At 43.3% G+C, this 231011-nt stretch overlaps 7 protein-coding genes, 1 long non-coding RNA gene and 1 pseudogene across 28 annotated transcripts; 3 read left to right on the top strand and 6 right to left on the bottom strand.

Annotated features, from left to right (window-relative positions):
- Positions 1 to 7681: 7681 nt before the first annotated feature.
- On the top strand, positions 7682 to 35908 carry ACOX2 (acyl-CoA oxidase 2). Of its 2 annotated transcripts, none has more exons than XM_033132594.1 (15): positions 7682 to 7928; positions 10514 to 10785; positions 11202 to 11364; positions 11573 to 11724; positions 12123 to 12230; positions 14703 to 14822; positions 15171 to 15286; positions 15988 to 16160; positions 18187 to 18349; positions 19429 to 19619; positions 21350 to 21529; positions 23128 to 23233; positions 27552 to 27769; positions 32028 to 32160; positions 35567 to 35908. In XM_033132594.1, the coding sequence occupies exons 2-15, from the start codon at positions 10626 to 10628 to the stop codon at positions 35627 to 35629; spliced, it is 2046 nt and encodes a 681-aa protein (XP_032988485.1). In that variant the 5' UTR covers positions 7682 to 7928; positions 10514 to 10625; the 3' UTR covers positions 35630 to 35908. The 2 variants fall into 2 exon arrangements, with proteins under 2 accessions (XP_032988485.1, XP_032988484.1); XM_033132593.1 differs by having other exon boundaries at positions 7683 to 7928; positions 10610 to 10785.
- A 1597-nt stretch (positions 35909 to 37505) lies between these two features.
- KCTD6 (potassium channel tetramerization domain containing 6) lies at positions 37506 to 47312 on the bottom strand. 4 transcript variants are annotated; one of them, XM_033132326.1, is made up of 3 exons: positions 47250 to 47312; positions 40155 to 40224; positions 37506 to 38912 (listed from the first exon to the last, which is right to left on the bottom strand). In XM_033132326.1, the coding sequence occupies exons 1-3, from the start codon at positions 47258 to 47260 to the stop codon at positions 38226 to 38228; spliced, it is 768 nt and encodes a 255-aa protein (XP_032988217.1). In that variant the 5' UTR covers positions 47261 to 47312; the 3' UTR covers positions 37506 to 38225. The 4 variants fall into 4 exon arrangements, with proteins under 4 accessions (XP_032988217.1, XP_032988218.1, XP_032988216.1 ...); XM_033132327.1 differs by lacking the exon at positions 47250 to 47312 and adding an exon at positions 46061 to 46213; XM_033132325.1 differs by lacking the exon at positions 47250 to 47312 and adding an exon at positions 45666 to 45860.
- Positions 47313 to 48244: 932 nt separating this feature from the next.
- LOC117036894 (uncharacterized) lies at positions 48245 to 76836 on the bottom strand. The gene is made up of 7 exons (XR_004425455.1): positions 76476 to 76836; positions 75148 to 75475; positions 69905 to 69997; positions 53336 to 53422; positions 52611 to 52758; positions 51486 to 51593; positions 48245 to 49817 (listed from the first exon to the last, which is right to left on the bottom strand). It is a non-coding gene; the product is annotated as an uncharacterized LOC117036894 (long non-coding RNA).
- An 87-nt stretch (positions 76837 to 76923) lies between these two features.
- PDHB (pyruvate dehydrogenase E1 subunit beta) lies at positions 76924 to 81956 on the top strand. The gene is made up of 10 exons (XM_033132323.1): positions 76924 to 77039; positions 77122 to 77175; positions 78476 to 78583; positions 78671 to 78733; positions 78837 to 78872; positions 79009 to 79294; positions 79717 to 79827; positions 80150 to 80241; positions 80983 to 81124; positions 81419 to 81956. Exons 1-10 carry the CDS (start codon positions 76998 to 77000, stop codon positions 81562 to 81564), a joined length of 1080 nt encoding a protein of 359 aa, XP_032988214.1. The 5' UTR covers positions 76924 to 76997; the 3' UTR covers positions 81565 to 81956.
- Positions 81957 to 82344: 388 nt separating this feature from the next.
- PXK (PX domain containing serine/threonine kinase like) lies at positions 82345 to 149746 on the bottom strand. 10 transcript variants are annotated; one of them, XM_033132315.1, is made up of 19 exons: positions 149518 to 149744; positions 128823 to 128873; positions 125822 to 125869; positions 118055 to 118235; positions 111947 to 112024; positions 111380 to 111453; positions 110750 to 110824; positions 107702 to 107806; positions 107030 to 107131; positions 105753 to 105914; positions 105227 to 105344; positions 103922 to 104000; positions 101209 to 101257; positions 97179 to 97256; positions 96566 to 96652; positions 96036 to 96105; positions 93300 to 93362; positions 87615 to 87647; positions 82345 to 83722 (listed from the first exon to the last, which is right to left on the bottom strand). In XM_033132315.1, exons 1-18 carry the CDS (start codon positions 149617 to 149619, stop codon positions 87628 to 87630), a joined length of 1542 nt encoding a protein of 513 aa, XP_032988206.1. In that variant the 5' UTR covers positions 149620 to 149744; the 3' UTR covers positions 82345 to 83722; positions 87615 to 87627. The 10 variants fall into 10 exon arrangements, with proteins under 10 accessions (XP_032988206.1, XP_032988204.1, XP_032988210.1 ...); XM_033132319.1 differs by having other exon boundaries at positions 82453 to 83722; positions 93300 to 93359; positions 149518 to 149746; XM_033132321.1 differs by having other exon boundaries at positions 82453 to 83722; positions 87615 to 87644; positions 93300 to 93359; positions 149518 to 149746.
- Positions 149747 to 156807: 7061 nt separating this feature from the next.
- Positions 156808 to 164312, bottom strand: RPP14 (ribonuclease P/MRP subunit p14). Of its 3 annotated transcripts, none has more exons than XM_033132958.1 (6): positions 164179 to 164312; positions 161330 to 161426; positions 161142 to 161226; positions 158903 to 158979; positions 158165 to 158243; positions 156808 to 157700 (listed from the first exon to the last, which is right to left on the bottom strand). In XM_033132958.1, the coding sequence occupies exons 2-6, from the start codon at positions 161413 to 161415 to the stop codon at positions 157644 to 157646; spliced, it is 384 nt and encodes a 127-aa protein (XP_032988849.1). In that variant the 5' UTR covers positions 161416 to 161426; positions 164179 to 164312; the 3' UTR covers positions 156808 to 157643. The 3 variants fall into 3 exon arrangements, with proteins under 3 accessions (XP_032988849.1, XP_032988848.1, XP_032988847.1); XM_033132957.1 differs by having other exon boundaries at positions 164046 to 164301; XM_033132956.1 differs by lacking the exon at positions 164179 to 164312 and adding an exon at positions 163849 to 164039.
- Positions 157004 to 157559, bottom strand: HTD2 (hydroxyacyl-thioester dehydratase type 2). Its single transcript, XM_033132955.1, has one exon. The coding sequence runs from the start codon at positions 157532 to 157534 to the stop codon at positions 157031 to 157033; it is 504 nt and encodes a 167-aa protein (XP_032988846.1). The 5' UTR covers positions 157535 to 157559; the 3' UTR covers positions 157004 to 157030.
- A 10567-nt stretch (positions 164313 to 174879) lies between the features above and the next one.
- On the bottom strand, positions 174880 to 222604 carry ABHD6 (abhydrolase domain containing 6, acylglycerol lipase). 6 transcript variants are annotated; one of them, XM_033132211.1, is made up of 11 exons: positions 222450 to 222604; positions 209987 to 210051; positions 203790 to 203879; positions 201802 to 201954; positions 191044 to 191200; positions 189526 to 189639; positions 188132 to 188264; positions 185290 to 185447; positions 182169 to 182223; positions 181884 to 181984; positions 174880 to 176014 (listed from the first exon to the last, which is right to left on the bottom strand). In XM_033132211.1, exons 4-11 carry the CDS (start codon positions 201918 to 201920, stop codon positions 175841 to 175843), a joined length of 1011 nt encoding a protein of 336 aa, XP_032988102.1. In that variant the 5' UTR covers positions 201921 to 201954; positions 203790 to 203879; positions 209987 to 210051; positions 222450 to 222604; the 3' UTR covers positions 174880 to 175840. The 6 variants fall into 6 exon arrangements, with proteins under 6 accessions (XP_032988102.1, XP_032988097.1, XP_032988100.1 ...); XM_033132206.1 differs by lacking the exon at positions 203790 to 203879; XM_033132209.1 differs by lacking the exons at positions 203790 to 203879; positions 222450 to 222604 and adding an exon at positions 222159 to 222268.
- On the top strand, positions 191319 to 192054 carry LOC117036854 (histone H2A.Z-like; annotated as a pseudogene).
- Positions 222605 to 231011: the final 8407 nt, after the last annotated feature.

The raw sequence follows: 231011 nt of genomic DNA, 5'->3' as shown, positions 1-231011 counted from the left end.
GGACACGGTAGGAAACAACACGTCTGGAATATTGCAGCGGCCTCCTCCTAACTGGTCTTCCTTCTACCCATGCCCCCTACAGCCTATTCTCAACAGGGCAGCCAATTGATCTTGTTAAAATCTAAGGCACATCTTGCCACTTCTCTGCTCACAGGCCTCCACTGGCTCCCAGGAGCGCCCTTCCTGTGACCTGGAAGTTCCTATACGTCCAGCCCCCTCTTTACCCCTGACCTACTTCCCACGGTTCTCCCCCTCCCTCCCCGACCCACCTCAGTGCCTTTTCCTCTGCTATTCCATGGCCAGGAGTGTCCTTCCCTCAGAGAGCCACACAGGACACACCCTCGCTTTCTTCAGGTCATTTTTCATGCTCTTGCTAAACGAGGTACACCTTAGTCATCCCGTGTAAAATCTCAAATCTCCTACTCACTTCCTATCCCTTCCTTGCCTGCCTTATTTCTCCTCCTCACCATTTATCACCATCTAACATATTATAGGTTTTACTTCTGGATTGTGTGTCTCTCCTAACAATGTCAGCACCACGAGGGCAGAGATTTCTGTCTGTCTTGTTTACTGCTGATTCCCAAATGGCTTCCTCCTCCTTCCTCCTTCCCAGCCAGCGGGTGGCGCGGCTCCTGTGAATCTGGCAGAGTGGGCCCCAGAGACAAACATCCCAGCCCATCCCACTCACAGCTTTGAGAAAAGGCAATGGCCAAATAGGGCATCAGGCACATAACAGGGCATTGGGCACATAACAGGGCATCGGGCACATAACAGGGCATCGGGCACATAACAGGGCATCGGGCACATAACAGGGCATCGGGCACATAACAGGGCATTGGGCACATAACAGGGCATCGGGCACATAACAGACTTAATCGGTGTGGGCTGCAATACACCCATCCTCCTCCCATCACCATCATCCACCTGCCTCCTTCCTCCACGACTCTGCCCCTGGCCCACAGATGTCAGTTTGGTCTAGAAGCTTTCCTTTGACCTCTTGGACTTTCATCAGAATACCTGGGTCCTACAAGCTCCTACACACCACTCTCTGGGCCACGACCCAGCCCTGAGACCTTGGAGAAGAAAAGGGCTGCTGCCGGACCTCTGACATCAGACCTGCCCTGCACGGGGAGCCAAGAGCAGCAAGCCCTGTTCTCATACTCACCAGACCACAAGTCCTGGTCTGGATCTGGGAGCACCCTCTTCGATGGCAGACAGGACTAAGTACGAAAACCGGGAGAGAGGGAAGACCTCAGGCGGCGAAGGGTGCCCCTCCCTGGTTCTGCAGTGTGTGCTCCTGGGGAGCCCTCAGGCCCAGTTGTTTCTGCAGGGCACCCTTGCCACGCTAGATATTATGCTGACTCCTAGGCCTGTGAGGGCAGGGTCCCTGTCTGATTCTGCTCACCCTGAACCAGTCCTAACCCAGGGCTCTGCACATAGTAGGTGTTCAAAAAGGTTGTGAGTGGGTGTCAGTAATGACCACTGCATTTATGGAAGGCCAGCAACATCACCACCCATGACAATTCAGTATCATCATCCCCGTTTTGCAAATGAAGAAACCAAACCTCAGGTGAATTTAAATTAAGGGACTTGACAAGTCACAAACAATTCCTGTGGAGAGATGAGATTCACACAGAGCCACGCACACATGTTTTTCTATTATAACCAGGCTTGGCTCTTAGAAAGGGCTCCTAGGAGGCTCTTGTGCCATCCTGACCTTTTCAAAAGATTCGGGAATCTATTTCACCTTCGATCTGACATTTGTCCATCTGAACTTAAGAGATCTGACCTCCACCTATAAAAATAGACTCAGGCCAACATAGACCATCGTGAATCCTGGAGTGAGGACCATCTACCCACTGCCATGGCCCCACCCACTATGTCACGGCCCCACCCCTGAGGCCACCAGTTTCTAGAGCCCACCAACAGGTTAGAATCGACCAGTGCAGTGGCATTCCTGCGCCCTTGCAGGACTGGACCTATGGCTGAACAGCGGCCGAAATGATTTGATGTGTCAGTACCCCAAAGACCCACCAACCCCCACCAGCTGGCTCCCACCAGGGCCTTACCTTAGGGTGCGCCCTGTGCTGGGTTTCACAAGAATACAGCCCTCCCCCACCTGGTGGTTACTGCCCTCATCTCAGCCTATCGCAGTGAGTTGAGTTGATGATCAGCTGGCACTCACCCAGAGAAGACACAAGGCTGGGCTTTTTCTCCAAAACTGGCCCTCTCCTTAAGTGTGCCTATTTACTTTCCAGAAAGAACTTCAGAGAGACGAGTAGGGTTGCCCAGCCAGGGACCGTGGCTGCTCTCCTGGGATGCCTGGAAATAGCTAAGTGAGCTGGGGCTCCCCCTCCAAGAAGGGCTTCCCATGGGACCAGCCACTGAAGCACACACATTGGGGCGCCTGATCTAAAATGCTCATTCCACCAGCAAGGCCAGTGTTCCGCTTGTTCTGTGCCCAAATCTGGATTCAAGCCCCAGCTCTGCCAGTCAGTATTTGTCACAAACCTGGGCAACTTCCTGGATCACATTTCCAAGATCAATGATACAGAGAATGATAATGCTATCTATATTTATTGAACATTTAGTGTCTTGCCAGGGACTGGACTAAATACTTTATATGATTCTCTCATTTATTCCCCCAGGACTGGCATTACCTGCATTTCATAGGTGAAGAATTCAAAGTTTAGAGAGGCAAAGCCACTACCCAAAGACACAGAGTCAGTAGGTGAGGGAAGCGAGATGTGAACCCACGTCTGCCTGACTGTAGCTCACATATTTATTCTGGCAGCACTTGCTGGTAGAGGCTCCAGGAAGATGTTTTGCAAAGCGCCCACATTTAAGCTTTCCCATCTGTCACCAGAAACATTCTGCAAGCATGCTGAGACCAAATGGCCTCCCTCCATTCTCCTTCCCAGCCGCAGGTGGCCTGGCCCACACCAGTCTAGCAGAGTGGGCCCCAGGGACACAACTTCCATCCCCATTCCACTCACAACAGTGGCCAAATGGGACATAAGGGTTCAGATGCCTGCCCGGAAATTTGGGGAAGGAGCAGGAAGGAAAGAAACATGCATTGAGCACCTACTATACACCTCTCAGGTCCTGAAACCTGACACAACATAACAAGTGTCTAGCCCGAGCCTGGTACGTTTCAAAGGATGGAAGTTCCTTCTTCCTCTTTCTCTCTCTCCTTGAAGGACATCTGACAGTGGACAGCATGGCTGTTAAGAGCCCAGGCTACAAAGTCAGACAAACTTCAGATTTGGGGGCGGAGTGCAATACCCAGCTCTGTCACTCACAGATGGGTGACCTTTGACAAGTTACTTAATACCTTTGAGTTTCTTGTCTGTAAAATGAGCGTTCTAGTAATACCAGCATAACGGGTTGTTGTGAGGACTGAGTTAGCAAACAGAAAATGTTTGGCAAGTGCCAGGCACGTGGCCAATCCTCAATAAAAGTTAATTATCATCTTCCCTTTCCTCAGTAGTTTCATTCTGTCATACCTGTCACTGACCTGACCCCTCCAAGTCCTATTTCCACTTGTTTAGTTCTCTTAGTCCCTAAGCTTGTCTGGCATCTATCCCTCCCTCATGGCTGGTCACCCCCAAACCCTCTGCCCTTCTCTCAGTCCTCATTTTGTGGGGAGGTGTCACCCCATACTTCCTCACACACCATACCCTTGTGCATCCCCGTATTATCTACTCCTTTTAGCCCACCCTCTTGTCCCCAGGGATACAGAAGCAGCCCCACCCAAAGCATATGGGTTCCTCACAGGAAAGAAGGATTTTCTTTTTAAAAAATATTTTCACGTATAGTTGACATACAAATATTATTTGTTTCAGGTGCACAACATAGTGATTAGACATTTATATATCTTACAAAGTAATCCCCCCGATAAGTCTAGTACCCATCTGTCTCCATATATAGTTATTACAATATTACTGACTATATTCCCTATGCTGTACTTTACATTCCCGTGACTATTTTTATAATGGGCAATTTGCACTTCTTAATCTGAAAAAAGAATTTTCTAAACAAAATAAGGGGACAGGTTGCTGAGCAGGCAAAAACAATAGATGTCCACTACAGAAACTCATCTCAAAGAATAAGCAAGTAGGAATGCCAAGGGAGGAAAATTAAAGAAATTAGAGAGAGAGAGAGAGAGAGAGAGAGAGAGAGAGAGAGAGAGAGAGAGAGAGAGAGAGAGAAACGATGGGCTCAACTCTACCAAATTTTAAAATTTCAAAACATAACAAAAGGATAATTATAAAACCATATGATATCAAGATAAGGCAGAAATAACGAACCACTGACACAGAACTGTTATTTCCAAAACAGAATCAAGCAAATACAAGAAGTTAATATATGAGATAGTAAGATGAACACAATACTCCGCAAGTTATTCATGCATTCAGCAAATGAATTTGTTCTAGAAAGATAACAATGTCTCTATAAGAGAATAGCAATATAAAAGAAAGAATTCATTTAGATCTATACCTTATACCTTATAAGAGAATAGCAATATAAAAGAAAGAATTCATTTAGATCTATACCTTATACCATTTGCAGAAAATACTGCAAATGAAAGTTAAATGTTTTAAAACTATAAAAATAAGAACACAAAATAGTATCTTAATCTTACCTATGAGGAGTTAAATTTCTGTCTGTTGGCAACACAGGATGAAATCAGTAACAAGACAAATGCATCTGAATAAACAAAAACAAAATGTTATGTACATGAAGTACCAAAAAGCAAATAGAAGAACATCAAGAGCTTAAACTCAGAACAAAGTCAGTTTGAGGCAATTCTAAAAAACACCTCACCAGGACCATTGAAAGTATCAAGGTTAAAAAGACAAAGAAAGACTGAGGAATTGTACCAATTGGAGGAGACAGGACAATTAAATACAATGGGGAATGGTGGATTGGGTTCTAAACCAGAAAAAAGACATTATTGGGGAAACTGGCCAAACTCAATGTGCAGTAAGTAGCTAACACAGCAGGATTTCAAACCTGCACATTCCAAAGAGAAAACCGGCCCTTGACAGCCTGGATGTCCTGCCTGAGCAGTGTCTTTGTACACCTGGGGCTGTAGCCACGCAGTATCAGTTTATTTCCGCAGGGGCTGGAGACTGAGTAACTACGGTCAGCCCCCAGCAGGCCAGGCCTCTGACCAATGCCTAATAACCCTGGACACGAAGGCTGGGGGAGCTTCCCTAGTTTTCGTACTTAACGCGTGTTGTCACACAGGGAGAATTAAATGCTGCCCATATAGCTCCACACGGAGAGGACAACTGGACACGCACGCCTGGTCTCTCCTGGACTCCACCCTACGCACCTTTTTCTTTGCTGATTTGATCTGTATCCTTTTGCAGTAATAAACCATAACCACGAGAGTAACAGTTTTTCTGAGTTCAGTGAGTCCTTCTAGCAAGTCATTGAACCTGAGGTTGATCACAGGAATCCTCTAACACACTCAAATGAGTTGTAAAGATTAGTTAATAGCAGAGTATCAGTGTTAATTTCTTGGTTTTGTTACTGAACTCAGGTTCAGTGCTGCTTGCGCCCGAAGAGTCCAAAACGAGAGTGACAAGGGTTGGTGAGGAGAAAAAGTGCCTTTTATTCTAGACGCCGGCAGCTAGGGAAGATGACAGACTCGCGTCTGAAAAACCACCTTCCCCAAGCCAAAACGATTACGGGGTTTTATAGGCGGGTAAGTGGTGAAGGACAAAGGACAGCAGGCCTCAGGGCTGATAGCTGAGAAGTCGTCCCCGCATCCAGCTGAGGCCTCAGGTCTGTCTCAATGTTATGTTAAATCTTACCGTCTACACAGGGAAAGTCATCACCATGGACTGTTAGGGAGTTGAGATCACGATGCCTGAAGATTAGGTTGTTAATTAGTAACTTCCATTCGTTCTATCAGATCTGCTCCATTGTCAGGCCCAAAGGGATTTATGAGATAATTTATTAACCTCAAGGTGCATTCTCATATCTTTGTCCTGGAGTGAAGATTTATTTCAAAACCTGAAGTTTTAGGATAAATAAACAAAAGTTTGTTTTCGTTTATTCCACAGGGACTTTCTTGTCTGCCTAACAGTATGTTAACTATCCTGTCTCACTGTGACACCCAATATGCGGTTGATCATACCAACAACCAATTCTTTCACACCAGCTGGGTTTCCAGCAATTCCATTCAATTCTGACACTAACTCTTGGGGTTAATGCAGACACTATAGGTTTATGGCTCAGTCTCACAAGACTTCCCCTACTTCAGACACCAATTGCAAATCCTGGGGGCCACCCATAGTTCTGACCTGCTGGCTAAATTCAGGGATTCCCACACCCCCTCCACGGGTGCAGTTGTTTGCTAGAACGACTCAGGGAACTCGAAAAGCACTTTACTTCTGCTTACCCCTTTATTATAAAGGATAAAGCAACTCAGAAACAGCCAAGTGGAAGGGACGTACAGGGCAAGGTATGGGGGTGCAGGGCAGCGTGAAGCTTCCGTGCTCTTTCGAGCACACCATCCTCCCAGCACACCATGTGTTCACCAACCCAGAAGCTCCCACAAACCTAGTGTTTAGGGATTTTATCAAGATGTCATTATGTAGGCAAAATTGACTAAATCATTGGCCATTGGTGATTAGACCACCCCTACGTCCTCCCTGAATGTTGGGTAGAGGGAAGACTAAAAGTTCCAACCCTCTAATTAAGGCTTGGCCTTTCTGGCAACCAGGCCCCTTCCTGAAGCTATCTAATGGCCCCCAACCATAGCTACAAAAGACAAGCTTATCACTTCAGAGCTCTGTGCCAGGAACTGGGGTCAAAGACCAAACATACATTGTTCATTATACCACGAGGTGCAAAAGCGCGGAGCTAACAAAGCAAGCCCAGGAGCTTCTCCTCCAGACCGGGATGACTTCCCGAGAGTGTAACATTTGTGGTGAGAGGAAGGAATAAAGAGCTGGCCAGATAAAGCAGGAGGGACCCGGGGACAGGGGGAGCAGGAAGAGAGGGCAAGAAGGTTTTAACCTTTTTACAAAAGGTTGTAAATTCATTACAAGTGGTTGTGAGTATCCCATCCAGGTTTCCCTGCTCATTCCCACTGAGATGATCTGTCTCCCCAGCAGCCACCCAACCCCAGCCTGGAAGCTTCCCAAGGGGGGGACTAGTGCACTTCAGTTTAGTTTACTTTTGCTTCCTGCTGTATGTGCTGCAGTGCTTAGATCACTGCGGGCACTCAGAAACATGGATTGATCAGGAAACAAATCGACATACCCCGTACAACCAAAGGCCTCACACAACTGCTCCAGAATCAGAAATTCCACCAGCAAACGTGACTCCTGGGAATTGAGAAATTCACTTATAGGGAACCAAGAAAACAATAATAATCTCAAATTACAAATGCTTGAGGCTTTACAGTTTACCGAGAGCTTTCCTTTCTACCCTGTAAGTTATAGACAAGGGAAGGGAAACTTTAAGGGGTGAAGTAACTCAGAGTCACACCGCTGGGATTTGAACCCAGGTCTCTGGACTCTGGGTGGGGGCTGTGGGGTTTCTTCGTGCACAGCACAAGTGTGTGCATTCCAGCAGGCCCAGGCTCTGGGAGGCAGGGCCAGATAGGCGGGGAGAGGAAGTAGCTGTCCAGCCAGCTTCATATGAAGCCGTCCACACTGCGTAATCTTCACAGCAGTCCTCCCAGGGCCGCCTGGTGCTGGGCACGACACCCTTGCATCCACTTGAGGGAGACAGGAGGGCAGAAGAGAACATGCAGGGAACGCAGCAGGGGACAGCTGAGAGCTGAGAGAACAGCCAGGCAGGGCCGCCTCTCGAGGGGAGGAGAAAGGGGCTGGGCCACCCACAAGCAGCCCAGGCCTACAGCTAGAGAGGCCAGGCCAGGCCTACAGTGGCGACGAAGGACAGAGGTGAGTCAGGCCAGCGGGCTGAGGGGCAGGGGAGGGACTGGGAGACCCCTGAGGACGGGGCCACCCGGTAATGGCCTTCCCCATGGCTCCAGTGACCCTGAGCACTGCTTTCTTTCACTGGACACTTATTTACTACACTCTGCCTTCAGGCCAGGCCTTGGGCTACGTGTTAGAACAGCAGCATGAATGTGACAAAGATCCCTGCCTTCTTGGAGTTTACCTTTTAGTAGGGGGAGACAGGAATAAATAAAAACGTAATGAATGCGTAAGTGGTCTTGTCTGTTAGGACAAGGGAAAAGGGAAAAAGTAGAGCAGAGTGAGGGGGATTGGGAATGCTGGGGGAAGAGGTCTTGGGATTTTAAAGAGGGTGGTCACGTGGGCCTCACTGAGACAGAGACTGATCAGGGACTTGAAGGAGGTAATGAGGGAGCCGAGGACATGCGGGGGAAGAGTGTCCCAGGAAGAGGACACAGCCCAGGCTGGGACGGGGCCAGGGGGTCAGAGGGTGAGAGCCCAGAGTGTTCAGCACAGCAAAGAGGCAGCAGCAGAGGGAGCAAGAGGCAGAGAGGAAGTGAGGCAGGAAGAGAAAAAACGGGCGAGGTGACTTGCAGGTATGGGGGGGGGCGCTCCCTAAACACGCCAGGCCCCTAGTCAGCAGCCCACAGCCCAGCCGCCCACTGAGGGACGTGGGTTGGGAAGGCTGTGTGTGATTCCCATTTGCCTGTGTGCTGCATGACCTGACAATGTCTCCTCCCTTCTCGAGGTTCCTGTCCTATTTATAAAACAGTAATAATAACCATAGTGTATCTGAAAGGGCATCAAAGCAGGGCCACCTGCAGGAAAGATTAATAGTGTGCTTCCTGTGAACTATGCTCTTGGGAACCAAGAAAAAGCAGAGCCAGCCCCCTTGATACTCACTGCCTTGGAAAGGGGCATTCGAGTAAATATTGTCCATTCTAATAGCACGGGCTTTGGGGCACTGAAAAGGTGCTCAGTTCTCCCATGGGGCACTACTGTCATTAGAGGAGGGGTCCCTGGAGGCTGGGCTGACTAGAAACACCCGGGAAATAGCAGAGGCAAAGTGTGGGCACCAAGAAGCAAATTTCAAGCAGGGGAGGAAAACGATGTGATTGTAGTTTAAGAGTCCACCCTGCAGCCAGGAGAACAGACAAGAGACACACTGAGGCCAGGTGAGAGATGATGGTGGCCTGGGGTGATAGCCACACGAGTGGGAGGAACAGATGGATTCGAGAGCCTTGAGAAATAGAACAGACTGTACCTGGTGGGTGCCCTGTCGGGGAGCAGGGGCTTCTAGGAGGCTGAGGGTTTGCTGTGAAGGATGCAGGATCCACCTTGGCCACGAGGAACACACAGGGGTTCCAGGGCGAACACTTCACAGGCAAGAAGCAGGCTTCCTCCCCTCAGCTCCACAGTAACCCTCCAGGCTCACAGAAATGGGCCAATGAGCCCAGGATGTAGGGGACAGAGTGAATGGGGCCACAGGTCCCCCCGATATGTCCCATGGCGGGGCTATAGCAAGGACAGGGCATGTGCTGTGTGATCAGACGCCATCCAACTCCCGGGCAGGTAGAAGCCACACAGTTAATCTAAGATTAATTTCCTTCTGTGTGATCTTCATTGACGTGTGAGGACTCCCCTAGGCAGTGCTTGCAACACAAGCTGCAGTGGACAGAGCACGAGCTTTGTAATCAGATCCTGTCCAAATCTTGGCTAACACATATTGATCTTCCATTTACTGAGCAATTCCTGCATACAACACCTAGACAAGGCCTGGTACACAGCCATGTGCCCACAGGGAGGAGCGTGGGGGTGGAGTGGCACTCAAGAATTTGAGAGTTGTTTTCCTCCACCCATCAGCCCTGCCCGCGGCGGTGCCAGAGAATGCCAGGCCTGCATAGACGCTGCTCAGCCCTCGGCAGCTCCTCCTGCACACAGGTTCTTAGCACCGCCCAAGGCTCAGAGCAGCCAGGCCAGAAGTACGGCAGTCCCCCTGATCCCCAATCTGTTCCAAGAGCCCCTATGGATGCCTGAAACCTTTGATAGTACCGAGCTCTCTATATGCCATGTTTTTCCCTATACATACATATCTAAGATAAAGTTTAATTTATAAGTTAGGCACAGTAAGAAATTAACAATAACTAATAATAAAATAGAACAATTATAACTATACTGTAATAAAGGTTACACAAATGGTCTCTCTCGAAATTATCTTATTGTACTTTATTCACCTTTTCACCTAAAGGAAGCACTTTATTGCTTCTCTTTGGCGTGTCCAAATTGCCAGCATCACTACTCTTGCACCCTGGGGCCATTACTGAGTAAAATAAGGGTGACCTGAACACAAGCACTGTGACACCCCGAAAGGCAATCTGATAGCCCAGACAGCTACCAAGTGACTAACGGGCAGTGGCGTCTGCAGCGTGGAGACGCTGCACAAAAGGTTGAGTCATGTCCTCGGTGGGACGCAGCGCGACTCGAGGGATTTCATTACGCTAGTCAGAATGGTGCACAATTTAAAACTTATGAATTGTTTATTTCTGAAATTCTCCGTATAATTCTTTCAGACTGCAGTTGACTACGGGTAGCTGCAACTATGGGAAGCAAAACCACAAATAAGGGGAAACTCCTCACTCTCTCCTCACTCTCTCCTCAAACGCCAGGCCAATCCAGGCGAGGATGGACCGCCCAGTGCACCGAGTGTCGATGGGGGATCCCTGGAGCAGGCAAGTGCACCCCGACATAGCGAGCGAGAGGTACACACAGTCCTTTGATGTGGAACGACTCACCAACATCCTGGACGGAGGCGCCCAGAACACTACTCTCCGGAGGAAAGTTGGTAAGAGGAGGCTGAGCAATGGAACATCTGCTTTGTGCCCACAAACTTCTTGGAAGAAGAGTCCTTCACTAGCAGTCCCACCTTCGAACAACAAAGTTTGCTCTCAACACGCAACTGTTACAGATTCATTCCCTTGGGCTGGCAGGCATCTTTAACACATCAATATTCCCTGAGCCTGTCTGAGGGACAGAAGAGCCCTAGGCAGCAAAAGACCGGGATGCCGGCCCTCATGCTGTTACTGCAGCGCTTTGTAACCTTGGGCAAGCACTTTCCCACCTCTAGGCCTGTCAGCTCATCTGTAAAATGTCAGTAACGTCTGCCTGCCTTTCCACATCCATGAGGCAAGTGGGTGGGAAGATGTGAAGCTTCCCGGAATCTCACCCAGGTCCCTAAGCCCACTGTTCTGTGTCCGGCAGAGAGCATCATCCACGGCGACCCAGTGTTTAACCTGAAGGATAATTATTTCATGAGCCAGAATGAGCGCTATGAGGCCAGCATTCAGAAGAAATTCCACATCCAGAAACTAGCAGAGCGCCTGGGCTGGTTGGAAGACAGTCGTGAATTACATTACGCTTCCAGGTGCTCATTGGCAGGGCAGCCCCACCAGAGAGGAATTCACCTGGGATCCCCCAGAACCCCAGCCCCATAAGCTATTCTCCCTGACAACGGCAGCACTTGTTGGGGAAGCAGGACACAAGGTGCCCCTTCCCTCTTGCCTTGCTCGTGCTGAGGGTTACCTGGGCCCGTTCCCAGTGGGCTGCTCACTCACAGCGTCTCCTCCCCACAGAACCCTTTCTGGAGACCTGGCCTTAGGGTTACACCACATCTTCGTGAAAGCGCTCAGGAGCCTGGGCTCGGACGAGCAGATTGCCAAATGGGCCCCGCTCTGCAACAAGTTCCAGATCATCGCAACGTATGCCCAGACAGAACTGGGACATGGTGAGCCAGGGCTGCTGCAGGCAGCGGACACGCACCGCACAGTTCCACAGCGTGCATTCGTGTCTCCGTAGTCATAGATTTGTACAGTTAATACGAAAATGTTACAGCAGTCAAGGGTCTGGAGGAAGCAATAGTGTCTTTTTCTAATTTATACAAACGTATAACTAGAGCAGTGGGGCAAGTAGTTCCTTCTGGAAATGTCAGCAACCATCCCTTGCCAGGGGCTGGCCGTCTGTCCCCACCACAGCCGATGGGTAAAAGAAATGCCTGTAAGTACAGCTGGGAGACACCCCCAGTCATACTGGGCTGGTGCCTGAGGGTTCCAGGCTGCATAGACACTGATCCCCGGGTGAGATTCCCACCCAGGGCCCATGTCTAACTCCCATCCTTGATTCCAGGGACGTATCTTCAGGGCCTGGAGACTGAAGCCACCTACGATGCAGATACCCAGGAGTTTGTGCTGCACAGCCCCTCGATAACTGCCATCAAATGGTGGCCGGGTGACTGTGAGTACCCTTCCGTCACCCAGCCCTATCTGTCCCCAAGGAGAACAAAGCGGGATAGCAGAATATCACTGACTTTGACGTCCAGCGCACCTCTGATTGAGTCCCTGCTCTGGGATAGTGACCTTGGCAAAGTCAATTCAGCTTTCTGAGCCTCAGGTTCCTACTCTGTGAAATAGGTGGGATATGAAGAGTTTCATCAGTGAGTGGCCAAGAGGCCCCCTGGGAACTTTCACGTACTGAGGAAATCAACCCAACCTTTGGGTGATGAGGGCCAAGGCTTCTCCCATACACGCTGTCCACACACCTCTCCACACACGTGTGCATGCACACACACACACACACACACACACACACACACACAGAGTTGGCCCTAGTCCCAGGCACTTCCCCAATCCCAGGTCCTCTCATCCCCCAAAGCTTGCCACCAGCCAGAGCACAGGGCCCTGGGATTACACACTGAGAAAAACATCCACCCAACCCTGCTCCACACGTGTGAAAGGCTCACACCCACCACCAGCACCAGTCAGGCCACCAGCACCGCACCTCCCTGTGGCCACCAGGTGGCGACAGCACCATGCTTCCCTGAGGCTCAGTGATGGGCCACGCCCCAAGGAGGGGGGTCCCACCAAGGTCCTCTTCCCCCGATTTGAGACTACACCGCCTAGGACAAATCCGTGGCACTTGGGGACCCATTTGGTGAAAGCTGATACAGAAAAAAGTATACAACGAATGTGAGAAGTCCAACTAAAGCAGAGAGAGAGACCGCGAGAGGTGAGAGACTAACAGAGAAAGACAGAGAAGGAAAGAGAAATAGGAGGGCAGAGAGAGAATGAATGACTGCTGTCAAAACTGCAGAGAAAAGGGGCCGGCCCGTTGGCTCAGGCGGTTGGAGCTCCGTGCTCCTAACGCCGAAGGCTGCCAGTTTGATTCCCACATGGGCCAGTGAGCTCTCAACCACAAGGTAACCAGAAAAGTAACCAGCCTCTGAAATCGGAGAGTTCAAATCCCAGCTCTGCCCCTCCAGGCCAGTAACCTTGAGTGGAGGGGTTACCCTGCTCTCTAAGCCTCAGTTTCTGTATCTGGAAAGTGGGACTCATCATACCTGCCCTGGAAGAACTGGGAAGCACCAGCACAGGGTCCAGTAGTACCAATGGATTTTGATAAATGGCAATTATCTGTGTTTATTATAGTTAGGTGATTTAGTAATAGGTTTTTGGTGTTTTATTTTTATTTTTTTAATTGGGGACTATTGGGGAACACTGTGTTTTTTCAGGACCCATCAGCTCCAAGTAAAGTCGTTCTCAATCTAGTTGTGGAGGGCGCAGCTCACTGGCCCATGTGGGAATCGAACCAGTGACCTTGGTGTTATGGGCACTGTGCTCTAACCAACTGAGCCAACTGGCTGCCCCTATTAATAGGTTTTTGAGGACAGAAAAAACAAAAAGCTTGCTCATTTCACAGTGCCTCTAGCATGCCACTGCTAGATTTATTTGGTTCTTGGGGGGGGGGGTTCCCCCTCTGTGAAAAGTGACTTTTCAAAGGTGCCCTAGTCCCTAGTCCCAGCTGGGGTAAGGGCAGCGCTGCACACTTCTCCCTGTGACACAGGACCCGTGTTCTCACCATGCATCCTGACTTACACACCCCAGCAGCTCTGACGTAAAGTCCTGTCTCCTTGATTCCAAAGAAAATGACTCAAGGGCACACACTTCAGGAGACTGTTGTAGAACCAAATTTTAATAGATGCTAAGCTTTCCCAGATTGTTCCATTTGGACTGTTTTCATTAAAATCCATAGCCATTGTCACGCTTTGCCTTTGGAAGAGAGCACAGGCGGTGTGGACAGCTTTGGTCCCCTAAGGCTCGCTATCAGCCTCCTTGCGCCTCCCTGACCCACGGGGGTCCTGCCTGTGTAATTGTAGGGTGGTCTGTACACAAACCTGTTGTTTAGACAGAACCCCCTGCACCTCCAGCCACCAAACAGCTCTCTATAAATCCCTCCAACCCAGTGTATTCTAAAGCCACTCACGTTAAAGTTCTGTGGATTGTTCCAGTCATTTCCAAGGATGAGGTGAGGCCACGTGAGTTGAGGGGTACCTTGAGGGGTACCTTGAACATGTGTGGATGCCACCTCCTCCACTGCCCAGCTCCACCAAGCCGATCCAGTCCTCAGGCTGCCGAGCACACTGTTCCCTCGGCCTTGCACACCCTTCCCCGTGGGGCTTCCCTGGAAAACGCCCCTCGCCCTCCAGGCTCCCTGGGATCCTCCCGATCCACGCCCTCTGAGGCAGATCAAACCAACCCCTATCCGGCCTGAGGCCTGCTGTTCCCCATGCCACGCTGGTCCTCCTCACCTGTTACAGCAGGCTCACTGTAGACAGGCTCACAGCAGGTTCCTGATGAGGTTAGCCTGTCAGCAATGTACACCAGGGCCTCATACACCAGGGATCACCCGGGGCCTCCTCTCTGCCCTCAGTGGGACGGTCGGCCACCCACGCTCTGGTCCAGGCCCAGCTGATGTGCTCCGGAGCCCGGCGGGGGATGCACGCCTTCATCGTGCCCATCCGGAGCCTCCAGGACCACACCCCCCTGCCAGGTAAGCCCATGCTGCTCCCTTCAGGACCCCTGCCAGGAGGAGACCCCCCACCACGCCTCCCTGTCCTGGGGCTCCAGAGGTCCATGGGAAAAGCTGGGACATGTCACCCTTGGGCGAGCGGGGCAGGGGAGGGTCTCGTTGGACAGACCTGGTGCTAACTAGCGGAGTGGTCTTGAGCAAGATTCAGCACCTGTCTGACCTCAGCTTGGTCACCTGCAGAACAGGTATAATAATCTCAGTGTCACAGGCCGCTGTGAGGCTCAGAGGACGTGGAATGTGTGTGTGCGTGGTACCTGGCAGACAGCAAGCACATAACTGATGGACGTTCCCAACTCCATCTCCTCCTAGGAATCACCGTTGGAGACATTGGGCCCAAGATGGACTTTGAGCAAACGGACAACGGCTTCCTGCGGCTGGACCATGTGCGGGTCCCCAGGGAGAATATGCTGAGTCGCTTTGCACAGGTGGGGGCTCTGGGGAGGTTACAGGCCTGCACTGCCTGGAGAGGGGACATTGCCCCCCCACGCCCAGGCTGCTGCTGCCTCTGGCTCCTCCTCCACAAAGTTGAGTTTGAGACATTTCTCCCCCAGAGAGGCTCTGGTATCCCACAGACCTGGGAAAAACCCCAGCTTAGCAGCTGTGTGATCTTGGGCAAGTCACTTGGTCTCTCGGAGCCTCAGAGTTCTCCTAGGTGAATGCTCACCTCATGGGGTGGGTGACAGAGCCATCATGGGATGGGTGGCATGGCAATCTGAAGAGAAAAGGGGTGGGGCTAAGGATGACATGCGTATTCACCTACAGTGAGGCCTGGACACAACCAATCACTGAACAGACACCAGCCAAGTGCTGGAGAAACTTCTGGAAGTCCACATTTTGCCACGCATTACCTTTAGCTATGGACTGTGGGAAAGGCCAGGGTGTCCCAGGAGAAGAGCTGTGAACCAGAGCACTTGACACAGTGGCTATTTAGTGACAAGCACAGATGTTTCCGTTTTAACCATCAGCACGGCCAAACGGGCACATTTGGGCTGGTAGCCAGCTGTGCCTACTCCAGGGAAACAGTGTTGAGTACTGTGGTTCCCACAAGGCATGGAGGCCCACGGTTCTGGGTGAGCCCGGCTGGGGAGCCTTGGCTCAGACCCAGCACCTGTCCTTGGCTTACCAGGTCTTGCCAGATGGCACCTACATCAAGCTTGGGACACCACAGAGCAACTACCTTTCCATGGTGGTGACGCGGGTGGAGCTGCTTCTGGGCGAGATCACACCGCTGCTGCAGAAGGCCTGTGTCATCGCCATTCGCTACTCAGTCATACGCCGCCAGTCCCAGCTCCGGCCCAGGTGAGGGGCGCCCAGAGCTGGGCACTGCAGACACGACTACCTGTCAGTCCCGCAGCACCTGCCCCCGACAGGGTCCCTCTGCCAGAGCAGGGTGAGGGCGCACGCATTACTCCTCCAGGTGTACACGTCCGCCCGGCCCTGCCCACCTGGCCACTTCTATGGGGTCTCTACCTCCGGCTAATCAGCGGGCCCGACATTCTGTCTGTGTCTGGCCCCATCGGGCTCTGTGTAATCATGTGTCTTTGGCCCTATACCACCAGACCTTGACTCAGTTTGTCTGTCCGAGTCCAACTAGGTCCTGTACAGCTATGTCTGGGTCAGCTACTTGCCAAGTTGCAGGTGACTGTGGCTCCTGAGTTTGCTCTGTCAGGGTGTAACTGTGTCTGACAAAGCCCATCTGTCACATCAGACTCTAAGGCGGACATTGGTTCTGTCTGGCTGTGAATGTCAACACCCAGCTGTGGTATGTCCAAATCTGGATCCATTTTGTTGTACACGGCTATGTCCGACTGACACTCCCTCTACCCCATGGCACCAAATACCAAGGGCTGACTGTACTCTGTTTTAATGTGTATTGTACACATGTGCACACACGTGTACAGACACACACACAGAGTTGCCAAATTCAGCAAATAAAAATATAGGACTGCCAGTTAAATTTGAATTTCAGGTAAACAACACATCATTTTTTAGAGTAACTATATCTCAAGCGGACTCGCCCAGGATGCAGCAAATGGAGCCTGGGCATGTGGTTGCCCCAGTTTGTGCACAGGAAGGGAGAGGTAGAGCAGGGCCAGCAAAACTGATTGAGCTCATGGTGCTGCGAGACGGGCTTCAGTCTGGCGGTTCCTGGCCCAATTCTGCTAAGTGACCCTGGGCAAGTCCTTTGCCCTCCTTGGCAAGTTTTCTCACTTGTAAAGAGTGACATCACCAGGACTGGAATTGAGAACATCCAGCCCAACAGTCTGGTAGTGTTTCATTCCCTGGGCACATGGATCGGGCGTCTAATGCACAGTGGCCTGAGGGCTGGGTGCCAGGCAGATGTGGGGGCCACACCTGCTCAGCCACCTGCTAGCTGGGGGAGCTCTGGCTAGCCGTCGCACGTCTCTGTCCCTCAGCGTCCTCATCTACACAATGGGCATGACAGGAAAGGTCTTTCAGGGAGGTGGTGAGGGTGGAGTGCAATAAAGCGTAACCGGCCCTTAGCCAGGGTCCTTGCCTCTGGCAAAGCCACAGCGCCCTCAGCCGGCCTGGGCCTCAGCATGCTGGGCTGAGGCTGTGTGCTTGGAGAACAGGGGCACTGGGAAGGTGCTGTCGTCGACGATGTCCTGTGTGGAGCCCCGTTTTCTGAGTTGCAGAAATGTCCCAAGGATGGTCATAATAGTACATGTCCAGGTGAGGGGCTGCTGGCCCAAAGAAGAAATGCCAGGTTTCTTCCCATCAGCCATGGAGGCTTCTCTCTCACACCTTCTTTCAATCCACAAATGGTGTTACTGCAGGCTCTGCATGCTGGACGGCCTTAGGCTCTGAGGGCACCGCAGCGGACAAGACAGGCACAGTCCCCAGCCTGGGACTCCATCGGACTCACCTTCACATTCTGAGTTAATGATTAGGCTCAACATACTTCCCAGCACACGGCGAGTGCACCTGGTAGTAAAAGGTCCAGGTTCAAATCCTCAGGGATACAGGACCACAACCCCTCACCCACACTCCTTGGGACCGGATGTGCTAGAACTCAGAACTTGGTGGGTTTTAGCAGGATGCTATGGTGCATATGCTGTATTTTGTAAACCTTGCCCAACAAGGGGCAGCAGCCATAAGCAGACGTCAATATTTCTGGAGTGAAATGAGGGGATATTCATGTTAGGTGGGATTTTAAAAGATTATTATTGCCTTATGCCATTTTGGGTCTGTTCTCTAATGAGACATAAAAACTGTCAGTTTAAGGCTTTCTGGCTTTGGCGATATGGGAAGGTGGATATGGCATGTAGCAATCTTCTAAACCTTCCACTTTTCTTCCCCTAAGTGGCCCAGAGGCAAAAGTCCTGGACTACCAGACACAGCAGCAGAAACTCTTTCCTCAGCTGGCCACGGCCTATGCATTCCATTTCCTGGCGAACAACCTCTTGGAATTCTTCCATCGCTCCTACAGTGCCATCCTGAACAGAGATTTCAGCCTCCTGCCTGAGGTATGTGCTGTCTGCGGGCAGATGGGTGGGCACTGGGAGGGTGGCTGGCCTTTTCTGCCCAGTCTGCTCCCATGGGCCCCTTCCACTTTCCCTTCCCCAGCCTTCCAACCGGTCAGGGCACCTAGGGAGAACTGTACCCCGACGTGGAAATCCAGCCCATGGGGTCCCCAGAAAGCTCCAAAAATGTTAGAGGAAGTAATCACACATAGTACATAGAACACAGGTGTACAATCCCTAATGCACATTTGAAACCCAAAAAGCCCTGAAAACCAAAAGTTGTTTAGAATTCATTTGGTGGCACAGTTTGACCTGAACTGACATGATTTATCCCATTGAGTGTACCTTTCTCAGTATAAATATTAACGTGTTTGATCGCTAAGGCTGCCCCAGACTCCTCTAGGTGTATTCTATACAATATACCTTAAATGTCCTGCTTTACCTTTCTGAAATTCAAAAACATTCTGATTCTAAAACGCATCTGGCCCCAAGGGGTTGAGATAAAGGGCTATGGACTTCCCTGGACACTAAGGTTCGTTCTATCCAGGCCCAATGGCTTCACTAATCCTTGAACTGCACAGCAGGCACCATTCCCATCCTGTTTACAGGTGAGGAAAAGTGAAGTGCAGAGAGGTTAAACCCTCCCCCAAGGACAGGAAGCCTGCAGATGGCTAGGAGCTTCTAAGAACCCAAACTCAAACCAGGTCTGCTGCCTGGCAGCCTGGCTTCCAACCCAGGGCAGCAGGCTGATGGTGGACTCGCATCCTCACAGGCCAGCTCTCCCAAACCTCTGCTTGCCCGCAAAGTCTACGGCTCCTGGATGACAGTGAATCCCATCCAGGAAGCACCCAGTTCCCAAGACCCTGAAGAATGGCCTGGAGGGTTTTCCTTCATTCTTATCGTCCTTTGTGGTGTTGGCTCACTGTGTGATCTTGGGCGAGTCCCAGAACCTGAGTCTCAGCCTTCTCATTCATAAAGTTGTGAGCTGAGGAAACAATTCTTACCTGCACTCAGTGAGTGGTACAGACGGTTGTTCCCGGAGGACCCCCTTACACCATCTGACCCCCTTCCCGTTCTTGCAGCTACACGCACTGAGCTCAGGTGCAAAGGCCATGGTAGCAGACTTCTGCACCCAGGGGGCTGAGCTGTGTCGCAGAGCCTGCGGCGGGCACGGCTACTCAAAGCTGAGCGGCCTGCCATCACTGGTCACCAGAGTGACGGCCTCCTGCACCTACGAGGGTGAGAACACTGTGCTGTACCTGCAGACGGCCAGGTAAGGCTGAGGCTGGTCCCGGGCCTCCTCTGCCTGGCCCCTGGGGCTTCTGTTTGGGTTGAAGCGTCTGTCTGGTGTCCGCAGAGGGAGCAGACTTTGGGGAGTGCCGTCAGGAAGCGTCCGACTGCCACGTGTGTCTCTAATCCACCCACTTCCCCCCAGACTCGCTGCAGCTCCCAGCCAGCCAGTCCCATCACCTGTACAGCGGCGTCTGTCCTGCTCTCCTGCTTCCACCCCCTTCAGTCCTTTCTCCACTGGCAGCCAGCACAGAGAAGATGACATATTTCCCTTGCTTCAAGTCCTTTGCTGGCTTCCCACGGCTCACAGGAAAATGCCACATTCCACACTGCGGCCTCCAAGGCCCTACGACATGACCTGCGCCCTCTCCATCCTGCCCTGGCAGCCTCCTGCCTCTGCTCACTATGCCAGCCAGCCACACACATCTTCCTGCCCCCCCCCCCCCCCCCCCCCCCCCCCCCCCCCCCGCCATGGGGCCCTGGCTGCCCCTCGCTCGTCCTAAACCCTGTCCCCAGTTTACTGTTGTCGGGGGCTCCTTCTCGTCCTTCCGGTCTCTGCTCAGATGACACCTCCTTCAGGCGCCCTCCCTGACCACTACATCTACAGTAGCACCGCCCCCAGCCTCCAACCAACACTGTCCTGTTTCCGTGAAGCGTTACCCCAGGCTGAAAGCGTCTTTCTGTGTGTGTGACGCAGAGCTCCTGAAGGGCAGGAAGGGCGCCTGCCTCACTCACCCGCAGCACCCGGCTTAGCGCTTAGCGCAGGGCTGCACGCAGGAGGCTCCACCCTGAGGTCAGGGAGGAAAGGCTGAGTCAGCCTCCTCCCAACAGGGGCTCTCTTTTCATCTTTCTGTATCTACCGAGGGGACTAGGGTCTCTGACAAAGACTTTCACGTTCATCTATTCTCAGGTGATAAAACAGGACAAACACTTCTTTCTCCATGCAGAAAGGAAAGGTTTACTGGCAACTATGCTATAGAACATTTCTTGGAATTTTTTATAACATTTATTGTGGGTTTTTTTAAATTACAAAAGGAATACAATATCATGTATTAGACATTCTGTGCTCTACAGATAATATCTCATTCCATTTTCACAAACCCCGTCAGGCAAGTATTACCATCCCCATCTAGAGATGGACAAACTGAGGCTGTGAAGTAACTTCTACAGCATCACCTCGGTCTCAGGGGAGCTGCATGGGAATCCAAGGTTGTGTGAGCCCAGAGCCTGTAACCACTGGATTATCATAAGGAAGAAGCTAACAGTCACCTGTAATCCTCCCACTCCTCTTTGCATCCCGACATCTATCCTCCTTTATTCAGCTAAGAAAAATTTAATTTCCACAGTCGCTGTACAGTTCGTCATGAATCCCAAACCACAAGCTCCTAACCAACACAGAAGATTCTGTTTGCTCAGATAGCCAAAGGGTTTATGTTCGGGGTGTGAGTGTCTGCCCAGCTCCACGGCTGCAGCCCACTTTCCTCATGAAGGAAGTACAGCCTCAGGGCACACTACCCGAAGGCTTCACAGCAGGCCAACTGGGTGTGGGGGGGGAGTGCCTGGAGCAAGAAGTGACCATCAGGAGGGCCTGGGTGAGAACTTGTGTGGCCCTGGCTCTCCACAGCGGACGCAGAGTGCATGTCTCTGGAAGAGGGGGTGCTGGGCTGTCCCACAGCACTCCCCACCCTCTCACCTGCCTCTGCCCACCCCTAGGTTTTTGATAAAGAGCTACCTGCAGGCCCAGGCATCCCCAGGCTCCACACTGCAGAAGTCTTTCCCTCAGTCTGTTGCGTACCTGACCGCACCTGACCTGGCCAGATGCCCAGCACACAGGGCAGCGGACTTCCTTCACCCAGAACTCTACACCAGGGCCTGGGCACACGTGGCAGTCAGGTGAGTCACAGCTGAGAAATCAGCCATCCCACCTTGGGGCAGGCTCCTTCCAGCATTAGGACCTTTGGGATTGCGTGGGCATTCCTGGATACTCTTCCAAAAACCAGCCCCTCCCCCTACCTTCTCAGTCTTCTCAGCTCCTGCCACTGTGGGCAGAGAGAAGGGGACGTCACACCCACCAGGCATGGACCACCGTCACTGCCCCATCCTGGTCAGGCTAGCAGGACATCACCTCTCTGGCCAGTGACATGCATTTTTTAAATCTCTAGGTTCTTACTGATTTGCAATACAAAGAATATACCATGAATGTAAATACCACAAATATACTGGTATGTAAATACCAACAAATAAAGCAATACACCTATGTTTCAAATATCTCACAATCTAAAAATAATTTTCAAAAGGATGACTACATCAAGGGATCGAATTAGTTGATTTCCAAGGACTAGTAGGCTCCAGGGAACAAGGATAAGACCAAGGACATCAGTTCTGTCATTCAGTAAATATTGTCAGTCGCCTACTATGTGTCAGAAATGTCCAAACATACCAGGGGCTGGGAATAAAGACAGGTCCTGAATAAACGCAAACACCATCACGAAAGAGGAGAGAGCTGACTACTTAAAAAGGAAACCTTTGGAACCCTTCCCCAACTAACACAACTTGGAAAAAATATTTTCAATATACAATTAAGAGGTATTACATCCCAACCTGTGGTCCCAGGAATGGTTAATAGTTATTTCAAGATCACAAGCAACTTGCGACATTATTTATTCCACAAATATTTATTAAGTGCTTACAATACGTCAGGTACTATTCTCAGCACTAAAGAGCTACCGATAAACCAGTCTGATAAAAAGTCCAGGCCTCGCAGAGCTAACGTTTTATTTGGGGGAGGTGGGAAAAGCAAAACAAGGGTGCTCAGGGAAATTTAAACGTCATTATATTGCTGTTTGCTTGGAACTCAGTGTGATATCTGCTTACCTATCCCCTGTAATAGCAAAATAAATATTGCTTAATAAACAGTTTGCTTTGCCTACAGATTCCAAGGGTCATGAGTAGATGGGCAGGGACTAGAAAATAAAAGAATAAAGGTTAAATGGCAAATGACCAATGTAGTGGTTTGGAGGACAAGGGCTGGTTCTCTTTTAAGATCCAGGTAGGGAGAACTTGGAGCGGGCGAGGTAACTGAGAGGCCACTTTAGCCTTTAGAGAGAAACCATTCTCCAGAAGGCAGTCAGCAGAATGGCCACGTAACACTGGGTGGAGTCTCATTAGAAAGAGGGGGCAGTGCCCAGCCTAGGGCCCTGAGGCTTTACAGCTTCAAGGTGAAGAAGGACTGTACTTCTTACTAGCTGTGTGACCCTGGACCAGTTAGTTAACCTCTCTTGGGACTCAGTTTTCCCCACGGTAAACTGGGAATGCCTACCCCTAAAAGAGTTAGAGATAAGGTTTATCAGGCATTTAGTTTTATAACACAAACGTGGTTAATAAATGAGAATTAGTTCTACTTCTGTGGGACCCCAGCCAGCCTGGGACCAAACACCATCAGTCTCTTTCCCACTTAGTCCAGAAGCTGACGCTTTTTTCTTTGGCCTCAGGCTCATACAGGACTCAGTGCATCATTTACAGACCCTGCAGCAGTCTGGGGCTGAGCAGCACGAGGCATGGAACCAGACCACCGTCATACACCTCCAGGCAGCTAAGGTGAGCTGCCTGTCAGCTGAAGCTAAAAGGAAACTGTTTTGTTTCCCCAGCAGGCTAGCCTGCTGGGAAAATCCGAGCTCTGCCATTATTCCCCAGCCCTGCTCAGTGGCTGCCCTCATTTCACTTCCAAAGCTTTAGTCCGGGTTATTTTAATTAAAGGATTTAACTCCAAAGCAATCTTGCTGGCCGCTCTTAGGGAAAAACGTAATGAGGCAGTGTTATTGGATTTGCTTCAGGTTGTTCAAATATTTCCTCCCAGATAGAAAATCAGGTCAAGTCTCCCCCTTAGCCCCTTAAATGTCTGATTCAATTTCCACTATGTTTTGTGTTTGCGTGTAATCCCCAGTCAGTCAGCAAATACTTGGGCACCCACTCAACACGAGGCCCCGGGCTGGGTGCTAGGGGCTCGGGAGGGCCCATCACCGTGGCACGCGGGGAAGCACTGTGATGGGGAAATGCAGCCGACACGGGATCCGGAGCAGCCCGTCTCTACCCACCGTGAGGAGTTAGAAAGGCGTCCCAGAAGTGGCTTATAGACCAAGACCTCGAGGATGAGCTGAAATTATCCAGGCAAAGAGTAGAGCCTATGACTTTGGAGAGGAAGGTTTCCAGGCAAAAGGAACAACAGGTGCAGAGGAGGCGAGAAAAGGCATGGTGGGTGGGAGGAAATGCGCCTCCTCCCAAGGACCCAAAGGAAAAAGACTGAAACAAGAAGGGGAAGAGAGTCAGAGGAGGCCAGATCAGCAAGGCCTGGGACCTTCTGCACCACTGTGAGAACTCTGGGTTCTGTTTTCATTGCAATGGGAAACCTTTGCAGTTTGTGGGGGAATGAAGTGATTAGTTTCATTCTAGAAGGATCATTCAGGCTGCAGGAGGAGGAATGGACAGAAGGCTAGAGGCTAGTAGGAGCAGGTAGCAGCAGTCTGGGCGAGGGCTGAGGGTGGTCCCGACCATGAACTTGGCCGAGGGCATGGAGAGAAGTGGACAGATGCAGAGAGACAGTAAGGGGGTAAAAGAAACATAAGAATGACTCCTGAGCTCCAGCGCAGGCAGCTGGGACTCTGGCCCTACCTACAGCTCGAAAATCCAGGCGGTCACTTTAATGAGCAGTCATCAGGCCCGGAAAATGGCAGCGTCAGAACCGGAAAGCCCTGAAGGAGTCTGCAGCGGCCTGCATGAGGAGGCAGGGCTGGTGGTGCAGACTGGACATGAGCGCCACCTGGTGACCTGCCACCTCCATCACAGTGGCTGGCACAGGTGGTAGTCCGCTGTGCTCAGTCCACTGCAGGGGCACTCCCTGCTCTGCTCAATGTCCTATCAACACGGGGAGGGCGAGTCACGGCTGTGCTCTCACTAGACTACCAGGAAACGGAACAAGAGCTCCCGTTTATTCATCTGTTTTCCAAACCTATGCCCTGCCTTCAAATGGACCAGGTACTGCTTCCAGGGTTACCTCATTTAATACACAAAACCCTGGGAGGGAGACTAGCATCATCTTTGTTTTCAGGATGAGAACATAGAACTCCAAAGAGTTAAGTCCCAGAGGTACGAAATAGCTGAGCTAAGATGCTTTGCTTTCCCTTCCCACTAAGGATGCAAGTCATGCCCTCAGGGAGCCACTCTGCATTAGTGAGGGAGGTGAGCCCCACGCTGGGACTGGAATGGGGGCGCAAGAAGCTCAGCCAACCTGGGGAAGAAGAGCAAGTCCCTGGGCTTCCTGGGAAGGTGGCACCCAAGCCAAGTCCCCAAAGTCACAATGGGCAGGGACTCCGCACTGCCTGGGCATTGTGCTTTGGGAGGCTGTGTACTCTACAGAAACTGCAAGCACCCAACCAGGTCCCATCTGGAAACCAGACATATGCAGGTAGATAGTGACAGCAACACAAGAGGGACAGAGAACAGTGGTAGAGGGGCTGCACGAGAGGAGAGAGTCCTGGCCTAAGTTCTGGTCCCAGCTCTGTGCGTGACCTGCCATGTGACCTCAGGCAGTCTTTCCCCATCTGGGTTTCACTTTTCCTGTCTATAAAATAAAGGGGCATGGACAAGTCCTTTAGGCTCTGATGGGCACTCGCCCTCTAATCTCAGCTTCTGCCGAGGAGAGATGTCAGTCCCTGGGAGCACTGGAGCAAAGGCTGGCCTCCTTATGATCCAGCCTCAGGCTCTGGTGGCTTTGGCAAAGCAGGGCAGCCATCGAGAGTCCAGACTCTACATGGGGATGTAAAGTAGAGGGGATCTAGTCAACAACACGGTAATAACTTTGTGTGCTGTCAGATGGGTGCTAGACTAGTCAGGGGATCACGTCATAAGATATATAAATGTCCAATCACTATGTTGTACACCTGAAACTAATAGAATAGAGTATGTCAACTGTAATTGGAAAATTAATTAATTAAAAAAGAAAAGTATAGACTCTTACCTGGGAAATGTGTGCTGTGGTTTGGCTCTCCTTGCTACCACTCACCAGCCTCGTGACCTTGGGCAAGGACCTTAGCCTGTCTGCACCTCCGGCTCCTCATCTGCATAATGGAGCGAATACTAGTACCTCGCTTAAGATTATTATGAGGATTAAATGAGTTAATCCATGAAAAATTCAGAGAGACACCTAGAGCATAAATACTATACATCCCACTCCACCCCCAAATTAGGCAGAAGGCAAGATTGAAATCCACATGCACAAAAGTAGATAAAGTTCATCGTGCTCCGAGCATGGCGCCAGGGGTTAGCTCTGCCTTTCACCCAAGTGCAAAGGCCCCCTTCCTCTCGTCTTCACCCTGTTTTCCAAGGGAGAGGCTCTCAAGCAGCTCAGCACTCCACTCTCCACCCAAGACCCTGAGAATTTAAAGACGGGCACTCAGATTAGAACAGGGAAGCTGGGACGACGTAAAAAAAGAAAGACAAAAATGCGTCTCTAGTTTTGCCAGACTGTCCGCTATTTTCAGTCTGAGCACCAAGGACTGCTTGATCCCCGCAGGGGCAGCAGCGTACACCCGCTCCTCTTCCACGTTGAAATCTTGCAAACCCAGCATGGCTGTGAGCACACCAGGTCCAGGTGGCAAAGCGGTGTTGTTAGCACCCATGAGAAGCCTCTCTGGGAAAGGCAGATTCTTTCCAAATGAGAAACCTGATCAGGTCACTGGCCTGTTGATGACTTGATCGCTCTCTGACCCCCACAGAATAGAATCCCAACCTGTCATTCACAGCCCAGGACCCCTTCATGACCTGGGGCCCATCATCACACTAGATAGTCCAGTGCTTCCGCCTCATTCATTGCTTGCAGGCTGCTGAGAGGACGGTCCTTTGCATATGAAGTTCCGCCTGCCAGGAATCACCTTCCCTCCAATTCCTTGTCCCCTTGGGTAAATGCCCTTGAACGCTGAAGACGCTCTGAGCTTTGCTACTTAAATCACTAGCAGCAGCGTCGGCATTACTGGGGAGCTTGTAAGAATGCACAGGTTTCTTATCCCGGAATCCGTATTTTGACAAAATCCTCAGGTAGTTTGTACATCCATTAACATTTGAGACCTGTTTTCTATGCTCTCCATTCTTTCCCCCTCCAAGGAACTCATATATCCTACCAAATAAAAATAACACGTGTGTTTGTTTTGGGGAGAGGGGGAATATTCAAAAAACTTATGCAATAGGGCAGGCACCAACAAATCAGAAAGGACTTCAGGCCTAAGGGAAGCAGGGTCCCGAAAGCTTCCTGCTGGGTACGGCATTAATGGTTTAGTTGCTGGGCTATGAGAGGAGGGGGTCCCAGAGAAGGAGCGTGGCTGGTAGAGGGGGCTCCCACCTGGTTGAGGCCAATGTCACTTACCAACTGGATATTTTAACCACTAACAGAGCTGACTGTTGCATATGGGCTGAATCACAGCACTGCTCCCTCTAGGAGTTTATGTACTCTCTAGCTGGGATAAACTTCATGTACACGTTGAACTGTTTTCTCACCTCAAGATGCACACACACCACCTTGAACATGGCAGACAGTAAAGAGCTGTTTTCTTAAGAAAAGTGGTGCTGTCCTCCACCATCCCCAGGCCAGCCTCCATTACTCCTGTATTCTTTCACCTCCAAACCTACTTGAAATTGCCCCTTGTTAAATGAGGGAACTAAGGGCCAAGTCCCAGAGCCCACCAGCCCCCGATGCACACCGTCCAAAAGGCGGTCAGACCCACAGCGAGCGAGGAGCAAAGGCAGTTGCTTGTCAGGCTGCTGGGAAACTCAGGGCTGCAGTAAGCTAATTCCCACAGCCTCGCCAAGGTCCAGGGTGACTTCTGGAGTCAGGCATCAGAAGCTAACTGCATCTCTGTCTTTACAGGCACACTGCTACTATGTCACTGTGAAGAGTTTCACAGAAGCTCTGGAGAAACTAGCAAACGAACCAGCAATTCAGCAGGCACTCAAACGTCTCTGTGATCTCTACGCTTTGCATGGCATCCTGTCTAACGCGGGCGACTTTCTCCATGATGGCTTCCTGTCTGGGGCCCAAGTGGACATGGTGAGAACAGCCTACCTAGACCTGCTCCGCCTCATCCGGTGAGTGGCTGGCCCTCAAACCAGGGTAGTCTTCAGAAAATAATTCTAGACCCTTTGTTCACTTCAAACTCCAAAACTTTCAGCTCCAAAGCCTTGCTAACTGGGGTCTGGCAAAAGCAGCAACAGCCCTGGAGAGGTTTACACGCTAGCATTATTACACCAACAGAAAGCATTATGGATTAATGGAAAAGTATTAGAAATAAAAATGCCTAAGAATAAGTCATCTCGCTGCCTCAACTGAACTCTTCAACACTGTCAAGGAAATAGGAATCACATCTAAGGAATATGAATAAAATAATTCATAAAACATATGTAATATTCATACTACATATGGATAATATGTATGAATAATAATGAGTCTTAATCATAGCTAATATTTAAAGAGCACTTATGTGTGCCAGGCACTGTGCCAAAAGCTTTTACATACATCATCTCATCTAATCCTTACAGCCTTATTGAAGTGGATGCTATTAATCCCCCATTTTACTGGGGAGGAAATCCAGGCTTAGGGGAGTAAGTAACTTGCCCAAGGTCACACAATTCGCCAGAGGAGGAGCCGGTAAAATCTGGGGCCCAGAGAATGCACTCTTAAGCTGTACAATAAGGTCACGGTTGGGCTATTATTTATTTCAAATATATCCTTGTCTTCGTTGAATGTGCTTAAACCAACTCTTACTAAGTTGACTAAACTTACTTTAATCCTCCCTCAGCTTCAAGACGAAAATGTTTTTAAAACCCAGTAACTCATACTAATTGATAAAACAATAACACAAATAGTTTTTAAATGCAGTATTAATGCAGTGCAGCGTGGGGTCATGACATATTAATGCTTTCATATAATCTCCACGATCACTTTAAAAACGTATCAAAAGCAAAGTCCCCAAATAACCAGGATACTAGAAGAAACAGAAATTAAAACAAATTAATTACCATTGTCCATAACATGAAAAATAGGTTAACTTGAGAACAAAAACCTTTTCTGTGAAAATATGATATCAATTGTATTGGGGGGAAGGGGAGCGGGGGTGGGGTGACACACATGTGTGTGACTTTCCCCCCACAACCTGCAGAGTTCACATTATCAATAAGACTAAGAGAATTAAACAAAAAAAAAATTGAAATTTAAAAAATAATAATATATTCATGATAGAAGTTAAAAAAAAAAAAACTAGCCCAAATTATCTTATTTCTAACAATATGCAACATGTTACATACCATTGGCCTCCACATAAGCACCTCACAGATAGCTGGTGGTCAGTAAATGTTTGTTCAATTAAATCGTCAAAAATACATGTAATACAATTCTGCCCCAGGTATTAAACCTTCCCTAATATAATTGAGAATCCAGTGGCGAGAACTATTAGTAGGATAATTGAGTACTGCACAGTTCAACTCCAGGTGTATCTGACTTTTGAAAAGCTTGGCATTTAAAAGCCCATGAAGACAATAATGTTCTAGCCCTGATTGGCAGTGATGATGAAACACAAAAGGAATGAGCACCTTAACACCTCCTAAGCAGGATTTTTATCTGCAACAGCATTTCTCAGTGCTTGACTTGACGCTAGAAATTTACAATTCAAGACAAGAAACACAGCGCTGACACAAATAGATAATTTATGTAGGCATCAAATCCACAAACTGATTTACTCCCATCATGGTTCCTAAGTAACCTTCCTATATGGCAGGGTAACTACCGTAAATATGTAACAGACTCCATGCTCTTCACAGTTCTGTGTCACAATTCCCTGCCTCGGTTATTCAGTATCGCCCTCAGATTTCTGAGATGACAGATGAAGGCTGGCACCTCACTCACCATCTAAGTGACACTAAAAACCAGCTCTCTGTGCAGTGGTAATTAACTGACCCAAATAGTGCTCAGTTGTTTAAGTGGTCATAAAATCCCAGCTGGGGGAATTCCAGGTGAACATGGCAGATTGAACACCTGCATTGACTTCGTTCCCTCCTGAAACCCCACTAAACCATCAGCAAATGGGTTACAATTTTTAAAAAGGACCCGCAAAGAGAAAGAGAACATAAGAAACATGAAAATTGGAAGTACTGTGTTTCCCCGAAAATAAGACCTAGCTAGACAATCAGCTCTAATGCGTCATTTGGAGCAAAAATTAATATAAGATCCGGTATTATATTAATTATATTATATTATACCCAGTCTAACATTATCTTATATAAGACCCGGTCTTATATTATAGTAAAATAAGACTGGGTCTTATATTAATTTTTACTCCAAAACACGCATTAGAGCTGAATGTCTGGCTAGGTCTTATTTTCGGGGAAACACGGTAAGTGGACAGAGACTTAGCAGAACTGAGAAAAGTGAATCATAAACCCAAAGAGTGAAAAGCAATCAAGGTATAACAAAGAACCCCGAGAATTAGCAGGACTATGCACCCCTGGCAATGGGGGTGAAGGCAACTGACAGGAAGGATTAAAAGTCTATTTCACAAAGAGCTGAATCCCCAGCTCCCCTCCGCCATGAGTAGTTTTTAGACTTTCCTTGACCCTTCCCTGGCAGCAAGGTAAACAGGGTCTGTGAACGAGGGAGCATCAGAAGCAGGTGAGGATGAGGCTACCCTTCAGAAAACAGGGGCTTCAATAAATGTTTACAGGCCAAATACTGATGAGCCCCTCCTCCAGTCCTCTTTTCTCACTGGGTCCCAGGAAACTGGCAGCCAGGCTAGTACCCTGCAGGGAGATGATACCGTGATCACCAGGGTCCCCCAATGGTCCACCCAATTCACCCCATAGTCGACACCACATTGACAAGCACACCCAGACTTCTAATCAGCAAGTGAACGCCCCACTCCTAGCTATGATCAGATACTCAGGGATCAGCAGACACCTGAGGGAAGCTCCCGACATGAGAGACAGAGACCAAACAAGCTAGAACGAGGCCACCCAAGAGACACACGAGCATCCTCAGGGAGAAAAATCTTTTTTAAAAGGTCAGTAATATCCTCAAAGAGTTAGGAGGAGATATTGTAACCATAAAACAAGAATGCTATTTCTTAAAAAGTAATATTCAGAGAACACAAAGAGCTCTATAAAATTAAAAAATGAGAGTGGAAATGAAAAACTCAATTGAAGGACTGGAATATAAAGTTGCAGAAATCTCACAGAAAGAAAGCAAAAGGACAAAAATAGGAGAAAAAAGATAAAAATAGTAAGAGGGCTGATCCTAACTGTTCATCATCTGAAAAACAGGTCTAGAAAGAGAAGACAGAAAAAAACGAGAGCAGACCATTAATGAAAGGATTCGAGAAAACACTCCTCAAATGAGGCATACAAGCTTCAGACTGAAAAAGAAACAGATGCTTACAGCCTAGAAAAGAGGAGACAAACACAGACACAAAATATAAGTCACACATACAGTGTGCAAAATGGTAATAAATGCTATGAAAAAAAGGACAGCAGGGAAAGGGGATCAGGAATGCTAGGGGCGAGGTGGGGTGGGAGGACTGTCATTTTAAGTAGGTCAAAGAAGGCTACTCAGGGAGGGTGACATTTGAGGAAAGACCTGAAGGGGGCAGGTGAGAGGAGCCGTGTGGTTGGCTGGGAAAAGAGCAGTCCAGGCAGAGAATAAGTACAAACGTTGGCGACCAGAGTCTGCTTGGCATGTCTACCCAACGAACAGTGAGCCTGGACGTAGGTCGCTGTAACAGGAGCTCAGCTGTCAACAGGACAAATGAAGTCATAATAATATATGGGGTACACAAGTCATGATAATATAAGCACTGAATATTTGTGTGGCTGAAATTTTGTAACTATATTGGGAGGCAGGAGGAAGAAGGGGAGGAAGCAGAGGTGATGACAGGCAGGGGTGAGAAGGGTGCTAAAAAGAAATCCTCATCTTTTATAATGGAGAGTCAACAGAAAACCTCTGAAACCGAACAATCAAGAAGTAGCAATCCACATAAGGTCTTTAGAGACACTCAGGTAAAAACCAAAACTACCAGTTAAAAGACTGAAACGAATTGCTTCTGCGATGGGGAGCATAGGAAATGCAGGTGAGAGACAAGAATATGCTGACTTTAAATAACACGCTTAAAGAATTATTTGACTCTTTATGCTGTGACTATATAACTGTGCAAAAATAAAAACTTAAAAAAAAATTAAAGCTGAGTTGTTGGCAAAGTGAGTAATCATGCAACCTCTAATGAGGTGTTGTTATTCACCATCCCAAATCAATCAGATTCATAAAGACAATCTAAAGTACTCACAAACGTGTTTTTGCTCTCAGGAAGGATGCCATCTCATTAACTGACGCTTTCGACTTCACGGATCAGTGTTTAAATTCAGCACTTGGCTGTTACGATGGAAATGTCTACGAACGTCTGTTCCATTGGGCTCAGAAGTCACCAACCAATACCCAGGTAGTTGAGTAGAACACAGTATAAATTATGTAAGAGAGCAGAGAACAAGCAGTGAATACACATGCATGTTTTCCCATTTTAATTGATTCCCGTTAGGTTAGAAAACGCTACACAGCATGTCTGTTTAAAATATTTTGAGACTACACAAAAGAAACCAAGAACGAGGATGTGGCCTGGCAGGAACTCTGAGTCTGGACTGTAATCAGCAAAATGCACTGCTCGGAATTTGATAAAGGGAATTAGGAGGAAGACCCAAGCTCTAAATCATGGCTTGACACACCCAAGGGCAAACAAATGTAACAGCAAACTGGCTTTTAAGTAACAAAAATAAGATACATCACACCCCATCTTATTTTCAGCCTCTTAACTCTCAGTTTTGTGCTGATAACAGTGGATACTCAGGGGTGATAGGATGCTGGCGGGGGGCGAGGGGGGGGAGGCGGATGGGGGGAGAGAGTCTAGGACCTGACTGTCCGCTAAAGATGCCTCCTTCCTCTTTCTTGACTGAGGAACACAATCCCAAGAACAAAGAAAGCTGCCGCACTGCCACCAGCAGCCCAGGAGAGCCACATAAATGACAATTACAAGGGTTATGCTGAAAAGATTCCCAGCTGTCCTCGGAGAGAATACCAGAATTCTCTGACATTAACAGAAGTGGGGGAGGATTCATAAAATCCTAAGAGTCTAGGGCCAGGGTCCCAGACTCTCTGCTGGCACCCTCACTGAGAAAAGTTATGTCAATGACTATATTGACTGGAGTAAAGAAACCCTGTATTTAGAATTTGGGGAACCTGTATTTGATGACACATTTGATGCAGACAATCAAAACAAAGATAGTCTATAGGTACACAACAGATTATTTTAATTTCTATAATGCAAATGTTAGGTGATGAAGCTTACTTTTTTACCTTTTAGGTCAAATTTTCAGAAAAGGTGTCTTAACACCTCATCAAATTGGCAACTCTCAGGCTTTCATTCACACTTACCATGGTGTTAAGACTTGCTCTTAATATTTTGCAGCCCGTCATACCTCATAGCCTAATTTAATGTCTAAAATTGTAACACAACCAGTTACCCGCAAGCTGGTTGTCAGATAGAAGGCCAATCCACTTTTGGTCATCCCTGTCTCTAGGAAGGCGTCCTTTTAACTCAACAAGGAAATATAAACAACTAAAGAAGGTCTGATACATTTACTGCTTAGTACAATTAAGCTAATTCGAATGTGTTACTTTTTCTAATGATTAGATCACTCTACTTTTTAACATTTAAATCCTGGCATAAAACTACAGCAGTCCTCCCACTCCAGATTAGCTCCTATGGTCTAAACATAAATGTATGCCCTTTGGTGCTCCAGAGAAAAACCTACCCTGGCGTAACACCTGTCAGGAAATGCTGACGTAATCTAGCTCAAACCTGTTTTATTAGCAACACAAGGAAACATGCCAGTTCTCCTGGCTCCTCATTTTCACTCAAGTACATAGGGGACAGTCTTGTTTTTTACTTTGGTTTCTAATCTTTATTTTAAAAGAATTCAACCTGGAAACTGTATGAGGGCAGGTTTATCTTAATGAGGCGCGTGGCTGACCCACAGTATCAACAGATTTGGCAAACGTTGATGCATTTCATCCCACTCACGCTTCTATCTCCTGCCCCTCGACTGTGAAAGAGGATGGAGTCTTCATCTTCCTAACTCCAGGATCTATCACGGAGTAGACCCTTCACATTGATGGAACATGTGAACGTGGTTCTGTGACCTACACAGTGAAACGAAGGAACCTGCTGCATACACAATGCTGCACTCTTGCCATCCTAGCTTACGTTACCTTGCTAAAAAGGTGACAGGTACAGCAATGTGACTCTTTCACGCAAGCAATTTAGAAACTGAGATTATAAATGACCTTGGAGAACTGTTTCCAGTTACTTAAAATGACACTCGGGTGACTGCTGATATAGAGCCATATCATCTTAAATTTCTGACTCCCATAGAGTAACCAGCAAAATAGCACTTTTAAAGTATATTTTTCTAATCTGCTGTAGATTATTTTCAAACTGCAATACGAGACATTTTTCCTCATTTGCTCTAGTAGAAAAAAGGTGCACTATAGGTATTGCAACTAAAAGAACAGCTACATGAAAACATGCCTTGTAGCCACAAAAGTACAAATGAGAATGTATTTCTCTGACATTTTCTACCAGAAGAAAGGTGCTAAGGTAAACGTCTTAGATCATAAATAGTCTCTATTCTGTCTGGGCAGGTAAGTGTTGAGATTTATCCCCAGACAGAACGATGCGCTTTCCTGTGGTTTTCTCTGGCCATGGTGTCTGTTTTTTGGCTTTTTTCCTGATCTGGATGCTATTTCAAGCCAGTTTTTCCCTAGTGAGCTGCAAAAGGCTGTTCCCTCTCCACAAGGGAACTCATATCTAAGTGATTCCTGTAGATACAAGCAGTGGAGGAAACACTGGGGATAATTTCCAAACAAGAATCCTATTCTCCCCAATTCTATTATAAAAGTTTGTCCAAATAGTTACTGGATGCATTAAACACATCTACCGATTCATTCATCCGATCATTCAACAAGTATTTATTGAGCATATACTATATGCCAGAAACTATTCTAGGTATAAGGATACAGCGGAGAACAAGAGTCATAGACGCTGTCTTCAAGGAGCTTACGGTTTTAGCCTAGACAGGCAAAAAAGTAAATAAACAAGGAAATATAAAAGATGGGGCTAGAACTGTGAAGGAATGAATCAAGACATTACACTGAAAAACAATGGGGATAATCTATTCTGACAGAATATTGTTTCCCTGATCCCACCTGCTGACTCCTTCCTTGCTTTATGGTTAATGTTCAGCTTCAAAGAGCCTCAAAGAGTCAAGCCTTTTATTTGTATTAAATTCCAAAAGCAAATGATAACTGTGTTTTTCAGTTGGCCACCTGCATCCTCAATTTAAAATCTGCATGAGAAAATGAAGGATGCCCTTTGGAAAAAAATGTCTCTCCATATGTTCACACAAAATGAATTTTAAAAATAATTTTAAAAATTAAGAATCTTGGGGGCAGCGGGGTGACTCGGTTAGAGCGCAGTGCTCGTAACAACACCACGGTGGCTGGTTCGATTCCCACATGGGCCAGTGAGCTGCGCCCTCCACAACTAGATTGAAAAACGACGACTTGACTTGGAGCTGAGCTGCGCCTTCTACAACTAGACTGAAAAACGACTTGACTTGCTGCTGATGGGTCCAGGAAAAACACACTGTTCCCCAACATTCCCCAATTAAAAAAAAACAACTTAAGAATCTTATATAATGTTCATTTTTGAAACTAAAAACTTAATTTGAAAGTAAAAGTCATTAATCCTGGCAGAAATATTGTCTTACTAACACACTTCTTTCTATAAACAGGGGAACCCTGCCTACGAGAAATATATAAGACCACTATTACAAAGCTGGAGACCCAAGCTCTGAAATAATCAACAGCGTTCAAGAAGCATTACTATGTGATAATGCTAGTATGGCATATACATCATTATAATTTTAAAGTACACATGTATGTAGTTTTGAAAGAATTATTATCTTTTAGAGATATGGTCTGAAGTGAATGAAATACTGTGATTTACTTTCAAATAATCCATGGGAGGAAAAGAAGCGAATGAATAGTTGTTGATGTTGGTGAACGGGTACATGGGTGTTGACAATCTATGAGTATGTTTGAAATTTCCCACAATAAAACACCGTTGCACTATCCATGTGTAGCATCGATTTTGTTAAATCCTAGGATTTTGCTTTAGATCTAGCAAAAGCCAATAAACTCCTTAGTTATCACTTGTGTCTGTAGCACACATTTATCGGAAGGTTTAAAAGCACAAACCTGTGAGCACATGCTCCAAAAGTGCCTGTGGAAATGTAACCTAAACAAATGAGGAGCCCTAAGAATGCAACTAATTATCAAATTTTTTAATCAACTCTTCAGCAGAAAATTGTTGCAAATTTCGTAAGACAACATTGTCTCAAATTACCCAAATATAATCCAGCTACACTTTTATATAATTTTTAGTTGCTTAAGTTTATAAAACTCTCAAAATTAAATGCCACCAGACAAATTAAACTGCAAAATACCTCAGCTGGCTACTTTTTCTAATTTACTCATATAATCAATTTAGTTGTTAATAAATCTAGAAAACTTACCAAAAGCAAACTTATCTCCAGTAAACTGATCAAGGAAGAGACTTCTTAAGTTTTTAACTTTTAAACTGCGGACGAGCTAAAATTATTCCCGTTTCCATACCTGTATTCAAGCCAAATCATTTTATCTCACATTGACCTCAGCTAATTTAACACATAAGTGGATGGCTTGGTTTTTTCTTAGGTGACCACTAATCAATTTGAAGTAGGAAGCCATTTTCTAAAAAGATAACGTCATACTAGTATATGTACTGAAACCACAGCAACCTGCCAATAATATTAAGGAATTTTAGTTTGAAGATGGTGAAAATGGGGTAATTTCTGAATGCTGGTCACTTGTCAAATCTGTTTTTTTTTCTTTTGTCAAATCTTAAATGTTCAGAGAGACATGGGATGAAGTAAGTGTTCTCATCCTCCTTTTCAGAGACAGACTCAGACTCTTCCAACAGGAGAAAAGGAGCAACCGGCCCTAGCGCACACAGCCTCCACACCGCTCCTCCCATAGAACAGGGAAGAAATTATGAGACTTCCTTTCACCAGGTGTTCTAGCAAACCAGGAAGTCTCACGCTAGTTAACATAATCCTTCCTGTAATTTCAAAGAAATACAATCAAATGAACTTTCTAAAATTAAGACTACACTGAAACAAATAAAAGTACACGTATCTCCAACTGTTCCAGATCCCCCAATTACTGCAGTTTATTTCTTCTCCTCAGAAATAAACTTAACTTGAATAATAAAATGCATTTGTGGGTCACTATAATATAGGATAATAAAGTGGCTGAGGAGTCAGTTTGTCCCTGTGCTCAACACAAGGCCAGGGTAAGGGTCATATTCACAACTATGACAATTGGTGGATAACTGAAGGAAAATCTTTAACCTTCAACATATGTCCTATTTGAAAAACTTTTTCAAACTGTATATTCACTGTTCACATGGCACTGTTTTAGACAAAATTAATAATCCCATATATTCCTGCTTTAATAACACAGTTGACTTCTATAAACTGCATCCTATGGTGCCACTGAATCCTCTTGAATCAAATGCAAATGTGCTACAGGCAGTACCTATTGGTTCATAAAACAATGCGTACTTTAGACAAAGAATATGATTCCCCCCCTGAAATAACAATAATCAAAAAATACAAACCTAATTTGTGTATTTCATTTTTTATTAGTTTTTTGTTTTGTTTTTTTTTCTGGTAGACAGTACACTTGGGAATTATACTGCACCAGGCATAAGAAGTAAGATTTCTACCACAGGGAGATTTTGTATTCAGAATCCAATATAAATATTTCTAGTCAGACATTTCCATGGCTACAGATATTTGGTTGCTTGATTTATATGCATAGGAAGAAACAGTTGTCATAACTGCAAAAAGCAGTACTTAACATGTACTTTTAAATGATTGGAACCGTTTTCCTTTACCATTACAATACTGGTTATTGATTTGGAAACTAGGTCACCCTACATGATGTTTTGATTCTTCAAAGGCATCATGACTACTCTGTTCATTCTTTCATTCCTGCATTTTTAGCCTTCTAGCTGAGTTAGGGACCATTTAATCAGAAATCATCTTAGCACTGTAATTTTAAAAAAGCTCTGTTAAGGGTAGATTATATACCATAATGATTTTCAGACTTCTTTTTATAAAAAAGGTATCTGGAGGCTCTGAACAGGCACATGCAAACTCAGGGTGAAGGGAACAAACAGAAGAGTCTGCTGAAGCACAAAACCTCCTTCTGGTCCTCAATGTCTTCAAATAAATACAAAGTAGAAAAAAAGAATCCCACACTGTTATTTAGGAAAAAAAAAAAAATCAGTCTCTTCTACCTCCTGGAGAGTCCATTTCCAGGAGTGCATCCCCAGCCGGCCGGCCGTCAGTCGTCCGTCTTCCGGGCCAGCCGGCAGAAAGTCCAGTTGTGCTCCACTGTGTTCTCGTTGGCCCGCTCACTCATGTGATGCACTCGGGTGTTGCGGATCGTGAAGCCTTGCTTTGTGATGTACTCCATCAGGTGGACCCGCAGGGAAACTTCCTGGTGATAATCGCAGGGTCCGAAAGTGAAGGAGACCTGGCAGTCTCTGGTGTCCATCATGTGCTTATTCCACTTTGTGAAATAGTTTGAGATGCCTTCTAGTAAGGAATGGACCTTGGTGGTGATGGTTAACTGGGTTATGATGACAGCTACTGGATTAGAGTACTTAGAAAGCTTCCGGGTACTAGATAACTCCACAACTTCTTCAAAAGTATCCATAGGATATAAAGGCTTAGGGTCATTGAGACACTGAATCAAGGGCTCGATCTGATAAAAATCTGCTTCTTTCCGAAGCAGATCAAATTCCTTAAAATCCAGGGGTAAGGTCAACTCTGAAGTTCTTAAGAAGTTGAGGACATAACGGAAAAGAGGTCCATCGCGATCAATGAAGTAATTGCCTTGAGGGTCTCGAGCTGTGGGGAAGTCCCCCCCAAACATAGCTCCAAGCATGGAATCCGGGTATCGCGTCAATGTGGTGAGAGACGTTGTATACAAGTGTCCACCTACATTTAACGTGACTGGGTCAGTCATCTGAAATTTTTTAAAACATGATCAGTCATCTGAAATTTTCAGAATCCTAACTTTGACATATTAAGAAAATTAATGGTAACAAGCAAAGCAGAAGATTCCTTTAAGGTATAACGTATTTAGCAATCCTATTACGCAAAAATAGCTTTATTTTCAATGATAAACCCACCTAGATGAAGGGATCTAACATATACTTTCGATAGGAAAAAAAAAGGGATAAATCCAATTTTTAAAAGATTTATACTAAGAAACAAGGGCATGACTTCCAAAGCCACGTAATTTCAGGCTTTGAAATACTCTAAAGAGAGTATATTATGGAAAGACAAAGGCCAAACTAAAATAAACTAAGTTTCTGATTTTAAGAAGACCTTCATTTTTAACTCAATTTGACATAAATAGGCAAAAAAAAAGATATGATAATGAAAGACATCTATTTTCAATACTTCTTTTGTTTTTCCCCCTCAAAAAGGGGATGAAATCGTGAAATTTATTTTAAAGATAAAAATTTAATCTACGTAACTTTTTCATGGTAATAACCATTGTGCCAAACACTAAATTAAGATACAGTTTGTCAACACAATCTCATATGCCCAAAAGCTAACGGCAGCTTTCAGATTTCAAAATCTGATAGTGTATTCACTTTTGTAACATTAATGTTGCAATCTGGCCTTTAGTTTTGAAAAGCAAGTTTCTCTAAATAATATATACATACCTTGGGTTTCAGAAATTATATTTAAGAAAAAACTAAATAAAGTCAGGCAAATAGACTTCTGGTGCTAGGCAAGTAAAATATTTCTTACCAAAGGAAAAGAAAAATAGGCACACATGCACACACGAAGAAAAAAAAGTGCAAGTGGGAGAAAAGGCACCTTCTCAACGGCTAACCTCCCTAACCACAAGAAAATATCTTCTGTACCATTACCTAGTGGACCATTTTCAGAGTCACTCATCTATGAAGGAAGAGTATTAAAAGCAATAAACTTTAAAGACCGAAAAATCATGATCTCTCTCAAATAAGTGATTATAAAAAGTTACCTGGAGAGTCCATATTGGGTTTGCTCCCATAGAAAACAACCAAACAAAACAAAAATGCGCCAAAAATACATGTAAAGTAAGGGGAGGTTGCACCAATTTATAACTTCCAGTCTTACGAGATGTATTATACATAAGAATACATATAAAGGGGGGAAAGACACACAAACATAATTTGCCAGCCTTCAAAATGCATCTGCAAAAGCCTCTCACCATATAGCCCCAGTCTCCATTATCCATCTGCTCCAGCTCTGCGTCTTGGGGAGCCCAGGTTCCAGGGAAACTTGGGGAGGAGAAAAAGACATGATAGCACATGTAACTATGAAAACAGAGAAGAAAGGTTTTTCCACCCAACAGAGCAGGCAAAATACCAGAAAACTAATCATCTTTGCTCAATTAAAACCTGCTACAGGGCAAAGATCTGGGAAAGAAAGCATTCCTCTAGGGCCCACAGGCCTTCTGTGAGTCTCTCTATCCTTCCCACAACGTGTACCGAACCTTTGCAGAGAAAGAATTATCCTATACTTAGAGAAGGAAGAACAGCCCAGTAAGTAAACCAGTCATTCAAATTCTATCTTCTCTGAAAATTTTATTTTTAGAATTTATATAGAACATTATGATTAACTCTACAAATGTATCCTTGTGCAAACTTAGGATGATCTTTATCACAAAGGTTAAGAGAAAGGGAGAAAGAGAAAACTCTTCTTCATTAGAATTTCAGTTATACAAACTAAACATCTCAGTAAAAGCATTAAAAGCCACAAACCTCCGTAACACCAATATAACTTTCTAAGAGAAATACATCCGAATGGTATTTCGTTTATAACAAAAAAACGAATTATACTTCTAACAGTGATCCATTCCATTTTATATAATAATCAAAACAAATAGAAAACGATTTAAATGCCAAACCAGTAGAGCACAATTTGGGGTGAAAAGAACCTTACTAATCTGTGAAGAGCCAGCCTGAAGACGCTGATAAATATCCAGATAGCAATGATGCCAGTTTGAATTTACCTACAATTCAAAATCACTTTAAACAGTTCCCAGCTCCTGAGCTGCGTTAGTCAGTTCTCTCTCACACACATCATTCCCCAAGTCAACCAGCAAAGCAAACTGCAGAACAAATTTCAAAAGCTCTGGCAATAGACTATAAGAAACATGGACTTATCGGTATTTATCCAGGAACAGCATTGGCTTTTTTATGTGGTCTTTGAACAGATTCACTTTTCCCACTTTTAGAGGAATCTGGCACACTATTCCCAGAACAGGCCCTGGCTACAGAAGATCACAAAGGCTCTTTCTCAAAAGGTCACTCAGGCATGTAGAGAACATTTGCATAGCACAGTATGGGCTGAAATCAGAGCCTGAAGCATCTATTTCTCCACCTCGAAAATTCTTCAAAGCAAACAAGCTAAAATGTGGACCAGACAACGTGCAGTCAGTTTTTATTCTCCACACTCAGCAGTTAGATATAGATAGGCCTCCACATGCTATAGGGTGAGAAATGGAATAATGTCAAATTCAGGGCTGCTGTAACATCCTTTCATTCCTCTGACTTGCTCCATAAACAATATTTGAAGTAAAGAGAACTAAGAGACAGGATTTACCAATTTGTATCATGAGCATCTGATTCAGTTACTGATACAATAGACAGATCAGTAACTGAGCAATTTAAAAGGCCAGTCTTCCAAAAGTTCTGGGAAGATGCTCTTCTTTGGCATCTCCCCATCACCCAAAGTATTCATTCCTGACAGTCTCAAAGTAATTCTGTCAACCAACATTCACTGTTGGTCAATAAACATTATGTGCAATGTGGATATACAGAAATAGGGAAGGGGCAATCCTGGTCCTCACGGAGCTTTCAATCTATGAAGAAAGGCAACATACAACTGAAGTACAGAACAGAACTCAAAAGGGCCCCAGACCAGATGGACTGGCAGAGGCCTTCCGGAACAAAGAGCAAGGATAATTCCAAACGGAAAACGGAGGACTTCCGGGAAGAACTCACTCAGCAGAATTCTGCAGGAATATCTGGACAACCTGAGAAGGGACTCCAGAATGAAGAAACAATTTGAGAAACAAGAAACTTGAAGGATTAACCTTAGACCCCCTACAGCTATCTATTAATCTCATCCACCTCGCAGGGATTTATTTACAAATTTAACAGTAACTCAGTCTAAGCCAGCAGTCATAATGGGTTTGTAAAAATTCCCCTAAGGCAAAATAGCAAGAATCTACTCGCTAGTGTGATTGAAGGCTATTTGTCCTGTCTTTTAAATGAAGAACTGCAGTACATGAATATTCAAATGGTTAAAGGAGAAATGGGGGACCAAAGACCAGGGAAAAAAAGACATCAATGTTACAGCTGTTATGCAAGGTCTGCCCACTCTTAATGCTTTTTTTTCTTTCTCTTTTTTACTGCTAAATCGAAAGAAGATAACTTCCTGAGCATCACAAAAAGAAAACCAGATGATGCCCCTGAATCTGTTCCCCAGCAATAGCCAAGGTTCTCTTCTGGTACAAAAATGTAAGGAAACCTCAAGCTTAATAATTCAGGAAAGCAATTATGGGAATCTATACAAGTTTCTTAAAAAACACCCAAAAGCCTCCTTGCACTTGTGTAAAAAATACATAAAAATAAAATGAAGTTACTATGAGGCACTTCCAATAACAAGGACTAAACTATCCAAAAAAATCTAACTGTTCTAAGGGAAAAAAAGAGCTCTAAGGGAAAAAATAGTATTGATTAGTTTAAATTTTATCTCTACTCCTTACTTCTAAACATCCTCAGTGGAGATGCTTTACATACAGCAAGAAACAAACCAAAAAATGCAGGAAGATTCCCGGTCATCCAAAAGCGGGAGAATCAGCCTCTGAATCCATGACTACTAGGAACATCTCAGAGACAACGCAGATGAATGAAACAGAACATAATCCAAAAGAATTTCCGGAATAGCTTCAATCTCTTCTAAATCATTTTCCAGAGCTACTAACAATTAGAAAATGATTTATTTGCTTTTCATCTTCTCTCCCTTCTGGCATAGTCTCCAGTGGAGGGCTTAATGAGAAGTTAAATGACCACAAGAGAGGCAGCAGAAGGAAGAGCTTGAAATGGGCATCCAAAGGGCCTCTATTAATCGATGAAAACAATGAAAAATCTACTATTTCAGAAAATTTGCCAGGAACGGAGATTATGAGGGTAACAATGAAAAAAAGTTTCCTTTACAGTGCCTTGCCTTACTAAAGATCGTTTTAAACAACAGCGAATGCAACCAAGCACAATTATAGAATTCAAAGAAAGTCTTCAGACCCTACAAAATCAGTTCACGTGGAAAGATCTGACCTCTGGCCCAAACAAAATTCTTGTGGAAACTGGCTGACAGGTCCCAAAGAATATAAAGCGCTACTGAAAATTCACCTGTTTAAGCTTCAAATGTTAATCATGACTAATGCATAAATTCTGTTAGCAGATAATTAAGCTAAGGAAAACACTAAATAATTTATAAAAGCCTTAAAAGAACTTGCTAAGAATTTTCTAAAATAGCAAATATGAAAAATGCACCATTCAACAAGTTTAATACTTTAAAGAATTAACCTAAGACCACCTGAAAGCCATTCTCCTCACCACTGCAGATTACAGGCTTTATGGTTATGATGAACTAACTTAATGCAAATATTCTGTGTTTATCATTTCTGCTACAGACAAAGAATTCTCTGGAGCAAAAGTTCTATTCCTATATAACAACCTATACACTGCAATGCACACACCTCCGAACTTAAATAAGTAATTAATAAAAACCTATAGCTACTGCCTCCCCAGTTTCCAAGTAGCCCTTTGAAAATGCCTTTCTACTGAAATCTTTGTGTCTGGCATTCAGAAAAGAAGGCTCAATAAATTCCATCTATACATACCTTCAAATTACCTCTGTACTGAATTTCTCTGTTCTTGAAACGTGGGAGTTTGAAAGTGAGATACTTTTTATAGTACCGTAACTAGTTCAGCGACATCTAAAGGAGTCTTTTGGGTTAACATTCACATACAGGCTGGCACAAGTAGCCAGGCGCACAAGAATGTGATTATCATGGTAGGCTATCCTAACATACACTGAAGAAATGGACTGCTTCTTCCTAAAACTAGTTCTTTTCTCTCTCCCCTCTCTCCACTAAAAGGCTAAGTTGAAAACTGACTTTAATACAAAGAACAGTCACAAACAGTCACAAAATAATTCATTTCCTCTTACCCTCAGTTTCTACAAGATAAAACAAAAGTAATAATACCACTTAGGCACAACACAAAGGTAACAAGTAACCTACAGAGTAACAGATCAGAGGAAGTTCTGAAGTCACACACAGACCAGTGCAGAGGAAAGAGAACTGGTTATGGGTAAGGATCTGTAATCCCAATTCTGTTCCATTACTATTTATCACTCTTTATGCCCCGTTGTGTCTTTGCAGGACAGGAGAAAATAAGTGAGATCATGAATAGAAAACCATTTGTAAACTGGCAAGTATTAAACAAACATAAAGATACTAGTGACAACATAAACAAACGTCCTATGGTGAATTAAGAAACTTCAGAGTGTGAACACAAGTAATTTAAGAGCACGGCAGGAAGACAGGGCAAATATGGAAGAGAAGTCCTCTTAATCTGCTTCCAATCTCCCCAGGTCCTCCTTTTCCCGGAGCTCCAGAAGGGAGAACTAAGGTAAAGGGGAGTGTGCATTCTCAGACATCTGAGCTCTTGAGCACAGAAGGAACTTCTTGAAAGCATGACTCAGGATTATCTCCAAGTTAAAGCTGAATCCAAATAAATACGTGTATTCCATCTTAATTAGACTTTACATATCAAATCCAAGACACACTGAGGAATTCATAGTAAGACGCACCCTAGGATCCCTTTATGTAGTAATGCTTTAGTTGAAATATCAATTATGAAAATTCAAATCACACAAACCTTAGGAATGGCATGATGACCATCCTGACCACTCAATCCTTAATATTTACGGCATTACACAAATGAAATATGAGTATGGACTGAGAGTCTCAAACAAAGAGCAAGTTCTCTCAACCTACCAACCCTGCAGGTAAACACTGTTTTCCTTTTCCTAGCTACAGATTGGTGCATTTGAAAACATCTCAATCTTGGGTTCAGGCCTGTAATAAATGCTGTCCCCTACTTCTTTCCTGTCCTGGAATCATTCATGTATTTGAGCATTTGTGACAAGAAAATTAACATGCCAAGAGGAAATGGTAAAAGACCTTAGGCTACCCCAAACATTCTTTGCCAAACCAGGTCACCCGAGTCTCTTTGCACTCAAATCTCTTCAATCACAAAGTCCTAAAACTGGATTTATCAACTTATCCCATAACTGGTATACTTGAACAGAAACTTGATAACTTCAGCAGAATTTCCAAACAGATCTCTGTCTCATTTCTCCCGTCCCACCCCAGACACCGCCTCCACCACCATCAGCTCAGCAGGTGTTTCAGGGGCTCCCCATTCCCGTGGCCATTTATCACCTCTGACATCAAGCATTAAAAATGCCATGACACACATAAATCTGAGCATAAAACACTCAGCTGCAGCCAGAGTGTCTCTCTGGGGCAGAAAGTCCCCTAAGACAGGGAACCCTGCTTTAGGCTTTAAATTAGGGCAAACGATGGCTAATAAGCGCCACCGCCCCCTCCCCCAAAAAAGAAACCAATCATTTTAGAGCACACCTCGAGGTGTCCCCGACCGGGCCGTGCTTCGCTGTCGCCCCGCAGGCGATGCCCCCTCTTCCGACCCGCCCGGGCGTGGAACCGGAGATGCTCCGGGCACGGGCGGGGAACATGCATTGGAGCCCGAACCCCGGTCCGCCGAAACCGCACGTCCGCGCCGGGCGGGCCCCGGAACCCCGGCCGAAGCCCGGCCACTCGGCCGCGGGCAGCCCGCCGCGGGCTCGTGCCAGCCCCGGAGCGCGCTGCCCGGGCTCCCCGCGGTCCCCTCAGCGCGGCCCCACCACCGCCCGGGATTCTCCTCCACCCCGCTCCCCCGGCCGCTCCGCGAGGGCTTCTCCTTGTGCCCTGCTCTCCCGAGCCCCGGGCCCCTAAGCCCCGGGCCCGCCCCCACTCACTGCAAGCTGGCCGCGGTGGCCGGGCCGGGAGATGCCGGCGGCCGGAGAGCGCGAGCGCGAGGACGAGCGAGCCCGCGCCCGGCGGCGGCGGCAGCAGCGGCAGAGTGGACGACTGAGCCGGCGCCCGGAGTTGCGGCTCCTGCCGCTCCGCGCAGGAGGTGCCTCCCAGCAGAGCCGCGGCGCCACGAGCGCGGGCGCCCCCTAATGGCGGCGCGTGCGGGAAGCCAGAGGGCCGGGAGGCGAGGAATTCCGCCGGGGGCAGCCAGGCCTCACGGTCCGGCGGGCTCCGCAGCAGTCCCAAAGCCCCAGTCCCAAAACCCAGTCCCCTCCCCCCCGAGGCTCCGCCCCGAAACACCGAGGCCCCGCCCAGAACCCGCCCCTACGTCCTGCCTCCGCCCACAATTTGGGATCAGCCCAGCCTCCTCCCCACCCTACTCCATCCCCCGCAGTCTTCTCTGCGTCCTCGGACTTAGGGTCCCCACAGCTGTTTTTCTTGTCTTTTCACTAATATATACAGGGTCTCGACCATGTGCCAGTCCTAGGGGATACAGCCTCCACCAAGATGGAGGGGGCTTCTAAACAGAGAAAACAGACGAGACCCAAGGAAACAGCCAATAGATAAAATCATGACAACTTATGATAATAAGTGTTGGGAGCTACATGATAAGAGGAATTAGATGGAGAATAAGGGGAGGGGGCCTCTGCTTCAGATGCAATGGCCAAGGAAGACCTGGACCCTGGGCCTCTGGCAGAGCACCTTCTGGCCTTGCGTCCCATGTGGAAGGCGACCCCGTAATTAAGGTCACCTATCAGGCCTGCTGAGCAGGGTAAGGAAGGGCAGCCAGGCCTGAAGGGTCAATATGGGCAGCCAGATGGGGAGAAGGGTAGAGCTGACTTCAGAAAAAATGGCCGGTGCAAAGGCTCTGAGGCCTAAAGGAGCTGGCCCTCGCTGAGACTGGGCACCGATAGTGTCCTCATTTCACCAGGAAGGAAGCCAAGGCTGCAGAGGGTGAGAGGAATTATGTAAAAGTCTCAGGGCTAATTGGTCTCCAAGCATAGACTCCTTCCAAGTCCCATTTACTCCTGCTAACCAGATCTCTGTCCCCTTCCCGGTGGGACTGGATATGTGACATTGGTTTTGCCATTTCTCTTTCCCCACCAGGGGTAACCACTAGCCTTAGAAACTCACCTGTGTTTCATGTTTGCGTGTGCATGAGCTGGTTCTGAGGTTAACTTTTATCGTATGATCATCACAGCCATATCTGATACTTGGTTTTTCTCTGAAAACTGGAATTGATAGTTTAAATAAATGACATATGCTTCATCAACATAATTGCGTGTTACATTATCGTATTCAAAAAGAATAGGTAAGTATACAGGAAAATGTGTGATCAACTAGGCAGTGCATAAAAGATTATACATGGTATAACCCTAATTTTATTTTTAAAAACAAATATATATAGACAAAAATTTTGAAGGAAATATACCAAATCATTGATCATAGCTCTCTAGGTAATAGGATAGGTATGTTAGTGACTTATTACTCTTCAATGTTCTTCTGAATTTTCTATATTTCCTAGAATCGATATTGAATTTATAATCAGAAAAATATGAGTTCTATTTTTTACAAAAGAAAGACAATACCAAAAATATCTAACACTTAGATGTCCAGGATTTGTCGCCACTGAAAAATCCAGATGTGCCCCTGACTTACTGGTGTCCTTTGAAGAATGATTTCCCTCTTAGAGGTTCTATTTTCCCCAACCAAAAAGTAGAAGAATTTGTCAGTGATTTTTAACAGAACTATTTCTATATACCTCTTAAAGTTTTCATTGCTCTTATAAATTATATTTTCAAATTTACAGTTTTAAATGTATTGATGGTTATTGAAACACGGTTGGTTTTTATACAATAATCTTGTATTTCGCAAACTTGAGTTCTTTTTTTTTTTTTAATTTTTTTTTGGCGGGGGAAGGGGAACAGGACTCTATTGGGGAACAGTGTGTATTTCCAGGACTTTTTTTCCAAGTCAAGTTGTCCCCTCAATCTTAGTTGTGGAGGGTGCCATTCAGCTTCAAGTTGTTGTCCTTTCAGTCTTAATTGTGGAGGGTGTAGCTCAGCTCCAGGTCCAGTCGCTGTTGCCAGTTGCTGGGGGCGCTGCCCACCATCCCTTGCGCAACTCGAGGAATCAAACTGGCAACCTTGTGTCCAGAACCCGCTGGCCCATGTGGGAATAGAACCGGCAGCCCTCGGAGCTAGGAACACAAAGCTCCAACCGCCTGAGCCACCGGGCCAGCCCTGAGCTCTTTTTTAGTTCTAAGTTTATAGGCTCTCTTGAATTTTCTGTGTAAATAGTCATAGTGTCTGCAAGTAATAACAGTTTGGTATCTTCCTGTCTAGTCTTTATTTTATTTCCTTTTTCCTTGTTTTACTGCACTGACTAAAATCTCCAGCACTATGTTGAATTGCACTGATGATAGTGGACAATTCTATCTTGTTCTTGACTGTTTCTAATAAGTCACCATTGAATATGGTGTTTGTTATAGATTTTTGATAGACACTCTTGATCAAGGTAAGGAAGTATTATTCTACTTTATTATGAATGGGTGTTGAATTTTATCAAATGTGGGATTTTTAACCCTAAAGTAATGAATTACAATCATGGATTTCGTGTTATTAAACCATTCCTGGAATAAATTTACCTTGATAATGTATTATTTTTCAAAACGGTGCTCTATGCTGTTTGCTAATATTTTATTTAGGAATTTTGTGTCCATGTTTATGAATGAGATATGTCTGCTATTTTTCTTTTCACTTATTGTCTCCTTGTCTGGTTTTGCTATCAAAGTTACATAAGCCTCATAAAATAAATTAAGGAATGGATGTGTCTATTCACTAGAGCAGCTTCTGTAAGACGGATTTTCTGTAGTTTGGATTTTCCATAGGATTCTCCTATGAACCATCGTGGCTTGGGGTTGGGGTGGGGAGTGTTTACACTGACACCCAGCCCACCACATTCAATCTGGCCTCAGGGCCCGCCTTCTACACCTAAATAGCTTTTGTGGGGCCATCAGTCATCTCCTGGTTGTTGAATCCAAAAGAACCTCCTCAGAGCTCCCATTCTCAGGCCTCCCTGTGATGATAGGTGGACCATACCCTGTGAGAGGCAGTCTCTTCCCGTGCCCTGTTCTAGTTTTCCTCCGTCCTCTGCAGCACCATCTCTCAGACTCCTGGAGATGCTCCTCCTTGCTTTACCCATCTTCTGTCCAGGCTGCTAGCCAAGTCCATCGTCTCCTCTCGGCCTCCCCCTCTCTGTGGAGTAGCTCAGTCACCTCCATTAATCCAGGATTGTCTCTAAGCCAAAAGATTCCCAAACCCGTACCTCCAGCCCAGGCCTCTGTCCTCAACTTCAGACCTACAGATCCTCCAGCCCCTACGATGTGCCAGGTACTGTGCTAAGTGCTTCTACCTTCTGGGTCAGTTCTCTATTGCCACGTAACAAATTGTCCAAAACGTAAGGCTTAAAACAACCAACATTTCTTATCTCACAGTCTCTATGGGTCAAGAATGTGGAAGTGGATTAGGCAGGTAGCAGATCTTGTAGCGAGGATGTCAGCTGGGGCTGCAGTCAGCTGAAGGCTTGCTCGGGCTGGAGAACTGGCTTCTAGGCTCACTTGTGTGGTTTTCAGCAGGCGCAGTAGTTCTTCACATGAGCCTCTTGACAACATGGCAGCTGGCATCCCCCAGAGTGAGTGGTCTAAGAGAGAACAAGACAAAGCCGCCATGGCTTTTATAAATCAGCCTTGAAAGTCACAGACCAGTCCTACTATCGTGTGGGAGGGCCCCACACAAGGATGCGATTACCAGGTGGTGGGAATCATGGGGTTACCTTGGAGGCTGCCCACCACATCCGTACAACACCCCACGGTACAGATCAGAAAACGAAGGCAAGCAGAGCTGAAGTCACTGCCCGTGGCCACACAGCCAAGTGTGAGGAGAGAGATCTGAACACAGCTCTGCCGGCTCCCTGCAATTTTCTCCTCCGATGGTCTACCTCCAGCGTCCTCACCTTCAACATGTGAAAACCTGAACCCTCCCGCCTCACCACCCCCAAACCTCCCAAGTCCCCAGCTCAGCGAATGGTGCCACCATCCTCCCATCTGTCCAAACCAGAAACTTGGAGTCATGCCTGCCCCTCCCGCCCCCTCACTTCCCAGTGCCAGACACCCCAGCCCTGCCAAGTCTTCCTCCTCCATGCAGCTCGGATCCATCTCCCTCTCTCCGTCTCCACCACTGTCTCACCGGGCCAAGCCACTAACATGGCCGTCCATCCTGAGGTCCCTCATTCTCTCTGCCCCAACACTCCCCATCCGCCCTCCTCTCTCCAGCCTTAGTCACCTTTAAGTACACAAAGTCGTTGTGTCACCCTGCCTGCTTTAAACTCCTTCAATGGCTCCCATTGCCTTTAGGATCCAGCCCAAATTCCCTCTGGGGGGACCAGGCCCCTGCCCACTTCTCTGGCCTCCTCCTTGGACCCTCTTCTCTCTGTCGGGACCCCAACCCCTCTGGCCATCTTTTGGTGTCTAGGACTCACTGCAAAATTTTTCACTTCACGGCCTCTGTTATGCTGTTCCCTTAGCCTGGAACATTCCCCCAGCCCTTGGCATGCCTGTATCCTCATCCTCCTGCATATGGCCACCTCCTCAGAGAGGCCTTTCCCGACCGCTCAGCCCGGCTGATGTCCCCCAAGTAGAACTTCCATAGTGCCTTGTCCTTCTCTCCTTACCTCACTGCTTCCCAGCCGAACTGTGCGCTCCCTCAGAGCAGTGCTGTGTCTGCCTGGCTCACGGCAGCAGCCTAGAACTTCACAATGAGCCTGGCACTCAGCACGTACTCGACAATTAGGGGAGAGTTTGGTGCATTCTCTCCACTCCCTGCATTCCCCCTTGCACCCCATCCTCCAGCCACTGCACAATGTTCGGTGCCTTAAATGAAGCATGGGATCCCTCATCTCCAGGTCTCTGCACATGCTGTTTCCCCTACAGGGATGCTCGTCCCTCCTGCCCCCTATTTACTCAACTAAATCCTGTATATTCATCAGGAACTAAGGTTACCAGGTTTAGGAAATGAAAAGACAGAATGCTCAGTTAAATTTGAATTTCAGATAAACAATGAATAATGTTTTTATTTTAAGTATGTCACAAATATTGCACTAAATAAAAGCATCCTGTATTTTATCTGGCAACCCTCGCAGGAACCAACACCAGTTCCCTCTCCTCTAGGAGATCTCCCTGGCCTCTTTCGCCTTCCTCTCCCCACCCCCGCCATTAGGTCTGTTCACCCCTCAGCCCCAGGCTCCCAAACCACTCCCCTGCTTGCCCCAGCTCAGCATGAACGCTCACTGTGTTTTGAAATTGTCTGTTACCAACTAGAATGTGGCCTCCTTGACGGAGAAGACTGTCTCAAGTCTTCATGCAGAGTATCTCTTTTCACCTGGGACAATCCTGGCCACAGGAAATGGTTAGTAAGGTTCCTGAGTGGAGAAATGAAAGATCACCAAAGACGGAATAAACACAGTAAACAAGATGAAAAAAGGAACCAGCAAATGAAACACAGCCCACAAACTGAATCTCTTGGCTGATTATCCACAGTGAGGAGCCCCCTTTCCCATCCAGCCTCCCTGTCCTGTCTGGCTTCTGTCACTGAGCACCCCCCACCAGGTCCCCCCAGTCTCAGGGAGTCTTATGATTGGTAGAGCAAGATTGAAAAAAGTAAAAAACAGTCCCTTTAGGGGTTTTTCCAAAACAGCCTCTTGAATATTCAAATAGGAGGCCCTATGGGGAGCAGGGTGGGAGAGCAGGCAGGCCTCAGCCTAGACTAGAAAGAGGCTGTGAGGATCCCCTAGGTGGGGAGGTGCCCCCAAAAGTTGGGGGCTGCTGCTCCACTGCCCAGAGAGCTACCAAAGTTTGAGCAGGTCACCTGGGGGCTGAACCTGCATTCTGCCCACCTGAGGCCATCTAATTACCTCCCAAGTTGGGGATGGTCCCTAGGGACTCCAGGAGGCAAGAGACCCTAAAGCAGCTGACTGCATGGATTATCTGGACCCAAGATAATTCCTTCCCTCTGAGTATTCTGAACACTGGAGGAACTGGCCAGGGGAGAAACTCGCTCCACTCTGCCCGTCTTGGTGGTGGGTTCTTCCCCTTCTCTGCCTGTGCGCTTCTCCCTTCCTCCCTCAGTCCCCTTTGGTCCTGGTCCACTGGTTTCACTAGCAGAGGTTCTCTTAAGGCTGGTAAAAGGCGTTCCTTAGCCTTTTACTCACTGGCTGCCCTGACTGGGAAATGCATTTCTAACCAGTCTCCCCCATCCTGGGGGAGTCTCCCCTCATCCCCACCGGGGCTGGCCCCAATCCCTCTGCACATTTACCCCAGCCTCTGGCACAAGGGACCCTTGCAGCAGCAGTTTCCAGTACCTCCCCCACTTCCAGCCATGGAGACGCTTTGGTATGTTTGACAAGGGTATTTTTCCTTTTTACAAGGTTTGTAATTACCTATTATTTCTGATCTTCTCTTTCTTCAGCTTCCAGAACTCTGCTGGGAGCTACAGAACCAGTGGGGGAGAATCTGGTTCTCACCAGAGCTGAGAAAGAGGCCCTGTGGTCATCCTTGGATGTCACCATCCCCTTCACCATTGTGACTCTGTAATTAGAGAGAATGGATCTGACCTTAGACCAGAGATCGGCAACTCTGGCTTCTGGCTTTAGTCCCCTGAGGGTCTCAGTGTGCCACATCTGAGAAGCCCCGGGCCTCGAGAATCCTTATATGTCAAGAAGGAATAAAAAAAGCTGCCTGGCCATAGCACGGCCAGCTGGCATGCAGAAGGCAAGACAACTCCAGATTCTGCGTTCTCATCCTTCCTGACAGCTCAGTGCTGTAAATGCTTGTCAATAACACATTTTAGTCCTTGGTTGTCCTTACGCCCCATTCCTAATCCAAACCACTTTCTCTGCATGTGTTTGCTAGTTGAGCAAGAGCCAAATTCACTTTCAAAGACAGCACACCTCCTGCCTCTTCTGTCCTGTCCCTCCCAGGTGGGTCTCCCGGGTCCTATGACCTCTCCTTCCTAACATATCCAAGGTCTCTTTTTCTACACGTCTTCCTGCCTGGATATCCACCTTCTCCCTCAACCTAGTGAGTGACCACCTATGCAATGCCCCGCCCCCTACCCAAATGCATCACTTGGTCAAGGTCTCAGTCTGAAATATGGTTGTATTACCTTTAGTGAGCTCCTATGTTTTACACGGGCGTAAATAACATTTGTAAAGCTGCCATAGTATGGGATCTGTTAAGGTTCCAGGGGCTTCTGAAATAAAAGATATGATTAAAAGGCAGGAATTCTATTTTAAACCTATTATAATGTCCCTTGGGTTTTGTGATGATGGTGGGGGTTCAACTTCTCAGTGGCTAACAGTGGATCCATTGTTATCCCGGCAAAATAACGAGAGCATCATGTAGAGAAGTAACTATAGTAACCTCATGAAGAGCCATGTTTCAGGATTCAGAATCTGTTACACATGTCACTTATTTCCTGTTACTGATGTCAGGTCCCAAACCACAGCAAAGCACACTGGGTTGGATTCCAGTTTGCTTTCTGGCTCTGTCCCTCACCAGCAATGGGGGCTTGGACCCACTCAGGAGCCCTCAGCCTCAGTTTCCTCAACTGCAAAACGGAATAAAACAATACCTTGGCAGGGTTGTTGTGACAATGAAATGAGGCAATTAAAGCATGAAAAACTTGGGGTGGCCGGATGGCTCAGTTGATTAGAGCATGAGCTCTTAACAACAAGGTTGCTGGTTTGATTCCCACATGGACCTCCACAACTAGATTGGAAACAACGGCTTGAGCTTGGAGCTGAGCCGCCGGTGGGCAGCCAGTTGGCTCAGTGGTTGGAGCATGGTGATCATAACACCAAGGTCGCCAGCTCGATTCCAACATGGGCCAGTGAGCGGCGCTCTCCACAACTAGATTGAAAAAACAATGACTTGACTTCCTGGAAAAACACACTATTTCCCAATATTCCCCAATTACATTTTTAAAAAGTATGAAAAACTCTGATAATACAGTGCCTGGCATGAAGTCGGCACACAATAAATTGGTAGCTCCTGTTATAATAACTAATTGCTATACTGCTGATTTGAAAGATAAATATAGAATTGAAACTGGCAGGCAGCAGGAGAACCTGGCTGAGAGAGGAAACTTTTTGAGACTGATGATTTGATTGTTCCACCAAGGCCTCTTAAAACATCCATTTATTTTAGATGCAAGTTGAATATTGTCCACGTTGATGATTGCTATGAATAATTAAGGAACAATGTCCACTGACATTCTGATAGCACTTGCGTGATTAGCTAAATATAGCTTCTTATAACCCTTTCGGTATTGACACACAAAACCTAATCCCCTAACACTGTGAAACTAAGTTGGTAGGGTAATATAGTTACACAAAATAATAAACAGGAAAGTAATAATTTTTTTATTACTTGGGTCCCCATCTTGGCAGATTTTATTTTATTTTTTTTAGTATATTTTCTTACTGGGGTATCACGTTCATAGAGAAATGTGCACAAAGCGTAAATGAACGGCTTGATGCGTTTTCACAAAGTGAACACAACCTTGTAACCAACATTCACATCAAGAAACAGAACATCTCCTGGACTGCAGAAGCTCCCTCATCTCCCTCCCGGCTGATGGTTTCTGTTTTCATTTCTCCTCCTCCTCCTCCTCCTTCTTCTCTGAGATATAACTTACAAACCATAAAATGTATCCATATTAAATGTAAAATTTGATGAATTTTCCTGAAATCATACAGTTATGCAATCATCACTACCATCCAGTTTTAAAATATTTCCATCACTCCAAAAAGTTCCCTAGTGTCTGCTCAACACCAAGCCCCTCTTCCATCCCTAGCCCCAGGGAATCACTGATCTGCTTTCTGTCTTCAGAGTTTTGTCTTTACTAAAATGTTCATATAAGTAAAAGCATACGAGAGTGAACATACAATAGTACTCTTTTATGTTGTGATTGGTTTTTTCAATCATAAAATATGTAAAAATGAATATGGCCACATTAGAGTGTCCCAAGTGTGGTACATAAAATAACTTTAGATGGCTGGTAGACAAATATTTGATACCTTATTTTTGTGTTTTTTCTAAGATACGTGAAAATAATTAGCACATCAAGCCACAGATAATATTATCTGATGCCACAGATAACATTGCTTAGATCAAGAATAGGTTTTGAAACTAATCAATTTAAGAAGTATGCTAGTACAACATAGATAGTGCACAGATAATACAAAAATTATAAGGGTGTGTGCAAATGAGTGAAGCCAGTAAAATAGTGGTGTAGATTAAGATAGAGAAATTATTTCTGTGAGCCCTGAAATTCTCTGCATATCAATAAGTATGTAGCCTTTTAAAAACACTATTCAGAATTTCAAGGCCATTCAGGTATTTTATTGACCATGTCAACAATTTTTTACAGAGGACCTTCTATGTGCTAGATGCATGTTCATCTAAAGAGTCTAGTCAAACTGCTTTTCGTATTTACTTCAGAAATATTTTCTGAAGGAATTGAATGATTTGAGCGCAGTGACACACAAGAGTATGTGGTTATTTGTGTGCTTGCACGTTGCCACAAAGGTTCTAGGCAGACAAGAAGAACCAGAATTCAGGGAAGAGAGAGAAGGTGTGTTTGGATGATGAGGAATTTGGCTCAAGCGAGGGTGGAATTTAGACAGGCAGAGAAGAGGGGAGGATGGTTCTAGCAAGGGCAGAACAGAAAATAGCATATTCCAGGGTCAAAAAGCTGACCCTACTGACTAGTACAGGGTTGAGAAAGGTGAAGAGCTGGTGACAGGACTAGAAGGGCTGATCTGAATGACGACCACTCACAAACTACGAGCTTGGGTCCAACCAGAGGTGTAGCAGAATATTTAGGCTGCCTCACTCCTGTAGAAGGTATAGAGGATGCATGGATGGATGGACGGACAAACGGACGGATGGATGGCTGGATGATGGAGAGCAGGAAGGATTGCTCAGATGGGTGGTCATCTGTTGTATGTCCACACAACTCACGTCCATCGCTGTCATATAAGACATAAAATGAAAGTCCAGTAATATGTGCTACATTGACATCTGAGAAAACTGGGAGGTCCTCAAATGGCCTGACCATCAGTTCTCCTCCCATTATGCTCCTGTGAATACGGTCCCCTAGACAAACAACTTTCTTGTCGCAGGGACCAGGCACAGTTCCTTCTTATTCCTCTGAAGTGGACTTCAGTTCCTGCCAGATTGTTGGGAATTACCATCCTCCTGCAGGCACTAAAGGGCACCTCACTCTTTTGATACTATAAACACTCTGTTCCCAAGTGCAGCTCTCGCATGGCTCTGCGTGGTTCATGATGTCCTCAGGCTGAGTACAGGTGACTAATAAACTATCGCTGTTGATCTGTCCAGTGTCAAGTGTCCTTTGGTCATCTCCATAATTCAAGGGTGCGAATCTGTCCCTCACTAACAGGGTGGAGAGAAGGTAATCACAACAATCCTCCCTGTTTTTCCTTGCTAACGGATCCTCGATTAATTCAAGGACCCATCTTCCCCCACGTGACTTAGGAAGTGGTCACCACATCCCCAGCTCAGAGATAAATCCTAACTGGTTTAATTCCATCTTAGTCATCCCTTGACTCCAGCATGTGACTCAGCTCTGCCCATTGAAATGTGAGGATATATCTGATAGGGGGTTTCTGGGAAAGCTTCCCTGGCTCCTAAGAGGAGGACACTGGAACAAAAGGCCCCTGTCCTACCTCTGGGTATTGCTGGGTCTGGACATGATGCCCTGATCTGCTGCTCTAGTAAACCTCTGACGGTGAGTAGATACAGCTTCCTCAAGAGGAAGATGAGAAAGAGCTGGAAGACCTGGGTCTTCACCACCACCAGAGAACCACTGAAAAACTCTCATACCTCTGAATACTGTGTTTTCTTATTTATGCCAGTTTGGGTCAGCATTTTATCTTCCTTGCAATTGAAAATATGCTACAGTGTCTTTAAGCTGTATTGGGAAAAACAAATTCTTAAATCCATCCAAAGGATGGTATCCTTTCCTCAAAGAGTTTTCAGAAGGGCCTTAAGTTTAAAGTTCAAACTAATAGAATATTCCAATGAGATTGATTTAATTAACAGAGATAGGAAATAAACACTGCATGCCTACTATGTACAGTACCCCTGAGGTAGGTTTTATTATCGCTCCCGTTTTATGGATGTTTGTAGAGATTCAGAAAAGTATGTGATGAGCCCAAGTCACACAAACAGCAAATGTCAAAGCCGGGATTTAAAAGCTAGGTGTCTTGCCAAAATCCTGCAGGACTTCCCATCCTAAGTGAGTCTGGATGGGAGCTAGGAAGCCAAAAAGAAGAAAGAGTTGAAGGAGTTTTAGTAGGCATTTTTAAAACAGAACTAGAAGGGTTTTTCCTTATTTTTTTAGAAAAGACAAAGCCGCCAGCAACCTCTCACTTTTCCTGCCACATTTGAACCAGACAAAACGTATGTGAAAATGCAAAATTGCTCGTGAGATGTACAATCAATCAGTCAACAAATATTTATTGAGCTCGTAATATGGGCCTGGCAGTGGGAATAACTGCTGGGTGCTGTTTTATAATCCCACTGAGAGAAAGGCCAGATTGTAGTACAAACTCCATAAAAATAGAATTTTTAAATGCCACTCTAAGCTAACAGGTCTGGCTTTTTTTTTTTTTTTTTAAAGCATCTAAAATGCAGTTGAACGCTGCTTATAAATAAGGATTTGGACTCTAGTGTCAGGAAGGCTGAGATTCAAATCTCAGCTCTCCCTCTACTTGCTGTGTGACCTTGAGCAAGTTCTTATCTCACTGATCCTCAGTTTTCTGATCTGTAAAATGGAAATAATATTATTTAGTTCAAAAGGCAATTGTGCTGATGAAATCAGATAATGCCAGGTTCATATTGTATTCAACAGATATTAGAGAATATTACTTGTTATCATTTTATTATTCCTTTTAAAAAAGTAGTTGCCTCTACTCTCCCATGTAGAGATATAGAACTGGAGCAAAAGGAAAGGCTGGCTGCCGGCCCGGATTACGCCGGAGGTTGTAAGTCCACTCTCTTGGTTCTTCCTATAGTTTCCTTTCCTCCTTCCTCCCATTCAAGAAGGGAGCTGATTTGGGAATACTGTCTAGAATCTGGAACCCTGTGGAAGGTGGTGCAACCAGGCCCTGCGACAACCTCAGAAGGATTCCCCGGGGCCCCATATGGCAGGCATGCAGCAGAGGACCCTAGAGCCACTGGGGGCCACATGGGGGGGCCAACAGATCCCTCTGCAACGGTGTGACTGATGATCCAGCGCCAGAATCATCCCTCCCCACCCTGGCCTCGCTCAAACTCCCAGACCTGTGTGAAATGCAGTGTGTGTGGCTGAGAAGTAGGTGCGGAGCATGTGCCCAGGAAAGACTGCAGTTAGAGGGTGTACACCAGCCCTGCACTCAGAGTGGACTTCTAGGAATGAAACTTCTTTCTGGTCCACCTGAGTCATGGACTGAGATTCATACCGGCTATGGCAAGAATTCAAAGTTGCTTGTTCCCAGGAGACTAGGGTGAATACAAGGTTCACAGATTCTATAGCAAAGAATAGAAAAGAAGGTAAACGTGTGGTCGCCGCTCCAGGCCCATCACCTGGACGAGAGCACGCTGGTCACAATGGTCCAGAGGCCTTTGGCCTGGGCCTGGGTGCCAACAAGGAAGCAAACAAGGAACAGGAAGAACATAAACACGCTGGCAGAAAACTGCCACCTTTCACAGCCTTCCACACCCAATTCTTAGTAAATCCAGAGATTTGGATATGTAGCTAGGGTTTAGCAATTAAAACTCTTATGTTGCAACACCTTTCCCGTTGAAATTGGTTATGGCATATGGTTTGTGAATTGGTGGATGTGACAACACAGCCTTCTGTGCAAACATCTGACTCTCTCTGCCCTTTCAGGTGGGGAGAGGCCAGTTCAGGTTTCACTATCAGCCCCCAGCTTTCCTTCCCCCCCACCCCCACTGTGAATGTCAGCTCTTTTCCAGAAGCAAATTGAACTACCAAATCTCTATCATTTTGAAACTACTATTTTCCAAATAAATATGCTGGGTTTTATGTGGCAATCAATCAATCAACGCTGACAGCCTAAACCTAAGTTTATGAAGCTTCAGGCCACAGCAGAGGGCCTCTGCTCCAGGGCTACAGCCTGAAGGGTGAGCAGCTCTGACTCAAATGAACCAGAGCTTAGATTTCACTGTTTTCATCACCTTAACATTTACATTCTGAGAGCCTGGGGAAATGGATCTCTGAGACACAGAACATTAACCTTTGCTATAGCAAAAGTCTTGGCTGTCTTCAAGAGCCTAAGAAAAACATGGTACTCCTCTCCATTCAATCCTGGAGTCACTTGAAAAGGTCAAAATTTGGGAGGAGCTCTGACAGCAGTGAAATCTCAGGAAATCTTAGAGCTTACAGGGACTGCAGCCACCATCTAAATCTGCTCTGTCATTTTATGCATGAGTAAACTCAGGAGCAGGAGAAACGAGGGAAGTTGTGCAAAGTCACATGGCTGGATGGTCGATCAACTGTGACTGGAGTCCATGCTGCCTGACTCTGTCTGTTCATTCACTATAATCAACTGTTGTTGGTGACCATTTAGAGGCCTCCGTGGTTGTGTGGGTCATAGTGGGGAACAGGGCCCCAACTTCTCGTATGGAAGTCAGAAAGGCCCCAAATCCTTATCCCTACTTCCTGGAAGCAGGGCTATGACCTAAGCTAAGCCAACAGGACATTTCCATCCAGCCGCACTGTAATAGCCAACCTGCCCATCTCCTCCATGTTGGTTTTGCCTCCGGACCAGACTATTCTGACCAGAGCCACATATCCTAAAGATATATTTACCTGGCGACCAGTGCACTCAGTGACCAATTTGCATAATGAATACTGTGCCTAAAATTCACACCTCTTTTCAGTTTTTTGCATTCATTCGACTGCCCTATTCGTTTTTGTTTTGTTTTTTTCATTTTTACAGATTTAAGAAATTATTTTCCTCTGCAGGCTTTTTCCCCCTGCTAAATTTTGTATTTCTGATTAAGTATTTATGAAATGTGTCACCTTTTACAAACAATGAAAATTGTTCTTTATTGTTGTGGGCACCTTTTGATAACATATGAACTTTCAAACACACTGTAGGGGACCTTTTTGCAAGTTTGTATGAAGACTATTTCTTCAGTTGTATGTTTACAGCAAGAGACACTGAATTTGACATTCAAGATATTAAATTCAGAATAATCCTAAGTTTTAAGCACAAAATGGAGTGATCTTGGTCAGCAATTGATCTGACTGTAGCAGTGGGATGAGACCAACACGGCTGACAATTAATGGTAATTAATGTCTGATTACAATGAATAAGAATATACTAGACCAAACGTGTAACACTGGGTTCATCATCCATTCAAGTCCATAAACAAGCACTGAGCTTGACTATACTAATACAATAACTAATGCTTCTCAGAGGCCCACTGCATGCCAAGGCCGGCTGAACTCTGTACTTAAGTTTTCTCTTTCAGTTGCACTCCCTGAGGGCAGGGCCTCCTCTTCGCTCACTGCTGTAGCCTCAGCTGGCCCATAATTATCTGCAGAATAACTGGACGGTCCTGTTTGCTGGGACTGTACACCTCAAGTGTACATGGGAGGAAATTTAGGTCAGGAGTTGTCACTCATCCAAGGACACCAGGTAGGGCAGCACGACCATGACCATGGAGTCTGCACTCCTAACACAGGGGAGTGTGACCTCATCCCTCTACCTTAACGACTAAAACTGGGTGTGCGTTGGGAGGAGAGGAAGGAATGGACAGACATATTCAACACAGTTTTAAATGGCTGCTTAGTTCTGGGGGCGGGTGTTTAGGTACAGAGGTTGCTGGGAAGGGATGGCTCTGAAATGACACTCTAAGGTCTCTAAATGACTATTATTGGGGGTAGAACATTCCAGGATGAGCCCAAGCTTCATGGGGAGCCTTGGGACAGAATACAATCAGGAGTCAGAGGGCAGGGGTATACCCGAGTGGCCTGTGCAATGTGTTGTAGCTTTCCAACAAAAGATTAGCAAGATGGTGAGAGCAGAAGCATTCTGAAACCCTAAGACATAAAGATGGGACTAAGCAAAGAGATTAGTCTTGACCTCTTTATTTTTCTTCATCTCATGTATATTACATTTATTTTCTCTAGAAATTAAAAGTGTCTCAAATGCTCATGTGCGTTTGGCCTAGTGCCATTGTGCTAACAGTAGTCAATTACATTTTGTATAAAAATAAAACTGCGGTTGGGAATGTAAAATGGTACAGCATTCTGGAAAAGACTTTGGCAAGTTCTTTAAAAACTAAGCATACACTTATCCTACAACCCAGCAATCACAGTCCTGGGCATTTATCCCAGAGGAATGAAAACTTATGTCCACACAAAGACATGATGGTTCATTGGAGCCTTACTTGTAATAGCCTCAAACTGGAAACAACCAAAGTGTCCTACAATAGGTAAATGATTAAGTAAACTGTGGTACATGCATATCATGGAATACTATCCAACAATAAAAAGGAACAACTGATACAGGCAACAACTTAGATGGATCGCAAAGGCATCATGCTAAGTGGAAAAAACCAATCTCATGCTCTATGATTCCATTTATACAGTATTCTCAAAATGACAAAATTATAGAGCTGAAGAGCTGATTAGTGGTTGCCAGGGGTAGGAATAGTGGGAGGAAGGGCAGGTGTGACTAGAATAGGGCAGCACAAGGGAGATCTTCGTGGTGATAGAACAGTTCTCTCTCTTGACTGCAGTGCTGGTTATGCAGTGCTGTACAGGTGATAAAACAGCAAACACATCCATTGTACCAATGTCAGTTTCCTAGTTTTGATATTGTACTTTATAGTTCCCTGAGCTGTAACTAGTAAGGAAAACTGGATGAAGGATACAAGGGACCTCTCTGTACTATCTTGGCAACGTCCCGTGAATATATAAGTATTTAAAAATAGCAAGTTAGAAAAAAATTTAAAAATTGGGGTTGAAAGTATCACCTGATTTCTCAAATTTCCTTTCATAACCATTCTGTAGAAATTCTAGTAAGGTGAAAAGATGGATATACCTTTCATATACAGAAAGCTTCTTTATTCCTTTTATAGCTTCTTAACATTCCATTTCATGGCTGTACATATACTTTTTAATCCAGACCCTTACCGATGAATATTTAGGTTATTTACAATTTTTTGCTATTGCAAAGTGTTATTATTATCGTTACATGAATCATCTTACACAAATCATTTTACCCATTGCATTTAGGATTATGAAGTACAAATTCCTTGAAGCAGCAAAACTGGTTTTCTTAACAACTATGCTATAATCTATATTTATGCTTTTATGTATTTTTATATATTAAGCAATATGTAAATTTTTTCTGAAAAACTTATTTCTGAAAATAGATATTTACACACACATTCTTAATGCCAAAAACTTTACTGTACTTCAAGTTACTGTACACATTCAATGTTAATAAAACATTTCTACTTGATTAATTTAAACTAGTCATTTATTTATTGGTGTTAGTTTAAACATTTTTGTTATACATTTACTATTATAATACAGCTCATTTTTACACAGATCCAGAGATAATGTAGTAAAATTTTGTCTCCCTAAAAATAACAACTACACATAGAATAAGCTTGGTATTAATTCAGAAACATCTTCCAGCCCCAGTGTTATAAATGGGCTCTAATATATTAAACAAAATGAATTTTCTCCAGTAAAAAAAAATTGGGGGGGGGGGCCAGCCCAGTGGCTCAGATGGTTAGAGTTCTATCTATGCTCCTAACTCTGAAGGCTGCCGGTTCGATTCCCACATGGGCTAGTGTGCTCTCAACCACAAGGTATCCGGTTCAATTCCTCCAGTCTCACAAGGGATGGTCGGCTACGCCCCCTGCAACTAGCCATGGCAACTGGACCTGGAGCTCAGCTGTGTCCTTCACAACTAAGACTGAAAGGATAACAACTTGATTTGGAAAAAAGTCCTGGAAGTACACACTGTTCCCCAATAAAGTCCTGTTCCCCTCCCCCACCAAAATTTTTGTTGTTGTTGTTAAATCTAGTCAAGTAACCAGCAACAAAATGTTTGGGATGCTAAGAAGCATCTCTTATGCCCGGAAATGAGTTTTAGCCATCCTCTGAAAGTTCACGGTACTGCGTGTGGGTGAAGATTTCTGGGCAACCTTTCCTTCTTTCAGCCTTTGCTGGTGCGAAGCCAAAATGTAAGCTTTGAGTCTGAGTTTTGCAACCCACAAAAAACGTGGTTAAGGCCAAAGAACAGAAGTATTTATACTTTTGGAGGCCTCGTGGTTTTTCATGAGTCACATGGTGCCGGCCCTAACAGTGGGTTCTGCGCCTTCTGCTGTTTGCTGCAGCCAGTCAAGTGGGGCGAGCGCCCTCTAGGGGTGAGCTTCGGGAACAAAACCGACACGACACCAGGGACAGGGTCAGTTGGGATTCACCTGGATGTCCTTTCCGAAACAGCTACGCTTCTAAAGCTTCCAGAAACTAAATTCTATCAGTGCGGAACCAGAAATAAAGTGATGGACGAGTGTTAGTGCATGCGAGTGCATGCATGTATACACGCTTATAAAATCGGAGTATCTCTGGAAGGAGAAGCAGGAAACGAATAACCGTGCTCACCTCCTAGAAGGAGAATGTCATAAGGGTGACGGGGATGGAAAGGAGACTCTTTTCCTACACCCAAAATTTATTATGAAAAGCTTTCAAACATACAGGAAAGTTGGATGAATAGTGCAATGAATTCCCACCTACTCACCACTTAGATTCCACTGAGCTTGTCATTTGCCATATTTCCATTTTTACCTCTGTTAATTTGCCTTATTATTTGGTTAGAAACGCACATTTCATAGTAAAATCTTTATACCCTTTGGATTTTGTATTGTGTATATATCATCTATCCAAATAAATTTATTAGTAATAATAATCACCTTTGAGAGGAATTGTGAGGGAGGATCAAATTAAATGAAAAGCCATCGGTAAAATACCTGGCACTGTGCCAAGCACGGAGAGCACCTACTCAGTAAATGCTAACTCTGGTTATTCTCAGATTTCCCTTCACTTGCTCTTTAGTTCCACAGTCAACTCATCGCCTTTGATTTCACCCTGAGGAGGCGGCACAGACAAGACAGGGCTGTTGCTAGAGCAGAGGACCGGGCTCCAAAAAGCTCACTGACTCAGAGGCAGCCAGGTACCAAGGGGTCCCCAGACAGGCCTGGCGTCTGGGCCTTTTCCCAATCCGGCCCTCTTCCATTTTCCCACAGCACTCTCACGTTCTCCAAGGCTCCTGCTGGCAGGCCCAGAGCAGGAGCCATAATCACACCCTGCAGCTAAGTGGCAGGGCCTCCAGACCAGCCTGTGAGAAGCAGACCAATGAGCAGTGAAGAGGCCCTGGGCAGCCTGGCACTTAACCCTTCCGGGCTGCTCCGAGAAAACTGCTTCATGTCTCCAAATACCCACCTTTTCCCACAGATTGTCTTGTAATAAGTCTCACTATTTTCTGATATCAGGATTATAACATAAATATAAAATATAATTCAGTATGTGGTAGAAACCAAATAAAGATACCAACTAGGTCTCTAAACACTTACATAATATATGTAATTCATAATATATATGTGATATAATATACACATATTAATATAATATATACAGATGTTAACATGTAATATATGTGTTATCAGACAACATAAATGTAAAATACTATTCAGTATGTGGTAAAAACCAAGTAGTTAGAAATAGTATGCTAACTATGTCTCTTTTTCTCTCTATGCATACAAATGTATATATAACATGTATACTACATGTTACATACGTTATATGTGCATATTACATTACATATATGATATGATAAAGATTTTAAATTAATTTACTTAGAGACCTAGTTAGAATCTCTACTTGGTTTTTACCACATACTGAATTATATTTGGCCAGACTAACCCTTTTCCTAGCCAAGGGCCATAAGTCTCCATCTCTCACTTTTCTAGATAAACTAGCCGAGTCACCACCTACTCTGTTAACCACCATCAATGCTCCTCTGGAGTCTCAGGCCTTCCTGCCAACTGTCTATGAATCCAGAGACTGACTCCAGTCCTGTGGAGAGAGAATTGGAGAACTCGGCTGCCCCTCAAGGGCGCTGTTTTTCAGCTGCCTGGTCTCTGTTACTGCCACACTGGACACCAGTGAGAGCAGGTTCCTTAAAGCCACATGTGCTGCTCCACTTCCTGGAGGCTGCTCCCTCGAACTTGACCCTGCTCATGTGCAACTGTCCCTGGAGGAGAAGAGGCCCTTTCCACAGGATGTCAGTGGACCTGGACCCATTCGTTCTGGGCGTCAGTTCATAGCCAGTCGCTATGGAAGTGCCCGCGACAAAGACCAGGGAAACCCTAATAATAACAATGGTTGGCATTTACTGAGCATTTACTGTGCAGCATGCACTGCACAAGATGTTTTAAATACATTACTGCATTTAACTTATCACCTCAATCCCTCTACAAGGTAGGCATTGCTCCCTGGCTTGAGCCTTGCCCTTCTGGTGAATTCCTCTTGGAAGACCTTAATTTATTATAAAAAAATTAATTAACATTTATATGACACTATGTGGCAGACACTTTCCTAAGCAGCTTTACAAACATTAACTCATTTAACCCTCATAACAGTTTTATGAAGTAGGCACTGCTATTACCTCGATTGCAATAGACTAAATGTTTTGTGCCTCCAAAATCCATATGGTGAAAGCTAATCCCTAATCTGATGGTATTTGGAGGTGGGGCCTTTGGGAAGTGATTAGTAAGTATTCTTAAAAAAGAAACCCCAGACTCTTCCCGTAAGTGGCCTGAGGTGACCTCTGAAAATCGTTCCCTATTCACTTGACCCAGAGAACCCCACAAAATCACGTAAATCGTGAGATTCAAGTCTACGTGTTCACTTTAAGAACACTCGTGAAACTGCCCAGGCCATCAAGGGTATGCATATCCAAAAAGCCACCAACCATCTAAAGGATGTCACGTCACAGAAGCAATGTGTGCTGTTCCGTTATCACAACGGTGGAGTTGGGAGGTGTGCCCAGGCCAAACAGTGGGGCTGGACACAGGGTCGGTGACCCAAAAAGAGTGCAGAAGTTTTGCTGCACATGCTTAAAAAGCACAAAGTGCTGCTGAACCTAAGGGTTTAGGTGCAGACTCTCTGGTCCTGGAGCACAGCCAGGTGAACAAAGCTCCCGAGATGCAGCGCGGAGCGTACAGAGCTCACGAGCAGATTAACCCGTATGTGAGCCCCGTGCCGCCCTGAGGTAGATGACCCTCCCTGAGCAGATTGCTCCCAAACCATCAGAGGAGGTTCCCGAAGAAAATGACATCCCAGAAGGAAATGAAGACACAAAAACTTATGGTCTAAGAGTAAATTCAGCATCAAATAAATGCTAATGAAAGTAAAAAGAGAGAGAGACCCCAGAGGTCTCCCTCACCCTTTCTACATTAGCTCTCACCAGATACTAAATCTTCTGGCACCTAGATCTTGGACTTTCCAAACTCCAAAACTTTAAGAAATAAATTTCTGTTGTTTATAAGCAATCCAGTCTATGGTATTTTGTGATAGCAGCCCAAACAGACAAAGACACCGATTTAACAGATGAGAGAGCTGAGATATAAACGCCACTAGTAATGAGCTCAAAGTCGTCCAGCTAGTAAGTGCAAAGCTGGGATGCCTGTTCCTGCCAGTGGAGCTGTAATACAGATCTCAAAAGAGAAACGTGCACAGGAACTATATTGGCAAGGGTATGGTGAACTAGGCACTTTCAGACATTGAGTGTGGGAAAGTAAATTTGGAAATCAATGTGACAATACTGAACACAATTTAAAGTGCACATAGTTGATTTGATTTTAAAAATCTTCCTCTAGAAATTATTTCGATGTATTTTCATACCTGTGCAAAGACATATGGACAAGGCATTCCATTGTACCATCTTTGTAATAATAAAGACTAGAAGCCTAGGGCATAATATAATGGGGTGTCAGTTACATAAATTATGATACAGCCACACTCAAAAATACTATACAGCTGTGAAGACAAATGAAGGAAGTCTACTTTCACTGATATGCAAAGTCCTACAAGATGTATCTCTAATGAAAAAACAAAGCATGAGGCATTGTGCGTGTCTTAAATGCTAACATTTAAGCCAAAGTATGGGGTTCTGAGTTCAGTGAAAATAGAATAAACATACTCCAGCCTACCTATCATGCTGACTGCAATCATAAATACTTTCAGAATGCATGGTGTAGCTAGCTAAGGATGCTGAAAAGCAAATGGTAGCAGGTGAATTTGTGAAAGAGACCAGAATCCGAAGGTCTGCCAAACTCGTGGGGAGTTCACAATTCTTTTCCTTCAGTATTGCCCAGCTGCTCAAAACCCAGAAGTGTTCATCAAGTCCAGACAGAAAGACAAGAGAAGCCCTGTCTTTCTGATCTGAGGAGTGTATGTGTGGGGGGGTGTACTCCATTTAGGTTTTTGTTTTTGTTTTTCCTGTTCTCCCCTGCCCCAGCCTGTAGGCAATACCTTGCCATTGGGGGCAGCAGCCAGCAGCGTGTGGGCAGACATTTACAACTCTGAGGGAGCGGAAATTTGTCTCTAACCAGAGGAGTTATGATTCCGAGAGCATGGAAAGAATCCCATTGCTTTGTTTCTCTCCCTGTCCTCCCTTGGTCCCAGAGGCAGACACAGTAGTGGGAAGTGCACAACAGAGCAGGGAAACTGAAGTCCCCCCTCAAATCCGTATGTCGAAGTCCTAACCCTCAGTACCTCAGAATATGACTACATTTGTAGACAGGGCCTTATAAGAGGTAATTAAGGTCAAATGAGATCGTTAGGGTGGGCCCTACTCCAATGTGACTGGTGTCCTTATAAGAAGAGGGGAGAGGACACAGACATGTGCACGCACAGAAGAAAGACAGTAATGACAGAGCAAGAAGGCAAGGAGAGAAGCCTCAGGAGAAACCAACCCTGCAGGCACCTGGGTCTTGGACTTCCAGCCTCCAGAAATGAGAAAAAAATAAATTTCTGTTGTTTAAGCTACCCAGTTTGTGGTATTTTGTTATGGTGGCCGTAGCAAACTAATATACCTAGCTTTCTGGCTGGAGGACTGAGAAGGGAGGCTTGAGTGCATCAGAAAGTATTGGGGGAGATCAACAGAGACATCCCAGAAAGCTGTGTATAAACTCCCAGGCTCACCCCAGAGCTTACCCTCCAGATCAGACCCTAAGGAGCACATCAAAGGCTTAGCCAACTGAGCTACAGGGTAGCACACGGCCCAGGTCCCGGACTGACCACTGCGGGGCGCACATATGGAACTGCAAATGCTTTCAAAATTGAGGTTGGATGTTTCCCTTCACGCAACTTAATTTTAAGGAAAACCACTGCTTCAATAACTGAAGTTAAAGCTTCTCCTGGATCCCAGAATTCAGACCGTATTTATAAATGTATAATTCAGCTATTTCTCAATTTAAATAGGCTTGTTGGGCTAGTCTGGGAAATGTTATCATTTTTACTATTTTCTACTGAGAAAATATTTTCCAATTTATGTATCAAACAACTCAATGAACTTTTGAAATACAACACGATTTTACATTGGAGTTATTTGTGCAGTGGTTTCTTTACAATTGTATACAAAATTTTTTTACTGTAAAATTGAGTTAATGTATAAAATACTACTTTATGCCATAATAATATATATTAGTACTTTAAAAAAAAAAAAAAAAACTGAGCTGAGTTTGGAATCACAGCCCACAGCAGGCAGGTTGAAACTTGCAACCTGAACCTAACCTTCTGGATTACCTGTGAACATTTTAAATATCAGCATTCTCTAGTCAGACTGACAAAGAAATAGAAAGAAAAGACATAGGTTACTAATTTCAGGAATGGAAAAGAGGATATCACTATATACCTCACAGTCTTTAAACATGAATCTTATGAACAATTCAACACATAAAAATATGGCAACTTAGATGAAATGGACCTATTCCTTGAAAAATACCAACCACAATTTGCCCAAGAATAAATAAATAACCTGCATAATCCTATATTTATTAAAGAAACAAAATTTGTATTTAAAAACTCCCTGAAAAAGAAATCTCCAAATGGTTACAGTTACAAATTCTACCAAACATTTAAAGAGGAAATAAAACCAATTCACACAATCTCTCTTAGAAAACAGGAGAGGAAGGAACACTTCCCAACTCATTTTGAGGGCAACATTACCCTGATATCCAAACCAGACAAGATAATAAAAGAAAACATAGACCAATTATCTTTCATGAACACCGACATAAATCTCAACAAAATATTATCAAGTCAAATCCAGCGATATATATGTGTGTGTGTGTGTATATCTATAGCTCACTATAACCAAGGAGGGTATATACTAGGAATGCAATGTCAGTTCAATATATGACAATCAATCAACGCAATCCACAATGTTAAGAAACTAAGGAAGAAAAATCAAATGATCATATAAATTGATGTAGAAGAAGCATTTGACAAAATTCGTGATAAAAAGACTCTGCAAGCTAGGAACAGAGGGAACTTCCTTAGCCTGAAGAAAGACATCTACAAAAAATTTAAAAGAAACATGACACTTACGTACTGATGAAAGACTGAATGCTTTTTCTAAGATGGGGAACAAGGCAAGCATGTCCATTCTCACCACTCCTATTCAATATTGGTACTAGAGGGCTAGAAAAAGAAAGACAGACATATTAGACAAGAAGTAAAATTGTCTCTTTCACAAACAATGTAATAATCTATGTAGACAATCCCATGGAGTCTACAAAAAAGCTTCTAGAAATAGGTTTTAGGACATAATGTCAACACCTGAAATTCAATTGTAGTTCTATATATACTAGCAGTAAACATTTGAAAACTGAAATAAAAAAAAATAACATTTACAATAGCCTAAAAAGGGCATAAATACTTAGGTATAAATCTAATAAAATATGCAAGATCTCTTTGCTGAAACTACAAAATGCCAATGAAAGAAATCAAAGAGGACTGTGTTTATGGATTGGAAGATTTGATATAGTTTTGATATAGTTAGGACAGCAGTTCTTCCCCAAATGTTCTACATATTCAACATGATTCCAATCAAAATTCTATGGAGATTTTTTAAAAAGATGTAGATAAGCTGAATGTAAAACAATTTTGAAAAAGAAGAGTGATGTCAGAGGACTCACACTACTTGATTTTAAAAACTACTATATAGTGCTAGATGGGAGAGGGGTTGGGGGATGGGGGAGAAGGTGAAGGGATTAGAAAGTACAAATTGGTAGTCACCAAATAGTCATGGGGATATGAAATACAGTATGGGGAACATAATCAACTATGTAAAGACTACGTATGTAGGGTGTCTGATGGGTACTGGACTTATGGGGGAAAACCACTTCATAGATTATATAAGTGCCTAACCACTGCCCTGTACACCTGAAACTAATATAAAATAATACTGAATATATAACATATATATATGTATATATATATATATATATACACACACATGTTCACAGGATGTAAAGTACAACATACGGAATATAGTCAATGGTATAATAGCTATGAGGTCTGACAATTAAGTTTGCAAACTTGTTTCAACAATGTTGCTAACTTTTTTTGATATCAGAGGGATTATTCATTATGAATTTATACCAACTGGACAGTTAATCAAAAGTTAGACGACCTGAACTTTTCGCCAACAATTCCTGGCTCTTGCATCACGACAATACACCAGCTCACATGGCACTGTCTGTGAGGGAGTTTTTATCCAGTAAACAAATCACTGTATTGGTACACCCTCCCTACTCACCTGATCTGGCCCCCAGTGACTTCTTTCTTTACCCGAAGATAAAGGAAATATTGAAAGGAAGACATTTTGATGACATTCAGGACATCAAGGGTAATACGATGACAGCTCTGATGGCCATTCCAGAAAAAGAGTTCCAAATTGCTTTGAAAGGCGGAGTAGGCGCTGGCGTCGGTGCATAGCTTCCCAAGGGGAGTACTTCGAAGGTGACTGTAGTGATATTCAGCAGTGAGGTATGTAGCACTTTTTCTAGGATGAGTTCACGAATCTAATTGTCAGATTTTCATATGTATGATGTCAGAGGGGTAGTAGACTTGGGGGATTATCACTCTGTGAAGGTCATAAATGTCTAATCATTGTGTTGTTTTGTACAACTGAAACTAATATAAATAAATAAATAAATAACCCCCCCCCTAAAAACAATAAAAACTACTATACATCTACACTAATTAAGAGTACAATATTGAAGAAGGGATAAACACACAGATCCATGAAACAGAATAGAGTCCACAAACAGACCCACTGGAAACAAACAACTGACTTTTGCATAAAGATGCAAAGGCAATTCAATGGAGAAAAGATGGTCTTTTCACCAAATGATGTTGAAACAATTGCACATCCATATGCAAAATAACCCCAGACCTAAACCTCACCTCTTATACAAAAATTAACTCAAAATTGACCATAGATCTAAATGTAAAACTATAAAACTTTAGAAGAAAACATCAAAGAAAAACTTTGCAACCTGGTATTAGTCAGAGTTTTAGGTATGACACCAAAACGTGATCTATAAAAGAAAAATACAACAACTTGAATTTCATCAAAATTTAAACCTTTTTCACTGCAAAAGATACTGTTAAGAGAATGGAAAGATATGCCACAGACGGGAAGAAAATATTTGCAAATCACATATTCAACATAGGACTATCTAGAATACAAAGATAACTCAACTTTAAGAAAACAAACAACACAACAAAAAAAATGAGCAAAAGGTTTAAACAGACTTTTCATCAAAGATGACATGTGAATAGCGAATAAGCACATGAAGAAATGCTCAACATCACTGGCCATTAGAGAAATGCAAATCAAAACCATGATGAGATATCCCTATACACCTATTAGAAAGGCAAAAAACAAGAACAAATAAATGACAACACCAAGTATTGGTGAGGATGTGGAGCAACTGGAACTCTCATCCATTGTTGGCGCGAACACAAAATGGTACAGCCACTCCAGAAAACAGTTTGGCAGTTTCTTAAAAGTTAAAAATATTTAGGGTGGCTGGATGGTTCAGTTGGTTAGAGAGCGAGCTCTCAACAACACAGTTGCTGGTTCAATTCCCACATGGAATGGTGGGCTGTGCCCCCTGCAACTAAGATTGAAAACAGCGACTGGACTTGGAGCTGAGCTGCGCCCTCCACAACTAGATCGAAGGACAACGACTTGGAGCTGATGGACCCTGGAGAAACACTCTGTTCCCCAATATTCCCCAATAAAAATCTTTAAAAAAAAAGTTAAATATACACTTATCACATGACCCACCAATTCCAATCCCACACCATAGAGAACTGAAAACAATTTTCACACAAAACTCTGTACAAAATTTTTTATATTAGCTCTATTCATCATTGCCAAAAAACTGGAAACAGCTCAACTGTCCTTCAGCAGGTAAATGGATAAACAAACTGTGGTACATGCATACAACAGAATACTACCCAGCACTAAAAACAAATAAACTCGCGATATATATGACAAGTTGGATGAATCTCAAAGGCATTTTGAATGAAAGAAGGCAATCTCAAAAAGTTACATACTGCATGATTTCATTTATTTGACATTCTGGAAAAGGCAATAATATGGCAACAGAAACACAGATAAGTGGTTGTCAGAGATTAGGAGTAGAGAGTGTAGCTTTACAAGGAGAGCAGGAGGGAGTTTTGGGGGTCATAGAACCATCATGTATCCTGATTATGGTTATCATTACCCAAACCTATACCAGCTTCAAAACTCACAGAGCTCTGTGTGTGTGTGCATGCACAATTTTACTATGCTTATTTGAAAAAATATTCTTAAAAAGCTAAGATTCAGGTAAAGAAAGAGAAACACAGACATATACTCGTATGCTTATACACAAATAGCCCTTCCCTGTAAATACGCAGAAGTGAGTCATACTGGTTGCTATGGCAGAGGGAAGAAGCAGGGTAATGAGGTTCAGCGAAGGGAAGGGTGATTACACCTCTCTGTACTACTTGATTTTTTCCCCCTACAATTAGATGAATCTCCTATTCAAAAATATATTTTAAATTAAAAATGAAATATAAAACTTAAGTGCATATGAATATATTGGAAAGAAATATGCAAAAATTTTAAGAGATATTTTGCTTATAAGTGGGATATAGAGTTTCCCTTTGGGAAAATGAAGACGTTCTGGAGGTTGAACAACAATGTGAATACATAATTAATGAGATTGAATTGTATACTTAAAAATGGTCAAAATGGCAAATTTTACATTATGCATTTTTTACTACAATAAAAAAATCAATCTAATCAAAATATTAGCAAAAGACTTGAACAGATACCTCACCAAAGATGAATAGCAAGTAAGCCCATGAAAAGATGTTCACTATCTAACTGACCACTAGAGAAATCCAAATTAGTGGCATGAGGGATACCACTGCACATCTATTAAAATGGCTAAAATAAAAAATATTAATGTCAGGTGCTGGCAAGGATCCACAGCAAGTGGCTGTTTCAAACATTGCTGGAGGTAATGTAAAATAGTACGACCACTCTGGAAAAGTTTGGCAATTTCTTAAAAGTTAAACATACACTTACCATACAATCATACTGCTGGGTATTTACCTGAAGAAATGAAAGGTTATGTTCAAACAAAAACTTATGAAAGAAAGTTCATAGCAGCTTTCTTGGTAATAGTTAAAACTGGCTAAAACCCAAACGTCCTTCAATGGATAAATGGTTCAACTACTACAGTCATACAACTATTCAGCAACAAAAAGGAATGAAATGTTGATGCAACGATTTGAATGGATCTCAAGGGCATTAGGCTGAGTGACACTAGCCGATCTCAAAGATCTCAAAGAGTTACGTATTGTAGGATCCATTCTTGAAATAACAAATCATAGTGATTGGGAACAGATTAGCAATTGCCAGGAGTTAGGGATGGGGCAGGGTGTGAAATGAGGTAACATGAGGGAGTTAGTGGCTCAGTGGTGATGGAACAATTCTATAAACATATGAAACTGGTGACAGCTGAATAAAGTCTCTCTCTACCTGAGATAATAGTATTGTACAAATGTCAATTTGTGGGTTTTGATAACGTGCCATGGTTATATAAGATGTTATCAATGGGCAAAGTTGGGTGAACTTTTTGTACTATTTTTGCAATTTCTTGTGAGTCTTAAAGTCTTTCAAAAGAAAAAAATTGTAAGAAAAAATGGAGTAAACTATTAATACTTAACAATATTGATGAATCTCAAAGACATTTTGCTGAGCTAAAGCCAGAAACAAAAGAGTACACATTCTATAGTTCCCTTTAAGTTCTAAAACAGACAAACTAAAATATAATGAGGAAAATCTGTGGTTGCCTGTGGGGTGATGTGTGGGGAGGAGACATCAGGGAACTTTCTGGGGTGGTGGAAATGTGCATTTTACTATGTTGAAATTACATCTAAAAAGTTGGGGTGGGGGGATGCCATCTTTAAAAAGCCTTGCTTGCAGTGACACACAAAAAAGTTGGTCAAGCCCATAGAGATTGAAAATTTTGGATAAAGGACTTTCTGACAACCTGAAGTGATCTGTGGACAAATGCTCCTGCAACTTTGGAAATATTTAATTCTGAGAAAGAAGTGGCCTAGTTGGCCAATTTACACTTTCCAATCCCTGTCTGTAAAATCTACAGCATGTGAATGTAAGGATTATGGATTTAAAGACTGTTTTGTAAAGATTATGGATTTAAAATTCAGCACTTTTATCTTTTGTGTCTTTTTATGCTTAAACAGAAAATGGTGCCTACCTTTTCCAACCCGGCTGTTCATAGAGTTTGAAAGGAAGGCACATGTACTGATGAATGTACCTAGGGTGTCTGAAATGGCCAGTCATTATTTCAAAAGAAAATTCTCCGCTCAGTCCTGCGGCGTCGCATTGCCTTCCTCACTCAGCAGGCCAGATGAGCCGAAGAGATTCAATGTTCTTGGCTTGTTGGCATCTCTATGTAAATATAGCCCAAGAATACGATCCTTTGTCTAGACTACAGTCCAAATTCTGGCTTTTCTTTTGGGTCATTGTTCCTTCACCTGAGGTCTCCTTTTGCTTTGTAATTCTAATCCTGAAATCTTTCAGTGCTGGACAGTGGGAGAACAGAGACGTTTTCATGCTAAGCAGAACCCAGAAATCCCTGAGGGCTAACATTCAGATTCAAAGGTTTCTCGGGGATGCTGGGGCTGTCTGGGAAGTGCTGGGGTTTCCTGCCAAAACCTGAAGGGACTAAATGATGGTGCCAAGTGAGAGAGACTTGGAAGGGCTTGACTCCACACCTTAGGGAACACCTCTTCATTTTATAGATGATGAAGCGGAGGCCCAGAGATAAAGGCCATCTCAATGCAGCTGTCCCCAAATTTGTATCTCTAGCCCTGCCAAGCCTCTAGCTACAGGCTCCTGTATCCAACCTGGGTATGACCGATCATCCAAATTCAGTGAGTTCTTCCCACCTGCTCCCAGGCTCCTCCCCTCCACCCATCCATTCAAACCCCCTGCCCCAAGTCTTCCCCTTCCCTCACAGCAATCCTATTGATTCTAGTCCCAAATCTGTCCCTTCTCTTCATCCCCAGGGACTCCCTGGGGTCTCCCTGCTTCTGCCCTAGTCCCCCACCTCTCATTCTCACTCAGCAACCAGATAGATTCCTGTGATCTAGTCACTCCCCTGCTGCGCGGTCTTCCCGGAGCCCTAGATTAAACCCAGACTCTGAGGTAGCAGACCGGCAGACTGCAGCCCAAAGAAAGGTTTTGTTTGGACCGTCTAGGGGATGAGTGTGGACTAAGGGAGTCCCCAATGGTTCCCATCTGACTCCCAAGGGTCAAACTGAGACGAATGAGAGGAAGCTTCCAGAGGCTGCCCTAGACACCTCTTTGGCCCTTACTATGATATGAGGCCCTCTCTAAATGCAGGTTGTTGTAACCTTCTCCCAGTCGGGACTCCCAACTTCTGTTTTAGGAAGCAGCAAAAAAAGACTACCGTTTAGAGTCAGACAGTGTTCAATTCAAATCCCAGCTCATTTAACCATCTCTGCTTCAGTTTACCCATCTGTGAAATGGAGAGAATTAAATTAGCTATGAAGCACTTACCACAGCACACTGGAAGCTTAATGCGCGAATAAAAGCTCTTACTCGCATTCTAAGGCACCAACAGACAGTGCTGCCCAGGGAAGACTACACTCGCTCATAAGGTGGTAAGTTCCCCGTCACTAGAGTGTGTGCAAGTGCTACTTGGTGCCCAAAGGATTTCAGTGCTTGTAGAAAGCGGGCCTAAGTCTTAAGGTCCCTTCAGCCTCGAGTTATGCCCTCAGAGTCTGACTTTTGGTCTCGGCGCTTCAAGCAACACCAACCAGGGACGTCCCCGGCGTGCACTCAGTCTGTCCGCAGCCGCAGCTTCTCAATAAAGTTGAATGGAGTCGACCCCCGGCTGAGCTGCCGAAACCATCCCACGCACCACCTCGGCCCCGCCCCTCGGCCCCTCACCCGATGGGATGGGCGGGGCACGCAGGCGCCGCGTCCTGCCATTGGCCCGCGCCAGCGGGGGAGGTGGGGCCCGAACGTCAAGGGCTCCGCTGTGTTGTCATTCGGCGGCGGCTAGAGGACACGATCAAGATGGCTGCGGTGTCTGGGCTGGTGCGGAGACCCCTTGAGCAGGTACACAGCGGCACACGAGACCCCTGCGCGACCCCTGCTCACCCTTCGTTCCCTCTGAGCGTCCTTTTTATTTTCCCGCCAGGTCTCCGGGCTGCTGAGGAGGCGCTTCCACCGGACAGCGTCAGCGGCGCTGCAGGTAACTGGCTGGGACGTTAGCCAGGATAGGGAGGGGCCCCTTGTCCTGGGGTGGAGACCAGGGTCGCCCCTGCCTCGTGGCCACTCGGCGCTGAGGGGAGAAAGGCGGCCGCTGGCCTTGAAGTCTACGGTCTCCTGCGTGGGACTCGTGCTGGCTCTGTTGCAGCCGGCGCCAAATCCATCAGCACGTTATCCTCTCGAGGCTTACTGTAATCTGATGGGCGATCTGATGAAACTTGACGCTTCTTCTTTCACACACATCCCCTTTTATTTTTCATGGTGGTAAAATATACCTAACAAAATGTACCGTTTCAAAGTGAATATCCATATTAAGTCCATTCACCATGTTGTGCAGCCATCACCACCATTCATTTCCAGAACTTCATCATCCCAAACAGAATCTGTAGTACCCATTAAACACTAACTCCCCATTTCCCTTTAGTCCCTGGTAACCTCTATTGCACTTTCTGGGTCTATGAATTTATTCTGAGTACATCTTGTAAATGGAATCATACAGCATTTGTCCTTGTATGTCTGGCTTATTTCACTTAGCATAACATCTTCAAGGTTCATTCATGTTGTGGCATATGTCAGAATTTCATTCCTTTTAAAGGCTGACTAATACTCCGATTTATGCATATACTACATGTTGTTGACCCATTCATCTGTTGATGGACATTTGGGTTGTTTCCACATTTTGGATTCATAAGTAATGCTGTGACCATTGGTGTGCAAGTATCTGAGTCCCTGCTTTCAGTTCTTTTTGGCATATATCTAGAAGGGGAATTGCTGGATCATATGGTAATTCTGTGTTCAACTTTTTGGGCACCCCCCCTTTTTTTTTACTAGAGAATTCTACCAACTTTTGTAGTAAAGAAACTCCTAGATCCTGAAGGCAAAGGGGCAGTGCCTGTTACCTAGTGAGTGCTCAATACGTATTATTTAGGCTTCCTGAACAATTCTCTGCCCCATAGTACACCAACTGTGGAAATAAAACCCAGGATACCTTCTACTTAGGAAGTTTTGCCCATGAACTGGTGTGGCCAGCATGCTGATTTCTTAAGCTTAGGTACACACCAAGAAAAATGTTAGTCAACTTCTCATTAACCTATCCAATCAGAGATTGGCTGTGTGTGATAGAAATCTGACTTTTAGCATTCTTGGAACTTTTAGAGAAGACTGTTCTATAGACAGTTTTTCTATATTATATGCTGTGGGCAGCCTAGGTAATTAAAAAGGGCGCGAAACTCAATAGTATCCTAAATAATCCTGTAACTTATTATTTTCCCATACCATGACAGGTGACAGTTCGTGACGCTATCAATCAAGGTATGGATGAGGAGCTGGAAAGAGATGAGAAGGTATTTCTGCTGGGGGAAGAAGTTGCCCAGTATGATGGGGCATACAAGGTAACCAGGATATGTGAAAGCTATACAAAATGGAGATGAGCACCTGCCAACAGATAGACTTAAAATAGCGTCACTGTTTGCTTGTAGGTTAGTCGAGGCCTGTGGAAGAAATACGGAGATAAGAGGATCATAGACACGCCCATATCTGAGGTAAGCCTTGTCTCAGGAAGCAGACCTATGAGGGGCACGTCTATTAAAGCGCACAGTTCTAATTTTTCTGGATTTTCACTTATGTTGGTGTTTTATTTTATAGATGGGCTTTGCTGGAATTGCCGTAGGTGCAGCTATGGTATGTAATCCTCTTTATGAATCTCATCCAAAGAGATTTTTAACATGAACTTTTAAGAACGTTATTTGAATTTTGGAGGAACAAAGTGGTCATTGCTTTTTCAGTCTTTTTAACATCTATGTTTTTGATTTGACAGGCTGGGTTGCGGCCCATTTGTGAATTTATGACCTTCAATTTCTCGATGCAAGCCATTGACCAGGTTATAAACTCAGCTGCCAAGACCTACTACATGTCGGCGGGGCTTCAGCCTGTGCCCATAGTCTTCAGGGGGCCCAATGGCGCCTCAGCCGGTGTAGCTGCCCAACACTCACAGTGCTTTGCTGCCTGGTATGGGCACTGCCCAGGCTTGAAGGTGGTCAGCCCCTGGAATGCAGAAGATGCAAAAGGACTTATTAAATCAGCCATTCGGGATAATAATCCAGGTGAGCAAAGTGACCCTTGGGTCTCTTAAATATTAAAGAACTAAAATGAAATCTTTGCATGCAAGACACCAATAAAGGTTTCTAGTCAGGCTTAGACATACCACATAAAATGTTAATGATTTACAGATGTAGTAAAGACAGTAAAAAATGTAGTTGTTTTTCTTATTTCTGACTATATGGGGGCCAGTTAGGTAAAGGAGACATTTACTATATACCTGCAACACTGATTTAACCTTAATAGATACAGTTAGGATTGAGCAGACTACAAAGGTCAGTACCTAAACCATCCTCAAGGTGACTGGACACAATAGACACAAGACTTCCTAATCAGCACAGTGAAACTTTTCACAAAGTGAATGATAGTGTTGTGTATACGCTTTTAGTCATGTAGTTACTTTTGTTTAAATATTTATATTTTACAGTGGTGATGCTAGAAAATGAATTGATGTATGGAGTTTCTTTTGAATTTCCCTTGGAAGCTCAGTCAAAAGATTTTCTGATTCCCATTGGAAAAGCCAAAATAGAAAGGCAAGGTAAGAGAACTTCGTATACATTTAAACTTTATTTGTAATCCATCCCCTCTTTGTGTTAAATTCAATTTAGACGTTACTGCCCTTTACTTTGACTCACTTTTTACTCATCCTATAAGAAATTATAGGATGAGTTCAAGTTAAGAATATCGTGCTCTAATTGCTCACACACTTGTGCTGTTCTAAATCTTAGTCTAGTAGAGTTGTATTTCTTTTCTAGGAAGGCTGCCACATTCCTCATATGAGTAGAATGAAGCTGAGTTGAAGATTTTACAAATGAACTTAGTTTCAACCTGACCTCTGATCTGTGACCACTTTGTTTCAGGGACACATGTAACCGTAGTTGCCCATTCAAGACCTGTGGGCCACTGCTTAGAAGCTGCGACTGTGCTGTCTAAAGAGGGAATTGAATGTGAGGTGAGTGGGCATTCACTTGCTCTTAAAGAATCAGAAAGTTTCCTTTTAAATATAAGACCCAGAAATAGGAGTTTGAGTTCTGTAACAGGTTAACTAGATGTAAAATCTTTGTCACTTAGTTCTGCCTCTGCTTAAAGCTGGTAACCTACCTGCTTTTCAAATACCTAGCTTCTTACCACATAGGTTCTGGGTCTCTCAGAATAGTATGTACGTGCTTTCTCAAGTTAAGATCCAACCCTGGAGCTAGAGGTTGGGACAAGGGGAAACTTAAAGGAGTCTAACCCTTTCGTATCCAGGACCTACCACTTGCTAGTTACTCTTGGGCAAGTTATGTACTCTAAATCTCAGAAGACTTGGACTGACGGACAGGAGCTTAGAAAGAACAGCAGTAAAGGGAGGGCTGGCTACAGAGTGGGGATGATACATTTTCTGTCCCATTATGGTGATCGTGAGAATTACACTTAGTGTAGTGCCTGATACAGAGTAAGTCGGTTTTTAATTATTTTGATGAGAAGGAAGTTAAAGCCTAGGGAAGATAAATAAATTCTGTTAACAAGAGCTGCTTGTAGTAGATGTAAAGATTTTTGTTTTAATTACAATTTCCCCTTTATGTTTTGTTCATGGGTAGGCAGATTAGATTTTTCTAGACCCAAAGACTAACAGGAAACAAAAACAGAAGTGGTATTATGGGGATAAGACTATCTTTGTGATGCAGTGGCTCTATAAAGCTTATCTGTTTAGGTGATAAATCTGCGAACCATCAGACCAATGGACATTGACACAATAGAAGCCAGTGTGATGAAGACCAACCATCTGGTAACTGTGGAAGGAGGCTGGCCACAATTCGGAGTAGGAGCTGAAATTTGTGCCAGGGTCATGGAAGGTATTTCAGAGAAACTGGTTTTAGAATAGTCAAGCTGTATTAAACATTGTGTACCTGGATACTGAATAAAGAGATTGAAAACTAAGGGTGGCCAAATTATATGAACTTTCAGCTAGTCAGCTTGGCATTTTTCTTTCAGATAAATGCTTTCAAAAGCAAAACCAGAAACAATTCCGAGTAATTATTCCTTTAGATTTTCCCTGGTCTTTGGGCAGCCATACCTCTTGTGCCAAAATGGTGATGTTCAGCTGGTTCCTCCTGCTTCTCTCTCATTGGAGCCTCTTTCTCTCCTAGGCCCTGCATTCAATTTCCTCGATGCTCCTGCAGTTCGTGTCACCGGTGCTGATGTCCCTATGCCTTATGCAAAGGTTCTAGAAGACAACTCTGTACCTCAGGTTAAAGACATCATTTTTGCAATAAAGAAAACATTAAATATCTAGTTTAGACTTGAATTTCAAGTCAGTTGGGATTTATTTAAAATACTTGGCTGACACCACCTGGACACTACCTGGACTGGACTGTAAGACCTTATGATTCATAAATGTTTTTGTACTCGGAAGAAGTTAAAATGTGCTTATATGTGGAAAAACTCTCCATTCTTCCTTCCCTAGACTCCATGCCTATTTTTTGTCTGTTACAATTACCACGTACTTTGAATAAGACTAATGTAAAATTTTACCTTCTCACTGGAAGGACATGGTATGAATGTGACCGAGTCCTCATGAAAGATATATCCAAAAAAAGACAACTTAAATATGTAAAAGTAAAAGCATATAATCTACATTTACTGTTAGGTTGTTTTGATAAGGAATAAAGGAATTCCTAACTATGACTAATTGTATTTTTATATTCTTGAAAATAAATATGGGGTCTTAAATATGGAAGTCTTAAAATTCTGTTAAGAAATTAGTGTTATTAGGAACTAATCATTAATCACCTCAACCTCATCACACTTAAAACAGGAGCTTGTCCACAGACTCTTCAAATGCCAAATTCTAATAGGGTTCCCTTTAAAATTAAAGCAAAACTCTTATCAGGTATTTTCCCATTGCCAGAAAACAGACCTGCCATACATTACCCTCTCCAGAAGTTGAGATGGAAAAGACAGGTTTAAATTAGTTACAGAAGTGTACAAATGGTACCTAATTTAAACAGCAACACAGGATTGTTAGCTCTTATTAATTAAGGGAAAATATGACGCAAAAGGAGTAGAGATAGGATAGGAGGGAAGAAAATTTTAGAAATACTGTAAGGATCTGGTCTTTGTTTACAAAAGGTACTACAAAAAGCTCCCCTTTAAAATACTAAGCCAAGCGACAGACAACACGTTGTGTTGACATGGTTTATTTTAATAAAAAATACAGCTGAACGTTTATCACAGATTACATGAAACTATAGACAGTGACATTCTCTGCATAGTAACCAACACTGATGTGTGTACTTGAATTTTTAAATGGATTATTTATAATCCTTTAAAGTGCAGTTTATTTAAGGGTTTACGCAAATCATAGGATAAAGGATCTTTCTAATAAATGAGTAACATTTAAAGATGATGAATTTGAATAAATCTTTGAAAAATCACAATTCTATAGATGGCCAGATTCACCTGTAATAATAATCTCCCACAAACCACAAACTTAATTGCTGAGGAGTCAGATCCTCTAATTGGAAAGAGCTTTATCTGATGTTAACTTTTTTTTGTTCAATACATTCTAACTATAAGGAACTATGAATCAAGTAGTTACTTTAGCAGCCCCGAGTTCTAGAACCACAACAGTATTCCTGTGAGAATTTACGAGAATGTTACGAATTTTCCGCATTTAAGGGGAAAATGAACTCAACTGATTCTCTGACTTGGTGACATAACTATGCTTTGGGCTATAGTATTAATGTCGAAGATGAATTTAAGGTAGCAAAACTGGGAGTTATCTAAGAAAGAACCAGAAAATGCTTCAGAATAGAGAAATAAACTGAGGAACGTTTCTAGGAGCTGTCTGACGGGACAGGAGGGATTGCAATACAAAGACCATTCGCTGCTGTGACTGAACACTATCATCGTTTGTTGTCTGTTTCCTTCAGTTGGTAGAAATACGAATTCAAATAATGCTGCTACCCCAAAAAGATGCCCATTAGAGGATGAAGACGACTCCTTTAAAACAGTAGCAAAGGAGCAAAATATTTCTTAAGGCAGCAACGCCAGCCTGATTTTAATCTACTTGAAGAATATTTCCCTCTTGAAAAGACCCTTACATGAGCTTCTGCAAAACAGTATGTGTCTGTACCGGCTCAGCAATTATTCATCCAGGAAGAGGGTGCTTTCAGGGGTTGGAGGTGGAAAGAAAAAAAAAACAAAAAAACTTTTCTGTCCAAGTGTAAACATGAAGCTTTAACCAATCTTAGGAGCACTGTGGTCGCAGGTTTCGGCTTTCCTTAAAGTTCCTTTTTGGAAATTCTGGATGGAGCTGAGTAAGGCCCCTCGGCTCACGCCATTCACAGCCTGGGGCAGGAGCTGTGTGGGCACCTCTGTGCTCGAAGGAGGCAAGGGAGCTGCTGCTGGTAGAGGCGGAGGTGGGGGAGGTGGAGGTACTGTGGAAATCCCTGTGGAGGAAAAGGGACAGTCAGCATCCTCTCTCCACACACCCTGCATACATGTTCCTGCTCAATCCTGGGCAGAATGGACTTTGGTGAGACTGCAAGCATTTTTCCTCAGAGGGACCAAATACCCAATGCTGTACGATTTCTTAAGTACTGAACAAGAAAGCTAGAAGCATCAGAGGGGAATTTAAATCTAAAGTTGCCATTTCTCCCAAATAACAGTCGTGTGAAAAGGACTGAACAAATATCACAGATTACATGAGGCTATACGTAGTAACATTCTCTTAATGTAGATGAGGCTCTTAACTCCATTTCCAAATTTTAGTAGTGGTCCCCAAAGAAAAGTGCCATCAGCTACTTTGGCCAGGGCCTGGGCAGCTCCGCCTATTCCTGAGCTAGCAATTGAAGGTAGACATCTGTAAGCACAGAGTTGGCCTACCTGAGTATCGATTTACTGATAAGGGATGAACAGTTCTTTAGTTATTCCAACACACAATATTTGAAGGATGTGCTTTAATATAAAATGACAAACCACTCAGGATTTTTGGCAAGGAACCAGTGCCTGCTGGGTTATGGGTTCCCCAGGGACATCTGTCTCTAAATCATTTCCTATTAGGCTGCATTAAAGAAATACAAAAAGCTAATAATTGTTGCAATGCAAAGCAAGGGGCAAAGGACTTCCCCAGCAATGGTATTCTCAGGGAGGAGTCTTCCTCAAGTACTCTTCTTTGCACTGGGGCCCAACCCAGGAACAGAATGGAACTGCACTACCCCTATCTTTGCTGAAGCATAAGGAGAAATTGGAACGCCGAGCTCCACCCTAGTGGGCAAGAAGGGAACTGGACAGGTGTCTAAAACTCCCTTTGGCTTCCAAGCACACTTTTGGCACTTGAATTTTACAGTTTTGAATCAATGAATGAATTGTTCTCCCAGGACAAAAGAAACACTGACTACAGACAGAAGAACTTGCCCTAAAGAACTTGCCTCTGCCACAGTTAGTTGCCCCATTTCCTGTGAACTTGCAGCTCAGTGACTCCACCCATCTGTTTCTAGCCTTACCCTCTACCCCTTCCTAAGGCTACACAAGGGAGACACTCTGCTAGGTGGTTCCCCCCCAAGCTGCTACTGAGCTGTGGTGTTAAAAGGCAAACATAGCAATCACCATTTGAGTTTCTATGGATGAGTGAGTGGTTCAGGATCACCAAAAAAATACTTAGGTAAGCGCATAACAGGCAACGGTTACAGTGGGGCAGGCAACGGTTACAGTCTTGTGTTTCATAGAAAACCACTTACCTTCCTTCACATCTTTACCCAAACCTAAGGCAGCTGAAATTAAAGAATCACACAGACACACACACTCATGCTCTGCATTCTTGGAATTCTCAACAATGATATGGTGACACAAATAAACATTCAATACAGACAAATGAACAACATGTAATTTCCATTGGTTCTATACAGTAACAACTAATGAATGAAATTTGATTATGTTCTATGCCAAGGTGGACTGTGGGAAAATGTTCCTGGCTTTATGTTACAGGGTTACAAAGATAAAAAGGTCTTTAAACCTGGAATGAGTGTTGAGGTGAGATCAGGGAGAGTGAATGTGTGACAGAAGCAGTCCTCTGAAAGGGGTTTCCAGATAGTGGCCAGTGAAACGCCAGGAGAAGGGGACATTGCCTCTGAGGGCTCCTGGAACTCAACTGCAGCAGAGAGAGAGTCTGGAGCAGTGAGCAGGTGCCAACGCCACCCTCCTGCCATCCAATGACCAGAAAAGGGCGTCAGAATCTGTACTTGACATTAAGGCTCGACATGCTCCAGAGGCGCATCGGTGTTCCTGCCTTCCAGCTTTGTGCTTGGCGCCTGGCAGAAGAGTCACTGCGGGTTACAGATGAGAAGACAGGCTCTAGGCTACAACAGCACTTGTGTCCTAAAGGCATGGAACTGGCCATCCAGAGACTGCTACCCCTCCAGCCCAGGGTGCTGGGAGGCTAGACATGGGCCTCGAGGGCTGGACTTGGATATGGGCTGCCGTCTCAGCACAGGACAAAACTGCTTGGCTTTCACAAGGAACCAGCCCTTGACTTTGGCCTCATTACCAGGCGCTCAAAATTAAAAGGGTAAATTCACTACCACAGAGTTTGGGAGCTGGGGTGGTGTTCGGTACATGGATCTTCATTTTCCAAGGAAAAGCGGAGATTGTTACCACTTTCAGTGAATCTCTTTGAATATATAAGTAGTATAAATAAATACACTGTCCAAAGTGCCACAGGGTAACCTGTGCCTGTAAAGCAGACGGGATGCTCAGGGCTGTGCGAAAGGAGGCTGCTCGTCCAGGGGTATAGACAAGGTCACCCTGACGTCCGCACAGAGGGCCGGACCAATTGCAAAGGGCCTGATGTCCCGTGAGGTCCACTTTTCCTCACTGGGCCTGCGACAACTAGGACAGATCTTGATGTGTATGATCAGGGCAAGGAAGCCAGAACTCAGCTTGCCAGCTCAGCGCACTCTGGGAGGGGACAGAAGGTCATCACTGGAGGAGAAAGAACACAGACCCGGGGATTCACTGAGTACAGGCCCCATCAATTCTTTCTGCTTTTTCTTTCTGCCTTTTCTATGGTCCACAAGCCTCCTTTAAAGGTTCATTGGGGGTTAAGCTACACCACCTTGCTAACAAGAGGGGGAAGGGAGGGCTGTTAACAAGGGCCAAATTCAGAGTTGGCTATTTGGCCTGTGACAAACCTGCGAACAAGTACCTAAAGCCTGAGCACCCCCATTCCTCAAATATGAATGAGTTGCTCCCCGACAAGGGGCCTCCGACAGTCCTTATCCCCAGGCCCCAGACAAAACCGGACAGATTCCACGGTAGGCTGAGCACTAACTGAACTCACACAGCTTGGAAGGATACTGGCCTGTAGTAAGCCAGGATGAGGGATGCTCCAACTCAGCTCAGCTACAATTATAAGCAGGTGGGTCCTCATCTCTCCAATCTCATTTTCTCTCCCAAGAGACAACTTCTCTCCCCTCCCCTCCCCAGAATCCCAAACCAAATGGGAACCTGGTAATAATCCAGCAGGGGCCCTAGAACAGACCACAGCCTGTAGCAACAAGAGCATAGGTTAGATCTAGAAAGAAACGCCTTGCCAGAAACATCCTCACCTACCTGGTGGAAAGGATGTCTGAGGGTCCCCATCCTTGGGGCCAACTTAGCAGTGGGCAGTCTACAGGTGTCTGCAGGTCTGAGTTCCTCTGTGATCCACACATGGCGGGGACGGGGGCCCTATTGGCCACGGGCCACCAGACCTGCCAGCTACACTTAAGAGGGAATGGAGGGCAGTGACCCCAGGAGCAGGCGGCACCCAGCTCTTGGGAACTGCTTTTGCCTCAGACAGACAAGAAGGCTGCACTCATGTCCCAACTCAAGCTTAAAGATGCTTCACAAAGAACTGGTTTTCCCTACTGCCAGTTATAAACGCTTGTAAGTTGTGTCTCCATAACGGAGAACTCAACTACCTAATGTCCTTTCCCCTTCATTGGAGTCACAAGGAACCAACATTTTTTGCAGCAACAGGACTTTGAGAGCCTCGTTCCCCAAGTTAAAACACACCCAAATGCCATACAGCTGATTTGCAGGTTTTAGAGCCGTTATATTAAAACTGAAACCAGAGTGAAAATGAAGATTTTAAAGGTCATGATGATAATGAAATGAATGTAAATGAAGTCACTTGGGTGCTTTTTAAAGATGCTGTATTTCATTTAAATGTTCAGATAAGGAAATCATCTCAAATCTGCTTTCCCATTTGTTCATCACTTCAGTGATCTAGAGCACGAGGTCCCATTTCACATACAGAAACAGCATCTTTAAAGTTAGAGAATTCAGTATAGCTTACTTTACCGAAAATTCACGTTCAAAATGGTGCATGCTCTACTGAAAACAGCAAAGAAAGGGGGAGAGAGAAAGAGAAAGGGGACACAAGTCATTATTCCGATTTTAGTGTCATTTAAATAGTAAGAGGCAGTAAAATATTAATCTGAATCACACGCTGATTATTCACACTACCAAACTAGGAGACACTTAAGCACAAAATGCACTGGTTCGTAAACACGACTGACTGGTTTAGAACATGGCAAACCAATGAGTTGCTTTCCTCCTCAAGTTCTTTTTTTAAATTTCTTCTTCTGAGCCACTTAGGTGTTATTTTTATTTATTTACAAGCACAACACTCACTTCAGAAGACCCTGGAAGGTTTTACCTCCCCTGAAAAGTGGAATGGGTCCTGGGACTATACTTAGTTCTATTACTAAATAAGGACAGTTTATCAAGAGGGGAGAAAAACTAGAACTCATCACTTTTTTCCAAGCAAGTCTCCTACAGTCTAAAATGGAGACAGGTCTTTGCAAAGTTGGGAGGAGCAAGTGCAGAGGGGCAGGTGGAAGGTGGAGCTCCTGGGCAGGGGTGGTGTGGGCCCCCTCCCGGAAGGCTGCTGGGGTCTAGAGGCTGAATTGGGCAGTGAGCCGCATTACTAGTTTACTTAAGGCTATAAAACCATTAAAAGCAGGGCAAACATTTTTCCTGTCTTCTTTTTAACTGACTAGATTCCAGGTGAAATGTGAAGGATAACACTTTCCCTGTCAGTTAGGGACCCCCGAGTTCCTAATGCACCAACCTGTCCCACTGCCAGAGAAAATTCCCTTCCTCTGGGGAGGGGCCGGGAAATGAGGCCAATGTTGGAAAGGTCAGGCTGACCACTCACGTGGTGCAGCTTTGTGGGGGTGCTGGGGACGCTCGCTTTCCTGCCCCGCCCCTGCCCATGCCGGCTGAGGGCTGGGGGAGGAGCATACAGCTGCTGGCACGTGGGTGGGGAGGGAGCGCTGTGAGAGAACGACCGGAGAGCAGGGATGTCATACCGTTCAGAGAAACACGGCAGGGCAGACCTGTTCATCCCAAAGAAGGCAAGTGCTTTGTGTATGTGCAGGTTTGGATAAAAATTCTTATGGCCAGAGACATTGATTTTGAACCTAAAATGGGTTTCAGATTTTGATTTGGCTACACCAATTCTGGAAACTCCAGCATCCTAAATAACTTCATCTCTTTTTTGGTGCCTTATTTATTAGCTCTCCTTCTTGTTAGTCAAGTTCTCAGTCCCTCTGGGCCCATAGGCTCTGTTCTCCCTCCTCCAGCTCCTGTCCTGATATGAAACCTCCCTCTCTCTAGTCATTCGTACAGACTGGGTTTTCTACAAACTGCCAGCTCTCTTCAAAATGACTGCTTAAAACTAGAAACTGCGAACAGGAGGAAGGGCTAGGATTCTCTTGCAGAGCATTCATAGCTGATCTTATACTTAATAGTACTTTACTACTTATAAAGCCTGGTCATGTGTATTATCTACCTAATACAGACCAGGAATTCTTTTAAAGGACAGCTTTAAGACTGGAAATTACTTTTCCAAGGTCACAGCTGAAAAGTGGAGGAGCTATAACCCAAGCTGGGGTTTCTGACTCTTTTTTCAGGGTACTTTACACACCAGCCATGCAATGTTTAACAGCACAGGTCGTGCAGTGCACCCAAGAGAGCAGACACTCAATACATATTGGTGGGGTAAAAGCAAAGACAGAGCCAACTTGAATCCTACTCTAGCATCCCCGACTTGTGTGACCTTGGTCAAAGTCTTTTAATCCCACTAGAGCCTCAGTTTCTTTGTCTGTAAAATGGAGCTCTAGAATCCATCCTCCTTGGATGGGAAAGCGTTCATGAGGATTAAATAAAACAATGACTATAAATCACTTAGAACAGTGCCTAGCATAAAATAAGTGCTCAAACTATGTTAAATATGATTATTAAAAAGAACAAGAATCTAGGACCTCCCCCTTACTTAGCTTTCCGAAAATACTGCAAACCTGTTTAAAAAACATGAAAACACACAATAGTAAGGTAGCAGGCCTGCCTGCTTCCAAAGGGAAGGTGGAAGGGAATATTTCTGTGTGTGTAAAATGGGACCTTCTAAACCACTCAGCTCTATGAATTCAGAGTGTAAACAGTAGTTGGTGACATTTACCATGAACTAAGTCAGGATAAAGAATTTTAAAATTCCTTGAAAGAGTGACCTTCTAGTGGCAGGAAACACAATCTTTAGCAGAAAGCAAAGTGCTAGTAATGTTCTCAGTGAGAAAAAAAAAAATTAAAGTTTGAGAATCCCATCCCACCTGATGGAACTGCCAACAGACTTAGGGAAATGATATTTCTCCCATCAATTTGCTAAGACCTCCAGAAGAGGCCCTAGGGCAGGAAAGGCCCAAGCCTTACACAAATGCTGGAAAGGGTCAGGAGAGTAAGATCCCTTTGCTTAGAAACATCTATCACTTCTGCCCCATCCTAAAAGTAACTAGGCTTAATACCACGCTCAGCTACCATGAATGTGCTTAAAATTGACTATTTCAGGAAGAAAGGCATTGCTGTCGAAATGAACTTGCCTAAGTTTAAGTTGATCTACTGATGAACAAACTGCCAAAGGCAGCGTCCACAGTAAATTTATGGTATGCTTAACTAGAAGGAACTGTGAGACGGTCTCCTCTAACTTCCACCCTTTTGCCTTTTACAGAGGAAGTAACTAAAACCCAGACACAGAGTGACTCATTCAAGGTCTTGCAGTAACTAACAGAGTATCTGGTGCAGGCACTGTTCTAACCTCGTACTCACTGGATTCTCTTTAATAACACGACTGGGCAGGCACATTTATTATCCTCACTTACAAATAGGAAACCTGAAACACAGGGAGGTCAAGTGTCCGGTCCAAAGTCCCAGAACTAGCAAGTGGTGTTCTCTCAAGTTTAGGTTCCCTGGCCCCAGGTGTAGTTCCAAGAGCTCCCACTGGAGCTGTGTTTGAGATGCCACCGTTAGCAAGAATTCTTTTTTAATACAAGCCCTTGAAAGTGAAGAATTTTCTTCATTTCTTGAGAAAACTGCATTTCATCATAAAGCGGAAGACACTCTCTGATTTAGGTCCCAAATAGACCATAAACTTGGCCTAGAAGTAAAGACATAAATTGGACTAAATGTGATTCCAGCAACAAAATGAGCAGCGTGCAGAGGCAACGAGAAAGATGAGCCCATGAGAAGCCTGGCCTCGTGTCCTGGAAGAAAGGACCAGTCTAAGCAGGGTCTGACAAGCCAGAAGTTGCCCCCCTCAGTTGCGAGTCTGTCCTCACTCAGCAAACGGCTTGAAGGCAGAGCAAGCCCCAGCAAATCCACCCACAGGATTTACTGAGCATCTCCCATGGGTACAGCAGCATGAGGGCGACCACCTATTTGTAGCTCCCTAATGCCTTGTGCAGAACAGAAGCTTGAGATGTTGCTTGCTGGTGGACTCGGTTTTAAGGTGCATTCACTGTTTAAGAAGGGGGACTATTGGGAGAAAAAATCTCCATGGTCAGACCCCGAGGAAAGCATTGGCTTGAATTGTGTCTATCACTTTGGCACTGCCGAGAGGTGCTGGAAATGTGACTCCATGCCAGCTGGGGCCGTGTGTGTCTCTTCATCTCTGTAACCCAGTGCCAAATACAGTGCCTGGCACACCACAAGCTCTCAATTAATGCAGCTTGAATAACTGAATGAATAAACTCATTGTGGGTGCCCCATTTTAGGGCCTCAAATGCTAGGTTGACAGGCCAATGCTATTTATTATAGTTAACCAGTTTTATGAGCTGTATCACAACAAATGCCCAGCAGAGGTCAGAGTACAGTCTTTGGGTCTGAGTTGATAATTTCATCAACAAAACAAAGGACAGAAAGGAAAGAAGGAGCCAATACTTGCTAGGAACCCCTTGACTCTGCTAGGTATTGTGCTCGGGGCCTCACATATGTTTTCCCTCTAAATGCTTATGGCTCCCATTCAAGATAGATATTATCAAATTCATAGTAATACCCTCCAACCACTCCTCAAAATTTTTCCAACATTGACTCTTGTAAGATTCCTCATTTTCTTCTCTCACTCTAAAAGTTATCTCATTTCATGCAAACCTGCTCGTGCATGAGATAGCTCCCATTCAACTCACAGGTAAATTAGAGGATTCACAAAATATATATATATATATATATATATATATATATATATATATACACACATATATATATATATATATGTAAAATTCCCCAAGGCATTTAAAAATGAGAATTGGCAGTTAACATCCCAGAATCACATCTAATGCACAGTGGTGTACTCCGAAACAGACATCTCATTTGTTAAAGGAGCGTTTATGGAGTCTCACTATTAATTATTTCTAATTTCCTTCATGTGTCTGAGGGGTGTGAAAGTAGTATTCTATCTACTAGAAAATGGCTCAACATGATCTGGGCAGTGGATCCCCAGAAATTTCGGATCAGCCTATACAAGTCACCTCTACAAAAGACAGAACTCTATTTTCTGTCTTGATCAATATTTGGGGGCTTTCTTGTAAAATGTGTGGACAAAGTCAGACAGGGAAAACGTATCATCGCCATGAGCCAGGCACTCTGCCCCTCGCACACATGCAGTGAGCCGCAGTGACCATGCTCAGCCCACAAGGAAGTCACCGCCAGCCAGAAGTAAACCGCTCAAGCCAGTCCACTTCCCTTGGCCTGTCACTTTGTAAGGAAGGTCAGTTAGAAGCGTTGAGACCAGTCAGATAATGATGCACTCGGTCGCTTCCGGTGCCGCCTGTGGTATTATCAACCCCAGCCACTGACTCTCCCTTCAGATAGTTGCAGCAACTCTTCCAAGCACAGCTGACAAGCTCTAAGTGACAGAATCAGCTCCTCTGACATCTAGAACATCTGGTTCATTTAAGAAGTGAAAGGAGATACTGGTACCCCAGTGTGTTTTTAGTGGGGCTTACAAAATGGTTAGGAGAAACTAGTTCGAAAAGGACAGAAGAAAAGATAGCATTACAAGATCACTCCACAGAATTAGAGGTTATTTTTATAAGTATTCCCTGAGATAAATTCTTTCTACATTTTTCAAACAAAACTCCTAGTATCTGATTTGATTCACAGAGGTGAAACAAAGGCTAGCCACAGAAAAATATTCAGATGCTTAAATGCATTGCAGAGCAGAACAGGGCACAAAGAGTTATCAGGAAATCAGAAACTCGGTGGTTATTCACTCCCACACCGAGGCATTTCACCAGTTTTGCTCTGTGACAAAACCAACATTCTGGCTGGGTTCCCTGGGGAGAGAGCTCTGGCAGGAGAGGGCCCCTGGGCAGCAGTGCCACTGTTTTATTCAACTGAGCATGTACCAAGACAAGCTCTGATCTGAGGAGTCCTGCATGAGGCTTTTCAGCAGAGAGAGCAAGCTGGAGATAGAGGGTGGTTAGCGGCCCCGAAACCAACTATTCCACGCCCCATGAAACCCGAGTTTGTAAACCTAGACCCTCAGCCCTCCCAATGACACTGCTAATTTGCACTCCCACTGGTTCTCTGGAGAAGGCCGCACTATCTAACCCCTGAAACGCTTGGGCCAAGATGAGCCGAGAAAGAGCCCCGCCCCTTTTCCTGTTGGTGGACAGCAGGAGGGAAGCAAGCTACCTTTCCTCCATCACTGACCTGCTGTAGAGGGTGGAGTCGGCGATGACGGAGATGTGAGAGGTGAGCTGGCCCCAGATCCTGCTAAAAGAACACACAGAAACACACATGGGGACCAAAGAAAGACATTTGGAATCGGGTGCTAGCTGAGCCCCACCACTGGCTGAGAATCTGCACTTGGCTTAGTGTGTGGGCCTTGTGGTGAAAGGTGAGGAGGGACAGAGAATTCAGAGACCAGACCGACAACCAAGCTTCCACTCCAGGACAGGGTATACTGCCTGCCTTCCCCATGCTGCTCCCCACAGCTTGCCTTATTGGAAACCCACTTGGAGAAATCAACAGCTTACCCACATGGCTTTAGTATTCTTCCTGACCCAACCCCTGTCCCTGGGTAATGAATGACAAATGAAAGTGCCACAGAGGTACAGAGCGGTCCAGTGGGGGCTTCTCTGAAGGAGGTGAGAGTTCCCTACAGCAGCTACACAGCAATGCTCTCTGTACAAGTTCCATTTTATCAGCAGATACAATTAGATAGGGTCAGCCTATTTTGCTTGTGGGTTTTCCAGACCTTCTTACCTAAAATTCAGTAACTACCCTAATTCACATTAAAACAATATACATATTCCCATATGTCACATGCTTTTTCTGGACCTAGTCACCTTATTATATTTCAAATATTCCCAAGTTCTCAGCATCTCCCAGTGATCAGAAATCCTCAAAATACATCCTGCTGGCCTGACATGGAAGTAACCCAATGAGCAGACAGAGGTTCCTACATAAGCCCCTCCTCCCTGTGGAGGTCCTATCAAGGGGTTCACTAGCCACAACTCCAAGGGGGCTGTGATCATGCCCACGAGAAACCACTAGTTGTTGCTCTGGGGAGGCCTCCAACCATCACTTCACCTACAGGACATGCTGGGCATGGCATGGACACTGGGCACAAGGAGAAATGTCCTAATTAAACCATACCATCCTGCACCTGAATAGTTTTCCACTATTTGCAATATTCTCTCACTTCCCTATAAAATATAAGAGGTGTTTTACTGGTAAAGGAGGTAAAACTCAGCCCCTCCTGTTTTCATACCGCTTTGTAGTGCTAACATAGATTTTAACGGGGAGAAGACTGAACTCGTGATTCCAGTGGGATCTGGAGATGACCTGTACGTGTCCATCGACTGCTGCTTCACTTTCCTAACCTCCCTGAGGGCACACAGTGTCTTGGGAGTCCTGGGGATCCCATCTGGCTGCATCTGGCATAGAGCCTTGCACGAAGGCATGCAGTTGCTTCAGGAAGGTGGAAAACACAGAGTTGGGCTTTCTCTCTGCTTTATAAAGAATGAGCTGCTGGACAGAATGACAGTCAGACATGAGTCTCAGCCTAATGACAACAACGATGGGCCCATGTCCATCCCATCAACCATGGGGAAAACAGACTTCCAAGTCTGAAATTAGCTGCTGGCCACAACACTCTCTAGCCCCTCTCCTCTCCCAGCCTCCACAACTGAAGAGCTGCCTTGGTCCTCACTGGGACCTCCAGGGCCTGGGGCCTCCCCTCCTACTCTTCCCTTCTAGCTCCCCCTGAGCCCTTCTCTGGCCTGGATTCTGCAGGCCATAGTGTCAGCATGATTCTCACCCTTTTTCTGGAGTCTACCATCTTCTCCCATCCCAACTCCTCCAATTTTCAGCTCCATCCACACCACCTGCATTCTCTGCTGTGGCTAGTCCAGCCTTTGGGTCTCGTGTGCTATTCACTGTTCTCCTCATGCCCTCAGCAGATATCTTCCCCCCTGACTTCACTGAGAAGACTGGAGAAGGCACGAACTGTGAACATCCTCAATTTCCTCCCTTCCTTCTGCTTTTAAATGCCTCTACCTCTTCACCTGCCCCTCGAGGCTCCTGCCTCCAAGAAGAGATGGACTGGCTTCCTCCATGGCTGAGACTGACAGCTGGGCCTTGATGCTAAGCCCTTGGCCTTCTAGCCCCTTCACCCCATCACTCTCTCTTTTGCATCTTTGGCTTCTCCCTCTCTGCTAGGTCCTTCTCCTGCCTAAAAGTATATGGCTATTCCTCAACCTAAAAGAACCTCCCCTTTCCTTGGCCTTCCAGGGCTAACCCAAAGCTGCCTGACTTAGAATGAAACCTCCCCTTCTCTACTTCACAGATTCACAAGGTAGAAGAAATGGGAGGCCCCAAGGGTTCACTCAATCTAGCCCTGATTTCCAAAGATGGGGACGTTAAGGCCCAAAGCCAGTCAGGAGTGGCAGCGATGACTGCCAACTCAGGACAGTGCTCTCTGTACCATCTCGGTTCTTCTGGAATGGTGCTTTTTGCCATCCCCACAAACTACTGAGTGTTTTCCTTAACATAGGAGGGCACATTCTCCTACCACATGGTGACTGCAGCAGAGGACAAGATTTAGGGGCACTTCTGTTTGTGCAGGCTCCATTAAAAAATAGGAGGCCTTGCATTTTGAGTTGTGTTGGTTTTTCTTCCATGGATAATGCTCATTTTCTGTTGATTGAGTCTTGCCATCAGTGAGGAGGCTGAGTTGCTCTATAACCTCTGAGCTCCCTTCCAGCACTTGATTCCTGTGAGCCAATGAATACTGTCGTAATCCTTCACTAGGGACTGAATTCTTCGGTTTTCTATATTCATTACCATTCTCTGGCCAACAGAACCCAAGACCTCTTGACCAAATATAGACTCCTGGTCCCGATCTTTGGGTGCTGGGCTCCACTACAATCTACAACCAGTTACCTGAATTATTGGAGTTGTTATATTTTGCTGAATGTTCTTCACTATTTTCAACAGCAGATCGCTTTGACTTCTTTAAAAATAAAAAGAGACGGGAAAAGCAAAGAATAAACATACTGAAGCTGAGAGTCAGAATAAAAATATTTTTTAGGCACATAGTTAAACTATCTATATATGAGATCGTATTTGGCCTCATAATTTAATGGAGTGAAAAAGTCATAAGCCAAAACCAAAGTGGAAAATAAAACCAAGAATTCTGACTATTATCTGAGGCCAATCACACCCCCCAGTTACATTAGGACATAATCAGCCCAGCAAGCCAGGAAACTTATATGGTCCATTTCTCTGCTGATATTATGTGGCTCTTTTTTAAAAGCTGCAAACCAGTCATCTGGAAATAGTTTTAGCTTTCAAGGAGATATAGCACAAAATCTGTCATTAACTAAATGTGCACCATTAACCTAGAACCTTCTTCACATGTAACCTAGAACTTTTCTTTACACAGAGAGAATTCAGAGAGACACCAAGCTTACCTTTCGAGCTAAAATCTTTCTCTTTTTTCTTTCTTCTTCAGATCCATGGTGAGACTGAGCTCTCGTCAGTCTTCGGTGCTGGTGAATCTATAAGAGACCACCATTCACCACAAATGGAAGGGTATCCTACACTAAGGAAAATCTCTAACACGTTTTGCCAAGTCAGATTATTTGGATGAAAAATCTTTCCCTGCTCAACAGGTCTGCCTCCAAGCTCAGGTCTGGATGTTTGAGAGAAGAGTATGCCAGAAGGTGAAGACCTTTCTCACTTCCCCTAGTTCCTTCCTGCCTCTCTTTTACAGAAGATGAGAATGGTCCCCACACCTTTAGAACATAGACCATGTATGACCCCCACCACCCAGCCCACCCCAATTATAAAGGATGACTGCCCTTTATAGGCGTGTGTGTTTCCTCCACAGGCTGAGCAACTTGAGCACGGGACTGTGAAGTATTCATCTGTCTCACAGAATTGAGGCTGGAGCCTGGTTCAGAGTACGTATGCAAGAAATGTTTATGCAATGAACAATAAGTTAAAGTAAATCACGGTGAATTCCATAGCAGGGGATGGGGCACTAAAAGATCAAAGGGCAATGAGGAACAATTCACAATTTACCTGTTTCTGTTCTTCAATTAGTCTCTTTTCTATACATTCTTTGGCAATTCTCAATGCCTCTTTTAACTTTGTGGGGATCTGAAAGAAGAGAAAGTACATGCTCGATTGAGTAAAATAGCCAGAGATTCTCCCAAATCCTGGTTGTAATGAAGGAGTAGTTGGTTATCAAGAAGGACATCTGGAATGAAATCAGTTATAAGCTATCTACTTGAATCCTATCCTGGCCACTTTTGGTATCCCCAACACACTGAGCTCATTAGCATTTTTAAAATTAAATTTATTAGGGTGACAATGGTTAGTAAAATAGCTCATTAGCATTTTTATCAATGAATATTTAAAATGAACACATAAATAAACATGATGTTTCAAGTGTGAATTCCCAAGAGATTCTGAAGTACCAAAACAATCTTGAAAAGGAAGATTGTAACAATTGTCATCCCAATAAACTTTAATTAAAAAAAAAAAAGAAAAGGAAGATTGAAATTGGAGGCCTTACTTCCCGATTTCAAAGTATATTACAAAGCTAAAGTAATCAAAATAGTGTGATACTGGTATAAAGAAAGACACATAGACAAATGGAACAGAATAGAGAGCCTAGAAATAAACACTCATGTATATGATCAAATAATCTTTGACAAGGGTGCCAAAAGCATATAGTAGGAAAAGGTGTTTCTTCAATAAATGGTGCTAGGTAAATGGGATATCTACATGGAAAAGAATGAAGCTGTACCCCTACCTTATACCATATACAAAAATTAACTAAAAATTGGATTGAAGCGCTTCCTGTCAAGATGGCAGAGTAGGTAAACACTGTGCTCACCTCCTCCCACAACCACATCAAAATTACAACTACACTATAGAACAACCATCAGTGAGAATTACCTGAAGTCTAGCTGAACAAAAGTCCTATTGCTAAGGGTATACAGAGGAAGCCATGTCAAGACTGCAAAAAGAAACACAAAAATATCCTAGAAATAAACAATTTAAATAATCATCAGTAGGAATAAGGGACTGGATTGAAGACCTAAACCTGTAAAACTAGAAGAAAGCATAAGGGAAAAGGTTCATGATACTGGATTTGGCAATGATTTCTTGGATGGGACATAAAAGCATAGGCAACAAAAGCTAAAATAGACAAATGGGACCACATCAAACTTAAAACTTCTGCACATCAAAGGAAACAATCAACAGAGTGAAAAGGCAACCTATGGAATGGGAGAAAATAACTGGAAATCTTATATCTAACAACGGATTAATATCTGGAATATATAAAGAACTCCTACAACTCAACAAAAACACATTAATTGAATTAAAAAATGGACTTGTCACAAAAAATCGATTATACCACAATAAAGTTGAAAACAAAATAAAACAAAGGACAGAAAATCAAAGGGGAAAAAATGGGCAAAGGACCTGAATAGACATTTCTCCAAAGAAGACATTTCTCCAAATGGCCAAAAAATATACGAAAAGATGACCAAACATCTCTAATCATTAGAAAAACGCAAATCAAAACAAAACCACAATGAGCTATCACCTCATACACATTAGAATGGTCATCATTGAAAAACCAGAAAATAACAAGTGTTGACAATTATATGGAAAAATTGGAACCCTGGTACACTAATGGTGGGAATATAAAATGATGCAGCTGCTAATGAAAATATTATGGAAGTTCCTCAAAAAATCTAAAAATAGAATTACCATATGATGCAGGAATCCTACTTCTGGGTATATATCCAAAAGTATTAAAAGCAGGATCTAAGCACGCCCCATGTTCATTGCAGCATATTCACAATAGCCAAGAGGTGGAAAAAGCCAAATGTCCATCAACAGATAAGTGGATAAACAAAATGTGGTATATACACACAATGGAATATTATTCAGCCTGTCACACGCTATAACATGGATAAAACTTGAGGACATTACACTGAGTTTTTACTCAATTACAAAAGGACAAATACTATACGATTCTACTTAAATGAGATATCTAGAGTAGTCAAAATCATGGAAGTAGAGAGTGGGGAAATGGGGAGTTGCTGTTCGATGAGACTACAGATTCAGTTTGCAAGATGAAAAAGTTCTAGAGCTCTGTTACACAACAATGTGAATATACTTAACATATATATAAAGCTTATTGGAACACGCACACAAATTCAAATAATTATAACATTTTATAACTTCAGAAGGATTTTCTCTGTGAAAGATATACTTCTGAATTTCACAAGATTAAGCTTTTCCTTGCTGAAAGATACTCATAATAGCCTGGTGTGCTTTTGAGCCTGTCATTCCTTAATTTATCAGTTGTTTAAACCAGGAGGAAAGGAGCTCAGGCCTGGAAAACAGATATACAGATCATGTTGAACTTTTTGTCTGTATTATTTTTTAAAAAACATAAACTTAATAAAAGCTTTGAGTAGGTAATACAGTCATATAGTTTCAAAATTCAAAAGGTATAAAAGGGTACACAATAAAGTCTCCCATCTAGTTCCAAATGGAGGCAACCAATGTCACCAGTTTCTTGTGTATCTTTCCAGAAAGAAAATTCATGTACAAGAAATTAATGTTGGCTTTTAAAATCATATTGTCTCTGCTGCATAGACTCTTGGCTTATGGGAAGAGCAAGGTCTGATAATAATCCTTGGGCTGGACTATCAGGGTTGGTAGAGAGTATATTTATTGACAAGGCTGAATACATTTCCTAAGGAGTTTCAGTACAGAAGAGATGAATTTAAATGTTTTTCTTTCCTACTTCAGATCCAAAGAAGCTATTACTGTCAGAACCCCTTTAACTGGCAAAAAAGGGCAAAGGAAAACATCTCTGTCACCTATACAACTATGTTTCCCCGAAAATAAGACCTAGCCAGACCATCATCTCTAATGCGTCTTTTGGAGCAAAAATATAAAACCCAGTCTTATTTTAAAATAAGACTGGATATGACATGATACATGATATGATATATGATATGATATATGATATATGACATGATATATGATATGATATATGATATGATACCCGGTCTTATTTTAATATAAGACCCGGTCATATATAAGACCGGGTCTTATACTAATTTTTGCTCCAAAAGACACATTAGAGCTGATGGTCTGGCTAGGTCTTATTTTTGGGGAAACACGGAATCTTCTGACCCCACCCTGTTTTTGTTTTTCCTAAATATAATTTTATCGTAAGAATATTACATATTCTTTGGGACTGTAAAGAGGAGAAAGAGAACTACCTTCATTCTCCTGCTCAAAACAACACTAACAGTGAGTACGGAGGAGGGCCAGGCCCTAAACCAGGCATTCACGTAGATTATCTCAGTTGTCCAATGACAATAAACAGGTATTACCAACCCCACACTCTGAGTAAATGCAGACCCAAAGATTAGGCACCTGCCATAGATTGGTGGCTCTCAAATGGGGGTGATTGTGCCCCCTCCCCTTAGGGGACATTCGGCAATGTCTGGAGGCATTTTTGATTGTCATGATGCACTACTCACATCAGTGGTACAGGCCAAGAATGCTGCTTATCATCCTACAATGCACAGAAGAGCCCCCACAACAAATGTCAAATGCTGTGGCTAAGAAACCCTGCCTTAGTTAAATGGCTGGTACTGAAAAAGCAGAGTAAGGCATCAAACTAGAGTTTTAGGGTGCCAAAGCCCCAGCTCTTTCCATGACAGCACACAACACCGCTGCTTCCCAGGGTTCTTCCTTCCAGCCTTTCTTCTAGATACAGGTGTTTTTTTATACCCTGTTGTATTTCACATCCTGCTTGTTTGCTCCTTGGTCCAATAATCATTTTCCATGCTACTGCAATGTTTTTATAAATTTTGCTTTTATTAGATGAAAATATTTTATCAACTAGATGTACTATGAATTATTACACTACTCCCTAATTGTAGGACATTTAGATCTTTTTCAAATTTTCCTTATTACAAATCCTGGACCTTGTTTTTTTAACTAGAAAAGTGCTAACTTTCAAAGTCAACTTACGTCACAAACCAAAAAATGATATGACTTGCTTTACCTTAAACTGTGGCTTTTCAGAAGTGGTTAGTAAAACATCACTGAATAATCTGTAAAGAAAAGAAAAAATAAATCATTCTTAAAACAGGTGCACTCTCAGAACAGAATCAAAGCAGAATGAGACATCTTTAGCCCATGAAGTCCCCACCATATCCACCAGGCCTGGCCCAATCCATCATTTCATGTTTATCAACACACTCAAAACTGTTTACAAGCCACCAACCCAGTATGATGTTGGGGAAAACCCCGACTCCAGTTACTGGGTCAGCTGTGTACTGGAGGTTATTTCCCTACTGCAGGGCAAAAGTCCTCTCATGCTACGTAGTAAATTAATTCATACTTTAAAAATAATCATTTTTACAAACTATTATTTATTATATTATATTATCATTTACTTATACTGCAAATAATATATGTAGTAGATATTTATAAATAGAATAACTGGTTTTCCTGGTTTTTTTTGCCCCAGAGAAGAATAAAATTTGTTCTAGAGGTCAATAAAATTAAAATGTACAAGTAAGTAGAAAGGAATTGTTCTCACTGGAATCTAATGAGAAACTTTTCTTCTAAGAAAAGTCGTGTTTCTCATGTTCTCTTAAAAAGAAATAGCAGCTTTTAGATACATCGATTCTCTCTTCCAAACTATGTAATTAAAAACAATAGCATCAGGGGCAGCTGATTAGCTCAGAACACGTCACTACTAACACCAAGGTTGCCGGTTCAATCCCTGCATGGGCCACTTTGAGCTGTGCCCTCCTTAAAAAAAAAAAAAAAAACCAGGGTGGCCAGTTGACTCAGTTGATCAGAGCGCAGTGCTCATAACACCCAGGTTGCAGGTTCGATTCCCACATGGGCCAGTGAATTGCGCCCTCCACAACTAGACTGAAAACTATGTATGACTTGAGTTGGAGCTGAGCAGCACCCTCCACAACTAGACTGAAAACAACGACTTGACTTGGCGCTGATGGGTCCTGGAAGAACACACTGTTCCCCAATATTGTCCAATTAAAAAAAAACAAAAAACAATAGCATGAAGAATCCTGAACTGTTTTGGCTAAAATAGATCAGAGTGTTTAAATGGTTGTTTGGGCAGTGCCCAAAAGGGTCTAAGTGAGTCTTTCCTTAAACTGTCCCCATTTAAAAAAATCAGGAACTACATCACAAGAAGTGACAGGGTTAACCTCTCCCCACAGAGTTCCCTGGGCAGCTCTGGAGGTGGAGACATAATTGTCTCCTTCAAGGCCACGGGTCCATTTACTTCCCGACAACACATTTTAACTGAACACAGTACACGCTTCTCCAGGTGCTCTTCTCAAGGCTGAAGCCTACGAGGTAGAAAGACTTAAATGAAGAAAGAATATTTGGATCTATTTTAGGACTGGACTACTGGGAGAAAAACGTAAGAGCTTTGGAGTAGGGGGAGTAAATATAAACCCAAGTAAATCAACGTTCCCTAACTACAAATGCATTCAGTTCTAAAAGTTTGTGTGAAAATTAATTTGTTTCCCTAACTGGATTGATTTTCTCATGTTCGCATTGTTATCGACGGTGGCTAGTTCGGAAAAGAATGCACCGGTGTCAGTTACACATTAGAACATCACATCCACGGGGCAGGGGCTTGGGCTGCTCTGTTCATCACAGCCTCCCCAGGGCCCAGGATGGCACATGAGCTACAATAGACCCTCTATAAGAAACCTGAAGTTATGGCTACCTCCTTTGGACTCCAGCTGCTTATGCACTTCAAGCTGTCCCCTGCCTGTTTCCCCATATTACTGTTTCCTCAGTGCATCTGTTTACAGCAAGCTGGTACAGACCAAGCACTGGGTACACTGCATGGCACGTGATGCTCACAAAATATAAGCTGAATCAATATTAATCATAACTAACATTTAATAAGCACTTATTAAGTACCAGGCACTGTACGAGGAATCATCTCATCAGATCCTCCCAGCAACTCTCTGAGGCCTATTACTATCCCCATTTTCCGATGAGGAAACTCAGCTTCCAGAGGTGAGGAAACTTGCCCAGTCACCCAGGCAGAAGTGGTGAAGCTGGGTCCACCCCCAGGCCTTTCTAACTTCAGACACACCCTTCTGAAGAACCACCTTGCTGCTTCTCCATAAAAGGACAGAAAATGTACTAAAGGAAATTTCCACCACTTCATCACCTATTCATAACCCTGGTGATGACAGAATGTCTTCTGAGCTCTCAGCTTCTAGCACACTGCCTGGTACATGTTAGATGTTTAATAAATGTTACCCAGTGAGTAAATGAATAAACAAGTACAGGAGGCCAGAAATACATTGCCTCCCTCCTGGAGGGTGGACCCTCCAAGGCCAGCACCTTGTGAACTGGCCACAGCTGTGGCCCAACTGGTGCCCGGAAACAGTGTCACACAGGACAGCTGCTCGAGCGGGCCTCCTTCGGGATGTCCTCAGGGGGGCTGCCCCACGTATACATACACAATGCTGACGTCGACAGGGAGAGACACACGTGAAAAGGAGACTGAGGTGACAGGAGAGCAATCAGACTAAGGTGGCAGAAAGGTCGCAGGAAAGGTCATGACATCGTGCTGCAAATGACCTTCGGCAAACAGGTTCACTTAGACTCTGCAAGGACTGCAGCTGAGTCTTTACTCCGGTCCCAGGCGGCTGGGTGAGTAGTCGCTGTTCAACAGTTATGAAGATTACAACGAAGGCATATGATTGACTTACGGCATCTGTAAGAGCTGGGAGACGGTGGGCATGCCATTTTTACAGGCTTCACAAGACAGCGTAGACTCCAACACGGCCACTTGAAATGAACAGATACACATTTTAGTTCCACAGAACACGCTGGCAAATCCACTTGGTGATGAAAAGCTTGACACTGCTTTGCAACAACTGTCTGCAGGCTGATCAGGACAGTGTCAAAATTCTTCACGCAGACAGATGGCGTACACGGGGAGGGGAATGCTGGCAACACCGATGGTACCGACGACTGAAACTAAATGGTTTAGGAACCACATGCTGACAGAAAGCTAAATATATGTCAAAGATAATTATAGGACGGATTTAAGATATCATTCATGAAAGTGTTTTGCTCTCTTAAAAGAGAAGTAAACACTAAACAGAAGTAAAATTCTGAACTCGAAAAACATTTTGCTGCTTGCTTGCTTTTAATCAAAACCAGCACGCAAAATGCCAATTGTTGATACCTCGTCATACAACACCTTGGATGATATAAACAAAAGCAGCCAGATTTTCCTCCTCACAGGTCACTGTTCAGTTTCAGCTGTTCAAACTCAACACAAAGTAGTCTCAGGGCCTGTTCTCTTGAACCACCTTATTTAACACTCTAGCACTTGCAGGAGGGTTGACTTGCATACCTCGACGGCACAGTGGTCCACGAGCTAGCCTGCCCTCCCCTCTCTGCGCTCTAGCCCTGAATTCTGAGCTGGCTGTGGAGGGGACGAAAGGGTCCCTGGATGAGCCTGCATCAGTTCCTAATGGTGCCTCCCACCTGTTCTCAACCCCTGAGGAAATGCGGGAAGACCTTAGGTCCACTTTGTTGAGGGTCTGCATCCCTGTCTGCCTCGCCCAGCTCTGGACCTGCTGGGCTCCTACCTCCCAGGTATCTGGCCCATGGCTCTCTTGTTCCTGCAGGTCCCACTCCAGCCTTGATCTGACACCTGCCTGAGTCCTCAAGACTGGCTTCAAATTGCCTGATCCTGGCTTCTGTTTCTGTATTAGACTCAGTCTGGCCATACTTCTCTTTACATTCTCCTGCTTCCCCAAATCTAATGCACGTTATAAAAAGCCTCCGTTTCAGATAGCCTGACAAATGGACAAGACATCTGAATTTTCAGTGAAGCACACTTAAGTAAATTACTCAGATCTGGTTTACTTTTTAATTGGATAGAATTTCTGGCTGTGTGGAGCATGACAAATTCCTCTGGGACTTTTCTGGACTCTAGAAAGGGGGCGAGTAGCTCTATAGACTCCCAGGGCCCAGAAGACACCCTCAAACTGCATACTGACCCACAGTCATAGACGGTTCAGGAGGGAAGGAGTCTACAGGCACCGAGTCTGGAGGCCGTCCGTAAGTCATTTCATACAGTAAGTGGCCAAAGCAGTGGACATCCACACTTTCCAATGTCTGTGGAAGAAAACAGAGCAGTGGTATGGCTTTGTGAATCCCAGAACCCCTACCCCAGGCTTCCACTGAAAAAAATGGCCCAGACAACCCCACTCATGACAGATAGTGAAAACGCAACTCCAAAGCGTTTTGTCCAAGCTCACAAGGCATTGCTCTGACCAAAAGTCCTGGTCCCGCCCTCACGGTTATCCAATCAGTGACTCTATGGTCCTCCTTTTCCCTCCTACCATTTCAGCTCTGCCTCGTGGAGATACAAGCAGTGCTCTGTGGGAGGAACGGCCTGGCGCACCCCAGTTGTAGCTCTCACTGCTGAGTGCACGTTTCTCACGTGGGCAGATCATGCGTCTGGCCATGGAGCGATTTATACCTCACAATGAACCTACTGTCTCAATACTTCCAGGAACTTACATTGATTTTCCTGAATTGTGAGAAGTAAGATCGGTAGAAGGAAGGAAGACCCAATAAGGAATTCTCCAGGTCTAGCAGCCGGCACGTGTCCCCCTCTAGCATCACATTGGAGGCATGGAGATGCCCATACGGGAATCCCTTGTCGTGCAGAAACTTTAGTACCTATTAAAAAATTTGTACAGATTACATTTCCCCCCAATTCATTCAGAGAGAAGATAGGTTAAACTTTCTTTTTTAAAATCAATATATTCTGAAACAAAATCAAACAGGTCACTAAGATTCTGAAAGAAAATTTCTACGTCCATCCATTTCTCTGGAAAGGGAGTGAGGCTGCATGCTTTCCAGCTATGAGACTCAATGCCAAGCCCCTCATTTCCAGAGAACAGAGAAGCAGCCCGCGCGGCTTTGGGCTTAATGGCTTATGTCAAAAAGCTCTGATCCCAACAGGCCACGCCCTCTTCAGGGCAAAGTCTTGGTCGTCCTGCATGTAGGAGTAAAACTTTTTGGCCAGTTATTCAGGAAAAGGGGTGGAGGTGAAACCATCTCTAACCCAATCTACCCCGGAATATATTGGGCTGTTTATTAATAGAAACGTGACAGGCTCCCATAAAAAGAAGCAAACTTTTCAGGTGCCATTTAATAAGCAGTGGCTCATCCAGTAATAGAGGTGCCCAGGACTATCAATTTAGGACTGGAAGGAAATATTACAACTTCTCTTTCCATTTGTTTTGTTTTTAATCTCATTCCTAATTTATAATGTATAAAATATATGTAGTAGTACGTGTACATAATGGTTAAATATATACAATATAAGGGGGGTTATGCTTAAATTGTTTTCATTGACAGGGTTGCACAGTCCAAGAAGCTTGGAGAATACTGCTCTCGAGCGTGATCTGGGAAAGGCTTTTCATGCTAATTACACTTCTGTAAGGGAGCCATATGGTTATGTATTAATAGGTAATATAACAAAAATCAAGAATCTTGGCAAAGAGATAAAAGATCAACCAAAAATAACACAGAAGTTGGTACCCACACCGGTACATTCTTAAAAATCAGATACTAAATTCCAATAGCGAAGCTTTTTGGAATTTTGTAGTTCTAGTCAGTCTTAGTCTTAAATATTTGCTTTTTGGGATGAAACCCGACAACGCCTTTCGTTTATAAGCCATCGGGCAACTTAAGCTACTTCGGATATTGCCCAAGAACGTTCCCCAAAGAACCCTGGAATGCTGGGTGAGATTCCAATGCAACTTCAACAAAAATTAAATGCCTCTTACCTCTAATATTTGCCGCCCATATGTTTTTATTTGCTGGAGTTCAAGGCCTTGAATCTTCTTAGGGTTGCAGTACTTCTTTAGGAACGGGTCTTTTGGTTTTGACTTTGGAAAAGACAAAGAGCATGTAAGAGAGCAGCAGAGGGAGGACACCTGCACATGGGCTCCCCAACAGGCAGGACTACAGAGGCTAGAGGCACCAGAGCGCAGGATGTGGGTTTTTAAGATACAATAGCCTGTACAGCTGACAGAAAGAGGCTGACCTGGGTTTCGTCCCTTCTCTAGTCCAGTGAAGATGTGAGCCTGGTCTTGGTTTTAGCCGACCCCCAAGTCTCGTATACTGTTAGAATTTTTCACTATTATTTAAAAGAAAAATTTTTCCAACTTTGAGATAGTTCAGTATTGCTTTGTTAAATGGAAGACACAACTTTAAAACTGACCTCAAGAGAGCAGCCTACAATGCAATGGACATAATCATTAAATGTTCAACCTCCCTCAGGTGGGGAAAGGAATGATCTTTAACCAAACTGGGTAGTTTTTATTACTAAAATCAAAATAAATTCCAAATAAAATCCTCACGGCCTACCTTCTGAAACGTTAGGGATCAAGTGTCCATAACAGGTTCTAAAGGGACTTGAGAACTTTTTTATCACCATGAACTTGCACCACAAGTACCTTGTAAATCAGGTCCTTCAAAGTTCCTTTTTCATTAAACATCCTAATTAGCAATGCAGAGGATTCGTTAGCTGTGGCAAAGGTAACCCGATAGATATAAGGGTGCTGCCAAAACAAAACAAAAAAAATTCACATTTATTTGCATCAGCATCTAGGTCCTTTTACATCCAGGATTTGGTTCTATAGTCAAGTACCATCTCCACAGTTTAGTTGTATACAAATATAAGGATATTCCCTAAACACATGGCACTTCCAAGTTATTAGATGACCCAACTCGCACCTCATTCTTTACATGAGAGAAGGAACATAAACAATACTGACAAAAGCAGGTAACTGATCTGGTAAACTTTACGAGCAAAGACATCTGCTCTGGTATGTGTGTTCTCATAGTTCCCGGCAGAAGTGTGGTGGAAGAGAGGGAAGGTCTGAGTTTCTAGAATAGTGGTTTTAATATTCTGCCTCTATAAACTGGTAAAAAATAAAGCCAAAACCTAGGACAGCCAAGTGGGGACCAGAATAAATGCGTCTTCATTCACAGCTTTGCCTAACATTCCATATTGCTGCACAGTGCCAAGCCAGGGAGCACAACAGCCAGAAAACAAGCAAAAGTAGCATCTTTTGGCATCTTGGCCCTTTTCCAAAGCAGCTAGCATGAATCTTTCTGTCCTTCCCCTGAAGTATGTAATATGATGACTCCCGGTGTCCTCCTGAGATGGGGACTGACGTCAATCAAGTGCGGTGGGGAGTAAGACAAATTATTGATGACCGAAAGGAAAATAGTCATAGGACCTGAAATTTTGGTTACATGAACCAACTGGCTCCAGATAGGTATTACAAGGTCCATTAGCTCAAAGCAGTACCATAAAAATTTAAACGCATGGGAGCTGAGTTATGCAAAGATTTGGGGAGTAGGGGTTAAATGGGTTGAGGGAAAATGTAGTAATTGTGCCCAGGAAAATATAGTAATTAATCATGAAGTTTCTCCTGACCATCACATCAAAATGGTTGCTGTTGATATTTTAATAGCTTTACTGAAATATAATTCACATAGCATTACAATTCACCTATTTAAAGTATACAATGGTTTTCAGTATATTCATAGAGTTGTGCAACTATCACACACTCTAACTTTAGCACATTTTCATCACCCCAGGAAGACACCTAATAAATAAAATAAAATCCTTGAGTCCATACTGATATACATAAATAAACAAGGGCGAACAGGAAACTCTTCCTTATAGTAGAATGCCAACTAATAAACATAAGAGGAACGCTGGAGTTAGAAAATCTCAATGAATTCTAAAACCAGTGCATATGATGAAGAACAGGATACTTATATAGTCTCAAGATATCTCCCTGTAATTATTTACTAATTAATTCAAGTTGTTTATCTCAAGAAAATAATTAAAAATGGATACAAACACATAGCTAACATTGTTCACTATGGCTTTTTAAAAAAAGAGAGAGAGAAAAGAAACTAGAGGTGATCCAAATATTGAGATTAGTTGAGTAAACTGAGGTACAGTCAAGGATAATTTTATGCCGCCAATAATAATGATGTTATACTATACTTATTGACAATAAAAGGTGTGCATGGTATACTATTAGCAAAAAAAAATAGGTTTTAAAATAATATGTATATACTTTTTAAAAAATCATATAAAATTCCAGAAAAGTAACGATTGAATATTTTTGTTCATATTTCTGGTTGGTTGGGATTACAGGTCAGTTTTATTTTCTTATTTTTGCTTATCTGTGTTTTCTGACTTTTCTGCAATTAATATGTATCACTTGTCTGCACTAACTTCTTTTTAAAAAGCATATCCATTAAAAGAAATTTAGAATTGAGTGCTGACAGCTTGTGTCACACAATTAATCAAACTCAAAGACCACCGCATTTTTCTTGGTTATACATCACACCTCATTAAAAGCTTGGTTTTGCTAGCTTGACAAGACACTCTATCTTCAAAAATGAACTTGCCAACCCAGCTGGACAGGTCAGCATAACTGTGCTTAGACCATGAGTGATTCATTCTACATCCTCATGCAGACCACAGATAAAGAACATCAACACTAACTGAATTTTCTGGCCAGATCAGTCTTTTCCTGAAGACATCCTGCTGCATCTATTTTGAAATAGATTAATGTGGTTCTTTTCCACCGAAGGCCTTGGATTAGCATAAATAATGCCAGGTACTCCTAGAGGCCACCTGTGACAATACTGAGCTTTCCCGAAAATAAGACCTAGCCAGACAATCAGCTCTAATGCGTCTTTTGGAGCAAAAATTAATATAAGACCCGGTATTTTATATTACATATTCTATTCTATTCTATACCTGGTCTTATATTATAGTAAAATAAGACCGGGTCTTATATTAATTTTTGCTCCAAAAGATACATTAGAGCTGATATCCAGCTAGGTCTTATTTTCGGGGAAACACAGTAGTAACTCAGATAGCAAGAGGGCTATTTTGCCTTTCTCTTACCAGCTTACCTAAATCCATATTATTCTGTTTTCTCAGGCTAGAACAGCTCTTTTAATTCCACTGATATTAACATCCTCACCAAGAACAAAGTGGCTAGTTCCTCCTCTGATATTTGCTTAAAACACAAAGGCTACTTTAAATTACCACGTTTCATGGGTTCTGTGTCATGAGTACCATTTTACATGGCCTCCAATCTATGGGACTAGGCCTGAGCAATTCCAGTCTGAACTGAAACCCACTGTCCCTCTCCGTTCTTTTGAGCCTATAGAGCATGGGTGTCCAAACTTTTTTCAACGTTTTTTACCAAGGGCCACATGCGGTAAAATACACAAACAGCCGGGCCACTCACTCGAGGTGAAGTACGTATTGCCTCACCTGATTTATTTAAGTAAACTAAATATATTTTTGGAATTTGCTGCGGGCCAATTAAAAACGGATTGCAGGCGCAGTTGGCCTGCGGGCCGCTATAGAGTATGTCTAGCTCTTCTGTCCATGGTCACCCACAAGACCACACTGTGAACTTGTCATCAGCACGAAGAATAATAGAAGGACTTGTACTCACCAAACAGGAAGGCAGAAGTTTGATTAGACACTGAAAATCTTTATCTGACAAATACTTGTCGGGGCCAAGATCAGCCTGAAAACATGGGAGGAAATATCAAGGTGTTACCTTAGTCATCAAAAAAGAAAAAAAATTTCCTTATGTCTTTCCCTTTTTTCATTTGTCCAAATATATGAATGTAAACCAAAGATGAAAACAACCTAAGTCTTGATACCTCAAGGCCTTTCTGGAGATAGAATATAAACATACAAATAGCAGGACTTAATTGTAATCTCTTTGAATTCCATTAACCAAATGCATTACTGGAATTCCCAAAGTGAGAGATAACGAAGTAATGCCCAAATACTTTCTTTAAAACAAACTGAAAAACTGCCAATCCTAAAGAGGTTCCAGAGAACAATTTTAAGCTGTTCCTACTTCTTTCCAAATGTTTATTAGTTGATCAAATATAATCACATCAAAATAACCAAATGCATAAGTACAAGTGACTTAAAATGAGTCTCCTTTGATGGGGGACTTTACAACATCATTCAGGAGCACAATGTAATTTCGTGATTCTCTTATCAGTATCTGCTTTCATAAACCCATCTGAAGCCCCTGAAATGAGACTGAAGCAAAAAACCAGCTTACCCAGCTTAACACTAGCCGTTCCTTTGGCTGATTTTTAATCTTCATCAAGAAATATTTCTTCCTTATCCTCCAACCTGCCATAAAAGCAAAAATGTGTTTATAGCTATATAATTTTAATGCCAATTGATGTAAGTTTCATTGACTGAGTAATTAATAAAAATTAAGTTTGGCAATGTTATCCATAGCTATACTCGTATAAGCATAAGAAAAACAATTATTTGGTAATGATGACATGGTAAAGACTACACTAAAAAAAAAAAACCAGCAAAGAAATTATCCACAGAAATAGGGAAACAGCACTTCAGTTTAGATTTAGTGAAAAAGATAGATGAGGAATGAATGATGATTCTGAAAGTATAACTTACGATCATCAAAGTCCTCAGATGGGGCTTTAACCAAGATTCATTAAGTGTTAAAAGTTAAGGACTGTGCCCTCAAGCAGTAGGAGGCAGAAAGAAAAAGAAATCACCTACATTTAAGAGCTTTCTTGGGCTACATATAGGAAAGCATGACAAAGAATCCAGTTCCATGATCTTTTGTAACAGAATGGGTATGCCAGTTTCTCACCTATGTCTTTCAGTGGTTCCACCACCTCCCACTTCGGTTCTGATCGGAAGAACATGGAAACCTGTTGTAAGGCAATCTCTGCAAAGACATTTTAGAAACTCATTAGTCAAATATACCAGGAAAGCACCATCTGCTTAAGATATTATCCTTGCAAATGAAATCTTTATTAGTCTATGACCTTCTTTAAAAAATTAATTACAAAAAAAGCACAAAACCACAGACTAAACACAAATGTGGGATTCTAGACTGAATCCTGGAACAAAAAAAGGACATTACTGGAAAGACTGAAATCTAGAACAAAATCTGTAGTTAATTTCTTAGTTTTGATAAACATGCCATGGTTATGTTAACATCAGGGGAAATTGGGTGAGTAGTATACGGAAACTCTCTGTACTATCACTGTCATTTTTCTGTAAATCTAAGATTATTCCAAAGTAAAAAGTTTATTAAAGAAAAAAAGTAATTAATTACTACCGTCTTTCCCCGAAAATAAGGCCTAGCTGGACAACCAGCTCTAATGCACCTTTTGGAGCAAAAATTAATCTAAGTTGCGGTCTTATATTAATTTTTCTATAGTAAAATAAGTCCGGGTCTTATATAATATAATATAATACAATATCAGATCTTATATTAATTTTTGCTTCAAAAGATGCGTTAGAGCTGACTGTCCAGCTAGGTCTTATTTTCGGGGTAACACGGTAATGATGTGAATATGTATACACATACACACACACACACACACACACACACACACACATATATATTTCTTTTTTTAAATAGAAGACCTAAAATATGTAAAGTAGTTGGCATAAGCCCAAAATTCAATATACGAGTATGCACCAGGCCATAACCCAGGCACAAAACTCAAAATGTTCTAAGGTCGGCTTGGAACAGTATTTAATGTTTCTCCAAGTGATATTTATCCTGCCTTCATTCCTCAAGGAATTACAGCTCTCACCAACAAAGAAGTGATTAGCCTTAAAAATATGCTGGAACTAAAAGCCAGTGTTTTAGCAAAACATCTATGTCCAGCAACAACACGGTCCTATTGTGGGAAGTGACCGTGTGACTGTTTACTGGGAAAAGAAAACCTTCTTTTTGTGTTTATTTATCATGAGAAGGTTTCCTCCTTTTAAGAAGACAATGAGAAGAGGAAGTTCTTTAAAGTTCATTGTATTAAGAAATTATCAGAATAACTCTGCTTTTACATTTCCTGCAAAAAGCAACATTTATAATTTGCAACTTTGCCTTGATGCAGTGAGTAAATGAAGCATTACTGCTCCCTGAAAGCAAAAAGAAATCCTGCAAATTCACCGTGGCAGTTCACCTCTGCCTAGCATTCCAGGAAGACTGGTGAAGCATAAGGGGTTGGGCAAAAATGCTCTCCATATGTCAAAATGACTTAGTCTGGAATTACCATGCTGAGAGCTTGGCACACAGTATCATGTTGATGTGCTTTACAGTACATTATGAGTTAAGAGGTTTGAGGAAGAAAACCCACTAGCTATTTGTTTATTGACTCAATATGTAAAGTGTCAGTCTATCCACACAGAAGAAAAGATGCGTGGAGCAAATACAAAACTTACTCCATTTACATTTGTTCTAATTACCCCAATGTGATAAACCATTCGGAGGGATTGGGTGCGGCAGAAGCACAAAAATTTCATTATCAACACTGGGAACTCTGTACCTCCCTTATAATTAATGTTGATATAAAATGTTTTTAATATTTCCAAAATAACAAATGTAAACAAACTTGAAATGAAATTCTTTTAAGTGAAAATTATTCTTATCAACTTTGAGAAGGATCATGAAAAATAATGATCCTTCTAAGAGACAATGTCATTCTAAGAGATTGTGAAGGACAGTTGGTTCAAAACTAACAGTGACTCATAATTCCCCACAAAATCATTGTTCAACGCGTATTTACCGTATGCTATTACGCACCCTACATTGTTTTAGGAATGGGGAAATAGCTGAACAACTGGAACATGCTAGATTTGTTACTGATAAATTGATGACTGGGAAATAGCTGTAACTGTAGAAAGGACATTTTCTTCCCACTAAACTATGATTTATTGTCAAGTAAGTTACATGAATGCTATGCTCCCAATACTAATCCCCTCTTTCCAATCTCAGGCAACATACTTCAATCCTAAACATCTACTTTTCTGTTTAGAAGCTTTTATTGGCGCCCCATTTCCTCACCAAGTCAAGACCCAGCTTCTAAACCTAGTGTGCAGCCTAGCTCTGGTTTTGTCTCCCAAACATGTGGTGCCCCACACTCTTTTCACCCTGAGATTTGCCTCCCTCGGTCACTGAAGACAGGCCTGTCCCCACACCTCAGCATTTTCTGTTCCTGCCCGTCTATCCTGCCAGACTCAGCCCAAATTTGCTGCTCCCCTAGCGAGGATCCCCTCCCTCCCTAGTCTGTACACTCCCAGTGCTTTATCTGTCCCTCTCCTATGGGATTCTCTCACAGTCCTTCCTGTATTAGGGCTATTTTCTTCCACCAGATCATAAACTCCGGCTGGAAGGATAGATCGTAATATGGGTAAAGCTCACAGCCATTTGGAAATACCTCTCTCTCCTGGAGCACTGGTCCCTGCCTCTCGGCCTGGCTAACTTCTACTGTAGGTATCGCCTCTCCCGAGAAGCCTTCTTCTACCTTCCATCTGCAACCCCATCTCCACCCTCAAAGTGCTGCCCTGAGTTTACCATGCCAGTGTTCATCTGTCAATCTCCCTGCAGAAGTGCCTTGGTGGTGGGGAGAACACGACTATTCCTTCCTTGTTGCTATACTCCTAGCATCTGGCATATAGTAGGTGCTCAATAAATATTTGATGTGAGGGAGAGAAAAAAAGAAAAAGAAAAAAAGAAAAAAAAATATTTGATGCAGCAAGAACTAAGAGTTTAATACATGTTCAATGGATGTGGATGCTTTCTCCCATTAGAACATGAAATCCACTACAAGGAAGACATCTGCCCTCTACTTCTTTAGCACTAACTGACACGGGGGAAACTGCATGCTCAGTAACTGAGGATAAACAAGCCCCAGGCAGGAAAAGCAGAGCAAAGCCTTCAAGTCCATCCTGAGCTTCCCACAGAACTCAGACTTCTCAGCTCAGAACATACCAGCTGCCCTCACTACGTGCAGCCTGAGCTCCTAGATCCTGGCCCCATGGGACGACTACAGGGAACACTGAGCCCTCCAGTCCTGCAGCTGGGCTACTACCAGGGGTGGTGTCGCAGAGGCCTGTACAGCAGATGTGGGCCTCCAACCTCTCCATGGCACCCTGCTCCTCTTCTGAATACAATCCACCACCCCCAATCCCTCCTTCCCTCCTTTTATCTAGGAGCCCACCACTATAACCTATTCATGGGATGCCCTGGGCTTTAAGACCAGAAGGGAGCTTCCACACTCCCCAGTCCACTGCCCACCCCCTGCCAGCTCTTGTTTTATAGGCCCAGACCCTGAGGCCCACAGAGGGAAAATGCTGCCAAGGACAAAGCTGGGACTAGGATCCAGGCCTCCCAGTGACTTCTGTGTGGACATTCAAACCCCGCTTACTCTGAGACAGTTTGAGATTTGAAGTGGCAACATAGCTTCAGTGCAATGAGGCTTTTAAATGATAGAAATGCCTTGTTAATAAAATGAGTAAGGTGCTGCTGGTGGTGGTGGTAGTGATGTGTGTCCCAACACAAACCCCTCATGACTGGAAGACGCCTGTTTTCCCTGTACAGCAGCTGGTCCAGTTAGACTTGCTAATTCATATGAACACCTCACAACGGCCCCGCTGAGTTTGGGGGGGGCTGGACAAGTCTGCCTGGCTTTCCGGGGAATGGCTCAGTCAAGCCGGGGTGAGGAGGAAGCCTGGGTTTCCCTTTCCTGAGACTGCGGGTGAATCAGCCTAGAGGCAACACAAATTCTGACATTTCATTTAAAGGGGGAAATAAATCAGCATCTCTCTGAAAACAGCATCCATCCCCTATTGTTCCATGACAGGACTGAGCCGTCTAAATAGTGGCGGCTCCTTGAGCATTTGGGTTCTAGTGGAGTATCTAGTGGCCTTCTTATACCCCTGACCACATCTGCTTTGGACTCCTGACTGTCCACCAAGCTGGGGGAGGGGGAAGATCAAGGACAATAGCAGCATGCGAGAGAGGTACAGTAGAAGGAAATATAGGGATCGGTCTGAGCAGCATTTTAATTGGAAAACACTCAGACAAATCATACAAATGTGCAACCGGAGGGAAGGCCTTCCCTCCTGGGGGGCCTCTCACCTATAAAACGAGAGGGTACATCTTGATGTGCCTCTTCAAGATCCCTCCTAGCTCTCACCCTGGTGGCTCAGTGTACTTCTAGTACAAGCTCCCTGACAGCACAGAGAGCGTCTTCCTCGAGCCGGCACCCCCAGCACCAGCCCTGCATCCCGCATGCGGAACAGGCACAGACAGAGTTTGTGGAATCACGACATCATCCCGTGTCCACTACACTTCGATGCTTGCCCTCAGGAGAATATTAGCAGGCATTCTCAAAAAGTAATGTGAACAAACCAATGAATAGGGCTGCATTCGGTCTGATTTGATAACAGTCAATCCAAACAGTCCACAGTTTGACACTCTGGGGAACAACTGAGGTGAAGCATGGAGAAATGACAGCTACTCTGAAAGAATGCGCGATATTCCAGTGCTGTGATGCGAGCCCTGGTGCTGTGATGCCTTTTCTCTTATGAGAAGCAAAACACAAGTAGGAAGTGAACAGAAGCCTTGTAACAACTCAATGTTCAACCTGTAATCTATATAGTAAATGTGAATTTGAAATAAACTTTCCTTCACTCAGTTGCATTCTGCAAAGGCATTTTTCTTTCTCCTACAGGCACTTCCATTAGAAGACAGCAGGTACATTCTAGAGCGAGGCTTCTCAAACTTGAAAATGCGTGCAAATCACCTGGTGGTTTTGTTAAAATCAGAGCCTAATTAGTAGGTCTGGGATGGGCCTGAATTCTGCATTTCTGACGAGCGCCCAGTAAGGCTAGTGCTGCTGCTGGTCAGAGGACCACAGTGAGAGTACTTAGGCCCAAAGACCGTGGTTTTCCAACTCGGCTGCATATTGGAATCTCTTGGGGAGCTTTACAAACCGTGAGCCCCATCTGCAGAGATTCTGATTTCATTGGCAGGAGTGCAGCCTGGGCAACAGGATTTTTTTAAAGCTCTCCAGATGATTCTGTGATGCAGAAAAGTTTGGTGCCTGACAAGTTGACCTCTATTTCCCTCTCTGAACTAGGAATAAAAGTGCCTCCCTCTAATTACTTCAAAAACAGTGTTTTGAGAACCCAAAAAGTAGCATGTAAGCAATCTGTTCTCTTAGCAAGGAAATCAGCTTCTTAATATTAGTAATACCCAGAGCTCCACTTAGACTGTAAGCATGGTTTAGCTTTAAGGAATCATTTGAATTCTAGTCATTGGTTCCGGACTATGATAGTTTCCATTGGTCTCTTCAAGGCCACACCAGAGTGAATTCAATATTACATCACTCATTCTGCTGAACCCGGCTTAGGTTATAAATGCTAGCTTTCTGGGGAAAGCTAGCCCTGATCTAGGGTAGGTTTGGAAGACAACCACAATCTCCTTATGCTTTGTACTGAGCGGGTCTCAGCCAACAATTGGGAAGACAGAGAGAGGACACTTCTGAATCACTATTGTGTTTACAGAAATTCTGAGAAAAACCAGACCCACTATATATTGTAAATACAAAAATGGAGCCAAATACAAATCAAGCTGAGATTACTGTATAGATTAGCATGGATTATTTACTCTCTGTTCCATCAGGGAAGATAATAAAGATAAGACTGTAAGTACACAGACACAATAACTTCTCTTCCATATTTTTCTGTGCAGACATTTCAAACATGTTAGAAGTCACTATTTTCTTTTTATACATCTACAGTAAATTACCATCAGGTAAGGATTAGTAAATGAATAATGCCCCGTAACAAATGCACACATCTTCCCGTTTGGAAATAGTTCCTCCCACATATTTTATCTCCAGCAAAGCACAAAGCTTCTTTCGCCACGTGACCACAGTGCACAGATCCCTTTGCTTACCAGTGTAGTTCGCAGAATAGTTGTTTGGGTCTAAAAACTTCTTCACTAGCTCACAATTAGACAAGATATGATTTGTGGTGATAACGTTGAGATAGTTCTGAAGACCTTTCTGCCTCTCAGCTATGAATTCACGATCCATGTTACCAATCAATTTTTTGGGAGGAAGACTTAGACCTGAAACCTTTAATTAAAGAAAAACAAAAAGAGAATTATACTCATGTCGTTCCCAAATAAGATACAATAACAGAATCCTGAGCCATCATATTTCACTAAGTTTAGGACACCATAGATTTTAAGATGCATCCTAATTTCAGTGATATTATAAAAATGTGAAAAAACTGTGTGTTTTAGAGTTCATGAAATACTACATTAAGCATCGCAACTATAAAACATAGTTTAATGTGTTTTTATTTTTATCAAACTTATATATGAACATAATTTCAAAAGTCAAACAGTTCTTTTATTATCCACAATTCCGTAACATTCCCATGCCACCAGGTGACATATCCATTCCTCACTCTCCAGAGACAACCATATTCAATTATTTCAACCAATCTTTCAGCATTGGGGAATGTTTATATTGTTATAGCTTGATTTTTCATTTTTAGGTATTATCTATAAATTTCCCATCGTGAAAGAAAGGGATTAAGTTCTCTTTCCCAATCCTGACCTCATCTCATATACATCTGATTTCTAATCCTTCCAATATAGCTGTTTTATTTAGTACAGTATTCATGTTTACATTAGGTAATTGATATTCACGACTGAGCCAGAGCCATGCTTACCATGCTTACTTTGTCAGCGGGCAGTCTATTTTTTTAGTTTTCTCTCAACTCCAAACTTTCCGCCTAAGCCCTTTCTCAACGTATTCAGAGACACAGATGCATTGGTTTCATCTTGAGAAGTATCTTCCGGAACCCACCGACCTGCTTCAAGCAGGACGGATGGTCCCTACCCCTGCTACACAGCTGGCGTCCGGGAAGCTCCCTTCACCATCATGCTGGACACGCTTTTGTCTTTCTCCTGCTTAACACCCTATCGATATCCATTCCTTCCTTTTTCTTAGGCATCCTCCACCAAAGTTTATCTCCCTTGCCCCCTTTTAGGACGCTGACAAAAGTCTTGAAAACTTGCATGTGTAAATGTCTTTATTTTACCTTCACACTTGATTGATAGTGAGTCTCGATGTGGAATTCTAAGTTGGAAATATTTTTCCTTCAGAATTTTTAAGAACTACCTCATTGTCTTCTAGTTTCCAGTGCTGTTGCTAAAGGTTCAACCAGTAGATTCCTGATTCTGGATTTTTTTTTTTTTCCTCCCTAGAAGCTTTGAGGATCTTCTCTTTGACCTCAGTTTGTGAATTCCATGTGCCTTTATGTGGGTGGACTTTCATTCTCTATGCTGAGTACTTAGCCCTTTCAATCTAGAAACTAATAACATCCTTACATTCTTTGGTATTTTCTTATATGAGGTCATTACTTCTTCCCCTACATGCCCTTTGCTTTCTTTTTCTGGAACTCCCTATTTTCCAAAATTGGACTTTCTGGACTGATCTTCTATTTTTATCTTTTCCCTCCGATTTCACACCTTTGTTAAACTTTTTTATTTTTACTGAAAAAGTTTTCTGGGTATCTTTATTTTTCAGCCCTTCTAAAGAATTTTCATTTCACTATCTTTTTTTTTTTATTTCTAAGTATTCTTTTCTTTTTTTTCTTAACAACATCCTGAATGTAATGCAATTTCTTATCTCTCTGAGATTATAAAAGACAATTTTTCTGAAGTGCCTGAAAGGTTCTTCTTCCTGTATGTATTCTGCTTCCTAAAGGTTCTTTTTCTTTCCTGTTTGTTTTGGTCTTTATCTTTCATGTGCAAATCTGGTGACCCCTGACTGTCTGCTCATACTTTCACATGAGCACCAAAAGCTGACTAGAAGCTCTGGGAAAGTGTCTGGGGTTTGTCCTCTGTGGGCTGCATTGTAGCACGTGACCTCCCTCAGGTTTGTCACTGGAAGAACCTGTGACCTGTATTTAGTGTGAGAAAGAGTCTTTAGCTCTTTCCTCTTAGGGTGGGCCGATCCCCAAAAAACGAATCTTCCGGTCTCCTGCCCAGAGGGTCTAGGTCTGACTGCCAGTGTTCAGAGAACTGAGAGAAAGACGGCAGGAGAGGAGAGAAGAACAAAGGTTGGGCTGGGGGCAAAATCTATGCTATTTATTATGTAAATATTTTCAGCTGTGCCTGCATTCCCCAGTCCAAAGACTGTTGTACCCTCTCCAGGAAATAAACTTCTAGTTTTCTGCTGGAGGGAGAAGGGCGGGCAGAAGTTGCTCAGATGGGGGAGATCTGGGGATCTGACTGCTTCTTAAACATACTTTCAACTCCTGATTTTAGCTTGACCTTACCCCACTCTGAAAGCAGCCCCTATACTGTCAATTGCTAAAGCTTTTAGAAGTTCTGCGGTGTAAACTGGACCCAGTGGGATTATCCACCCCCCATGTCAAAATTCTGCCCTCCCTATTTGCTTAATTAGTTAGCTTGATGGGAAACTGACCTTAAAATGGTTCCCTGCCACGTGGAACCAACCTAAAATGGTGGCCCGAGTGGAGAGAGAAGTCCCCAGCCTAAGCCCCAGACCACTTCCGCATAATCCCCTCCAAGCGACACCTTGAGCCAATCACCAAATGACACCTACCCTTTCCCCGAGTCAAGAAAGACCCCAACCCATAAAAACCTGCTCAAAACCTTGCTAGGGGCTCAGTCTTTTGGGAAGACTGAGCCCGCCTGGGTAATAAAGCTGACTTTCCTAACTCTCTGAGTGCCACCTGGGTTCTTTCCGGTCTTGGATTCTGCAACAAGCTCTCATTCACTCAATTTTCAGTTTCAAATGTTTTGTAGTTTTCTCCTCTCCAATTTGTGTGTGTGTGTGTAAGATCAATTTACTGTTGTAAATCGAGTGGCTCTGGGAGGGAGAAAAAAATAAATGCAGGTGCTCAATGTACTATCATTTTCCAGATCATTTAAAACTCCAAGTCTATTTTTTAAACTTAAAAAATAAAGCATCAAATTGGTATCTTAATTTAATGAGCAAAATCCCTTTCAAAAAGCAGTGCTATTTTACACTGGTGCTTAGATTAGAGCAGTCCAAATGGCGTCTGTATTGATTTAGAGAAGGCCATCCTGAATTCAGACAAGGCTGTAATCTAAACCACCCATGTGGGCAAACCTAATTTAGCCTGTTCCACTCTGTATTTTTCAAACAACAATGAAGACCTTGAACTTAATATTGGACAAGATGAAAAGGTTGGCGGACAATTCTAAATTGCCTATTTCTCCAACCTAATTATGAAAGTATACCAGAGCACACTTCGAGTGAATTTTCTACCAGGGGTAATTCACTGCTAGATAAGACACAAATTTCAGGTCATTTTCCTCATTCACACAATTAGGCTTTAACTAAAAGCAGCTTCTTTATTAGCTAAATAAAAAAATCATCCTTGTGAAGAAAGCACATCACTATTACTCAGCTAGTACATACCGTGTTTCCCCGAAAATAAGACCTAACCGGAAAATAAGCCCTCGCATGATTTTTCAGGATGACATCCCCTGAACATCAGCCCTAATGCGTCTTTTGGAGCAAAAATTGATATAAGACCGGGTCTTATTTTCGGGGAAACATGGTATCTAAGCCAATCACTTTATTATCATTATTTTTTTGTTCAGGAGAATTAAGTAATATAGAATAATCAAAGGTAATATATTACTGAAAATACAACGGATTTATTTCTTTTAAAAACTCTATTAAGTTTCAGGCTATTAATCTCGTATGTGTGTGTGAGAAAGAGAGAGAAAAGAGAGAGAGAGAGAGAGAGAGAGAGAGAGAGAGAGAGAGAGAGAGAGAGAGAGAGAGAGAATGAGAATGAGTGCCCAGGATATAGTTATATACGCACAAAAAAATATCTAAAGTTGCTGCTTGAGAATAGCTACCTCTGGTAGTGGGCTACTCAATTAATTTTTCTATACTATGAAATGTTTACACTGCTCATTTACTACTTTTTTCAAATAAAAAAAAAGGAAAGAAAGAAAAACTCTTTTGCTTACCAAACTGATCGCATACAGAGCAGTTTTTAAAATGCCTTTCACCAGTGTCAGCAAATTTGCCTGCACTACCCGCCCAGCGGCAGACCCAGCTGAATCCCACATCTCTCAGAATGGAGAGTCATGTCTGATATCTTTGGATTCAAACCTCAGTAGGGCAATGTTTCATTCATGGTGAGGATGTGAAAATGAATTTGATAAGGTACCTGTTTCCAACTCTGTGGCCTCCAAGCTTCAACCAATCTATTTTTTCTAGCTTCATTTCACCTTAGGAAAATGTACCCATCTGCCCAGACATACCATCAGCTCTTCCAAATTATCAGGTGAAACAAGAGTCCTTCGCCAACAGCCGCGGTCATCGTGTCCCTGCTATGTCAGTCTGCTAGACATACTGGAGGAGTTTACATCCTCACAATAAATATTCCTCAAAGTACTAAAACTATGCAATGTGTTTTAGTACTTGGATTCTGCCTTTTACAAAGATTAGCATTTAAGAGACACTTATTTTCTTTTGACTTTCTCCTAGAATTTTTTTTAAATGCTTACCAATTTCAGAATATAAAATTTAGATCTCCAGTGACTAATTATAAGATGGGAAAGAGAATACTAGCACATGGAGTGATAGAGTCACTAAGCTGGTGACTTCCTATACACCTCCATACTGATGGCTCGAAGCCATGACACCTCATCATCCCATTTTCCAGAACTTTCCTCTATAATACGCCTGATGGATTCCCTTCTTGAATTAAGGGAAAGAGAACAAGGAATCCAGCAGAAAACACCCCCAAAGTTCCATTCATAACACCTGCATAATGACAATGCAAAGGGGAGATGATCACCAAAATGGGGTCTAAAGCCCATAATCTGACCCATGCTAGCCTAGTAGAAGCCTGCAAATTATATGACAAACTGTATCATTTTCGAGGAAACTACCTTTTGCTGCAGGAAAAACCTTCAAACTCTGAAGGTTTGGTCATACTATAATTAAAATTTCAAAAGACAACATGTGTCAAATGCATGGCCATATGGCAATCTCTCACTTCTGGTATCTGATCTTAATGACCTACAAACTGCATTCAGCCACATTCCAGTGAGTATTCTAGGGAGTTCTAAACTCTCAACAGACTCTTAATTTGTCCCCATATCCCCTGAGTGTACAGTAGAATCTTTCCAATGTCCACAATGGGCAGTAAAATTCAAATAACAAACATTTGCGCTACAACAGACCTGAGATCTGGTTTAACTCCTTCAGTTCAGATGGGGAAAGTGAGGACCGAAAGAGGAAATAACTAATCCAATGTCTGAAGGCCAGTAAGAGCTGAGCCTGGACTCCTTCCTAAGTCTGAGGGTCCCCGACCCTGTTCCGGTCATTTCAACTCCTGCTTCCTTCTTCTTCCTTGTTCTATAGATGATTACTTCCTTGTCCCTAGATGGTTACTAATTTGATGTTGCCTTTAAAGTAAGGTGGTGATTTTTCTTCACTGTTACCACAAAATATGCTCACTATAAAAAGTTGGAAAAGTACAGCTTTTCTCTGTTTTTTCATACATAGCTTACATGTGCTTGTTTGTAGAGAACTTGCAAAGTACAGAACAGTATAAAGAAGCAGAAAAAAAACATAACCCATAATCTCACCATCTGGGATCACCATTGTTGATATTTTGGCATATTTCCTTCCAATCTTTATTTCTAAATATTTCATGTAATTATATTATATTGCATGTATAATTTTACATCCTGCTTTTTTTTTTCACTTAGGCATTTTTTTCTATTGAACTCTTCATATGTGTATTACATTTCTTTTCCTTCAGCAGGAACTCATTATCTGTCAGAAGGGTAATCAGACACTGAAAATCATGGTCACAGTTTTATTCTGCGGTTTTGGAATCCTTTTGGTCTATTTTATGGAGGCTGTTTTGAAAATATTTTGTTGCCAAAAAGCTGTATGTACTTTCTTCTGTTTGTTTACTTGGATCCAGAAAAACCTCCCACTTGAAATGATGTCTGGCCATATCCTGCCCAACACAAGCCAACATCAATACACATGAATATTTGCATTTGAAATAAGATGCACATTGAAAGTACTCATTTTAAAAAGGAAAATTACACTGAAGCAAAAATAAAATTCTATTATATTAAAAATGCCAGAATTGAATAGTCAACAAAGATTCAACCTTATATCCCCAAAGCAAGAACAAATAGGAGATAAAACCCTTCCCCACCAGCCATTCTTAGGGGCTGGGCCCAGGCAATTTCCATTTTAGAAATATATCTCCCACAATTCTAACTCAGCTCTAGCTGAAGGACATAGTACAAAGATGACTCCCCCTTCTTTAAAACTGGGCAAAGGTTCATCGTGTATAAAAGTGAAAATAGATAGTAGGCTCCATGTTAACTCTCAGATGCTCACGCCACTGTGCAACTGTCACGTGGAAATGTCTGGAGGGACTTGTGGAGAACATGCACTGCTGGAATATACTCACACTGGTGCCCTATCTACAATGTCATCACAGGCCCAGCTTTTGTCTAAGAGTAAAGAATATGCTATTAAAATCCATAAATGAAACCAACTAAACCTATCTATGAGGAAAATTCAATCTCTGCCAATATTCTGTCTGGAGATTTAAATTGGTCATACTATAATTAAAATTTCAAAAGACAACATGTGTCAAATGCATGGCCATATGGCAATTATGTAAAGGTTTGCAGATACTCTGGCCAATTCTATTGGAAGGAAAATAGGGCGGTAATGCTTTTAACAGTGTTGTAAATAATGTTAAAGTGTGGACTCTACAAATGCTATTTTCCACAGTTTGGTCAATAAAATATGAACATTTAAAGGAAAGGAAGCATTATGCTCCCTCCCAGCCAGCAGTCCTCCTGACCTTTTTGGACAGGATCAGAGGTCATTCAGAATAAGTGACGATGGCCAGCTCACCAACGAAGGGAGCTGAGCTGGTAATAAGCCAAGCGCTCTAGCTCAGGTTTAAAGGTTTTGTGTTACCAATCAAATCTGAGCTATGACACAAGTCCAATGATCTTCAGTAATCCACTGCACTTGAAGACCAATCTGCCAAATGAAGACACAGGTAGTATCGCCAATATTTCCAACAGTACTAAAGCCCCTCTAGGACCCCTCAATCATTACCGTACTGGCTATGTTTCTAGAGAAAGACTTTGCAGCTCATCCCTTTTTCCATTATGGCCACCAACTTAGGAACACTTAAATCAAAGGAATTTACGAGTATGTATTTAAAAGGAAAAGTCACACCGAAAAATTCTCTAGTTACTGTTGAATGTTGGTCTGCAATGCTGAGTACACAGTCTTGTTTAGTGGAGAGAGTCTGACGGAGTTCCAGCTCCATCTAAATGAACACCTCTAGCAATTCATTTAATCATTCCGAATCTGCAAAAAGGGTAATACACAGCATCCCGTGATCGTGGTAAGGAAGCAGTCGGGCACAAAGGTGCTCAGTTGCAGAGTGACTGTTACAAATCACATGTTTGTTCTCAAAAGTTTATTTTTAGAGTCACACATCATCTGTTTAAAGTATGACTTTAGCTCTTTTGCCAGGGAAATTTGCTAATTTCTTGTTCCCGATATTGCCATTTCCAACTGGTTTCTAAGGCACCCCAGGCCATCAATGTGTGTCATTAGTGTCTTAAGATACTTACCTGCAAGCTGTTGTTCAGCAAATCAAAGTCACTGTATCTCCTGACAATCTGTAAGAAACAAGACAGTGGTGTTTAATTCAGCACAGGCCATCTCTTTTTATTTCCTTATTTAATATTGACTGGCTTTCTAGAGCTGAGGCACTTGCACTAAGGGTGCTTAACTTGTTTAACTTGACAGGCCCAGAAAACAGAACTAGCACTGTGCCAGGGTTGGCTGGGCCATGGGAAACTGGTTAATGCCAGCCAAATTCACAAGACACCAACAGGTAAGGGAGAGTGATGATGTATTTGTTTTCAGGACGAATAGCCATTTAAATATCTTTCTTTTTAACCAGGCACCTGGAAAGATGAATTCATGATTTACTAAAAAAGAAAAAAAAAAGTTTTATTGAAAATGAAATAAAACTAAAAGGATGTGGACAGTTTTCAGGCCATTTCATATCTGCTCTGGATAAAACTACCCCCAGGTGAGATCCTACCGTTCTCGAGACTGGACTGCAGCTGCGGGCAGAGATCACACCTCTCCGATTCCCATGTTTCCCCTTTTGGCAGACAGTCCACCTTCCATTGTCTACACATTCTTTCTTAGCTATGTTGATGTCATTGATTAGGCCATAGACAAATTCTACCAGTTTTCCAGGCTCTGGGCAAGGAAATTATTTTGCTTTTGAACAATTTGATGATTGTTCAACTACTACTGATGATTCTCAAATGTGAGCCTGCAGAAGACTTATCTGGAGATCACCTAGGACCGCACTGCACAGGATCTAATTCAGTAGGTCTAGGGTGGGGCCCAAGAGTCTACATTTTTGTTACTTATCCCCTGGAATTCTAATACACTAAATCTAGAAAACTGTTCCAAAGGTTGATTTTTCTGATAGGATACTGTGTTGGCCCTGATTGTCAAATATACATCCAAAAGTTAAATATAAGGCCATCCCTGATAAGTGCAAAGGAGCAAAAGGTAGCATAGTGGTTAACCATGGAGAATATATGAACGCCGACCCTTATCTGTCACTGGTTTGAGTGTGACCTTGGACCAGTTACTTACCTCTTGAATGTTAAATGAGGCTAACACTACCACACAGAACAGTTTTGAAAAGGTTGAGTGAATTAATGTGCTTGAACCAGTGCCTAACAACAAATGCTCAATAGATTTAAATATTATAATTATTCAAACAAAAAGCAGTTTGAAATTTCAGGCAAAGAAAAGACCAAGTGTGGGCCACTGTGGTCAAAGCTTGCTTAGGGTAAGAGGGAGAGAGGGAGGGAGGGAGGGAGGGAGGGAGGGAGGGAGGAAGGAAGGAAGGAAGGAAAGGAAGGAAGGAAGGAAGGAAAGAAAGGCCAAAATGGAGTCAGTTTTGTTAAGCCAGGTCACCAAACCAAAACTTTCATAACTATCCTAATTGCAGTTTCAGCCTCTCCCAGGAGTGGGGTTTTAAATCAATGAGCCTGGAATTTCCTTATTAACACTAGTGAGGTAATCTGCCTGATAAGACCCCTTACCTTCACCTAAGAGAAGGTGTCCTTGCCGAAATAATTCACTCTTTTAACTTCTTAGTCTCACCCTCCTTCTGTCTATAAAACCTTCCATTTTGTACAACTCATCAGAGCACCTCCCTAGTTGTGAGGTGGGATGCTACCTGATTCACGAATCACTTATTAAAGCCAATTAGGTCTTCAAATTTACTCGGTTGAATTTTTTTTTTTTTCATAAATGATTGAGCTGTTGTTCCACTTTTCCTGCTTTCTTTTTTTTTCTTTTTCTTTTTTTTTTTAAATGCTTTTTTTTTTTTTTTTTTTTAAAGATTTTATTGGGGAAGGGGAACAGGACTTTATTGGTGAACAGTGTGTACTTCCAGGACTTTTTTCCAAGTCAAGCTGTTGTCCTTTCAATCTTAGCTGTGGAGGGTGCTGTTTAGCTTCAAGTTGTTGTTCTTTCAGTCTTCGTTGTGGAGGGCACAGTTCAGCTCCAGGTCCAGTTGCCGTTTTCTAGTTGCAGGAGGCACAGCCCACCATCCCTTGTGAGAGTCGAACCGGCAACCTTGTGGTTGAGAGGACGCGCTCCAACCAACTGAGCCATCTGGGAGCTCAGAGGCAGCTCAGCTCAAGGTGCCGTGTTCAATCTTAGATGCAGGGGGCGGAGCCCACGATCCCTTGCGGGAGTCAAGGAATCCAACTGGCAACCTTGTGGTTGAGAGCCCACTGGCCCATATGGGAATCGAACCGGCAGCCTTCGGAATTAGAAGCATGGAGCTCTAACCACCTGAGCCACCGGGCCGGCCCTGAATTTTGTTTTTTAATAGAGGAAAGATTCAAGCTGTGCTGTGAAAGATAAGGTAAGAGTTTTGGAAGATGGGAGAGGAAGAAGGTAACTATATGACTGAAACAGGAAAGAAATGGTCTCAGCATTCAGCCACCCTCTGCAAGTCAGCTGGGATGGAAAGACCTCTAGATCCACGACGCAGGAAGTTTTTTTCTGAAGCCACCACTGAGGAAAGCAGACCCTGGGGCTGTAAGAAGACCCCCACCTATAGTCAATGAGGGAAACAGTACTAGAAATCGTCCATGAGTGAACTTGGGAGTCCATGAAATGCAGTATCCAAACTTTATAATGTCCAGGGCACTGTCTCACCTTACTACAGTACCTGGTGGAGTGAATTCTAACTTCCCTCATCCAAACCAAGGCTGCTGGGGAGGTTTGAATTTCTAGGAACAAAACAAGTAATTTGCCTATCCTATTTATTCTGGGTCTAGCTAGAAAACAAATTCCTAGCTAGATATTCTCCATGGTAACATCAAACATAAATTAAACCAAACAACTGGGAATAGAAAAGCCTTTTATGATATATGTCTTAAAGCTAAAGGTTTATATCTAAAAGAAATATGATTTGTATTTATGCATATTCTGATTTTCCCAGATTTTTTTACATGCCACAGTCAGAATTTTGTTTAGAAATTTTAAACATTTTCTAATGACCAAAAAAAAAAAAAAGCTTACCTGCCAGCTGTTTTCTGCAGAAATTCCTCTTTGTACCCGAATGATATATTCCTAAAAAAGGGGAGAAAAAGAACCTCAATTATAAAAGACCCAAATCAGAAGATCAAAAACAAGTGAAAGTATCAGATAAAGTAGACTTCAGAGCAAAGGAAATAGACACAGAGAAGGATATTACATTAAGATAAAAGGGTAACCTACCAGCAAGACATAGCAGTCTTAAATGTGTAAGCACCAAACACCAGTGATGCAAAATATGTGAATCAAAAACTGATAGAACTGAAAGAAGACACTGACAAATCCAAGATTATTGTTGGAAACTTCAACACCCTTCTCTCAGCAATTGCTAGAACCACTAAACAGAATTCCAGTAAAAACACAGAGGAACTCAGCAATACCATCAACCAAAAGATTAAATTAGCATTTACAGACCACTCCGTCCAACAACAACAGAATACACATTCTTTTTAAGAGGATATACAGATGGCAAATGAGCACATGAAAAGATATTCAACATGACTAGTCATCAAGCAAATGCAAATTAAGACCACAATGTGGTATCACAATACACCTATCAGAATGGCTGAAACAAAAAATAACACCAAATGCTGGCTAGCATATAAACTGGATCACTCATACATTGCCTGTGGGAATGTAAAATAGTACAGCTACTCTGAACAGTTTGGCAGTTTCCTAAAAAGTTAAACACGTAACTATCATATAACCCAGCAACTGCACTCCTGGGCATTTACCCCAGAGAAATGAAAACATAGGATCATACAAAAACTTCTACACAAATGTTCATAGCAGCTTTATCAATAAGACCCTCAAAGTAAAGCAAGCCAGATATCCTTTAACAGGTGAATGGTTAAACTTTGCTACATCCATACCATGGACTACTACTCAGCAACAAAAAGGAATAAACTACTGATACAGGCAACAACTTGATAATTCAGAGAATTATGATGAATGAAAAACACCAATTCTGAAAGATTATAAACTGCAGATGGTCTCCAACTTACGATTTTTCTTTCGCTTTACAGTGTAAAGGCGATAGAAATTCAGAAATCCTACTTCACATTTTGAATTTGTATCTTTTCCCAAGCTAGCACTACGCGGACCAATACCTTCATGCGACTGCTGCTCAGAGGCAGCGAGCCCCAGCTCCAGCCTGCCACGAGATCACGAGAGTAAACTACAGATACTCTCCAGTGTACTGTGCTGCCAGCGGTTTCTGGATACTGTGTTCTGAGCATGTTTAAGGTAGGCTAGGCTAAGCTATGATGTTCAGTAAGTCAGGCGTGTTAGATGTAGTTTTGACTTAACAATAGTTTTTCAATTTATGATAAGTTTATGGGGACATACCCCATTGTAAGTCAAGGAGCATCTGTATATGATTATATTTATATAACATGAAATGACAAAATTATAGATATGGAGAACAGACTGGTGATTGCCGAGAGTTAAGGCTGGGGTGGGAGGGAAACGGCTGTGGCTATAGAACAGCAAAGTGAGGTGCTGTGGTTTGAATGTCTATGCCCCCAAAATTTACATGTTGAAATACTAACTCCTAAAGATGATGGTACTAGGAGTTGGGCCTTTGGAAGGTGTGGGGAGAGTCCCAGAGAGCAGTTTCCAGGCTCTCGGCCTCATGTGGAAAGGTGCTGGCTCAGGTAGATGGCCGTCAGCTGTAACCAGTTAGCCAATTAGCCACTGATATAACCGCCATGGCTGTGTTGGTTGGTCAGTCAGTCGGTTGGCAGGCAGAGAAGCCGACGGCAGGTTGCAGGTCGTGTGGATCCAGCCTCCAGTGAGAATATAGTGGTATGACTCCCCTATCTATGGCTCCGTGGGTGTTCCTTTTTGGCCTAGCCATATCCTGCGTCCTTACATGGGGAGCGGGACCAGAGACCCCACAGGCCACCCCGCACGACAAATGGCGAAACGAGCAGGATCTCCCGAACAAAAAATGGTGCAGCAAGCAGGGCTCCCCGCACAACAGAAGGTACTTAGGTCCTGAGAGTGAAACCCTAGTAACGGGATCAGTACCTTACAAAAGAGGCTCCAGGGGAATCCCTTGCCTCTTCTACCATGTGTGGACACTTTTGAGAAGGTGCCAGATATGAGCCAGGAAAAGGACCCTCAGTAGACCGGGATTATGCTGACACTTTGACCTTGGACTTCCAGCATCCAGAACTGTGAGAAATAAATTTCTGTTGTGCATAAGCCACCCAGTCTATGGCATTTGGTTATAGCAGCCTGAACAGACTAAGACATGAGGTTGCTTGGATTGATGGTGAAGGAGAGCAGAGTTTGCCTCCCCAAAATATGACTCTTTGGGGATATCGATTATTTTAGGCTGGTTAACTTTAAGAAACAGCAGACATGGGAGAAGCTCTGAAAACCAAGTAGAAATTACCCTTCGTAAAGGGCAATTCCATTTGGAAGGGAAATTCCATTTGTGAGGCTGTTTCCCTCCATCACTGTCCCAGGCCTACCTTCACAAGCAGAGGAGAAGGCAGGACCTTAAATCTTGCATAACAATCTTACCTTTGTTCACTGTGCTTCCCCTGTAACCTTCCAAAACTCAGTTCCCACCTTCCACATCTCCTTTTGTCTTTAACTGAATAACATGTATAGAGGAGATATACATCTTATTAAACTTAAATTTTTTTTTCACCTGCTAATTTGTCTGTCAATTTGATTATTAGACCAGCCGACGAACCTTAAAGGGTAGAGGAAAATTTTCCCTCCCGACAGTGGAAATATTCTGTATCTTGACTGCATCAAATGTTCCTCTCCTGGTTATGATACAGTACTCGTTTTGTAAGATATCCTTACCACTGAAAGAAATTGGGTAATGGACATTTGGGATCTCTCTGAATTATTTCTTACAACTGCATGTGAATCTCCAATTATCTCAAATAAAAAGTTTAACCGTAGGCATTCCAAACTAGATGTGCTAGCGGTCAGGAGACTAAGAAAGATCCATGATTTTTAGAGTTCAGAGTTTGCATGTTATATGCAGTCATCTAGAAAAAGCCATGATTAAGAAAACAAATAAAAAGGTGGAATAGATATGCAGTGATGGAATTTTCCAAAGAAACCAAATCCAGTAACCGGCAAGCCTGCCTGATCATTAAAATCTCCCTGCTCCCCGGGAGCCAGGAAAAGTAAGGATGTTAAAAATACACATTCCCAGGCTTTGCATCAGACTTGCTGAATCAGAATCTCTAGGATAAAAACCTAGGAATTAGAAGTTTTAATAGCCTCCCTAAGTAATTCTCACTAGTAAGTAAGCAGAAAACAGACCTGGTCCAGCCTTCTGCTTATACACACAGGAGTTATGATGAAAGTACAGATTAAACTATACAAAGAATGTTAATATTCTTTCCTCAGATGCTCAGAATTGTTTTAACATCATTGGATGGTATGATTTAGGCACTACTCATAGTCACCACTCAACAAATCCTTATCAACGCAGTACTCAACAAATCCTTTCTACTGAATTAATTCTGACTTAAATAGGTTAGAGAGTAAAGCCACATAAGCACTGTTAACCTGGTAACTGGATTTTAAAGTAGATCTTATTACACAAGCAGTCATTTCCATTGTTTATTTAGCAAAGGCTAATAAAGTCCATATAAGCAGAAAGTTCCACCTCCTCTAGAATATGTTAAGGATGATACATTCAACAATATGCTCTCAATTACTAGTGAATCAACGATGCGCCTGGCACCACGCTTAGTTGGTTTCATGTGGAGTTATAAAATATTTCAAAACTGAGTTGTGTAGTGTGGTGAATCTCTTATGTAATGCACTAATGCAATGATCTCTGAATAGGTCAAGCCAAAACGCTAAAAACATGTGACTTTCTTATATTTTGGGATCAGTCCTTTAGCTTTGAAATTTTCTTTTTTTTCTCAGACTTGTCTCACTGGCGAATTTTCTGAGCTTTTACATTCTTACAGGGCTGAAATTAGCACATATAACTGAGTAATTCCAAACAACTACGCATAGACAAGTTTTTTGATGTCTAAAGTTGGGGGGGAGGGAATGTTAATTCTACAAAATTGCTTCAAGCATCCATTGCCTCGTTATGATTTACCAGAAAAAGAATATTAGTTTTCAAAATCCCAGCTCAATGTCGGGCACTTGGTAGGTGCTCAGTAAACATCTGCTGTCCTGTTTCACATACTTTGAGTTTAAAGTTTGCACCTGTGTCCTACAAAGATGCTGCTGCCAACGGTAAATGCCCACTAAGCACCTACCATGTTCCGATCCCTGTGCTTCGTTCATGCTGGCGATATAATTCTGAACAAGAAAAGTACAGTCTGACTCCATTCCTCCCATGTAGACATGCAGTTTAGATTTTTTTTTTTTTCCACTTGGCTACAAAAGGGCACACAGTAATGTTTGGGAAAAGCATTTGGCAGACGGGCAGCACTGCAAGACAGTGCCTGGGTGCTGAGGTCAGACTGTGATACCCAAAAGTGACATGTGAATTAATGTTCCTGCCAAGACACTGTTGGTGTGTAGGCCAGTGTTCTCCAAAAAGGGTGACTCTGCCCCCAGGGGACAACTGGCAATGTCTGGAGACATCGTTGGATGTCACAGGGAAGGGGCGGGAGTGCTCCTGGCATCTGGTAGACAGAGGCCAGGGATGCTGCTACATACCTAAAAGCACAGAGCAGCCCCCACAACAAGAACCATCTGGCCCCAAATGTCCATGGTGCCGAGGCTGAGAAACCCACATTCGGGTGCCTCGAGTACAACAGGTCATCCCAGTCCATGGAGCCTTGGGATGCGGGTGCTGGTGGGGGTTCCTCTGTCATCATCTGCCTCGGCCACAGCCCCCGGCCCTCCACACACAGCAGCATCTGTAACAGTGCACATCCCCTGAGAGGGTGAAATCAGTTACTGGCAGCCTCGAGTACCGCCCATCGTACTTCGCCTGTAAAGGCTCATTAAGAATGAAGGTCCAGTGCAGCCCCCAAGTCCCATCCACCATGTAGTTACAAATACAGAAAGACTATGGGAAATAAGAAAAGGTGACGCTGTTCAGAAATATTTTTATTCCACTTCAATGGGGCAGACTGTTCCCTAATTATAAAACATTTGGATTATTTTAGTTTGCTTGATACCATCCATCCAGCCTGACCAAAAGAAAATACTTTCGCCTCAAATCTCCAAAGCTGTAAGCTGAAAAACATCATATGGCTGTTTACTGCTTGCACCCATGGCTGGTGCTCTAATTCAAGCAGAGAGAAGAGTGCCCTGGAGACCAGTAGAAATCCCCCATTTGAAGTTAGGCCTCCACCTCCTGAGCTGGAGTCAGCGCCCAGAATCCTCCAGTGCATCGTCCCCGTCTTTGCCACCCTCTCTGATGTGGAACAGAACCTGCGGTGTATATAAAAGAGACAATAAACACCAGTGCCCATCAGGCACAGAAGGGGGCGTTAAGAGCCCCGTAGGGCAGCCCTGAGTCACACAGATATGCCTGCCCCAAACTCTGCCATCTGTTGCCACTTCCCCAAAGGGTCTTCTCCTTCCTGTTCTTCCTCAGGATACCACACGCCCTATCGTGGAAGGGCAGGGTGGCTGCCTGTCAAGCCCTCGCATGTGGGCAGTTTGGCAAGTCAGTGAGGTCTGGTGCTGAAGTTCTTCAAACTGGAAAGGCACCGGGATCACATGATTTCTGACTTAAGTGAAAGAATTCATGGAAAGTGAGTGCTGATTTTGTGCCAGGAGCTTTTGCTAAGCTCCTTACTCAACACTTCTCATTCAGTTCTCACAGCCGCCAAGAGGGTAGATCTCGGTTCACTTGGCTCAGGGAGATAAAGTGAGCTCTCCAAGGTTACGTCGCTAGTGAGGAGGCACCTGACTGGGGACTGGAACCCAAGTCGTTGACTCTAAGACCTTCTAACCCTCCAGGCACAGCTGGCAACCCCCAGGGCCAGGGGGCACCTGAGCCCGGCTCCTTCTGCAGCCCTGAAAGATGGGGGTCCTCACCAGTCCGTGGGACTTGGGTGGTTCACCCCTAATGATGTAGACTAGGGACTCTTATGCTGAGAATGCAGGGGTAGGGCTGTCCTTGCCACAATCATGATTCATGCTTCCGACAGAGGCCATTTTTCCACGTAAGCATCCTTACTGGCATTTTGTGTCTCCTGAGTTTCCAAAAAGGTATTTACGATTTCTGTGCACAGTAGCTGGTATTCAAAGATGTCTCACTTCAGTGAGGTTTATGAAAACCAAGGAAGAAAACTTATTTTGAATCTGTCTGGCTAGTGAGGCTATAAACACAGACCACTTTAAAAGAAATGTGTTAAAGGAGCTAAAGCCAAAACTTGAGCAAACCTTTAAACCAGCCTAACCCGTGTAATTTGTTTCTTCCCTTTGGCACACACAGCTATTAGATTTACTCTGAGATTCAAAGTACAGAAATACAGGGCAGCTCTTCGGAGGTATTTTACAGATACCTGTCACATGTTCCCACATCTTTACCTCTAAAGCAAAGAGTTCCAACACTGCTACATTCTAGAATCACCTATAGAGTACTTTTTAAAAAGACACCTATGCTTAGACCCCATTGCCCTAAGATTCTGATTAACTTGTCTGGGCTGGGGCACAGGCATTAGGAGGTCTTAAAAGTTCCCCGGGTGACTGAACCGTGCAGCCAGGGGTGAGAATCACATTTCTAAAAACCTCGTAAATAGGAAGCAGCTTCACACTACAAAAATAAAGCCCCTGTCGCGAGATGAAGGAAACAAATGAACCATGCACCCACCAAACTTTAGTCTCCTTTACCCCCATCCCTCCCTTCCACTTCACATGGACTCCACTCTCCTGTCTTCTTGGGTAATGTAGGGACGTACCCTGAGCCGTGGAGGGATCCCCCACACGGGGCCTGGAGGATGGCTTCCACAGGCATCAGGCACACCATCTCCCAATGGCCCTTTCAAGTGAACGCGAAAGAACCGTTACCCTCATTTACAGCTGCGGGCAGTGAGTCTCTGAGAGGATAAATACCTTGACGAGAGTGGTGATTCTGGGCTAGGAAGCCAGGTCTGTCTCCAGCACCCACCAGCCACCCCACTTCTCTGGGTTCATTCCCAAACCTGCTTCCACCTTCAGAGAAAGCCCTGCAAAGAATGCTGAGCACAAGTGACCTTGCTGGATGGACATCCAACACTATACTATTTCCCTGCTCAGGAATCTTGCAGGGATCCCACCACCCGCAGGCTAAACCGCAAACGCCTTTGCCTAGCTTCCATGTTCTTCCACACCTGACCTAACTGTCCTAACCCTTTCTTTCTACTCAAACCCTCCTCTACCCAGTCAGACTTCTTGTATCCTAAATACCTCTTACTCTTCTCTCTTTGTGGTTCTACCTATTCAAAACCTAGTTCAGCCTTTTAGTCATATTACTGCTATTTTTGTCCCATGTCTGCCTATGCTGGGGGAGGAGGGATCTCGCCAACTGAATTAAGTTCTTCAAGGACTGAAATCACACATTTCTTTGTATTCCAAATAGCAACTAGCACAAGGTCAGGCCAATAGCAGAAGTACAGCAAACACTCGATGAGTATTTGTTGACTGATGGCTTACCCCTCTGGCAAGGAGGAAGCATATTGCTCTTTTTCCTGCGTTCGTCCATCGAGGTAAGTCAAACAGCACTCTCCTGTGAACTCCCAAGCTCTCAGACCTATCATCCCTTTATAAAATCAGTATTCAAACCCACAGTCTCACACAGCACAATAGCTGCAGCTCACGTGCAGCGGGTAGTGTCACCCGGAAGGACAGAAAGGTTTCTGAGGAAATTCTCAGTTACAAGGCTTCTGCTCAGCTCCCTGGCCACCTGCCTCATGGCTCATGAGTCCTTAATATTTCACTCAGCATTAATGATTACTCCTTGCTCTGCTAAATAGTCATTATTTATCATTGTCTCATCTGCAAATTTTCAATGCTGGAATTTCCTTGTGTTTTAATTGCTGCACAATCCAATAATGTGCAAAACCTCCCCCCAAATGAATGAAAACACTAAAGGTTTTAAAAGCATCTGAAGCTAACCCAAATTGTGGCAGGTGAGGGAAGCCAAGTATATCTCCTTTTCAACCAACCGAAATAAATTTCATTTAAAATCTAACTGATGGAATCATAGAACCGTGTGCTTTAATTTATGCAAAACAAATTCTCCAGCTTCTACTGCATTCACAGAAGGAACAAGGAACACAGCACAAGCACGCTTTGATTCCTGCGGTGAGATGCAGCGGCCCTGTGGCTCCTGCTTCTCCCTTATCTGGGCCTTTTGAAGTCCACTCTCTTCTCTGCAGGACGGTCTCCTGTCTCCTGCGCTGCCAGGGAAGCTGGTCTCCATGCAGACTTCAAAGACAGCCACTGTTCCAGGCAGGAGGAGTACTGCAAAGCAGCACTCAAAAATTCTTTTGACCTCAGACATGACTACAGAATGGATACAGCACTTGAAAAGCAGTTCCTGTAGCATTCTCCAGTACAATGACCCTTAAGTAACGCCAAAGCAACTTATATAATTTGCTAAGATGAGAACCCAGTATTCCACCTTACATCAAAGCAATGAAAAAAAAAAGCCCTCAAACATTTAAGGCTCAATTAAATAGGAATTAAAAATGAAATATAACCGTCACTGTTCAATAATCCTCACATCCTTTGGGTCATCACCCTAGAAGTGCAGAAACAGACGCAGTGAACATAATCTCAGAGAACCGCCCACCACATATTCAACTAGAAAAGACAGTTAAACCCAAAGACAGTTAAACACAAAGACTCCAACCTGGTTGTAAATGATTTTTGTGTGGGCTCCAGTAGCTAAGGTGGCCACTGCTCACGCCTCACGCCCTCAGCTGGTACCTGCTCTTCCTCCTGGGCCACGTCTCTAACTCCCCGCATTAGCACTGCCCCAAAGACAGGCCACAGGGGCCCTCCTGGAGCCTGCCGGAGGAGCTGGTCACTGTGTGATGATCAGTGGCCAGTGCCCCCCTCCCAGACACCATCACCACAAGTCCCTGGGGGAAAGGGCCCTAGCTTTCCATTCACAGAGACCCAGTTCTAAGCCCACTGCCACTTACTAGTTTTGTGACCCAACAGTCTCTGAGCCTCAGTTTATTCATCTGAAGAGTCGGACCTTTCCAAAAGGAATGTGGTGACTATTAGATGAGATTGTAAATTTAGAGCATCCAACACAAAGGCCAGCTTTGCAACTCTTCTCTCCTGCTAAGAAAACAGCAAACACCAGGTGTGTCTGCTGGTAAATACATCATGGCTTAAATTGGCAAGCAAGGCAGACAGCAGCCTCACTATGGAGACCATGGAAGGAAAAATAAAAAGCAGTCCTTTGCTTTGAACATGGGAAACAATGTTACGAGTCTCTGACATCTAACAGGAAGTACCATTACTCCAACTTCTCTTGTCTCAGCTACTCTGCCCATTTGTAAAAGTGGCTAATTAAAAAGTCTGCCCTTAAAATAACCTGGTTGTCACCAATAAGAGAAAGCGTTAAGTTATACATGGTTTATTCATATAGAGGAAGAATATGCAAGCCTTTAAAAAGATGTATTAAAATAATTTTTCATTACAAGGGGAAAGGTGTATGCTATAATGATAAATATGAAAAAAAGGATAAAAAGAATTCTGTGATAACTTTGATAAGAGGAGGGAACTACACCAAATGTTAACAGCAGTTGCCTCTGGAGGTAAAATTATGTGTGGTTTAAATTCTCTTAGCTATTTTTTTTCTGTATTTCTCAGGTTCTCGTCAATGAGCATGTATTACATTTCTAATCAGGAAAAGCAATTTTTTAGAAAGTTCCTTGGTTTGCTACACAGGTAATTTAAAACATGCTACTTTAAAATAAAGACTCCTGAATGATAAAAATAGAGATTATCCGAGCGTGGATAAGAGCACAAGCTATCATCTGTTTTCCTTTGGGAAGAGAACTTCTGGTCATTTTACGACTCTTCAGCACTTTTACTGTGCTGGGAAGACTGGGAAAACAGGAAATGAAAGTCAAATAAATTAACTCTTCCACTTGCATCAGGGGTGGTAAAACATTTGGTGGGAAAGAAGCTTGAAACAATGAATCAAAAGTCAAACCAGGGGAGGCCCTAGTGGTTTCAGTAATTTACAGTAGAACCCATCATCATCTCTAAGGATAATTGAGGGTTAACTACACATACATTTATTCTACTTAGCCTAAAAATGTCACTGTCTTCCTGAAACATTAGTTCCAATTCGTAACCAACCATAGAGTGACTATACATACCACGCTGCCATCTATTTCCTCAGAGCTCAAGGTAATAATTGCTATGTTTAGGGAGCCCTTACTTGATGCCTTCTGTTCCTCAGCTTATTCCAGCAACGCTTGGAGGTGTCACTATCTCTCTTTTACAGGAACCCCAAGGCTCAGAGAGGGTAAATGACTTAAACAAGTGCAGTCAGCTGGTCAGTGATAAGGATGGACTTCACCACAGCCTGTCTGACCCAGGGGCACGGCAGTGCCTATGTTCCATGGCCTTGGGCAGAAAGCGTTCACATCATACACCCTCTCATTCTGATGAACAGAGGTCAGCCGAACCAACAGAACCAGTCCATCAAGTCAGGAAGAAGCTGGAGAAGGTGAGGGGGAGAGCCAGGACGAGATCCCAGGCCTAGGTAATAGGAGTTAACACAGCTGTAGAGCTCTCAGAATGCCGCCTGGCTGTCTCCTGACTTTAATATCCCTGCACTTTGCAGCCCACCTCCTATTACATGGATGCAGACTGTTGTCTGTAAATCTGGGCTGCATGGAATCTGTTCACCACATAGAAGCTGTGTACAAATAAGAAAACTATTTTCTCTTCCCAAATTAAATAGGCCCCACTGTGAACATTAGGCAGGTCCTACAGCAACAGAAAGGAATGTTTCTACGTGAACCGTGCTGAAGGGGACATCAGGTTTGTGGACATCCCCAGCAATTTGAATGGCAGCTAATTTCAATGATAACCAAAAGGGAACCAGGTCTTTGACTAGGCTTTTGCTTCCACGCTATGCTCCTATTAAAATCTAACAACAGCTGTATGAAAATGAACCTCTTTCCTATGTTTTACTCTTAAAAACCATGGAGGTTCTGGGTCTCAATGGACCCAAAGCCCCCTGGTTGCAGGACTCATAGGTCCTACTCTCTAACTCCGCCTTTCTCAATCATTTCAGCAGTTTGAAGAGAGTCATGACCTAAGGTTGTGACATCCAATACAGCAACCACTATGTACATGTGGCTAGTGTGACTAGAGGACTAAATTTTGAATTTCATTCAATTTTATTAAGTAGTCTAGTAGCTATAGTACTGGATGGTATAGACCGTTTGTAGAAATAAACAGATATTTATGAAAAATGTAAGCATATTAAACACAATGTGTTGTGATTTGCTTTGTTTCTACTTAATATAACACAAATCTCTTTTGATGTTAGCAACCATACATCCGAATATTATTTCTAATGTCTATATATATCTGCTCTGTCCAGTAGAGTAGCCACAAGCAATATGTGGCTGTTGAGTACCTGAAATGTGGACTAGCCCACATTGAGATGCTATAATTGTAAAATACACATGGTTTCAAAATTTTTGTATGATATAAAGAACATAAAATATATTAATAATTTTTAGATTAACTACCTGTTGAAATGATAATATTCTGGATATAGTAGGTTAAGTAGATTATATTATTTAATTTCATCTGTTTCTTTTTATTTTTTAAAATTAGAAAAATTTATTTTCTAATGTGGCTACTAGAAAATTTAAAATTACGTATGTGGCTCGCATTGTTATTTCCATTAGACTGCACTGCCCTAAGGCCGCCACTGCATGTAATGAATTAAATCCATTCCTATGCAGTCAGGCTGAGAGAACTGAGAAAATGGTCACTCAAATCAGTGAGTCACAATTTAGAACAGGATGAACAGCTAGGGGCTCTGGGAGGTGTTTCAGGATTTATGTGTTAAAGGGTATAAGGCCTCTGTTTTATTTCTACTTTTTAAAAAAATCTGTCAATAAAATAATTACTTAAATATTTTATCCCTTTAACTTAGAACAGACTAAGAGCCTCTGCGTGTGCATTCAGGAAACACGGGCGGGGTCACGGAGATCAGATGAGCACAGTCAGGATTTAGTTGGTTTATCGTGGTTTTTACCATTACACAGCTCTTTAACTGATTTTGCTCTTACTCATATATGATTTCATTTACGCCCATAATGGACCATGCATGACTAAAGGCAGGCTTCAGGAATGCCAATGACAAAATACAAGTTAGTGAGAAGTTAGAAATAAGAGAAGTAGAATTATCATAAAAATGGTAATTCTGCAAATTGTCTGAAAATGCTCTTTCTCTGTGTCTTAAGCTATATACATCTTATCACAATTCTTACCGTCTCTAATATTGCAAAAACCAGTATAATACACACATTTAAAATTTTAGGCAATCTTAAATTTTATTTTTATTTAATTTTATTTTTAAATTTTATATTTTTAATATAATTTTAAATAATGTACTGATCTAAATAAAATACTTTTTAGATATAAAATCACTTCCAGAGGGGGTTTTTACAATTCAATATTACAATGAAAGCAAATTGTTAAGTTACAAGAAAAACCTGGGGAGTGGGGATTTAGAATATCTTGTCCTCTGAAAGGCTCCCTTCAGCCCTTCCTAGTTCCCTAAACCTCCGGAGGGCCTGGGTGGATGGAGCCCCTCCCACCACGCCCTCACTGCTCCCAGACAGACCGGCACTTTCAGTTCCTCCCTTCACCTTTAGTCTAGGTGTCTGCCACCTCTACAAAGATGTACGCTCCTTGTTTCATTGGTCTTTTATCTGAGTACACAGCACAGGGCCTGGCACACAGAAGACTCTTCATAAGTCTTACTAATGTCCCCAGCACCTTAGGAACTTTCCAACATGGAGTAAAACTATATGAGTCCAACCCCAGGATACCTGCCCACTACAGGAGTGGTCCACTTAGGGGAAAGGAAGTCAGCTGGACTAGAGACCACAAGTGCCTTTCTCAGGAAGCAGCTTTCTGAAGGTGTCAGCCACCTCCTACCCCCCTCACAAGTGTCAGTTAGCGTGGTCACTTGGCAGGGGAAGTGGCAGGGGAAAGAACAAAGCACAGGGCTTTCTACTGTACTTTTTCATTCCACTGCCAGAGTCCACTGTGTGTGTCCCATGTTGGGGTTCCTCTGGTGATGAACAAAAGACGGGAGGTGAAGAGCTGAAATAGGCATTTGCCAGCGGCCTCCTACCCTCCCAGGCCTGGCCTCTGGGCGCTCATCTGCCAGTTCAGTGGCTGAGCCCCTCCACTGGCCCCCCCTGCCTCTTCCACCTCTTCTGCAGCCTTTAAACACCAACAGCCAGCTCTGCAGTAAGGAGACCCTGTGCTTCATCTCCCCGAGCCTGGCTGTCCAAATGTGTTCCTCAGGGTAAAAAGAGGGAGAAAAGAAAACGGGAGCTGCTCTTTGAGATGTCACTGGTCTTTTTGCCATCTGTTAGCGAAGTATTCATAATTGACGGCGAGACAAACTTTTAAATAAATAATTTTCCTTTTTCCATTCAACATACTTGAGTGCCAAAAAAGCTACCAGCACTCCGGCAAATACAAAGGTAATAAATAACAAAACTGCTGATACTTCCATGCTGAGTTCTGTTCAGAATGTTCCACGTATATGAGCTCAGTTAATCCTCACAGCGGCCCTAATATACTCTTACCATGCCCACTTTACAGATGAAGAAACTGAGGCTAGAGAGATTAAGCAATTTGTCCAAAGTCATTAAGGCACTGTCACTGTCCTCAAATTCTATACAGTTTCACCTGTGTTGGAGGGGTAGGTATATTCAGAAAACAGGGTAATAAGAAACAACAGGTGTGTAAAAAGCTTGCAACTTTTGACCAAAGCTGAATGAGATTTTCAGAGGAAGGAAAACCATATCCAGCTTGGTAGGTAAGATGTTGATAGCAGTCTACAGGAAGGGTTTCCTGAGCTGCATCTCAAATAACTGCTTTCATTCAACAAATTCACTTATTCAACAAATATTTACGGAATGCTTACTATCTATGTGCTAGGGACGGTGCTAGTTTGAAATTGAATAAAAACAGCAACACGGGGACATAAAAGGCCGGACGTAGAGTTTAAAAAAATCTCCAACAAAAAAAATAAATAAATAAAAGGGAAAAAAAAAATCTCCAAACGAAAGACCTGGACAGAGGCAGAACAAGCTGCCCACATGGCCCATATCACCTACGGAGTGGGAAGGAGCAGAGGGAGGTGTGCCCTCACTGCACAGACCCCCGCCCCACCCTCTGCAGCCTGAGGGCCTAGAGCAGGGCCTGCTCACCACTGCCTCCCTAGCAGACCACAGTGCCCAGCGGAGCCCAAGAAGTACTCATGGAATAAACGGGCACCAGGCTGCCAGCGAATGTGATGATCTAGGTGATCACACGCAGAGATACCCCGAGCATGGCAACAGGCCGCCCAGACATTCCCTGGGCTCTGGTGGGTCAGTGGGTGCTGCCATGCTGGCCAGACCCTTGGCCTGAAACTAAGGGTTGAACATGAGCGGGCCCAATTCAGGCTTCATCACCCTCTGCTTCTGCAAAGAGGAAAGGGAGAGTCCCTGTCCAAGAATCACCTGTCATGTGGGGAAGGGCAGGCTCAAAGGAAGGCCCTGAATGAACAACACTGCTTTCTTTCCCTTTCCACCTCTACAGGTGGTTCTTAGATATTTTTACATCCAGGATTCTCCCATACCAACACTCCATTCATTCCCTCCTCCCACAGCCATAAAAAAAGCATCAACTGAATTAATGAGGAGAAATGACCTGTGTCTGATGAGCCATGTCAAAGAAATGTGGGCAGCCTTGTTTAGATATCATAAAAAGAGGTGCTTCGATAAACAGGTGGAACTGTGGCTGGGGCGCAGGCGCCCTGCTTTCCGGTACAGAGTACTTTGCTTTTCACCTGAGCCACTCTGCGTATTAAGTCATCTAGGCACACACCTAAACGCAGCAGGCATGCTGCAACCTTCTAACTAATAGGACATAATCCTATTGTGCTAAGTATAGGATTTTCATAAAGTAGGTTATCTGGGCTAGTGTACTGCAGTTTTTAGATGCACATATCTCATCAACCAAAAAAAGGAATTCTACAAGTTTACAGTTTTTAATATTTTTCCAACTGTGATTCCTATCCTAGATCCACAGCCTAAGAACAGGCTTCAGGTCAGTGAGATTCTGAGAGGTTACATAAGCATGTGCGTGAGCGTTTAGGGAGAATTTGTCCCTCTGAGGAGATCCTTAAAGGAGTTGGCCTCGAAGAGCTAAAGAACTTGGGCTTAGGATATATCCTGAGTTTAGCATCCTGCAATGTTATAAAACTTTGCGGGGTAAAGGCTAAGGGGTTGACGTTTCTTTTGCGGGTAATGAAAATGTTCTAAAATTGATAATGGTGACAGATACACAACTCTGTGAATATACTAAAAGCTATTGAGTTGTATACCTGAAGTGGGTAAAATGTATGGTATGTGCATTAATAAAGCTGTTACAAAAAAAACCAACCAACTTTCCAGGAAGACCCGTTACTCTGCAATGGATTCCTCAAACTAACATGCTAATAATGGTGACCCTTTTGGCCACCAAAAAATAACTATTTGGTTATCTGAAGATAGCAATGACAATGGCATTCCCTTCGCTTTCAACTTTTTTTAGTAAGCAGGAAGCAACACCTGATACCTTGATCTTCAGCCAGAAACATCCAGACTTACCCCAGGTTTGGTAGCCAGAAAGATCAGCTGGAGACTAAATTGTCAATCTCCACAAACTCTTGAAGCCCAAGGATTTACCCAAAACAAAGTGCTCATCCCAACTCTGGGTGGTGAACACACAATGCAATATACAGATGATGTATTACAGAACTGTACACTTGAAACCTGTATCATTTTACTAACCAATGTCACCCCAGTAAGTTTAATTTTAAAAAAAGATAAAGTGCTTGTCCCAGAGTCCTTAGTCAAAAGTTTCAAAATGAAAATGAAGGGCCCCTGTCCTCTCTGAAAAGGAGTCACACCTGAATTTCCCCCTACCCCTACCACGTGCATGTTACACATGAAAGAAGTCACTGACAAGGCGGACTTCCACTTTGAGAAAAAAAATGAAAAAGCCTATTGCTCTCCTTCCCACAGCACAATATCAAGATCACAATCCATGTGGAAGCTCTGTACACATGGGTGGCTGTTTCCACGATTCCCGTGGGGAGCAAAGTACATAACTATCTTTTCACATAAACTTCAGCCCTGGAATCCTACATTTCCTTCTAGTAACTACAGCCAGCTTCTTACTTGTATTCCTACCACAAGAAAGCTTTCTAGTGGGATAACCCTCCTCAGAGGTGACATATGAGGATTAAGAATCACCAACCCCTAAAATCAGGCTGCAAAAAATTGACTTCTTCAATAGGAATAGATTACTTACAATCTCTAAATTACCAGTCTCTAAAAGCTTCCAACTCAGTTTTCTGACTGCATCCACCACAGGTTTCATGAACAAGTGAGGAAAAATACTTAACCAAGTAGGAGACAAGTGATTAGATTCCCAGAAAATAACTATTTATTATTTTATTATATAATGTGTGGAAGTGCTGCAAGTTAACTATTATACTGTCTGCATTTGTCTATGCAAATGTCTTCAAAAAAACGTTTGAAGTATTCAGTATAACTTGGAATTCTAAAAAGCTTCCAAATAGCATCCCAAAAGGAAGCCCAGATAGATTCTGGTCTGGAGCACTGTATTGCCTTAAAATGTCTCATAATTTGGCATCACATTTAAATAGATATTCTGGTAATAAGTGGAAAGAATTTAGAAGATTATATTTTAAAAAAAAAAAAAGTCACTGATTGAGAAGCTGAAGCTATATAAAACAAGCCAGAAAAGGAACTTCAAAACCATGTGTTATGACAGGTAAAGATTCTGGTTGACTTGTATACACTCTGTAAAATGGACGATCTCAGAATCTGATAGAACAAAAGCTCCATGAAAGCAGAAGCTGTCTAATTCACCATCACATCTCCAGTATGTGCCTGGTACATAGTAGGCACTCACTGTATTTTTGTTGAATGAATGAGTATTGTTGAATAAATAAACTGTGCAGGAATGCAGGTTGCAAAAGTCAAAGGTTCAAGGAGAGATCCATTTTCAGTAAAGATCTTGACATGTAATAATATCTTTTCCACAGATTTTAAAAATTTTCTATTATGCCTCAAATATCACTAAAATTATCTTTTGTTTCTCAAGAACAAAATGCACCAAATGCAGAGTAAATGGGCCCTGATCAGATGAACCTCAAAGAAGAATATCTTAAAAGGAGAAAATCGACATTAAGAGCTATCACACTACAGCAGACTGACCAGCAAAAATTGGATATGCGTATTTGATAACAACCCTCTTCAAAACTGTCAGTTTCCTCTGGTGTCTATTTCAACTAGATAAGCATTTTTTCAGTCTATTGACTTTAAAAGTTTTCCTTTTCATGTAGCCAAGAACTTAACAGATTTCCCTTATCCTCTTAGTTCTCCCAAAACTTTCCCTCAATTTACATGTGTGGTTTTTTACCAGAATTCCTTTTGTTTAGAAAATCCTTCCCTTTCCTCCCACCCAGTGCTGAAAGGTTCCTCTCCCTAAATACTGTCCTTCATGTATGATTTTATAGAAACTTCATTTTATTGCAGCAGAGGCCTGGTTTGTTTACTGATGCTCAATTCACTGTACTCCATAAAAGTGAAAATAAAATCATTTAAACCACAGTGAGGCACAGAATCACCTACCAACCTGCATAATTTCTGCCAGTTGCTCATCTCAATATGCCTCTCTGGTGGTGACCTACTGTTCCCTTCACCCTTCTGGCAACTGCAGTTTCCAATCCACAAAATTTTTCCCTCCCAAGTCCGTAAATCCCAAATCATAGATAGCCCTAAAATTTTCTCCTATAAATTCTGTTTCCCAAGGCTAAACAACCTTGATAAATGAAAGGAACTATATAGAAAAAAATTAGCTTGCTTGCAGTATTAACACTTTAATGTGTTTAACCCTTTGCATATATGTTGCCAGGGAGTGAAAAGAGGGAAGAATGACTGAATGCACTTTACAAACATTTCGTAAAGCAGGTCTGGCATTTAATCCATTTATAGATGACAAAACTAAACAACAAAGAGGTTAAGTGACTTGCCCAACCAATGTCACATGACTAGTAAGTGTCAGCACAAACCCCTATGAAGGTCTTACCTCTTCCAACCCAAAGGCTGTCTGCTATATACTCTCTCTCTTTCTATCCTACAGCCAAGAAGCCACATCTTAGAGATTCAGTATTTCAAAGGGAGGATGGCCCTCTGACTTTGGGGACACCATCTCCCATCAGCTAACAAGCCAGAAAGCCATCTTCAACCTCACCAACAGAAAACAATGCCTTTTTCTTCTACATACCACCCTTAACAACTACTTTCCAAAATAATTTCCAACAGTTCCTGTTTTAAAGGGACTTACTCATGGCATTAATAGTCCAAAAAGTTTGCATCAGCATATGATCTTCTCAATAAAGTTCATGGCTGATGCAACATTTCTCAGTCTTATATTTTACAGCTAAAATGACAAGAACGCAGATGAGTCAAAAACTATGTAAGACAATGCTACATTTTTTTTTAACTCCACCACATCTGGCTCTATGGGTCTCCTGTGACTCACTGTCTTTTGTGTTCAGTCATCATTATAAGGATTGCCATTCTCTCTACCTTAAATTATTTCACTTTATTTCTTATAGCTCTGCAATAAAATCTGAATCCTATTACATCACCACCTTGCTGAAGCACTGACCCCTTAACTTAATGCCTCAGATACCATGTTGTCCCAATTTTAATCACTACATTTTACACAAACAGAAAGAGGCAAAGTAGGTTGCAACTTATTTATCCATTCAACAAACACATATGAAATCCTATCAGATGCCAGGGACTGGGACCCACCCAAAAATGAACAAGAAATGTCCTCCTCTCACAGCCTAATGGAGAGGAATACTAAAGAAGTAATTACAGAATAAGCTGATCAATGTTAAGGTGGAAGTGAGTACATGGTTTGGGGTAGTAGCCATCATGGAATGCTTCCTGGAAGAAGTGGTCTGTGAACATTTATAAACATCTCTCTTTACTCTCAATACAAAATATACCTAAAAGACTCAACCCCACTCCCTAAAGGTTGTAACATTTACTTGCATCAGCAAGTCAAAAATCTATTTTAATAGCAGAATTTATTCTTGACTCCGAGACCTAAATTTCAACCCTTAACGCACACTCCCTTAGCACAAATCACAGAGGATTTAACAAATTCTATCCTATACACTGCCTTGTCCCAAGTCAAGAACTAAAGATAGCAAAAGGAAATAAAATGCACTTTTTAAAAATATCATTTCCTAACTGGAAATGAACACTTTGAACAATCCAAGCCCTACAAAGCATGGTTGTCGGAAGAGGAAACTGAGGTTCAAAAAGTCCCACTTTAATACAACAGAATAAAAGGTCTCTTTGAAGTCACCAGAACAGCTTGGACAAAAAGAGAAACAGAAGGCAATTGTGGGGCATTAGCCTCCAGATGACGAACCCCAAACACACTGCAATGGTAAACAAACAAGCCTCTGAGCTGGAATCTGATTTCATGACCTAACAAAACACTACAATTTAAGGAATCTCTCCCCATTCATTATTTCCCAAAGTCCCGCTGGCTGGCAACTCCTGTTTTGTTTTGTTTTTGTTTTTGTTTTTGTTTTTTAAACTGGTTCCTGGATTTATTACTTGTAAATTATAATGCATAGTGTGCTTTTTCAAAAAAGATACAGGCAAATGAAAATAACCGTGGTTTTAAAGCCACATAAAAGACAGTATATGTTATAGAAATGAACTCTGCCTGTGTTTACTGTGAGGCTCTATTACTCCTTTATGCTACTCCAGTGGATTTTAAACTCAAATGAATGTTACAACGGCCCACTCAACAGCAGATTAGAGGAGGGAAGAAGTACATTCATACATACACCTGCCTCAGCAGGACTGCCTCCCTCACGATTTCCCCAAGCCTTGGCCAAGCAGCTGACCTGGAAATGGGGCTGCACCCCAGCCACTTTCACTCTGCTACCCCAACAAGTAGGCTCTAGAGTCATTTCCATTTAGCCCGGCACACCCGCATCCCCACCACTCATCCCCAGATGAAAGGAGGGAAACTCAGCAGCCCTAAAGTGGAGGCTGGCGACAGACAGAAGTGGATGAGAGGGTCCTGAGCGGTCTGTTCACCCCGCCGGCCCCAGGGGGGCCCGGGAATCCAACACCTCCCCCAACTCGGAGTCCCTCTCCAGGGCACCGCCGAGCCCCTCCCACTCCTTGGCCCACGGGGCTGCGATCTCCACCCTCGACCCCTCCGGACCTCAGCGATCGCCTGGGCCCCAGGGGCCCAGACCCAGAACCACCGCCACCCAAGAGCCCTCCCGGCCTGGGCTGCCGACCCCTGCCTGGGTCCCCGCCCCGGCGACCCTGCCCGGCTGTCCGCAGCCCGCTCGCGGCCCGGGGCCGCCCCGCGCCTCCCGCCCGCCTGACGGGCCGCGCACCGTGTGGGACTGCAGGGTCTGGCTCGCCTCGATGGCTGCTGTCAGCGGCACCGTGTCGTCTAGGAGCACCTTGCCGGCCGGCGGCTTCTCCATAAAGGCCATCCCGGGACGCCCCTCCGCCACCGCCTCGGGACCAGGGGCAGGAACCAGAGGCGCCGACTCCCGCCGCCCGCCGGGCTCCGCCGCTGCCGCCGCTGTCAACACGCGCCGCCCCACGCGCCGCCACCACCCGCCGGGCCCGCGGGGTCCTAACGCCGACCGTCCCCCGCCGCGGTCGCTGTCAGTACTGGCTGCCCTTCGCTCTGCTGCCTCCCGCGAGGTCCTAGCGCCAAACTTCCGCATTCGCCGCTGCTCTGGACTCGCTCCTCCAAGGTCCTCGTAGCCGCACCGCAGACCAGGTACCCTTAGCACCGAGCCTCAGATCAGGGGACACTTCACCCTAAGCCATCAGCCATCACCTCCAGAGATCCTCGGATCCGACGAAACCGCTCTCTGAGTCCTGCGGTCCAGGAACCCTCAGGCCCAAAGATCCCCAAATGAAGATTCTCAGTGTTTGGCTTTTCACATTAGGACCTCAGAAGCTGGGCCTGCAGACTTGAGACCTTTACAGCTGGACCTTTCCCACCCAGGCCTCCCAGGCCCAAGGACCCTAAGACCCAGAAAAAAGGCCTTCAAGTTGGAACCCTCAATCTGCACCCTGCAGACCCAGAGACTTTCTGAAACAAGTCCCTCAGATTCAGGTTTAACAGGCACTTTTGAATTTCATCCTTAAGATCCAAGAACCTAAGAGTTGGGCCCTAAGAATTAGATCCCACAGTTGGAACTATTGACTTCAGAACCCTCAGACCCAAGCTCTTTTAACTGTTGGTCTTAGAAACTGGGCACTGGTCCAGAGACTCCCAGGTTCTTCCCTTGGCCCCAGCTCTTAGCTCAGCCCACAAGGCCTTCAACCCTGAGAACCCTCAACCAAGATCCCTCAGACTTGGAGTCCTCAGTCCCACTGTACCAGCTCCAAGAACCTCAAACCCAGAGCCAGAAAGCTTTGTGCTCACATTCTGCCTGAGCCCAAGGCTACAATCCTGGCACTCCTTACAACACACACCCAGGCCACTCCACACACACATAGAAATCCCACCCACACTGCACTTTCCCAGGGCAGCATCCTAAGATGATGCAGAGAATTGGACTTGAAATTAGATGACCAGGATATCCAGGGCTCTGGCATTTACCAGCTGTGTGACCTTGAATAAGTTACCCACCCTCTCTGAACCTACCTCCCCATCTGCAAAATGGAGATAATACTTGTATGGAAAGTTTGGTATGAAGAATGCAATACGATGGAAAGGGGCCTGGCACATAATAAAAGTTCAAACAATATTACTTTCTTTTTCCCCCTACAGTTTACAAAAGGGAAAGTTTCTAACTCTTTAAATTTTTCTCCCCTAAATTTCTACATTCAGAAAACAAGAGAACAAAGTTTCTTGGTAACACTACCACCACCACCAAAATTTGACATCACAGGTCTGGACAGTATCTAAAGGGCACCCTCTCCAGATCTCAAGCTTAATGGGATTGTTGGGCAACCCCAAGTGGCCAAGGAGCCTTGACAAACTGACTTAGAGGCCAAGACCCAGTGGATAGAGATGTGAAGAGAGAAACATGGAACTTCCTGATTCAGTCCTAAAATAATCAGAACTCTTCCTGCATTCCATTATTTTGCCAGCATATTTAAAAGCATCAGTCTATTAAAACAAAACCATATAGCACTTAGGGAGGATTCAACTTTTTATTTTCATTTCTTGAAGGCAAGTGGATTATTTCATTGCCAGAATCACAGACACCCAAATTCTGCTTCAATCATTACTATCATGTAGGCTGGCCAAGACAAGGCTCTTCTTGCATACTGCTAGTGGGAGTATAAATTGGTCCAACCTTCCTGAGGGCATTTATTCATTCAACAATTATTTACTGAGTACTTACCACATAATAGGCCTGGTGCTAGGAACTGGGATTTGACAATACATATCAAGGACTTTGAAAATGTTCTCCTCCAGTAATTCCACCTTTAGGAGGGTATCCTAAGGAAATAATCAGAGATCAGTGGAAATATGTAGCATGCAAAGATAAGTATCTAACAAAAGGAAATTGAACAAATCATGGTACAATCATAAGTAGAATATTTTCTAATGATTAAAAATCAAAGACTAATAGTATACTTCTTTTTTTTAATAATATACTCTTGATGTAATAATAGTAAGTGGGGGAAAAAGCAATACAGTTGACTCTTAAACAACATGCACTTGAACTGTGCAGGTCCACTTATCTATAGATTTTTTTCAATACATATACAATCAGCCCTCAGTAACCCCAGTTGCGCATCTGCAGATTCAACCAACTGCAGATCAAAAACAGTATTTTTGATCACAGATGGGAATCTGCAGACGTGGAGGGCTGGCTATATGCATTGTTCTGTACCGTTTTATATAAGGGACTTGAGCATCTGAAGATTTGGTATCCATGGTGGGGGTCATGGAACCAATCTACCCATACCAAGGGAGGATTATAGTTACGTTTTGAGGGAATTGAAAGTTATATGTGGATTTTTTTGACTGCATGGGGTTCAGTGTTCCTAACCTGTGTTGTTCAAGGGTCAACTGTATATGCATTTGTATGACCCCAAGTTTTAAAAATATATTTAATAGGGAAAACACCAAAAGGAGATACACCAAAATATTAACTTAGGGTCTTTAAGAAGTGGTGTTTTCGATTTTTATGCTTTGCTGTGTTTTTCAAAATGTCTCTAATGAAGACATTTTACTTGTATAATTAGGGGGAAAAATACCATACGAGTTGCAAAGGTCATAACATAACCTTGTCTAGTCTTCCTTACTAGGAAAAGGAAACTGAAAGTCAGAAATCAGGTTAAGTAATGGAATGAAGCCAGAGAGTAACTCAATCCAGACTTTCCCTTTTTCTGGAAACTCAGAATAGATTCTATGGTGAGTCTTTTAATTTCATTTTCATCTTCCCAAATCAGTGCCTTGTCAGTGACCCTCTGAGGATCCTGGACTGAACTGGACCCCTAGATTCTCTGAAGACCAGGCCCCAAACCTCACGGAACAGCCTCAACAGCTTGGCTTTTGAAGTGGCTCATACTGAATGTGGGGAAACCCTCCTCAAGCAGAGCTGAGCTGAATCAAATCAGCTCTGCTTCCAGTCTGTCTGGGTAAAGTTAATGAGGTATTCAGTATCTTAGTTTTTGCCACATACACTACTACTCAGGGCTAGCAGGGCAAAAAAAAAAAAAAAAATTTATATTCTTGTATGTTGGCCTACAGGTTGCTTATCTAACAACTTGATGTTTGGCCAGACTGACTGAAGATAATGAGTTTTAGTGAGGATGCTTCTAGACCTGGCAACTGCTCTACAAATCAAATCAGAAGCTTATAAAATACTCAGTGCTTCCTAAGCAGCATCACCTCCCAACCCAAAATGATTTTTTCTTTAAATATTTTGATGTGCATAGAAAAACAATAAAATTCAACTCAAATTTGGTCATTCTTATTTCCCTTAACATGTTGATATTGTCCATCTCATTGCAGAGGAACTTTCCCCAGGGTTTATAAGGTCCTATGAACTGTGTTTGAGCTAAGAGCCACCCCAGAAATTGATTGTGGCCTAGAAATCGACTGTGGGGCCTATTAATCCTGCTCTATTTATGTAGTGTCAACATTACTCTTGGGTTTTCTTGTGATTTTGAACTTAAATGGTTTCTTCTAGTTGGTTACATTGCTCAAACCCCAAATTTCACTGAAGATGTTGAGAATTTTTCTATCTGCTGTGTTTGTAATCCAAATGATGAGAAGCCAAGAACAAAGGAAGTGAAATATCTGGGACCCTGGAGATAGTCAAGAGTAATACGCAGCCCAAGAGAAATTCCACAGTGCTCCCATTCAACTCAGATAGAGCCAGTTAATAAATTATGCCAACACATGAGGCATTCAGAGTGGTACAGCTGCTCAGTGACAGTCAACCCTTGGTAGAGTATGTTTAAATATAAAAACGTAATAGATGTAATTTAATAGCAATTTTCTTTGGGAGTAAATTGGTCTCTGAATCATACTCTAGGAACATAAAAGAAAAATGACTAATAATTCAGCACAAAATGAAAACCTGTAGTTACCTAACAGGTACCCGGTGTGAATTTGGCAATTTCTTCTTTTTCTAGGTGAATACACAAGTCAAGTCCACAAGATGAATGGTGGCTGTGGTGAGGCTGTCTCCCTGTTGTTCTCAAGATTTGCTGCTCAGAAAAAGAAATGAGTGGCATTTTACCAATATGAAGATGTTTCTAATAGAATATGAAAATCTGTTAAGCAATTTTCCAGTACATTAGGCTGAAATTGCTTAAGATGAGTATATCTTTCTGTGGCAATCAAACATTGCAAGAATTGCAGACTTATAATGCCCCTATGTGGAAAGCGCTAGTATGATCTGGCCTATTTTAGTCAGTACTTTTGTAGTCACTTCCATGTGTGACCTCATATAGCCAGGCCACCTCTCAATTATCTGGGAGAGGATTTCCTAATTTGAGGGTCACCCATGCTTTCATTGGAAGAGTCATTCCTTCCAGCAGCTTCTACATAAAGGGTTCAAAATGAAACAGCCAACCCACAATTTTTCCTTACAGCCAGCAAACATCAGTGGTTTGAGACTCTTGACTTAGTAAGAATAACAAGTCACTTACAGAGAAGTATCCCTAACTTCTTGCCTACTTATCTATTTTAACTTTTTATTGATTTACAGAGATCATTAACCATGACAACTAGGGAGCATTAAAAAAAAAAAAAAGGGGGGGCCAGCCCAGTGGCTCAGGTGGTTGGAGCTCCGTGCTCCTAACTCCGAAGGCTGCTGGTTCGATTCCCACATGGGCCAGTGGGCTCTCAACCACAAGGTTGCCGGTTCAACTCTCGCAAGGGATGGTGGGCTCTGCCCCCTGCAACTAAGACTGAACAGGGCACCTTGAGCTGAGCTGCCTCCCGGATGGCTCAGTTGGTCGGCAACTGGACCTGGAGCTGAGCTGCACCCTCCACAACTAAGACTGAAAGGACAAAAAGCTGAAGCTGAACCGCACCCTCCACAACTAAGATTGAAAGGACAACAACTTGACTTGGAAAAAAGTCCTGGAAGTACACACTGTTTCCCAATAAAGTCCTGTTCCCCTTCCCCAATAAAAAAAAAAAAAAAATGGAAATGAGCTTACTGAGAAACTACTTTTGAGTTACATGGTATAAATCAGCTATTGGCCAGATCTAATATCTTCCCCTCCCCACCATATTTGGCCTCCACATAATTTTTCATCTTTAGAATAACCTTTTCAGTAATTCTACTCTGAAGACAAATAATCACCAAATGTCAACTTAGGAAAAGGGTAGGCAATAGGTATGGGTGGAAGCCATAAAGTAATAATATATAGGAAAATGCTACAGGGAATTCCATGTAGCAGGGAGCAAGATCTAGAACATTCTGAACATTAAAAAAAAAAAAAAATTAGACATGTTCCAAATATTTTAATGTCACATAACAAGATACTGTTATAGAAATTGACAGTGCTCTAATCATGGTAACATTAGAAGACCCACAGTGTGATGGAAAAAAATGCTTTGGAGCCAGGCAGGCCCGTTTGAACCCCAGCTCTACTACATACTAGCTGTACGTAGCACAAGTCACACAGCAACTGTCTGTTTCCTTACCTATAAAATGAGACAATATAATTTCACAGAGTTGTATCAAGGATTAGAGCTAATGTAGAAAACTGGCTCATCAGGTATTGAAAAAATGGTAGCTATTGGTATTTTTTTTTTCAATTAAAATGTATTGGGGTGACAATGGTTAGCTATTAGTATTAATGACCATACCCACACACTCTGTTTGTGGAGCAATACTTCAACACTGTTGCTAAGTCCCAGGAAATGAGTTCTATAGGAGTAGAACCTGAATATGGCTTCACGTCCATATTTTGTGCAAGTTCCCTATTTTTTCAATGTTCTATCAAATTTTCAACATGTGTTTTACCTATAAGCCTTCATCAGGTGGGTCTGAGCCTGCACGTGCTGCCCATTCTGAAACTCTTGTGAGAATGGCACCCTTGCTTCTCACGTTGATTTTGGTTATTTTCATCTCACTCACAAACTATAGTGCAATATTTAGGTTTAAAATACTCACTTTATATGCATCACTGCCCTCTAGTGACTAGAATAATTCTTTCTAGTAATCTGATCCCCTTAATGTAAAAAAATAAATTAAAAATCTAATTACTGATCCACTAACATGAGGAAAATCCTTTTTCCAGTAAATGTAGGTTGATCCAACCAATTACACTTGATCTTACCTTTCTGGTCAAAGCATCTAACTGTGGTCAGAGCCACTATCTAAAACTACAGCACAGGTAGACCACATCTATGTTCCATTCTAGATTCTTGTCTTAAAAGGGTTAGCTATGTTGCGGATGACCTTTTAGTACTAGCATATTAGGCACATTTCCTTGTCAGTACCTCTCAGCTCTTAAGAACTTGGCCTCCAGTGTTCCTTATACTTTCTCTTATAATTTTTTAGGAAACTAAGCATAGATTATTTATATAAAGGGGGAACCCACGATACTTTCAAGGAAAGGAGAACATAATCTGGATTACTAAAATAGAAACTTTGCATTTCAGATCTGTTCCATGTTTAGAATACCAAGAGACTGGCTAACATCCTGAAAGACTGGCCTGCTTACTTGTGGGCTAGTTAGCTTTAACCTCTAACCTCATTCACAGAGGAGAATGAATAGTAGCAACTACTATTTACAAGTTAGGCCTTGTGCTTTACTATTTGTGCTTTACTATCATCTCCAACAATCCTGTGTGGTAGGCGTTATTGTTCCCATTTTATAGATTAAACCAAAAGCTTATATAACTGAGTCCAAATCTGCACATCTGAAAGGCAAGTACCACCTGAAGGTTAGACAAGATGCCATCTTCATATAACAGTAACAAAGTACAAAAAACTCTGACCCAGAAATTGCTGAAGAACAGTATCTAAGAATGTTTACTGGTAAAAAACAAGTGTTCAAAGATTCTCAACTTCTATTGTTGCCTTCAATAATTAAATGCTAGTTATAAATTCAATGAGAAACTTATTCTGTATACATATAGGTAGGTTTGTGTTATCCAAACGCAAATCTAACTAGGTTTGAAATCCTAAAATAGAACCTTTAGCTAAATAACCTTTCCAGTATTTTTTCAATTGAAAAAACAAACAAAAAAACCGACAGATAAATATACTCAAGTCTGTGTGAAGCATAAGCCAAACTGGAAAGTGCACATGACACCTCTCTACCTCCACCCCTCCCCCAATAGAGGCTGCTAGGTGTTAGCCATTCCTTGTTGAAGAGCAGCAATCCGTGTTTTTCTCAGAGGCTCTTCAGTAATGGTAACATTGATGCCTGAACTTGAATCTTTAAACATGTATTTCAGGATTTGGGAGCTTCTGGGACCATAACTTTGACCCAGCCTTCCATAACAGTCTTTTTACTTTCTATTACAAAACATGACACTGCAATAATAGCAACGAACCGCTTCAGCTTTTTCACTTCCGCGGAAGCTAAAACAACTTCTCCAACATATAAAGGGGCTGGAAACTTAATTTCCTGGGAAAGAAACACACAGCCTGGCCCGGGCATTTTAGTACCCAGGAGAGCTGAAATAAGTCCATTGATCAAAACTCCATGTACAATAGTCTTTCCAAACTTGGTGTGTTTTGCAAAATCTTCATTTAAGTGCAAAGGATTGACATCCCCTGTTAATTCTGAGAAGGTAACCACATCCCTCTGTGTGAAGGCCCTGCTGAGTTCAGCCCGGTCTCCAACTCTGATGTGCAAATGCTGCAAGTGCTGCCTGCTTAGCACTGGTTGGTTCAGGCAGATTCTCCTCCGAAGCCCACCCCACCAAAGATGGCTGGAAATTACTGGCAACATCTTCAGCTCCCTCAACAAGAGTTTTTACCCTGCTTCAGTCTTCAAACATTATGCTGGCATCAAAAAGTACTTTTGAGAGTGGAGGAATGTTTCTGAAATTGAAGACTATTCAATCCAATACTAGTTCCCTACTATTACCGGATAATGCGAGGAGAAACGGAGAAACCTGTAAGAGAAAGAAAAACATTAACGCAGTATCAGGAGAAAATTGCACTGAAACACAAGGCAATGCGGAAACATGTCCAGTTTTATAGGACAAGATAAGCTGATGTAGTAGCATTTTAATGAGAGTCCTAAGAGGTAGCTTTAGATAAGCAAGTGGTCATGATAAGCTCAAAAAGAGCATTCCAATACATAAGGCACTAGGCATGAAGCAATAAATGAAAAGTTAAGACTTTTCCACAAGAATTCCAAATTTTATCCCCAAATTCCGCTCATACAATCTAAAATTTAAGTGCTTTGTCTCACATTTTTGGAAGCAATGAAGTCGTGGATTCCCACCCCCTCCCCCCAAGGTGGATAATGTTAACCATACTAGATTTATGCAAGCACAAAAATGGAACACATATTAAAAAACAGTTTGATCCACTACTCAGCCTTGTTCAGAATATGTGAAGGAACAGCCTTTACCTGCGTCACTCTGAAAGCACATTTCTTGCCTTTATAGGATCCTAACAGGGTCAAAGAGCTCCACAATTTGACAAGTCCACTGTGGAAAAAATCAAGGAAGCATAAAGATTTGTCCCTGCAACATCTCCCTAGTTCTTTTGTTTGTGATGGTCCAGAAAACCTCATTTAAATGAGAAAACTTTAAAAGTAAGAGGATAGTATATTATTGTAGGCAGCAAACAAAATGAACCTCAATTAAGAATGTTTTTAAAATATATAGAGGGTGGCAAACAAATGTACACACATTTTAAGACAGGAAAACTGTATTAAAATAGTAAAAGTTAATATATACCGATAACAAATGAATACAAGTCACGTTTGACTTCTGCAATTACAAGAGGTGCTCAAAATGGTTACCATCAGAGTCCAGGCACTTCTCATTACGGCAAATTACTGCTTGAGCATATGTTGACCAAAGTGTCCGGCAGTATACATTTTTTTGGCACGACTGGTATTTCTGAGTTTGTAACCATGACTGTCAATGGAAACACCACTGTTGTAAACAAATCCCAAGTTTTGCTCTCTAGAGTGTAAATTCTTACTGAATGAATGTTCATATTCTCCCCAGTTTAAACTTCCAAAAGCTAATCAGAGTTCATAGTGACAAAGCTCTTCTTATTCAAAAAGAGCATTTCTGCTCTGTCTCTCCATCCATTTCTCTGCTCTGTTATACAGGAAATGTTCCACTGTCTGCCGTACCTGCTACATATTCTCAAGATGGCTGACAAAGTCTTCTCTTCATAGGTCAGGATGTCCACGGGTAAGGCAGCACCAACCTAAGTGTGGAATAATGCTATTAGACTATTATCATCATTAGTCTTGAACTCTAATAACTAATTCTGTCAATTGCTTTTCTCCTCCAAAGCAGCAGTATTTTATTTACTGGTCCTGGACTACTGGACCTGCTTATTTACAACTCCCTACCCCCGCCCCGCCCCCGCCCCCGGCCTTGAATGTTCCTCCTCTAACTCGTCACCCTTCAAGTCTTCGTTTAAATTGCTCCTTCCTGAAGATTAAGCTCAGTCACTTGCTATGTCCTTCCATGCCATGTACAAGACCCACATACTTCCTCTTTCAAAAGACTCACCATTCTTGCCATTAATTTAGTAGGAAATGTGGTTTCCTACTAAAAATAACCGGGACCATTAGTTCACGAGACAGAGGCCATCTCTGTTTGTTTATAGCTATATCCTCAGGAACCAGGTTTTATACTTGATATATAAAAGGTACAGAATTTTTTCCTTAAACTTTTTATTTTGAAAAATCAGAGCCACAGGAGATTGCAAAGAAATGTAAAGGAAGGTTCCATGCACCTTTTATCAGCCCCCCTACCCCTATCAACACCTTATATAACTATAGTACCATATCAAAACCAGGAAACTGAAATTGATAAACCAGTTTTTTTCAGATTTTACCAGTGATATTTCCACTCATATTTGTGTGTGTGTGTGTGTGTGTGTGTGTGTGTGCATAGTTCTATGCAATTTTACCACCTAGGTAGTTTCATGTAGCCACACAATCAAGGTAAAGAGCCTTACCGTCTCCGGGGGCCCCCTCCTTCTACCCCTTTAGTCACACCCACCCTTCCCCCACATCCTTAACCCCAGGCCACCACTTATCTTTCTCCAGATTATACAATTATGTTATTTCATTATGGAAATGGAATCACCAGTATGTTACCATTTGGGATTGGCTTTTTTACTTAGCATAATGCTTTGGAGATTTGATCAAGTTGTATCAATAGTTTGTTCTTTTTTATTATTGAATATATTCCATGGTATGACTGTACTATAGTTTATTCACCCATTGAAGGGCATCTGGCTTATTTCTATTTTGGGTTTCTTACAAATAAAGCTGCTGTCAACATGCACATACAAGCTTTTGTGTGAATATTGTTTTCATTTCTCTAAGATAAATGCCCAGATGTGCAACTGCTGGGTTGTATGGTAGGTACATGTTTAGTTTAACAAACTGCCAAACTGTGTTCCAAAGAGGCTGTACCATTTTACATTCCCACCACCAATGTATAAGTGACAGTTTCTCCACATCCTCACCAGTATGTATTATCACGATTTTTTCTTTCAGTCATTCTCCTAGTGGTATCTCACTGTGTTTTTAATGTGCATTTCCCTAATGGCTAATGATATTGAACATCTTTTCATTCATGTGCTTCTTTGCCAACTGTACATCCTTTTTAGTGAAATATCTGTTCATGTCTTTTGCCCATTTTCTTAATTGTATTGTTGGGTTTTTTTTTACTACTAAGTTTTGAGAGCTCTTTATCTATTCTAGATATTAATCCTTTGTCAGATATGTGGTTTGCAAGTATTTCCCCCCGGTCTTTATGTGTCTTTTCATCCTCTTAACCAAGTCTTTGTGGAATAAGTTTTTAATTTTGATGAGACGCTTAGCAGATTCTGATTTGACAGAATATATGAATCAAGAAATAATTTCCTGAAAAATCACCTTTGTTCTCTCTCAAAACTCGTTTTCAAGTGAATGCTAAAACAGGACTGCTCAAAGTGCTGGTCCATAATAAGGAGATGCATCAAAATGTAAATCAATAAATCACTAATCACACTGTTTAGTTCAGCTTAGTATTTTTCCTAAGGAGACTTTCTCAGTCAAGAAAGTGGTGTGCTGATTTACATTCTAGTGTAAGTCACAGTTTGCACAGTTTGCAAAAAAACAGTTTGCACGTTGCCAATCTGGACCACACTTTGAATAGCACTGCACTAAAATAAACATTTGTCTAACAAATTCCTTGACAAAAAGAAATCATATTAGAACAAACCTACCAAAAATTCTTCATTTCTGAAAGTCTAATTCTGAAATTTCAAATATGGTTTTAAAGTTTTTAAATAATATTTGGAAAAGTGTTCTTTCAGCATTCATTACAAAGATCTTAGGAGTGTTCAATCTACCAGTGATCCCATACCTCTCCAAACAGGTCCTTTAGGGCTGAAATAAGCAGCTGTTTGAACTGTGCAGCATTCAGTCCAACTCCACAATCTTGAAATTCTCTGTAAAAAACATTACAAAAGAAAAAATACCTTGTATTAAACTTCATGCTATTCAGATTCATACATAAGTAATCAAAAATAGAATTTAGGAGACTGAACTTACAGGCAGACTTTCATGTAGTGGTGCTCAGAGGGATTTTTGTAAACTATTCTTTCATATGTGGCAGCTGGGGCTGGCATCATTTCCATGCTGATTACACCTACGTTGTGTCAAGAGGGTTAGAAATTAACAAGGTACAAGCTACTTTTCACTTTGTTAATGAGAATTCGACCTATTTGATTTTTTAAAGAACTCCTAAGGACTGTAACTCATTTAATTCTGGTCAAACTAAGGTTGCCCATACAGACACAAAGGAAGTTTCTATATTTCATATATGCCAGACAAGTGTATTATTTAAATTCTAATAACATAACCCCACCGAACATTTTCCCCTACTGAGTACCCAGCTCTGTGCTAAATGCTTTACATGCCTTAGGTCATGTCTTCAAAATGATCCTATGAGATAAAAGCTATTATTATTTCCATCTTTGAGAGGAGGACATTGAAGCTTGGCAAAGATAAGGAACACCTGCGCAAGGGAACAAAGATTCCAACCACTCCTAGCGCCTTCATGACCCTCTGGTATGATGCCTCTTAATCCAAAAAAGTAAAAACATAAAGGAGTAAATCTGGGATCTGAAGGCCCTCTTCTTGTTTACTCTCAGCCAACACAGAACATGAACAGAACGAGGGGTAGCAGTTCTGCTGACTGGATCTGCAAGTTCTTTCCATCAGGCCAGGTCAACAGAGGGCTATGTGGCAGCCCCATGAAAGACTGAGCTTAAACAGCAACGGGTTTGGGGCGAGGAATTCCTGGGATGGGCACTCCATGCCATTTCTAACAGATCTGCAACTTTCAAGAACTCAGAACACGCTGCTCCCCCTGTAGAGAATCCCTGTCCTTGGCTCCATTCCCACTTTACTCTCCCTTTCCATAGTGCCTCCTCATCCTGCGAATTTTAGCTTACAGTTCATTTCTTCCAGGACTTTCACCTCTTCAGGGGAGCCTTCTTTGGCACTCTGTTCTGTTAGGTTCCCTTGTTATGCAATCTCTTAACATTGTCTATTTAATACCTAGTCCCCCCACATAGGAACCAGGAAACTGAGGCACTACCAAGGAAAGGGACTTATCCAAGGTCACATCGCTATAGACCAGCATTTGCAAAATCCTCTGGTTCAGGCCAGTTCCGACCACTCCTAGATAGTGACCACCAGAGAAAATGAGAAGTCAGGGTAAAAGAACTACAGCCAGCCATTCAACAAACGTGAATATTTACTGTGTCTGGCACAGAGCAGGCATTCGACCAACTTACTGAATACATGACTGAATGACAGAGGTGTTAGGCCTGTACGTTCAAGAGCATCTTTGGTTTCAGGACTGCGGCAATGGTTACCAACCACTAGTCTCCTGTGACTAGAATGGCAGGGAGAACAGGACTCAATCATTTCATTCATTGCCTGGCACATGATAGGTGTTTTTTAAGTGTTACCGACTAACTTGCCAGAATTGGCTGCCTGAGGTAGGAGAATGAGATTAGGCCTGGGGTTTAGGATGCCAGTAACAATGAAGATTTACAGAGTATTCTGGAAATGGATAGTGGTGATACTTGCACAATATGTGTACTTAATGCCAAGAAATTGTACATTTAAAAAAATGGTCAATTTTGTTGTGTTTCTCACCCCCACACACACTCAGACTTAAGGAGCAAGTGTTGAGCAATCACCTCTCGCTGGACAAGCCTGAGCCTCAAGGTCAATGAGAGCACTGCCCTCTGCGGGCTGTCCTGAGACTTAAAAAGACGGATGCCTGGGAAGCCCTTCCTACAGCCTGGCATATTCACCAGGCTCACCACAAAAATGTGGGCACTTCTATATAGTCATTGCCGTCGTCACCTTTGAAATCAGCCTTTTAAATGGCTACAGACACACTTTACTTCATCCGTTAGTAACTGCTCTCCCTGCTTCCCTCCTCTAACTAGCCTCTACTACAGCCATCGTGAGCCTATTAAAACCTATTCGAGTCACGTCATTCCTCTACTCAAAACCTTGCAATGGTTGCCGTTTCCCTCAGAGTAAAGCTCAAGTCCTTACAGCCGCCTGCCTGCAAGGCCCTACCTGATCTGCACCTCGTGTCCTGCCATTTCCCCACACAGGCCTCCTAGCTCTTCCTCACACTGCAGTTTCCCTCTCGCCTCTGGGCCTCGCTCCCAGCTTCTCTGCGTGCTGGAACATTCTTGCACCAGGTAGCCAGCCAGCCACATGGCTCACTCCCTTGCCTCCTTCACGGCGTCGCTCCAATCTGACCCCTCGATTTGATCCAGTGTCTATCTGATACGGCACCCCCTCCCACCATGCTCCTACTTTACTCTTCTCACAGCACGCACCACCTTCTAATATAACTACGTAATTTCATTTGTTTGTACTCCCCATCCCAACAGATGTACACTCCACAAGAAACTGGGATCTGTCTTGTTCACTGTTTCCCAAGAACCTAAAACAGTGCATCGCACATAGTAAGCACTCCATATGTAAATTTTGGACTAAATCAATGACGTTAAAAATAAAAAAGCTAAATCCCCTACTGTTGCGCACTTAAGTCGTTTTCAACTTTTTTCGATTAACGTCCATTTGGCGTCCAGCTGGCGCCGAGAGCATGCGCTCAGCACCATTGTCACAGCCACGCTCTGCTTCCGCGACCGCCTGGTACAGAGGCCTGGGAAGGACCGCGGCCGGGCCTCGCCTTCCAGCCGCCGGGTCCTCCGCGGAAGCGGAAACCTACCTCAGGCCACCCTGCGCCGCCCGCCGTCACTCTCGTCTTGCGCATGCGGCCTAGGCCGCGCGGCCTGCGTCACCCGCCGGCCGACTAAGCCCAGTCCCGGAAAACAGCCGCTCTGCTATGGGCTTCCGCCTACCCGTTCTTCGCGGGACTGCGCTGACGCCTCCCTGACTCCTGTTCACTGCGAGAATCCGCCAAGGCCTGGAGCTCCCCTGCAGAGGCTTGAGCCTGAGTCCGGGAAACTCCGGGGAGGTTCACGTTCGGCTTTAGTCTGCCCGCCCCCCGGATGCGTGGCGGCTAGGCGCGGATGTGACGTCACCGCGAGGAGTCCTCCTAAGGACCCAAGAGTGAGTCCTTCTCAGGAGCCGGGGCCTGCCGAGCTCAGTACCCTCTGGTGCCCACTCCGGAGAAAACCGCGTGTGCAAATGTCTGCATGGGGTACGGGACTCAGGGCCTGTTTATTTTCCCAGGAAGCTTGCTTCATAGTCATTCATTTATCCATGCAGTCGTTCATTCAGTAAATTTATATCGAGCATCTCTTCTGCTGGGCATCTATGTCATTACTCACCAAGGACACGACCTGCTCTCAATGTCTCTCGTGGCTGACAGCACATAGTAGGTGTTCGGTCGGCTGGAGTTGACAAAAAAGACCCAGATGGTCCCATTTACAAATGTAAGCCAAATTTCATCTACGCATTTATTCATTAAGTACTTGCCGAGCTCCTTGTATGTGCTAGATACTGAGGATTCAGCGGAGAACAGAAAGGCTTCTGTACTCATGAAACAGCTCTTGTATTTAATAATAACAATAATAACAGCTAGTATTTATCAAGTGCGTACTTTGTGCCAGGCACTATGCAAAGAGCTTTATATATGTTACCTCACGGAGCGCTCACACTATCCTAATGTAGCTATCCTTGTGATCATCCCCATTTTACAGAGGTGGAAACAGGCAAAAGAGGCTCAGTGCCTTGCCCAAGATCACACAACGGTAAGTGTGTCATTGTAAAGTGGGCCGTCTGACTCCAGATGGTGTTCTCCACACTGCAGCATGGTATTACCACCGATCGTGTGGGATGAGGCAGGGAGTATTTGGGAGAGTGGCTGGGGCTGCCAGAACGAATGTAAGCACCGTGGGGATGGGCCCGTGTCTCCACTGGCTTACCACTGCCCCTCAGAGGAGACAGGACTTGTTCCAGATTTCAGGAGAGGTTGAGGAAATCAAAACAGACCCCACAAACAGTGGCATTTTCTTTCTCAAAAAAGCATGGGTTTCAGATGCTGCCAAAATTAGCTTCAGATTCATCATCTATCACATGGAGAGATGAATAGCATCTACCTCAGAGTTGTGAGGCAAAAAAAGTGGTGTAAAGTATCTGGCACCCGGCAACACTCTGGAATGGAAGAGAGTTGCCTAAATCAGCTGCCTGGCAAATCCATCCTGCCAGGCTGCAGCCCATCAAAACCAACGCAGCTCCTGTATGAGGTGTAATCAAACAATACGGCAAATGTTTAAATAAAAAAAAATTATTACAGTAAAAGACACATTGCTATTACCCTCCCCCCGCCCTCGCTTCAAACCCATCGTTCTTGCCACTTTCTGAAGCAGTTCTGGAAGTCCTCTTTCATGAGTGTCTTTAGTTGCGCTTTCGTGGCTGCTTTGATGTCCTGAGGCATTTTGATGCCGGGCAAGAACCAGAAGTCGCACAGTGCCAGATTCGGTGGATAAGATGGATGAGGACACACCGTATATTTTTATTTGACAGAAATTGTCATATGCCAGAAATGATGTGTGACATGGAGCATTGTCATGATGGAGAATGATGTATGGCACACTTTAAAACATCTCTGAACTGTAGCTCACGCCCGACTGCAGGGAACAAGTTGAAACGTCCCACTGTTACTAAGGTGCGACGCACCATTTCCTGTATTGAAGATCCCTGCCTTTCCGTTGGATGGCATTTGACAGCAGCAGTCACCATATGTTTTGATCACATCGGAAAGGCGCCGTGTCACACATTGCTTCTGGTAGGGCAATTTCTGTCAAATAAAAACAGTACGGTGTGTCCTCATCCATCTTATTCACCGAATCTGGCACTGTGTGACTTCTGGCTCTTCCCCAAAGTCAAAATGACCATGAAAGGTAAACGTTTTGAATCGATTCAGGACCTTGAGGCTGCCATGACAGTGCAACTAAAGACACGAAAGAAGAATTCCAGAACTGCTTCAGAAAGTGGCAAGAATGATGGGATAAGTGTGTTCGAAGTGAGGGGGAGTATTTTGCGGGGGATTAATGGCAATGTGTCTTTTACTGTAATAATTTTTTTAAATTTAAACATTCACCGTGGGGTGATCAGATAGCTTAGTTGGTTAGAGCGTGGTGCTGGTAACACCAGCGTTGCCAGTTCGATCCTTGCATGGGCCACTGTGAGCTGTGTCCTCCTTAAAAAAATAAATAAGTAAACATGAATACATAAATAAACAAATATTCACCATATGTTTTGATCACACTTTATATTTTGGACTTCAAAGAACTTGAATAATTTTCACTCTCCTGAACCAAACCCTGAAAATGAAGTGCCTTTCACACCGCCTGAATCCTCTTAGTGCTGTCAGAGTTTGGGATAAAATAGTTGGTTGACCTTTGTTTTTCCATTCAATTTTATTTTTTGAGTAGATACTTGAGGCTTTCGGCATACATTTCAAATGGTATAAAGGGATAAGCAATGAAGAGTAAGTCTCCTTCCCACCCCTTCCCCATGAGCAACAACTAGTATGAATTTCTTAAGTGTCTCCCCAGAGATATGGTAGGGGGTGCTTTCCCTTCTTAACAAGGTATCTTAATATTATTCCAAATCAAAATACACAAGACTGCCTCAGTCGTTATAAAAGTTGCCCAGCATTGCATTGGGTGAAGTCAGTTGGCTCAAACGGGGCCATTCTGGATACTCTCTGTATCTGACATTTCAGAGCAAAGTTGTTGGGAAGGATCTGCTCGTATTGATACAGGAAAGTTAGCATGTCCCTAGGTTGACAGGGAGGTCCCTGGTGGAATAAACAAAAGACAGCCATATCCTAAAACTTCAGGTTTTAAAATCACTCCTTTGCTCTAGGACATAATGTAACAAGGCCCTGAGGTTAATCATAAAATTCCTTTTGGCCTGACAAATGGAGCAGATCTGATAGATAAGAGTGGATTACTTTGCTGATTCCTTTAGGATGGGTAAGCAGAACAAACCTGGTAGACGAATTTCATTAGAAGGCGCCAGTTCCCTTCTTCAAACAGCTCCCCTTCCCCAAGCAGGCAAGGGACGGTATAAAAGTAAGAACTTTTGCCTCAGTCATGGGGCACTCCCCATTCGGGACCCCCCTCCCACTCCGGAGCTGCAACCTCTTCTCCTGCCTCTAATAAACTATCCTCTTTTTAAAACTTTTTGCTTCTCCCTGGTCCGTATTTCCATTCTTCGGCTTCACGCGACACGATCCCGGCCCACACTCAGAAACTGCTTTCAGATCCAACATCACCTGCATCAGTTTTTTATGCATCTGGAAGCTATGGCAGTCAAGAAAGTGATGAGTCCATACTTCCACCCGCGTGGCTGTTGTCAGCTCCCCTCCCTGCCTTGTGAACTGGTGCCAAATGGATTTTGCTCAAAGTTGAGGAGCGTTCACAATTTGGGGGAAAAAGGCAAGAGAGAAGCCCGAGTAGGATGACAGTCCCTTAACATTCACAGCCACAATTCTCCATCAATCACACGGGAATTGTATCCATTTATGTCAGCAGCCTGTGAAGATAGGACAAAGGAAGTGAAAATGATCAGACATTAAAGGCTATGAAACTGCAGCTGTTGTTTCCATTTAGGGAGACCGGCCAAGTGCTAGACAGTTTGCTCACATTATCCCATCTACCCTGCAATGTCACTATTATTATTGCCTTTCACAGATGAGGAAAAGTAGCTCTAGAAGATAAGTCATTTGTCTAAGGCGGTGAGAGGCCCTAGAGCCTAAAATGCTGTATTCCATCCTTCCCATGTGAACGCAAGGCTGGGAGCTGCTCTTTTGAGGCAACCCGGAGCATTATCACCAAACGGGAAGCTTTGAAAAGCAGCCAGTGCGTCCGAGGCCCTAGAAGCCAAACCTGAGACAGGGATCTCCATGGAAGTTATTTTTTGGGGACAGCTATTTTGTGTGAAACCCTTAAGGGAAGAAGGAAACAGGATGGGGTAGGGGAAGAAGCTAAGCAAATGAGTTCAGCTGCAGTCTAGCTTTAGCCTAATCCTGCAGGGGAGCCCTAGAGCATAAATGATACCAGAAAGCTTCCAGCCTTGGAGGCAAGGAGGCCAAGCCTTCATGCGCAACACCCCTTCCCCCCCACAGTCAGTCATTGACTGCCAGCTATAGGGTTGCCAGATTTAGAAGAAAAAAAAGATACAGATTGCCCAGTTAAATTAGAGTTTCAGATAAACGATGAATGGGATAGCCTTACACTAAAAAGGTACTCATTTATCTGCAATTAAATTTAGCTGGGCGTCCTGTATTTTATCTGGCAACCATAGCAGGTGAGAGGAAGTGAATGTGGCATATCTCTCAGGTATCTCCAGTCATCTGAGGGTGGTTCTTCTGGGGGAAAGGGCAGCTGTGAGCCCTCTGCAGCCAACACCCGCAGAGGTGGGGGTTGGGTGCAGGAGTCAGTAAAGGGACCTGGGAAGAACATCAGCAGCACCCACTATGGGCAGGGACTCTGGGGGCAGCTCACCAGTCAATTGTAAAAACGACCAGCAGCTCTTGCCCAGACTCTTATGTCCAAAGCATCCTCAGGATAGCCTGGTCCCCGCTTCCAGCCCCCTCCCTAGCTGCCTTCTGAGGACGTTTTTTGCTCCTGCAGTCATTCTCCTGCTTGTGTTGGGGCTAGAGATGGAACTGGGCTATTTAACTTCGTTTCATCCAGCATTTTTGAAAGGTACTTACTTAAGTAGTGGAGGAGCCTTTCCTCTGAAGTGAAGTTAGAAACCTCTCCCTTAAAGAGGCCCCAGGACCCCAGGAAAGGAGAATTTGGAGAGGAGATAACCACCTGTACTTAAGCAGCTGTTTTTGGAGGGGCCCAAGATCCTTTCTTAAAATTCAGAGATCCTCTCCTAGCAGGTTCCCTACAAAGCAGTCCACCCCACCCCCACTTTGGAGGACTTTGCATCCTTATCACAGGAACCTGGGGGATCTGTGGGTTCTAACCAACAAGAGCCCCAAGATATAGAAGTGAAAAGGGCAAGCAAGGGGTGGGGTAGGCAACATGAATGTCCAACAGTAATAACCGTTTATGTTAAGAAGATAACTCCCAAATCAACCATTTATTCGTGTGTATGTTTGTGTCTGTGTGCCTTAGTCCCAAGTGGATTGATAAGAGAAAGGTGGGGTTATTTGGAAGGTGTAGGAGATACTTTTTTTTTTGTTTTTCAGCATTTGTTTTATTTTAAAGCGACAGGGAATCATTTTTATACATTCTGATTGTTAAATACAAATCAGGACTTGCCCCTATGGTCACAAGAGGGAGCTGTGTATCACACCCATCTGCACACATCTCCTACCTTGGAAGAACAGACTCCTCCTCAAGATGTCACTTCTGTGGCTGCAAAAGAGGTTCTGTGGAAAGTAACCTCACAGGTTGATCTGATCATAAATTTCTAACTGGGCAGTCAAGGTGGGTAGTCCCAGCCCCAGGCCATAACTTCTTTAGTGAAAAGTTTTAAGCCAGTCCTGTCCACTGTTCTTGTGCATCTAGGTAAACACATCTTTGAAATGCCAGAAGGAATACCCCTCAAAGGCATAACCACCCTCAAGAGAGCACATAATCTTAACTATCCCATAATTCAATCCCTGCCTTGCTTTCTCCCACCTCCACATAACTTTCCATATGTTTCCTCCTTAATTCCAAATGCATAAAAGAAACTGCAAACTGCCATTCTGGGGAGCATTTGAGATCTGTCTTCTCAGCAATTCTTGTCAGTTTTGGCTCAAATAAACTCTTATAAAAATTCTCGGGGGCCAGCCTGGTGGCTCAGGCGGTTGGAGCTGCATGCTCCTAACTCCGAAGGCTGCCGGTTCGAATCCCACATGGGCCAGTAGGTTCTCAACCACAAGGTTGCCGGTTCAAATCCTCGAGTACTGCAAGGGATGGTGGGCTCTGCCCTCTGCAACTAAGATTGAACACGGCACCTTGAGCTGAGCTGCCTCCCGGATGGCTCAGTTGGTTGGAGCCCGGGCTCTCAACCACAAGGTTGCCGGTTCGATTCCTTGACTCCCGCAAGGGATGCTGGGCTGCCCCCCCTGCAACTAGCAACGGCAACTGGACCTGGAGCTGAGCTGCGCCCTCCACAACTAAGACTGAAAGGACAACAACTTGAAGCTGAACAGCACCCTCCACTACTAAGATTGAAAGGACAACAACTTGACTTGGAAAAAAGTCCTGGAAGTACACACTGTTCCCCAATAAAGTCCTGTTCCCCTTCCCCAATAAAAAAATAAAATAAAATAAATCTTACAAAAAAAATTCTCTACAGGTTTGGACATTTCTTACACTGACACCTCCCATCCCCACTCCCACCCTGACCTTCCAAGCAGAAGAGAGAGAACAGGAAATGCAAGCTTACCGTCCTTTATCTGCAATCCTGAAATCCAAGAAAAATCTGGAAACAAAATTTTTCTTCATTGGTACCAATGCTTAATCTGAACTGAGGTGAAGCTTTTTATAGCTTTTGTCCCATTTACTGTGGATATTTATACATTGCACAGCAAAAATATGACTACCGCTACCAAAAAAAAAAAAAAAAAAAGGCAAAATGGAGTCACTTTTGCGAAACCAGGTCACCAAACCAAAACTTAATAACTAATCTAATTGCAGCTTCAGCCTCTCCCAGGAGTGGCATTTTAAGTCAGTCAGTCTGGAATTTCCTTATCTAGTGAGGTAATCTGCCTGATAAGACCCCTTACCTTCCCCTAGGGAAACGTATCCTTGCCTGACATAATCCCTCTTTTAACTTCTTGGTCCTGCCCTCTTTCAGCCTATAAAAACCTTCCATTTTGTACAACTCATCGGAGCACCTCCCTAGTTGCTACATGGTATGCTGCCCAATTCTTGAGTCAATAAAACCAATTAGATCTTCACACTTACTTGGTTGACTTTTTGTTCTTTAACAATGCATTTGATCATGTAAGGTGGCCCCACACCCTACTGGGGGTCTGATATAATGTACACACAACATAATACCTTCCTAAAATTGGGAAATTTCTGAATTTGGACTCACACCTGGCTCCGTGAGATGTGGTAACGGATTGCAGACTTATACTCCCATTAATGGTTGCCCTTCAGCAAACTACCCAACTCCCAGCCAGCTGTGACTTTGGGTCGTTGGGATTGTCACCTTAGTACCGCTTTCTGCCCCTCGGAACCCTTCATTCTCCTATCCCCTGCCCGAGGATGGCAGCCTATTAAGAGTGCCTTAAAGTGATCTAGTCCCTTGAAGGTTTAGAGACCAAACATCCAGAAAACAATGAAGAAAAGGTTCCTTTAGGAGGCAAGGCTGAGGGGCCGTCCTGTTGTTGAAAGGAACCTCTCCTCCTCGACTACTAGGCTGATGACAGTCACGCAGGACCCTCATCCCACCACAGGCACAGGCAAGCTCACACCCCCATCCTGGTCATTGCCAGCCCAGAGAGCAGTCCTATTGGGCCCCGGGGCAGCTGGGGATACCAGGAACGGGAACTGTCACCCTCTGGCCCTGACTATGGCAGGTAATTGAGGACATCTCCACAGCCTCATCTGTGACCACTCCCACTCCTCCAAAATTCTACCTTTTTCTTCCTTTCAGGGAATGGAGGGGTTGTGTGCACATCATCCAATTTGAGGGTGGGGAGAAGGGGAGGGGAAGAGAAGTGGCTGATGAGAAAGACCAGTCTGTGTGGTTAAAGGAGTGATGTTGGAAGATTTAAAAGATGAAGGATCAGAAGAGTCAGGCTTCCAACTGTTAGCGGACGGTATGTCTGTGTGTGCCCGTGTGTGTGGGTGATAGAGGCGGACAGATGGATGTGAGACAAATATGAGTGATGAAACAGATGAGGCGAGAGCAGAGAGACAGACACAGAGAAACATGGAGACAGACTAAGAGAGTTAAAAAGAAAAATAAAACCTGCCCATACAGTATTTCAGCAAACGCTTCTGAAACAGATCCAGTGAATTGCTACTTTTAATAAAAGACTTCTCTGTCTAGTACAACAAGTCCCCCAAAGCAGGAGGCTGGTTCCTGTGGATGTTAAAATCTGCATCCATCATTTTAGAACAATGTTAATCAACTAACCAACCCATGATTGTCCATATCCATGATTGTCCAGATCAATATCCAGGAGTTGGAAAGTAAATAAGGGGGTCTAAATACAGCATTTATGTTTAATTAAAACCTGAAGTTTGTCTGAAAGCAGTGAGAAAGCCACTTGCTGGTAAGAATTTCAGGGCCTTGAGCTTTTCCTTCAAAGGTGTCCATACTGGCCTCTAGCTGCTGTGAGCAGGGCCTATCTCTTGGCTTCTTTCCAAGTCTGACCCCCCCGGGGCAACAAGAACTGCAGGAGATGTCTCCCCTCCTGAAAACTGAGGGATGAGGGTATCAGCAAGGTGAATGAGCCTTTCCAGGGAGGATGTGACACGGGCCCTGGTTATTACAGAGGCTGGACTGAGGAGGGCAGGTGACCCTTGCTGCCCCCTTAGCAGACGCTGCTGGAACCCAGGTGAACTGGTTTCCTCCTTAGCAGGAGGCTGGGCAGGGGGAGGGCCTTAACTATTCGCTGAATGAAAAACTGGGTCACCTTCCTTAGCAAGGGCCTGAGGTGTAGCCTCAGTGATCTGTGGCTGAAGCTGCCACATACTGGCCTGGTCCAGGTGAGCTAGCACAGCCCCAGGCACCACCGAGTTCCTGCTCACACTGGTAAAAGCATGGTTTTTGCAAGTCACCTTCAATCATAAACCAAGAGGCCTCCCTCTACTTGTTACCTGTGTGACCTTGGGCAAGACACTTCACCTTTCCATTCCTTGGCTGTAATATACGCACAGGTCATATATACCTGTTAGGGCTGTGTGAGAGCTTGGTAAGCTGATAATACACATGGAAAACACATAGAATAGCGCCTAGCACAGTTATACGATTCCGTCCTCCAGCCTGGGCTGCCATACATTACAACCTCCCAGTACTTTCTGGGAGTCTCTGGACAAACAGTAATGTTTCCTGGAAGGGGAAGACTTGGGGGCTCAGATGGAAGACAGACACACACAGGCAGCACCATCCAACCATGTGTCTCTGGCATCGGCCACCCCTGGTGTTCACTCTTCCCAGGACAAGAAGCCCAGACTGATGTCAAGTTGAGTCCTAACCATGGCCTGCCTCTCAGCCTCTTCAACACCTGCCCAGCAGGTTCCATCCTCAGCAGCCCTGAAGGCAACTCCAGGCAGTGGGATTAAGAGCCCACTTGTGATTCCCAGAGGCTTTCCATTGTTATTTCAGAAGCTTCGGGCAGTCTTTCAGGCAGGCTGTGATGAATGACCCCTTTCTTCTTTCCAAGGCTGTCATTAAAGGCACACACCACAGAGCCCAGTGGGGCGTGGCTTGGGGGACAGCCAGCTGGCAGTAATCAGCAGGCTCTTCATAGTCACAAAGGCAGGAAGTGGGGCGCAAGGGGGAGCTGTGCTTGTCTGCTTTCAAGTCTCTAGTATGCTGGGAACAGAACTGCAGGACCAAGGGAGAACCCTGAAAACCCACTTCATGGGTTTATCAAAAATGACTTTCACATGCTCTGCTCAGGACTTCCAGGCAATGCTTTCCAGTGACCGTGGAGGAGGTGGGAGCCGTGTCCAGCTGCAGACCCTGCCCACTGCCCTTACAGGTGGGGGAGACAGCACCGTCCCCTGCCTGGATGACCCCATGGAGGTGCAGGGCGGAGGAGGCTCCTTTACAGGTGATCCAGAGCTGCTGTTCAACGCAGGGCACAATACCTGCATCTAGTAGGACTTCTGACCTGAGGTACTTACCCAGGTCTGGAGCCTCTTTCATGACCCTGAGAAAACCATCTCGCACCAACCAAACCCACCAAGACTGGCCCCCTCTCTCAGAACCTCCTAAGCTCAGAACTCCTGGTAAGTACGGGAGACTGGAACAAGCAGCATGTCTAATATCAGCGTTTTTTCCTATTTCATTGATTTTTTTTTTCTCTCATCTATGTTATTTCCTTCTATTTTTTCTAGGGTTGATTACCATCTTTTTTCTAGCTTCTTCAAATGGGAGCTTAAATTACTGATTTTTGGCCTTTCTTTTCGATTATATGAATTGAGGCCTATAAAATTCCTCTGAATGCTGCTTTAGCTGCATCCCACATATTTGATATGTCACATTTTCATATCTTCTTGTTTTTAAGATCTATATTCCACTCTTTTCTGATAAATTAAAATATTCAGACCAAGTCCTGAAGTCAAATTTAAACTATTAACTTCATCTCACTTTATTTCCAGAATGACTTGGCTGCAGACTCTCTGTAAAACGATTTGAAGGAGTGAATCTCTTGAGGCGTTTAGGGTTTCTAACTGCAACAGAAGTGGGTCAAAAGGAATAGTTTGATGACTCTTGCCTTTTGTTTTTGATAGGCCATTTCAATTGAATAAAAACTGCAAACACAATTTCTTAAAATGAAACTAATAACACATCCAAGCAAGGTCTTCCAATGCCTTACTTGAAAACACGCTTCACACAGTTAACAGAAAACCTGCCAACACTGCACATAATTAGGAGCTCAGAAATAGAAGCCGTCTGCATGTTGCTAGCCTAGATTTATTAAATTTATTTCACGTCACTGTGGTCATTTTTACATTTGTTGATAGAGTTATTTTCAATCACATTACTGTTCACAGAATTCACAGAATTCATTAACAAACTAGTATTTTACATCCAAGGGTTTGCAGTAGCACAGCAACATGGAAAAGAGGCCCACAAGGTGTTTGTGTTCTGATTACTTAGAACCGAGTCTGATCATTTATAGATGTCTAGAACATTATTGCTTCATTAGTCCTAGTTTTTAAAAGTAATAAATGATTTCCAGGAAACCCACCCTGCGAGGTGTTCTTCGTACGGTGATGGTTCTGAGTCCACTCATGGCATACCTGACACGTTGGGGCTGATCAAACCACCCACCTATGTTCTCTGCTGCTCCAAGGGCTGGCCAAGGCAGAACAATGCCCCCTGCCTGTATAAATATTTTCTACAGCCTGCCATTTTCCTCCAGGGTCTTGCAGCTGTCGGACTGCATTCACATATGGGTCTTATGTAAAACTTAAATAAGACATAAACAAGAGGGGCTCTGCGAATGGGGACTAGTGCTCAGCCACTAACCATGCAGGGAGAACATCTGAAGCAACAGAAGTACCTCGAGTCTCAGTCTGTGAGGAATGTTTTAAAGAAAATGATGTCCTTGGTGATTATGGTTTTAGAGGTGGCCGCTTTGCAACATGAACTTGAAGACTTCTCGGTAGATTTCAAGACTGGATTTTCTCATCTTGTTCCACATGAATTTCCATTTGTGAAAAACATCTTGGAGATTTCTTCGTGGCCCCCAAAGCTTTGTGGACCTCACTGGGGGTAGGAGACTGGCTTCCTCAGGGACGCTGGCGCTCTGACCGCTTTTGGGGCAGGATCCCTGAGAAGTGGTGTCAGCATCAGATTTTGGAGATGGGAGTGGATGCCGTGTGCAGAGTGCAGGCTGCAGTCAGGATCTCAGTCCAGCTTCTTGTTGTCTGTGTTGTGCACAGAAGCTAAAAAGTCGACGATGAGCTTGGCTGTCTTCCTGGGTCTCTCCATCACCACTGAGTGCCCACAGTTTTCCAGAAGGTCCACCTGGCAGTTGGCGATGGCCTTGGCCAACATGTCTGCCCCAGACACATCGAGCACCTGCAGGACAAGAGGGGAAACTGAATGGAAAAGATTCAGATGCCTGTGCATGTGGTGGACAGACTCCCACTGAGACCTGAAAGGGATGGCTTTGAGGACCAAGTCACCTAAGTGTTGGGGCTTGTGGCCCTCTAACAGAAGTGACTGCATGTCTCATATTTTATTTTACAGCTCGGTGCCAGGAGTTGTGCTGCTGCCAGCATTACTAAGGTAGAAACACACCATCCCTGTCCATGAAGAGGTTCCGGTCTGGTAGGGAAGGCACACAGGTCAACAGACAAATGCAGCATGATTGTGACGAGGGCTCTAATAGGGGAGGATTCTGAGAACAGAGGGAGCACAGGAGAGCAGAATTCATGGAAGAGGATGGGAGGCCATGGCAAGTGTAGGGCACAGCAAGCAGCTGGGTGCTGACATAGCCCCAGGAAGTGGGGAAGGCACGGTGGGGAAATGGGGTGGAGAGAAGGGGGCGTCCAACCATGTTGGGGTGTCAGACCTCGATCTCAGCACAGTGGGGAACGCGGGGCTGTGTTCAGGACAGTGACGTGATCATGCGAATGACCCTGACGCCAGGCTAGGGTAGGCCGAGCTGTGGGAAGGGACCCAGGGAAGATCCAAGTAGAGAACACTAACCACTAATTATCACAAGGAGTTCCCTTTGAGGGTCTTTTGGGGTCCCCAGAGCTGTGTGACCTCAGGCCCTGAAGTTTGTGAATAATGAGGAAAGCTTCTCCAACATGAAAGCCACCTTTTCCCGGGGCTGATATTTTTCAAACAACTCATCCAATTTTATTTCCATCTGGGTTACCTTGCTATTACGCCAATCCAATTCACCTTGTCTCCCTAACACCCTCCCTTGGGCACTGAATTTGCATTCACTCTCCTTCTCTTAATCGCTTTCACCTCAATACATCCCAGACAAGAGGGCCCCTCCTCTCATCCTTAACAGCAGAAGCAAAGCCCCAACAAACTCAGCACCGTCTGTTTTTGAACTTCATTCTCTTCACCCCAGATCATTAAAACCAAGATTTCCCACCCTCCTCGAAATGAGGCAAGCAGAATGCAGAGCACCCCGGGCCTGCAAAAGGGAACAGCTAACGGGGAGCTTAGTGAGAAGGGCAGTCTGTGGAGGAATGGGACCCCTCTGTCACTCACTCACCAGTAAAGCTGCCGTGGCAAGTGTCAGAGCAGAAATAAAGCCCAGCTACTGTGGGAGAAGATACCCAAAGGATACACAGTTGGAGTCAACAGGTCAAAGCATGAAAAAGTAGCAACTCCCAACTGAGTGTCTATTCTACAGAGAGATGAGAAACCATAATTCAAAAATGACCACTTGAGCTTCTAGGTTTGACCCTGTTATGCTGTCAAGTCCAGCATTTCCCATGGCCACCCAAAGGCATGTGAAACAGCTGAATGGGCCCACGTGCACATCTGTAGGAACCACAGCAGCTATTTCTTGCTGCTATTCAGGTAAATGGTGCATTTTCATCCATCCCATTTTAGGCTAGGGCCAGGGACGAGGGTGAGGGAAGTGAGACACTTGCCTCTGGCACAAAATTTAAGCAGATGCCAAAAAATTCAGTAATCAAGATGAATACTATTTTAATGCAGTATTTCAAAAAGTAAATGCCAATACAGAAAGATCTATGATGAACACAATATCAAAATTATAAAGACAGGATCTGTTCCTGCACTTTCATGACACACCACACCCTAGTTCCGGCCCTGCCATGCATTACAGTGGTAGTTAGACTGCAAGCTGCTGGAGGGCAGAATGCTGCCTATCTTGGTCCCTACTGTATCGCCAGGGCCAATACAGTGTCAGGCACATAGTAGGTGCTCAATACATATTTGTTAGCTGACTTAAATGCATAGGCAGTGGGTTGGTGGGTTCATCCCTTTGCTAGTTAGTTTGTTCATTCGCTTTCTTGTTTGCTTGCTCATTTATTGTGTCTTCTGGGTCTCTTGAATACCAGGCACTGTGCTGGCAGGGAGAAGGGACATAAAGAATAATACACCTTGTTTATTTCCCGAAGGCCCTCCCACTCTATGGGGAGAAATACTTGAATGGATGTGCAGAAATCCTCTCAGGAAAGTGTGTCAGGTTCAGTTGTGCAGGCTGTATACTGCCCAAATCCAGGGGGCATCATTCACATAGACAACAATGTCCATGGCTCCCCGAGCCGTTGTGCAGCACAGTGGGGTCCAAAGAAGAGGGAGTCTGAATTCAGCCTGGCAGAGAGAGGGTCTGCGACATCAAATGTTGATGACAGAACAGGAAAAAAGCCCGACAGTTTGGGAAGCAAATAGCCATGAAATAAAGGACCCCTGAAGCCTCTGCTACTTGGCCTCTGCCCTTGGGATGGTCCATAGAACACATAAGGATCTGATCCTATAGCAGGCCTATGGAATGTTAGGTTCTTTTTCCAGAACAAAATGGACTTCAGAGTCCTGAAGGAAATTCTGGACGTTGGGCAAAAGCCAGCTGTCAGAGAGGCAAAGGACGTGAATAATAAATAACTTATTTTTGATAACTGGAGAACGATCACCTTCATATGTGTTTCTCACTTGAGCCTCACAATCACCCCAGCAATAGAAGAGAAACCCATGATTTAGAGCGGCTGAGTGACTTGCTCAAGGTCACAGGCTGATAAAGGGCAAAGGCAAGTCTCAACCGCAGGCTGTGAGGCTGCAAGGCCAGTGGTCTCGTGCCTGCAGTGTCTCTGCCAGGTGATGGGTTCTCGCTTCTCTCTCCCTGTTGGTCCCCGAGAGCCCAGAATCACCTTTGGGATTTTCAGAATGAAGAAAGGCCTTCATTGTTCTTCCTGACTTGGGATGGAACGATTTCCTGCTGGCCTAGCTTGGGTCCTGCTTCTTCACTCAGGGGCACACAAAGATTCTTTCAGTCTTGGCTGCTGCTGAAGGGAGCATGTGAGCCCTCCCTCCTCGCCACACCCTCATTCCGCGCTGTGCATCCTCGGCCACACCTGGCTGATTTGAGACAGCTGTACTCTGCTGATGCTGTCATCCGTCTCTCACACACTGGGCACAGGCCTGGCTTCTCCTGCCCAGTCTCTTCTCCTGGGCTACCCCACACAGTTGTGAGCTTTTGTGGTCGCAGCCTGCCTGACTTCCCACCTGTGGTTTCATCAGCAGACACAGTTGAGATGTGCCGCCAGTCCAGGCAGGGCTCACAATGGTAGCTTTCACCTTGGGGTCCTTTGAGGAACTGTCTCAATGGGGGAAAGCTTTTTTCTAATTTCCTTTTCTCACAATATTCAACAGCAAAGGCTCCTGGATACCCTTTCACAGTAATTCTATCCACTGTGGGCCTTGTAAAGGCTCCATTTCTCACTGCCTCCTCTTGATTTAAACTTTAGAACTTTCAATAAGATGTGATTTCTAAAGAACAGTTGCGAACAAAAAAGGAGTTTCTAGGTATAAATCAGTATCCCTTTGGAGGGCTTCTTATGGGTTGGTTGTATCTCTCCCACGTTCACATGTTGTCGTCCTAACCACCGGTACTTCAAAATGTGACCTTATTTGGAAATAGGGTCATGGCAGATGTAATCAGTTAAGATGAGGTCACACGGGAGCAGGGGGAGCCCCTAATCCAATACGACTGGCATCCTTACAAAAAGGGGAAATTTAAACACAGAGACACCCAGGAACAGAGATCGGGAAGGCATGTACAAGCCGAGGACACCAAAGATTGCTAGCAAACCACGGGAAGCTAGGGGAGCAGCATGGAACAGACTCCCCCGCACAGCTCCCAGAAGGAGCCACGCTGCTGACGCCTTGATTTCAGACTTCTAACTGCCAGCACTGTGAGAAAGTCAATTTCTGTTGTTGAAGCCACCCAGTTTGTGGTACTTTGTTATGGCAGCCCTAGCAAACAAAGACAGAGCCATCTGACAAAACCTATTAAAATTTTAAAAATGCACATGCCCTTTGACCCAGTGATTCTACATGTAAGAATTTACCCTCCAGATATACTCTCACACTCTACAAACACATGTATAATGGTGTTCACTGAGGTATTGTTTAATAGCAAAAAACTGGAAAGGAACATCAGAAGGGCACTAATCAAAAACAGTATTGCAGAGCCATATAATGGAATAGTATGCAGCTCTTAAAAAGACTGTAAAACATTGTTTTCGGCAAGAATCATTCATGGATGGTAAATATAGAGGGACTGTTTGATGAGGAGCAGGATATCTACACAGTCTCAAAGTGTCTTTCTTGGGATGACACAGACTGCTCACTATTTGCAAGGAGACAAATAATAACTTTACAGTGAAGAAATCAGACAACAACGTGCTGTGCATCGGATATTTATAACTCAGGAGATATTTCAACCAGGGAATATAATATAACCTGAATTTAATAATGAGGAAGCAGCAAACTCAAATTGAGGACCACATCATAAAATAATGGGCCCGTCCTCTTCAAATATCTCAGCATCATGAATGACGAAGACAGGCTGAGGGATTGTTTCATATTACAGGAGACTAAAGAGACATGAATGTAGTATGTGATCCTGGATTAGATTGTGGTTCGGGGGCAGGTGGAGAGGATTCTGTGTAGGACATTATTGAAACAACGGATGAATTTGGAATATGGATCATAGATTAAAGCATCGCATCAATGCTAAGTTTCCTGAATGTGATCATGTACCATGGTTATGTGAGAAAATATTCTTGTTCTCAGTAAATACACCCTGAAGTATTGGGGGTAAAGGGATATATTGTAAGCCACCTATTCCAAATGGTACAAAAATATATACTTCTAGATACATAGATGAGAGTAATAAAGCCAACGTGGCAAATGTTAAAACGCTGGTAATAAATAAAATGTGGTAACACATACCATAGAATGACACTCAGCAATAAAAAGGAACTATTGACATATGTAACAACATGGATGAACCTCAAAAACATGCTTGGGTGAGAGAAGCTAGATACACAAGACTATGCATTATATGATACCATTTATATGAAAATTCTAGAAAATGTTAAACTATAGAAACAAAAAACAGATCGTGATTGCAGGGGGCTGGGTGAGCAGTTAAAAACTGATGAATTTATAAAGGATATACAGGAGTACTCTGTACTGTTCTTACAATTTTTCTGTAAATTTGAAATGATTTCAAAATAAAATATTTTAAAAAACAGAATGAGTAGATCTGTATGGGCTGGTATGAAATGATTTCTGAGATACAAATTTTTTGTAAATATGAAGGTGCAAAGCCGTGTATCTAGCATGTTTGAAAACGTACAGATAGAACTTATCTATGCATATGTATGCAACAGGAGTAGGCCAACACTGGCACGCTGCCTGTTTCTGTCAATAAAGGTTCACTGGAACTCTGCCATGTCATTTGCTTGCATGTCGTCTTCGGCTGCTTTGGCACAACAGCAGGGTTGTGACAGATTGCATGGCCAACAATGTCGAAAATTTTACTATCTGGCCCTTTACAGAAGAAAACGTTTGCCAACCCCGCCTTAGAAAATGTAAGAGATATACACAGGACAGTAAGTGTTACCCCAAGGAACTGGAAATTGGGATCTGGGATGTTTTCATTACAAACCTTTTAGTATTCTCTGAAGTTTTTTGTACCATGTGACTCTATGGCTTTGATAAAAATAATTTGTAAAGATGATTTATGATTGCCTTGCATTTTAAAGGACCAGTGTACTCTCAACTCACATAACAACTGTTCCTATAAACAGTGGCATCTGACCTGGGTATGTTCCACCTCTTCCTGATATCAGAAACCAGTCAGCTAGGCTCCCTTTGTAAATGGATGCTTGCTTTTCCTCAGAGGCCGGTGTGACTGGCACAGGCGGCCCAGAGGCCCACGACATACCTGGTCTTGTTTCCCCCAGATGATCTGCGTTGGGACCTTGATCTTGTCCATGTTCTGATGAAGGGAATACCGCGACTTCTCACTGACGATTTCCAAAAACACTGTTCAGAAAAGGAAGGCAAAGTGAGTGTAGGCTGGGCTGTGCCCCTGGGCACCGCCGTACAAGACAGAACAGTCATGGAGCTCTAGGCGCCACTTCCCCTCTTCAGGGGCTCAAGGAGACAGACCCAGAAATGGGAGCAATAGAAGCCAGCCACCCATAAGGCTTAACGCAGGGCTACTTACGCTTTCGGTAGAAGCTGTTATGAGGGATGCGGACGTCGACAAGTCCTTGCAGGATCTAAGGATAAATAGCCCGAAGTTAGAAAGCAAGAGAAGATTCCTTTCCTCAGGTCCCTTGTGGCTCTAGGACAATGAGGGAAATAAAGTCCAGGTATTCATGGCATTGTCAAGGTTTTAGGGCCTGGTCCTCCGAATTCCCGTGATGTAGCATACGATATAATTGGGAATTAGGTTCATAAGAGGCTTTTTTTTCTTTTTAATTAGGAAGGAATTTGGGTAATACTGTGAGGCCAAAGGTCCCCCTGTATGTAAAAAACCCTGGAGACAGCCACACAGACGCTTTATCTTGAGAAACTCGCTGCTTATCTTAAAACCCCATCAGGAGGAAAATAATATCAAGTAATTGCTCAATAATATCCAAATGCAGAACAAGGTCCATTAAAAAAATTAAACTTGGGGATGAGGGGCCTCTTAAATAATGAAGAAATAAACTATTGGGAAAATCTGGGAAAGGTTCCAGAGTCCCTTGTTTATTATTTGATATTGTCTTTTCCTTCCATGCTGAGGGCTGTGAAGGCTGCAGCAACTGTGGACAGAACAGATCTCTTGGGCACTGACCCAGAGAGGTGCTGCAGCCAGAAGGGACACAGCCCTCCTTTTCCTCCCGCCTCAGGGTTCTTGAGGTAGGGTCGTGGGTTTATTTTAGCAGCCGTCACTCTTCTCAGCTACCTGGGAACAGTCTGAACCTCTTAAATGCATTCTCAGGAGTCCTGTGTACAGATTAAAGAGGGGAAATCCAGCCATAACTGCTTTGGACTAACCAACTCTCTAGAGCATGACTAGAATCTGATCAGTACTAGAAGTGGAAGTCCAGAGGTGAGACCAGTGGCAAGTTATCCAATGCATTGTACTCAGTTTTTTTCGTTCTACTATCTATTCTGCACACATGCATCATATCCATCTTGCATCCATCCATCCATCCAACCTCCACCTCTGCTCCACTCACCTATCCACCCATCCATCCTGCTTCTCTGAATCATATAAGCATAAGTCTACCCATGTATCCAGTTATCCTGCACCCACTAGTCCATTTACTCTCCATCCCTGCATTCTCCAGGCAGCCTCCCATCTAGCCAACCAAGCATTCAGTCATCCATCTCTCTTGCATCCCCAAATCATCTACATGTACACATGCATCATTTATCTTGCATCTACCCACATATCCATTCTCCATCCCTGCATTCTCCAGGCAGCCTTGCATCCACTGATCCATCCAATTTATACCTAGGACCTACTTCATGCAAGCACTGTGCCAAAGGCTGGGGACAGAACAGTCAATTAAGACAAAATCCCTGATTTTACAGAGGTTAGAACAGACAATCATAATACAAAACAAATACACAATCATACCACAATGTGGCACCGTGGGGTGGGGGCTTGGGTGCGCCTTCTCTCCCAGGAGGGAAAGACTTTTAGAGCTGCCATTTATTTTCTCCTGGTGTTTTCATGTCTCTGACAACTCAAAACTTGTAATTTTCTAAAACCCTGTTAGGCCACTCTATTCTGAGAAGAGATCAGTGCCGGGAGGGGATCAGTGCATCTTTACAACTAAAAGATGATTTTAGGGATAGAACATGCCACAGAATCAGATTCTGGGTACTTCCACACCTATCAACTGAGTCACGTTCACAACCTCTGAATAGAGCCCATTCTCTAAACTCCTAGGAAGACATACCCCACTCTGAGGCAGGGTCCAGCTCCTACAGTAGAGGGAGATAATCTGCTGTTATGAAGTCGCAGCCATGGACTCTCCTCTTGGCTTTTCACTCTATCCCTAGATGACTTCATGCAGACCCATGACCTTTAATATAACCATTGGCTGAGGGCTCTCACGGTGCAGCACCAGACCAGGCTTCCCTCAGCAGCACTTGTGTATCCAACTGCCCAGTTAACATTTGCACTTGGAGGCCTCACAGGCAACTTGAATTTAACACACCCAAGATCGAGCTTTTAGCTCCTCAATTCACCCTTCCTCTCCTTCTCCTGTTCACAAAATGCTACCTTTATCCAACTCAAGTATCAGAAGTCATCTGTGACTTCTCACCTTCCGTCATCCTTCACTTCCAGTTTGCCAGTAAGTCCTGTCCGTTTTTCCTCCCAAAGCATTTCACATCTCCCGTCTCCACTGCTACCGCCCTAGTCTACACCACCATCATCTCCAAGCTGTAACAGCATCCTAACGGGTTTTCCTGCTTCTGTTTGTACTCCCCTACAATTCTCAGGGGTTCTCCTACTGTGCTTAGAAAAACTCGACTCCTTCCCATAACCTATAAGGTCCTACATGATTTGGCCTAGTGGTTCTCAAAGTGGGTCTTGGGAGTCCATAAGGTCAAACTATTTTCATAGTAATACTAAATGTGACTTGCCTTGTTGTCACTTTCATTCGCTCAAAAGCATACTGTTTTTCAGAGCCTATATAATGAGGGATAATGTACTCTGATGGCTAATGAAATGAGTGCTTGTATATACTTGTGTCTTAATTTTTTTCTGACTTTTAATTTCTAATATGGTAAATATCAATAATTATAACCCCCACAAATAAAAGCTCTTTGGTCTCAATAATTTTTCAGAGTGTAAAGTGGTCCTGAGATTTAAAAAAAAAAAATTGAGATTCTTTGAGTTAGCCCCAGCCTTTCTTTTTAACCTAATCTCAATCCATTCTCTCCCTCATCCTCTAGGCGCCAGTCACCCTGGCCTCCTTCCAGCATCTTGAACTTGCCTATGTTTTTTCCACTTCTGTACGTGCTGTTCCCTTAAGGAGGTTTATCAAATCTTCCACTACCTCCCTGTTTTTATTCACTGCACCACCTTCATTTCCTCTAGAAAACTTATTACAATTTGTATTCGTTGGCTTATTAATTGTCTGCCTTCCCACTATCCTGTTCTGTCTTGTTTATTCTCCACTGTGCCCACACACTGTGCCTGACGTAGCACAGGCACAGTACAGACACTTACTGAAGGAATAAATAGATGAGTACAGAAGAAGGGAATGCATGAAGGGAGCTGGGCCTGGCCGCCTGAGCCTCTGGCAGAGGCAGGTGTCTTGCTGCTGGGATCACATTACCTGCTGGGGCACCTTGAAGCGGACGTAGGAGCAAAGCTGGAGCATTTCACTCATCTCTTCCGGGGTGGATGGGATCAAGGGAATCTTCTCTATGGCGGCCGAGTCCTGCAGTTCTTTGAGCCGTTGTATGAATTGATTATCACTTGAGTATTGCAGGCCTGTGGGATTCATACAAAAATAGCTTGGCAATACATCTATCTTCATACCAACCCCCATTTTACACAGAGAACTTCTAGTACCCCAGAGATACTATAGTTTAGGTATTTTTCACCAGATTCCTTTTGAATTGGTACTGCCATCCTTGCTCAAAACCATACTTGGAAGACAAACAAAAAAATCCTTCAAGATATTTTAGGAAGTGGTGACTCAAACTGTGGTCTGTGGACCAGCAGCACTGGGAGCCCATAAGAAATAGAGAGTCTCAGCCCCTCCCTAAGTCTCTTGAATCAGAATCTGTACTTTAACAAGTTGTCAGGAGATTTATCTGTATGATAGAGTTTAAGAAGCATTAGTCTTGAAGACAACTTGCCTGAGCTCCTTTCTCATCTGGATTATTGGGAAGAGATCTGACGAAATGCGTGATGGGAAGAAAACATAGGACTGAAGGGTCTGACTGCTACTCCTCTTGGCCCAGTCCCACTTCACAATCTCTTATTTGGGGTCGATACACAAAACACAGTGAGAGCAAGTCCCCCATGTTGGGGCAGTAACTGCCCTCTGTACAGTCTCCCTTCTTCTAGGAGAGCATTAGGAGACTGCTGAGACTGAAAAGCTTGGAGATGGACCATTATTTCCTATACCCTAGAGCAGGGGTGTCCAAACTGCGGCCCGCGGGCCAACTGTGGCCCGCAATCCATTTTTAATTGGTCCGCAGCAAATTCCAAAAATATATTTAGTTTACTTAAATAAACCAGGTGAGGCAATACGTACTTCACCTCGAGTGAGTGGCCCGGCTGTGTGTGTATTTTACCGCATACGGCCCTTGGTGAAAAACGTTGAAAAAAGTTTGGACACCCCTGCCCTAGAGCATGACACAAGAGAGCTCAGTTCGTACAGCTGATACATACAGGAAAGCAAAATTCATTTTCACTTACAACACTGAGCAAATTTCCAGGTGTTTAACGTAGGCTAAGAACTAGATTTTCGAAAGAAAGGCTGTGGCAATACTACGCTGCAGAAATCCATGCTTTATAACTCTCCTATATTCAGCAACTCCTTTAAAACTAACACGGGTATCACGTGGCTTTCACAATGCCATGAGGGCAATTACATGATCTAGATCCTTTCACTTTCAAAATAATCTTATATTAAATGTCATGTTGGTACCCTGGATTGGATCCTGGAACAGAAAAAGGACATTAGTGGAAAAACGAATGAAATCCAAACAAAGCCCAGAGTTTAGTTAATAATAATATAGCAATGTTGGTTTCTTAGTTGTGACAAGTTCACTGCGGTAATGTGAGCTGTTAACAAGGGGGAAACTGGATGATGGGTATATGGGACTCTGAACTATCTTTGTAACATTTCGGTAAATTTAAAATTATTTCAAAGTAAAACGTTTATCTTTTCATTTTTGCATACAAACTTAATTTTCAATTTCCAATTGAAACCCAGCTGTAAAACTCTGAGCAAATGAACATATACTCGAAAAAGCCAGTTAGCTCTAACCTTCCATAAGTGATTTAACATTGAATAACCTTTCATAGGGGCTGTTTCTCCGATTCTCAAACTTTATTATTAAAAGACAAACTGATTTCAGACATGGTGCTTAGGAAGAGGAGAAAAGAAAACCCACTGGGAGCTTGCCTTCAATTTCAGTGTCCTTAACAGGCCTGAAAACTATTAACTTTCAGAGTGACTGAAAGATTTTAAAAGTCAATTTAGTTACCTTTCAATACAAGGTGTACATGTTTGACTCATGACTGGGTTCTAGTGGATAAAGGAGGTAGTGAATATGAAAGGACTTTCAAAAAAGCCATAGCTTGGGTTCTAGAACCAGACAGCTTAGGATCAGTTCCTATGCTGGCTCCGGCACTTCTATAATTTCTTTGTGCCTCAATATTCCTACCTATTAAATGAACATACTATCTTGATCTGGATAGTAATTTCATATGTAAAAAGTCACTGAGATGTACACTTAGAATTAGGGCATTTAACTATGCGTAAATCATATTCCAGTGAAGTACCACAAAGAGGGAGAGGGAATGACAAGGAAAGAGAAAAATTAAGATTTTTTTCTCTCTAACATATTATCAATCCAAGTTTAAAGATTTACGTAATAAAAATACATTTAAAAAATCCAACTTCAGATCATAATTTCTGGGGACATGTTATAGCTGAAGTTGACATATATACAAATAAGAACAGAGAAATTAAAGTTTGTTGATTTTTAAAAAAGATCTTGTAATGAATAAAGATCTCTGAGTTTTCGGCAGAAAAGAGGAGAGGCATAACAATAGTACCTTCACCTCACAAGGTTATGGTGACAACTAAATTCACATAAAGAGCTTAGCTCAAAAGAGCTCAGTAAATGTCGGATATTAATATTACCATTATATTTCAAAGTATTTATGTGCTGCAAAGAACTATACACATTTTAATTAACTACCAAATTCTTTGTGGAACAGGCTGGTTCTATAAATGAAAAGTCAATGTGGTTACGATTATGGTTAGACAACTATTGTTTGGTTACTTATCACTAAGGCATTGCATATCTCTAAAGAACATATCAAAAGATGATTCTAAAAAACAGTCATAGCAGACATGGTCACTTGTCCCTTCAGAGATTCAGACCCCGCTGTGCTCAAGTCACTCATGGAAGTATTTCAGTCTGGTTACTTACCAGCAGGGCACACAAGAGATAGGCTGCAGATATCTGATGGGTAGTAAGCAGCGTACACCCCAGCCACGTTGCCGCCCATGGAGGTACCTACCAAGTGGAATGGTTTTTTGTTCAGCTTGAGGCATTCTACAAACTGGGAAGGGAAATGAGAAGGTTTGGTTATATAGCTGTAGACAGTGACAACAGTAATTACAGAACAAAAAACTTCTACTGTCTATAGGGACAAATGACAAGGGCTATTGATGAAAGGGGTCTGAAACTCTATGGGATCAGTTATCCAGATAAGCCCATGGCAGGCATGTACTTATCTTTACCTGTCACGAGTGATTAAGGGGTCATTTATGAGTATAAAACCAACAAAGATTCCCCTAATTCATGAGTCAACAAACTTTTCTATGAACGTCCTGAGAGTAAATATTTTCTCTGCTTTGTGGGCCATATGACCTCAGTGGCAACTACTCAACTCTGCTAGTATAGTACTAAAGCAGCTGAAAATACATAAATGAATGAGCATGGCTGTGTTCCAATAAAACATATCTTACAAAAGTAGGCAGTAGGCCAAATATAGCCCATAGGCCATGTTTGCTGACTCTTGCCCCAATTCAAAGCCCTTCTTATCCATCCAACCATCCATTCATATAACTACCCATCCATCCATCTATGTATTCAACCATCCAACCATTTATCCAACCATCCATCCAACTGTCCATTTACCTAACCAACCATCTTAAAAATATTAATTGGATATCTGTTATGTACTAGGAACTATGGTCAATTGCTAGAGATACAGCAAAGAGCCAAAAAGATAGGTTCTTGACCTCATCAAAATAGTTTAAAGGGCGGGAAGTGGGGACAGACATTAAATAAACATCCTCATCTGGGGAAACTGCCTAATGTCAATTTGAAACTTATGGACTATTAAATTCTGAAATGGTCCATGAGCCCCACGACCTTGAAAGCCCAGCCGGTGGGGGGCTAAAGATAGATGCTAAACTAGCACAAAAAGCAAAGGGCAATTTCCCCATCCTGCACAACTAGGCAGAAGGGCTATTGCTATCATTGTGTAGCTGGTAAGCGGAAAAACAGACTCTAGGCAAATGGTTTTGAGGAATACTACACTCGTTTTTCAAGGCTCTGAGAAAATGTCCAGATTGTCATATTTCTTCACAAATAACATCAATAAGCTTAGAGGAGCACAGTCTGCAATAAGCCCTGGCCCTCCACAGCTGAACAAGGATACCATTGGACTGCCATTTTGTTTGCATTTACTTGACAGAATGCCTTGGAGACTGGTTGAGAGTCAGTATGGAACTCTCCTGCCTGCTCTCTAGGCTTGGGCATGCGATGGTGGGCAAGACCAAGTCTGGGCAATTTCTGTGGAACCTCCTTCTTACCTGGTGTATCCTCTTGACTTGCCCGTCTATGGACAGGTCATCCAGGGAAGAGCGGGTGGTGCCCTCATGTCCTGGCATGTCCACACAGACCAAGTGCAGGTTCTTTGGAAGGAACTGAGGGTACACAGGACCAGAGTCAGTATGTGGTACGCAGAACATTCCTGCCCACTTTTCTGGGGAGATTGCAGCCACTTACCAAGTCACCTGAATAGCCATCCCTGGGGATGTCTGGCCCTGGGCCATCCAGAGTTTTACCCTAGTAACATCTGATGGGAATAAGCATTGCCAGTAGCCTCATTGGGAGCAGAGGCCCCCAAAGACTAATACACGGATGGAGGGGACTAGGAGGATGACTGGAAAAGGGGGACAAAGGTCAGGGTAGCAGGCTTACATCTCTTTCTTTCTTGACACCAATTAGCAGGTACTACCCTCCTTCTCCTTTCCCCCACCCTTTCCATTCTTACTCCAGTCATGCAGCCACTGACTTGGAACTAGAAGGGATGGCTCTGTTTTCCCAAAGCTCTTGTCAGCCTCAGAGCCAACAGGAGCAAGACTTTCCATAGGAACCATGGCTGATCACCCTAATTCTGGTTTCAAATTTTTTCTTCTTTGCATTAAGGTTATCTCCTGCATGGTTATTATCCTAAAACACCTTCTTGCCTTTAAATATGTGCCGCTGCTAACCAAGAAACTGAGAAACATCAGTTATCAATAAACAAATACCCAGTTATAAGAAAGACGCTTATCAGAAGTGGGGACAGGAAGTGGGAGGTTCATGAAGGCAGGAGGGTGACTGTCCTCACAGTAGACTTCAGAAATGAAAACACAAGTAACTGGAGGATGTGTGGGCCTTTTCCTTCTGGCATAGATCATATATGAGATCATTCAGATATGGTCTTGCTTGAGGTGGGAGCCTGGGGTGCTTCCCTCCCAAGACCTCCTTCAGCCCCAACCTTCACCAGCTGGTCACTCTTACTGAGTAGAGCAAGTTAACACACCAAAGTAAACCAGGACAGAAAGTGAGTGATTTGGAAAACTCCCAGAAAGCTGCCAAATCAAGACCTTTTATCTAAATGGCTAAGGAAAAAAAAAATAAAGATAAAGAAAAAAAGAAAAAACAGAAAAAGAAGGAAAAGAGGGGAGAGGGGGAAGAGGAAGGAGGCAAAAGGGAGGGGAAGGAAGAGGAGAAACTTGGAGTATAAAAGAACAAGTGATTATTTTTAAAAGCCTGATCTTGATAATGACAGTTCTGAGATGAAGCTGAGTGAAACCTTTCCTATGAAATATTCATAAGGGGAAATGATTTATAAGGTACAGATTTTACAAATACCACTCAACTCAATAAATTTTGTCTGATAAGAGGATTTGAGTCATATATTACATTAGCTTTAAGATGATTTGAGCCACAGGTCTGGGTTCCCTTTGCTCTCTACCATTGCGGATGACAATATGTCCAAGTGAAAACCCTTTTCTTTACTGAGTGACATCGTCTTGAGAGAGAAGACTCTAGAACTGCACCTTGACCAAGGTGAGCCACATATCCTTGTGCGCAGAGAAGCCGTGGAGCATGAGGATGGAAGGTTTGTGCCCAGGCCTGCCACGGAAGGAATAGCAGAACTGATAGTCTTCATGGCGAACGTAGCGGACCTGCATGCCCAAAGCCCTCCGCCAGTACCTGGGAAGGAAAAATACAGGCAAAACAACATCAGCAAGCTCCAGAGAAGTAGCTTTGAAAGGGGCACAGGTCCTTTCTATAGTCTTATTTCGAGGTCAGACCAACACTTCTCCCGGCCCTCGTCTTCCATGTCTCACTCTGGAATTGCCACAGCTCCACCCTCAATGAGCACTAAGTGAAACGGGGCCAGAAAGTACCTTAAATGAATATTCTGGTACGTTATGTTATAACATAATCACTCTAACTAGGATGGGGTTAAGCGGTGTTTTCTTAAGAAGCATGGCACTTAATAACTGTTTGTTAATACATATTTCTAGTAGTTTGAATGGCAGTGCAAAGGAGGGGTGGGTGGTGCAATCTCACTGGGTGTCTGACTAGCCCTATCTCTGTCTTGATTGTCTGAGCTTCAGCAGAATTCTAAATGGCTGGTGGTGAGGGTGGAAAGGACTTTGGAGAGGCCAGGACAAAGATGGTTTCTCTCTCAGAGAGTCAGCCTGAAATCCACACCTGAAATCATGGAAGTGTAGGCACGACTGCAGCTGTGTACAGCACAGCCATCCTGAGATAAGTACCCCTCTGCAGGAGTACTTTAACTGGCAGGAAAAGCATCAAGAAACTTAAAGGTAAAGCATATTACCCCGCGTCACTTGCAACTTGCTATTCATGGAGATGAGAATTGGACTCTCATCAAGGCTGCAATTGCTGCTGGTGGCGTCATTCCACACACCCACAAATCTTTGACTGGGAAGAAAGGACAACAGAAAACTGTCTAAAGGGTGCTTGCATTCTTTATGCTCTCAGGACTCTCAATACTCTAACAGCTGTCCAATGTTGGTGATTCTAGTGGACTGGATCTGTAAAACACACAATGTTATCTATTTGTAAATCTATTTGAGCAAGCTGGAGGTTTAATTAGCTTTCTAACCAATCAAATTTCTGCATTTGAGTCTGAACCATATTTAAGTTGTACTGTGGCTTTAAAGAAGGTACGGACTCTGACGTAGTGGATTTTGATGGAGTTGACTGTTTTTTTTAAAAAACGGTTTAGATTTTAATTGTGATGCAGATGTTATAGTAACAAACATTTGGTTTTGTGCAGACATTATTTCCACTCCAGTGGATAAAGACAATAAATCATATCCCACCCCTCCCCGCAAAATATGTATTTTATTTTCTAGAGATTTTGAGAGTGAGAATTTATCTCTTAAGAACTATCGGCATTGGTCCTCTGGTTTTATTCCTTACAACATATGGCAGCTCATTGAAAACTCAGATTCTGCTGGTTACATAAGACTTGGCAGTGCTGGAGTTTGGCCTGAAATTGATTTCAATACGAAATTACCATCTAAACAAATTGAACTCTCTGCATGAAGAATCTCTCCAAGATGAAAGATAATTAACTCAATCAGAGATTCACCTTGTGGTATACTTTGCACCAAAGAGGCAGCCGTCTTGCAAAAGCAAATAGCCTAAAGTGACTGCTTTTAACCCTTTATGGAAAACAAGGGGAGGGGAGATGAGGATATCTATTCATGTGTGTTTGGATCTACATACAAAAAGCAGGGGAGCATACACGAGATGCTATTAAGATAGGTATCTGGAGTGGAGGTGGGTATATAGTGAGAAGTCGGTGGAGAGGGAACAGCGGTCGGAGGGAGATTTTATCCCATTTCCTTTAGTACTTTTTCAATGAATGTATTGACTATTCAAAATATTAAAAATACAATAACATTGGCTAGCTTGAAACTCTTCTTATGACAAAGCAAGCATATTTCAAAATTCTAAATCATGCACTATGGCATACATTTGTTCATTCATTCATTCATATCCCAGCTCATTTTTATTTATTAATTATATGATCTTGACCCTCAATTTTCCCATTTATAATGTGGGGGTATGGTAAAAATTAAATGAGATAACCCATATACACATTTTTTTTTTTTTTTTTAAGGAGGGCGCAGTTCACAGTGGCCCATGCGGGGATCGAACTAGCAACCTTAGTGCTACAAGCACCATGCTCTAATCAACTGAGCTAACCGGCCACCACCCGTAGACAGAGTTTTACTCAAAGCCCAGCACACGGCAAGTATTCAATAAATGATAATTAGTATTATATAAAAATGATTCTGTCCTTCAAAATATATCACTTGCCAATTCAAAGGAAAACTGGGAGAAAAATTGCAACAAATATGACAGGCACAGATTGATAACCTTAATATATAAAAATCGTACAAAATGATAACAACCACGCTAAGGCTCCAATTCAACACTGGGCAAAACAAATGAAAAGATTACCCAGTGTAGAAGAGATATCAATAGGAAACATGTCCAACTTCACTAACAGTTAAAGAAATGAATATCACAACAAGATATACCTTTCTAATGGATTTCTAAATTGGAAAAAAAATGCCTTTAAAAAAACAATTATAATATTCAGCCTTTCTAGAGAGCAGTGTGGAACTAAGCATCAGGCGTCTTTAACAACCTCATGCCTTTTGACCCAGTAATTATACTTCCAGGAATAATCTGTCCAAAGAAAATAAGCAGAAATCTTTTTAAAAAAATACTTCTGAAGATGTCCAAGACAGGGTTATTTCAAACAGGAAAAAAAAAATTAGCATTAACCTAATGTCCATAAATAGAAAATTTATTACATAAATTATAATGTATCCAAACAATGTAATATTTGCTATTATTAAAAATGAGATCTTCAAAGAATATTCAATAACACTGGAAAATGTTTATGACATGGTATCATACGAAAACATAGGACCCAATTTCTTAATACGATTGATTCTAATTCTGTTAAAAAATTTAAAAAATATATACAGATGAGGTGGGGGAAAGAGAGGTGGTGAGAGCAAAAGAGGCAGTGACGAAAATGCTTTGCGGGGTCATGGGTAATTTATATGTTCTCTGCGCTGCCTTTTTATAATCTTCAAATTCTCTACAACTCTACCATAAAATACAGTACGAGATCAAGGAAGAGCTGGAAGGACCTCATTGAACAAGTGAGGTTTGAATAGGCACCTGGATACATCACACCTATTAGCTGGAGACGATGCAGAAAGGTGAGCCAGAAGGTGTGCACAGCAGAGGCCAGAGCATGGAGGTTAACCAAGCATGACTGGAAGCCAGAGTGAAGGGGTGAGACAGACAGCCTGAGGACCAGGCTCAGGAATTGAGGGCGTCTTCATTACCAGGTGGAGCTCTTTGGCACTAATCATGTAATCAGTATACCCAATGGAAAACTTTACCTAGGCTTTAGAAACAAGGAGCTGGAGAACCAATATTTTCAGTAATTTCAAATGATCTTCTCAATGAGAGAGTGAAAGGAAGACTCCTTAAGCTACCAGATCGGTTCAAAAATTATGGGAAAAAACAAACAAACAAATAAACCCAGCTTCTTTGGTTTAAGGATAATAGAGAATAAATTACCTCTAAATCATAAATATTACAAAGGCAGAGATTAGAAATAGCTGTAAGCCAACAGAACAGAAACAGAGACGAATAAAGTTGGGATGAACAAATGTCGCAGGAGCGAGATCTTTTACAGACAAACAATCTTGGTACAAAAGCCAAACTGCTCCTGTTTCAGGGACAGACGTCACTGAAGCCCAAAAAAGCAGCCTCCGTGGAGTTCCTCTTTGAGAAAGGCTCCCAGGGTCCAGACCCTTTGTTTTACAAGTGTTTCCTTTGCTTGTTTACAGGAACTTCTGAAGAAATGTACTTATATATTTCTTTTCTTTCTCCCCCATGGTAAAATACAGATAACATAAAACTTACCAATTTCACTTTAAGTGCACAATTTAGTGGAATTAAGTACATTCAAAATGTTGTACATCAACCATCACCACTATTCATTTATAGAACTTTTCATCATCCCAAATAAAAGTTTTGTGTCAACTCGTATTAAACAAAAACTCCACTTCTTCCCTGCCCTTAGCCCCTCGTAATCTCTGTTCTAATTTCTGTTTCTACGAGTTTTTCCAGTCTAGGTGAAGGAGGAATGTGTCTCTGTGAGTCCCCAAACGATGTAGGGCACTTTGGAGTGAGTGAATGAGTGAGTGAGGGCTGGGATCGTATCTCGTGAGACCAAAGAATGGAAACACGGACCCAGAAGAGGCAAAGAGTTTTAAAAAGAGGATAGTTTATTGAAAGCAAAGGGTCAGAGCTCCCGAGCCGGAGGGGGTCCCGAATGGGGGTGCCCCATGACTGAGGCAAAAGCTCTTTTATACCTTCCCTTGCCTGTTTGGGGAAGGGGAGCTGTTTGAAGAAGGGAACTGGCACCTTCTAATGAAATTCGTCTACCAGGTTTGTTCTGCTGGCCCATCCTGAAGGAATTAGCAAAACAACCCACTCTTGTCTATCAGATCTGCTCCATTTATCAGGCCAAAAGGAATTTTGTGATTAATCTCAAGGCATTGTTACATTTTGTCCTGGAGGAAGGAGTGATTTCAAAACCTGGAGTTTTAGGATATGGCTGTCTTTGTTTATTCCACCAGGGACCTCCCTGTCTACCTAGGGACATGCCAGCTAACCTGTCTCATAGGTACCATGCATAAGTAGAGTCATACATCCATATTATAGAATGTATCAATACTTTATTCCTTTTTAAGGCTAAATAATATCACATTGTATGAAAATGCCCCATTTTTTAATGTATTCATCAGTTGATGGACATGGATTGTCTCTACTTTGTGGCTATTGTGAAAACTGCCACTATGAACATTCACGTACATGTTTTTATGTGGACAAATGCTTTCAGTTCTCTTGGGTTAATACCTAGGAGTGGAACTGCAGGATCACTTAGTAGCTCATGTTTTTTTTTAACCTTTTGAGGAAATGCCAGACCGTTCCAAAGCAGCTGCACCATTTTACATTCCTACTAGAGTATGTGAGGGGCTCAATTCCTCCACATCCTTTATTGTTATTTTTTTGAGAAACTTTTAATTGAAGTATAATTTATACAGAAAAGCACACAAATTGTAAGTGTACAGCCTGATGGATTTGTACAAAGTGAATGAACCCAAGTATCTGCCACCCCGATCAGGATCCAGAATATGGTCAGCATCCCAGGGGCCCACCTCATGTCTCTCCCCATTACTACCCCCTAAAGGTGAGCACTACCCCACTTTCATCTCTCCAGGAGCATTTAATCTGTTTCAGAACTTCATCAAACAGTAAGTATTTGTTCATATCTGTCTCCTTTCACTCAATATTATGTTTGTGAGGATCATTCATATTGTAAAGTATAGCCCTATTTCTTTACTTTTCATAGCTGTATAGTATTCCATTCTATGAATAATTGCATGGCTGTACCCTCAGTTTATTTATCTATTAGAGTATTAATGGACAGTTGGGTGTTTCAAGTTCGGAGGTATTATGAATGAAGCTGCTAAGGAGCATTCTTGTATATGTCTTTTCATCAACATATATACTCATTTCTGTTGGGTGAAATTAGTGGTCATTTTACCAAATAGTTTTCCAGTGGGTAAACCAACTTATACTCTCATCAACAATATACAAGATCTAGTTGCTCCACATCTGTACCAGGTTGAACACCAACCCCCCAATTCATTGACTACCTGGAACCCATAAATGTGACCCTATTTGGAAACATGGTGTAATCAAGGTGTAATCAAGTTCAGTTGAGGTCATAGCGGATTAGGGTTGGCCCCAAATCCAGCATGACTCTTGTCCTTACAAGAAGAGTGAAATCGGGACACAGAAACACACTGAAGGAAGAACACCATGTGAAGACAGAGGCAGAGATTGAAGTGACACAATTTCAAGTCAAGAATTGCCAAGGATTGCTGGCAACCAACAGAAGCTAGGGAACAGGCATTGAACAGATTCTCCCTCAGAGCCTCCAGAAGGAACCAACCTTGCCAATGTCTTGATTTAGGTTTTCTAGAATAAATTTCTGTTGTTTTTAAGTCCCCCAGTTTGTGGTAATTTGTTACAGCAGCCACAGGAAGTTAATACAACATCCTTGCCAATACTTGGAATTGTCAGTCAGCCTTTTTCATTTTAGCCGTTCTGTTGGGTGTATAATGGCATCTCATTGTGCTTTTAATTTGAATTTCCTTTATGGCCAATGAAGTTGAGCACCATTTCATATTGGCCATCTGGATAAGCTCTCTTACAAAGTTTTTCTATATTTCCTTCTAAAAGTTTTATCATTTCACCTTTTACATTTAGATCTACAATCCACCTGGATTCAATTTTTGTGTGTGGTATGAGGTTGCAGATGAAGCTGTATTCTTTTCTATGGCTGAGTTACAAATTATCATAAGCTTAGCAGCTTAAGACAACACCCATTTATTAGTCCACAATTCTGATGAGCTCAGCTGGGTTCTCTCCTTAAGGTATCACAAGGTTGAAATCAAGGCATCAGCGAGCTATCTAGAAGCTCTAGGGGGAAAAAAGTCATCTTGTAAGCTCATTCAGGTTTTAAAAAGAATTCAGTTCCTTGTGGTTTAGGACTGAGGTCGCTGGTTGTCAGCCAGGAGCTCTCTGCTCCTAGAACATTCCTTGTCACGTGGCCCTCTCCAACTTCAAACTAGCAACAGCACCGAGTCCTCATGCTTGGAAGCCCCTCCACTTTTAAGGTCTAAGTGATTATTAAATCAGGCCTATTTAGATAATCTCTCCTTTTTTTGGTCAACTGTATACCACATAACCAGGGGAGTGCTATTTCATTGTATTCACAGGTTCTGGGGATTAGAGAGCTAAATCTTTGTGGGGCTATTTTAGGAATTCTGCCTGCCAAAGGGGTCAAGATTAACTTTTTTTCCAGATGAATATCTAAGTGACTCAGTTCCCTTTCTCCGCAGCAGAGCAGTGCTACCTTTGTCATAATTCAAAAGACTAACTCATCTATGTGTATGTCTTACTGGACTCTCCTGTCCCATTGGTTTATCTGTTCTTCTTTGTGCCAATTTCACTCTCTCTTGATTTACAGTTGCTTTACAATTTTAGTCTTGGATGGCTGGTAGTGTAAATCACCTAGCATTGTTCTCCTTCAAGATGGTCTTGCTTACTTGGCTCTTTGCTTTTCCTTATACATTTAAAAATAAGTTTATTATATTCCATAAAAAAAATCTGCTGGTATTTTATATGGGTATACACTGAGTCAGTAGATCATTGTGGGGAAACCTGACCTCTCTATGATAGTCTTCCAATGCACGAATATTGTCTATCTCTCCATTAATTTAGATCTTTCAAAATTTCTCTAATACTTTGTGGTTTTCTGTATAGAGGCCTTCTACATTGTTCTTTAATCTTAGGTATCTTTTATTTGTTGATACTATGGTCAAATGGTATCATTAAGTTTTTTTTTCATTTTGTATTTGTTGCTGTTATATAGGAATATAACCGATTTTTGTTTATCTTGTATTTAACAGTCTTGCCAAATTCCTTTATTAATTCTAACGAATTGTCTATAGAGTCTTTTGGACTGTCTAGGTACACAATCATGTCCTCTGCAAACAATGTCAGTTTTCTTCTTTTCCAATTGTTATTCCTTTTTCTCTCTTATGATTTCTTACCTTGATTTCACCACTGAGTTTCTTTGGGAAAACCAAAATTCTTTTAAAAACTCAGTCTTTGTCATTCCATGAACAGTCCTGATAATTTACACAATGAAAACCGGAGCTGCCCCTGATGCCACCCACAGCGGCCCCGGGATCTCTGGTTATGGAATCTGTTGAATCACAGTGAAGCGTTTGGTACCTCGTGCAGGAGCGAGCATAGTCCACCATTACTGTAGAAATGGGTTGGCCATGCTCCAGGGCCACACAGACGTAGAGAGAGCTGCTCTGATGACCAGGCTCCTGGGATCCCTGGTCCTGTTCCCCGCAGAGCTCAGAAGACCTCACAGGGAAGCCCAGGAAGGTGCACGATGTGATGACTTCACCACAACCTTATGCTCTCATGGCAGGGCAGCGAGGGTGTTTGGGATGCTCAGCTCCCCCTAATGCCTGCCGTTTCTGTCCAAGGAGCAATCCTAAAAATTAACCTGACCAACCCAGGTCTGCAGGGTGACCCCACTGGTGGGCACTACGGGCAGCTGAGCAAATTAGGGATGGTAAAGGGACATAGTGACTCATGGCAAAGCTGCTCATCCTATGACAACCACTGTGTAAATGTCACTTGCAGTGAGGCAATTGGAAGGAACTAGGCAGTGCATTTCGGTGGGGTCGGGTGTGCTGGGGGAAGCCACTCACAGGATTCCAGCGGCATCTGCAATGGCATCATGGTTCTATCACTATCGTCACAGTCCCACCTGGCATGATCCAAAAGGTTTTCTAGGATCTTCATCCTCCCCGACCAGCAGGGTTTCGTCTTGGCCTGTGCGCCCAAGTTCACAAAATAAAGAGCATTGTGTTTGTCTTGCAGCCATAGCTCTGAGCTGAGTGACAGACATGGGCAGGCTTTGAGAGCACACGCTTCTATACTGACAAGAAGGGACAGCTCTGCTCTGTGGGGCCTCTGGTTGTCTGGTGGTGTTATTTATTACTAAAAGCGACTTACTTGCTCTGTAGCATTACATATAGTGGCCCCAAATGGAAACAATCATTTGGACAAATAAAATATAACTATAGAATGGACTATTATTCAGCCACAACAATGAATGAAGTACTGATACATGCTACCACAAATTGTATGATCTTATTTATATGAAATGTCCACAATAGGCAAATCCAAAGAGATAAAACATAGTTACTAGTTGCCAGAGAATGAGGGAGCGGGAAGCTGGGAGTGACTGCTAACAGGTATGGGGGTTCCTTTGGGGGAGATGGAAATGCTCTGGAATTAGAAGATGGGAATAGCTGTACAACACTGTAAATATATTTTAAAACACTGAATTATACACTTTGAAAGGGTGAATTTTATGTCATGTGAATTTTAACTCAATAATAAAGTGAATTATTTAGTATGAAGTTCTTTTTTCTCTCTGAAGATCAAGTATCAAAATTATTCTGACACTGACTCTGAAAGCCTTCTGATGGCTCAAGGAACCTGGGAGTTGGAGAACTGTATAGCATGGGGGCTGGTTTCTGCATGCGATGGATGGAATTAGCCTTTATATAATCCCACTTCTGTATGCAGCCATATCCATGGTTACGGGCTACATCACTGAAGTGCATTCTCTGCTTCAGTTTGATTTGGTTTAAAAAAAAATGGCATTTGCGTGTAGAGGTCCACTGTGCCTCTGTAGGGACATGAGGGGCACACAACTCTGGCCTCTCCATGTCAGGCGACATGGGAGTCTTGGCCCCAAAGCACTCCTGCTGCCAGCACTGCCAGGACAACAGCATTTAAACAGCTGGAGTCTCAGCTTCATCAATGCAGAGGTGAGTCCCGAGTGAGCCTCTGAAGGGGTCACCACCTCCCCAGCAAGAGCGACAGAAGAAAAGCTCCCTTCTGTTCAATTAGCTTCTTTTCAAGGATCAGAGACTGGCTGGCAGGTGGAAAATTCCACACTCTAATGAAACAAAAGGGAGCCAGAAAGGAGGGCAGATAAAGGGCACAAGTGCAACCTCCCTGCATTTGTCATTCTGTGCACAGGAGGTAGTTCTAACTTCCCGAAGTCCTAGTGAAATCTCCATGTGCTTCCCTAGGGCACAAGGAGGAACCTTCTATATTTCCTTCACCAGTGGATGCATAGCATGGGGGTGGGAAGGGTGATCTGATTTGGTAAATGGACAGTGGCATGAAAAGTCACTGAAGACTCCTGAGGAAGTAACTCCCTTTTCAACTGTTAACCTTCTGATTCCATTGAGGAGAAAGGCTGTGTTCAGGGCTGCTATATCTTTCACTCCTCTCTTAGATTTTGGAACAAAGAGAAAGGAGACACAGAGTCTTTGGTAGGTAGCAATATCTAGGCTACAATTGTTTGAATGACACGTATGTTTGTTTCTTTATATTAATTTACTATTTATGGTAAGTACAGCAAGATTTCCACTTAAGATAATGATATTTATATTACTCTTAAAATAAATTGACTTAGGCTACAAAAAAAAAAGTAACTCACTCTAGAGAAAATATGAAAGTAGAGGTGGTATGCAGATAGGGCAAGTATGATAAAGGTCGTACAAGAATGACAGAAGGTTTGGAAACGTCTTTCTCTTTTTGTTACTTTAGTAATGAACGCTTTTAGCACAAATCTAAAACCATTCTGTCCTACCCATGCCATCGCCCCGGTCCTGCTCTTTCTAATTCATTTATTAATACACATCACTGCACCTGTCAGAGCATCACTGGATCAGACTCCAATGACCAAGAAAACTATAAGGAATACCCATAAACGTGCACAATCCTTGCTTAAAGAAGAGTCAGTGACTCTGGGAGTGAGAGTGGCCTCCTGGGCAAAGACAGTAACAGAAACCTAAAAGGATTTACCTGGTGAGAAGCTACAACCAATTCTTCAGGAACACTCCCAAAATGCAAAACAGGATGTCTTTCAACTTTTCCATATGTTTGAAATATTTCATGATAAAATGTTGAACAACAACATCCAAAAGGACAAGCAGAGAAGATGACACTATTATAATATGATGCCCTTGAAAATTGTAATTATAAAATTAACTCACCAATAATAGATTTTTATCAGCGCTGAAGGCCACAGGAGAAACGAGGCTACAAATGCCAGGATTGGGATGGCCAGCGTCCCGCCTGCGATCACAAACATGTTAACCACGTCAAGATCCATTCTGCTCTTTAAGGCTGGCTGGCACCTGCAGGGGCTGAAGAGAGTGACAGTATTGAAACTCTGTCTCAGGAGAAAAGGTGAAAAAGCAAAAGGGAAAAGAAAAGTGCAGGACCCAGAATGAGGAAGATAAGGAGGAAACAAAAGCAGGCAATTGCTCAGAAAACTAAATAGGCCTGATAACTACATGTAATGAAGAATCACTGAGAGGACCCTGGATTCTATTTGAAGCTATAAAGGAAATTGTTAGAACAATTGGGGAAATCTGAGTATGGACTGGATATTAGTCCATATCCAATATGATTGTACCAGTGATAAAGATACTCAATTCTTGAGTGTGATGATTACCTTTGCATGCAGGAGAATGTACTTGTTCTTAGGAGATGTCTGTTGAAGCATTAAGAGGTAAAGTATAGTGATATCAGCTACTCACTTTTAAAAGTTGAGGAGAGAAAAAAACAACGTGTGTGTGTGCGTGTGTGTGTGTTGGTTGGTTGGCAGAGAGGAGAGAGAAATAAAGCAAATATGGTGAAACGTTAACGATTGGTGAATATAGGTGAAGGTTACATGGTAATCTTCAACTTTTCTATAGGTTCTTCAGGTTTAAAAACATCTATAGCAATTTTTAAAAATTAAAAGTTAGGGAGGACAGAGGACCTTAAAGAAAGAAAAGGAAAAAATATACATGTACACGTGAATGCTTAAATACACACAGAGTATCTATCACTGAATGCTGTATACGATACCAGTAACTGTGGTTGCATCTAAGTTGGGGAACTAGATAGCTGGGTGTCAGGGCTAGAAGGGAGACTTGTTTTTCATGGTCTACCTTTTAAACTATTTTGGTTATTTATCATGTATATGTACAGCCTATTCAAAAAATAAATAATAAGCATTAAAAAGGAGAGAACAAATCAAAACAGCAGAATTTTCAGTGTACTTTCTGATGTCTTCCTGAAGACTTGATGGACACATCTGAAGACGAGAATGTGCATTCCAGGAGGGCAGGGACTGTGTCCCCAGCACCCTGACTAGGGCCTGACCCATTTCTAGGTACCCTAGAAATCAGGGTTCAACCACTCCTGTCTCATGAGCTCACAACGTGGTTCATTTTTTTCATGGAAGAAAAAAATATGTCAAGTCCCATCATCTTCCCCAATAGAGAAAACAACACCAGCAAGAACCTGTAGGCCATCTGTGGCCCTTTGCCACTTGAGGATTCCCAGCCACGGGTGTTAAGTATGCATTTCACCAAATATAAAAAAGAGAGACTTCTTCAAGAAAGAGTATCAATATCTAGTAAATCGTGGCCTTCACTATATTTCCTGTGACATGGAGGGATCTCTGCCACATACCTCCATCAACTGATATGCACGTCAATTTTCTAACGAATTCATAATGGCACAGCATTTTTTCAGAACCACTGAGAGCAGGGGTCGGTAAAGGGCCAGATGATAAATATTTTAGCATTGTGGGCCACAGGGTTTCCGTCGCAATGACTCGATCTGCCATTGTAGTGAGAAAGCAACTAGACACACAACATGTAATGAATGGGCATGACTGCATTCCAATAAAACTCTATTTTAAAAAATAGGCTGCAGGAGGAATTTGGTCCGTGGGCTATAATTTGCCAACCCTTGATAATAGCACACCAACCCTGTCAAACAGGCAAGGGGTGTTTTATCCTCTATTTTATAGGCTGAGGAAATCAGAGAGGTTAAGTAACTTGCTCAGTCACTCAGCTGATAGAGTCATGATTATAAAACAGGTTTCTGACTTGTACCTCCTCCCTCTGCACCAAACTCCACTTCGTCTAATTTTTTTCAAATGGCCTTTCCTCAATCTTTGTAATCTTTGCTGTTAAATACCCACACTTGTCATCCCTAACTTCTCCATGAAGATGTGACAGCTGCATTTAGATGTCTTGTCTCTTTGAAGAGGTTTGGCGTAACAGGTCCCTCACTGTCTAGGAGAGACAGATGCAATGTACAGGAGGGTTAAATGGTTCTTTTCAGTTATTCACACACACTTTATCTGGGTACAGTCCTGAGTCTATGGGATTGAAAGCTGCCACCTTCTCAGAGGCAGAAGCACTGTCTATGTTTCAGATTCAACTGTCCTCTCAGTTTTTCAGTCACGGTAAACACTTTTTCCAGCACACTTAAGTCATGGGCCTGTTTCTCCTTCCAGAACCAGAGCTCCTGGAAGGAAGGAACAATCATATACGTTCTTCCTCAGTGCCTAGAATAGCATAGGACACAAATAAAATGCAAATGAATGAATAAAAAACAAAGTTACACAATGGGCTCAATCCTGTTTGTTTTAGGGACAACCATTCCCAAATGCTTCTGTAAGAGACTTTTTTCCTATAACAGTAATTACAAAACTCCCCAGAGGAGTCACCTATAGGTACAATTTACGATGCTAAGAGGCCTCACCATCAAGGGGTAAGCAAATTATCAGCAGAGGGAAGGGCATTTTACAAATCTGGTAGAACGTTGTGGGCCACAAAAGAGTTGAACAAGATGGGAACTGCCAGCTTCAAGAGGACTTTTCGACATCACACAAAGTCCTTAAAAACTGACGAGGGTCACAAGGGATTCCGATTCCTGAGCTGCAGGAAGTTAATTACAGGATGTTCCTTTGGAGTAGGAATTACAATGCTTTATGCCCAAAGCCGTGTATGTCACAAACTCTGACACTGGCGACTGCCGCCACACCGTGAGGTAATGGTCACCACAAAGAAACCTCATGGTTTTGTCGGTGCCTGCTGTGATGTCACAGTCAGTTTTGGGGAAAGTTTTATCTGGCTCCATCTTCCATTTAATGGCAGAATAAAGTCTTCAATAAGGAGCTTTTGTAGAGCATGATCAATTTATCAAGGTTAGGACTCGTTACAGGGAATCCTGCACACTTTTCCTGACGAGGTCAAACATAGACAGGCCCTGGGTGAAGAAACGAGTGCTTTCTGAGTTTTCCGGTACAGATTAAAAAAAAAAGTAGGTGATTCTTCCTACCTCTGCAATATCCTATCTTTCCAAAAGGCAGCTCTCCTAGCCCGCTGGGGTTTGTTTATAGGATACTCTGCTAGAAACAGAAAAACTGAAGCCTTGTGAACCCAGAACGACCAGTGATCAAAAGTCCACTAAGCGGTGGAACGTGTTGTTTCCCAAAGCATGGAGCCGGCACAACTGATGTTTGCAAGGTGACCTTCAGGAACAGGAGAATACTAAACAATGCTTCAGGGCTACGTAGCACTAGATAACACAGCCATACAAAAGATAACAAAAGATATACAAAAGTTATCTTTTCAGTTCTTTTTCAGTCCTGCTTAGGTCAGAGAAACTTCTAGTATGTAAACAGCTCTCTAATCCTTAAGCCACCTGCAGGCAACAGTATCTAGTTATTTAATAATATTGTTTCCTTGTGTTCATTTTTATGGATACTTTCAATTTATGGCAGGAATGGAAATTAATTTTTAACATGAAGTTAGAAAAAAAGTGTCAATTTAAAGAAAAATGCTAACTAGGTGATACTTGGATCTGGTGAAAATCATGATGGTGATACACGAATGGCTGCCACTCGGGCAGATTCGCGTGACGGATGGGTACCGGGTTGGGGAAGGCATTCCAGCTGGCTCTTTCCTATCAGGCTCTTCCACACACCAGCTGCAAGACAGTGGTTTCCTCATCTATTAAATGAGAACGATCATCTAAATCATCTCTTTGGTCTTTTCCTACTCTGGTGACTTTTTTTAAAATTATGCAATTAAAGAGTAGGATCTGGCTTGCCCCCACAAGACTCTTGTTCCCTTTTCTATTTTTCAAGAATACAAGGTCTGACAATTAAGTTCGTGAACTTGCCACCATATGCTTACATTGGCAGCACTGTACAAACAGCTCAGTACGGTTTCATAACCTTGGTATATCAGTGTCTCACCAATGTGCTCGTGTCAACGTGGCGCAGTGTCTTGCTGAGTAGCATTCATTATTCTTGTTGCGTTTTTGTGTGCTCAGACGAGAATGTCTGAGCTTGAATTAGAGCAATGAACAAACATTAAATTTCTTGTTAAACTTGGCAAGACTGGAAGTGAAATCAAGGACATATTAGTCCGTTTATGGGGATAATGCCATGAAGAAAATGGCAGTATACAAATGGATTAAACGTTTTTCTGAGGGGAGAGAATGCATCACTGATGAAGAGAGGTCAGGGTGGCCAGGAACGAGCAGAACTGATGAAAACAACGCAAAAATTCATCAAATTGTGCGTCAAAATCGTTGGCTGACTGTGAGAAGCATAGCAGCCCAAGTAAACATTGATGGAGAAATAGTTAGGAAAATCTTCGCAGAAAATCTTGGCATGAGAAAGGTGTGTGCAAAAATGGTTCCGAAGGAGCTCACCGATGAACAAAAGCAAAGGAGAGTCAAAGTTTGTCAAGACCTTTTGGAGAGGCAACATGATGTTTTGGGCTGTGTTATCACTGGTGAGGAAATATGGGTGTACTAATACGATCCTGAAACAAAGCGTCAAAGTGCACAATGGAAGTCAGTCCTTTCTCCACGACCAAAAATGTTCCAAATCAAGAGTCAAAATGATGTTGCTAGCTTTTTTTGATATCAGAAGGATTAATCATTATGAATTTGTACCTGTTGGACAAACAGTTAAGTTCACTATTTGGAAATGCTGAAAAGGCTGTGTGAAAAAGTTAGACGAAAACGACCTGAACTTTTTGCCAACAGTTCATGGCTTTTGCATCATGACAATGTACAAGCTCACACAGCACTGTCTATGAGGGAGTTTTTAGCCAGTAAACAAATAACTGCATTGGAACACCCTCCCTACTCACCTGATCTGGCCCCCAATGACTTCTTTCTTTACCCGCAGATAAAGGAAATATAGAAAGGAAGACATTTTGATGACATTCAGGACATCAAGGGTAATATGATGACAGCTCTGATGGCCATTTCAGAAAAAGTCCCAAAATTTCTTTGAAAGGGGGACTAGATGCTGGCGTTGGTGCAGAGCTTCCCAAGGGGAGGACTTTGAAGGTGACCAACGTGATATTCAGCAATGAGGTATGTAGCACTTTTTCTAGGATGAGTTCGCGAACTTAATTGTCAGACAGTATATAAAACAGTACCTGATAAATATTTGTTGCTTGATAAGGCTTATTCCTGAATAGATTTAAAAAGAAGAAGGCACTTGTTTTGCATATCTGTTGTGTAAAGGGAGGCACCTTAGTGTCAAAGTCAGTGATTTGGGTGGCCTTGCAGCACAGTGTGGAAAGGCGATGTCAGTAAGGACAGCTGGTGGTTAGGACACCAGGGAGGGAAACACAGTCTCACATCCCCGGCCAGCGCCTGCTCCCCTGCCTCCTCCTATTAACATTCAAGCTGTGCATTTGGGGCCTTTATCTCTGAACTCAGGGACAAAGATTCGTTGGATAGAGGATACTTTGCATCTTACGTTCCCAAGTTTACTTTGGGGCTAAGGGTAGGGCATAACGGGTCACAAATGTTCTCAGATTTTGGAAACTGGGAATCTTGAGTTCTAATACCTTAATCATGGGTATAAAGCAAAATTCCAAGAATAAATACAATGTAAACACTTTCATAGACTCTTGCCTTTCCCTAGATATCTACCCCTATTTCATCAAATTTGATAAACTAAAGTTCTTTTCACAATAATGATTATTATTGTAACAATAGCAACGATAATAACCATGACCACTACCACCATAGCTAAAGAGAGAAGAGCAATGGCCTTTATTTATTAACTACTGTATGTCAGGCCCTGCACAGGCAGTTCATTTACATCCTCTCATTTTATCCCTCACAGCATTATAAGGTAGGAAGCATTTCTCCCACTTCAAAGATGGAGACACTGAGGCTTAACGTGAACGCTGACCACTCCATATTAATAAACGCCCCCAATATCACCTGGCTAGTCAATGGCATGACCTGCATTTCATTCCAATCCTGTAGGTGTCCCTGGTTTGAGTTCCGTTTTGCTTTCCCTTAGTGCTTGCTGCAAGCAGATACTCATTTTGCATCAGTTATGAACAAGGCACAGAGTTCGGTATCACCACTGACATTCTTTGTACTTCTCTAGAACTGTTTTAAGAGCAAGTAATATGCTAATGTTATAGTGAACTCATTACCTTATTCCTGCTGGTGTCTTTTTAAAACTATCCAGTGCTGCTTATAATTTTTCCTTTAGTTCTGCAGTATGAAAATTCTTTCCACGCTATTTTCCACCGGGAAAACACTACATTCTTGAAATCTGAGTGTAATATCCCAGCTGTTAAATATTGTTGCACCTACCTAACACTAATTTCTGAAACTAGGTTCTTAACAAAGATAAACCAATTCTTCAATACTATCATTAATGATCAACAGCTGAAAAAGACAAACACGGTAAGATTCTCTTCCGTGGAAGCCCCAGGATTGATGAGACAGAATAATTCAAGAAATGAGCAATTCTACCTCCTCGTCATGTATATCTTCTCTATCATGGAGGAAAATCACACTGAAATGTCCAGGCAGGAAGTTCAGCTTGCCCAGTTGTCACGGAGAGGCGGCATGCCCCCTGGGATTACTGCCATAAAGGGGGCACCTCTGCCCTCCTGGCCTTCTTGTCTCCCCTTCACTCTGGCCAAGCACATTCGTCCTCTATGCTTTGCAGCTTTGACAGCCCTGCTGTTGAAATAAACCATGGTTATGAGCACGCTTGGCCTGGGTCCTAAGGTGCTCTCCTCTCGCTCCCCCGGATATTCCCATAATCCTCTCCTCTGTCTTCCTTAGAGCGCTCTCCATTCCTATATCCTCCACCACTGCCTCCTGCAGATAATTTAAAAAATCAACATACCTAGATAGGACGTCCTTCCAGACTTCTCCAAAAACCTGCTTGACCACTCCTACGGTCCAACAGTCCCATAACAGCAGACACCTCTCTCTCCCTCCTCCTGACTCACTGATTTCTGCTGACAGTATCTCCACCAGTCTAGCCTCCCAGACTCCAATGCATCTTCCACTCTTCCCACTTGCTTCCCACTCCTGTTATGCAATAATGGTGGTGATGTGCCAGCCCTGGAGCCAACTTGTCCAAGTCCAAATAGTCACACACTGTTAAATGATGAGTGACTATTTAATTTAAGTCAATTAAATAAAGTTAAAAGTTCAGTTCTTCAGTGACACCTATCCCATTTTAACTGCTTGATAGCCACATATGAATAGAAGCTACCCTACTGCATAGCTCAGCTTTAGGGGCCTTACACCCCTGGAAGCCTTTCACAACCAATTCCTTATGCCACTTTGGTTCAACATGTATTAGGAATGTTGGGTGGCAAGAAAAATCCCACCAAGTGTGAGACTTTGTATGAGTCAGACACACACAGCTCCCTCAGCCACCACATCGGGTCCAGGTCTTCACTTCTTGCTCCCATTTCTGTAAAGGTTGTTCTTTCATAGTCCAGTTCTCCCACCACCAGCTGCCAGAGGAATCTTCACAGTTCCCCCCTGGGATTACGCCACTTGGGTCTAATGTGAACGCTGACCACTCCATATGATCCCCACGCAACTTCCTGGCCTGGAACTCCCACATCTCCACCTGCACCCGAGATAACCAACTCCTGCCCCTCATGCAAAGTCCCGCACAGCCTCATGTTTTGTCTTTCCTCATGCTGTCCCCTTCGTGGGGAGTATACTCATGTACTGGCTGCCTGACGAACTCCTCTCGATTCGAGTCACACTCCCCAGGAAAGCATCCAGGTCCTCAGACAACCAGGTCTTCCAGACTCCCTTCAAAGTCAGAGCCCAGCTCCAAAGACTTTCAAACTGTTTGGGAGGGGCTTTGGGGTGCGTATCTGAGCTTGAAAACCTTCAGTGCCCAAACCACCCCCACCGGACCTACTGACGCAGAGAAATCATCCACCACAGGTTGGCCTGCAGAGAGGTTTTGAGGGAGCTTACAGAGGAACCCCTGGTTCATTAAGGGCTGCTTTTCTTTTTTTTCTTCTTCTATTTTTTTTTTTTTTTTTGTAATCTATGGTGTTAAAAATCCATACTTACTCTTCAAAAAGCAGAGCCTTCTTTCCCAACTGCTGCTGGCTCTGGCAGAAGATGAAAATGAGGTTCTGAAATCACAAGAAAGAAAATGACAACGCATTAAATCATACTAGGGAATACGAATGACGTGCTGGCAAATTACTGGCTTTGCTAAAGGCTGAACATTCTCCAAGCCACAGGCAAAGTACAACTATCCTGTGACTTTATAGGTACCTCTTGTTCTAGTCCCCTCCCCCAATTAAACAACCTGCACAAAGGGCAAGACATGTTAGGTAATAGGAGGGTGTGAAGGAGGTCACAGAAGACATGTGTGGTGAGAGGACAAAGCATGGGGGTGAGATGGTGATCCCCAGGCTGCAGGGCTGAGAAAGGCTACAAAGTGGAACTGGGATGCTCAGGTGAAGGGACTCCAAACTTAACTGAAACTCTCAAATACAGACGAAAAGTCTCCTTCTCCAGCTGGGTTAGGGTTTACCTAAAAGTTGTACTCAGAAAGAAATGGTAGGACGGTGGTAGAAAGGTGGCAAGCAACAGGCAAATGAGAGTATTTCTACTACAGTGGCTAGCAAGAGGGGACCACACAGCTCAAACATGGGGCTGGACGGTGCAGAGAGAAGCACCACCACAGAGGATGAGGAGATGGGCAAGGAAAGGCCAACCCACAAAGCCCTGAATTATTTCCGAAGGTCAGAGATAAACATTAAAAAATAAAACTATGAAAGTGCTAGAAGACACCATGAGAACTTTGTTTTAAAATATCTTCCTGGGCAAAGCCTTTCTAAGTAAGATATAAAAACCAGAGGCGATAACAATAAGATTAACAAGCTGACTGTATAAAAATGTTTTTAAATGTCCACATGGAAAAAGATACCATGAGCAAGATTAAAATTTGTCAATACATATCAGAGGGAACAGACTAATTTCCTTAGTGTACAAGGGGTTCCTACAAATCAACTCAAACATCAACAAAACCTAATAGGAAAAATGGGCAAATGATCTGAATAATTTACCAGAAAGGAAACATAAATGACTCTTAAACATAAAAAGATGCTCAATCTCATTTATAATAAGAGACATGCAAATTAAATCTACAAGATAATGGCGATCTTTATTTATCAAACTGGCAAAGAATAAAAAGTTTAACAACAGACTGTTGCTGGGGCTGTGGGGAAGTAGATGTTCTCATACAATGTACCAGTTTACACTCCCATTAACAAACTCTACAGATGGCAGTTTGGCAGTCTTCAGCAATATAAAATGCCCATACTCTTGACCTAATAGTCACTTCCAGGAATTTATGTTTATACCTGACCATGTGTGAAAATATGTTTTGGCAAGGTTATTTGTTACAGTATCATTTGTTATGACAAAAGATTGGAAATAACTCATATGCCGACTTATAGGGAACCTGTTAAGTAAATGCTACTACCGTGTTTCCCCGAAAATAAGACCTAGCCAGACCATCAGCTCTAATGTGTCTTTTGGAACAAAAATTAATATAAGACTCGGTGTTATATTATATTATATTATATTATACCTGGTCTTATATTATAGTAAAATAAGACCGGGTCTTATATTAATTTTTGCTCCAAAAGACGCATTAGAGCTGATGGTCCGGCTAAGTCTTATTTTCGGGGAAACACGGAATAACTTTATAAAGAAGTATAATGTATAGCCATTAAACACAAATAAAATTAAATGTAAGCCATTAAAATAATGAGGCAGTTCTATTTGTCTTTATGGGTAATAACCTCCAAGGTACATTATGAACTCAAAAAAGCAAGGAACAGAAGAAAGTGGATAGAATAACACCTCCTGCACTGAGCAAGACGGAGAGATAAATATATACATTATGCTTATATATGTGTGAAATGTTTCTGGATAGATATACAAGAAACAGGTAATTATGGCTGATACCAGGAAGGGAAACTTAGGGGCCCAGGGCAGAAATGAAAGAGACTTTTCACTGATACCCTTTTGTACCTTTTGAATTGCTACCATGTGCATGCATAAATTTTTCCCTATTTAATTAAGAAATAAATATGTAAACGCCTCAAATAAAATGGTACACCCCCCATTGTCCAATACACTCACCACTATGCCACATGTGGCTGCTTAAATTTAAATTGATCAAAATTCAATAAAATTTAAAATTCAGAAAGCAATTCTGCTGCACTAGACACATTTCACATGCCCAGTAGCCACATGGCCACATATTGGACAGCAAAACCTTTTCATTGTCATGAAAAGTTCTACTGGCCAGTCCTGGACCCTATGCTAGCTAAAGAGGCCCATTACAGATAGCCACCATGCCTTAATTGTTTCTCATTATAAGAGAAGAATACAAATGTGAATGCTGTCAGGCTGAGAAGCCCTCCCTCTCTACACAAGATAGGTGGCCTGGCTGCCTACTAAGATAACCGCTGGGGGACTCACGCCTGGTGTGACTGTCCAAAGGTTAAGTCCGCCTGGCAGGAACTGTAGTCCTTAAGGGTCAAAGTCCAGCACTCTAACGTAGAACGTAAAAATGTCCATCCTGGAACCATACATGGTCCATAAACCAGAAATTCGTATCTCCTTTTTGGTCCTGGGAAAGGTACTGATAAGAGGATTCACTCTGGCCTGCTTTGTAGCAAAGTGCTAGCAACTGGTTCACCAAGGGGGTTCTTGCTTGAGAACCAGACAAGCCCGTAGCCCCCTCCCTCTGGTTCTGCCACCTGAGGCAGCTCTGTGGGCAAGGAAGCAGCCTATATAGGCAGGTACTGTGGACAAAGAATCAGAGAGCCAGAAAAATCTTGCCACTCAGTCTTCTGGAGAAGGGACACAGCCAGAAGCGGGAAAGGCAGGCGATTCAGTCAGGGGCTCAGCTGGAAGGCAGCTGGCTAGTGTATCCTGCGGCATATCTTCTAAAAAAACAATCATATCAGCAAGAAGGAAGGCGATGAAACAAGCAATACCTGCCCTGACCTAGCCCAGCAACCTTTAGAACTTTAACCTCTGGGTTCAAGATGTGGTATGTGGTGATAGTCTGAAATAACCAGTTGCTTGAAATCATATTTAAAACAAGCAATCCCTACAGAAATACAAACCAGTCTCCTGCTGGAGAGAGAAAAGAGGATCCAAAATCCACTTGACCTTTTACCTCCCAGAACCCCAAAGTCTTCAGGCTTGGGGGGAGCCCAGAACAGGCTTTTAGTCTATGAATCACGGTGAATGCATGTGCTTCATCAGCCGAGGTCACCTCTCAAAGGTAAAGTGCTAGAAAAAGCGTCACATAAGTGACAATTTTCCACATGACTGAAAGGAATTAAAATAGCCCTCTATATGGGTGTGCATTAGCAGAGGGCCTAAAATAGAACTTCAGCACCCAAAAACATTCTCCCAATGCCAGGATCTGTGTTCCTAAGTAAAAGGAAAAGCAAGGCGATTAAAGAGGGTTTTGCCATTTCTAAAAGAGGTAAAATTGACCTACAGTATTTTCTAATTGCAGGAACAAAGTTGGTATTAAACAAAAAGGAGCCCTATTAAAAACAGGCAGCAGGTTTCTATTAGGACAAGATTTCTGATTCCCAGCACAAAGGTCCAGAATTCAGGGTCCTTTGTGAGCTTGTAGCCACCTTCTTTTTGGGAAGAATCTCCTCCCCAGAGATCTCAATAACCCAGGAAAATTAGCATCAGAACAAGGGACATGCAATGAAGCCACATGCAAAATTTCATGGTTAAAACAGTTTTGTTAGAACTTTATCCAAATAAACAAAAATCAAAACCTGTCTATTTGAAAAGCAATAGGAAATACTGAACCTAAACAAAATGTAGGTTATAACTGCAATCCTGAGCTAATTTTGAGAACAAATAATAAATTTCAGATAGATTGCCTTACAGTATGGTAAATCTTTCCTGTTAATATTTGGTTATTACAGTACTATCGAAAAGAGGACATTTTTGCAAAAAATACACTATTGATTTTTCAAGGGCATTTTAATTCTTGGTGTTCATGTCTCCTTCCTCTTTTTTTCATCAATTAACAGGTCTTACACTGCCAGATCCTCATCTATTATTGCCTGGACATGTCATTCAAGCAGTTCTCCAACATCCTTGCTTTGATTTCATGAAATTCCGCTTTGCTTACATGAGTTACAGTTTCACTTTCCACTGTTTGTCTAGTATTTGCAAAATGTCCTATGACCTGGGAGAGACAGATGACCAAGAGGTAGATGCTTCTGGAGCCAGGCTGGCCATGAGGGTTAAAAACAGAGGGAGGGATGATGGAATGGTTCCTAAGTTTGTAAGTGGCAAGTCCATTAATGAATATTTTCCTGTTATGATGACTTCTTTTTCTCCTCTTCAACCAGGAACTGTGGGGAATCAGATATGAGATACACTAACAATCAATACAGGGAAGAGGCATGAGGACTATTTTTACAAAAGAAGGAACTAGGAGGTTGTATTCCAAATCTGCTGCCTACGTGCTCCAAGACACAGAACCCAGGCAGACATTAATGAATTACACAGAACAAACCATCCAAAGGCTATTAAGCAAAGAGACTCCATTATGGCCATCCATGTAGTTAAACCTACTACAAACAAGCCACAGGTTGTACCTTAAGAAAGTTAAAGATAAGAATTGTCTGAAGTCCAGCTGAACCGAAAACCTACAACTAAGGACATACAGAAGAAGCCACCTCAAGACTGGTAGGAAGGGTAAAGACTCAGAATGGGTTGGTCCCAGGCCTGCGTGTAATGGATAAAAATTGGGAGGGATATCTTGGTTGCGGAGGTCTTCCCTAAAGGAGCAAGGTGTTGCAGCCCCATGCCAGGCTCCCTAGCCCAGGGTTCCAGTGCTGGGGAGAGAAGTTCCCATAACTTCTGGCTGTGAAAACCACTGGAGATTGTGGCTAAGTGAAAGGAGGATGGCTGCAGTCCCAGGTGCTCCTCTTAAAGGGCCTGTGCACTTACTGTGTACTTACTGACAGACTGACACACTCTGAGCTCCAGTGCTGATGAAGAGGCTTGAAAGGCACCAGGGACACACAGGGAGGAACTGAATTGTCTGGCTTCAAGATGAGGGCTGAAGGGGCAGCTTTCTCCCAGAGGGAGGAGCTGGCAGAAGCCATTGTTTCTTTGTTGAGACCTCCCCCCTGCAGAATGCAGATGCAGGTGGCCACCATATCTGAGTCTCCATCAACCTGGCTAACATCATTTATTCATTCTGCCCTGGTGATTCCCTAAGACCCTGCATCCTCAACTTCTGGATCCAAACAAGTGCTTCTAGTGGCTTTCCCATAAAAACAAGCCTGTCTTGACACATGTTATGAACATTCCTAAAATCTCTCAAAGATTCACAAAACCCAAACAAGCAGCATCTGGCTTCGGCATGTCCCATACCTCTGGATGAGCAGCCACAAGCCCCATAGTACTGACAGCTGGTCTCGGGACATGGCTGGGCTTCTCAAGGCACCTCCAAGTCTAGTGTGGGCAGTGGCCACCTTCAGATAGCTATGTGGTTCATGCCAGGTGGCCCTGGGCAGGACACAGGCTGCCAGGATGAAATTGGCCTGCAGTGGGGCCCCTCCTAGGAGGCCCCATGGCTGGAAGGCCCAGTGCCCAGCTTTAGACTGAGCCAGCTTTAGTCCTGGCCACCTCCAAGGACGACACACCCAAAGAGTAGACTGGGCAGGCACCAGAGTCCCACTAAAGCAAATCCTGCTCTGTAGAGTCAGCCTCTACATAATAGCTCCTCCACTGTAGTCACAGCCAGTCCTCACAACCAATCAGTCTGAGGGTCAATCCCTTCCATTAATGTGCAAATAGCAACCAAAGCTCAACTACAACAAAAGGGCACACACAACCCACACAAGGGACACACCTGCAGCACCCAGTTCTGGTGACCAGGGAGACTGTACCACTAGGCATCACAGTGCTAGAAAGAGCTAGAAAGACACCTACTACATAAGACCACTCTACTAAGTCTGGGAGACACAGACTACCTACCTGTCCTAAATCAAAGAACAGAACAAAGCTCCAGAAAAAGAACAAAATGGAGACCAGAACTCTACCAGATACAGAATTCAAAACTATGGGTGTAAGGATGCTCAATGAATTTAGGGGAAGAGTAGATGAACTTAGTGAGAACTTTAACACAGAAATAGGAAAAACAAAAATGGGGATAGAAAACATAAAAAAGAACCAGTCAGAAATGAAGAATACAATAATTGAAATAAAGAATACATTACAGGGGATCAATATAAGATTAGATGTAGCAGATGATCAAATCAGCAATTTGGAAGATAAGTAGTAGAAAACACCTAATCAGAACAGCAAAAAGAAAAAAGAAAAAAAAATGAGGACAGTGTAAGGGGCCTCTGGGACAACATCAAGTGTACCAACATTCGCATCATAGGGGTACCAGAAGAAGAGAGAGCAAGGAATTGAAAATCTGTTTGAAGAAATAATGACAGAAAACTTCCTTAATCTGGTGAAGGAAATAGACATAAAAGCCCAGAAAGTGCAGAGTCCCAAACAAGATGAACCCAAAGAGACCCATACCAAGACACATCATGATTAGAATGCCAAAGGTTAAAGACAAAGAAAGAATCTTAAAAGCAGCAAGAGAAAAGCAGTTAGTTACCTAAAAGGGAGCTCCCATAAGACTGTCAGCTGATTTCTCAACAGAAACTTTGAAGGCCAGAAGGGATTGGCAGGAAACATGCAAAGTGATGAAAAGCAAGGACTTAGAATCAAGATTACTCTACCCAGCAAAGCTATCACTTAGAATTGAAGGACAGATCAAGAGCTTCCCAGACAAGAAAAAGCTAAAGGAGTTCATCACCACCAAACCAGTATTACAAGAAATGTTAGAGGGATGTCTTTAAGAAGAAGAAAATAAAAAATATGAATAATAAAATGCAATAACTACATATCTATCAACAATTACTTTAAATGTAAATGGATTAAATGCTCCAATCAAAAGATAGGGTGGCTGAATGAATAAGAAAATAAGACCCTTACATATGCTGCTTACCAGAGACTTACTTCAGTTCGAAAGACACACACAAACTGAAAGTAAAGGGATGGGAAAAAGATATTTCATGAATATGGAAACAAAACAAAACAAAAAAAGCAATGATAGCAATACTTATACCAGACAAAATAGACTTTGAAACAAAAGATACACCAAGAGACAAAGAAGGACCCAATAAACCCACTTCAGGGTATCTATCTGAAGAAACCCAAAATGCTACTTTGAAGGGATACGTACATCCATATATGTTCATTGCAGCATTATTTACAATGGCCAAGATGTGGAGGCAGCCTGGATGTCTGTCGATAGATAAATGGATAAAGAGTAGGTGGTATATATATACAATGGAACATTGCTCAGCAGTAAAAAGAATGAAATCTTGCCATCTGCGACAACACAGAATGGACCTAGAGGTTATTATGCTGTGTGGAGTAAGTCAGACAGAAAAAGACAAATGCCATATGATTTCACTTATATGTGGAATCTAAAGAACAAAACAAACAAAACAGAAACAAACTCATAGATACAGAGAATATTTTGATGGTTGTCAGCTGGGAGGGGGTCGGGGTGGGTGAAAAAGGGGAAGGGATTAAGAAGTACAAACTGGTAGTTACAAAATAGTCATGGTGATATACAGTATAGCATAAGGAATATAGTCAATAATATTACAATAACTATATATGGTATCAGTGGGTACTAGATGTATCTGGGTGATCACTTTGTAGCTTATATAAATGTTTAATCACTATGTTGTACACCTGAAACTAATATAATAGTGTATGTCAGCTAGAATTGAAAAATAAAACAATTATTAAAAATAAGTAAATAGGGCCGGCCCAGTGGCTCAGGCGGTTAGAGCTCCATGCTCCTAACTCCGAAGGCTGTCGGTTCAATTCCCACATGGGCCAGTGGGCTCTTAACCACAAGGTTGCCAGTTCAATTCCTCGAGTCCCGCAAGGGATGGTGGGCTCCGCTCCCTGCAACTAAAATTGAACACGGCACCTTGAGCTGAGCTGCCGCTGAGCTCCCGGGTGGCTCAGTTGGTTGGAACGTGTCCTCTCAACCACAAGGTTGCCAGTTCGACTCCAGCAAGGGACGGTGGGCAGTGTCCCCTGCAACTAGCAACAGCAACTGGATCTGGAGCTGAGCTGCGCCCTCCACAACTAAGACTGAAAGGACAACAACTTGAAGCTGAACCACACCCTCAACAACTAAGATTGAAAGGACAACAACTTGACTTGGAAAAAAGTCCTGGAAGTACACATTGTTCCCCAATAAAGTCCTGTTCCCCTTCCCCCAATAAAATCTTTAAAAAAAAAAAACACATAAATAAATAAATAAAATAGGATTCCTGGGCCCCACCCCCAGAAATGCAGGTTCAGTTGGCCTGGGGCAAAGGCCAGTCAGGAGTCATTTTTCACAGTTCCCTAGGCAGTTCTAACATGCAGCCAGGGTGGAGAATTACTGCCCCAAAACATTTCCTTATATTTCCCCCCTCCCCCATCCTTTGAATCTGGCAGTGTGAAAAGTTGCTGAGCCAGACAGCCAAAATGAGGCTACAGGGATTTATTAACATCTTCATTCTTGACAATGAAACATCCTCTGCACACTCCATTTCTTGGCCTGTAGATGACTTCCCAGAAAGAATGAAACTTAAGCTCATAATCAGACAGCTTTCCCATGGCCTTACTGATCTAAACAGTCCTGTCCCATGGAACTTTATGTAAAAATGGAAACGTTCTTTCTCCCCTCTGCCTAATGTAGTAGCCACTGGCCATGTGTGGCTATCAGACCCCCTGAAATGTGGCTAGTGTGACTGAAGAAGAGAATTTTGAATTTTATTTAATTTTAATTAATTTAAATTTAAATAGCCACATGGTACCCAATGGTCACCATATTGGATAATGCAAAAGGTGTTTATGTCCCTTTGATACAGGATAGTTAGCATGTCCCTAGGTAGACAGGGAGGTCCCTGGTGGAAACAACAAAGACAGCCATATCCTAAAACTCTAGGTTTGAAATCACTCCTTTGCTCCAGGACAAAATGTAACAAGGCCTTGAGGTTAATCTTGAAATTCCTTTTGGCCTGATAAATGGAGCATATCTGATAGACAAGAGTGGGTTACTTTGCTAATTCCTTTAGAAAGGGCAAGCAGAACAAGGCTCCAGTTCCCTTCTTCAAACAGTTCCCTTCTTCAAACAACTCCCCTTCCCCAAACAGGCAAGGGAAGGTATAAAAGAAACAGCTTTTGCCTCAGTCATGGGGACACCCCCATTCGGGACCCCCTCCCACTCGGGAGCTCTGACTCTTTGCTTTCCATAAACTATCCTCATTTTAAAACTCTTTGCCTCTCCTGGGTCCGTGTTTCCATTCTTCGATCTCACGAGACATGATCCCAGCCTACACCCAGAAACTGCCAGCAGATCCAACATCATCTACATCATTTGGGGACTCACAGGAAAAATATTCCTCCATCACCTTCAGGGTCACAGAAATAAAGAAAAATTCCAGAGCCTGCTAAATTCCATACAACTGTGAAATTTACAACATTTATGTTTTAAAATATCTAAACTCAACAGTCTTTAAATTAGCAAATGGGATTCGAACTTAACAATTTAGGAGAAATTTTAAAATAAAATTTTTATCAACCTGCAGAACTAGTTTCCCAGCATATTCCAAATACTTTGACAGGGACGCTAATTTCTACTTTCTACTTACTAGCCTACTAGAAGAAACACTAGCCCTTGCTTTTCTTCCCTTCAAATCCACAGAAAAGCCTGTACCAACACACTGCAAAACAAGGTCACCTCTAAGAACAAGTTGTTTTTTTCCCCTCATATCATTAAGTTTTATAATTACTTACAATTGCACAAATTGTATTCACGCATTCACTCTAGGTGTGCAGATCCTCCCAGAACTCAAAGCTCATCAATTTATTTTAAAGCTGAAAAATAGAAATGCAATTCTAGCTCTTACTGCAAAGGCAATAGATGTTTTAGAGTTGAGGAAAGCCTCATAGGCCTGTTGGGCACAAAAAATGCTCACCTCTTTTTGATCTAAACTGCCTTAGCCCATCTCTAAGTAGAGTCAGTGAGAGCGTTTTAGTAATGTTAAATCATTTCTCCAGTAATTGGAAGTGGTGGTCAACTATCACTCACTCTTCATAACAGCTGGTGTTTATTGAGTGCTTACCACACGTGGGGCTCTGTGCTTTATTTTATTTGAATCTCACCATTGTCTTCTGAAGCAGATACTATTACCAGAAACTGAGGTTAGGTAACTGGTCCATGACCACACAGCTAGCGAGTGGTAAAGGTGGTATCTGGACCCAAGTCTCTCTGATTTTCTAGTGGGAATCCTCTGGGTTATGAACAAAAACAAACATGTAATTATAATGTTAGGTACCACGCTGAGCCATTCTCCCTGTGATCAAGCTGCAGCTCAATAAAGGGAGTTTGGGGTTGCAGGATTCAGAAGTCCTGAGCCTACCCTTACTTCAAAACCCACACCATCTCCCCCATGGACCACTCTCTCTGTTCTGAGGCTTCACCAGGCAGGTGAAAAGAGGGGTCGTGGGGAGCACTTCTGATCCTGCCAGCACAAATGCACCTAAGAGGACAAGTCAGACACAAGGCAGAACTTTCCAAAGGGGGTGGAAGGTAGTGGGATGCCAGCTACGGGATCCCAAGGGAGAAAGGAACAGATTTCAGTTGGGGACAGGGAAGAAATCAGGGGAGTGTTCCTGGAGAGGACACACGAGCTAAACCCTAAGGAGTAGGTAAGCTTTAGACAGAGATTCCAGGGAGGGCATTCCCAGAGGAGGGAACAGAATAAGGAAAGGCAGAAGGGGGAAGAATGTGTGTTCACTTGCCTGGGTTATAGCAAAGGAAGTAGGGAGGGAAGGCAGAGGTCAGGGTGCAGAGGGGGAAGGGGCAGGGTGGGGGGGATCAGCTGGGACAGCACAGGGACCCCATTAACCATCCCAGGATCTGCTTTGCATTCCACCCCTGGTACTTTCTAGCTGTGTGGCCTCAAGCAAATCCTTTGTCCTCTCTGGGCATCAGACTCCTTGAGTAGGGCACTAAGGGTCCCTTGCTGGTCTGACAACCTAATTTTAGAAAAATACACTAGTGCTAGGAACACAGGTTACTCATTTCTCTTATTTCTAACTTCCCATGGTAGAAAAATATGTGCATAAGAATTTATTAGTTATAATTGGGTAAAAATAAGTCCAGTGGTTCAGAATGGGGGTTTGCGGTCAGACTCACTGTGTGTCCTGGGAAGGGACTATCTCTGGAGTCTCACATTCCCCCTCGGAGAAATGGGCATAGCATTGGTACCTACCTCATGGGGATGCTGGGAGGAGGAAGGCAGATTATCGTGTAAGGTTATTTAGAACAGGGCCTGGCACCCAGTACTTGCTTATTCTGTCAGCTATTATTAATAATAAATTATTCTTAAACTCCTAACCAAGTGGAGTCAGCCATGAAGGATTTCTGAGCAGATGAGAGGTGAGGCAAATGCTGGCCTCAGGTGCCAGTTAGGACCTCTTAACCACCTAGCCCGTAGGGCATTAAAAGAGCTCAACTTACATACCCCTGGATGCACAACCTCTAGACCCCCTGAACCCTCTTTCTCCCTTTCGACCTCACTCAGTCAATTTGGCCTCCTCCACTCATCTGCAGGTTCAGGGGTGCACATCTTGCACGTGCTCTGCTATGCAGCCAGTGTTACACAACCTGCATTTCCAAGACTGGCAGGAAGCCCGCGTAGGCGGGGGATGCCCGGGATAGCAGGGAGGGCACCCCCGGCTGTCAGGGTGGTTGGACCAGTCTCCCGACTCGCGAGTTGCGGGGAGGAGGAGGCACCAAGGGCGATGGCACAGGGGCAGGTTGGGGAAAGAGGAGCTGAAAAACTGCTGGGGGGTTAGGTATTGTCTGGAAGAGGTCTTTAGGGGTGCCGATGTCCGGGACGGGAGGAGGTGACATCGGATGAAAGGGCGAGCAGAAGCCCTTCACCAGGAAGTGGGAGGAACTCGGGTTCCCGAGCATCCAAACAGCCAGGCACTGGGAGCGGCGCACAGGGTCTGGTGCCGGCGCGACGGGTGGGGAGGTGGAGTAGAAAGAGGGTGCAGTTCCCCGACCCGTCCTCACCTTGTCCTGGGGTTGGGACGCAAGCAGCCTGGACCCGGGAAGTCTGGGGACCGGGATTTGAGAATATCAAACCTATCCCGGCACCGGAAGGGAGCGCGCAAGGGCTGATGCCAGAGCGGAGGAACAGAGTAAAGGGAGGTGCAGGTCCCCGACCTGTCTTCACCCAGTGCGCCGCTGGGGGGAGGCCTGGCAGTCCGGACTCGGAAAGTGCGGGGTAAGTCACTGGATCATTGGACGAGCTTCCTGACACCCCCTTCCCTGGTGCGCACCCCTCGCCCCGCCCGCGCTCACCTGCCCGGACTTCAGCCGCCTGGGTCCCGCCGCACGAGTCTGACGCCGGCCCTCCGCCCCAGCCCGCGGCTCTGATCCCGCCGCCGCGCCGGAGCCAGCGCAGCTCTCAGATGCTGGCGCCCGGCTCTGCTGGAAGCCTTAAAGGCGCCGCGCGCCGGCCGGCGTCCTCCGACAGAAACGCCGGCTCCGCCCTCTCCCGCGCCACCGCGCCGCTGCCCCGCTGCAGTGTTTGGTCTTGGGGATTCCACCAACGCCTCCGCGCCCCATGTTCATAGCGTTAAACCCGAAGGGTAAAGTTAGTATCCCGCACAACCCGACCCCCTCAACCTGTCACTGAGACCGAAGGCCCGAACGTGAGCGCCTACTGTGTTCCCAGCGCAGCTCCAGTTGCAGAGGGCAGAACCCACTCATCCGCCCCTGCTCCTAAAGAGCTCATGTGGGGCGTGCGAGAGGGACTGGAACCCAAGGCACCACAGTTGCACGATGCGACGCCAAAATTCGTGGGAGCAGTTTCATTTACTGAGCAACTATTGTGTGTCTGGGCAAGGCGCCCGCCAGAGTGACTGCCCCCAAAGGGCTGACAGAGAAAGAGCCAGGGACAGACACCGGTCCACAGACGAACGAAGCATCGCTACCTTACATGGGTTGTCTCATTTGAGCCAAGAGGGGAGCATTGTGGTTGACATTTCTCAGAAGAAAGGTGAGGGGCTTGCCCAAGTGTTCAGCCTGTAAAGGACAGAACTGGGAATTCCAACCCAGGAGCCTCTGGCTCCAAAGCTCTGGGGGCAAAATGGCCGTCCTGAAAGGCCTTTCAGCCACCACTGGTTAAATTCCTGCTACGGTCATTTCTTCCTTTCAAGGACAATTAAACCTCACTAGGCAAAAAAATAGGGAGGGGACCGTAAAAGTCATCACCCATTAAAGTTAGTGGTGTTTTCGCACTAGCTCAGCCTCAAAGCCTGGGTATCTGAGCACCTGGCCTCAGTTTACCACTTCAGCCTCATCTCCTAGTGTTCCAAGGGTGTCCAGGCTGAATGACCGCCTAACCTTTTGCCTGAGTTGTTCCTTCCGCCAAAAACTCTCTTCCTTTTCTGCTTGGCCTGGCTACTCCTTCCTCTTTTCCATGCCTCCATTTAAATGTCACTTCTTCCAAAAAGCCTTACTTAAATCCCGTGTGGGCCCACACTGCACTGGGGCTTCTTCCATCAAAGTATTTATGCATTCGTTTAACACATATTTACTGAGCACTTACTATGTGCTGAGCATGCGGGGCAGTCTTCTTGCTCCTGAGAGCTGAGTCTGTGGCTTGTTGTCTGCCTCTCACTCCATCCCTAGGTGGGATCAGTGCCCAGCAAGACACTCGTGGCCGTTTATATCCGCCACAAAGGCAGTTTTGGGGCCTATGCCGCCAAGCCCTCCAGGCTGGCACACAGAGCCTGGCTGAGTTGGGCAGGTCCTAAGTTTTAAGAATTGAACATGGACAAGCCCCAGTGATGTGGCAAAGGGACATCTCTGAGGCCACTGGTGACTGACCACCCTATAAAATCTGCCTCTGTCAGGGCTGCTGAAATCCACCCAGAGTTAGGGATCAGCTCCCTGACTTGGGCTGGAGCATCATCCTGTAAGACTGTTGGCCGCCTCGTCACTCAGACTTCAAGAGCTGTATTTGACTTACTTCATGAAACTGTTCTCAGAGCTTCAGTGAATTTAAATTTACTCATCAAAGGGCATGTTACTCAGTTCTACCTCTCAGGCCTTATCTCTCCTCACTGCCAAACTTGAACCTTTCTAAGCCAGCTGTCTTCCAACACCCCAGAGCAGGCCAGAGAGGCAACAAAGACTGACACACCTTTTAATCCCCACAAAGAATGACACACTTTTTAATCCCCACTTGCCACTTATTAACAATCTTAGGCTCAGGGAGTATTCACCAAACGTGTGTGTTGAATAAATAAATAGATAAATAGATAGATAGATAGATACATGAATGTTTTCCTGGAAGGCCCTCAGGAAGCCATCAATAAACTTTACCTGGTGTATTTGAAAACAATTGTCTTTTAAATTAAAAAATGTTCCCTCTTCAAACCTTAAAAATGTGTAATTTTTTTTTTTTTTTTTTTTTAACTAATAGCCTATGGCCCCAGGGGCCTCCTAGGGTCTGGAGTTTCTAAATCCAGAGAGATTTTCCCCTAGTTTTGTATTTAGATACACTGAGTTGGACCCCAGGTGGGAGTCACATTCTTTGTGACTCTTCACCTGGTGACTGACAGGAGAGAGGCCTTAATTAGTCCCCGTTTCACAGTGAATCCTAGGAGGCTGGAAGAGGTGAGGGGACTCACTGCAGTCCCTCCCTGAATCAGCGATGCCCCTGAGCGTTGTCACTAACGAATCAGGGATGGATGGGAGGCCTGGGAGCAGTCCCAGGGGCCACCCACATTCCCAATGGCACCTTCAGTCATTCCAAATAGAGACCACCCCAGTATTCAGAAAGAGTTTTGAAACCTCTGCTGGCAGTGCAGCAGAGCGCCCCAGGCTTTAACCCTGCCACGCAGTCTGTGAACGTCTCCTGGACCCAGCAGCATGCTGGTCAGAGCAGAGTGGTACCAATGGTCACCACTGTAGAAGGCACACTTATTACCTGATGGGCACTGTGCATCACCTCACTTAGTCCTCACAACCACCCTGTGAGGTGTGCTCACCCACTCTCCAGGTGGGAGCACTGAGGTAGAAGGGTTAATTGACTCATTCAAGATCCTATAGCTAGTACATGGTGAGGCCAGCAGTCAAAAGAGTTCGTTCATTCATTCTTTCATGAAACATTTTTGAGAACCCATTACATGCCAGGTACTCTGGGTGAACAAAGACATATACCTTGCTCTCAAAAACTTAGTCTCTTAATAATAAGAAACGATTAGAAACAATTCCATCAGGGATCACATACAAATGATGATGGAATCATGAGTAACAAGTACAAAGGCCATGTCAGCACATGGAAATGTATGTAGGAGAAAAACGAAAAACACATGATACCATGTGTGCAGAGATGCCAGCTGGCAACATCCCTGGGCCTCTGAGCCATTGCATGAATCATTCTCCAAGTGTTTACTGCATGGTAACTGTGAGCCAACCACTGAGATCCCTGCCCAATGTGCAGTTCAGATGTCACCATCTCATAGCAGCCTTCCCTGATTACCTTATGCAAAATTAATTGCTCCATCATCCATACTTCTGTAGCACATTGTACATGATGATTTATTTATTCATTTTGATGACCCCACTTAATTGTAAACGCCTTTTTCACCTCCGTATCCCCAGGGACCAGCATGATGAGTGGTATAGAGCATGTAAATAATAATTAGTTATCACGTGTTGAGATTTTCCTGTGTGCCTCATCTTGTGTTCAGTGCTTTACATGCATTATCTCATTGAATCCTCCCAACAGCTCTATGAGATGGGTATTATTATTATTGAGGCTCAGAGAGCTTAAATAACCTACCCAAGGTCACACGACTAATAAATGATAATGTCAGAATCCAAACCTAGTTGTGTATGTCTTGACACAAAATCTATATTCTAACCACTATGTTGCCATAACCAGTAGTGGAATTAATACTAAAGATATGGCAATCTCACCTTAAAAGAGCTTGTATCTGGAAATCTATGAAATATTAACATTTTTAGGCAAAAGAGCATCTCCTTCTAAACAACTCAAAATATTGCTTATTCATTTATTTGTGATGAAATGATTATTGAGCATCTGCTTATGCATAGGACTCAAGCTGTGGAAGATACGTAAGATACATTTGTCTCCTTCAAGGAGTACAGGCTAAATAACAGGATGAGTTATATACACCTGAATAAAAAAGAACATTAATGCAAGAGTTAAATAATTAAACTGTATCATGAAATAACAAGTCAACAAAGGTCAAAATGTAGTATATGATCATGGCAAAAAGGATTCAATAATTAGGAGGTTCTAAAACTACAGTTCTCACTGTATTGATTCATTTATTATAAATGCCCATTGAGCACAGCACTAGGCTAGAGAGGATCCTAGATCGGATGGAAAGGGACGACTTTGAGAGAGCAGTGTGACTGTGCACGTAGCAGTCTGGTCCAGGTTTTCCCAGCACCTGTATATAAGTTGGAAGGTGATGGAAAATTTCCACAAGATTAACCTGGATCTTTAACAAGGGACAAGGGAGATGAATACTCAGAATGGTTGAGATTGAAATGCTAAAGACAGGAAAAGTTTAATTTAAATTCAGATTTTGATCAAGAAGATGAGTAAAAAAGGAACTGAGCATATATAGTGGTGACAGATGGCAGAGGGAAAGCAAAACTACCAGTTTCCTATTTTACTTCATCTTCGTTATGGAGAAATAGCTTCCATTTGGTCAGGTTAGAACATCACAAAGAGAGAAAACAAGCCAAGGGCAGAAAGAAAAGATAAGGAAAGGACATCCAATAATTCAAACTGTTCAGTTTATCAAATCAGAAATTACTGTCCAGGGTACCAAAAGGATATTTAGATATGATCTTAGAAACATATTCAATGATCTTCAAGAAGCCATGCCAGAAGACTTCAATTAGAGTAAAGTTCCCATTTCAAATAGAGAGAAAGATTGATACACACATCTAGAGACCAAGGGGTGTGGTGTTGATTTCTGGGAAAGTTCTGTACGCAATTATTAAACTAGAACAAAAGAGGTGAGTACCAACAGCTTATATGGGTTCATGGTACACAATCACACCAAAGAAATGATTTTTCAGTTACTAGCTGTGGGGACGGAGCCAGGAGTGCAGTTTCCAGGCTCTCGGCCTCACGAGGAAAGGTGCTGGATCAGGTAGTAAATGACCATCAACTGTGATTGGATGGCCATCAGCTATGGCTAGTCGGCCGTCAGCTGTAACCAGTGAGCCATTGGCCACTAATATAACTGCCGTGGCTATGCTAGCAAAAATGGGGGCTAGCAAGAAGATGGTGGCTGAGCCTGCAAGCGGAGCAGTGAGGGTTGTGAACAGTGTGGCTCCTGCTTCCTGTGTCTCCAACCCAGCCACCAGCGAGAGTATAGTGGCATGACTCCCCTACCTATGGCTCCATGGGTGTTCCTTTTCGGCCTCACCATGTCCTGCATTCTTATGTGGGGAGAGGGACCAGAGACCCCGCAGGCCGCCCCGCACGACACTAGCATGGGTGGATTTATAGACTATTGTAGTAATTGTATACAGAACTTTGACTATATTAGGTTTTGGACAAAACATTTTATTGTTTGTTTATGGGCAAGATGAAGCAATCTAGACTGCCTAACGTCACAGCTCAGTGGATACATAGAAGGTTAAACAACAGTGGCCCAACTTTCTTCAATCTGACATCAGACTGGAAGCAATTTTCTAATGGAATGCTCTAGTTCTCTGTCCTTGATGTTTAAAAAAATAATTTAGATAAACAAAGATCCAGATTTGTCATCAATATTTAAATCCAAGAAAGCTGGGAAGAAAATTAAGAATTCAAAATTGTTTCAATAATTTGGAATATGCCAAAAACGTGGTGAAATTTAACCATCCCACTTTTGACTTTTAAAATTCAAATTGCATCTCAGCATATGGTAGACAAGATATTCTGAAGCACCCTTCTCAAACACCTCTATCTTGGATAAAATAGACTCTGTCATGTGTTACTGGACTGAAAGGCTTTCAAAATCAGAGTTGCGGACAGTGAACAGCAAATATATGTGAAATGCAGGGTAGTCCCAAGGCAGAATGTGTATATCAGATCCAGAAACAATATTAGATCTTAGCCAGCTCTAAGTTGGAGTAGCTGAACCTAGAGTCCCAACTTATCAGGACCCTCTAATGGGCTAGAGCAGTCTCAGACGAGTAGCATTTCTTCACTCCAAGAATAAACAAAATAAAGATGCTTTCTATAGGAACGCACCCAGGATTCTCATAGATGATGATTAACTAAACATAGTGATTTAGAAAACAGATCTGAAGAAATTACTTAAAATGCAACACAGAGTGATATGACATGAAAGATATATATAAAAAAGATTTAATGGATATGCAGGATAGACTGAGAAGATCAAAATCCATTTAATCAGCATCAAAGAAGGAGATAAAAAAGTGGAGGCCATATTTGAAGGAGTAATGGCTAAGAATTTCCAGGGCAGAAAAAAGACATGAATCCGCAGATATAGGAAGCATAACATATCTAAAGCAGGATAAACAGTAGGAAATCTACACGAATAAACATTGTAGTGAAACTGCAGAACACTTAAAATAAAGGAAAGATTTTTTAAAAATTAAGTGTATTGGGGTGACAATTGTTAGTAAAGTTACATAGGTTTCAGGTGTATAATTCTGTAATACATCATTTATAAATCACATTGTGCACCACCCAGCGTCAGTTCTCTTTCCGTCACTATATATTTGATCCCTTCTACCCTCATCTACCACCCCTGTCCCCTCTTACCCTCTGGTAACCACTAGACTATTGCCTGTGTCTATGAGTTTTGTTTCTTCATTTGTTTGTCTTGTTCTTTTGGTTTTCAGTTTTATATACCACATATCAGTGAAATTGTATGGTTCTCGACTTTTTCTGTCTGTCTTATTTTGCTTAGCATAATAATCTCGAGATCTAGCCACGTTGTCACAAATGGCACTATTTTGTCTTTTCTTATGGCAGACTAGTATTCCATTGTGTATATATACCACATCTTCTTTATCCAATTATCTATGGAAGGACACTTTGGTTTTTCCCATGTCTTGGCCACAGTAAATAAGTCTGTAATGAACATCAGAGCATATATATCTTTACGGATGTTTTCAGATTTTTGGGGTAGATACCCAGGAGAGGGATTGCTGGGTCATATGGTAATTTTATTCGTAATTTTTTGAGGAACCTCCACACTGCCTTCCATAGCGGCTGCACCAGTCTGCATTCCCACCAACAGTGGTGAGGGTTAAAGGAAAGATCTTCAAAGCACCTAGAGATAAAAAAGACAGATTACTCACAAAAGAAAGAATTAGATTGTCAGCAGATTTCTTGGTGGCAATATTGGAAGCTAAAAGATAATGGAATAATATATTCAAAGACCTAAGAACTGGACACTCAGCACTTCGAGAATAAGGGTAAAATACAGATGAAAACAATATGAATTTACAACGGGGAGACTTGACTAACTGAACTTCTAAGATGCACTTCAGAAAGAAGAAAAATGACCCAATTAAGAACTGAAATGAAAGGAGGAATGAGTGAAGAAATTGGTAAATATAATGAATCAAAACAAATGGTCAGTACAAAACAATGATGATGACAATAATAATAATTAAAAAAATTATAGGCTTAAATAAAGTCAGAACTAAAATACTGGGCAACAATAAATTAGGAAAGAGGTGACAAGAGTTAAAAGTGTTCTAATGCCTTTGTATTAGTGTGGGAAGGGAATTAAGGTACTAGCTCTAGCCTTTGATAAATATATATGATAAAATGTCAATGGTATTCACTAATATATACAAATAAGATATATAACTTTCCAACTAATTAGGGGAGAGGGGAAGTGACATAAGCCAATAAAATAAATAAATAAATAAACATCAATCAACCCAAAAGAAGTATTAAAAAAAGTGAGACTCCTTGCCCCCAAAAAGCTAGTAAAAATAAATCCAGATATACTAATCCAGTACATGTAAATTAACTAAAACCATCAATTAAAAGTCCAAAATTGTCAAACTGGCTGTTAAAAAATCTGAGAAGCACTGTTTCAATAAGCACTCCTAAAACGCAGTAATTTGGAAAGGTTGAAACTAAAAGTGTGGAAAATGATATATTTGACAAATACTATCCAAAAGAAAGCTAGAGTAGCTATGATAGTATTAGATAACACAGATGACAAAAAATATTATTAAGGATGAAGAGGATTGCTACATAACGATAAAAATATTCAATCACCAGCAAAATATCAGTTCTAAACTATAGAAAACACGAGTCTTATAATTATTAAAGAAACTGATGAGATCTTTAATTAAAGGAAAACATTAAGCCCAGATGGTCTTAGAAGCAAGTCTAAACTTTCAGGGAACAGATCATTCTATTCTCTCATAAACTCTTCTGGAAAATAGAAAGATAACAAACCCAACTCACTCTAAGATGCCAGTCTCAATTCGATACCAAAACAAAATCAGACCAACATAACTCATCAATCACTCAAAAACATAGAAGTAAAAATCCTAAATAAAATATTAGTACTTTGAATCCAGCAATATATAAAATGGATGAGAACATTATGATTAAGTTAGGTTCGTGCCAGGAATGCCACAATACTTTAACATTTAGAAATATATTCCTGTAGTTAACCACAACCACATGTTAAAGGAGAACTATAAGATCATCCAAAGAGCTGCAAAATTTTAAAATAACATTTGACAGTCCCTCCTGGTAATAATTCACAGGAAACAAGGAAGAGAAATTCCTTGTCCAGTTAAAAGGCATCTTCTAAAAACCTATACCAAATAATCATCCTCAGTAATAAAATTCAGAAATACTTTCTTCAAAATCAG

Source organism: Rhinolophus ferrumequinum, chromosome 17 (assembly GCF_004115265.2).
Source record: "Rhinolophus ferrumequinum isolate MPI-CBG mRhiFer1 chromosome 17, mRhiFer1_v1.p, whole genome shotgun sequence".
Lineage (NCBI taxonomy): Eukaryota > Metazoa > Chordata > Mammalia > Chiroptera > Rhinolophidae > Rhinolophus > Rhinolophus ferrumequinum.
The sequence above is the reverse complement of the archived record's forward strand: the minus strand, read 5'-3'. Positions and strand labels throughout refer to the sequence as shown.

Coding starts and splice junctions, on each gene's coding strand:
- ACOX2 (XM_033132594.1), top strand. CDS start 10,626: ATGGACCGCCCAGTGCACCGAGTGTCGATGGGGGATCCCTGGAGCAGG. Junction 18,350..19,428: donor ATTTCAGCCTCCTGCCTGAG/GTATGTGCTGTC, acceptor CCGTTCTTGCAG/CTACACGCACTGAGCTCAGG. Junction 23,234..27,551: donor TACACCTCCAGGCAGCTAAG/GTGAGCTGCCTG, acceptor CTGTCTTTACAG/GCACACTGCTACTATGTCAC.
- KCTD6 (XM_033132325.1), bottom strand. CDS start 45,778: ATGTTCCCCGCCCGTGCCCGGAGCATCTCCGGTTCCACGCCCGGGCGG. Junction 40,225..45,665: donor CCGGTCGGGGACACCTCGAG/GTGTGCTCTAAA, acceptor CTCCTCCCCAAG/TTTCCCTGGAACCTGGGCTC. Junction 38,913..40,154: donor ATGGAGACTGGGGCTATATG/GTGAGAGGCTTT, acceptor AAAAAATTTCAG/ATGACTGACCCAGTCACGTT.
- PDHB (XM_033132323.1), top strand. CDS start 76,998: ATGGCTGCGGTGTCTGGGCTGGTGCGGAGACCCCTTGAGCAG. Junction 78,584..78,670: donor AGTATGATGGGGCATACAAG/GTAACCAGGATA, acceptor GTTTGCTTGTAG/GTTAGTCGAGGCCTGTGGAA. Junction 80,242..80,982: donor AAGAGGGAATTGAATGTGAG/GTGAGTGGGCAT, acceptor TTATCTGTTTAG/GTGATAAATCTGCGAACCAT.
- PXK (XM_033132313.1), bottom strand. CDS start 149,619: ATGGCCTTTATGGAGAAGCCGCCGGCCGGCAAGGTGCTCCTAGACGAC. Junction 128,874..149,517: donor AGACCCTGCAGTCCCACACG/GTGCGCGGCCCG, acceptor CCCCTTTTTTAG/GAATATATCATTCGGGTACA. Junction 104,001..105,226: donor TGAACCGTCTATGACTGTGG/GTCAGTATGCAG, acceptor GTTCATTTCAAG/TGGCCGTGTTGGAGTCTACG.
- HTD2 (XM_033132955.1), bottom strand. CDS start 157,534: ATGTTGCCAGTAATTTCCAGCCATCTTTGGTGGGGTGGGCTTCGGAGG.
- RPP14 (XM_033132958.1), bottom strand. CDS start 161,415: ATGGAAATGATGCCAGCCCCAGCTGCCACATATGAAAGAATAGTTTAC. Junction 158,244..158,902: donor ATCTTGAGAATATGTAGCAG/GTACGGCAGACA, acceptor TTTTTTCCACAG/TGGACTTGTCAAATTGTGGA. Junction 157,701..158,164: donor GTGCTTTCAGAGTGACGCAG/GTAAAGGCTGTT, acceptor TTTCTCTTACAG/GTTTCTCCGTTTCTCCTCGC.
- ABHD6 (XM_033132211.1), bottom strand. CDS start 201,920: ATGGATCTTGACGTGGTTAACATGTTTGTGATCGCAGGCGGGACGCTG. Junction 188,265..189,525: donor AAGTCAAGAGGATACACCAG/GTAAGAAGGAGG, acceptor TTCCCTTCCCAG/TTTGTAGAATGCCTCAAGCT. Junction 181,985..182,168: donor TAACAGCTTCTACCGAAAGC/GTAAGTAGCCCT, acceptor TTTTCTGAACAG/TGTTTTTGGAAATCGTCAGT.